This window comes from Homo sapiens, chromosome X, assembly GCF_000001405.40.
Source record: "Homo sapiens chromosome X, GRCh38.p14 Primary Assembly".
In the NCBI taxonomy this organism is placed as follows: Eukaryota; Metazoa; Chordata; class Mammalia; order Primates; family Hominidae; genus Homo; species Homo sapiens.
This window is the reverse complement of record NC_000023.11, coordinates 74,372,653-74,661,010: the sequence shown is the minus strand read 5'-3', so window position 1 is coordinate 74,661,010 and position 288,358 is coordinate 74,372,653. Positions and strand designations below refer to the sequence as shown.

At 42.2% G+C, this 288,358-nt stretch overlaps 2 protein-coding genes, 1 long non-coding RNA gene and 6 pseudogenes across 5 annotated transcripts, besides 6 other annotated features; 6 read left to right on the top strand and 3 right to left on the bottom strand.

Annotated features, from left to right (window-relative positions):
- RLIM (ring finger protein, LIM domain interacting) lies at positions 46,387-78,035 on the top strand. 2 transcript variants are annotated; one of them, NM_183353.3, is made up of 5 exons: positions 46,387-46,589; positions 48,368-48,429; positions 65,011-65,202; positions 66,622-66,705; positions 67,950-78,035. In NM_183353.3, the coding sequence occupies exons 3-5, from the start codon at positions 65,034-65,036 to the stop codon at positions 69,569-69,571; spliced, it is 1,875 nt and encodes a 624-aa protein (NP_899196.1). In that variant the 5' UTR covers positions 46,387-46,589; positions 48,368-48,429; positions 65,011-65,033; the 3' UTR covers positions 69,572-78,035. The 2 variants fall into 2 exon arrangements, with proteins under 2 accessions (NP_899196.1, NP_057204.2); NM_016120.4 differs by lacking the exon at positions 48,368-48,429.
- Positions 46,463-46,782: an enhancer, noted in NCBI's record as "active region_29767". NCBI's record gives its function as "activates an Ori minimal core promoter by ATAC-STARR-seq in GM12878 lymphoblastoid cells {active_cell/tissue: GM12878}" and the evidence as "EXISTENCE:reporter gene assay evidence [ECO:0000049][PMID:35858748]".
- On the top strand, positions 77,469-78,345 carry PABPC1P3 (poly(A) binding protein cytoplasmic 1 pseudogene 3; annotated as a pseudogene).
- Positions 92,197-93,177: an enhancer, noted in NCBI's record as "NANOG-H3K27ac hESC enhancer chrX:73787669-73788649 (GRCh37/hg19 assembly coordinates)". NCBI's record gives its function as "activates a minimal SCP1, AML or CMV promoter by ChIP-STARR-seq in naive H9 embryonic stem cells {active_cell/tissue: H9 hESC(naive)}" and the evidence as "EXISTENCE:reporter gene assay evidence [ECO:0000049][PMID:30033119]".
- SLC16A2 (solute carrier family 16 member 2) lies at positions 127,095-239,518 on the bottom strand. The gene is made up of 6 exons (NM_006517.5): positions 238,944-239,518; positions 139,877-140,021; positions 136,202-136,652; positions 135,118-135,261; positions 131,570-131,798; positions 127,095-129,678 (listed from the first exon to the last, which is right to left on the bottom strand). Exons 1-6 carry the CDS (start codon positions 239,371-239,373, stop codon positions 129,458-129,460), a joined length of 1,620 nt encoding a protein of 539 aa, NP_006508.2. The 5' UTR covers positions 239,374-239,518; the 3' UTR covers positions 127,095-129,457.
- Positions 136,240-136,740: an enhancer, noted in NCBI's record as "H3K4me1 hESC enhancer chrX:73744106-73744606 (GRCh37/hg19 assembly coordinates)". NCBI's record gives its function as "activates a minimal SCP1, AML or CMV promoter by ChIP-STARR-seq in primed H9 embryonic stem cells {active_cell/tissue: H9 hESC(primed)}" and the evidence as "EXISTENCE:reporter gene assay evidence [ECO:0000049][PMID:30033119]".
- Positions 150,241-150,290: an enhancer, noted in NCBI's record as "active region_29766". NCBI's record gives its function as "activates an Ori minimal core promoter by ATAC-STARR-seq in GM12878 lymphoblastoid cells {active_cell/tissue: GM12878}" and the evidence as "EXISTENCE:reporter gene assay evidence [ECO:0000049][PMID:35858748]".
- On the top strand, positions 186,998-188,331 carry HNRNPA1P25 (heterogeneous nuclear ribonucleoprotein A1 pseudogene 25; annotated as a pseudogene).
- LOC105373252 (uncharacterized) lies at positions 240,363-249,345 on the top strand. Of its 2 annotated transcripts, XR_938445.3 has the most exons (3): positions 240,363-240,705; positions 245,450-245,608; positions 247,622-247,736. It is a non-coding gene; the product is annotated as an uncharacterized LOC105373252 (long non-coding RNA). The 2 variants fall into 2 exon arrangements; XR_007068267.1 differs by having other exon boundaries at positions 245,450-249,345.
- Positions 248,449-249,101: an enhancer, noted in NCBI's record as "NANOG-H3K27ac hESC enhancer chrX:73631745-73632397 (GRCh37/hg19 assembly coordinates)". NCBI's record gives its function as "activates a minimal SCP1, AML or CMV promoter by ChIP-STARR-seq in primed H9 embryonic stem cells {active_cell/tissue: H9 hESC(primed)}" and the evidence as "EXISTENCE:reporter gene assay evidence [ECO:0000049][PMID:30033119]".
- On the bottom strand, positions 250,875-251,528 carry RPS7P14 (ribosomal protein S7 pseudogene 14; annotated as a pseudogene).
- On the top strand, positions 261,374-264,439 carry THAP12P1 (THAP domain containing 12 pseudogene 1; annotated as a pseudogene).
- RN7SL790P (RNA, 7SL, cytoplasmic 790, pseudogene) lies at positions 270,022-270,319 on the bottom strand (annotated as a pseudogene).
- Positions 278,520-279,020: an enhancer, noted in NCBI's record as "H3K4me1 hESC enhancer chrX:73601826-73602326 (GRCh37/hg19 assembly coordinates)". NCBI's record gives its function as "activates a minimal SCP1, AML or CMV promoter by ChIP-STARR-seq in primed H9 embryonic stem cells {active_cell/tissue: H9 hESC(primed)}" and the evidence as "EXISTENCE:reporter gene assay evidence [ECO:0000049][PMID:30033119]".
- On the top strand, positions 284,085-284,921 carry RPS6P26 (ribosomal protein S6 pseudogene 26; annotated as a pseudogene).

The following is a 288,358-nucleotide window of genomic DNA, read 5'->3' as shown; positions in this document are numbered from 1 at the left end:
CTGTTCATGTCCTTCGCCCACTTTTTGATGTGGTTGTTTGTTTTTTTCTTGTAAATTTGTTTGAGTTCATTGTAGATTCTGGATATTAGCCCTTTGTCAGATGAGTAGGTTGCGAAAATTTTCTCCCATTTTGTGGGTTGCCTGTTCACTCTGATGGTAGTTTCTTTTGCTGTGCAGAAGCTCTTTAGTTGAATTAGATCCCATTTGTCAATTTTGGCTTTTGTTGCCATTGCTTTTGGTGTTTTAGACATGAAGTCCTTGCCCATGCCTATGTCCTGAATGGTAATGCCTAGGTTTTCTTCTAGAGTTTTTATGGTTTTAGGTTACAAAATCAATGTACAAAAATCACAAGCATTCTTATACACCAATAACAGACAAACAGAGAGCCAAATCAGGAGCGAACTCCCATTCACAATTGCTTCAAAGAGAATAAAATACCTAGGAATCCACCTTACAAGGGACGTGAAGGACCTCTTCAAGGAGAACTACAAACCACTGCTCAATGAAATAAAAAGAGGATACAAACAAATGGAAGAACATTCCATGCTCATGGGTAGGAAGAATCAATATCGTGAAAATGGCCATACTGCCCAAAGTAATTTATAGATTCAATGCCACCCCCATCAAGCTACCAATGACTTTCTTCACAGAATTGGAAACAACTACTTTAAAGTTCATATGGAACCAAAAAAGAGCCCGCATCGCCAAGTGAATCCTAAGCCAAAAGAACAAAGCTGGAGGCATCACGCTACCTGACTTCAAACTATACTACAAGGCTACGGTAACCAAAACAGCATGGTACTGGTACCAAAACAGAGATATAGATCAATGGAATAGAACAGAGCCCTCAGAAATAACGCCGCATATCTACAACTATCTGATCTTTGACAAACCTGACAAAAACAAGCAATGGGGAAAAGATTCCCTATTTAATAAATGGTGCTGGGAAAACTGGCTAGCCATATGTAGAAAGCTGAAACTGGATCCCTTCCTTACACCTTATACAAAAATCAATTCAAGATGGATTAAAGACTTAAATGTTAGACCGTAAAAACAGTCTTAAATAGCTGATGCTACCCCTCCCACATCCTCCAGCAGCAGTGGCATGGTGCACAGAGTATTTCTGTATGCTGGGGAGAGGGAGAGCCAGTAATTGTGAGGCATTGAACTCAGTGCTGCCCTCTTATAGTAGAAAGGAAAACCAGACCAAACTCAGCTGATGCCAGCCTATGGAGAGAGAATTTAAACCAGCTCAGGCTATAGGGGAATTGCTGATCCTAGCAGTCAGAACTTGAGTTCCCGCAAGTATCACTATTGCAGGCGAAAGTGCTCTGGGGCTGTAAATAAACGTGAAAGGCAGTCTAGGCCACAAGGACTGCAACTTTTAGGTGAGTCCTAGTGCTGTAGTAGACCCAGAGCCAGTAGACTGGGGCTGCGGGTTGGGGGTACATGACCTACTGAGATACAAGCTGGGATTACTAAGGAAGTACTGGCATCACCCCTCCCCTAAAACCAGGCTGCACAGTTCACAGCTTGAAAAGAGACCACTTCCTTCCACTTGAAGAGAGGAGAGGAAAGAGTGTAAAGGACATTGTCTTGTTGGGAAAAAGCTGAGTGTTGGGAGGGAAACTGAGGCAGGGCTTGCCTAATGGCCTCTGGAACGTGTCTAGACTTGCTGGCTCCTTGCTTCCAGCCCTCCTAGGCTCCTATTCCCATTATTTCAAGTAGCAGAACATGTTCCTTATAAATGCTAAACATCACAGCTATAAATCATGTGCTTAATGCAACGTGCTCTTTTGACCTCCACATTCTCACCACCTGTTTCTTTGTTGGATCACCAATAAATACTGTGGGCTCCCGGAGCTTGGGGCCTTCGCAGCCTCAACAATAGCGATAGCCCTCTGATGTCCCACCTTTCTCTCTCAAACTGTCTTTTTCTCAATCCTTTGACTCCGCCGGACTTTGTCACCCTCTTTTTCTCAATCCTTTGACTCCGCCGGACTTTGTCACCACCACGACCTGGTGTTGGGTCTGATGACCCCAACATTGTCTTACATCTTGGATATCAGTTCAGCCACAGCAGGATAGGGCACCAGTCAGAAACATGAGGCCCTCTTTCCAGGACCTTGCTCTCAGATTTATAGATATACCCTTGGCCAGAAGGAAGCCCACTGCCTGGCAGCATTCATCACCTGCTAACCAAAGAGCTCTTGGGCACTAATAACCATCAGCAATACTCAGGTACTATGTTGAGGGCTTTGGCCAAGACACTGAGACTTTCTGGCTTCAGGTGAGACTCAGCACATTCCCAGCTGTGGTGGCTATGGGGCAAGGTTTCTTCTACTTAAGAAAAGCAGAATGAGAAGTAAAAGGGACTTTGTCTTGCACCTTAGGTACCAGCACAGCCACCGGGAGAAAGAGCACCAGGCGGGTTCTTAGGGTCCCCAGTTCCAGCACCTGACTCTTGGACGGCATTTTTAAATCTGCCCTGCGCCAGAGGGAAGCACACTGCCCTGGAGGTTGAGTCCCAGGCCAGGCAGCTTTCACCACAAGCTGACTAGAGAGCCTTGGGCCTTAAGGGAACATCGGTTGTAGACTGGCAGTCCTCCTCATGAGCCTATGATGGCAGAGGATATCGGATGAGACTCCTCTGCCTTTGGAAAGGGGAGAGAAGACTGGGAAAGACCCTGTCTCATAATCTAAGTGCAAGCTCAGGTACAGTTTTTAAATCTAGTCCTTGGCTCTTGGATGGCACTTCTGGACCAACCCAGAGCCTGGGAAAAATTACCATCCTGAAATAAAGGACACAACACTAGCTGGCTTTGCCACCTGCTGATTGTAGAGCCCCGGGACCTTAAACAAACATAGGAAGTAGCCAGGGAGTGGTTAAGGTGGGCCTTGGGTGAAACCCAGTGCTGTGCTGGCTTCAAGTCTGACCCAGCACAGTCATAGTGGTGGTGACCACGGGAGTGCTAGTGTCATAATACCCCTAGCTTCAGGTGGCTCAGCACACAAACAGACTCTATTTATTGGGGAGAAAGTAAAAGAAGAGAACAAGAGGGTCTGCCTGGTAATCCAGAGGATTCTTCCAGCTCTTGTTCAAGACCATCAAAGGTGGTACCTTCACGAGGCTGCAGGAACCACAGAGTTATTTGGTTTGGGGTGCCCCCTAAAGCAGATAGAGCTTAGATCACAACATCCAAGTCATTTCAAATATCTGGAAAGCCTTTCCAAGAAGGATGGGTACAAACAAACGCAGACTGTAAAAACTACAATAAATACCTAAATCTTCAATACCTGGACAGAGATGAACATCTACAAGTATTAAGACCATCAAGAAAAACATGACACAACTGAATAAACTGAGCAAGGTTCCAGTGACCAATCCTGGAGAAACATATATGACCTTTCAGACAGAATTCAAAGTAAGTAACTGTGTTGGCTGGGCGCAGTGGCTCACACCTGTAATCCCAGCACTTTGGGAGGCTGAGGTGGGCGGGTTAGCTGAGCTCAGGAGTTCACAACCAGCCTGGGCAACATGGTGAAACCCTGTCTCTACTAAAATACAAAAAAAATTAGCCGGGCATGGCAGCATGCCCCTGTAGTCCCAGCTACTCGGGAGGCTGAGGCAGGGGAATTGCTTGAACCTGGGAGGTGGAGGGTGCAGTGAGCCGAGGTTGTGCCACTGCACTCCAGCCTAGGCAACAGAGTGAGACTCCATCTCCAAAAACTAATAACTGTGTTGAGGAAACTAAAAAATGAACATAACACAGAAAAGAAATTCAGAAGTCTATTAGATAAATTTCACAAAGAGATCGAAATAACTAAAAAGAATCAAAGATAAATTCTATACTTGAAAAAGGCAATATTGGTGGGGGTAGGGTCCAAGATGGCTGATTAGAAGCAGCTGCAATCCACAACTCACAGAGAGCAATGAAAACGGCAAGTGCTGAGGTATCCAGGTTCTCACATTAGGACTGACTAGGCATTAGGCACCACCCAAGGAGATTGAGGAAAAGCCAAGTGGGGTGACAGCCCACTCAGGAGCGGCATGGAACCAAGGGAGTCCCCACCCCCAACCAAGGGAGGTGATGAGTGATTGCAAGACCCTGCCCAGGAAACCACACTTTTCCTACAGAAAATTGATCTGCAACCTGCAGATCAAGAAATCCCCTCATGGGCCCATGTCACCAGGTCTTGGGTCCAAAACACAAAGCTGTGTGGAGTGTCTGGAGAGGCCACTCGCTTGCTGGCTTGGGCACACTGGAAACCTAGGAGTTTTGCATACTGCAGCCCCAGGAATTCCAGCAAGGCAGGATATCCTATGCATTCCCCTGGGAAGGGGGCGGAATCAAGGGAGCCAAGTGGTGTCATTCTGTGGGCCCCACTCCCACAGCACCTCACAAGTTAAGACTCACTGGCTTGGAATTCCAGCTGCCCAGTGGCAGCAGGCTGGAGATGGCCTGAGATGGACTGTGTTCCCAGGAGGAGGGGCAGCCACCATATATGCTGTTGCAGTCTGCCTCTCTAGCCCTGCTGTCACTGGGGACCAGGAGGAACTCCCCACAACACAGCACAGCTGTTGTGCCTGATCGTGGCCAGTCTGCTCTTTAAGTGGGACCCCATCAGCCCTTCTCACTGGGTGGGGCCTCTCCACGGGAATTTCAGCAACTGCAGCCAAGGTTTATACAGAAGGAATTCCAATATCACCCTGGAACGGAGTCCTCAGGGGGAGGGTCAGCCACCGTCTTTGTGGTTCAGTCGACTTAGTCATTCCAGGCTGCTGGTTCTAGAGAGCCAGGCAGTCAGTGCACCACTCCTGCTCTGCCAAAGGGCAGCCAGACTGCTTCTTTAAATGGGTCCCTGATCCTATTCCTCCTGACTGGGTGAGACATCCCAACAGGGGTCTCCAGACACTTCCTATAGGAACATTCTGGCTGGTATCAGGTCGGTACCTGCCTGGGACAGAGCTCGCAGAGGAAGGAGTAGGCTGCCATCTTTGCTGTTTTGCAGCGTTTACTGGTGATACCTCCAAGTGTGAGAGGGACAGAGACAACTAGGGTCTGGAGTGGACCCCCAGCAAACCACGGCAGCCCTACAGAAGACTGGCTTGACTATTGAAACAAACAGACAAGCGGATGAAAAGAAAGCAACAACAACAACAATAACAAAAAGACCCCACAAAAACCACATTCAAAGGTCAGCAACCTCAAAGATCAAAGGTAGATAAGCCCACAAAGATGAGAAAGAATCCACACAAAAAGAACAGCATAATTTTGATACCAACACCTGGCAGAGATACGACAAAAAAAAAAAAGAAAACTTCAGGCCAATATCCCTGATGAACATTGATGCAAAAATCCCCAATAAAATACTGGCAAACTAAATCCAGCAGCACATCAAAAAACTTACCCACCATGGTCAAGTTGCCTTCATACCAGGAAGTGGTTCAACATATGCAAATCAATAAACATAATTGATTACAGAAACAGAACTAAAGACAAAAAAACACATGATTATCTCAAGAGATACAGAAAAGGCCTTTGATAAAATGTAACATCCCTTTATGTTAAAAACTCTCAATAAACTAGGTATTGAAGGAACATGCCTCAAAGTAATAAGAGCCATATATGGCAAACCCACAGCCAATATCGTACTGAATCGGGAAAAGCTGGAAGCATTCCACTTAAAAACAAGCGCAAGACAAGGATGCCCTCTTTTGCCACTCCTGTTCAACATTGAGTTGGAAGTTCTGGTCAGGGCAATCAGGCAAGAGAAAGAAATAAAGGGTATTCCAATAGTTAGAGAGGAAGTCAAATTATCTCTGTTTGCAGATGACATGATCCTATATCTAGAAAACCCTATCATCACAGCCCAAAAGCTTCTTAAGCTGATAAGCAACTTCAGCAAAGTCTCAGGATACAAAATCAATGTGCAGGCCGGGCGCAGTAGCTCATGCCTGTAATTCCAACACTTTGGGAGGCCAAAGCAGGCAGATCACCTGAGGTCAGGAGTTTGAGATCAGCCTGACCAACATGGTGAAACCTTGTCTCTACTAAAAATGCAAAAATTAGCCAGGCATGGTGGCCTGCGCCTGTAATCCCAGCTACTCAGGAGGCTCAGGCAGGAGAATTGCTTGAGCCCGGGAGGCAGAGGTTGGAGTGAGCTGAGATCACACCACTGCACTCCAGCCTGGGCGATGGAGTGAGCCTCCATCTCAAAAAAAAAAAAAAAAAAAAAAAAAAGTACAAAAATTGCTAGCATTCCTATACACCAACAACAGGCAAATAGAGAGCCAAATTATGAATGAACTCCCGTTCGCAATTGCTACAAAAGAATAAAATACCTAGGAATACAGTTAACAAGGGAAGTAAAGGACCTCTTCAAGGAGAACTACAAACCACTGCTCAGAGAAATCAGAAAGGACACAAACAAATGGAAAAAATATTCTATGCTCATGGATAGGAAAAATCAATATCATAGGCTGAGTGCAGTGGTTCATGCCTGTAATCCCAGCACTTTGGGAGGCCGAGGTGGGTGGATCACCTGAGGTCAGGAGTTCTAGATCAGCCTGGCCAACATGGTGAAACCCCATCTCTACTAAAAATAAAAAAAATTAGCCAAGCATGCTGGCAGGTGCCTGTAATCCCAGCTACTTGGGAGGCTGAGGCAGGAGAATCGCTTGAACCCAGGAGGTAGAGGTTGCAGTGAGCTGAGATTGTGTTATTGCACTCTGATCTGCACTCCAACCTGGGCAGCAAGAGTGAAACTCCATCACAAAAAAAATAAAAAAGAATCAATGTCATAAAAATGGCTATACTGCCCAGAGTAATTTGTAGATTTCAATGCTATTCCCATTAAACTACCATTGACATTCTTCACAGAACTGGAAGAAACTATTTTGAAATTCATATGGGATCAAGAAGGAACCCATATAGCCAAGACAATCCTAAGCAAAAAAACAAAGCTGGAGGCATCACGCTACCTGACTTCAAACTACACTATAAGGCCACAGCAACTAAAACAGCATGTTACTGATACAAAAACAGACACATAGACCAATGGAACAGAATAGATAACTTAGAAATAAGACCACACACCTACAACCATATGATCTTCAACAAACCTGACAAAAACAAGCAATGAGGAAAGGATTTCCTATTTAATAAATGGTGCTGGGAGAACTGGCTAGCCATGTGCAGAAAATTGAAACTGGACCCCTTCCTTACACCTTATACAAAAATTAACTCAAGATGGATTAAAGACTTAAATGTAAAACCCAAAACTATGAAATCCCTAGAAGAAAATTTATGCAATACCATTCAGGACAGAGGAATAGGCAAAGATTTCATGACAAAGACACCAAGAAGCAATCACAACAAAAGCAAAAATTGACCAGTGGGATGTAATTAAACTTAAGAACTTCTCAACTGCAAAAGAAACTATCATCAGAGTGAACAAACAACCTACAGAATGGGAGAAAACTTTTGCAATCTATCTATCTGCAAAAAGGTCTAATATCCAGAGCCTACAAGGAACTTAAATAAATTTAGAAGAAAACAAACAAACAACCCCATTAAAAAGTGGGCAAAGCGGGGGGACGGGCACGGTGACTCATGCCTGTAATCCCAGCACTTTGGGAGGCCGAGGCAGGCGGATCACCTGAGGTCAGGGGTTCAAGACCAGCCTGGCCAACATGGTGAAACCCCTCTTTACTAAAAATACAAAAAATTAGCTGGGAGTGGTGGTGGGCACCTGTAATCCCAGCTACTCAGGAGGCTGAGGCAGGAGAATTGTTTGAACCTGAGAGGTGGAGGTTGCAGTGAGCCAAGATCATGCCATTGCACTCCAGCCTGGGTGACAAAAGCAAAACTCCATCTCAAAAAAAAAAAAAAAAGTGGGCAAAGGACATGAACAGACACTTCTCAAAAGAAGACATTCATGTGGCAAACAAACATATGTAAAAAAGCTCAGCATCACTGAACATTAGAGAAATGCAAATTGAAACCACAATGAGATACCATCTCATTCCAGTCAGAATGACGATTATTAAAAAGTCAAGAAGCAACAAATGCTGGCAAAGTTGTGGAGAAAAAGGAATGCATTTACACTGTTGGTGGGAGTGTAAGTTAGTTCAACCATTGTGGAAGACAGTGTGGCAATTCCTCAGACCTGGAGGCAGAAATATAATACCATTTGACCCAGCATTCCCATTACTGGGTATGTACCCAAAGGAATGCAAATCATTATATTATAAAGATACATGCATTGTAGCACTATTCACAATAGCAAAGACACAGAACCAATCCAGTCAATGGTAGGCTGGATAAAGACAATGCAGTACATATACACAATGGAATACTATGCAGCCATAAAAAGGAATGAGATCATATCCTTTGCAGCGACATGGATGGAACTGGAAGCCATTATCCTTAGCAAACTAATGCAGGAACAGAAAACCAAACACTGCATGTTCTCATTTATAACTGGGAGCTGAATGATGAGAACACATGGGCACATGAGAGGGAACAACACACACTGGAGCCAGTCGGGGGAGGAGGGGCAGGGAGAGCATCAGGAAGAATAGCTAATGGATGCTGGACTTCATACCTGGGTTATGAGTTGATTTGTGTGCAGCAAACCACCATGGCACACATTTACCTATGTAACCAACCTGCACATCCGGCACATGTACCCCGGAGCTTAAAATAAAAGAATAAAGAAGAATAAAAAAGAAAAATGCCATTTGCATACTGAAGAATCCATAAGAGTCTCTCAACAGAAGAACTGATCAAACGGAAGAAAGAATGAGTGAACTTGAAGGCAAGCTATTTGAAAATACACATCAGAGGAGATAAAACTAAAAAAAAAAAGAAACGAAGCATGCCTACAAGATTCTGAAAATAGCCATAAAAGGGCAAATCTAAGAGTTATTGGCCTTAAAGAAAAAGTAGAGAAAGAGATACAAGTAGAAAGTTTATTCAAAGGGATAAAGCAGAAAACTTTCCAAATATAGAGAAAGATGTCAATACCCATGCACAAGAGTATTATGGAAAACGAAGCAGATTTAACCAAAAGAACATTACCTCAAGGCATTGAATAATCAAATTCCCAAAAGTCAAGGATAAAGAAAGGATCCTGAGAGTAGCAAGAGAGAAGAAACAAATAACATACAGGGAAACCAAAAAACATCTGGCAGCAGACTTTTCAGTGAGAACCTTACAGGCCAGGAGAAAGTGGCGTGACATATTTAAAGTCCTGAAGGAAAGACACTTTTACCGTAAAATCATATATCCAGTGAAAATGTCCTTCAAACATGAAGAATAAAGGTTTTCCCAGACAAGCAGAAGTTGAGGGATTTTGTCAAACCAGACCTGCCCTACAAGAAATGCTAAAGGGAGTAAATCAGAAAGAAAAAACATTAAGAAAAAATGAATAATCATCTGAAGGTAAAAAAACTCACTGGTAGTAGTAAGTACACAGAAAAACAGAGACTATTATAACATTCTAACTGCGATGTATAAATTACTCTTATCCTAAGTAAAAATAAATGAAGAACCAGTCAAAAATTATAACTACGACAACTTTTCAAGACACAGAGAGTACAATAAGATATAAATAGAAACAACAAAAAGTTAAAAAGTGGGAGGATGAAGTCAAACTGTAGAGTTTTTATTCGTTTTCTGTTTGTTTATGCAAACAGCATTAAGTTGTTATCAGCTTAAAATAATGGATTATAAGAGAATATTTGCAAGACTTATGGTAACCTCAAGCAAAATATATATAAAGGATACACAAAAAATTAAAAGCAAACAATTAAAACATACCATCAAAGAAAATCACCTTCACTAAAAGGAAAAGAGAAAGGAGAGAAAGAAGGAAGAGTAGACCATTAAACAACCAGAAAACAAATAACAAAATGGTAAGAGTAAGTCCTTAGTTATCAATAGTAACATTGAATATAAATGGACTAAACTCTCCAATCAAAATACATAGAGTGGCTGAATGGATATTTTAAAAAAATACAATCGATCTGTTGCCTATAAGAAACACACTTCACCTATAAAGGCACTCATAGATTGAAAATAAAGGGTTGGAAAAAGATATTCCATGCCAATGAAAACCAAAAAAGAGCAGGAGTCACTATGCTTATACGAGACAAAACAGATTTCAAGACAAAAGTATAAAGAGACAAAGAAGGTCACTATATAGTGGTAAAGGGGTCAATTCAGCAAGAAGATATAAGAATTATAAATATATATGCACCCAACAATGGAGTACCCAGATATATATAGGAAGTATCATTAGAGCTAAAGAGACAGATGGACTCCAATACAATAATAGCTGAAGGTTTCAGCATTCCACTTTCAGCATTGGACAGATCTGTTAGGCAGAATATCAACAAAGAATCATTGGATGTAATCTGCACTACAGACCAAATGAATCTATAGATATTTACAGAACATTTCATCCAAAAGCTGTAGAATATACATTCTTCTCAGCACATGGTTCATTCTCAAGAATAGACCATATGTTAAGTCACAAAACAAGTCTTAAAACATTTAAAAAAATTGAAATAATATCAAGCATCTTCTCTAACTACAATGGAATACAACTAGAAATTAATAACAAAAGGAATTTTGGAAACCATATAATTATATAGAAATTAAATATGCTCCTGAAAGACCAGTGGGTCAGTGAGGAAATTAAGAAGGAAATTGAAAATTTCTTGAAACAAATAATGAAACACACATATCAAAACCGATGGGATACAGCAAAAGCAGTACTAAGAGAGAAATTTATACCTAATAAGTACCTACATCAAAAAAGAGGAAAAACTTCAAATAAACAATTGAATGATGCATCTTAAAGAGCTAGAAAGGCAAGAGCAAACCAAACCTGATATTAGTAGAAGGAAAAGTAATAATAAAGATCAGAGCAGAAATAGAAGACATTGAAATGAAGAAAATAACACAAAAGATCAATGAAACAAAAAGTTGGTTTTTTTGAAAAGGTAAACTGGGTGGGGGGCGAGGAGAGGGAGAGCATCAGGACAAATAACTAATGCATGCGGGGCTTAAAACCTAGGTGATAGATTGATAGGTGCACCAAATCACCATGGCACATGTATACCTGTGTAACAAACCTGCATGTTCTGCACATGTATCTCACAACTTAAAGTAAAATATATATATACATATATATATATGAAGGCATATTATGGAGAGAAAAAAAGGTAAACTAAATTGACAAACATTTAGCCAGACTAACTACCCAAGAGAGAAGACCCAAATAAATAAAATCAGAGATGAAAAAGGAGACATGACAACTGATACTGCAGAAATTCAAAGAATCTTTGGTGGCTACTATGAGCAACTGTATGCCAATAAATTAGAAAATCTAGAAGAAATGGACAAAGCCCTAGACACATAAAGACTACCAAGATTGAACCATGAAGAAATCCAAAACCTGAAAGGACCAATAACAAATAACGAGATCAAAGCTATAATAAAGGCTGGCCCAGTGGCTCACGCCTGTAATCCCAGCACTTTGGGAGGCTGAGGTGGGCAGATCACTTGAGGTCAGGAGGTCAAGACCAGCCTGGCAAACATGGTGAAACCTCATCTCTACTAAAAATACAAAAAGTAGCTGGGCATAGTGGCGCATGCCTGTAATCTCAGCTACTAGGGAGGCTGAGGTGAGAGAATCACTTGAGCCCAGGGGGCAGAGGTTGCAGTGAGCTGAGACAACACCACTGCACTCCAGCCTGGGTGATAGAGCAAGACTCTGTCACAAAAAAATAAATAAAAAATTAAAAATAAAAATAAAATAAAATAAAGCTGGGTGCAGTGGCTCACGCCTGTAACCCCAGCACTTTGGGAGGCCGAGGCGGGTGGATCACCTGAGGTCAGGAGCTTAAGACCAGCCTGGCCAACATGGTGAAACCCCGTCTCTACTAAAAATACAAAAATTAGCTGGGCGTGGTGGTGGGCGCCTGTAATCCCAGCTACTCGGGTGACTGAGGGAGGGGAATCATTTGAATCCGGGAGGCAAAGGATGCAGTGTGCCGAGACTGTGCCATTGCACTCCAGCCTGGGCAACAGGGCAAGACTCCATCTCAAAAAAAAAAAAAAGCTGTAACAAAAACTTCCCCAGTAAAGAAAAGCCCAGGCCCCAATAGCTTTACTGATGAATTTTACCAAACATTTAAAGAACTAATGCCAGTCCTACTCAAACTATTCCAAAAAATATAAAGGGGAATACCTCCAAACTTATTCTATGAGGCCAGTATTACCCTGATACCAAAACCAAACAGACACATTTAAAATAAAAATCTATAGGCCAATACATATTCTCTGATTAATATTGATGCAAAAATCCTCAACAAAATACTAGCAGACCAAATTCAACAAAGCATTAAAAAGATCATTCATCATGATCAAGAAGGATTTATCACTGGGATGCAAGGATGCTTCAATATATACAAATCAAACACTGTGATACATCATATCAACAGAATGAAGGACAAAAACTATATGATTATTTCAATTGATGCTGAAAAACCATTTGATAGAATTCAACATCCCTTTAGAAAAAATAACCTCAAAAATCAGGGTATAGGAGGAACATGCCTCAACATAATAAAAGCCACATATGCCACATGGATAGATAGTATCATATTGAATGGGGGGAAATTGAAAGGCTTTCCTCTAAGATCTGGAACATGACAAGGATGGCCATGTTGACCACTGTTATTCAACATACTACTGGAATTCCTAGCGAGAGCAATTAGACAAGAGAAAAATTTAAAGAGCATCCAAATTGGAAAGCAAGAATTCAAAGTATCCTTGTTTGCTGATGATATGATCTTATATTTGGAAAAGCCTAAAGACTTCACCAGAACACTATTAGAACTGTTTTAAAAATTTAGTAAAGTTGCAGGACACAAAATCAACATACAAAAATCAGTAGCATTTCTATATGACAACAGCAAACAATCTGAAAAAGAAATTAAAAAAAAGTAATCCCGGACGGGCACGGTGGCTCAGGTCTGTAATGCCAGCACTTTAGGAGGCCGAGACGGGTGGATCACCTGAGGTCAGTAGTTCGAGACCAGCCTGACCAACATGGTGAAACCCCGTCTCTACTAAAAATACAAAAATTAGCCGGGCATAGTGGCACGTGCCTGTAGTCCCCGCTACTCAGAAGGCTGAGGCAGGAGAATCGCTTGAACCCGGGAGGCGGAAGTTGCAGTGAGCCGAGATCATGCCACTGCGCTCCAGCCTGGGTGACCCAGAGAGACTCCGTTTCAAAAAAAAAAAAAGTAATCCCCAGCCCAGCACAGTGGTTCAAGCCTGTAATCCCAGCACTTTGGGAGACTGAGGCGGGTGGATCACAAGGTCAGGAGATCGAGACCATCCTGGCTAACATGGTGAAACCCCGTCTCTACTAAAAATTCAAAAAATTAGCCGTACATGGTGGCAGGCGCCTGTAGTCCCAGCTACTCAGGAGGCTGAGGCAGGAGAATGGCATGAACCCGGGAGGTGGAGCTTGCAGTGAGCACAGATCATGCCACTGCACTCCAGCCTGGGTGACAGAGCAAGACTCCATCTCAAATAAAAAAAAAAGTAATCCCCTTTACAGTAGCCATACATAAAATTAAATACCTAGAAATTAACTGAAGCAAAAAAATGAAAGATCTCTATAATAAAATCTATAAAACACTCATGAAAGAAATTGACAAGGACATAAAAAATGAAAAAATATCCCATGTTCCTGGATTGGAAGAATCAATATTGCTAAAATGTTCATACTATCCAAAGCAATTTACAAATTCAATGCAATCCCTATCAAAATACCAATGACATTCTTCACAGAAATAGAGAAAACAATTCTAAAATTTATATGGGACCACAAAAGACCCTGAATAGCCAAAGCTATCCTAAGCAAAAGAACAAAACTACAGGAATCACATTACCTGATTTCAAATTATAGTTCAGAGCTATAGTCACCAAAACAACATGGGACTGGCATAAAAACAGGCACATAGACCAATGGAACAGAATAGAGAACCCAGAGACGTATCCACATACCTATAGTAAATTCATTTTTGACAAAGGTGTCAAGAACATACACTGGGGAACATACAGTCTCTTCAATAAATAGTGCTGGGAAAACTGGACATCCATGTGCAAAAGAATGAAACTAGACCACTATCTATCATCATATACAAAAATCAAATCAAAACTGATTGAGTGGTTAAATCTAAGACCTCAAACTATGAAACTACTACAAGAAAACATTGGGGAAATCTCCGGGACATTTGTCCGGGCAAAGATTTCTTGAGCAATACCCCACAAGCATAGACAACTAAAGCAAAAATGGACACATGGAATCGCATCAAGTTAAAAAGTTTCTAAACAGCAAAGGATACAATCAACAAAGGGAAGAGACAACCCACCGAAGGGGAGAAAATATTGCAGACTACCCATCTGACAACGGATTGACAACCAGAAAATATAAGGTGCTCAATCAACTCTATAGGAAAAAGTCCAATAATCTGACCAAAAAAATGGACAAAAGATTTAAATAGACATTTCTCAAAAGAAAACATACAAATGGCAAACGATCATATGAAAAGGTGTTCAACATCACTGATCATCAGAGAAATGCAAATTAAAACTACAATGAGCTATCATCTCACCTCAGTTAAAATGAATTATATCTAAAAGACAGGCAATAACAAATGCTGGCGAGGATGTGGAGAAAAGGAAAGCCTCATATAGTGTTGATGAGAATGTAAATCAACACAACCACTATGGAGAACAGTTTAGAGGTTCTTCAAAAAAACTAAAAATAGAGCTGCCATATGGTCCAGCAATCCCACTGCTGGGTGTATACCCAAAAGAAAAGAAATCAGTGTATTGAAGAGATACCTGCTCTCCTATGTTTGTTGCACATTGTTTACAATAACTAAGATTTGGAAGCAACCTAAATGTCCATCAACAGATGAGTGAATAAAGAATATGTGGTACAAGTACATATACACAATGGAGTACCATTCAGCCATAAAAAAGAATGAGACCCTGTCTTTTGCAACAACATAGGATGGAACTGGAGATCATTATGTTAAGTTAAATAAGCCAGGCACAGAAAGACAAACATTGCATGTTCTCACTTATTTGTGGGACTAAAAATCAAAACAATTTGCCTCATGGACATAAAGAGTAGAAGGCTAGTTATCAGAGTCTGGGAAGGATAGTAGGGGGCTGTGGGGGAGGAGTGGATGGTTAACAGCTACCAAAAAAAAGTTAGAAAGAATAAATAAAACCTACTATTTGATAATACAATAGGGTGACTATAGTCAATAATAACTTAATTGTACATTTTTAAATAAATTGAATTGTTTGTAACTCAAATGATAAATGCCTACAGGGATGGATATCTCATTCCCCATAATGTGCTTATTTCACATTGCATACCTGTATCAAAACATCTCATGTATCCCATAAATATATACACATACTATATACCTATAAAAAATAAAAATAAAATATAAAGACAGAGGTAAAAGTGAAGCATGGAAGAAGGAACTGATGCTTCGGACTCCATGAAGGCCCTGAGGTTAGAGACTGAATTTGTAAACACAACAACCTGCCTACTTAAGGGCTTGCTTAGCAGAGATCCACAACACAGGAGTAGGAGCAGAGAATTTAATGAGTGGATAAAATTAGGATGGGCATTTTCATAAGAGAGCTGTAACACAGGACAGAGTGCAAGAGAACTGAGTCATTCCTATCTCCATGCACCCTTGAATACCTAGAGCTATGAAGCCCTGTCCACCACAGACAAATACTGCCATAATCTGTTTGCTGATTTGCAAGGCAATCTAAACTATGTTGCATTTATTCCATTTTAAGGAGTGAATAATCTTGCCAAAATTCATACGTACTATATTTAAGCAATTCAATGATAATCTTATAAAAATAGCATAATATCATCAAGGCCTTACAAGTTTACATTCTTCTATTTTCTCAAATATAAGATGATGTATTACTAAAAAGAAAAATAAAACTAACTACAAAGCTATCAAGACGGTGTGTTACTAGCGTAAGAATAAGCATGTAGGCCAGGTGCAGTGGCTCACACCTGTAATCCCAGCATTTTGGGATGCCAAGGCAGGAGGATTACTTGAGCCCAGGAGGTCAAGACCAGCCTGGGTCTTGCAGTGGCACATGTCTGTGGTCCCAGGTACTCGGGAGGCTGCGAAGGGAGGACTGCTTATGCTGAGAGGTCAAGGCTGCAGTGAGCTGACATCGTGCCACTTTGTGACCTTGAGTTTGACAATGGTTTCTTAGACATGACACCAAAGCACAAGCAACAATGCAAAATGAATAAATTGGACTTTATCAAAATTAAAAACTTTTCTGTTTTAAAGGACATCATTAAGACAATGAAAAAAAACAACCCAGATAATGGGAGAAAATATTTGCAAATTACATATCTGATAAGGGACTATGTCCAGAATATATGAAGGACCTCTAATAACCCCACAATAAATAGGCAGGTAATCCAATTTAAAAACAGGCAAGTAATCTGAATAAATGATTCTCCAAAGAAGTATACAAATGACCAATAAGCACATGAAAGGGTGCTCAAGATCTTTAGTCACAGGGAACTGCTAATCAAAACCACAAAGAGATACTACTTCCCACCCACTAGGATTGCTATAATCAAAAAGACAAACAATAACAATTGTTATTGTTATTGTGAGGATGTGTATAAACTGGAAAACTAGAACCTTCATAAATTTCTGGTGGGAATATAAAATGATGCAGTCACTTTGAAAACAATTTGGCAGTTCCTCAAAAAGTTAAACATAGAAGTATATGAACTGGCAATTCCAGGAGAAATTAAAACATATCTCCACACAAAAATTTGTATACAACATTCATAGCAGCATTGTTCATAATAGTCAAAATAGTGAAAACAACTCAATTGTCCATCAGCTGATGAGTGGATACACAATATATTATATATCTATGCAATGGAATATTGTTCAGCCATAAAAATGAATGAAGGGCTGTTACATGCTACAATGGATGAACCTTGAACACATTGTGTTAAGTGAAAGAAGCCAGACACAAAAAAATACATATTGTAAGACTCCATTTATATTAAATGAGTAAGCAAATCCATGAAAACAGAAAGCAGATTAATGATTGCCTAGGACTGGGGAAAGAGATGGGAACAGGTAGTGATTGCTGGTCAGTATGGGGTTTCTTATTGGGGTGATGAAAGTGTTCTGGAATTAGTGGTGGTGGTTGCACATACTATGAATATAGTAAAAACCACTGAATGCTTTAAAATGGTAAATTTTATAGTATGTGGATTATATCTTAAGTTTTTAAAAACACACAATGAAATATCAATTGTGATAGGTTGAATAATTCTCCCCCTTCAAGATGTGTACATCCTAATCTCTGGAACCTGTGAATATGTTAGCTTACATTGTAAAGGGGGTTTTCCAGGTGTGATTACATTTAAGGATCTTGAGCTGGGGAGGTTATCCTGGATTTTCTGGATAGGCCCAATATATTCACCGGGGTCCGTTAAGAGGGAAGCAAGAGTACCAGAATCAAAAGGGGATGTGACAACAGAAACCATAGGTTGCAAAGATGTTATTTGAAGGTGGAGGAAGAGGCTATGCATGAACCAGGGAATGTACGTGGCTTCTACAAGATGGAATAGTCAGCAAGCAGTCTCCACTAAAGCCTTCAGAAGGAATGCAGTCCTGCCAACACCTTGATTTTAGCCCCCTAGGACTCATTATGTACTTCTTTTTAAACTTTTTTTCCATAGGTAATTGGGGTACAGGTGGTGTTTGTTTACATGAGTAAGTCCTTTAGTGGTGATTTGTGAGATTTTGGTGCACCCATCACCTGAGCAGTATGCACTGCACGCTATTTGTGGTCTTTTATCCCTTGCCCCTCTCCCACCCTTTCCCCCAAGTCCCCAAAATCCATTGTCTCATTCTTATGCCTTTGCATCCTCATAGCTTAGCTCCCATATATCAGTGAGAACATACAATATTTGGTTTTGTTTTTCTTTTTTTTTTTTTTTTTTTTTTTGAGACAGAGTCTCGCTCTGTCGCCCAGGCTGGAGTGCAGTGGCGTAATCTCAGCTCACTGCAACCTCCACCTCTCAAGTTCAAGCGATTCTCCTGCCTCAGCCTCCCTAGGAGCTGGGACTACCGGCGCGTGCCACTACACTTGGCTAATTTTTTGTATTTTTAGTAGAGATAGGGTTTCACCGTGTTAGCCAGGATGATCTCAATCTCCTGACCTCGTGAACCACCCGTCTCGGCCTCCCAAAGTGCTGGGATTACAAGCGTGAGCGACCGCACCCGGCCTGATGTTTGGTTTTCTATTCCTGAGTTATTTCACTTAGAATAATAGTCTCCAATCTCATCCACGTTGCTGTGAATGCTGCTAATTCATTCCTTTTTAAGGCTAAGTAGTATTCCATCATATATATATATATATACCACAGTTTCTTTATCCACTCGTTGATTGATGGGTATTTGGGTTGGTTCTTCGATTTTGCAATTTCAAATTGTACTACCATAAACGTGTGTGTGCAAGTATCTTTTTCGTATAATGACTTCTTTTCCTCTGGGTAGATACCCAGTAGTGGGATTGCTGGGTCAAATGGTAGTTCTACTTTTAGTTCTTTAAGGAATCTGCCCACTGTTTTCCATAGTGGCCGTACTAGTTTACATTCCCACCAGCAGTGTAGAAGTGTTCCCTGATCACCGCATCCATGCCAACATCTACTGTGTTTTTTTAATATTTTTATTATGGCCATTCTTGCAGGAGTAAGGTGGTATCACATTGTGGTTTTGATTTGCATTTCCCTGGTCATTAGTGATGTTGAGCATTTTTTCATATGTTTGTTGACCATTCATATATTTTCTTTTGAGAATTGTCTATTAATGTCCTTAGCCCACTTTTTGATGGGATTGTTTGGTTTTTTCCTTACTGATTTGTTTGAGTTTGTTGTAGATTCTGGATATTAGTCCTTTGTCAGATGTATAGATTGTGAAGATTTTCTCCCACTCTGTGGGTTTTCTGTTTACTCTGATAACTGTTCCTTTTGCCGTGGAGGATCTCTTTAGTTTAATTAATATTTGTTTTTATTGCATTTGCTTTTGGGTTCTTGGTCATGAAATCCTTGCCTGAGCCAATGTCTAGAAGGGGTTTTCCAATGTTATCTTCTAGAATGTTTATAGTTTCAGGTCTTAAGTTTAAGTCCTTAATACATCTTGAGTTGATTTTTGTCTAAGGTGAGAGACGAGGATCCAGTTTCATTCTCTACATGTGGCTGGCCAATTCTCCCAACACCATTTGTTGAAAAGGATGTCCTTTCTCCATTTGATATTTTTGTTCGCTTTGTCGAAGATCAGTTGGCTGTATTTGGGTTTATTTCTCATTTTTTTATTCTGTTCCATTGGTATATGTGCCTATTTTTATACCACTACCATGCTGTTTCAGTGACTATAGCCTTATAGTATACTTTGAAATCAGGTAGTGTGATGCCTCCAGATTTGTTCTTTTTGCTTAGTCTTGCTTTGATCGCGCAGGCTCTTTTTTCGTTCCACATGAATTTTAGAACTGTTTTTTCTAATTCTGTGAAGAATGATAGTGGTATTTAATGGGGATTGCATTGAATTTGTAGATCACTTATGGCAGTATGGTCATTTTCACAATATTGATTCTACCCATCCATGAGCATGGGGTGTGTTTCCATTTGTTTGTGTCATCTATAATTTATTTCAGCAATGTTTTATAGTTTTCCTTGTGGAGGTCATTCGCCTCCTTGGTTAGGTATATTTCTAAGAATTTTTTTTTTTTTTTTGCGGCTATTCTAAAAGGGGCTGGGTTCTTGATTTGGTTCTCTGCTTGGTTGCTGTTGGTGTATAGAAGAGCTACTGATTTGTGTACATTAGTCTTGTATCCAGAAACTTTGCTGAATTATTTTATCAGTTCCAGGAGCTTTCTGGAGGAGTCTTTAGGGTTTTCAAAGTAAACAATCATATTGTAAGCAAACAGTGACAGTTTGACTTCCTCTTTACCTATTTGGATGCCCTTTCTTTCTTTCTCTTGTCTGATTGCTCTGGCTAGGACTTCCAGTACTATGTTGAAGAGGAGTGGTGAGAGTAGGCATCCCAGTCTTGTTCCAGTTTTCAGAGGGAATGCTTTCTACTTTTCCCCATTCAGTATTATTTTGCGCCATGGGTTTGTCATAGATGGCTTTTATTACATTGAGGTATGTCCCTTGTATGCCAATTTTGCTGAGAGCTTTAATCATAAAGGATGCTGGATTTTGTCAAATGCTTTTTCTGCACCTGTTGAGATGATCGTGTGATTTTTGTTTTTAATTCTGTTTATATGGTGTATCACATTTATTGATTTGCATAGGTTGAACGATCCCTGCATAGCTGGTATGAAACCCATTTGATCATGGTGGATTATCCTTTTGATATATTGTTGGATTTGGTTAGCTAGTATTTTGTTAAGGATTTTAGCGTCTATGTTCATCAGGGATATCAGTCTGTACTTTTCTTTTTTGGCTATGTCCTTTCCTGGTTTTGGTATTAAAGTGATGCTGGCTTCGTAGAATAAATTAGCGAGGGTACCCTGTTTCTCTATCTTGTGGAATTGTGTCAAAATGATTGGTATCAATTCTTCTTTGAATGTCTCATAGAATTCTGCTGCGAATCTGTCTGGTCCTGGAATTTTATTGTTGTTGGTAATTTTTAAATTACCATTTCAATCTCACTGCTTGTTATTGGTCTGTTCAGGGTGTCTAATTCTTCCTGGTTTAAGCTAGGAGGGTTGTATTTCTTCCAGGAATTTATCCATCTCTTCTAGGTTTTCTAGTTTATGTGCATAAAGGTATTCATAGTAGCCTTGAATGATCTTTTGTGCTTCAGTGGTGTCAGTTGTAATATCTCCCATTTCATTTCTTAATGAGGTTACTTGGATTTTCTCTCTTCTTGGTTAATCTTGCTAATGGTCTATCAATTTTATTTATCTTTTCAGAGAACCAGCTTTTTGTTTCATTTATCTTCTGAATTGTTTTTTTTTTGTTTGTTTGCTTGTTTGTTTGTTTCAATTTTATTTAGTTCTACTCTGATCTTGGTTTTTCCTTTCTTCTGCTGGGCTTGGGTTTGGTTTGTTCTTGTTTCTCCAGTTCCTTGAAGTGTGAGCTTAGAATGTCAGTTTGTCCTCTTCCAGTCTTTTTGCTGTAGGCATTTAGGGCTATGAACTTTCCTCCTAGCACCACCTTAGCTGTATCCCAGAGGTTTTGATAGGTTGTGTCATAATTGTTATTCAGTTTGAATAATTTTTTAACTTCCATCTTGATTTTGTTTTTGACCCAGTGATCATTCAGGAGCAGGTTATTTAATTTTCATATATTTGCATGGTTTTGAAGGTTTTTTTTTTTTTTTTTTTTAGTGGATTTCCAGTTTTATTCCCACTGTGGTCTGAGAGAGTGCTTGATATAATTTCAATTTCCTTAAATTTATTGAGGCTCATTTTGTGGCCTATCATATGGTCTATCTTGGAGAAAGTTCCATGTGCTGTTGAATAGAATGTGTATTCCACAGTGGTTGGATGAAATGTTCTGTATATACCTGTTAAGTCCATTTGTTCCAAGGTATACTTTAAATTCATTGTTTCTTTGTTGACTTTCTCTCTTGATGACCTGTCTAGTGCTGCCAGCGGAGTATTGAAGTCCCCCACTATTATTGTGTCGCTGTCTATCTCATTTCTTGGGCCTATTAGTAATTGTTTTATAAATTTGGGAGCTTCAGTGTTAGGTGCATATATGTTCAGGATTGTGATATTTTCTTGTTTGGCAAGGCCTTTTACCATTATATAATGTCCCTCTGTCTCTTTTCACTGCTGTTGTTTTAAAGTTTGTTTTGTCTGATATTGAAATACCTACCCCTGCTCACTTTTGGTGTCCATTTGCATGAAATGCCTTTTTCCATCCCTTTACTTTAAGTTTATGTGAGTCTTTATGTGTTGGGTGAGTCTTCTGAAGGCAGAAGATAGTTGGTTGGTGAGATTTTATCCATTCTGCAGTTCTGTATCTTTTAAATGGAGTACTTAGGCTACTTACATTCAATGTTAGTATTGAGATGTGAGGTACCATTCCGTTCATCATGCTATCTGTTGCCTGTGTACCTTGGTTTTTTGGGGTTTTGTTTTTGCTTTTTAAATTGTATTTTTGTCTTATAGGTCCTGTGCGATTTATCCTTTAAAGAGGTTCTGTTTTGATGTGCTTCCAGGATTTCTTTCAAGATTTAGAGTTCCTTTTAGCAGTTCTTGTAGTGGTGGCTTGGTAGTGGCAAATTCTCTCAGCCATTGTTTGTCTGAAAAAGACTCTATGTTTCCTCCATATATGATGCTCAGTTTCACTGGATACAAAATTCTTGGCTGATAATTGTTTTGTTTGAGGAGGCTGAAGATAGGGTCCCTATTCCTTCTAGCTTGTAGGGTCTCTGCTGAGAAATCTGCTGTTAATCTGATAGGTTTTCCTTTATAGGCTACCTGGTGCTTTTGTCTCACAGCTCTTAAGATTCTGCCCTTTGTCTTGCCTTTAGATAACCTGATGACAATGTGCCTAGAGGTGTTCTTTGTGCTTCGTGTATTTGGATGTCTAGGTCTTTAGCAAGGCTAGGGAAGTTTTCCTCAATTATTCCCCCAAATATGTTTCCAAACTTTTAAATTTCTCTTCTTCCTCAGGAACACCGATTATTCTTAGGTTTGGTCGTTTAACACAATCCCAGACTTCTTGGAGGCTTTGTTCGTATTTTCTTATTCTTTTTTCTTTGTTTTTATTGGATTGGGTTAATTCAAAGACCTTGTCTTCGAGTTCTGAATTTCTTTCTTCTACTTGTTCACTTCTATTGCTGAGATTTTCCAGAGCATTTTGCATTTCTATAAGTGTGTCCAATGTTTCCTGAAGTTTTTATTGTTTTTTTTCTTTATGCTCTCTATTTCCTTGAATATTTCTCCCTTCACTTCTTGTATTGTTTTTTGGATTTCCTTGCATTGGGCTTTGCCTTTCTTTGGTGCCTCCCTGATTAGCTTAATATCTAACCTCCTGAATTCTTTTTCAGGTAAATCAGGGATTTCTTCTTGGTTTGGATCCATTGCTGGTGAGCTAGTGTGATTTTGGGGGTTTGTTAAAGAGCCTTGCCTTGTCATATTACCAGAGTTGATTTTCTGGTTCTTTCTCATTTGGGTAGGCTCTGTCAGAGGGAAGATCTGGGGCTGAAGGCTGTTGTTCAGATTCTTTTTTCCCACGGGCTGTTCCCTTGATGTAGTACTCTCCTCCTTTGCCTATGGATGTGACTTTCTGAGAGCCACGCTGTGGTGATTGTTACCTCTCTTCTGGGTCTAGCCACCCAGCAGGTCTACCAGACTCCAGGCTGGTACTGGGGGGTTGTCTGCACAGAGTCCTGTGATGGGAACTGTCTATGGGTCTCTCAGCCATGGGTACCAGCGGCTGTTCCAGTGGAGGTGGCAATGGGGTGAAATGAACTCTGTGAGGGTTCTTAGCTTTGATGGTTTAATGTTCTATTTTTGTGCTGGTTGACCTCCTGCTGGGGGGTGTCGCTTTCCAGAGAGCATCAGCTATGGCAGTATGGAGTGGAACCAGTGTTGAGTGGAGCCCTAGAACTCCCAAGAGTATATGCCCTTTGTCTTCAGCTACCAGGGTAGGTAGGGAAGGACCATCAGGTGGGTCCAGGGCTAGGCGTTTCTGAGCTCTGACTCTCCTTGGGCGTGTTTTGCTGCAGCTGCTGTTGGGGATGGGGGTGAGGTTCCCAGGTCAATGGCATTGTGTAGCTAGGAGGATTATGTGTACCTCTTCTGAGTCATACAGGTTGTCTGGGAAGTGGGGGAAAGCCAGCAGTCACAGGCCTCACCCAGCTCCCACGCAATCTGAAGGGCCTGTCTCACTCCCACCGTGCCCCCCCAACAGCACCAAGTCTGTTTCCAGGCAGTGGGCGAGCAGGGCTTAAGGACTTGCCCCAGGATACCCGCCTACCAGCTGTGAAAGAAAGAGGCTTTGGTTCTTCCCCTGCCTGTGGAGTCTGCACACGGGATTCACTCCCTCCCCCGAGTTCTGGCCAGGAGGCTTCTCGCTCAGTTCAAATTGTTGCAAATTTCAGCTGGAGACTTCCTTCTCCCTGTGGCGTTTCTCCGCGCCTCTGGCCACCCTCCTGAAGGATCCCTGTGATTCCAGGCAGGAATGGTCTGCTTGGAGACCCGCAAGCTTTCAGGGCCTTTCCCACTGCTTCCTCTACCCTCATATTTCACTTGGCTCTCTAAATTGACTCAGCTCCAGGTAAGGTCAGAAACTTCTCGCACAAACTAGACCTTCAGTTTCTCCAGTAGGGTTGTATGTTCTGGAGCAGAGGATCTCCCATTCCCATTTCTGCAGTTTGGGCACTCACAGTATTTAGGGTGTCTCCCAGGTCCTGCAGGAGCAGTCTGCTTCTTTCATAGGGTCTGTGGGTCCTCTTGGGATTCCTGGTTTGTTCTTGGAGTCATTCTAGAGCTAAAATTCACGATGCAAGCCTCCGCACACTGCTCTGTCCATCCAAGTTGGAGCTGCAATCTAGTCCTGCCTCCTGTCTGCCATGATGATCCCTGATTCTCTCATTTTGTACTTCTGATTTCCAGAAGTGTAAGATAATTTTTTTTTTTTTTTTTTTTTGAGATGGAGTCTCGCTCTGTCACCCAGGCTGGAGTGCAGTGGCGCAATCTCGGCTCACTGCAAGCTCCGCCTCCCGGGTTCACGCCATTCTCCTGCCTCAGCCTCCAGATTAGCTAGGACTACAGGCGCCCGCCACAACGCCCAGCTAATTTTTTGTATTTATTTTAGCAGAGACAGAGTCTCACCGTATTAGCCAGGATGGTCTCGATCTCCTGACCTCATGATCCGCCCGCCTCGGCCTCCCAAAGTGCTGGGATTACAGGCGTGAGCTACCGCGCCCGGCCCCGATAAATTTTTGTTTTAAGTCACTAATCCCTATACAACAATGGAAAACTAACACACCATTTAAATCCAATACATAAATAAATAGCTAAAACAAAAAATGATCATATTAAGTGCTGGTAAGGATGTGGAGCATCTAGAACTCTTACATGCTGCTAGTGGAAATGTGAACTGGTATAATCATTTTGGAAAACAGTTTGGTAGTTTCTTAGAAAGGTAAAACATATATCTACCATATGATCCAACCATTTCACTCCTAGATTTTTACCTAAGGGAACAGGAAACATATGTTTATATAAAGACATATACATAAAGATTTATAGCAGCATTATTAATAATAGCCAGAAAGTAAAAACAATCCAAATGTCTGTTAACAGATTCATGGATTAACAAAATGTGATATATGTATATAATGGAATACTACTTACGAATAAAAAGGAACAGACTATTTTTACACACTGAAACATAGATGAATCTCAAAGTAATTATGCTGAGCAAAACAAGCCAGGAAAACAGTACATAATGTTTGATTCCATTTATATAAAACTCTCAAAAATGTAAAATAATCTAAAATTTTGACAGTAGTTGCCTATGGACAGGGGATGTGGAGATGGGGGTTGGAAATTAAAGAGGGTTGTGAGGCAGGAATTAAACAACAGTATGAGGAAACTTTGGAGTGATGGATATATTCCTTATCTTGATTTAGAGATTTTATGGAAGTATACATATGTCAAAACTTTTTTTTCCAAAAAGCTCAACCTCAAGCATATGTCAAAACTTATCAAACTTTATATATATGTGTGTACATATGTATAAAATATGTATTATTTATACCCTCTCATGGGTATATAGCAGCTTAATTAATGCATATAAAATTGATTTGTACAATATGAAGAAAACAAAATTGACAAGGGATTAATAACTGGAATATACAAGAAGCTCAAACAACTCTATAGCCAAAAATAATAATAATAATACAATCTGAAATGCTCAAAAGATCTGAATAGCCATTTCTGAAAAGAAGACGTGCAAATGGCCAACAGATATATGAAAAAATGCTTAATGTCTCTAATAATCAGGGAAATATAAGTCAAAACCACAGTGAGATATCATCTCACCACAGTTAAAAATGGCTTTTATCAAAAAGACATGCGGTAGCAGATGCAGGTAAGGATGTGGAGGAAGGGAAACACTGGTACACTGTTGCTGGGAATATAAATTAGTACAGCTACTATGAAGAACAGTATGGGTGTTCCTCAAAAAAACTAAAAATAGAACTGCCATATGATCCAGCAATTCCACTACTGGGTATATATCCAAAAGAAAGGAAATCAAATATATTGAAGAGACATCTGTACTCCCCTCTTTATTGCAGCACTATTCACAAGAGCTAAAATATGGAATCAAACAAAGTGCCTATAAACAGATGAATGGATAAAGAAAATGCGGTATATGTACACAATGGAATATCGTTTAGCCATAAAAAGATGAAATCCTGTCACTTGCAGCAACATAGATGGAACTGGAAGTCATTATGTTAAGTGAAATAAGCCAAGCACAGAAAGACAAATATTGCATGCTCTTATTCATATGTGGGGGGTAAAAAAGTGGATCTCGTGAAGATAGAGAGTAGATTGGTGGTTACCAGAAGTGGTTCCAGGTTTCTGGTTAACCTGGTGGTTCCTGGTTCCTCTGGTAACCACAGAGGTGAAGAGAAGTTGATTAATGGGTACAAATATACAGTTAGATAGAAGGAATAAGATTTAGTGTTCAATAGATCAGTAGAGTGACTATAGTTTACAATAATCTATTGTACATTTCAAAATAGCTAGAAGAGAATAATTCAGATGTTTTTAACATAAAGGAAAGACAAATATTTAAGGTGATGGCTCTCCCAAGTACACTGATTTTATGTTTATAAATTATATGAATATATTAAATTATCAAGTGTACCCTGTACTATTACAATGAATAAAAAATATTTTAAAATAAAAGCTAAGTTCCTAAGAAAAAATTACATACAAACATGGACAACACATGGATTAGAAAACTAAAAGTGAAAGGTAACTGCTTTGTGCTGCTGTAACAGAATACCTAAAACTGGGTAATTTATAAAGCACAGAGAATTCTTTCTTACAGTTCTGGATGTATGAAGTCCAAGGTCAATGGGCCCCCATCTGGTGAGGGCCTTCTTGCTGCATCATCCCATGGCAGAAGGTGGAAGAGAAAGAGAGCACGCTTATGCAAGAGAGAAGAGAGAGAACAAGCAGAAGAGGAGGACAAACTTGCTTTTTTAACAAACTCACTCTTGCAATATGAGCTCACTCTCACGATAACATGAATCCATTCACAAGGATAGAGCCTTCATGTCCTAATCACTTCTAAACGGTCCCACCTACCAACACTGCTGCACTGGGAATTAAGTTTCCAACACATGAACTTTGGGGACACATTTAAACCATAACAGTAATACTATAACTTTAATAAGAGATGGAGAAAAAAAAATTTGTGAGCTGGGAGTGGAGAGTGAATTGGGGGAAGAACTTTTTAAACAAGATCGCAAAAGTGAAATTGTAAGGCAAATCTTTGATTCATTTGAATATGTTAAAATTAAGGATTTCTATTCAACAGAGAACATTACTAGGAAGATGATAAAATTGAAGAAAATGGGCACGGTGGCTCATGCCTGTAATCCCAGCACTTTGGGAGGCCGAGGCAGGCTGATCATGAGATCAGAAATTTGAGACTAGCCTGGCAAATATGGTGAAACTCCATCTCTACTAAAGATACAAAAAAAAAAAAGAAAGAAAGAAAGAAAAATTAGCCGGGTGCAGTAGCGTGTGCCTGTAATCCCAGCTACTTGGGAGGCTGAGGCAGGAGAATCATGTGAACCCAGGAGGCAGAGGTTGCAGTGAGCTGAGATTGTGCCATTGCACTCCAGCCTGGGTGACAGGGCAAAACACTGTCTCAAAAAAAAAAAAAATTGAAGAAAATATTTTCAATGTCTAAAACTGACAAAGAATTGATACCTAAAATATATAAGAACTCTGGAAAATTAACAATAGCAAAAACTCAGCAACTTCAGTAGGAAAAATGGGCAAATTATATCGATAGGCAATTTACATAAAAGCAAACACAAAAGACTGGTAAGCATATGTAGAGATGTTCAACTCATCCCTAATCACAGAAATGTAAATTTTTAAGAAACAATGAAATATAACTTTGTATCTATTAAGCTGACAAATTTTTTTTTTTATTTTTACAGAACCAAGGTCAGAAGAGATAAATTGACAAAATTTAGAAAGCAAGGGCCAAGTGCTGGTGGAGACTGGAAATATAGGAACTCTCATGCAGGTGAAAGTGTAGATTTGTACTATTATTCCAGAGAACTAACTGAAAGCAGACAGTTAAACTTGAGTCATGCCCCATGCCCCAGCAATTTTGTTCCTGAGTCGGTATCCCAGAGAAATTCTCCCATGAATTCAGGTACAGGTATGTTCACTGCAGCATGGTTTGTGGTGGTGGAAAGTTGGAGATGCTGGGAGAGTGGATGCATATTGTGGAGTACCATGCAGCAGAAGAAAGCAATGAGCTAGATTGGACATATGAACATAGCAACATGGATGAAGCTTTTAAACACAGTACTGGGGAGAAATGAGAAATACAACACGATGCCATTTACATACACTGAAAAATATGCATCCAAGATACTTAGTTTGCAAGAGTACCTAAAAATTAAAAGATATACATTAAACACATTAGAATAGCTGTATATGGAGTGAGAAAAGGAAATAGCTATTGAACATGGGGATGGAAAGGAATAACTAAACAAGGGATGGGCATAGCTCAGACCAATAATAATGCAAAAATAAAATACCAGAATATAAAATAATTCATCCAGCCAGGCGCGGTGGTTCATGCCTGTAATCCCAGCACTTCGGGAGGCTGAGGCGGGTGGATCACAAGGTCAGGAGTTCAGAACTGCTTGAACCCAGGAGGCAGAGGTTGCAGTAAGCCAAGATCGTGCCACTGCACTCCAGCCTGGGCAACAGAGTGAGTCTCCATCTCAAAAAAAAAAATTCATCCAGAAGGCAATAAAAGTAGCCAATGTATAGATTTCAAGAACTACAAAAGCCAAATGTCTAACTCTTCAAAAAGGTCATAGGATAAGGAACAAAGAGTGGCTATGTTAGTGGCTTAGCCTACAAGCTGAGCTGCTAAAGAAAATATCTAGAACTAATATCCTAGAAAGAGCTAACACTGCCGAATTTCAGAGTGAAGATTCCTTTCTTTTTCATGATTTATCTATCTTTGCCACTTCTGTGTTTAGATATAGAAACTATTTTGAATCTAGAGTCATATATTTGTGGAGCTGGGACTACAGTCCCTGCCTCTTGAGCCCATGAGTTTTGGAACTTAGATGTAAGAAAGAATTTTACACTGGGCCAAATAATTGAGGGAGTTTGCATCTCTGAAATCTTAAAAAGCAGAAAACACTGTAAGTTTTCCAGGTCAATTTAAAAGCTCTGGTCCATATGACATTTCCATGTCTCTAGCAATCCTGACCATCATTTACCTGACTTATCCCTTAAATGATCATTTTGTGTCTACTCCACTAAGTGCAATATGCAGAATGAGAAATAATATAATTCCTTTTACTTTGAAGTTTTATGTAGATCAGAAAATAAAAGTAAGGAAGTATTCTTCCTTCATGGGTAATTTATCATTTTTATTTACAAGTAAGGAACAATAATAAACATGGCAAGGTGCTTGGGTAGATGCTCAGATGCTCAGTGGTCATTTCTAGACAATCCCTTATTCAAGGATCTAGTCTCTATAGTTGGCCACACATTTTAAGATGGACTACATTTGGAAAACTCACTTATATAGTACTCAGCTTAACACTAGCAGGCACTGAAAAAGACCATCTTTCTTGATTCAAATATTCATTCATCTAACAAATGAATATATATTTAGTGCCTAATATGCCAGGGTGAGATGGAGGATAAAGTCAATAGATTAGAGGCTCTGAGTATATTCCATAAGGGCACAGTCTTCACCAATAGCATAGGAAATTCACAGGACAAGGGTATAAGTGGAGCCACCAGCTTTTGGACCAGGAAAGTTGTTTTTTAGTAACTGTATTGCTTAGAAATCCTAGAATTCTCACTTACTCTTGTGCTAGTCTGCACATTTCCTTCATAACTAGGGTAGCCCCTGCATCTCCCTAGAAAATGCAAAGTATAGGATTTTTAGCAGATAGCATTCCCAATGTAAGATCTGATGTGGTTGAGGGGCCTCAAAGTAGATTAGGGTTTTTAAGAGTTTTAATTATTTACAAACAACACTTTCTGGTTAATTTGATAAAGGAATAAATTTGAGTCACAAAAGACCTCACTAGTGCTCTATGCCATTAAATCTTTGCTGATATTGGGGATCCTGCTGCCAGGATTTTGGTGTGGAAGATTAACAGGGTTTGCTGATGAGCAAAGGGAATACTAAGCCAAGGTTTGCTGCACAGCGCTTTGGATTTTAATGGTGACATTTTATACCTCAACAGCTCAATAAATATGTAAGAAGATAGTGGCATTAGCGTGTCCCCAGATACAGCCTCCAATGGGTTAACATAATGAGGCAGTATAAATTCACAGTTGGTCAATCTGCCCAGATTTCTAAACTCCCCACTTTATTGTGTGGAAATTTCCTACAGGAGATTTCAGAATCAATAATTCTCTATCAGAGGCTTTAAGGAAGCAAAAGAAGCCTTACCCAGTTACCTGCTGTGTCTCTGAGGGGAGGCCAGAGTCATGATTAAGCCCCAACCCAACTCCTCAGCTCAGCTGCAGCTATAATTAAGGATAAGCCATAATCTGCCTTTAAAATATCTTCCACTTTTCATGCCTTCCTTTCACAACCATAACTATTTAAAAAAATCAAATCATCAAGGGCTCAAATTGAGTCTTTATCCTGTCCTCCTATTTCAGTTATCAAATGTGTAAATCTTTGAGCTCTGCTGTCTGATTCTGAAGAGCCTGTTCAAGTGCTTTTTAATAATTTAGTGATTTGAGGGATTTTAACACTCATTCTCCCTTGGGCACCTGCTGATATTCTGAAGTACAAACTTTGTACTCCAATCTCGGTTTTGATCAGAGTATAGAGTTCTGGAGTTGACAAATGAAATGTGACTAAAGACCTGCTAACCTGTCCTGCTTGCCAGACTCCCAACGGAAAAAGGTTCTTGTTACTGCAGCTGATTTGACACTGACTGTGACAAGGAGCCCAGAGTAGGCAGAGACAGCACATAGCCCAGTTGCAGTGGTATGGGACTTTTTGTTTAAACATTTTCAGTAGAGTGCCCAGACAGGCTAATTAGTAGAACCACAAAAAAGGTGGACCCAATCTCACCCAAAGGAGACAACCCAAGAAAATAATTGCTTCGGCTGAAATGGACAAACTTGATTGGTATGACCCCAAATATTTAATGATTACTCTGTACCCTTAGCCTTGGCAAGTACAGAGCACTGTTCCTTTCTCAACATATGGCAAAAGGCCCATGGCACTTTTCAAAACCCTGCCTTTCATTTTTTTTCTCATTACTGATGAGAAAGCAGTTGGTATATTTAAATATGCATGCCCACATAGGTACATAGGCTTATACGTATGCATATGCACGAATGCAGTTAGTCAACATTTATTGAATGCAGAACACTATGTGGCAGGAAGTACCAGGGGAAATTAAAAAAAAAACACCTAATCTCTGCCCACATGATAGTTATGGTCTGATGGACAATTTGTGATGCATAGGAAGATGAACAAAAATTGATTACTCTAGAGATAAAAGCCTCTCTGTCTTTTGTAACACTTTTTTTTTCTCGTGAGTACAAAAGTAATGCATGTTTCTTACAAAAACTTTGGAAAATAATCACCTGCAATGCCAGTGCCCAGAAATATATACTGTATTAACGTTTAAATATACATCCTTCAGACTTGTTTTTTCTATGTTCATAAAATGTCTTTAAAACGAAATTGGACTCATACTATTTTACAAACTGACTTTTTCATTTGACAATGTGTCATAAACATTTTCCATGTCATTAAACTTATAAAATATTTAATGATACTATAATATTTAATCATAAAATATGTGACAATTTATTAACAAATGCTCTAATACACAACAATGTGAATATACTTAATACTACCAAACTGTTCACTTAAAAATGGTTAAGGTGGTTTTTAAAATCTTTGAAAAACAGAGCTGGGCGCATTGTGGCTCATACCTGTAATCCCAGCACTTTGGGAAGCCGAGGAGGGAGGATAGCTTGAGCCTAGGAGTTCCAGATCAGCCTGAGCAACAGAGAGAGACTCTGTCTCCACAAAAAAATTAAAAAATTAGCCTGGCATGGTTGTGGGTGCCTGTTGTCCCAGCTACTTGGGAGGCTGAGGTGCGAGGATTGCTTCAGCCGGGGAGGTCGAGGCTGCAATGAGCCATGTTAGCACCACTGCACTCCAACCTGGGCAACAGAAGAAGACTCCATCTCATACACACATACACACTCACACACACACACACACACACACACACACACACAAACACGTAATTATTGAAGAATGTTAGGGTGTTGCAGCTTTTTGCTATTATAAATAGCTCCACAATGAAAACTCCTTTAGTGTTATTTTTGTGCATGTGCATATCCCTGATTCTTTCTTTAGGAAAAATTCCTAAAATTGGAACTGCTAAGCTAAAGGTATGAACAAAACTAGAAATGGCTTTTTAAATTTTTATTGACCTCTGTACAAACACAAAAAATATAAATGTTTTTATTGCTTATGATTATAAAAATAATTCATGCTTGTAATTTTTTCAGAAAATGGCAAAAAATATTTAGAAAAATGAATGTTACCTTTAACCACATGATTCAGAGATAAACACTATTAATATTTTGGTGAATATCTGTTCAGACTTTTTTCTCTTCATATGTATTATTATACATACTTAAAATAGGAGCATACTATATTTGGTAATCTATATTGTCATATTACAACATATCATAAATATCTTTCCATATCGATAAATAATCAATAAATATAGGCAGGCTTAGTCATATTTCATTTCTGTAATACATTTCACTATACAATTGTGCCATAAGTTATGTAAACAATACTGAACTTTTGAATATTTAGATTGTTTCTGGTTTTGCATTATTATTAACAACAATGTTTTGATGAGCAGTCTTATCTACACAGCTTTGTGCATTTATGTGATTATTTTTCAAGATAAGTTCCCAAACGTAGAATTCCTAAGAAAAAGGGCATACACATTTATTTTATTTTATTTGTATTGATATATAATATTTGTACATTTTGACATGCACATTTTTTTCAGGTTTGTCAAAGATCAGATGGTTGTAGATGTGTGGTGTTACTTCTGAGGTCTCTGTTCTGTTCCATTGATCTACATCTCTGTTTTGGTACCAGTACCATGCTGTTTTGGTTGCTGTAGCCTTGTAGAATAGTTTGAAGTCAGGTAGTGTGACGCCTCCAGCTTTGTTCTTTTTGCTTAGGACTGACTTGGCAATGCGGGCTCTTTTTTGGTTCCATATGAACTTTAAAGTAGTTGTTTCCAATTCTGTGAAGAAAGTCATTGGTAGCTTGATGGGGATGGCATTGGATCTATAAATTACTTTGGGTGGCATGGCCATTTTCATGATATTGATTCTTCCTATCCATGAGCATGGAATTTTCTTCCATTTGTTTGTGTCAGGAGGAGGTTTTTTTAAAAGAGACATAGTCTGGCTCTGTCACTCAGGCTGGAGTGCAGTGGCACGATCATAGCTCACTGCAGCCTTGAACTCCTGGGCTCAAGCAGTCCTCCTGCCTCAGCCTCTGAAATAGCTAAGACTACAGGCATACACCATCAAGACCAACAAAGTTGTTTAAAAAAAAATTGTAGAGACAGAGGGTCTCGCCTTTTTGCCTAGGCTGGTCTGTAACTCCCTGGTTCAAGTGATCCTCCTACCTAGGCTCCCAAAGTGCTGAAATTATAGGTATCAGCCACTGCACCCAGGACATTTTTTACATAACATGGCTTTATCCGTATGGATACTATTTTTGGACTTTTGTTGTTCAACGTTAATTAATTGCCTCAACATCACTGATTAAAAAGTAATCTATTATTCAGTTGATTTGAAATGCCATCTTTATCAGATATGTACTTGGAATATTTGTGTATGATTTGAGTTTCTATCCCCGCCCCACTATCTATTCATTCCTGTATCTAGCACTACTTCTTTGACATTCTCTTAAAATAATAATAGTATATCATGTTTGCTCCCAATTAAGTTCTTCTCTAGGCACTCAAGTTCACAGAACTAACCTTGCCTACAATGTGTAACTGCCTAGAGTGTGATTTGTTATCAAGCACTCCCACCAAAAAATGTCTTCCCTGCCAAACTGCTATGGCTCCCAGAAGGCCTCCCTTTAGGTTATACCAAAGTTCCCAAACAGGTTGCACATTCAAATTACTATTTTTTTAAATACAGATATCTTGACTCCACCCCAGACCTACTGAATCAGACTTGCTCTGGTACCAGTGATTTGGAGCTTTAGAGGTCACTGGTTTCAAGAACAAAAGGCAGCAAGTATCTCAAGCATGCAAGAGTTAAAACCCATATGTATTACCTGGAGTCTCCTCCAATCTTCTCTCCTAAACTGGAAATTGGTTTATCCAATCTGTGCTAATGAACACTTTCAACTAGGCCACTAAGGAGACTTAAACCCTAAGAGGAAAAACTACAGAACTAGCTTACTTTGGAAGGGAAGGAAGAAACATAATGTAGTAACTTCTGGACAGGAATGAGTTCCAGGCCAGGAAAGTCAATCCAAAAGAGTTTTCCTTGCTTGTTATTCAGCACGTCTTCGGTAATATTCAGATGAACATTCTGTAATTTTCCTCTGTTGCCCAGGCTGGAGTGCAATGGTGCGATCTCGGCTCACTGCAAGCTCCACCTCCTGGGTTCACACCATTCTCCTGTCTCCGCTTCCCGAGTAGCTGGGACTACAGGCGCCCACCACCATGCCCGGCTAATTTTTTGTATTTTTAGTAGAGACAGGGTTTCACCATGTTAGTCAGGATGGTCTCGATCTCCTGCCGCATGATCCATCCATCTCGGCCTCACAAAGTGCTGGGATTACAGGCGAGAGCCACTGCGCCCAGGCCAAACATTCTGTATTTTAATAATTATGTATTGATTTTTTGACTATCATCCATTTATGGCAAGTGATACTGGTTTTCCATTTGTAATAGTGATATAAAATATCACTTTAATTAATATATTTACATTTTAATAGGTAAGTCCTTTTCTAAAAATCAAGAACAAGATATAACAAAAGTCTTAAACATAGCTAAGAATAATTAAAGTTGGGTAAACACTGACAATGAGATTCCTGGGGTAGATGCTTGAAAGTCTAGTTGGGGGAGGGATGCTGAAAAGACAACCAAAATAGGTTTTGTCTATCTGACAAATTTGTTTAGGGTCAGAGCTAATATTAACTATATTGGTGTCTCTTAGGTCCCCCACCTCGTTTTGTATTGGCTTATAATGCATTTGTTCAGTGGGCAGTATGTCAAGCAGTACAATTTCAATTCCACATGAATGGAAAATGACCAATCTATCTATGCTGCTGCCTAAGTCTGATGTTCTATTTATGACTCTAGGCTTCTTGCTGAATCAAGTTCTAGACCAAAGAAAAGAGTAGGAGATTTAGTTATGTGCCTTACTATGATGATATTTTTATTACTGTGTATCTTTTTGTAGAAGATTTTAAAAAAACTGAACAGTAATCCAGGACTGTGGCATTCTGAGTCAGAGAAACTCCTCACTCTTTGCTCTTTGAAAAATAGACTGAATTCTATCTAAAAAGAAGACTTTTTAGGTGTTCAAAGTCAGGCAGATTCAAGCAATAATCCTTCCTTCAAAAGTGCAAGTGTGCCTTCCAGTATGGGAGTAACTGAGAGACCATGATGGAGAAGATAGTGCATTGAGTGAAAAGGAGCATGAAGTATTTCTTTTTCTCTGTTCAGTGATCAGACCAATGCAGGTCAGCCACTATAAATTTGAAAGGGCTATAAGGGAGATAGGCACTTAACATTTGAGAAACAAATGCATCTGTTGGCCCAGTGCTCTGTGGGGAATACAAAAGCATCTAAAGTAAAAATACTCAATTCCACTGCCTATTCTGGGTCACGTGGGTGTGTCTCTTTAATAAGCCACTTGCAGTTCTTTTTCTGTCTAAGGTGTGCTATTTTCCTGAGAGGCTGGTTTGTAGAAGTAGATAAAGTACTTAAACACATGGTCTGAACTCTAAAGTCAGACAGACTCAGTTTGAATCCCTGGGTCTTCCACTTACTAGCTGTATTACATTGCTAAAGTTACTTTAAACTTTAATTTTCCCAGCTGTAATATGGGTATAATAATACTTATGCCACAGGTTTATCGCGAGCCTTAAGTAAGATACTTAGTACAGAGGCTGACACATTTTAAATGTACAATAAATACTATTTTTATTAACTACTTATTACCATTTATGTAGGTAGTAAGGTGTATTTTTAAATAGCATATTTTATCCTTGAACTAAGAGTTGTAGAAGACTGATAGCCATTTTCTCACAGCTGGATTATCTAGAGTGCTTGAAAATATGTAGTGCAGCACTGCCAGTGCTTTCCCGAAGTCAGACACTGCATCCTTTTTCTAAATATTTCCAAGTGCTCTTGTTTTGCCAAAAAGAAAAAAGTAATGAACCTAGCCAAATAAATAGGTGACTTTGGCCGATTTCTGCCATAAGGAGAGAGAGAGGAAGAGGGGCAAGAGGTGGAAGGGAGAAAGGAAGAAGGAGAGAGAACTTATATTTGAAAAGACTATGCCAGCCGGGAGTGGTGGCTCATACCTGTAATCCCAGCACTTTGGGAGGCCAAGGCGGGAGGATCACCTGAAGTCAGGAGTTTGAGACCAGACTGGCCAACACAGTGAAACCCCATCTCTACTAAAAATAGAAAAATTAGCGGGACGTGGTGGTGGGCAAGCAAGACTCTGTCTCAAAAAAAAAAAAAAAAAAAAAAAAAAAACACCAAAGCAATCAAACAAACAAAAAACCATGCCCATTCAAGATCATTAGTATAAGGTATACAGATAGAACTTCTGAGGAAAGAAATTGCCAGCAGAGCCACTTCATCTATTAAATAATCTTTAAGAAAACATTTTTTAGATTTATGATTCATTTGAGACCTGGTTAGGAGCTAGGAGACCTGGGTTGTTACATGCAGCATGCACTTAGAGTCCAAACCTATCTCCTTTATTTACTAGTTGTGTGATCGCAGATAAATTTTGTTTTTTCCTGTTGTTTCTCACTGCTTTAGGCTTCATTTTCCTCACCTATAAAATGTTCATAACATCTTACAAGGTTTATTGGTGAGAAGTAAATGAGATAGTGTGCCTATTTCTGGCACATAGTAGGGCCATGATAAATGGTAGCTATTATTGATTTAAGTATATCCATCTTCCAAACACTTCTCTGCAGATAGCCTGCATCTGAATTTTCTGGGGAGTTTATTTAAAATGAAGATGCCTGAATTCCACCCAAAAATGTCTAAATCAGAATCCTAGAATGGGGCCTGGAATCTATATTTTAATTAAGCACCAGATGAGTTCTTGGGGGAGAGGAAGTTTTTTGGAAGCTGGCACTTTTCAGTCAAAGTGCTGAGAAGGAGAAGCTCTCTACCAAGGGACTAAGAAAGCTGGAGAATGTATTAGTATTGAATGCACTGTTCCAGAGGGCTCAGTGGAAATTGGTGAGAGGGTAAGGAACAATGTAAGTGGAGATGAAAGTGGAAGCTGACCTCTATGAAAATGGAAGTTTAGGTGGGTGTGGGACCAGATGGACTTGAGTTTTTTATGGTGACTGAGGAGAATCAAGATAAGAAGCAGGGATGGAGTCACCTTGTCTTTGGCAAAGAGAAACTTGGTGTGCAGTTGTTTGGTGTCAGAGGCAGTGCATAATCAACCTAGTCTACTGTAAACCTTTTATTCTTCACAATTTAAATAATTAAATGGCAAGGAACCTATTTATTAAAATGTATTACAAATTGGAGATAAAGTGAGTATATATTATCTAAATCCAAGCCTTTTGTCTTCTCCCTATTATACTCCTCTTAATTTGTTCTAGAAAGCTTACTTTCTAGTTGCTTTGGCATGAGTTGGAAAACTACCCTGTGCTTTCTAAACCAGTGCATCTGAAACATTTATGTTTGGATATGTAAGGCACTTGATATTGCTTCACTGGGCAAGTTACTTTTATATTCCCAGAAAGCACAGAATGTAAAGACAAGCCTTTCACTACCGCTTTAAGAGCTGGAGGAAAAAAAGACATGACAGTAAATCTGCTTCGAGTTCCCCGATACTAACATAATTAACCAGGTATGGCTACATATTTTATTTCTACTATATTTGAATATTTGCGATAACATTTCCTATTTCTAGAATATACTTTAATGGGAAATAACCTCAGTTAATTAAGTTACAGGGCATTTGTGGGAGGAATAATATGCATCATAATATACCTTTTCAAAGAGATACATTGAGCTTTAGAGAAACTAGAAGGTTTTCAACAACAATGCCAATATAAACAAGACATTGTGCTGCTAGAAACAAAGGCAACTGTAATCTTTTCTACTACCATAAAATGAATATATACGATGCTGTTTTAAGGCTTTTGGGTTCAAAATACCTTCTACAGATGTTAAGGAATAAAAGGGCTTTATTCTTAAGATTTGCATGCTATATTCTTTAAACATTGATTTATTTTTAAGATCTCTGACATTCAACAAGTACAAACCTCCTAAAGTGACTTCCTAAAGAGTGATACCTGGGCCCCTGCAATGAAAGCAACACATCAACTTTAGCTTTCACATACGTTTACAAAATGACTAGATGAAATTACATCCTACTAGGATGCCACTGTTCTCCTGGTTTGTGAGCATGTTCAGGGCAGACATCACAACTCCAGAGCCTAGCACAGAGTATTGGGACAAAATAAGTATCTATTGAATGGGTGACTTAACTGAATGAATAAATTAATAAATCACTGATTATCTTTCACTTGTCTCTTTCCATCTTGCTATTCCCCTCCTCAGGGCAAACTGAAGCAAACGCTTATAATCCATTCATATCTTGAATTTTATTGTGAACTCCTAAAGGTGCAAACTTTGGCAAAATGGAAGCACTAAGAGAAAGACATTGGTTTTCTTGTTAAATTGTTTTCCCAGTGATTCTTATTCAAAAGATTTAAAAAGCTCCCTAGCCATTAGAGGCAATACTTAAACTAAATAAATATTTTGCGGGTGTCTTTAAAAAAAGTCGAGTTGGCCGGGCGCAGTGGCTCATGCCTGTAATCCCAGAACTTTGGGAGGCCGAGGCAGGTGGATCATCTGAGGTCAGGAGTTCGAGACCAGCCTGGCCAACATGGCGAAACCCCGTCTCTACTCAAAATACAAAAATTAGCCGGGCGTGGTGGCACGCACCTGTAATGCCAGCTACTCAGGAAGCTAAAGCAGGAGAATGGCTTGAACCTGGCTTGAACCTGGAGGTTGTGGTGAGCCGAGATGGTGCCAATGCACTCCAGCCTGGGTGATAGAGCAAGACTCCATCTAAAAAAAAAAAAAAAAAAAAAAAAAAAAAGTCGAGTTTCTTAAAGAAGTATTGTAATCTTAAAACAGTGACCGTATTGACTATAAAGTAAAACAGTTTCAAACACATAGCAGCCAAGAAGATCTTTTTTTATTTTAAAAAACAATCGAATCAGATCATATGGGTTTTCTTTTAAAAACCCTTTAACAACTTCTCATTGCTCTTAGGATAAGATCCAAAATGTCTAATATGAACTACAAGCTAATTCGTTGATTAGTTGAAGAAATATTGATTGAGTGCCTTTTAGGTATTTTAGGCTGGGAAAATACTGCTGAGAGGGGGTGGGGCAAAGCCTCAGTTCTCACGGAGCTTACGCTGGCCAGAAGTGGGGGCGGGCCAGCAGAAACACTGATAGACTATAAACATATAAATACAATCAACAAACAAAATGAACAAATAACAAGACAAATTCCTTTCTGATGAGTGCTATAGAGAAAATAAAATAGAATATTTGCTAGAGAAACTAAGCTATTCTTTCAGTTCCCCAGTTTCCCTTCTCTCATCCCATGGAATTTGTACAAGTTATTCCCTCTCCCAGGGTTCATCTCTCATCTTCCTCTCATCCGGAACCATCATTCCGTCTTCAGATCTCAGCTAAAAAAATGGCAGCTTCTTCTGGTTAAATGTTCCTTTTACATACTTGCCATTGTACCCTTATGTCTCCTTTGTAATGTTCATTACATTTAAAAGTATCTTTTCAATGTCTTTCTTGCCATAGGGAAGGGTCTTCTAGTGTATGGTGTACTGATGGTGGTATGTCCCCAGCGACCAGAAGGTAGCAGATTATCAATACATTTTGTTAAAATGAACAGAAGGAAGATTGGGAAGATCTTTTCTTTTTTTCCTGTTAAGGGACACTTGACCAAGAATGGGTAAAAATCATTTGAAGGTCACACATACATAAAAAGAATATGGGGTTAGGTGCTGTGGCTCACACCTGTAATCCCAACAATTTGGGAGGTCGAGGCGGGCCGATCACCTGAGGTCAGGAATTGGAGACCAGCCTGGCCAACATGGCGAAACCCCGCATCTACTAAAAACACAAAAATTATCCAGGAGTGGTGGGTGCCTGTAATCCCAGCTACTCAGGAGGCTGAGGCAGGAGAATCGCTTGAACCTGGGAAGCACAGTTGCAGTTAGCTCAGATTGCACCATTGCACCTCAGCCTGGGCGACAGAGCGAGACTCCGTCTCAAAACAAACAAACAAACCAACCAAACAACATGGGAGGGAAATGCAATTAGGCTAAATAGAAACCAAACAAGTGTTTAGTAGTTGCTTTGGTAGGTTCTAGAGTGGCACTGAATGCTACCATGAGATAAATTGTTTTGAGAAGTACTTTCCTTGATATTGTAAGTAAAGTAGCTCCATGCTTATAAAAGAACACGAATGAATATGTGGAAAAGGAAAAGAAAGAAAGTATATTTGAAGCATGGAAAGAATAAGTGGTAAGGGAGATATGTAGTCTTCAAATTCAGGCAGATTTTTCTTTCAAAATAAAAAAGGTTCTACCCCTTTCCAATACCAAGTAATAATGCACATTGTAAAATGTTGAAGACAATACTGAAAGGGGTAAAGAACATAAAAATGGTCCCTGAGCGGTGGCTTATGCCTGTAATCCCAGCACTTTGGGAGGCCGAAGCAGGTGGATCACCTGAGGTCAGGAGTTCAAGACCAGCCTGGCCAACATGGTGAAACCCCCATCTCTACTAAAAATACAAAAATTAGTCGGGCATGGTGGCGGGCGCCTGTAATCCCAGCTACTCAGGAGGCTGAGGCATGAGAATCGCTTGAACCCGGGAGGCAGAGGTTGCAGTGAGTCGAGATCATGCCACTGCCCTCCAGCCTGGGTGACAGAGTGAGACTCCATCTCAAAAAAAAAAAAAAAAAGAACATAAAAGTGACTAAAAATGTATGCTCATCTAGGCTTTTTTCTAGGCATATTTATACATATCTTTTAAATAAAAATGGAGTCACACAAGCTGTATTGTAAATCGCTTTTTTCATTAAAAACGTAACCTGAGGCCGGACACGGTGGCTCATGCCTGGAATCCCAGCACTTTGGGAGGCAGAGGTGGGTGGATCACTCGAGGTCAAAAGCTGGAGACCAGCCAGGCCAACATGGTGAAACCTCGTCTCTACTCAAAATACAAAAATTAGCTGGGCGTGGTGGCACGAGCCTGTAGTCCCAGCTACTCAGGAGGCTGAGGCAGGAGAATCGCTTGAAACCAGGAGGTGGAGGTTGCAGTTAGCCGAGATTGTGCCACTGCACTCCAGCCTGGGTGACAGAGTGAGACTCCGTCTCAAAAAAAAAAAAAAAAAAAGTAACCTGAACGTATTTCCAGCTCTAGGTACTTATTTTTAATGCTACATGGTAGTCTATTATGTGGTTATACTATAACTAATTGTTGTTGGATGGTTATTTTTTCTGATTTGTCAATATTTCGATGTTATAAACCACACTGTAATTAGCATCTTTGCACATTCATTACATACATATTTGCAAATTTGTCCACTTCTTTCCTTAAAATAAATTTCTGTACCTGGACATGTTTGTCAAATACTATGAATATGAGTCTTTTGAAACACATTACCAAATTGCCTTAAGAAAACTGGGAGTGGTGGCTCATGCCTGTAATCCCAGCACTTTGGGAGGCTGAGGTGGGCGGATCACAAGGTCAAGAGATCGAGACCATCCTATCCAACATGGCGAAAATCCGTCTCTAATAAAACTACAAAAATTAGCTGGGTGTGGTGGCGCACGCCTGTAATCCCAGCTACTCGGGGGGCTGAGGCAGGAGAATTGCTTGCACCCAGGAGGTGGAGGTTGCGGTGAGCCGACATTGCGCCACTGCACTCCAGCCTGGTGACAGAGTGAGACTCTGTCTCAAAAAAAAAAAAAAAAAGAAAACTGATATCAATTTGTCCCACTGGCAATACAAATGTGCCCATTTCATAGGATCTTCATCAACAATTAATATTATCGATTTTTTATCCTTGACATTCTAACAGGCAAAAAAAGGAACTTTTTAAAAAATTTTTTAGTTCATAAAATTTTTCTGTTTTGTTTTTTTGAGACAGAGTTTCACTCTTGTTGCCCAGGCTGGAGTGCAATGTCGCAATCTCGGCTCACTGCAACCTCTGCCTCCCGGTTCAAGCGATTCTCCTGCCTCAGCCTCCCGAGTAGCTGGGATTATAGGTGCCCACCACCACGCCCAACTAATTTTTTTTCTGAAGTTTTAGTAGATACGGGGTTTCACCATGTTGGCCAGGCTGGTCTCAAACTCCTGACCTCAGGCAATCCACCCGCCTCAGCCTCCCAAAGTGCTGGGATTACAGGCGTGAGCCACCGAACCCAGCTATTGTTTTTTAATTATTATGGATACATAATAGTTGTACCTCATTGTTTTTATTTTTGATTAATTACTAGTGAGGCTGAATATATTTTCAAGTACAAGGTTATTTACTAACAAGAAAAAAAGAATATATTGTCATATGCTTATCAGCCACGTGTTTTATCCTTTTATGAATTATCCATTCATGTTCCTTGCACATTTTGAAATGGAGGTATTTATCTCTTTTTTTTTTTTTTTTTTTTTTGAGATGCAGTCTTGCTGTTACCCAGGCTGGAGTGCAGTGGCATGATCTCGGCTCACTCCAACCTCTGCCTCCCGGGTTCAATCAATTCCTTTTCCTCAGCCTCCCAAGTAGCTGGGACTACAGGAGTGAGTACGCCACCACGCCCAGCTAATTTTTGTATTTTTTTTAGTAGAGACGGGGTTTCACCATATTGGCCAGGCTGGTCTTGATCTCCTGACCTTGTGATCCGCCTGCCTTGGCCTCCCAAAGTGCTGGGATTACAGGTGTGAGCCCCTGCGCCCGGCCGGTATTTATCTTTTTAAAAATCAATGTTTAACAACTCTTTATAGGCTGATATTAGCCATATGTGTTTATCACATATGTAACATTTTTGCTAGTGTTTCGTCTTTTTATTAAGTAAAGATATTACCCCTTGGCTCTAATATGTCATTATGAAATGATTTTTTTCAATTTATCATTTGTCTTTTAACTTTACCAACCTTGTATTTTGACATTTAGAAGGTTTACTTTTATTTATGAAGTTGTACTTATTAGTCTTTCCCATTATGGATTTTGTGTTGTATTTCAAAAGTGCTTCTGCATCCCCAAGGCTATAGAAATATTAACCTAGGCCTGGACAGTGGCTCACGCCTGTAATCCCAACACTTTGGGAGGCCCAGGCAGGCGGATCATGAAGTCAGGAGTTGGAGACCAGGCTGCCCAACATGGTGAAACCTCATCTCTACTAAAAATACAAAAATTAGCCAGGCGTGGTGGTGCATGCCTGCAATCCCAGCTACTGGGGAGGCTGAGGTAGGAGAATCGCTTGAACCCAGGAGACGGAGGTTGCAGTGAGCTGAGATCATGCCACTGGACTCCAGCCTGGGCAACAAAGCAAGACTCCATCAAAAAAAAAAAAGAAAGAAAGAAGGAAGGAAGGAAGGAAGGAAGGAAGGAAGGAAGGAAGGAAGGAAGGAAGAAAGGACAGAAATAGTAACCTGTATTTTCTTCCACTTCTTTTATGATTTTATATTTTAGATTAAGCCACATAAGCCTCAAGAATACGTTAAGGAGTGGCTAATGTTATTGCCATAATCAGAATATCAGGCTTAATGGCAATTGCAGGCTACTGAAGAATTCCTTTTACACGTTCTAGGTAATCGTTCTAGTACATGATTATGTAAAATAAGACAAAAACCTGAGTAGAGACACAGCGCCTAAATCATGTATCCCTCTGCCAAAAATGACAATATCAATGAGTCTTCTAGGGAGTTGGGCAGGTAAGTATGAGGGATATTGTTTTAACTGCTTGGAGTGAAATACTTATATTCCAGGCTGATATAACATCCATCATGGTGAGGGGGTAATTCTCCCAAAGTATTTTGAGGGCTTACTATGTGGTCGCTGGGGACACAACAGTGAACAAAACAGAGAGGTTTACTGCTCAGAAAGGGTGAAGTAAACAAACAAATAAATAACTTACTTTCAGATTAAGTGTTTTACAAGAAAAGTAAGCAGGTAAGGAGATGGGAGAAGTCGTTATTACTTTTTTCTTTTTTTTTTTTTCCTCAGACCTTTTTCCGCCTTCAGGAAGAAGTTATTTTAGGTAGGGTGGTCAGGGAAGGCTTCTCTAGGAAGTTAATAATTGCGAGGCTTGGATGATGAAAGCAAAGATATGAAAGTAAAATATTCCAGCAAAGGTAAAGTAGTTGAAGTAGGAAGAAGTTAGCTTTGTTGGAAAAACCGTAACAAAGCCAGCATAGCTGGCATGCTATTGGAAAACAGAAAAATTGGGAAAAGGAAAAGAATCTAAAAACTTGGGTAAGGTTTTCCTTTAACTGTGACAATGGGAGTGGCATGCTGTGTGGCGAGTTCCCTCAATTCTTTCAGGCATTACTACCTAAGAAAGGCCTTCTTTAACTGCCCTTTTACAAATCCCAACGTTATCAGATTTTCCCACCCTTTTACAATCACCGCCCTTTTTCGAATACTTTAGAGTTAATGCCTCAAAGTTATCAGTCTTTTAAACATCACGAATCCGTTTGTCCCTACAAGGAACTCTTCTGTCCCCCTTCCTTGATTTTTCTCCTTGGCATTTATCACTAACATGATATGTATTTATGTTTGATTTTTTCTAAATTATTGTCCCTGGCCCCTATAAAGACTCAAGAGAACTGGGATTTTGATCTGTTTTCTTTTTTTTTTTTTTTTTTTTTTTGAGACACAGCCTTGCTCTGTCACCCAGGCTAGAGTGCAGTGGCGAGATCCCGGCTCACTGCAATCTTCGCCTCCTGGGTTCAGCTATTCTCCTGCCTCAGCCTCCCGATTAGCAGAGATTACAGGCGCCCGCCACCACGCCCGGCTAATTTTCGTATTTTTAGTAGAGACTGGGTTTCACCATGTTGGCCAGGCTGGTCTCGAACTCCTGACCTCAGGTGATCCGCCCGCTTCGGCTTCCCAAAGTGCTGGGATTACAGGCGTGAGCCACCGAACGTGGCCTGTTTTCTTTCTTAATTTTGGTCTATTTTAATTTCCTAAGCAGCTACAATGGTGCTTGACATGCAGTTGGCACTGTGTAAATACATGTTGAATAAAACGCAGGCTACTTTTTGAACTGGTCTGCACGGATTGTGTGAACTGATGTGATGTCAGGGTAGACTAATATCACATTTCTCTCTCTCTGAAAATGTCTTCAAGCAGTCAGACCGTGACGTCCTTCAGTTTTCAAAATGGGAAAGCGAAGGTTCCCACAATTCTCAGAACGCAAATTTCTCGCCACAATTCAAAATGGCGGAGGAGGGTGGGGCCTGTCACATGGTGGGCGTCATAACAGCTTTCCTTTTCCAAACCGCCGCCCGCCTTGCCGCGTCGTCTGCCGTCCCCCTCCTCCTCCCGCGGAGCCTTTTCGAGGAATCGACTGGGATTGGCTAATAGGCTGGGAGTGGGGCTGCGGTGCCGGGACGCGGCATCATCACTTCCTGTTGTGGGCAGTCGTTTCCTGTCGCTGCTTGGTAACAATGGGGAAGATAATGGCTGCCTGAGCAACGTCTCCGAGCAGGCGCTGGGCTAGAGGCGGGTCTCAACCAGCTACTCATTGGAGGCGGGCTTGAGAGCGGCGGCCAGGGAGGTGCGGAGCAGCCTCGGCGGCGGCGGCCGAACCAACCGAGTCGGATCCTGACCCTAAAACCTAGTAAGTGAAGACTTGGGAATCCTGTGAGAAATGATGTAGAGCGAGAGGAAGACAGCGGAGCCGCGGCTGCCGCGTTCTCTCAAAATGGCCCGAGTGACGCGTCGTGGCAGAGGCTCAGCGCCGCCTCCGGACCCCAGGCCCGTTGCTGCGGGGGGCTCCGTGGCGTAGTCGCCGCTGCCATTTTAGTTGAGTGGTATAGTCGACAGGCTCTTTGAAGGGGAAGGAGGTGGGTAGTACTTCCTCTCGGTGGCCGCGCGAGCTGCAGCCCAGGCCCTCCGGAGCCTTAGGAAATCGGGGGAGGCAGTTTTTGAGTTTTGGCCTCAGGCGTCAGAATCTTAGAACGTCTCAGGCTTTTTCTTCTCTGTTCTCTGGAGGCTTCCCTGACCTCCCCGCGTTTTCCATGGCGGGCTTGGGTTTGGGAAAAGGGAAGTAAAAAATCAGGCTGCCCCAAGTGAGATGCTGGCAACTCTTGGGCCTTTAGATTTCCAAAACCTCATTTTGAGCCCTTCTGCAGGGTATTACCAATTAGGCGCCCCCTGGGGCCGCGATGACATCTTCCCTGAGGATCTGAGGCAAATGTGGTTTACTCCCTTGCTCGAATAACCCTGGCATATCCTTTGCCAGGTATCACTGGAAGGATCCCCCCGCAAAAGAGAGGGAAAAGCCGTTAGGTGTTTGTTGTGTTCTCCTGGATAAGGGATGGAATTGGGCCAAATTTTCAAGTTAATTTGTGTTTAATCCACCAACAACTCAATCCCTCCCCCATTAAAAAAAAAAAAAAAAGCCTAGGGGGGTCTCTGCTTCTGCAGACGGTACCTGCCACGCATGCCATAGCTTAGTAACTAGTATTAACCGGTTGGGCTTCTGCTTCCTGAATACTCGGTCCCTTTTTCCCTTATGCTGATTAATTTCAAGATGGAGGAGACAGCCACGTTCCTTCCCTAGACAGTTTCACCATACTTATTCCACAGGTTAGTCTGGGAATCTGAGGCCTAGCAGTCTTGTTATTGAGGTCATTTTTTTTTTCATTTTGGGGCAAGAGGAAGCAGTTGTATCAGATTGTCATCTTCCATTTGCAAGACCCCACAATGATTTTTTGCCAGAAGTAAGGAGCCCGCATTTCCTGAATCAGAATTAACCGCAGTGTTTTGGACTGATTGAAAGGGGGAAGAAATAATAAACCTACTGCTACTAATCATTTCTTTCATTCTTCGTGATTATAGACAGAGTAACTACTTATCACCCCATTAAGTACATTGTATCTTCCCTGGAGGACTGGCACAATTATAACCCCTCCCCCCCCATGACTTTTCTAAACTGTAGAAATATAGCTTAGGTAGCTAGAAAGACCAATCCACTTTTTAAAACTTGATTTTAGGACACACTCCACTTACTGAAAAATGTTACAAAGATTTTTTTAGTCCATGATGTTCTGATGAATTTTAATACTTTAGTTCCTACCTTAGGCTAGTGTAATGTGCCAGATAAGTCCTTGAAAGTGACTATCAGAATCTGAAAATAATTACTGGTCTGATAAGGAAAGGCTTATTTTAAGCAAGCTTATAATAAAACGTAAATTGTCTCTCAGTCTTAGAAGACATCTTTTATCTAACTCCTGGTCCCCTCTGACCTTCTTGCTCTCCCCAAATGCCCTAATACTAATATTGAATTAGGTTGGGTTATGGTGTGTCTGTATTTTTTTTTTTAGGTTGTGTCTAATTCAAAGAAAATGTGTATCTTTTTAAAGAGGAAGAATAATGGATTCTTTTTTTTTCTAGAGCAGAGTGAAGAAAACTAAAATCCAGTTTATTGTATTTCAATACTATGTCATAACAGTCAGGTAATTTATTTTTTGTTGCGTCTCCTGATGATTTATGTGTAGAATGCATGTTTACAAATATTTATTGTTCTATTTTGCAGGCCCTGTAATTGGATGGGCTCATTGATAGATGTTAGATGGTGTTGGGTATTCTTCATGATAAGAATGGGTACTTTTCACTGGGAATTAAAAGGGTAATGTTTCTGGATACCTGGAACTCACCAGTGCTTTATCTGTGAATTTGACTCTTTAAAATAATGTCTGAAGTTTACCAATACCTGTATAGAACAACAACAACAAAAAATTTGTTGTCTTATATCATTGTTGGAATGGCATGAGTATAAGTAAAATAACATTTAAATGTTCATTGGATAACTAAATGAAATATCAGAATAGCTTACGAGAGTATAATTTTACGTTACTTTGTGTGTGGTGGTTGATTTTTTTCCTTTAAGATTCAAAAATTCATAATTGATACATGATACTTTTAATTGATATTGACTCCTTTCATTATTATTATCATCATCATTAGGGTAACCACATAATTTATTGCCTAACCAAGACACTTTTAAGAACAAAAGGAACATTAATAATTCCTGGACAGCAGGTGCAAACCTTGATTGTCCCCGACAAACTGGGATGGATACTTAGCCTAAATTCATAACCAACTTCTGCTGAAGGCCTGTGGTGCTAGGCCATGTGCTTTATATGCATTATTTTATAATTCTCACAACAGAGCCTCATGAGAATGTTAACTTTTATAGAGGAAACCAAAAACCCAAAGAGGTTAAGTATAATTTGTCCTCAGTTAAATAGCTTTAAGTGGTGGAGCCCTCATTTTATCCCAGGCCTGTCTGACGTTATACTTCTGGGTTTGATTGCTGTCTAATTAGATAGGAAATGCAATGAAAATGAAAGGTTGTAGTAAAAAGTCTGTAGGTTATGTTGCATCAGAAACTTTTGTTAATACTTAAAGGTTATCCAGCAATCCCCCCTTTTCGTCTGTTACGTTCCTGTTTCAGCTATTATGCATGTTTACACATATTTATTGTTCTATTTCACAGGCCCTGTAATTGGATGGGCTCATTGATAGATGTTAAATGGATAGCTCCTTGTATATCATTTGATAAACTTAATTTAAAATCAGAAATGATTTTAAGAAATAGCTTAATAATTAAATGATCTGGAAATACTAGGCTGGTTGGATATCTTTGAGGTTAGTGAACATGTAGTGAGCCTTAATATAGTAGTAGGTCAAATGAGGCATCTGCATTTATGGAATTATATTATATGTACATTAATTTTTCCATGGCCATGGTGGATTAGAAATAGAGCAAATCACCAGCCAGCCTCCTGTTCTCTTCATTTACCATAGAGTGGATGACAAATTAGAGAATAAAAAGTCTTCTGTCAAACCCAAACCAATGAGGGCCTAGAATTTTGTGCCACTGCCTAGAACTGGACAGGTTTTTCTTTAACACAAAGATTTCTAAAACCTATGGCCCATTGATTTCAGAAAGTATCTAGTTTACATAATAAATTGAAGTTCTGATGTCCAATATAAGAAAGTAATAACACTTCTGTATCTATTTTTCTTTCATTTTTTTTTCTCAGCCTCAAACATGAAAGTTTCCCAGATAATCCAGCAATTCATTTCTCTTTTTATCAATTGAGGTATTTTTATTTATTTATTTTTTATTTTTTTATTTTTTTGAGACGGAGTCTCACTCTGTCGCCCAGGCTGGAATGCAGTGGTGCACTCTCGGCTCACTGCAACCTCCACCTCCTGGTTTCAAGCAATTCTCTTACCTCAGCCTCCCAAGTAGCTGGGAGTACAGGCGCTCTCCACCACGCCTGGCTAATTTTTGTATTTTTAGTAAAGATGGGGTTTCACCATATTGGCCAGGCTGGTCTCGAACTCCTGACCTTGTGATCTGCCCACCTTGGCCTCCCAAAGTGCTGGGATTACAGACGTGAGCCACCGCGACTGGCCAATTGAGGTATTTTTTAAATATACCTCAATTGGGGGAATATATTTATGAACTTGTGGTTTTTCTCCTGACATATATAGTTGGTATTTTTGCTCTAGATTTTCTTATATTTTAATGTTCCAACACAAGGGTTTTTTTTTTTTGGTTTTTTTTGTTTGTTTGTTTGTTTGTTTGTTTGTTTTTTGGTTAGGAGGGCAGGACGAGTTTTGCTCTGTCGCCCAGGCTGGAGTGCGGTGGCACGATCTTGGCTCACTGCAACCTCCGCCTCCTGGGTTCAAGCGGTTCTCCTGCCTCAGCCTCCCGAGTAGCTGGGATTACAGGCACGTGCCACCACGCCTGGCTAACTTTTGTATTTTTACTAGAGATGGAGTTTCACCATGTTGGCCAAGCTGGTCTTGAACCCCTGACCTCAGGTGATCCGCCCGCCTTGGCCTCCCAAAGTACAGGGATTACAGGCCTGAGCCACCGCGCCTGGCCACCAATCCAAGAGTTTAATTTCATTAGTCACAGTAGCACCTACATATCTGTGAGACAAATAATCTGTAGGCAGAGAGCACTTGGTGCATTACATAGATTGGTGGATTTCTTGCAATAATTTTGCAACTACAGGTTGGTTTGCTTTTATAACATTTGAGAGTCTAATGGCGTTTCCATGATGATGAACATGTTACTTCCTGGGAGAAAGGAAGTATTTGTGTTTGATGTTTAAAATTTTTTTCTGGAATGACAAAAGGTCCCTTCTGATCTCCCCTTGACTATAGGAGGAAAAGTGTTAACTACAACTTTTGTTTTTTATTGACCAATGATCCCTTTAGTGCTGATTATAACTAAGGAGACCATATGAATTATCTAAACTGGGACACTTTTGAGAGTGAAAGGGAGAGCCATATTACTGATTACTTCAGTACAAGTGTAAACCCTTACTCTTCTGGACAAACCAAAGATATATTGTCACCCTCTTCATGTTATTTTTATGTAGGTATACTAGTTCAGGAAGGACAATTGTCAGCATGGTTGGTCTTAAATACAAAATTACTTCCTCAAATAACTGATTGGTATAGATAATACTTTCTTTTTTAGTTAAGTGATTTTAATTTTTTTTTTTTTTTTTTTTTTTTTTTTTTGAAACGGAGTCTCGCTCTGTCGCCCAGGCTGGAGTGCAGTGGCGCGATCTCGGCTCACTGCAAGCTCTGCCTCCCGGGTTCACGCCATTCTCCTGCTTCAGCCTCCCGAGTAGCTGGGACTACAGGCGCCCACCACTACGCCTGGCTAATTTTTTTCTATTTTTAGTAGAGACGGGGTTTCACTGTGTTAGCCAGGATGGTCTTGATCTCTTGACCTTGTGATCTGCCCGTCTCGGCCTCCCAAAGTGCTGGGATTACAGGCGTGAGCCACCGCACCCGGCTAAGTGATTTTAATTTTAAAAATTGGCTTCAATCTTTAAAAACCTGATTTTTGATGGAAAAATCTTAGGTCCTTAAAATAGTGCCTTAGTTACTGATGAACACCAACATTGTCAGTTATCAGTGATTTTTACCTTAGTAACTTAAACACATGCACTCCTTGGGTTTTTGAGTCATTTTCTTTTTGACTTCTTAGGAATAATGAGAGAAGCAAGTCAAAACGAGTTTATGGATAAGACCAAATTATAATTTAGTGGCATAGCTTGATAATAAAAGAACATAAAACGGGTAATTGAAGATTAAATTCACTGTCTAGATTAAAGTATTTGACTGAGATGAAATGTCATAATGGTTTCCTTTTTTAACTAACTTGATCCTGTAGATCAACCGCATTTGGCATGGTCTTCAGTCCTTTGATTTACTGAAGTTCTTAACACTCTTTCAGTTTTAACTGTTTTAGAGCGTTTTAGTAAAAGTTGTTTGAGCTGCAAGTCGGTGCGTACATGAGGAACATTCCTGAGTCCTTTTAGTTTTTCTCTGCTGTCCTTTTCAACTGGTAAAGATAGAAGAATGTAAGTGGAGGCTAAGCTAACTGCCATTCAGATATTTTATAATCTCTTATTGTTATGGTAGCATGAGCAGTGGGGGATACCTTGGTAGCATTTTCTGATAGGCCACTCTTGGAAATTATCAACAAATTTTTTAGTTGGTGAGAGGTATCATGCAATAAGGAAAGTCAGTGAGACATTAACCCTGCCTGTTCTTTTTTTTTTTTTTTTTTAGGAATGCTTTATATTTCTTTTCAAAAAGATAACTGCGTGAGTGGAGATAGAAGTACATTGAGTGAAATGGTAGTGAGAAAAGCAGAGCTTATAAGCTTATGTCCTAGTTATTTGTGCTGTTTCCTAAACTTAATATTTCTTAATATCGTAATGTGGTGTAGGTTATATCTTATTTACAGTTACAGATTCATAGAACTGGAAAGTACCTTGCAGATGGTTTAATCCAATACTCTAATATTGATGGAGACTTCTCTGGCACAAGAGGTTAAATGAATTGGCCAAATCCACATAACCAAGTTACAACCAAGACTGGATTTCAGTATCTCTTTTTTCCTTTCACAGAGCTGAGTTTCACCCTGCTACCCATGTGTAGAATAAAAAAAGATACCTGGTTGTTAGCAAATATTTTTCTGTTACAAATACCATAACATTTTAATTAAACATTCTATATATGAAGAATCCCCAACACTTTTGGTGCCTACATACGTAATGATATGATGGTACTTTTTGTTTTCTGGCCTTAAATTCAGCAGTTCTTTGTGATTTAACTTTTAAAAAACTGAATAAAGTATTTTTCATTTTGGTGATGGTATTTAACATTTTCTTCATTGACACAGATCACATGTCACTAGTTCTTAAAGGACTCCTTTATGAAGTTCTTTTTTGTTTTTTTTGTGTGTGTGTGTTTTTGGTGTGTGGTTTTTTGTTTGTTTGTTTTGAGACGGAGTCTCGCTCTGTCACCCAGGCTGGAGTGCAATGGCACGATCTCTGCTCACTGCAACCTCCACCTCCCAGGTTCAAGCAATTCTCCCACCTCAGCCTCCTGAGTAGCTGGGATTACAGGCACCTGCCATCATGCCTGGCAAATTTTTGTATTTTTGTAGAGACAGGGTTTCACCATGTTGGCCAGACTGCTCTTGAACTCCTGACCTCAGGTGATCCGCCCGCGTCGGCCTCCCGAAGTGTTGGGATTACAGGCATGAGCCACTGTACTCAGCCTCCTTTATGAGATTCTTGATGAAGCTCTGTTGCAAACAAAATGGATTGCCCTTCTCTTGTCAGTGTGACACATTTTTGTGTTCATACCCATAATTTTTTAAAAATTGGCATGTCCTGCTTTAGAACTTTATTATAGAATTTGGAGCTTGAATGAACACATATGCACAAGGTGAAATATTCAACATGATTTAGTAGTTAGTTGATGTTACGTTACCTTAATTCCTCCCTCCCACCCACCCCACTTTTTTTAAAAAACGAGGTAATTTCTTCCATATGACTTTTTAAATTTTGATATGGAGTCTCTGTCACCCAGACTAGACTGCTGTGACGTGATCTGAGTTCACTGCAACCTCTGCCCCCAAACTCAAGTGATCCTCCCACCTCAGCCACATCAGCTCCCAAGTAGCTAGGACCACAGATGCGCGTTACCATGCCCAGCTAAGTTTTTGTGTCTTTGGTAGAAACGGTTTCACCATGTTGCCCAGGCTGGTTTTGAACTCCCGGGCTCAAGCGATCCGCCGACCTCGACCTCCCAAAGTGCTAGGATTACAGATGTCGGCCACCACACTCGGCCAGCACCATGCCCAGCCAAGATGACTCACTTTTTAAAATTGGTTTTTACACAGGCATTTCACTTGGTGTTTCAGAATTTAGTTTTGTAAGGTCTGTTTTATTAACAGTATTTTTGGATGCCTTAAGTCTCCTTAATTGGGTACTATAATGTAGTGTGTCCATCAAATATAACATGCCTGTGTTTATACTTAGCACCAGGTCTCCTGACCTGTTAGTACTGAACAATATGTTTTAAATAACTTTTTGCCTTAACATTATAACAATTAAATTTTTTAAAAGTTTGGTGTGCATGGATTAGAAGAATTAAATGAGATACTACATTTAGCAGTAATCAGAAACAGTCATTTGCATAATTTATATTAATATATAATAATGACTAGAAGAAGTTGAGATTATTAACAATACTTTAAAATTCTCAAAGTGAATAAAATCTGTTTTAAATAAATCTCAGGGTTGGTGTTCTTGCTGGCCTTTCCTCCCCAGAATTAAACTTACTGGATACAGTCCCATTCATTGACCAGATGAGTAGCTCTTTGAAACGATTGGGCAAAATTTCTCATTTGGTTTCTTGTTTCCAGGAATGGATTTGGATATATTGGCACACAGTACTCTAAAAGAAATAAGGTTAATAAAATATGCTGTTTATCTAAGGAGCAACTGTATTTTTAAAAATTACTAAAAGTTGACTTATTTAAAAATAAGTCCATCTAGGTTTGTGCTGCTTACAAAAGGTGTTTTGTCATTTTGGAATTTTTCATACAGGGAGTGAACATGGTATAAAAAGCTCATAGATTGAATAGTTTAGTCATACCTATTGGGATTGAAGGAAGGAATGTGTTTTAAAGTATAGAGTCTTGGGATATGTTGGGAGGCAGTTGTCTTAGTGAAAAGTTGACTGGATTTGGAATGCAGAGACCTGGATTTAATTACTGGCCCTTTCCCACTTACTAGTCACATGGTTTTTGGTAAATCACTTTCTTTCTCTGTGCTTCTGTTTGTCACCTGTAGAGGTGGTGATTCCTAATTCATGGGATTATTGTGAAGATTAAATGAAATACAGGTGTAAGGGCTATGTAAATACAGGGTGATGAGTATTGCTTATAGCCAGAGAGAGACCTAAGTGACTTCAAAACAGTTATATTTCATTGTTTAAATTACTGTATGTTTCACGGGTAATCTTTTCATAGAAAAACAGCTGATGCTAATCATATGCTGAAGTCAGAATTTCTGACTTATCTGAGATAACTAAAGAAATGGATTTATGACCTTCTCTTTTACGATGATGTTGAAAGATCCCAGCGGTGTATAAGGATTCTCTTTTTCCTCTTGCTACTTAAGCTAGAAATGTACCACAATGTTACTCACTGCAAAGTAGAATCTGGAGACCTGTTTTGTTAATGTTATTCTTCACTAATATTTTCACACCCAAAATGGAGATAGAGCTGTATTTGATCATTTGGAGTATGGTTTTCTGGTATTTTTGGCATGCCTAAACTTTAAAATGTTTGTTTGCACTTAGTAAACAATAGTGGCAGATTATATCTACCTGGGGCAGAACTTGTGGTTTTTAGATTTATTCCATTTCTTTCTTTTATGCCGCTTAGATAGTGAAGGTCTGCTTAAAATAAGACCAGGCTCATTGGGTGTGTGAGAGTAAAATTAGTTTACAAGGCATTTGAGAGCATTGCCTTGATTTCCATTTTCTTTGCAAATGTAATTATGTCTAGTCCAGGGGACCTCTGCAGGTATTGTAGCCATAGCTTACTCTTTGAATTCCCTTATAAGGGAGGGAGTGCCTTGCCAGTGCTGAAATCTCTTGACCCCCAATTCCAGCCCAGGGGAAATGCTAAGTTAAGGCAGAAAGGATGGAGGCTTTGAAATAAGTGTGTTGCAGGAGTATCATGGGGAAAATATTTTCCTTGATTGTCTCTGGCATATATATGGAAGGGTAGCAGGAAAGGAGACAGCAGCATATTATTATTATTGAAGAGGTAGTGATTTGGATTTGTTCACATGTTGCTTTATGAGTGTGTCTCATTAAAATTTTGAATTAAATAAAATTTAGAATTCCCTCTTTCATGGAACGGAATCCAAGCTCATCAAGCAGGAGCTGTTTAGGATTCAAAAATCTCTGAAATCAGTGTCAGGAAAATTTTGAATGGAGGTAAAATGTTTTGTCTCTAGTTTCTATGTAGGAAATGGTAGAAATTCTAAAAGGTCAAGAATGAATCTTGAAGATTCATGAGCATAGGAAAGACTTATCTATCCCATGAGTATTGAACATTGTAGAGTATTGAACCTTATTGTTTTATTTTTGGAAAACATAAAGGGGATGCAAATAGTGGGTTTGTAGAGCATGAAAAATATATTGGGGACATTTGAAACTCTCCCTATTTGGGATTTCTCTATCTTACAAAGAAATACTTTAAAGCTGTGCTGCCCAATATGGTAGCCATTAACCACTATGTGACTGTTAGACACTTGAAATAAGACTAGTGAAACTGAAATTTTAAGTTTTTTTTTTATTTTAAGCTTAAAAAACTGAAGTAGTGTAAAATGTTTTTCCACTAAACACAACTGTATTGTTTTGCTGAACTACATTCCATTTTATCTGTCGAAAATTTAGCATCCAACTTGTGATAGGCTGTAAGTGTAAAACACACACCAGGTTTCAAAAACAGTATTTTTTAATGTAAAACATCTAAATTTTTTTTTATGTTGAAATGATTTTTTTTTTTTTTGAGACAGAGTCTACTCTGTCGCCCAGGCTGGAGTGCAGTGGCTTGATCTCAGCTTACTGCAACCTCCGCCTCCTGGGTTCAAGCAATTCTCCTGCCTCAACCTCCTGACTAGGAGTAGCTGGGACTATGGGTGCCTGCTACCACGTCCGGCTAATTTTTGTATTTTTAGTAGAGACGGGGTTTCACTATGTTGGCCAGTCTGGTCTCAGAACTCCTGACCTTGTGATCCGCCCACCTCGGCCTCCCAAAGTGCTGGGATTACAGGCATGAGCCACCGTGGTCAGTCAGCTGAAATGATTTTTTTTGATTATGTTGAGTCAATAAGATACATTACTAAGATTAATTTCACATGTTTTTACTCTTAGTGCAGCTGCTTGGCATTTTGAAAAATTACATATATGGTTCAAATTGTATCTCTTTTGGACTGTGCTGTTTCAGAGAGATTACTAAGGGAAATGAACTCAGTGTTCACATTGGATTTCTTTCAGTCATTTAAATATCCACAATGTGCAAGGCATTGTGCTAGTGGCATTTGGCAGAAGTTTTAAAGGGACTGTAATTCTGGTTTGTTCCCTAAAAGAAATCTATTTGGGAAGAGAAGACACATACACTTCAAAAATATAAAACATTATGGAAGGCAGGAAGTGCCACTCTAGTAGCATAGACAAGTGCTATATGCAGAGATGGATGGAAAAATTGCTAGCTGAGATAGTAATAGCTCCTTAGGAGGGAAGATCTCGTTGGATCTTTAAGGGTTGGTGAAATAGGGAGAAGCTAAGAGGGGACTGAGGGGAATAGCAGTACATTGTGACGGTGGTAAAGCACAAGGTATGTTGGGGGAGGGGAGTATGGGGTAGAGGTAACCTAAGTGGATTGGTGTTGCCAAGAAAATGTTGTAATTTTGTGTCACTGGAGTATGTAGCTTACTATGACCCTAAGCCCAGAATAGAAGACCAAGAGACTTCACTACCCTTAATAGCATTTTAGTCCAAATGGTCTTTTGGAATCAGTCTCTTCTGGCTCTCACCTAATAAGGAATCCTCTTTTTAATATCCAGCTTCTGCTTGATTATCTCAGGAGACAGGAAGTTTGCTTGCTTCAAGAGACTGGTAGCATCTCTATTTTTTTGACAATTTTGTTAGATTGTTTTACTAAAAGGAAGAATTATTTGCTTCTGCATGTCTTTAACTATTGACCTTAATTTAACCCTATGGTTGTGCTCTCCTTCATGTTATTCCTCTCTAAATATTTGAAGATGGTAATTGTGTCCATTTTTAGTCTTTCTCCAGGCTAACTACCTCCAGGTAATTCATCCATTTCTTTTATGATGCTCCCAGGCTTCTCACTCGTGTTTCACTTACTCTACATGTAGTCTGCTTTTGTTTTTGAGACGGGATCTCCCAGGCTGGAGTGCAGTGATGCAGTCTTGGCTCACAGCAGCCTCTGCCTCCCAGGTTCATGCCATTCTCCTGCCTCAACCTCCCGAGTAGCTGGGACTACAGGCATGCGCCACCACGCCCAGATAATTTTTTTGTATTTTTTTTAGTAGAGACGGGGTTTTGCCATGTTAGTCAGGCTAGTCTCAAACTTCTGACCTCAAATGATCCGCCCAACTCGGCATCCCAAAGTGCTGGGATTACAGGTGTGAGCCACCGTGTCCGGCCTTCTACATGTACTATGAACAGCAGGTTTCAGTGGGGCTGTTACCTGCTTTTATTTGAACACCGTGGTCTATGAAAGCAACTTGTGATTCTCGTAGGTTTCATAGCCAGGTCAAACAGGCTTTTTATTGAGCTTGTGTTAGCCAAAAACTTGAGGTATCTTTCATGTGAATTGCCAAGACAGGTTCTTCCCCGACTGTGTACTTTTACTATGGGTTATTTTAGCTTGATAGCCCTTCATAAAGTGTCCGAGGTAGGATATTTACCATTGTTTTTATTTCAGCCCATCCTAGGAATCCACTGATAATTCAGAATAATATTTATTATATACATCTTCTGTGCTAACTCACAGCTTCGAGTTGTTTATGGATTTGTTTACCATGTCTTGGGTGGATTCATCCAACTGGTTCATTTAAAAATGCTAAAGTTTACAGGGCTGTTTGCAAGTTAACATTGCTTTGTAATCTTTGAGGGTGGTGTTCAACAACTGTGAATCTGTTTAACTGTATTGTCATCAAGCTCCTTACTACTCAGAGTATGATTCTAGGTTCAGCATCAACATCACCTGGAGGCTTAATAAAAATGCAGAATCTCAGGCCCTACCCCAATCTACTGAATCAGAATCTGTATTTTAACAAGATTTCCAGATAATTCCTATTACACTGGTCTATATTTCTTCTTAATAGGAAGAAAAACCTCAGATCCTGTGCAGAAATCAAGTCAGTAAGTCAGCAGTGTTATCCTGATGTCCCTATCAAAGAGGTTCTCAACCCTGACTTTCAAAATAGAATTACCTGTGGAATTTAAAAAATATCCATGTCTGACCAACCCCAGAGAAAGCTCCCCAAGTAATTCTAATGTGCAAGCCAAGGTTTAGAACCATCCCTATGTGAAGCAAATAAGGTTAAATAAGGTTAATCTTTTTGGGGGGGGGTTTGTATTTTTTTAAGTTGACCAGCAGTGAACTCCACTTCTTGTGAACATACTGTCTTCTACATGTTTGCAGTTTATCTGATAATGTATTTGCAGAATTTTCCCCTAGATGTATTGTCACATTTTACTGCTCTGTAGTTTGTAGATCTCACTTTTTTTGAAGATTGGATCATTTAGCATCTCTCCTGTTCTCTATGACATCTCAAAAGATTGTCATTAGAAATTACGCATTCTTGGCTTTTGATTTTCTTTGAAAAGTTGTTTTTTCCACTCTTTCCAGTTAGAAGATGATTCTCATTGTTGAATAAAATAGAAACAAAATGGAAGTTGAGTGACTCTTCCGTCTTCTGTTAATATACCTGATACACCCCCCTCCATACTCAGTACAAGACCCCTTTCTTGCTTCACATTCAGTGTTTTAAATCTTTCCCATATTTTTGTAAGTTTCTGTTCCTTCTGGGCTTTTACCTCCCTGATAACTTTTTTTTTTCCTTTGAGACGGAGTTTCATTCTTGTCACCCAGGCTGGGGTGCAGTGGCACGATCTCGGCTCACTGCAACCCCCATCTCCCAGGTTCAAGTGATTCTCCTGCCTCAGCCTCCCTCCCAAGTAGCTGGGATTACACGCATGGGCCACCACGCCAAGCTCTTTTTTTTTTTTTTTTTTTTTAAGTAGAGATGGGGTTTCACCATGTTGACCAGGCTGGTCTCAAACTCCTGACCTTAGGTGATCCACCTGCCTCCGCCTCCCAGAGTGCTGGGATTACAGGTGTGAGCCACTGCACCCAGCCCCCGATACTATTGTTAAAGAGTTTGTGCCACTGCTGTAAATGTCTTTGGCATGTGAGTTTTCTCTTTTATTTGGTTCATGTCCTTCAAATGTCAGAACTTAACCAGATATCTTTGCCTTCTTTGGAAGATTTATATTTTTCAAGCCTTTTAACCCTGCAGTTGTTTTCAGAACAATTTACCTATCCTACACAAGTGAATTTTGTCTTAACTTTCATGCATTAGCGTTCAAACTACTAACCGCTTTATTAAGAACATTAGTTAAATGTTCTTAGCAAATTTGAGAAATTATGGCTGACTTTTTTTTTCCTTTGTGCTTTTCTATATTTTTAAAAATCGGCTGCCTTTACCACTTCTAATACCAAGTTGTATTACTTGAGATTCATGTGGGAAAACTTGGCTTCCTTTTCAGGGTTTTTTTTTGTTTTGTTTTGTTTTGTATTTTTTTAGTGCCTGTTTTTTGTGCGTGTTTTATTTAAGCTGGTGATTTCTAGTGTCAAAGTTTCAAGTATTATAAAGTAACCATTTGTCAGAAGTTTATGTAGTATAATCTTATTACAGTTAAGCAATCTCAGTTATGAGATTAAGAAACTCCAAAAATATTATGATCTCCCCCCCACCACCACATTTCTTGACATACTCATCTTAATTAAACAAGATAGGATAGTTCTAAAAATAATGATCTAAGGAAAACAGTGGAGATCTAGGTATGCCTCTGTCTAGACTAAAATTTATTTAGGCTTAGCAAGCAGGCAAGGTTTGACAAGACAGGCTTCTTTGTGTTTTTATATCTGGAGTAAGACTTGACTTATTTTTCTCTCTAGGATTGAATTGTGAACATTCCGGCACTTCAGGTGTTGTGTGTGGGTGTATGTGGGATTAAGTCATAGTACCAATATAGACTACCCTTTTTCCATAAATTTTTTCGTATTGTCCTAGTCTGTTCAGGCTGCTGTAATAGAATATCATAAACTGGGTGGCTTATAAACAACAAAAACATATCTTTCACAGTTCTGGAGACTAGAAAATCCAAGATCAGGGTGCCAGCAGGTTTGATATATGTTGAGGGCCCAATTCCTCATAGACAGCTGTCTTCTCACTTTAACCTCACATGGCAAAAGGACAAAGGAACTCTCTGGGGACTATTTTATAAAAGCGTTAATCTCATTCATGAGGGCCCCACCCTTATGACCAAAGGCCCTACCTCCTAATATATTCACCTTGGGATTTAGGATTTCAACATGTGAATTTGAGGGGGACAAACATTTGGTCAGTAGCACATATGTTCATGGAATTTAGTTGTGTTCGTGGGGAACATAAGGGGAATCTGGGGTTGTAAGGTAAAGAATTAGAGGATGAACATTTTTGTTTGTAGTCTCCCTGTATTTTAGATTGTTGACTACCATTGTTTTTTATTAGTGTGCAGTTCATTGATGAGTATGTGTGGAATGTCTGCCAATATTCTGGTTTCCTTAAACTCGTACAAATAGTGAATGACAAGAATTTTTGGCTAAGTTTATGTATTACCTAGAACAGGAGTTGGCATCCTTTTTCTTTAAAAGGCCAGATAGTATAATATTTTAGGCTTTGCAGATCAAAAAGCAAAATTGAGCATATTGTCACACAAAAGAGAGAAACCAAATTCTCACAGTTTTTCCTGATAAAACTCAAAATGTAATAACAATAATTGAGTACAGTGTTTCGTGAGATAGGTTTACTAATGAGAAGAATGATACTCTTTTGAGGGTAACATTTTGCTTAATTGGGATTCATAGCTAGTATTCCTTATTAGTCATTTGCAAATGTCCATTTATTGCTGACTTAAATATTTAATCTTTGAAAATATCTTTTCATACATATAGGTATTGCTATCTTAAGCAATCCACAAGTGTATGATTTTAGTGAAGCATATATAGAATTTTGTTAGATTTTTATCTTTTTTTTTTTTTTTTTGAAACAGAGTCTCACTGTGTCGCACAGGCAGGAGTGCAGTGGCGCGATCTCTGCTCACTGCAAGCTCCGCCTCCCAGGTTCATGCCATTCTCCTGCCTCAGCCTCCCGAGTAGCTGGGACTACAGGCGCCCGCCACCACACCCAGCTAATTTTTTTGTGTTTTGAGTACAGGTGGGGTTTCACTGTGTTAGCCAGGATGGTCTCTATCTCCTGACCTCGTGATCCGCCCACCTCAGCCTCCCAAAGTGCTGGGATTACAGGCGTGAGCCACCGCGCCTGGCAATTTTTTATCTTTTAATTTAATTTAATTTTTTATGAAGATGGGGTCTCACTATGTTGCCCAAGCTCGTCTTGAACTTCTGGGCTCAAGTGATCCTCCCACCTCGGCCTCCCAAAGTGCTGAGATTACAGGTGTGAGCCACCACACCCCAGCCAGATGACTTTAATATTTACCTTTTGGCATATTACCACTGCAGAGATGTCACTTCTAGTTGAGGGTTAGATGGAAGCTCCTCAGTTGCACAGTTAAATGGATTTTGAAATAAGGAAATTTATTTTGTGCTTACATTGGGGTCTGCAAAACAGTTCTGGAACTGTAGTTTGAGCTCAGAAAATGTATGTGCTACAAATTTGTGTGGGAATGGAGCTCTCATTACTTTGTCAGGACATGAAGTATATAAAACAGCTTGACATTACATGTGATACCAATGTTGTTGCTGAAATGGCTTTACCACAGTATAAGTTTCATATATAAGTATTTTTTGCTTTGTTGTTTTAGGATGGATTCATTAAGAAACATTATCAAGTCTGCAGGAAACACTAATTTTCCAAGCTATTTATTGTTTGATAATAGTAATTGAGAGCGGTTCTCACAGAAAATAAATCCATCTTTGCCTTGAGCACAACAAATCACAATAAAACTTTACCAATATTAGCCCATCAAATGTTGTGTTGTAGAGCAAGACAAAATTTCTGACAAAAATTCATGGAACTTGAGCTTAAACCAGAGTTCATAAGAGAGAAGTTTATCATTAGTGCTACTGGTTCAGTAATATGATAGATTGAAATTTTCTTCAGATCACTTGATGATGAGTAATAAAATATATAACCATAAACGTTAAATACCTTACATTTTCATAAACTTTGTAAATTTGTCCAACTAGGTCTTTTTCCATTCCATATATATTTTTACCATTCCAGTAGTAACATATCTTATTATGAGATTCTGCTTCAGGTTTTGCTGAATTAGTTTTCTCAACTTTGAAAATATTCTCACCTATGATTATTTCATGTAGACTACACATAGGGGCTACTTCTGCAGTTCAAACTCCTTGAATAATCAACACTTGGCTCTTTGAATAAACAATAACTTAAGTAGTATCAGTTACATTTGTCAACAAATCAAGAGCCAAAGAGAAAACCACTCCATCATTTACCTTATTTTTCAGTTGATTAGTGACATTGCTTTTCAATATTCCCAGCTTTTTGGACCACTATACTTACCAAAAGTCCAATATTATGTTTATTTTCTCTGGACACATTTCTTCAGCTTCTGCACTCAAACATAATTTCACTAACTCACCATCAATAAACAGCTTTCCTCGTTTAGCCAATAAATGAGCCCCTGGGAAATTTACTTTGATTGAAGCCTCATTTTTATTTTTGTGAAGAAATATTTTGTGATGAGATTTCACTTTAAATTTTCTAACTTTTTGAACTGTAGTTTTCCTGTGAATTGGGAATATTGTCACTAGTGTTTAATAGTGTCAGTATATATTGTATTTAGTATATAGTATTTTTTGCATAATCATGCATTCTTTGCCATCTAATCTGATTTTTGAAAAACCCATCCTCTGCTGCACCTTTAAGCGTGACATTCAGAGTCCACTTTTCTCTTTGTTTGAGATGATGAGTGTATACTCAGTTTTTTTTAATGTCCAGTGTGAAGGCACTTGAAATGCTGTCATTATAGCTACATCACTGCAACTTAAGAGTGCACAGAGCAGCAGTCCAAAGCAATGGGAGTGCCACATACAGTCTGTCACAACTGCTCAACTCTGCCATTATAGCACAGAAGCAGCCATAGATAACATGTAAATGAATGTGTATGGCTGCGTTCCAATAAAACTTTATGAACACTAAAATGTGAATTTCATTGCATTTTCATATGTCACAAGATAGTCTCTAAAAACCATTCTTAGGTTGCAAGGAGAATAAAAATATGCAGCACGAGGCTGGGTGCGGTGGCTCATGCCTGTAATCCCAGCACTTTGGGAGGCTGAGGAGGGCAGGTCACTTGAGCTCAGGAGGTTGAGACCAGATTGGGCCAACATGGTGAAACCCTGTCTCTACTAAAAATACAAAAATTAGCTGGGCGTGGTGGCAGGTGCCTGTCGTCCCAGCTACTTCGGGAGGCTGAGGCAGAGAATCACTTGAACCCAGGAGGTGGAGGTTGCAGTGAGCTGAGATCGCACCACTACACTCTAGCCTGGTTGAGAGAGCGAGACTCCATCTCAAAAAACAAAAAATACCACAGTATGGCTGGATTTGGCCCAAGGGCTTTAGTTCGCCAACCCTGTCTGGTTCAAGGGCTGTAGTTTGCCAACCCTTGACCTACTCTTAATATAACAGTGCTTTTCAGGAGTTTTTGTTAGGAAATTTCATTTGAGGTCTGAAAATCCATCTCTAGACCTACATTCTGGATTTTCACATAATTAAAACTTGTATAGAATACATAGTGACCTTTATTTTCAAGATTAGTCTCTTTTCTCTTTTCAGGTATTTTCCACTTGTTCATCAATATGGAAAACTCAGATTCCAATGACAAAGGAAGTGGTGATCAGTCTGCAGCACAGCGCAGAAGTCAGATGGACCGATTGGATCGAGAAGAAGCTTTCTATCAATTTGTAAATAACCTGAGTGAAGAAGATTATAGGCTTATGAGAGATAACAATTTGCTAGGCACCCCAGGTATGCTTACATATATTTAAGGATTTATAAGTGTAAGTTGCTGGTTTAAAAAAAAATGCTTGAACCTGTTTTAAAAATCCATTTCTTTAGCCCTTATGAAATATTATTTAACATAGGGGATATGGAATGACATTTATTGCTGTATTTATTACCTGATTATATTTACTGATGTTTGGAATTACACTATATCAGAGAGATTTTTAACTTATGAATTATGAATTTTTAGCGAACTGAATTGAAAAGAATGGAGCTAAATCTTTTTTTTCTTAGTTAGCTTTATCTAACTTACTAGATAAGAATCCGAGTGTGGAATAGCTAATGGGAACTTAGTTTTTAGGAAAGACTTATTCTGTTATCTCTGATTTTCTGAATATGTCCCAGTTGTAATCCTCCAGAGCTAGCCTTGGGTAACATAGCAATTAGAAGTTTGTGCTTAATTATCTTTTACCCCACTAAGTCCCATTTGATCCTAGTTAAAAGTCAGTATCTGTCTTCCTCTTCATTTCTGTTTAATTCTACTTACCTTTGAGTAATTGCTTAGATTTTAAAAGGTAAGGTTTTAGCATGACTTTTAAGAGAGGGAGTGTGTTTTTAGCCAACAATACCAGGCTTGAATCAGAATGCTTTAGGTGGAGTTCTGGCCCTGCTGTTTGGTGTGGCTCCTGGCAAGCCAGTCTGTCGCTCAGTCTGTTTCTTAATTTTAAAATGCAGATAACAATATCCTCCTCTCAAAGCTGCAATTCTTAAAAATTACTTACTTATTTATTTTTGAGACAGGGTCTCATGTTGCCCAGGCTGGACTCAAGGGATTCTTCCGCCTGAGTCTCCCAACGAGCTGGCACTACAGATGTGGTACCACTGTGCGCCCAGCTTAGAATTGCCTTTGCCTTTTTTTTTTTTTTTTTTTTTTTAAGCAGAGTCTTGCACTTTCGCCCAGGCTGGAGTGCAGTGGTGCAGTCTCTGCTCACTGCAACCTCTGCCTCCTGGGCTCAAGCGATTCTCCTGCCTCAGTCTCCTAAGCAGCTGGGATTACAGGCACCTGCCACCATGTCTGGCTAATTTTTGTATTTTTAGTAGAGATGGGGTTTCATCATGTTGGCCAGGCTGGTCTCGAACTCCTGACCTCCGGTGATCCACCCGCCTCGGCCTCCCAAAGTGCTGGGAGTACAGGCGTGAGCCAAAGTTAGATGTTATATGCAAAAGAACTTTGTAAATTGCTTTTAATATGTTTCCAAAGAAGTGAATTTTTCCCAGGACCTACCTACTCCTTGGTTTTTCTTTTTGGTTTGAAAAAGTTTTCTCTTTTAAAAATATGATTTTTTTTCTAATCATCTTGTGTCAGATTACTGTGAGTCACTGATAAAGTATTTGATTGTCATACCCCTAATGTCATCTTTGCCCTGTGGTGTTAAATTTCAGGTGAAAGTACTGAGGAAGAGTTGCTGAGACGACTACAGCAAATTAAAGAAGGCCCACCACCGCAAAACTCAGATGAAAATAGAGGTATGTTTTGGTTTTGGTGGGGAGGTGGATAGACGATGGGATGATAGGAACTTTGTAATAGTAAATGTCAGCCAAAGATTATCCAGATTTGGCACAAATTAATTTGGTGCTAAGTAACTGCTCATAAAAAGAAAACTGACATTTTCTTGATACTTAGAATGTCAGCATTTTTTTTCTACCTCACCTTTGAGATGTTTATGTTAATTGGAACACAGTGAGAAATGGCCCATTTAAATGTGATTTTGTTTGTTTGTTTGTTTTTCACCTCCATTGAAATTTATTCCTACTTAATTCCTTCTTTATAAACATGTGACTTCTTCACCAGCAAAAAGAAATGTCTAAACCCAGTGGTTCCTAATGAGATATAATTTTGCCCCATGTGGGACATTAGCAACGTCTGGAGACATTTGTGTAGAGGGCAGGAATGCTGCCAAACATCCTGACATGCCATAATGCACAACACAGCCCCCATGACACAGAATTAACTGGCTTAAAATGTCAGTAGTACCACTGTTGAGAAATCCTGCTCTAACCTCAGGTCTGGTGTTTCCCTCCCAGTGTCAAGTAGGGATTTTGATTGTGCAACCTGAGAGGCTACGATAATAATTTGGTTCTTGAACATGCCATTATATGTGCTATGCAAGGTTCAGACTACTTATTTGATCTGATCTTTAACTTCATGTCCATTGAAAACCTTGGTAACATTAAGAAATATTCAAATGCTTTTAAACCTATAAATCTTGTTTGTATTTTTCTTATGGCTACAATAAATAGTCCTGTATTTTAAAACAACCTCAAATGTTATCAAAGGCACAGTATGTAGACTAATAAAAATTTGACAGAAATGTAGCTTGAACTAAATGTGACTGTTCGTTAAACACTGTTTCCTTACCTAGTTTGATTACATTAGTATTTTGGCAGAGGACTGAAAAAACGTCTTCTGACCATCCCACAGTGGTATGCTTGGCTCTGTATATGATAAAATACTGAAAATAGACTTCCTCCAGATTCCCTTTAAAAATCAAATAATTCTCTAAATTTCTCTAGTGTAGCTTGCTCTTTTCAAATGGAATTAGAATTTTCTTACCTTATAAATTTATGCAGTATAGTTTGTAAAAATCTGTAATTATGAAATGTGTTCCGAATTTTTAAGTTATTTAATGCAGAGTTTCAGAGCACTTATATGATTGTCCTCATTTTAGTAGTTCCTTTTTCTCCCTCTCCCCCTCCTTTGTTTTGAACAGGAGGAGACTCTTCAGATGATGTGTCTAATGGTGACTCTATAATAGACTGGCTTAACTCTGTCAGACAAACTGGAAATACAACAAGAAGTGGGCAAAGAGGAAACCAATCTTGGAGAGCAGTGAGTCGGACTAATCCAAACAGTGGTGATTTCAGATTCAGTTTAGAGATAAATGTTAACCGTAATAATGGGAGCCAAAATTCAGAGAATGAAAATGAGCCATCTGCAAGACGTTCTAGTGGAGAAAATGTGGAAAACAACAGCCAAAGGCAAGTGGAAAACCCACGATCTGAATCAACATCTGCAAGGCCATCTAGATCAGAACGAAATTCAACTGAAGCGTTAACAGAGGTCCCACCTACCAGAGGTCAGAGGAGGGCAAGAAGCAGGAGCCCAGACCATCGGAGAACCAGAGCAAGAGCTGAAAGAAGTAGGTCACCTCTGCATCCAATGAGTGAAATTCCACGAAGATCTCATCATAGTATCTCATCTCAGACTTTTGAACATCCTTTGGTAAATGAGACGGAGGGAAGTTCTAGAACCCGGCACCATGTGACATTGAGGCAGCAAATATCTGGGCCTGAGTTGCTAAGTAGAGGTCTTTTTGCAGCTTCTGGAACAAGAAATGCTTCTCAAGGAGCAGGTTCTTCAGACACAGCTGCCAGTGGTGAATCTACAGGATCAGGACAGAGACCTCCAACCATAGTCCTTGATCTTCAAGTAAGAAGAGTTCGTCCTGGAGAATATCGGCAGAGAGATAGCATAGCCAGCAGAACTCGGTCTAGGTCTCAGACACCAAACAACACTGTCACCTATGAAAGTGAACGAGGAGGTTTTAGGCGTACATTTTCACGTTCTGAGCGGGCAGGTGTGAGAACCTATGTCAGTACCATCAGAATTCCCATTCGTAGAATCTTAAATACTGGTTTAAGTGAGACTACATCTGTTGCAATTCAGACCATGTTAAGGCAGATAATGACAGGTTTTGGTGAGTTAAGCTATTTTATGTACAGTGATAGCGACTCAGAGCCTACTGGCTCAGTCTCAAATCGAAATATGGAAAGGGCAGAGTCACGGAGTGGAAGAGGAGGTTCTGGTGGTGGTAGTAGTTCTGGTTCCAGTTCGAGTTCCAGTTCCAGTTCGAGTTCCAGTTCCAGTTCAAGTTCCAGTTCCAGTCCTAGTTCCAGTTCCGGTGGTGAAAGTTCAGAAACTAGCTCAGATTTATTTGAAGGCAGTAATGAAGGAAGCTCATCATCAGGCTCATCAGGTGCCAGGCGAGAGGGTCGACATAGGGCCCCAGTCACATTTGATGAAAGTGGCTCTTTGCCCTTCCTTAGCCTGGCTCAGTTTTTCCTCTTAAATGAGGATGATGATGACCAACCTAGAGGACTCACCAAAGAACAGATTGACAACTTGGCAATGAGAAGTTTTGGTGAAAATGATGCATTAAAAACCTGTAGTGTTTGCATTACAGAATATACAGAAGGCAACAAACTTCGTAAACTACCTTGTTCCCATGAGTACCATGTCCACTGCATCGATCGCTGGTTATCTGAGAATTCTACCTGTCCTATTTGTCGCAGAGCAGTCTTAGCTTCTGGTAACAGAGAAAGTGTTGTGTAATTAAGATCTGAACTCTCAGCTATGTAGCTGATATAGTGATGGGCAAACAGGAATCACTTGCTTTTATGTCCACTTTTTGAGTGGTACTTAAATGTAAAGTAACAACCTGAATTGAGTCATTGCTTTCTGAAGGAATCATTGTCCTTTCTCCAGTTTTTGTTCCAGAATAAAAGGAAATATTTTAAAAGCCACGTTATAGGACCTAAAAATCTGATTTCCGTACCAGTTAAATTGGTAGCATCACTGTTACTGATAATTTATCATATACACTTGTCAATTTTTCCTTTGTTATCTTAAAAGATCTGCCTTAGCAATGGCTCCTTTTTCATGTTGATCTTTAAATTTTCCCACACCATAAGAGAGGAGCAAAGGAAATTACCAGTTTAGACTAAGTTACAGTATGTGTTTCATAAGTGATTAAAGCTATATCATTCCCAGTTATTAGTTAACACAAATTCAGCCACATTCTGAGTATTGTTTGTTCACCTTTCAGACTTGGTGATACTGGACATGTCAGTGTAAATAACACTAAGGTTAGGATCTTCTAAGTGTATAACTGTCTCCTAAGCCCATCACTGTGGCACACTGTAGAGTGAGCTTATAGTTTAATTGAGATATTTATCTTGTGGAAATATTAAAAAGCCTATGCTTGTGTAAGTGAAAAAAAATCACATTCATTTGTTTAAAAATGTAAAGCTATTTTGTAGAGGCTCAGTACTTTTCCAATGCACTGTTGTATGAATGCATTAAAAATTGTAAAGTACCATGCTTAGAACTGAGAAAACTGCTTTTTGTGAGCCAACATAGTAACAAACACACCAAACAAAGTACAAAGCTGCTTTTGTAAGTGTGTAGATGTCAAGAGCAGAACATATCTATAATATTTAATGTGTGAACAGCTACTGTGACATGCAAAGGAAAGGACAGTGCAGAATTAAACCGTGTTGAAGACCAGTGGAAATTGTATAATTTAACTTGGATTTAGGCAGGAAGTGAAATATGGGAGGAGTAAAGAAAACTGAAGAATTTAAAGTTTTCCTGAAGACAGTAATAATGCAGACACAAACTGGTTTCATATGGTGAGAGCAGCCACAGCAGCAGCTTGACCTGGTATTCTACCTGAGTAGATGAAGCAGAAGATCAGCAAGTTTGGCAGAGTTTTGGTTTAAGAAAAACAAACCACTACTACCTAGCACAAGTTAAATTTACAAGTCTGCTCCTCAAAAATGAAAAAATGGAGGAAAGAGACTATAAAACCACTTTTAGCATATGAATTGCAGTTGGTACACATGTGTGTGTTAATAGGAAAGTCTCGAATTTGTGTTGTTTTTGAGATTTGTCATTTAAGGTACCAGTGCACACTTGATCATATTTCATTACTATCTCTAACACAGTCCTAACATCTCAAATTTAAAGACCAGTTGAAGATTAAGGGATTTTTATCCTTTGTTGAAAGTCATGTTGGGTTATTTGAAATTCAAATTTTAATTGTGCTGCCCATATATGAAAATGAGACTGCTGACTCGCTATCTATGGACATGCACTTTATGTTGGTTTCTTAGTAGTAAGAGTAACTTCATGATAACCCCAGTCTTCTTGCCTAATTTCTTTTTTGAGACTAGCTGGGGTTAGGATTAGAATGACTATGGAGCAGATATTTGTTCTTCTGGGAAAAGCTTTAACAGGCCAAAATAGGGATTGAACTTGTCCTTGGCCTTTATCAAAGCAAGCTAGCTACCCAGACGTAGTCAAATACTCTACAAAATAAACAAGTCTGCTTTAGGAATTGTCTGGGTACCTTCACTGTTACCAACTTAGCTGTAAAGATTATTTCAAAGCTCACTCTTCCATGATTTCTTCTGGCTTTCAATCCTATCTAAGTATCAAGGAAATTAACTTGTAAATATGGTAGTTGTTTACTAAGGATATGTACTGCTCTTGCAAGGAAATAATGTCCAAACAAAGCTTCACTTATTTTTTTTAATATAAGCAGATTTCACTGTTTATGGCGCTTATGTAATACATTTTATCTTTTTAAAAATTTGTCCGTGTAAAAGTCAGGATTCCTTTATATTTGTGAGCCTCCTTTTCTCCTTTCCTAAGGATGTAATCTACAGTTTTCAGATCTGCAGGGTAGTCTTGATTGGCTAAAAACAAATCAATTTTCTTCTTGGCATAAAGTGTTTCATTATTATAGGGGTGTTCATTTTAAATAGTTTAAAAACAATTGCAGCACATTCTAAGCATAAGAGAAAGTTATTGACAACAGGTACCTTCCTAATCTCCCAAGACGTACTTACTCATTTGTGAAGTATTAAAGTAAGAGGTAACTCAAGCAGAATGCTGGCTATGAATGTAGATATTGAAGCTATTCATAAACACTGGAAATAGAATTTTAAGCTTTTAGCCTTCAGTGGAATGCACATATTGGACATGTGCATGTGAACACCTTTTTCAGTAGCACTCACGGATTTCCATTCGATTGTATAGAATGAATACAAGTGTTTTAGTGGAATTTGCTACTTAATTTTTAATCTTGCGATGTCCGTGATTATTACATGCTTACTAGTGTTGTGGACATTGAAGACAAGGTCATTCGTAGGTGTCAGATTACAATGGAGAACAAAAATCGTTTTCCCCCCACCCACATCCAAACACCATTCTCGAGGGAGCATTTCTTGCAAAACACCTTACATTTCATTTTCTATCTTTGCACTTTTTCTTAAGTACAGAAAAGTTGTCTTTAAGACCTAGTTTGAACTTCATGCAGTAAGAGGAACAAGGATAAACAATGTTGGGAGTTCACATTGTTCAGAGCATAAGGAAAAGTACCAAAACCCAAATTTTCTTGAATATTTCAGATGTTTTTAAAAACTCACTTCTAGTCTGAAACATTTGAATTGTTTTAACTCTGAGCAGCTGACAAAGTTGAGGTTTTTTTGTTTTGTTTTGTTTTGTTTTGTTTTTTTGAGACAGAGTCTTACTTGGTTGCCCAGGATGAAGTGCAATGGAGCGATCTCGGCTCACTGCAACCTCTGCCTCCTGGGTTCAAGCAATTCTCCTGTCTCAGCCTCTCGAGTAGCTGGGATTACAGGCGCATGCCACCACACCTGGCTAGTTTTTATATTTTTAGTAGAGATGGGGACTTCACCGTGTTGGCCAGGCTGGTCTTGAACTCCTGACCTCAAGTGATGTGCCTGCCTCGGCCTCCGAAAATGCTGGGATTACAGGCGTGAGCCACCATGTCCAGCCAAAGTTGAGGTTTATTAGTACTATTAGAAACAAAATTGAGCAAGTTAAGTTAAAAGTTTGCTGACTTTGTATCAACACTATAGAAGATGAGCCACCTTGTTAATTTGGAATATTTGCTCTGAAAAGAACATGTTAGTTACACCTTAATGGTGTTAATGGAGGTGGGGATTGAGAAAAGTGTTCACATTAGTGTTGGAATGTAGGTAATTGTACAGTTTATAAGACCTTTAGCACCAGGAAATAAAATATGTGTGTGTACACACACAGTTTTTAAAAACGATTGGAATTCATCCAAACCTTAAGATTAGGAAACTGATTGGCTGTAAGTGTTGCCTCAAGTAATGTGTCCCCCGCCCCATAACATGTCTTTTCTGTGCCAAGTATCCTCTCCTAGTGTCAGTGTCTCAAATTATATTTATGAAGGGTTATCACATAATATGCTTTGTATTTAACTACCTGCTTCCCAGGCGTCCATGACATGAAATGGGTGAAGCATCAGCCATGACTTTCGGTCAGTTCCCAAAATACCCAAATGATAGGGAGGTAAAGATTGCAAAATTCCTCTTAAAAGGCCATTTTTACAGCTTGCTAAAATACAGTGGCACCTTATGGTTGTTAATATTTTTTCTTTTAAAGATGGAGAATGTTTTTATTCTTCCCCTTTTCTCCTTTGTTCTTTTGCGAACAAAAAAAATTATAATCTGCCTTATTTGATTTTTTTTTTAAGTTTTACCTTACAGGCTTCCCTGTCACATGTTTTACCATATTAAGTACATAGAAGCCATGTTTGCAGGGCACTTTTATTCTCCTAGTCTTATAAGACTATGCTAATTGTTACTTTCTGAAGTATTCTGTACCTTAGTATGCAAGATTGTTAAGGCACATGTTAAAGTGTCAGGTGTGTTTTTTTCCCTTTAATTCTTCAGTATGTTTATATTCAATAACAGTATTGTAATTCATTGAGTTAACTAGTAAATTGTGTGCTTTTGAAAAAACATGAAAAATGTAAATTGACAGCATACTTCATTTGGAAAAAAGTAAAAGATCCGAGGAACTAGTATGTCACTTATTTATTTTTATTTTATTTTATTTTTTACTTTTTGAGACAGGGTCTTGCTCTGTCACCCAGGCTGGAGTGCAGTGGCATGGTCACAGCTCACTGCAGCCTTGACTTCCTGGGCTCAGGTGATTCTCCCACCTCAGCCTTCCAAGTAGCTGGGACTACAGGCATGCACCACATTGCCTGGCTAATTTTTTGTGGAGATGGGGTTTCGCCATGTTGTCCAGGCTGTTCTTGAACTCCTGGGCTCAGGCAATTTGCCTGCCTCATTCTCCCAAAGTGCTGGGATTATAGGCGTGAGCCACTGCGCCCAGCCTTACTTATTTTTAAATCAGATTTTTTAATCAACTAAAACAGCTATGAGTTAAGTACCTGCCCTGCAAAAATTTTTAGAAAAAGTTTTAGGATTATGAAATTAAGAATTATTTTCCTTAACTGGAACAGTTCTAAAATTTATCTGATACTTCTCTAACAAGTGAGTGATCTCATGTAACCCCAGTTTGTATCTTAAAGGCTGCAGCATAGAATTGAGCTGTATAACAGTGTTAGAACTGTCAAGTGATAATCACAGAACAGTTTGTATCGGTTTTATAATTCTCATGTCTTGATCAGATCTGAAGGAAATAGGCATACCCTCCAACATTCTAAAAATTATTTATTTTTATTAGGATTTGTTTATTAAAGTTCCACGAGCTGCTTTATGGTCAGTTGGGCTGAGTAGTAGATATCTTAAAGACATGCAGTGAAAGTGAACCCTGTCATATCATGGTGCCTCTTTCAAGGTTCCTCTGTAAGTTCCTCATCTTGCAGAATTATTTCAATACCAAGGTATGGTTGAACCAGCTGTCCAGCCTTAACTCTATTTAGTGCCCCATTACTAATGTTCTTTTAACTGGTTTGTATGTGTTTTAACTGTCCAGTGTTTGGATTTTACCTCTTGATAGCTCCATTTGTCCCTGGTGCTGCTTTTAAGGATGTAGGGCCATGTGATCAGGTATCAAGTTGAGTAGGTACGCAGTTGGCCTGGTGATGTATCTGTGCCTGTTTTATCTTCTCCCAGGAAGAGCTGCTTTGGTATAGTTGTTTACTTGGATTCATACAAAGAACAGGGCAGCAATCTTGGAAAGCTTTCTGAAGCTTATAAGAACCTGAAGGGGTTTGGAGGGGGAACAGTAACAAAGGCTGCCTTTATGTCTTTGGTCACAAAGCACATAGATGTATGTTCTGTAAAGACTAAAGTGATTGTTATACCAGGGCTTCCTGACCTTCGGGAGAGACTCAAAAAAGCAGAGAGGAGCACAAAGTGAAGTTAATTTGGTTGGCTTGCTTTATCTGGTTTCTCATTTTCTTTCAATTTAAACCTGAACATAACACCCTTCTCCGATACCTATCCAGCAGACTCCTGGTTGGGAAGCCCTGTATTAAATTTTGAGAATGTACACAGTTTTCTTTTGTACAGTGCTTTACAACTGCTAAAAGTTAACTTGTTTAAAGCAAAACAAGACCTTGAAAGGTCAATCATATTAAAGCTGGTTTGATTATTAATAGTTATCTTTTAGGAAGAAGCTTTTTTCCCTATGTAAGATGTCATACTGCAGATTTAAAATATAGACTATCAATAAAATGCATGAAGTGATCATTTGTGCTTGATCATCTCTCCTTGGGTTTTTCTTTAAAAAGGGGAATCTGCTATAAAGGTTCTGTTGCTTCAAACCAATGTCAAATAGACTTGATTTTTAGAGTCATGGAATTACAGTGCAACCTTGATTTTTATTCCCCTCACTGCTATGAGTGTGGGCAGGTACTGGTTTATATGTTATAACTTCCGTTTTATCTGTGTTGTGTAGTTGAATGGCTTAATCGTTGAGTGGTAAAATAAAAGATTATATTCCAATACAAGAATCCTGGAAAGATTTATGTGAATGACATTTTAAGTAGGCGCATCTTTGCTGTTTCTTGTATTCTCGCCATTGCTCTGACCACTCCCTTGCTTGCCCTGTATATATACAAAAACTTGTAGGTGTGCACGTGTGCTTGTACTTCTGTCTTCCATTTCTATCTTAATCTCTTAAACATATTGCTTAAGCCACTAAGATGTCCTTGTTTCAAGTAAATCGTCACATTGTGACACCTGGTGTATTGTATTATAGTTTCATTTCCTCTGGTGCCTGCAGAGCTATCTGTCATTGGCATCATAACTCGGTTTCTCAGGATAGTTTTGATGTAGTCAGCTCTTCAACTCATGACCTTCCCAAGGTTTTAAGTTTAGTGTCATTCATGATTTTATTATTTGAAACTCAATACCACCATCAAAAAGTTAGTGCTCTAGACAATGAAGCCAAAGCACAGGCATCTTAGGTCAGTGAAAAGGATCCAGACATAAATTAGCCAGGTGTGGTGGTACACAGCTGTGGTCCCAGCTACTTGGGAGGCTGAGGTGGTAGAATCACTTGAGCCCGGGAGGTCAAGGCTGCAGTGAGCCATGATCATGCTGATGCACTCCAGCCTGGGTTACAGAGCAAAACCTTGTCTCAAAAAAACCCCCAGATACCTAGAAGAAAGGATTCGATAAATCTGGGTGGATTATAAACTGAACTCTTAATGGTCATTTTAAAAAATAAGAAAGCAAGGGTCCAGTTTCTTTGAGGTCTTTGAATTTAGACAAGATTTAACTATAAGGCCTTGCATGGATTACTAACTATAATTAAATTAGCTAAACTTTTCTGGTTGCTGTCAGGCATTGTATTAAGTATTCTATATAAATTATTTAATCATCACAGTGACTGTGAGGTGAAAGTATACCACCCATTTTATAGGTAATGCAGCTGAGATACAGATGTTTGGTAATTTGCCCAGGTCACATAGTAAGTAGCAGATTATTTGCAATCATCTTTGATGCAGTCATCTTCCTTGTGCTCTTAATCCCACTACTATATGACTTCTAATTTGTTTCTTAGTATTTATCCCAAGCCCTAGACTAGATTGCTTATGAGGTGTGATTTCTTAGGAAAAACATCAGTTTTGGCTGGTTTGCCAAGAAAAAAAAAGGCCAAATTGGTTTTTGTTTATTTTTTTGTTTGTTTGAGATGGATTCTCGCCCTGTCGCCCAGGCTGGAGTGCAATGGTGCGATCTTGGCTCACTGCAACCTCTGCCTCTGGGTTCAAACGATTCTCCTGCCTCAGCCTCCCGAGTAGCTGGGATTACAGGCGCCCGCCACCACGCCCAGCTAATTTTTCTATTTTTAGTAGAGACAGGGTTTCACCATGTTGGCCAGGCTGGTCTTGAACCCCTGATCCCATGATCTGCCCGTCTCGGCCTCCCACAGTGGTGGTATTACAGGCGTGAGCCACCACGCCCGGCCGCAAATTGTTTTTTGTTTTTTTGTTTTTTGGAGGATTAATGGTAATATACTGTAAATTCAGTAAAGCACTGGGCATTACCAGATACACCTTAGCACTATGAATAACATGAACTATCATTTTAGCAGTTTAAGTGTACCTTGTAATCAGCCCTAGGGCAAACGGTATCAAGGTGTTTTATTTCCAGAAGTCTCAAAATAGACTGGAATAAAAATTTGGTGAATTCATCAACACAGACAATGGGTCCACGTCTTGCAGCTACAGCTGCTGCAGCTACTCCTGCTGTCCGCACCGTTCCACAGTATAAATATGCTGCGGGAGTTTGCAATCCTCAGCAACATCTTAATGCACAGCCACAAGTTACAGTGCAACAGCCTGCTATTCATGTACAAGGTCAGGAACCTTTGACTGTTTCCATGTTGGCATCTGCCCCTCAAGAGCAAAAGCAAATGTTGGGTGAATGGCTGTTTCCTCTTATTCAAGCCATGCACCCTACTCTTGCCGGTAAAATCACTGGCGTGTTGTTGGAGATTGATAATTCAGAACTTCTTCATATGCTCAAGTCTCCAGAGTCACTCCATTCTAAGGTTGATGAAGCTGTAGCTGTACTACAAGCCCACCAAGCTAAAGAGACTGCCCAGAAAGCAGTTAACAGTGCCACCGGTGTTCCAACTGTTTAAAATTGATCAGGGACCACGAAAAGAAACTTGTGCTTCACCAAAGAAAAATATCTAAACATCGAAAAACTTAAATATGGAAAAAAATATCAAAATATAAAAGAAGGAAACTGAACCGTATGTACCGAGCAAATGCCAGGTCTAGCAAACATAATGCTAGTCCTAGATTAATTGATTGAAAAACAAAAAACACAAAAAAAATAGTAAAATATAGAAACAAATTAGTGTTTTATAGACCCTGGGAAAAAGAATTTTCAGCAAAGTACAAAAATATAAAACATTCCTTTCTTTAATTTTGTAATTCTTTACTGTGGAATAGCTCAAAATGTCACTTCTGTTTTAAGTAACAGAATTAATAACTGAGCAAGGAAACGTAATTTGGATTATAAAATTCTTGCTTTAATAAAAATTCCTCTTTAACAGTGAAAACAAAAACAAAAATTGGGGAATTGTTAAATGGTCATCTCAGCCCCTTATTACGTGTGCTCTTGGCCCCAATTATGACAATTTGAAATATGAAATGACTAGAAAGATTCAAATTGCAGCTTTTTAAAAACTATGCCCTGCCGGGTGCAGTGGCTCACATCTGTAATCCCATCACTTTGGGAGGCCGAGGCAGGCAGACCACGAGGTCAAGAGATCGAGACCATCCTGGCCAGCATGGTGAAACCCCGCCTCTACTAAAAATACAAAAAGTAGCTGGATGTGGTGGCATGCGCCTGTAGTCCCAGCTACTCGGGAGGCTGAAGCAGGAAAATCGCTTGAACCTGGGAGGCGGAGGTTGCAGTGAGCCGAGATAGCGCCACTGCACTCCAGCCTGGTGACAGAGTGAGACTCCGTCTCAAACAAAAAATATATATATGTGTGTATATATATATATATGTATACGTGTGTGTGTATACACGTCTGTATATATACGTGTGTGTATATGTATATATATGCCAGCCAGCTTATTGGTATGCAAGAAAATGCACTTTAAGTTGCCTTGGGCAGCCATCAGCATTCCAAGAACTTTATTGCTGAGAAGATATTTGGAACTTGTTTAAATAGCTTTTAGAAACAACTTTATGAACCACTGCGAAAAGCAACCCTGTTTGATTTGTTCACACGCGGTAGGGTATGCCTGTAATCCCAGCTACTTGGGAGGCTGAGGCAGGAGAATCGCTTGAACCCAGGAGGCGGAGGTTGCAATGAGCTGAGATCATGCCACAGCACCCCAGCCTGGGAAACAGAGCAAGACTCTGTCTCAAAAACAAAAAATAGATAAAATAGTACCAAAACCTTAAGAAATGTACATACTGTAATTATCCATCTCCATTCAAATACGTTGTAACTGCTAGATCTAGTAGGTATTTGAGGAGTAAAAGTTCATGGGTGAATAAGGGCTCATCTGAATCTCATTTGTTTCCTCAGGAGATAAATGTGTATTCTGCTCCTACTATTAATACATCCTTGGCATTCTGCTGGTCTGTGGTTTCTCTTCCCTGTGTCTTAGGTAGGGTGGGGACCTGAAGTCTAAAATATCGCTGAGTTTCTCAGTGGACAGTGTTGGTGACTGTGGTGTACCTACTTTTTAAAATTCACAATTTGTCTTCTGTATGCACCAAATGCTCTAGAATAGCACTGTCCAGTAGAAATATAATGCATCACCACATATAATGTTAAATTTTCTAGCAGCCACATTACAAAAGGTAATGTGTAAAGATACTAATTTTAATAATGTTTTCATTTAACCCAGTAAATATTTAAACATGTAATCAATATAAAAATTTTTAGTGGGATATTTACATTTTTTTCATACTGAGTTTTCAAATTCTGGTGAGTATTTTACACCTATAATACATTTCAATTTGGACAAGGCACATTCCAAATGCTTAATAACCACAAGTGGCTAGTGACTACCATATTGAACAGTGCAGCTCTAGAACAATATGGAGGAATGTGATTAGGTAGGATGCAAATGGGGTTGACTTTTAAAAGTTCGCTTATGAATGTGCATAGGCACAACTTATCTGCTCAACTACACCACGCCAGAACTAAAGCCTCATTCTTTTAATTGTGCATCAAAGCTGTCCAAGCTTACAAAACTACCACCTTTCTCCTTCCCTTAAAAAAAATTATATTTTTTTGAGACAGAGTCTCACTCTTGCCCAGGCTGGCATGCAATGGTGTGATCTTGGCTCACTGCAACCTCCACCTCCTGGATTCAAGCAATCCTCCTGCTTCAGCCTCCCTAGTAGCTGGGACTACAGGCGTGTGCCACCACACTGGGCTAATTTTTGTATTTTTAGTAGAGACAGGGTGTCACCATGTTGGCCAGGCTGGACTCGGATTCCTGACTTCACGTAATCAACCCACCTTGGCTTCCTAAAGTTCTGGGATTACAGGCGTGAGCCACTGTGCCGGGTCCCCTTTTGCGGTTAAAAGAATACACTCCCAGCCTGGCGTGGTGGATCATGCCTGTAATCCCAGTACTTTGGGAGGCCGAGGCGGGTAGATCGTCTGAGGTCAGGAGTTTGAGACCAGCCTGGCCAGCATGGTGAAAATTCGTCTCTACTAAAGATACAAAAAAAAAAAAAAAAAATTAGCCGGGTGTGGTGGCGTGCACCTGTAATCCCAACTACTCGGGAAGCTGAGGCAGGAGAATTGCTTGAACCTGGGAGGCGGAGGGTACAGCAAGCGGAGACTGCGCCACTGTCCTCAAGCCTGGGCAACAGAGTGAGACTCCATCTCAAAAAAATAAATAAATACATACATACATACACTCCATACCAAAGTTTGAAATCTATTAAGAATTAGCAAAAGCGAAAGAACTTGGCTGGCTGAGGATCCTGTGATTAGAAGTTAGGAAAGCCCACCTCAACTGCAGCGTTATATAGCAGCCGATAAATAGCAGTTATATTTATTTATTGCAGGAATGAGCACCCAAACTTTTACATAGAGCTTCTCTTAGTTCAGTTCATAATATATGTTAAAATAATACAAATAAATAACTTCCAAGCAGTTCATCTGAAATAGCTGTATTTGAATATTCCTGGCATTTGTTAGGAACAGCTAACCTGGGTTTACCATCTGTTTCCACTTTGTAGTTAAGTATTAAGTGATAGCATATGTTTAAGTGAGTTTCAAGTTAGTTTTCTGGGGTGGAAGGAGAAAAGTTGACAATATGAGAATAAAGGCTACCAGATCAGAACGAAAGCAAGTATTTTCCAACACCAAGTCTCTAATGTCATTTCTGAAAGTGTGTTTTGTTTTGTTTTGTTTGGCAACATGGAGTGAAATATTAACAGTCCTCTGAAGAAAGAGCCTTTGGAGTTGAGGTTTTGGAGAAAGCTGATTCGTTTGACTTGGTTTGTACTTTCTGTGTGAGTGTAACATAACACTTTCTGTGGCCTTTTTAAGAATCTGAAAACCAGCTGGGCATGGTGGCTCATACCTATAATCCCAGCAATTTGGGAGGTCGAAGCAGGAGGGTCACTTGAGGCCAGGAGTTTGAGACCATCCTGGACAACATAGTGAGACCCTATCTCTATGTCAAACAAACAAAATAATCTGAAAACCTACTTGGTAGTAGAGGACAGATGTTGGTTTCTAGCGTGGGTGACTCCAACCTATCTGTAGTACATGAATCCAGCTGCTAACTTGGAAGATGCCAGAGAAGCACATCACTCAGCCTTTCTTTTTTCTTTTTATTTCTTTTTTTAATAATCTTGGGTGTAACCCCATCTAGATTGAAGGCAAGAATTCAGGAAAATTCATTCATTGTTTTGCCTTGGCCCTCCCCTTTCCTGGAAGAAAGAAAATAATGGAACAGTGTCTGTTGGCACGAAGGTACAAGATTGTTCCTAAAACAAGAGACCAACTCAGCAAGCAACTAAGCCCAAATTCTGCCCAATCGCTCTGATGGAAAAGAAACCTTCCCCTAATAATGAAGCTATCTTTTTTTTGCCTTGCTGCAGTAGGCACTGAGAAGTTATCTTCTTCAGCATCTGAATTAATCCCCTTTCCCCACTTTTGGGGACCAGAAGCATCTATATATTTAAACAGGAAAATCAGTCTAATCTGCTAAATAGAAATTACATTCCAAGCTTCATTTTAGTATAAGTGCTGTTTAATAGCCCTTGTATAGACATGGGCCCTGACTGAACCCTTTCTCTGTCTTTTAAAGACAGGTCAAAACCACCTGCAGAGAAAAAAAAGCTGGAGAGGACATTTTGTTCTTTGCTTCTATCCCACCCCAAGGTGTTCCCTTCAGTATTGTTATTGGTATGTTTGATTTTGTTTTGTTTTTTTTTTTTTTTTTTTGAGAGAGTCTCACTCTGTTGCCCAGGCTGGAGTGCAGTTTTGCGATCTTGGCTCACTGCAACCTCCACCTCTTGGGTTCAAGCGATTCTCATGCCTCAGCCTCCCAAATCACTGGGATTACAGGCCCACACCACCACATCAGGGTAATTTTTGTATTTTTAGTAGAGACGGGGTTTTGTCATGTTGGCCAGGCTGGTCTCGAACTCCTGACATCAGGTGATCCACCGGCCTCAGCCTCCCAAAGTGCTGGGATTACAGGCATGAGCCACCGCACCTTGCCGGTATGTTTGATTTTGAATACCTTATAGGTTAACTGCCCAGCATATATAAACTAGACCTGGCTTAGGCCTTATTTCCTGTTCAAAAATACCAGCTTATAAACCAAAGCCTAGAAATGAGTGGGCTAGGTTCCTGACTCTGACGTCTTTGTGGATGACTCAAATATCTACCTATAAGTGTTCCAAAGAGGTACCATGAGACTCACAAGAAAGTATACTGCAATTTATACCACCCACCCTCTCCAGTCACCACCACTCTACTACACACTCTTTGCTCCCACTGAAAGGTTAACATGAACTGCCAGTGTGGCCTTGAAAGGGAGGGGGAGATAGAGAGATGGTTACAGATTGATGAGTAGGTCATATACCAAAATATGTTGAATACTTACTAGCTGCCTGGCCTTTTTACATTTGTCCTCTTAATATGTTATTCATAACAATTTGGGGGCAATTGGATATTTGCATTTTATAACAGAATCAGAGGTTAAGTGACATGCTCCGGGTCCCACTGCCAGTATTGATCATTCAAGAAAATATTTTAGCTGGGCACAGTGGCTCATGCCTGTAATGGCAACACTTTGGGGGGCGAAAGTGGGAAAATTGCTTGACGCCAGGAGTTCAAGACCATCCTATGCCACATAGTGAGAGCCTGTCTTTACAAAAAAAAATACTAGGAATCTATGTCTCAAGCACTGTTCCAAGTACAAGGGGTACTGTGGTCAACAAGACCAAGACCCCTGCCATCATGGAGGTTACATTCTTTCTTTGTTTTTGTTTGTTTGTTTGTTTGTTTGTTTTTTGAGGCGGAGTCTCGCTCTGTCGCCCAGGCTGGAGTGCAATGGCGCTATCTCGGCTCACTGCAAGCTCCGCCTCCTGGGTTCACGCCATTCTCCTGCCTCAGCCTCCCGAGTAGCTGGGACTACAGGTGCCCGCCACCACACCTGGCTAATTTTTTGTATTTTTAGTAGAGACGGGGTTTCACTGTGTTAGCCAGGATGGTCTCGATCTCCTGACCTTGTGATCTGCCCACCTGAGCCTCCCAAAGCACTGGGATTACAGGCGTGAGCCATCACGCCCGGCAGAAGGTTACGTTCTAATAGGGATAGGCAGATAATATTTTTGTAAATACAAATTCAGATACTGCTTTAATGCTGGGAAGCAAAGTAGATGGGGTGATGTGATTGTGACTGAGATGTGATAGGGTGGTTGGAGAAGACCTGAGGAGGTGATCACAAGCTGAGACCTGAATGAATAGATGGAGGCAGAACCTTCCAACTCCAGGGAATGGACTCAGCTCATTATCTGGAAGGAGGAAAAGGGGCAGTGTTGAACTGGGGAAGCAGTACAAGTTAAGGCAGGGCCAGTTCATAAGGGTTGTATAGTCCAAGGAAGGGAGATAGAATTTCATTCTGAGATGAGAAGCTGTTGGAGAGTCTTAATGGTAGGAGTGAAGTGCTCTTACTTAAATACTACTAAGTGGCAAAATCAGGGCTAGAAGACAGATCTGACTAGGGCCACTGCATGACACCACAGCAGAAGACTTTCCCATACCTATCCTTTCCTTCCCCAGGTGGAAGTGCAGGGAAGCTGAGTACCCAGTACCCTGGAGACAGCTCTGCCTTGCTGTAGGCTTTTGACTTCTCTTTCCAGGTTTCCTTCCTTTCCTAAGAAACTCAGCTTGTGAGATTCATATAAACAGTGATGTGGCTCTTTGTGTTATTTTAGTCTAATCTGGTTTGAATGACCTTTTTTAAAAAAAAAATTAAGACAGGGTCTTGCCCTTTTGCCCAGGCTGCTCTCAAACTCCTGAGCTCAAGCAATCCTTCCACCTTGGCATCCCAAAGTGCTAGGATTACAGGCGTGAGCCACCACAGCCGACCTGAATTACCTTTTTCTGCCATCGCTGAGAAAATTAGCAGCTAGGACCCAATATCACAAATGAGACAAAACAAGCTTCTCCCTGATAACTGGGCCAGCATTGTTGTTTTGTTTCGCTAATAACTGTAGGGATAAGGGTTGCCCAGATAATGAAGAAAAGGGACAGCTGAGTTCTTAATTTTTTAAAGAGCTGATTACACAGATCCTTTTCATTAGATGCCACTTGGTGATTTCTTTACTTGTTAGTGATTTTACTGATGGGTAACCTAAATTCAACAAGTAAATTTAACATATATTTTGGAACAGCTAATATGCCCAGTCACCCAATCCAGCTGCCTAGATCCAGGCACGTCTACATTATAAGTCATCCTGAGACAATTGGTGGCAGGCAAATGGGAGACTGGATTAGCTGTTTCCAGTTATTGTGGGGATATGGGGTCCCAATCTTGGTGTCCAGGTTCTTAGTTCTGGGTTTCAGACATAGGTGCACAAGTTCTGGGGCAGCTGTGGGAGCTAAAGGAAAGACAATGACTAACTACAGCATAGAAGGCCAAGCTACATGGAAATTAGCTCCTTTTCTGCTTGTTTTGATAGCATACATTGTTTCTCTATTCTAGATAATTAGGTCCATCTTACAGTCCTACTTCATCTCTCTTTCATGCCACTAATTGTTGGGGTGAATCTGATGGTGATTTCATAGCCACATTCCCTCTGGATCCCAGCAAAGTCTAAGGATTTTTAGGGCTGCAGGTGAGTGTCCATGGAGCCTGACTCATCTGCAGAGGTGTCTTCTCAGCCTAAACAATAAGTTTTGGGAAGAGGCCCTAGTTCAATCGATGTGAAAACAGCTACTGGTTTTAACCTGGCCTCTTGAGTTGCTGTGATATGGGCTTTAGTCCTATTTAGGACACTCAGGAAAGTTAACTCCTGGGGGCTTCCCTGCTCAACCCCCCTCAAACTTCCCTCTATCTTTGTTCCTTCAAACAATCTATTCACCTGGAGATCCAACTGAATTATTAGAATGTGTCTGGATAAGGACACATGGCCCCAGGAACTTGTCTAAGAGGCAGTATAAGGGTCCAAGACCTTTACAGAAATGAGCAATAATCTATTCAGCAACTGGTCCATGGAGAGTTGAAATGGGGACCTAAATTTGTAGTGAAAAAGAATAAAGGTTTAAGAGCCAGTCAGGCTTAGATTCATAGTCCTTTTACAAGCTGTATCATTTTAGATAACACACTTACCTTCTCTGAGTCTCAGTTACTCCCAGTTCTGCAAAGTGGGAGTAATGATGCCTACTTTGTTGGGATGCTTAGAGATCACATATGTAAATTTCCTAACACTTTAATGGTAGAGACATTTTATTGAACTATAATTAATAAGGTAGAAAATTAGTACTACCCAGCATGGGAGGAGGTGGTTGGGCCAACCTCCAGTGGCTGTGAGGTTGTGATTTTCAGACATTTTTCAAAGACGAGTGTATAAACTGGGGCACCAGCTTCAATAAAGATGAAAACAAGCTCTACACAGTAGCTCACACCTGTAATTCCAGTGCTTCAGAGGAGGCCAAGGAAGAAGGATCACTTGAGGCCAGGAGTTCAAGACTAGCCTGGGCAGCATAGAAAGACCTTGTCTCTACAAAAAAATAAATAGCCCGGTGTGGTTGCACATCACATGTCTGTAATCCCAGCTACCTGGGAGGCTGAGGCAGAGGATCACTTGAGCCTAGAAGTTTGAGGCTGTAGTAAACTATGATCACACCACTGTACTCCAGCCTGGGCAACAAAGCAAGACCCTATCTCTTAAAAAAAAAAAAAAAAGATGAATACATTGGCCAATGATCTTTGGATACCCAAGAAATTCTACCAGGTTTGTGTGAAGATGACAGGCAAGGAGACAGACACAGTTGCTCTAGAATAATGCTTGTCCATTATGAGACAGTACGAAGTAAACAAAAAAAGCCCATATAACAGGTCCTTGCTTTATTAGGTAGGTATACTAGGATTATACCTAATTGCCTGCGAAGCAACAAATCAGTGGCTGAACATTTGTTGCTATGGCAACCTTTTTTGCTCAACATCTAGCTGCTGTTTAGAGGCTACAACAGGAACTAGACAGGCAAATAATTAGATATATCAGGCATAAAACCAAAGAAAAAAAATATGCTGCTGAAATAAAATAATTGGCATACACACACACAAAATCTTACAAAGGTTCTTTTAAAATGTGCATGTGTCTCAACAAAGATTCAATACATGTTGAGTGACGCTAAAAAAGAAATCTTGGATACAGCTAGAAAAGCTTGAGAAGGGAAAGAAATGTGAAAAGTGTAGATTTTAGGCCCAAGGAAAACTCGTGTCAGAAACCAGGGACTCTGGCTGGGCGCGGTGGCTCACGTCTGCAATCCCAGCACTTTGGGAGGCCGAGGTGGGCAGATCACCTGAGGTTGGGAGTTCGAGACCAGCCTGACTAACATGGAGAAACCTCATCTCTACTAAAAATACAAAATTAGCTGGGCGTGGTGGTGCGTGCCTGTAATCCCAGCTACTCGGGGGGCTGAGGCAGGAGAATTGCTTGAACTCGGGAGGTGGAGGTTGCGGTGAGCCGAGATCGTGCCATTGCACTCCAGCCTGGGCAACAAGAGCAAAACTCCGTCTCAAAAAAAAAAAAAAAGAAACCAGGGACTCTCAGAATCTTACCTAGAATTTCTCCTGTAATTGGAGGTCCTCTTTGCTAGGAATGGCAGCTCCCAGGTATTCTTTATCAACCTTTTGAAAAATTTTTATTGAGGCAGTGTCTTGTGTTGCCCAGGCTGGAGTGCAATGATGAGATCATAGCTCACTGCAGCCTTGACATCCTGGGCTCAAGCAATCCTCCTGCCTCAGCCTCCCAAGTAGCTGGGACTACAGGCACACACGACCATGCCTGGCTATTTTTTATTTTTTAATTTTTAGTAGAGACAAGGGCTCACTATGTTGTCCAGGCTGGTCTCTTAACTCTTGGCCTCAAGCAATCCTCCTGCCTCAGCCTCCCAAAGTGTTGGGATTACAGGCATGAGCCATCACGCCCAGCCTCTCAACCTTTTAGACACTGTTTCTAGGAACCTTCTATTTTTAATCAGCATCTCAAGGTCTGAGTTAAACTCAGACTTTCCTTTGTTCTGAAAGGAGTGAAGCTACTCTTAGGTCAGAGATACCCTGCAAAAAAAACCACTGAGGCAATTCATCCAGAGGGAACCCCTCCTCGTATTACGTCATCCACCACACAAAGCCCTGCTAACTTTTCCTCAACATGCACAGGATGTTTCAAGATTTCAGCCATCAGAGATTATAGGTGAGAAAAAAAGCAGTATTAGACCCTTCATTCTTCTCCAACACTGTTCAACTTTCCCAACCCCATAGTATTGTTCCTTTAAGTAAAATTGTTTTTCTTTTGATTACAGAAGAAATTTCCCCATGGTTTACACCAGTGACTCATAAATCTATATCTCTAGAAGTGATCCCTCCCTGGAACTTTAGTTTTTTTCCTAGTTGTTTGTTGAATATCTCAACCAGAATATTCCAGGCACTTTAGACACATGGAATATCTTCCTTCTATCTCAATAGGTGTCACTATGTAGTGTTCAGCAGTGGACTTGAACTGCTAGGCCTAGCTAATAAGTGGGCCATTTCTCAACAGAGAAGATCATGAAATAGGCAAGAAGCTTCTATGAAATCTTGAACATAACTGAGCCAGAACTGAAGGCTTCCTGTAAAGAGTTAGGAATGGAGGCTGAGCTTGGTGTCTCACACCTGTAATCCCAATACTTTGGGAGGTCCAGGGGGGTAAATCACTTGAGGTCAGGAGTTCAAGACCAGTAGAGATGGTGAAACCCCATCTCTACTAAAAACACAAAAATTAGCCAGTGGCGGGTGCCTGTAATCCCAGCTACTCGGGAGGCTGAGGCAGAAGAATTGCTTGAACCTGGGAGGTAAGGGTTGTAGTGAGTGGAGATCGGGCCACTGCGCTCCAGCCTGGGGGACAGAGCAAGACTCCATCTCAAAAAATAAAAATAAAAAAAGTTAGGAGGGGAGGTTAGAAAATCTACCCTAGGGCCAGACGCAGTGGCTCATGCCTGTAATCCCACCACTTTGGGAGGCCGAGGCGGGAAGATCACCTGAGGTCAGGAGTTCAAGACCAGCCTGTCCAACATGGTGAAACCCCATCTCTACTAAAGATACAAAAATTAGCCGGGCATGATGGCAGGTGCCTGTAATCCCAGCTACTCGGGAGGCTGAGGCAGGAGAATCACTTGAACCTGGGAGGCAGAGGTTGCAGTGAGCCAAGATCGCACCACTGCACTCCAGCCTGGGCAACAGAACGAGACTCCGTCTGAAAACAACAACAACAACAACAAAGAAAAGAAAAGAACATCTACCCTAGGCTGGGCGTGGTGGCTCAAAACTTTGGGAGGCCGAGATGGGTGGATCACTTGAGGTCAGGAGTTTGAGACTAGCCTGGCCGACCTGGTGAAACCCCGCCTCTACTAAAAATACAAAAGTTAGCCCGGTATAGTGGTGGGTGCCTGTAGTCCCAGCTACTCGAGAGGCTGAGGCAGGAGAATCACTTGAACCTGGGAGGTGGAGGGTGCAGTGAGCCAAGATCGCACCACTGCACTCCAGTCTGGGCGACAGAGCGAGACTGTCTCAAAAAAAAAAAAAGAAAAGAAAGAAAATCTACCCTAGTAATATATATTTAAGTGTATGACTGCTAAAAAAAAATGTTGAGCTATCTAGAAGTGGAAAATCCAGTAGGAACATGGAACTCTCAAGGGAAATCTGACCAACAAGAAGAGCTAGAAGAATTTTGGTGTAAGGGAATGTGATGGAAGTGTGGGCAAGTTGATGCTGGAAAGCACATTGGTGAAAGTTGTTGAGTTTTGAGAGCTCCAAAGAAGAAGTTTAGATCTTAGGACAGTAATAAAGGTTGCAAAGTCTCAGTACTGCCCTAATAGTTGAGTAACATTGGGCCAGTCATTTGCCCTTTTGGCATCCCGGTGACCCTGTTTGTGAAATAAGGGATTTGGCCTAATTATTTTCCAGCTAATTCAATTTTTTATTTTTATTTTTTTACTTTGAAATATTTAAAAATTCTTTTTTTTTTTTTTAATTGAGATGGAGTCTCGCTCTGTCGCGCAGGCTGGAGTACAATGGCGTGATCTCGGCTCACCGCAGCCGCCACCTCCCAGGTTCAAGCCTCCCGAGTAGCTGGGATTACAGGCACACCACTACGCCCAGCTAATTTTTGTATTTTTAGTAGAGATGGGGTTTCACCATGTTGGTCAGGCTGGTCTCGAACTCCTGACCTCATGATCTGCCTGCCTTGGCCTCCCAAAGTGCTGGGATTACAGGCGTGAGCCACCACGCTGGACTGAAATAATTATAAATTCACAGGAATTTGGAGAGATAGTAGAAAGGTACTGTATGCCCTCCACCCAGTTTCCCCCAATGGCTACATCTTATGTAACTATAATACAATATCATAACCAGGAAATTGATATTGGTACAATGTGTGTGTGGTAGTTCTATGCTGTTTTATCGTGTTTAAATCCTTACAGCCACCGTAGCTATGAAGATGCAGAACTATTCCATCATCCTCAAAGATCTCCCTCACCTACCAATTTATATTCATACTCATACCTGCTTCACCCCCACCACTTCCCAACCCCTGGCAATCACAAATTCCTCCATCTCTATCATTTTGTCATTCTGAGAATGTTATATAAAAGGAATCATACACTCTGTGACTTGTTAAGACTGGCTTTTTGTCATTAGCCTAATGCCCTTGAGACCCATCCAAGTTGTTGCATGTATCAATAGTCTGTTCCTTTTTAAAGCTGAGTAGTGTTTCATTGTGTGTATGTACCACAATATTTAACCATTCACCTATTACAGGACTTTATGGTTGCTTCCAGATTTTTGATATTACAAATAATTCCATGAATAATCATGTAGAGGTTTTGTGTGGACATATGTTTTTACTCCTCAGAGATAAATGCCCAGGAGTACAGTTTTGGGTTGTGTGGTAATACATAATTACCTTTTTAAAAGCCTGTCAAACTATTTTCTACAGTGGCTGTAACATTTTACATTCCCACAGCAATGTATGAAAGAGACAATTTCTCCATGATCTCACCAGCATTTGGTATTATTTGGTAATATTTTATAACCATTATTTAGCTATTCTAATGAATGTGTAGTAACCTTCATTTGCATTTCCCTAATGCAAGTAATGTTGAACTTTTTCTTTTCTTTTTTCTTTCTTTTTTTTCTGTTCTTTTCTTTTCCTGTTCTTTTCTTTTCTTTTATTGAGACAGGGTCTCACTCTATCCATCACCCAGGCTGGAGTGCAGTGGCACGATTATGGATCACTGCAGCCTTGAGTTCCCAGGCTCAAGTGATCCTCTTGGGAGGGGGTTTCACCTTGTTGCCCAGGCTGGTCTTGAATTCCCGGGCTCAAACAATCCTCCCACCTCAGCTTCCCAAAGTGCTGGTATTACAGGTGTGAGCCACTGTGCCCAGCCTTGAACATCTTTTCATGTGATTATGTGCCATACATATATTGTCTTTAATGAAATGTCTCTTTATGTCTTTTGCCCACTTTTAAATTGGGTTATTTGAGGTTTTTCCATTTTTTTTTAATATTCTGGATATGAGTTTTTTGTTAGGTATGTGATTTGCAAATATTTTCTCCAAGTGTAGCTTGTCTTTTTATCATCTTAACAAATTGCGCCCCCTCCCCGTCCCCCTCTCCCTCTCCCTCTCCCCACGGTCTCCCTCTCTTTCCACGGTCTCCCTCTGATGCCGAGCGGAAGCTGGACTGTACTGCCGCCATCTCGGCTCACTGCAATCTCCCTGCCTGATTCTCCTGCCTCAGCCTGCCGAGTGTCTGCGATTGCAGGCGCGCGCCACCACGCCTGACTGGTTTTCGTATTTTTTTGGTGGAGATGGGGTTTTGCTGTGTTGGCAGGGCTGGTCTCCAGCTCCTAACCGCGAGTGATCCGCCAGCCTCGGCCTCCCGAGGTGCCGGGATTGCAGACGGAGTCTCGTTCACTCAGTGCTCAATGGTGCCCAGGCTGGAGTGCAGTGGCGTGATCTCGGCTCGCTACAACCTCTACCTCCCAGCCGCCTGCCTTGGCCTCCCAAAGTGCCGAGATTGCAGCCTCTGCCTGGCCGCCACCCCGTCTGGGAAGTGAGGAGCGTCTCTGCCCGGCCGCCCATCGTCTGGGAAGTGAGGAGCCCCTCTGCCTGGCTGCCCAGTCTGGAAAGTGAGGAGCGTCTCTGCCCGGCTGCCAGCCCATCTAGGAAGTGAGGAGCGCCTCTTCCCGGCCGCCATCCCATCTAGGAAGTGAGGAGCGTCTCTGCCCGGCCGCCCATCGTCTGAGATGTGGGGAGCGCCTCTGCCCCGCCGCCCCGTCTGGGATGCGAGGAGCGCCTCTGCCTGGCTGCCCCATCTGAGAAGTGAGGAGACCCTCTGCCTGGCAACCGCCCCGTCTGAGAAGTGAGGAGCCCCTCCACCCAGCAGCCGCCCCGTCTGAGAAGTGAGGAGCGTCTCCACCCGGCTGCCCTATCTGAGAAGTGAGGAGACCCTCTGCCTGGCAACCGCCCCGTCTGAGAAGTGAGGAGCCCCTCCACCCAGCAGCCGCCCCGTCTGAGAAGTGAGGAGCGTCTCCACCCGGCTGCCCTATCTGAGAAGTGAGGAGACCCTCTGCCTGGCAACCGCCCCGTCTGAGAAGTGAGGAGCCCCTCCGCCCAGCAGCCACCCCGTCTGGGAAGTGAGGATCGTCTCTGCCCGGCAGCCACCCCGTCCGGGAGGGAGGTGGGGGTCAGCCCCCGCCAGGCCAGCCGCCCCGTCCGGGAGGGAGGTGAGGGGGTCAGCCCCCCGCCCGGCCAGCCGCCCGGTCCGGGAGAGAGGTGGGGGGGTCAGCCCCCCTCCCGGCCAGCCGCCCCGTCCGGGAGGTGAGGGGCGCCTCTGCCTGGCCGCCCCTACTGGGAAGTGAGGAGCTCCTCTGCCCGGCCAGCCGCCCCGTCCGGGAGGGAGGTGGGGGGGGTCAGCCCCTCGCCCGGCCAGCCACCCCGTCCGGGAGGTGAGGGGCGCCTCTGCCCGGCCGCCACTACTGGGAAGTGAGGAGCCCCTCTGCCCGGCCACCACCCCGTCTGGGAGGTGTACCCAACAGCTCATTGAGAACGGGCCATGATGACAGTGGCAGTTTTGTGGAATAGAAAGGGGGGAAAGGTGGGGAAAAGATTGAGAAATGGGATGGTTGCCGGGTCTGTGTAGAAAGAAGTAGACATGGGAGACTTTTCATTTTGTTCTGTACTAAGAAAAATTCTTCTGCCTTGGGATCCTGTTGATCTGTGACCTTACCCCCAACCCTGTGCTCTCTGAAACATGTGCTGTGTCCACTCAGGGTTAAATGGATTAAGGGCGGTGCAAGATGTGCTTTGTTAAACAGATGCTTGAAGGCAGCACGCTCGTTAAGAGTCATCACCACTCCCTAATCTCAAGTACCCAGGGACACAAACACTGCGGAAGGCCTCAGGGTCCTCTGCCTAGGAAAACCAGAGACCTTTGTTCACTTGTTTATCTGCTGACCTTCCCTCCACTATTGTCCTATGACCCTGCCAAATCCCCCTCTGCGAGAAACACCCAAGAATGATCAATAAAAAAAATAAAAATAAAAATAAAAATAAAAAAAATAAAAAAAATAAAAAAAAAAACAAAAAAAAAAAACAAATTGCTTTGCAAAACAAAAGTTTTTACTTTTGGTGAAGTCCAGTTTATTATTTTTACTGTGAATTGTGCTTTTGGTGTCATGTCTAAGAAACTCTGCTCCAAGCTCTAGGTCCTGAAGATTTTCTCCTGTTTTCTTTTAAAAGTGTTGTAGTTTTACATTTTACATTTAAGTCTATGATCCATTTTGAATTTATTTTTGTGTCTTTTTGCCTATGGATAGCCAATTACTCCAGCACCATTTGTTGAAAAGTTTATCATTTCTCAATCAAATTGATTTTGCACATTTGTGAAACATCAGTTGGTCATAATTGTGTGCCATACTATGTCAAGCTTCTCTATTCTATTCCATTGTTCTATATATCTATTCCTCTACTAATACCACACAGTCTTAATTACTATAACAATAATAATTCTTAAAATCAGATGGAGCTGGGCACAGTGTTGAATGCCTGTGATCCCAGCTATTTGGGAGGCTGAGGCAAGAGGATCCCTTGAGCCCAGGAGTTCAAGGCCAACCTGGGCAACATGGCAAGACTTTGTCTCTAAAAAGAAAAAAAAAATCAGATGGATTGATTCCTCCCACTTTATTCTTCTGCAAAATCAATGTAACTATTCTAGTATTGTTACCTTTCCATATAAATTTTAGAATAATCTCATTTATGCTTACCAAAAAAATATAATGCTAGTATTTTGATAGCGTATGTCAGTTTTTTCCAAATTGATATCTTTGTTGAGTCTTCCAGTCTATGAACACAGAATATCTTTCCAGTTATTTATGTCTTCCTTGATTTCTTTCATCAGTATTTTGAAATTTTCAGCAGAGATCCACTGTACATTTTGTTAAGTGTGCATCTAAGTATTTCATTTTCGTTGTAGTGATTAGAAATGCTGTTGCATTTTCAACTTCAGTTTCTGCATATTCATTGATAGTTTATAGAAATATGATTGATTTTTGTATGTTGGTGTGTTGATATTGTATACTGAGGCTGAACTTATTAGTTCTGTAAGGTTTTGTTATATTTCTGGGCATTTTCTATATAGACCATCATGTCACTGCCAAATAGTTTTATTTACTCCTTTCCAATCTATATACAACTTATTTATATTCCTTGCCTTCTTGTTTTGGCTAGAACTTCCAATACTGTGTAAATAAGAGTGGTGAGAGTGGATTTGTATTTGTAGATGCTCTTTATCATGTTGAAGTAGTCCCCCTTCATTCCTAACTTGCTGCAAGTTGTTTGGTTGTTGTTTTTTTTAAATCATGAATAGGTGTTGGATTTGGTCAAATGCTTCTTCTGCACCAATTGGTAGGATCATATAATTGAAAAAAGATCATAGGATTCTTAATTTGTTGATATGGCTTATTACATTGAGTGAGCTTCAAATATTAAGCCAGCCTTGCATATTTATAATAAATTCCAATTGGTCATGGTGTGTAATTCTTTTTATACATTATTGGATTTGGTTTGCTAATATTTTCTGAAGAATTTTACATCTGTATTCATAAGGTATATTGGTCTATGGTCCTTTCTTTTTTTGTACTGTCTTTGTTTGGTTTTAGTATCAAGGTAATACTGACCTCATAAAATCAGTTGGGAAGTGATTTCCTACTTTTATGTTTTCTGGAAGGGATTATATAAAATTGCCGTTAATTCTTCTTTGAACATTTGATTAAATTTTCTGATGACTGAATGACTGGCTCCACATAGGTTTTTCTTTTGGAGAAGCTTCCTTTTCAGGGAACTTTTTAAATTTTATTTTTAACTTATGAGGGAATATATTAGATCTATGTATTTGTGGGGTACACAAGATATTTTGATACAGCCATGCAATACATAATAATCACATCATGGAAAATGGGGTATCCATGCTCTCAAGCATTTATCCTTGTGTTTCAAACAATCCAGTCATACTCTTTTAGTCCTTGTAAAATGTACAATTAAATTATTTTGACAATAGTAACCCCGTTGTGTTGTACTATCAAATACTAGGTCTTATTCATACTTTCTGGTTTTTTTTTTTTTTTGTACTCATTAAACATCCCCACTACCCTTCCCAGTCTCTGATAACCACGCTTTTACTCTCTATCTCCATGACTTCGATTGTTTTGATTTTTGGATCCCACAAATATGTTAGAACATGAGATGTTTGTCTTATGTGCCTGGCTTATTTAACTTAACATAATGATCTCCAGTTCCATCCATATTGTTGCAAATGACTAGATTTCATTGTTTTAAGGCTGAATAGTGCTCCATTCTGTATATATACCACATTTCTTTATTCATTCATGTGTTGATGGACACTTAGGTTGCTTCCAAATCTAAGCTATTGTGAACAGTACTGCAACAAATATGGGCATGTAGATATCTCTTCAATACACTGATTTCTTTTCTTTTGGGTAAATTCCCAGCAGTGGGATTGCTGGATCATACGGTAGCTCGATTTTAACGTTTTTTGAGGAACATCCAAACTGTTCTCCATAGTGATTATATTAATTTACAGTCCCACCAACAGTTTATGAGAGTTCCCTTTTCTCCACATCCTCTCTAGCATTTGTTGTTACCTGTCTTTTGGATAAAAGTCATTTTAACTGGGGTGAGATGATACCTCATTGTACCTTTGATTTGCATGTCTCTCATGATCAGTGATGTTGAGCACCTTCTCATATGCCTGTTTGCCATTGGTATGTCTTCTTTTGAGAAATGTCTATTTGAATCTATTGCCCATTTTTAATTGGATTTTAAATTAGATTTTTTTCCTATAGAGTTGTTTGAACTCTATATATTCTGCTTACTAATCCTTTGTCAGATGGGTAGTTTGCAAATATTTTCTCCCATTCTGTGGGTTGTCTCCTCACTTTGTTTGTTGTTTCCTTTGCTGTGCAGAAGCCTTTTAACTTGATTTGTCCATTTCTGCTTTGGTTGCCTGTGCTTGTGAGGTATTACTCAAGAAATTTTTGCCTAGGATAATGTCCTGGAGATTTTCCCCAATGTTTTCTTGTAGTAGTTTCATAGGTTGAGGTCTTAGACTTAAGTGTTTAATCCACTTTTATTTGATTTTTGTACATAGCGAGAGATAGGGGTCTAGTTTCATTCTTTGGCAAATGGATATTCAGTTTCCCCAGCACCTTTGATTGAAAAGATTGTCCTTTCCCTAATGTGTGTTCTTAGCACCTTTGTCAAAAATGAGTTCACTATAGATGTATGGATTTATCTCTGGGTTCTCTATTCTATTCCACTGATGTGTGTCTGTTTTTAAGCCAGTACCATGCCATTTTGGTTACTATAGCTCTATAGTATAATTCAAAGTCAGGTAATGTGATTCTTTCAGTTTTGTTCTTTTTGCTCAGAATAGCTTTGGCTATTCTGGGTCTTTTGTGGTTCCATATAAATTTTAGGATTTTTTTTCTGTTTATTGAAGAATGACATTGGTATTTTGGTAGGGATTGCATTGAATCTGTAGATTGCTTTGGGTAGTATGGACATTTTAAAAATATTGATTCTTCCAACCCATCAACATGGAATATCTTCCCATTTTCTTGTGTCTCCTTCAATTTCTTGCATAGTGTTTTATAGTTTGCATTGCAGAGATCTTTGACTTCTTTGGATAAGTTAATTCCTAGGTGTTTAATTTTATATGTGGCAATTGTCAATGGGATTACTTTTTAAATTTTCTTTTTCAGATTGTTCACTGTTGGCATACAGAAATGCTACTGATTTCTGTACGTTGATTTTGTGTCCTGCAACATTACTGAATTTATCTGTTCTAATAGTTTTCTTGTGGAGTCTTTAGATTTTTCCAAATATAAGATCATATCAGCAAACAAGGATACTTTGACTTTTCCCTTTCCAATTTGGATGCCCTTTATATCTTTCTCTTGTCTGATTGTTCTAGCTAGGACTACTAGTACTATGTTGAATACCAGTGGGCATCCTTTTCATGTTCCAGATCATAGACAAAAGGCTTTCAGTTTTTCCCAATTTGGTATGATACTAGCTGTGGGTCTGTTGTATATGGCTTTTATTATGTTTAGGTATGTTCCTTCTATCCCAAGTTTTTTTTGAGGATTTTTATTATAAAGGATGTTTAATTTTATCAAATGCTTTTTCAGCATTCATTGAAATGATCATATGATTTTTACCCTTCATTCTGTTTATATGATGTATCACATTGATTGATTTGTGTATGTTGAACCATCCTTGCATCCCTGGGATAAATCCCACTTGGTCAGGATGAATGATCTTTTTAATATATTGTTGAACTCAGTTTGCTAATATTTTGTTGAGGATTTTTACATCAATATTCATCAGAGATATTGGCCTGTAGTTTTTTGTTTTTTTTTTTTTAACATGTCTTTGTCTGGTTTGGGTATCAGGGTAATTTTGGCCTTGTAGAATGAGTTTGGAAGTATTCCCTCCTCCTCTACTTTTCAAAATAGTTTCAGTAGGATTGGTATTAGTTATTCTTTACATGTTTGGTAGAATACAACAGTGAAGCCATTGGGTTCCAGGTTTTTCTTTACTGGGGGACTTTTTATTATGGCTTTGTTCTCATTACTTGTTATTGGTCTGTTCAGGATTTGGATTTCTTTCGTTTACAATCTAGGTAGGTTGTATGTATCTAGGAATTAGTCCATCTTTTTTCTAGATTTTCCAATTTATTGTCACGTAGTTACTTGTAGTAGCCACTAGTGATCCTTTGAATTTATGTATTATCAGTTGTAATGTCTCCTTTTTCATTTCTGATTTAATGTATTGGGATTTTCTCCTTTTTCTGAATTAGTCTGGCTAAAGGTTTGTCAGTTTTGTTTAACTTTTCTGAAAATCAATTTTTTGTTTCATTGACCTTTTGTATTATTTTCATTTCAATTTTATCTATTTCTGCTCTGATCTTTATTATTTCTTTTCTTTTACTAATTTTGGCTTTGGTTTGCTCTTGCTTTTCTAATTCTTTAAAAGGCATTATTGGATTGTTTATTGGAAGTTTTTCCTCTTTTTTGATATAGGTACTTATAGCTATAGACTTCCCTCCGAGTACTGCTTTTGCTGTATCCCATAGGTTTTGGTATGTTGTGTTTCCATTATTATATGTTTCAAGAAATTTTTCAATTTCCTTCTTAACTTCTTCATTGACTCACTGTTCATTCAGGAGCATATAGTTTAATTGCCATGTATTCGTATAATTACCAAAATTCCTTTTTTTTTTTTTTTTTTTTTTTGAGATGGAGTCTTGCTCTGTCGCCCAGGCTGGAGTGCAGTGGCATGATCTCGGCTCACTGCAACCTCCGTCTCCCGAGTTCAAGCAATTCTTCTGCCTCAGCCTCGTGAGTAGCTGGGATTACAGGTGCCCACCACACACCCCGCTAATTTTTGTATTTTTAGTAGAGACGGGGTTTCACCATGTTGGCCAGGCTAGTCTCGAACTCCTGACCTTGTGATCCTCCCACCTCAGCCTCCCAAAGTGCTGGGATTACAGGCATGAGCCACTGCGCCCAGCCCCACTTTTTTTTTTTTTTTTTTAATTTCTAGTTGTATTCCATTGTGGTCAGAGAAGATGCTTAATATTATTTCAATTTTTTGAATGTTTTAAGACTTGTTTTGTGATCTAACATATGGTCTATCTTTGAGAATAATCCATGTGCTGAGGAAAAGAATGTCTATACCTCTTAGATAAAATGTTCTGTAAATATCTATTAGATCCATTTGATCTATATTGCAGATTAAGTCTGATGCTTCTTTGTTGATTTTCTGTCTGGAAAATCTGTCCAATGCTGAAAGCACAGTGTTGAAGTCAACAACTATTATTGTACTGGGGCCTATCTCTCTCCTTAGCACTAATAGTATTTGCTTTGTATGTCTGGGTGCTCCAGTGTTGGTTGCATATTATTTACAATTGTTACATCCTCTTGCTGAATTGACCCCTTTATCATTCATTATATAGTGATCTTCTTTGTCTCTTCTTATAGTTTTTTTCTTGAAATCTATTTTGTCTTATATAAGCGTAGTGACTCTTACTCTTTTTTGGTTTCCATTGGCATGGAATATCTTTTTCCACCCCTTTATTTTCAGTCTATGTGTGTCTTTTTTTTTTTTTTTTTTTTTTTTTTTTGAGACGGAGTTTTGTTCTTGTTGCCCAGGTTGGAGTGCAATGGTGCGATCTCAGTTCACCGCAACCTCTGCCTCCCAGGTTCAAGTGATTCTCCTGCCTCAGCATCCCAAGTAGCTGGGATTGCAGGCATGTGCCACCATGCCTCGCTAATTTTGTATTTTTAGTAGAGACAGGGTTTCTCCATGTTGGTCAGACTGGTCTCGAACTCCCAACCTCAGGTGATCTGCCCACCTCAGCCTCCCAAAGTGCTGGGATTACAGGCGTGAGCCACTGTGCCCAGCCCTATGTGTGTCTTTATAGGTGAAGTGTATTTCTTGTAGGCAATAGATTAATGGGTCTTCTTTTTTCATCCATTCACCTACTCTATGTATTTTGATTGGAGAGTTTAGTCTATTTATATTCAATGTTATTATTGATAAGTAAGGACTTACTCTTACCATTTTGTTATTTGTTTTCTGATTGTTTAATGGTCTTCTCTTCCTTCTTTCTCTCCTTTCTGCCTTCCTTTTACTGAAGTGATTTTCTTTGATGGTATGTTTTAATTGTTTGCTTTTTATTTTTTGTATATCCTTTGTATGTTTTTTGGTTTGAGGTCACACCTCTCCAATTCTCCAGGATTGGTGCCTGGTGCCTTATTTAGTTCATTTAGTGAGGTCATGTTTTCCTGGGTGGTGGTAATGCTAGTATATGTTCTTCAGTGTCTGGGCATTCAAAGGTTAGGTATTTATTGTAGTCTTCACTGTCTGGGCTTATTTTTTAGCTGTCCTTTTTGGGATGGCTTTTCAGATATTTGAAAGGACTTAGGTATTGTGATCTAAGCTGTATCTGCTTTAGAGGGAACCCCAAGCCTAGTAACACTGTAGTTCTTGCAGACTTGTAGAGGTACCATCTTGATGGTCTTGGACCAGATTTGTGAGAATTCTTTGGGTTACCAGGCAGATACTCTTGTTTCCTTCCCTTACTTTCTAGCAAACATAGAGTCTCTCTCTGTTATGAGCTACCTAAAGCTGGGGGTGGAGTGACACAAGCACCCATGTGGCCACCACCACTGTGACTGCACTGGGTCAGACCTGAAGCCAGCACAGCATTGAGTCTCACCCAAGGCCTGCTAAAACCACTCCCTGGCTACTGCCTATGTTTGCTCAAGTCCCTGGGGCTCTATAATCAGCAGGTGGCAAAGCTAGCCAGGCCTATGTCCTTTCCTTCAGGGTGGCAAGGTCCCCCAATCCCCGGGTGGGTCCAGAAGTGCCATCTGTGAGTGAGGGACTGGAGTCAAAAACTTTAGAAGTCTATGTGGTATTCCACTCTATTGTGCTACTCAAACCACACAACCCAGACTTTCCCACTTTTCCCTCCCCTTTCTAAAGGCAGAGGAGTCTCACACCCTAACCACTACCACCCCAGGCCATGAGGAGTACTGCCAGACTATCGCCAATGTTCCCTTAAGGCCCAAGGTCTCTTATGTCAGCTTGTCGTGAATGCTGCCTGCCCTAGTCAGTGGGCTTCTCTCTGGCCCAAGGCAGGTCCAGAAATGCCATCAAAGTCGAGTCCTGGAATCGGGGACTCCTAGGGGCCCGCTTTTTGCTCTAAGCCCCTGTGGCTGTGCTGGCATCTAAGGTACAAGACAAAGTCCCCTTTACTTTTCCATCTGCTTTTCTCAAGCAGAAGGAGTTTTTTCCCATAGCCACTACAGCTGATAATGTGCTGAGTCTCACCTGAAGCTAGCAAGTCTCAGGCTCGCCCAAGGCCCTCGATGTACCTGGCTGTCGCTGCTGGTTATTCAAGGCCCAAGGGCTCTTCAGTTAGCAGGTGATGAATGCTGGCAGGACTGGGTTCTATCCTTCAGGGCAGCAGGTTTCCTTCTGGCCCAAGGTGTGTCTATAAATGTCATTTTGGAGCTAGGTCCTGGAATGGAGGCGTCATGTCTCTGACTGGTGCCCTAACCTGCTGTTGCTGAGCTGGCATCCAAGATGCAAGATAAAGTCCTCCCCACTCTTCCCTCTCCTCTCCTCACCTCTTTTCCCTCTCCTCTCCTCAAGCAGAAGGAAGGGATCTCTTTTGGAGCTGCAGGCTGTGTAGCCTGGAGTTAGCAGAGGGGTGATGCCAGCACTCCCTTGGCTACCCCAGCTGGTGTCTCAGTATGTTGTATTTTGGAATACTCATCAACTCTGGTTAAAAGACATCTTCCAGGAACTATTTCCTCATTGCAATCAGATCCATGCATTACGGGTCAACAGCACCCAACTGGTAGAGACAGTACCAGAGGCAGCCCTTAGTCCAAGAGAACTAAGCAGCCCCTTGCATGGCCTCTGGATTGATTGCCAGTGAGGGGCTGCCAAACTGTGGGTGGTACCTGAAAGGGCTATCCCAGATGAGCCCCCAAATTTGTAACCACCTGACAGGTTCGTCTTGCCTGCTGCCCAGATAGATTAATATCAAGACAGAGGAATTACAAAAAAGAAATACTTTAAAGCATGTAGAGCCACCTAAATGGAAGACCAGAGTTTTATTACTACTCAAATCTGCCTCTCCCAAAATTTGGAGGCTAGGGTTTTTAAAAAAATAGTTTGGCAGGCAGGGGGCTAGGCAATGGGTGCTGCTGATTAGTTGGGGATGCAATTATAGGAGTGTGGAAAATGGTCCTTTGTGACTGAGTCTGCTTCTGGGTGGGGAACACAGGACCAGTTCAGTCATGAGTGAAGTCATCTGGTCATCAGAAATGCAAAAGTCTGAAAAGACATATCAAAAGGCCAATCTTAGGTTCTTCAATAGTGATGTTATTTACAGGGGTAAGCGGGGGAGTTACAAATCTTGTGACCTCTAGAACAATGGCTGGTAATCATTTAACTAAACCTACATCTTAGAATTCAGGGCTCTTTCATAATCCTAATCTTGTGGACTTTTATTAGTTTTATAAAGGTGGTTAGTTTGGCAAAGGGCTGTTATCATTTAAACTATAAACTAAATTTCTCCCAAAGTTAGCTTGGCCCACATCCAGGAATGACCAAGGAAAGTTTGGAGGTTAAAGGCAAGAGGTTAAAGGTTAGATGAGATTGCTTCCACTGTCATAATTGTCTCACTGTTATAATTTTGGCTGGGATGAAAGTCTGGGCTCTCTACATAGTCTTCTTTAACTGCCCAATGAGTTCACCTTGCCTGCTGCCTAGACAGAGCCAATTTATCAAGATAGGGACATTGCAATAGAGAAAGAGTTATTCATGCAGCACTGGCTGTGCGGGAAACCGGAGTTTTGTTATTACTCAAACCAGTCTCCCCGGGCATTTGGGGATTGGAGTTTTTAAGGATAATTTGGTGGGTAGGGGCCAGTGAGTCAGGAGTGCTGATTGGTTGGCTTGGAGATGAAACTATAGGGAATCAAAACTGTCCTCTTGCACTGGGTCAGCTCCTGGGTGGGGTCACAAGATCAGATGAACCAGTTTATTGATCTGGGTGGTGTCAGCTGATCCATCAAGTGCAAAAAAAAGATCCATCAAGTGCAAAAAAGCACTGATCTTAGATTTTACAATACTGATGTTATCCCAGGATCAATTTGAGGAGGGTCAGAATCTTGTAGCCTCCAGCTGCATGACTCCTAAACCATAATCTCTAATCTTTTGACTAATTTGTTGGTCCTACAAAGGCAGTCTAGTCCCCAGGCAAGAAGGGGGTTTGTTTTGAAAAAGGGCTGTTATCATGTTTGTTTCAAAGTATAGACTATAAACTAAGTTCCTCCCAAAGTTACTTCGGCCTACACCCAGGAATAAACAAGGACAGCTTGGCGGTTAGAAGTAAGATGGAGTTGGTTAGGTTGGATCTCTTTCACTGTCTCAGTTATAATTTTGCCATGGCAATTTCACTTCTGTAATGCTATCCTGGTGATGGAAAGGAAGGGTGGTATTGTAAGTTACAGGAAGATGAAAATGGTTATCTAAGCTTTCTACCTCACTTTTGCTAGCTGGGGTGGAAGTGGAATCACAGTTTTTTCCATGGGGTTTGGCTAGAGTAGAGCAGCTATTGTGTAAAAGTTTTCTATCTTGCTAGGCTGCCCCTTTCCTGGTTATTTGGCTAGAAAAAGCAAGATTTTATTGGGCTTTTTATGTCTGTACCCATTCACATTTCTGGGTTGCTGGCTTCTCCAGCACCACATCTGAGATGTATGAGGCAAAAAAAAAAAAAAAAGGCCAAAAAAAGCAGAGCACTTACCTCAGGTGACTCAATACTTAAGTTCTGAGGCTTTTAGCTGGTCTGCTTTTTTCTCTCCACCTTTCAGAATCATTTTAGGTTTGTTTTATATGAAATATTCAGCATTTTAAGCCGGTCTTCGTGGGATGAATAAGAAAAAATACATATAATCAGTCTTTCCAGAAGTGTAAGTCTCGATTGGACATAACTTTAAAAAAATGTTTTAAACTTCAAACAACAGAATCATTTTTTTTTCAATGTTAAAACCATTATTCTGATTAAAGAGAAGGAAGAAAGGCCCAGCACTCCACAATCTATTGTTTTCCCAGATATTCAGTGAACCTTGCAGTACCTCTGTAAATCCTCCAAAGATTCACAGAGCACAGTTTGAAAATCACTGGACCTGAAGTTCTCCACTATTTCAACTCTGACCTTCTTTGGGTCTTTGATTTCCTCCTGGTAGGACTGATAGACTTAACCAATTTAGTTAAGTTTTTCTCACTGAATTTTCTCACTGTCTTGTAGGCTGTTTCCCCAATAAGATGAAATCTTCATAGGGCCTATCCCAGTTAGATAAATACATCTATTCTTGCGTTAAGGTATTTCCCACTGGTATGTGGATTAACTGGTAGACATCAGGAAGTCCTAGCTGGCACACATTTGTCATCAAGTAGAAATGGTTGAACTACAGCAAGTCTGTAGAAAAGGTAGTGTGACCACCTGTAGAGTTATCAATCACTTTAAAAGGTGCAACCAAAGGGGTTGCAGAGTCAACAAACAGGGCAGTTCCAGAATGGGAGGCAAGGAGAAGAAAGGCAGTTCAGAAAGAGAAGACAGTGGCAGCAAGAAGGACTAAGGTGGAAGTGGCCTTGACAGAGTGCAAGGAGGGTAACAAGAGGGTACACAGAGTTCTTTTCAGTTTTGGATTTAGGGCCTGATGTAGATTTTCAAGCTTTTGAAGACACTGATTAAATTTTGAATTAGTCTCTTTCAAGGAGGTAACTAGAGACTCCATTTCTTTATTTTTTCTTTTTTTGTTTTTAAATTTTTGTGGGTACTTGGTAGGTGTATAACTTTATGGGGTACATGAGATGTTTTGATACAGGCATGCAATGTGAAATAAGAACATCACGGAGAATGGGGCATCTGTCCCCTCAAGCAATTTATCCTTTGAGTTACAAACAATCCAACTACACTCTTTATTTTAAAATGCACAATTAAGTTATTATTGACTATAGTCACCCTATTGTGCTATGAAATAGGTCTTATTCATTATTTCTAACTATTTTTTTAGAGCTTTCATAATACCAGTTGAAAAAGGCCTCCCAGGCCGGGCGCAGTGACTCACACCTGTAATCCCAGCACTTTGGGAGGCTGAGGCAGGCAGATCACCTGAGGTCAGGAGTTCGATACCAGCCTGACCAACATGGAGAAACCCCGTCTCTACTAAAAATACAAAATTACCTGGGCATGGTGGTGCATGCCTGTAATCCCAGCTACTCGGGAGGCTGAGGCAGGAGACTAGCTTGAACCTGGGAGGCAGAGGTTGCAGTGAGCCAAGATCATGCCATTGCACTCCAGCCTGGGCAACAAAAGCCAAACTCTGTAAAAAAAAAAAAAAAGAAAAAAGAAAAGAAAGGAAAGGAAGAAAGAGAAGAGAAAAGAAATAAAAGAGGCCTCCCATTGCTTTTGAAAAGTCCAGAATTCTCTCCGCTCTAATTGTGCATGTTGATAGACTAATTTAGGCATATCAAAAGTTCCCAATTGTTGCCAACAAAGCTTTGAGTCATCCTGGGTTATTTGCATCCAGGATCCTAAATATTCACAGGAGTTTTTCCCATAGTTTTAAACATATAGGCTGCTGGAGTTCCCAATGGTGGCTGGCCAGTGACCATTACTTTAGTGGGTGAACTACCTAAAGCACTCACCTAAAGAAGTCAACTTCAGAGTGTAACAATAGAGCAGGTGTTCCTGCTTAGAACATAAGAATTAAGGTCTACCTGCAAACCAGATGGATTGCCCTATTTAAAGAAAATAAAACCTCCTAGATCTCAACCTAAAAGGAGATCTTGGATCCAAGAATGCTTACCCAACTCTTTCCTACCATGCCAGAATTCAACTGGACCTTACAGCATCCTTGCTGGCACCTAGGCATTGATTGAGGCAGTAGAGGAAAAGAAATTGGGGACCACTTTGGATCCTATTCTCATCACCAGAAATGTTAACAAAATGACTATGAGATCTACAGAGGAAGAAAAAATGAGAAAACTTTTATTTTCAGAGCAACAGTCTGCAGAATGGAGAATGTAGCCTCCAGGGAAACTGTGAGTATGCATTCTACAGAAGGGAAGGAAACAGCAGCATTTAAGCCTTCCAGGACTTGTCTTACATGTATATTCATCAGGTTTGGTAATATCTATAAAATTTACAGGGAAAGTCAAGCACATGTGCAGTGAGTTAACATATGTAATATACATATTATGTTCACTTTGGGATGGGGTTTTAACATTAAAATAAGGTTGTTACAGGTAGTTAGGCATAAGCAGGGCAGGAGAGGGCTCTCCCCTCAACCCACCAGGAATGTCAGGCAACCATCAGGTGATGGCTCAGCAGTTACCACACCGCCTCTCTAAAAATGACAATTTGGCAGCCGGTGCCAGGGAGAGACAATCTCCTGAAGGTCCACAGCTGTCACACTAAAGTGTTAATTGAACACAAGTGCCAGGGAGAGGCAACTTCCCAAACAGATAAAAACACTTGAGATTGGTAATTGGCTTTCAGTAAAATCTCAGGAGTTGGGCGAGTGAGCCTGGGCATGTGCATTAAGAGACAAAATGGTGGATTCCACCAGAAAAGGGAAGAAAGCCTCAGATGGGCACGCATACAACTTCCTAAACACACTGCGCATGCTCACTTCCCAAGCATAAGGGCATTGCGCATGAGGGCAGCCCACCCTAAGGGAAGAATCATGGGAAAGGGGTACAAGACGCCGAAGGTGGGCCCGCATATAAAGTCCTAGCATCAAGGTTAAATGCTGCACTTGTCCTTCAAGTTGCTTGCTTGGGTCTCTTCCAAGTGTACTTTCTTTCTTTCCTGCTCTAAAGCTTTTTAAATAAACTTCCACTTCTGCTCTGAAACTTGCCTCAGTCTCTTTTTCTGCCTTATGCCCCTCAGTTGAATTCTTTCTTCTGAAGAGGCAAGAATTGAAGTTGCTGCAGACCTGTACAGATTTGCCACTGATAACTCAGATACCTTCTAACCCAACAAGGTGGAATTTGCCTTTTTAAGTCAACAGGTGAACTATAGGGCACAAAGACATTTTGTGCACAGTCTCTGTAAACTGGCTGGAACTGGTTTAGGGTCTTTAGCTGTTTATCAGGAATGAATTTTTGTAAGGTTAATCTATCCAGTTGGTGCCACTGGCAGGATCCTCAAGGCAGACGTGTCCCAGTTGGCTGGTGGTCAGGCAGTCCACAGGGGTCAGTTGGGCAGTGTTTTGTTAGAACATGTTCCTGCCTACTTGTAGGAAGGAAAACCTTATGGCATTTAACAAACCTTATAGTATTTAACAAACCTTATAGTAATTAACAATGTAGGAGTACATGACTAATCCCTTTTCCTTGCCATGGTGGCTTACTTTTTCTCTTTTTTAGAGACAGAGTCTTGCTCTGTCATCCAGGCTGGAGTGCTGTGGCATGATCATAGCTTACTGCAGCCTTAATCCTGGGTTCAAGCAATCCTCCTGCAACAGCCTCCTGAGTGCATGGCTAGGACTACAGGTGTGTGCCACCATGTCTGGGTAATTTTTTATTTTTGTAGAAACAGGGTCTCACTGTTTTGCCCAGGTTGGTCTTGAACTCGTGGGCTCAAGCCATCCTCCCACCTCAGCCTCCTGTGCTGTTGGGATTATAAGTGTGAGCCACCGTGGCCCGCTGTGGCCACTTAATTTTCTCTCAAATCTCTCATCTCAGCCACAGAGTCCATCTCATCTGTAAGCTGGCATTATAATGTTGATACCTTTATTTATTTTTATTTTTTTATTTTTTATGTTTTTTTGAGACAGAGTCTCGCTCTGTCGCCCAAGCTGGAGTGCAGTGGTGCCATCTCGGCTCACTGCAACCTCTGCCTCCTGGGTTCAAGCAATTCTCCTGCCTCAGTATCCCAAGTAGCTGGGATTACAGGCGCATGCCACCACAGTCAGCTAATTTTTGTATTTTTAGTAGAGACAGGGTTTCACCAGGTTGGCCAGGATGGTCTTGATCTCCTGACCTCGTGATCCGCCCGCCTCGGCCTCCCGAAGTGCTGGAATTACAGGCGTGAGCCACCGCACCCAGCATGTTGATACCTTTAACTCCTGATTTCCTCTTAGCAATTTTCCATCCTCTGACCTCCATCCTGGTCCTTGGCTGTAAAGTCCCACTGGCCCATGCTGTATTTGGAGTTGAGCCCAATCTCTCTCCCCGACTGCAAGACCCCGTTGCAGTGGTTCTTATACCTATCACGATGGTCCTGAATAAAGTCTTCCTTACCATGCTTGAATAAGTATAATTGAATACTTTTTAAAATACACACACAGAGGCCGGGTACGGCGGCTCATGCCTGTAATCCCAGCACTTTTGGAGGCCGAGGCAGGTGGATCACTTTAGGTCAGGAGTTTGAGACCAGCCTGGTCAACATGGTGAAACCCCAACTCTACTAAAAATATAAAAATGGCTGGGTGCGGCGGCTCACGCCTGTATCCCAGCACTTTGGGAGGCTGAGGTGGGCGGATCACCTGAGGTCGGGTGTTTGAGACCAGCCTGATGAATATGGAGAAACCCCAACTCTACTAAAAAAAAAAAAAAATACAAAATACAAAATTAGCTGGGCATGGTGGCACATGCCTGTAATCCCAGCTACTCGGGAGACTGAGGAAGGAGAATCACTTGAACCCGGGAGGCGGAGATTGCGGTGAACCGAGATCACGCCATTGCACTCCAGCCTGGGCAACAAGAGCAAAACTCCGTCTCTAAATAAATAAATAAATAAATTTAAAGAAATAAAAAAATTAGCTGGGCGTGGTGGCAGGCACCTGTAATCCCAGCTACTCAGGAGGCTGAGACAGGAGAACCGCTTAAACCCGGGAGGCGGAGGTTGCAGCGAGCAGAGATCACGCCATTGCACTCCAGCCTGGGCAACAGAGCGAGACTCTGTCTCAAAAACAAACAAACAAAAACAAACAAACAAAAAAAAAAACACGTGGGAGACACCCAAGGAAAAATGAGTAAAATGAGTAAAAATGAATTTGTTCAACTGAAACAAAGAAAGTGGGGTTGGGGTGGAGGGTGCGGTAATGGGGAGGTAACCAGGAAAAGGACAGTAAACAAGGGTAAGGTTTGTAATGCAGATTTAAGTTGATGTCTTCCCTATTGATAAGAATCTCTCATGATTTAGTCATCCTTCTTTTCTTGGTACTGAGGGAGAGACACCCTTGCAAATGAAGATTTTCTTTATAGATGTAAATTTCCCTTATAAAAGGGTAACTTCTACTCTGTATTCAGAGCTTCTCTTGCATCTGCAGTTTCTCAAAACAATCAGCTCAAAATAATCCTTATGCCAAAAAAGGCATACTTTTGAGTGGCATATTCTAGTCTTCTACAATCATATTTTGTGGTGGCATATTCTAGTCTTACACTGTCTTCTCAAGTGGCTGTATCATTATGCATTCCACAAGCAATGAATGAAAGTTTATGGTTTGTCATTGTTTTAGTTCAGCAGGTCTAATAAATAGCAGTTTCAACAAGTGTGCAGTGCTATCTCATTGTTCGTTTGTTTTTTTAGACCGAGTCGCACTCTTGTTTCCCAGGCTGGAGTGCAGTAGCGCGATCTCGGCTCACTGCAACCTCCACCTCCCGGGTTCAAGCGATTCTCCTGCCTCAGCCTCCCGAATAGCTGGGATTACATGCATGCGCCATCACACCCGAACAATTTTTGTATTTTTAGTAGAGACGGGGTTTCGACATGTTGGCCAGGCTGGTCTCGAACCCCTGACCTCAAGTGATCTGCCCACCTCGGCCTCCCAAAGTGTTAGGATTACAAGCGTGAGCCACTTGCGCCTGGCAGTGCTGTCTCGTTGTTGTAATTTGCAATTCGCTAATGATATGTGATATTGAGCATCTTTCTGTATGCTTATTTGCCATCTGCATACCTTATTTGGCGAGGTGTCTCTTTATATCTTACCCATTTTTAATTGGGTTGTCTTATTTTTTAGTTTTGAGAGTTCTTTGAGTATTTTGAATACAAATCCTTTCTCAGATATGTATTTTACAAATATTTTGTCCTGTCTGTGGCTTCTGTTTTCATTCTTTGAACATGGTCTATCACAGACATGTGTAACATTTTTAATGTTATAATATCCATATTATTAACTTTTGTGCGTGGATCAGCTCTTGGCATTGTATGTTAAATCTCATCACCAAACCCAAGGTCACGTAGATTTTCTTCTATGTTTTCTTCTAGAATTTTGATAGTTTTGCATTTTTAATTTGTCTACGGACTATTCTGAGTAAATTCTTGCATAAATTGTAAAATTTGTATCTATGTTCATTTCATTCCATATGGTTTCAAATGACTTGTTCCTTCAGCATTTTTGTTAAAGACCGGGATAGTGGGCTCCATTTTAGTTTGAATTTCCAAAATTACGGCACTGAATAATATGCACATTGAATTTTTTTTTTTTTTTAATTTGAGATGGAATCTCACTTTGTTGCCCAGGCTGGAGTGCAGTGGCACCATCTCGGCTCACTGCAACCTCCACCTGCTGGGTTCAAGCGATTCTCTTGCCTCAGCCTCCGGGGTAGCTGGGATTACAGGCGCGCACCACCACGGCCGGCTAATTTTGTATTTTTAGTAGAGACGGGATTGCACCATTTTGGCCAGGCTGGTCTCGAACTCCGTACCTCTGGTGATCCACCTGCCTCTGCCTCCCAAAGGGCTGGGATTACAGGCTGCACATTGAATTTAATTGATTCAGCAGGACAGCCAGGAGGGGGCGCACGGCTACCGCTACACAGTGAGCGCTGAGAATCTCGCACTGTCTCTGGTGGCCAGCAGGGGGCGCGCGAACCCGCCTTTTCTGACCCCATGAAGCGCCTTGTGTTCCGCTTATGGAGTTCAGCACCAAGCCCACTTCAAAGACAAGAGTTTCGTTTTCCTCAGCACAGACCTAAGGGGGCACCGTCTCACTTTAGGACAACTGGAGACAACGTCAATGGTGAATAAAAACCTTCCTGTTCGCAGCCGTGACTACTGAGGGGCAGTAAGTCTTCAGAGTACCCAGGAGAGGAAGGGCTTCAAGTGGAAAATTGGAAATAAAAAATCCTACTGTTTCCACCATACCTCAAGGTTCTTCTCCACAACCAAGGTGTAGTGGCCAGTAACATTATGTCCACACAGTGGCCTCTTAATACTAAAGTAACATTCAGACTCCTAGAAGAGCAATTGGTTTCACAGCTTTGGCTGATGTGGATTTGGGTCAGGCTTAGCCTCTATAACAAAGTTTGATATTGTTTCTGCTTTACTGAAATGATATTGACATGGTTGTTTTAAAAAAGTAGTTTACTTCCTAATAATTTCATACTTGTAGAAAACCTGCAATAGCAGTACAAAGTACTCTTTATCCTTTCTTTTAGATTCCCCAGTGGTTATTGCTGTATCAGATTCCCAATTTCACACAAAATACTCCAGTATATTTTACCCAAAGCAGGGACACTCTCCTAGGTAACCATCACATAATCCCCAAATCAGGAAGTACATGATTTCTACCTGACATTCCAATCTGCAGACCCATTTCACTTCACCACCTGCCTCAACTGGGAGAAAAAATGTCTTTTTCCATTCAGGTCCAGTTTTCTTTTTCTGGAACTGTTCCTGAGACTGTCCCTCAGTTTCACAACCTTGGTAGATCTAAAGAGCAGAGGTGACTCCAAACTAGATTTGCCCAGTGTTTCCTCCTGAGCAGACGCGGACCCTGCATTCCTGGCAGAAACACTCTGGCCTGATGCTATGGTCTCCTCAGTGCAGTCCACTGGGAGGAGCACAGATTCACCTGCCCACCATTGGTGAACTCAACTTGATAATGGCAAAATACTGATTCACAAACATACATCTCATTATGTCATTTTTTTTTTGATGGAGTTTCACTCTTGTTGCCCAGGCTGGAGTGCAATGGTGTGATCTTGGCTCACCGCAACCTCTGCCTCCTGGGTTCAAGTGAATCTCCTGCCTCAGCCTCCCGAGTAGCGGGGATTACAGACATGTGCCACCACACCTGGCTAATTTTTGTATTTTTAGTAGAGACGGGGTTTCTCCATGTTGGTCAGGCTGGTCTAGAACTCACGACCTCAGGTGGTCCACCTGCCTTGGCCTCCCAAAGTGCTGGAATTATAGGCATGAGCCACGGTGCCCAGCCCATGTCACTCTTCTGGTTTAACTTTGGCAATGGTTTCCCACTGGCCACAGGGCTTGAAAAATACATTCAGCTCTCCATATTAGCAGATTCCACATCCATAACCAAACAAGGATCAAAAACATAGTATTTGTGGGATGTGAAACCCACATATATGGAGGGCCAACTTTTTGTATCCACGGATTTCACAGGGCTCACTGCAGGACTTGAGTGCGTGTGGATTTTGGTATTGGTAGGAGTCCAGGAACCAATCCCCCATGGATACTGAGGGATGACTGTAGTTTCATATTACTATTATTTTGTTAAGGTTTACTACATCTATGTTTAGAAGGGATATTGTTCTGTAGTTTTCTGTCCTTGTGATGTCATCCCTTTGTTTGATATGTTTGTTTTGATCTGGGGTTGGGGTTGGATATAGTATTTAGGCTGTTTAGGATTAGAGGGTTAGGATTTAGATTTTAGGGGTTAAGGTATAAACAGGTTTGAGGTTTAGAGTTAGGGTTAGGTGTAGGGTTGAGGCTGGGGCTAGGGCTAGGGTCAGGGTTTAGGGGTTAAGGGGATAAGGCTAAAGGCCAGGTGCAGTGGCTCAGGTCTGTAATCCTGGCACTTTGGGAAGCTGAGATGGGTGGATTGCTTCAGTCCAGGAGTTCAAGACCAGCCTGGGCAACATGGCGAAACACTATCTGTACCAAAAAAAATTACTTTTAATGCAAAATCTGCAATTACTTCTGCACCGACCTAAATACAAAAAATTAGCTGGGGCCACGTGCAATGGCTCACACCTGTAATCCCAGCACTTTGGGAGACCAAGGAATTTGAGAATCTTGAGGCCAGGATTTTGAGACTAGCCTTGCCAACATGGTGAAACCCCGTGTCTACTAAAAATACAAAAATTAGCCAAGAGTGCTGGTGCACGCCTGTAACCCCAGTGACTTGGGAGGCTGAGGCATGAGAATTGCTTGAACCCAGGAGGCGAAGGTTGCAGGAGCCGAGATCGTGCCACTGCACTCCAGCCTGGGTGACAGAGTGAGACTCTGTCTCAAAATAAATAAAATAAAATAAAATAAAATAAAAATTAGCCATGCATGGTGGTGTGGACCTGTAGTCTCAGCTCCTTGGGGGGCTGAGGCAGGAGGATCACTTGAACCTGGGAGGTTGAGGCTGCAGTGAGCCAAGATCACGACACTGCACTCCAGCCTTGGTGACAAAGTGAGACCTTGTCTAAGGAGAAAAAAAAAAAAAAAGCTAGGTTTAGGGTTTTGGCTACAGCTACAGCTAGGGTTAGGATTGTTTCACTATTGCCTTCCCTTCTCTCACCGTTACCTTGTGGGTTAACTAGCATTCCCCCTAGGCTAACACCTTGCCTCTCTACTACATTTCCACCTGGTCCTATCCTTCTCTGGTCCTTCCACTCTTGTCTGGATTGTGGATCACCAAGTATTTACATGTATTTCAGAGGCTGCTCTGTGGAGCTGAAAGTCTCAGGGAGGAGAAAAGTGCACAAATTTGCACTCACCCCAGCTTACTCCTGTCATGCAGATATCTTTGCCTGTCTCCACTGTCACCTGCTCTGATAGTTGAGTCCACATCCACAGGGCCTATTTCTCCATCTGCAAGAGGAAGTGATCTCTAAGGCCTTTCTGGTGTAACCCCACCAGTGAGCTCTCCCAGGTGCACCCTCACCATTCTGCTCTCCTCCACCTACCCCCACAGTGTTGTACAGCCTCTGAGTCCCAGGACCTTGGCTGGGCAGGAAGCAGCAGGATCATGACCAGATACTGCCAGTCAAGGCCAGTCATGGCAGGTCAAATCTGGTAACAACAACAACAACAAAAAAAAGTGAAGACCCATCAAGGTCAGTCTAAGCCAGCCAAGGCCTGTCAAGACTGGTCAACGTCAGTCAAAAGTGGTCAAGACCAGTCAAAACTAGTCAAAGCTGGCCATGGCTGGTCTAATCTGGTAAAAGCCAGTCAACTCCAGTCAAGGCTAGTCATGACTAGTTAAGACCAGTTGAGGTTTGTGAAAGCTAGTCACAACTGGTTATTGTCAGTCACAGCTGGTGAAGTCTGATTATGGCTGGTCAAGGCCAGTCAAAGCTGGTCATGGCTGGTCAAGACAGGCCAAATCCAGCATGGTTGATCAAAGCCAGTCATGGCTGGCCAAGGCTGGTCATGGCTGGTCAAGATAGGCCAAAGCCAGTCACAGTTGGTCAAGGCCAGTCATAGCCAACCAAAGCTGGTCACAGGTAGCAAAGGCCAATCACAGTTGTTTAAGACCAGCCACGGCTGGTTAAAACTGGTCCAGGCCAGTCAAAGCCAGTCACAGCCAGTAAATACAGGACAAAGCTGGACACAGCTGGTCTAAGCCGATCAAAATCAGCCAATTCTGGCCAAAGCCAGTCATGACCAGTCAAAGCCAGTCACATGTGGTCAAGACCAGTCATGGCTGGTAAAAACTGGTCAATTCTAGTCAAAGCCAGTTATGGCTCATGAAGGCCAGTCACGACCAGTCAAAGCTGGTCATGGCCAGTGTAAGCCAGTCAAAATTGGTTAAGCTCTGTTATGACTGGTCACAGCTGGTCACAGCTGGTCTAAGCTGATCAAAACCAGTCAATTGTAATCAAAGCTGGTCACAGCCAGTCATGGCCAATCAAGACAAGCCATGGCTGGTTAAAAACTGTTCAGGCTGGTAAAAGCCAGTCACAGTAGTCACGACTGGCAGAGACCAGCCAAAGCTGGTCATGGCTGGTCTAAGCCAGTCAAAACTGGTTAAGGCCAGTTACAACTGGTTAAGGCTGGTCACAGCTGGTTAAAACTGGTCCAGGGCATCAAAGCCAGTCAAAGCCAGTGAAGACTGATCAAATCTAGCCACAGCTGGTCAAGACAAGCCAAAGCTAGTCATGGCTGGTCAAGGATGGTCACAGTAGGTCCAAGCCAGTTACAGCTGGTCAGGGCCAGTCAAGACCAGTTAAGGCCAGTCAGAGCTGGTCACAGTCAGTCTGCCAGTTGTGGATGATCAAGACCAGTCAAAGTCAGTCATGAATTGTCAAGATCAGTAATGGCCAGACATAGCCTGTCATGACTTATTACTGGTGGAGTTGGAGTCAGGGTTGTGATTAGAGTCTGGTTTAGGGTTTAGCATTAGGATTAGAGCTGGGGTTGGTGTTGGGGTTAGGCTTAGGGTTAAGAATAGGGTTAGGACTAGGGCTAGATCTAGGGCTAAGGTTAGGATTAGGGAGGGAAACCTTCTGTCTCATGGTATGATCTGGCATAGATTATATGGTATTAAAATAGACTGCTTCTTGGAAATGTACAAAAAAATCACCAATAAATAGTTTGATCCCAAATAAATAAAGGAAAAATGTATAAAGATAGCTTTTCTCTTTTCTTTCAGTTTGTTTTTCTACAAAATTGATGGATATATCATGGATTGCCCTAATTGTCCAAGAATATAGAGAAAATAAAAACCTAACAAACTAAACACAATGCCCATTGCATTATTTATTCATCAAACATTGATTGAATACCTGCAGTGGGTGAATTGATTTGCTGAGTGTTGGCGTTTGTATAACAGATAAAAACAAAAGGTTTTCTTTTCCTCTTATACTACACACACTAAACACATAACACTTCTGGCCACCAATTCTGAGGGTTTTCCCACATTGACAAATTTTCTGATTCTCTGCAGACACCAGCTGGATCCATTCCATCCCATCCCATCCCATCCCATCCCATTCCACATTCTGCATTCCTCATAGACCCCACAGGTTAAGGGCACAGTCTCGTAAGAATCCTCCTCTCTTCAGATGCCAATTACAAGTCCCAGGTTGTAACTTGTACTTCTGACTGACCAGCTTGAAATTGGGTTTCCTATGACCTCCGACTTGGGTTGGATAATTTGCTAGGAGAGCTCACAGAACTCACAGAAACACTTGCTTACATTTACTGGTTTATTATGTAACTAAGGATATAAAACAAGATACAGATGAATAGCCAATGAAGAAATATACAGGGTGAGGTCTGGAAGGGTCCTGAGTGTAGAGCTTCTGTCCTTGTGAATTTGTGATATGCTACCTCCTGGCATGTAGATGCCTCAAAGCTTTCTGAACTCTTCAGAAGCTTTGTGAACCTAGGAGCTTTCTGAATGCTATGGTTTAGGGACTTAAAAGCTTCATCACATAGGCATGAAGTTTTCTGAATGCCAACCTAGAAAGCTTTCCAAACACCATAGTTTAGGGACTTATATGGAAGCTTCATCACATAGGCATGATCTATTATTACCTCAGTTTCCAGCCCCTCTCTCCTTCCCAAAGGATAGGAAATAGAGCTGAAAGTTCCAAGCTTTTTATCACAGCTTGGTCTTTCTGGTGACCAGTCCCCATGCAGGAGCCCACCAAAAGTTGCCTCATCAAAACAAAAGACATTCTTATTACTCAGAAAATTCCAAGAATTAGGAGCTCTGTGTCAGAAGCCAGGGTCAAAAAACACATTTTTTTTTTTTTTTGAGATGGAGTCTCGCTCTGCCACCAGGCTGGAGTGCAGTGGCGCAATCCTGGCTCACTGCAACCTCTGCCTCCCGGGTTCAAGCGATTCTCCTGCCTCAGCCTCCTGAATAGCTGGGACTACAGGCACACACCACCACGCCCAGCTAGTTTTTGTATTTTTAGTAGAGACGGGGTTTCACCATGTTGGCCAGGATGGTCTCGATCTCTTGACCTCGTGATCTGCCTGCCTTGGTCTCCCAAAGAGCTGGGATTATAGGCGTGAGCCACTGCACCTGGCCACAAAATGTTCTTTGTTCCTAACACTCCTATTGCTCAGGGAATTAGAAGAATTTTAGGAGCTCTGTGCCAGCAACTGGGACAGGAGACAAAACATATATTCCTTATTATATCATCATATCACGAAGATATAAGGGTATATATCACCAAAAAGAAAGGTAGAAAATTATGAACCTGAAATTACTAATAATTGGTTAAAGGGGACAAAGGAGATAGTGTAGGAAGAAGCTGGTTCACAAAAACCCAATGTACAAGTTAATTATACATAAATTTAGTATGTATTTGTGTTAGTGTGTATATGCATAGAAGAAGAGATGTATTAAAGGATTGTCACTTTATTTCTGTCACTATATTGCTGCCATAACATATAACCATAAATGTAGCATCTTAAAACTCATTATCTCACAGTTTTCATGGTCAGAAGTCCAGGAATATCATGGCTTAACTGGGTTCTCTGCTCAGGGTCTCACAAAGATGAGATCAAAATGTAGTCTGGGATGCAATTCCTTTCTGCAGGCTCTGGGGAAGAATCTGCTTCCAAGCTCCCTCAGGTTGTTGGCAGAATTTAATTTCTTGGCCAGGTGCGGTGGCTCACGCCTGTAATCCCAGCACTTTGGGAGGCCGAGGCAGTCGGATCACCTGAGGTGGGGAGTTCGAGACCAGCCTAACCAACATGGAGAGACCAGCCTAACCAACATGGAGAAACCCCATCTCTACTAAAAATACAAAATTAGCCAGGCATGGTGGTGCATGCCTGTAATCCCAGCTATTCGGGAGGCTGAGGCAGAAGAATCACTTGAACCCGGGAGGCAGAGGTTGCGGTGAGCCGAGATCACGCCATCGCACTCCAGCCTGGGCAACAAGAGTGAAACTCCGTCTCAAAAAAAAAAAAAAAAAAGAATTTAATTTCTTGTTGTTGTAGGACTGAGGTTTCCATTTCTCACCAGCTGTCAGCTAGGGCATTTCTCCTAAGAACTTCAGACTGCATGTATTTCTTTTCACATGGCACCCACATCTTCAAACCAGCAATGACATGTCAAGTCCTCACACTTCAAATCTTGCTTTTTTTCCTTTAGCGATGAGGGTCTCGGTATATTGCCCAGGCTGGTCTCCTGGGCTCAAGTGATGCTCCTGCCTCGGCCTCCCAAAGTGCTGAGATTACTAGGCCTGAGCCACCACACTCACCCTAAATCTGAGTTTCTTTTCTGTTCCTATTCTCTGCTTTTAAGTGCTCATGTGATCACATCAGGTCCACATTTATAATCCAGAATAATTGTCTGTCTTAAGATCAACTGGTTAGTAACTTTAATCACATCTGCATAGTCCTTTTTGCCATGTAATGGAACATATTCATGGGAGTAACCCCAGCGAGTGAAGATCATGGGGGCCAAAATTCTTCCTACCATAGTCAGCAGAAAATTAATTGCAGTCACCTCAAGGTAAAAAAATTTCAAATGTTCTCTATTTTTATCCACATACATTCCTAAGTTGTTTGAATTTTAGAAATGATTTACATGCACTAATTATAATCAGGAAAATAGCTATTTATTCTATAGGGAAATAAAGCTCACTGGCATAACAGCCCTGGCTCTTCATTATTGATTAGTGTTGGTGGTGGGAGGGGAAGTTCTGCAGCCCCCCAGTGCCTTCACATCTAGAGGATATATTATCCTATCCTGTCACTTTTTTGCTTAAGACTATCCAACTGCTCCCCTTGCTTTCACAATCTGGGAACGATAAGATCCATTTTTGGGAACTGAATCCTAGGTGGGGATCTGTGTGTCACTCCATGCCAGTTGCCCAAGACGGTATGCTGAGCCTTTGCAGCAGGTTGCAGGACTTGAATTTTTCAAGCCGCTTCCAGGAGAAGATCGCTTCCAGTAGAGTCCTTTGGATACAAGCAGCCCCAGAAAAGCTCTGATTTTCCACAGTCATTTGGGAGACAGCAGGAGGACTAGCTCCCAGGTATCATGTGCCAGGTTAACAGGCTAGTAAACTTCATCTCTTGGCCACTCTCAGACCCAACTAGAGGAAGAGAAGAGCAAACCCACCAGTCTGCTGGCCTTTTCTGGGCTAAGGGTTACTGTTTCTGGGAATCCAGTCTTCTAGGTCAAAATGATTCCTGCTTTCCTTATAAGAGATCAGCACAAATCAGGTTTGTGAGGGATGAAATGAGTCCTTTATGTCCTTTTCAATGACTGGTAAGGTGACTGACTTGAATATTCTCTGTGAAGGAAGTGGTGAGTCTGTGTGCTATCAGGAGCTTCCTAGGGTTGATAGAGTAGATGGTCCCTTCAAGTTCAGAATGTGCATGGATGAGCAGAGCAGCCTGGGCTATGCCTGGCCAAAGCTGAGCAGAGGTCCCACAGAGCAGAGGCCTCTGTTTGGGGGCAGGAAGGGTCTGTTTGGGGCAGACTTAGCAGAGATACTATGAATGTTCCTAATATGGGAGCAACCTACTATGGGTGTTTTCTTAGGTGCAGGGTAGAATATAACTTCATATAAGGAAGATGAAAAAAAAATATGTTTCTATGTGTCTATACTTACACATCTAAATATCTATCTCTGAAGGGAGCATGGGCTGGAGTGTTCATGGCAGTCACCTCTTGCAGGGGTATGAATGGTCAGGAGAGTATGAGGGAAATACTCCTGATTTTTACCATCTGAAATTTTTAACAAGCGCTTGTATTATGGGAGAGAGTGACCATGACATTAATATCAAGGCCTAGCAGCCTGTCCCTCAGTTTTGTCTCTTCCCTGGTCTGTGGCCATGACCAAAGGCTTAGCAGTCTCCCAGTCTGTGGCAGTCCTCTCAGTCCTAGGCTCAGCAGCTTCCGTTGTTCTAAACATACAGTTTGCTCCATCCTATGGGAAACAGAAAAGGGCCTGAGGGGGTCATGAGGCTCTTTTCCACCTGACATTGAGCCTTAGCTGGATTCCACAGGTGTTTAGGGCCACTGGGCATTTGAGTTTACCTAGCAGTCTTCTCCAAAATCCCTGGCTTTTTTTCCTCATATAATCTGGGAATTATGAGAAATGAGTGTGATACAGCCAAGAAGGGAAAAAGTATTTAATACCGTGATTGTGAAATATGAGACCTGAGGTGAATGGGAATGTCAGTAGAACAGAGCATATGAAATTGAGGCTCTTGGTGGAAATGAGGAGGTTGCAATTGAGTGTATGTTTCCTAGAACCTCAGTCCCTCCCTCTCCACACTTTCCAGCTGCTAAAACACTGAGTATATTCCTTCTCTGTTCTTAAATTAACCCCATGGTTATAGTAGTCTCTTTCTTAGATCATTTTACATTCATTCCAGCCTTGTCAAGACAATGATCCAGACATAAGTACAGTTCTATTGCACAAATGATGCAGATTCATATGGAAAATTAGATTCACATCTCCTTCCACCCCCACATCCATAGTCCCTGCTCATTTCTGTATTAAACCACTCTAGTCAGAGCAACCCACTATGTAAATTCATTTTGCATTCAACTCAGCACCGCCCAGAAAGCTAATCAGAAGGAAAAAGTACAGCCCTAGGGCATAGGATCACAGAATAAGAGAAACAAGTATGTTCTTAAGCTCTTCCACCCACAACCTGTATACTGCCAGATCAGCCAGGCCACACCCACCCAGTCTCAAGCACACATCCTTCTTTAAAGGTGCAATAAAATATGTCGAGCCAAAATAACCAATTATTTAAGCATTTACTTCCAATATATAAAAAAGGAAACTGCAGAGCTGTTGATCAGCTAGGCACAGATGGCTTTATTCCCCTTAAAGTTTCTCTGTTTTACCACTGCCCCTGTCTCAAAATTTGAAGTTTTCGAGAGGGCTATATCCCAAAGAAAAGGGTGAGCTGGGCCCTAGGGAGTCTTGGGTGTGCTCCCAGCTTTAGCAAGAAGGAGAGGTAGGTTGACAGTGAGGCTGAGGATAATGCTCTCACCTCAAGTGCATGGTGAAATGTCAGTAAGCTCTGGAACAGTGGTCACTCAAGACACACAAGGATGAAACATGGGTAAAGGCTCACCTAACAGAACTCCCTGAAATGGTAAATTCTCCATGGAGCTCGCTACACCAACCAAGAGCTTAGGGTGATTAGGTGAGATTGCTTCATCCCACAAACAACAGAACATAAACTCCTTCTATTGATCCTTCATTGGGAGTGTCTAGGAAATTAGACTTACTACATGGGAAGCAGCAATGATATCACCAAGGTCATGTAGGTCATGTTTCCAGGAAAATGTAAAGAGAAGGTAGTTCCAGAAAGGAATCCCTGGCAACCACCAGTTGAGCTTCTTACTATGCAGGTTATAGAGTAGTGAGCAGACCAGGCTTTTCTTTTTTCTTTTTCTTTTTTGGGATGGAGTCTTGCTTTGTTGCCCAGGCTGGAGTGCAGTGGCGCAATCTTGGCTCACCTCCTGGGTTCAAGCGATTCTTCTGCCTTAGCCTAGTGAGTAGCTGGGATTACAGGAACAAGCCATCATGCCCGGCTAATTTGTGTATTTTTAGTAGAGACAGGGTTTCACCATGTTGGCCAGACTGGTCTCGAACTCCTGACATCAATTGATCTGCCTGCCTTGGCCTCCCAAAGTGCTGGGATTACAGGCATGAGCCACCACGCCCAGCCAAGGCTTTTCTATAATGTGCCTTTGCCACCCTTAGACTGCATAAAGGACCTTGATCAAAAGTTGATGCATTGCTGGTTTGTGGTCATGCCTGTGTTCCTGTTTCTCTGACCTCATCTCCATCTTTCTTTCTCTGGCTTTTCTTTTTGCTGGGCCTCCCAGCTTTGTCTGGAAGTTTCAGACTCAACATCATGTTTCCATTTGCTGAACAGAATAGGAACAACAACAAAACCCCAAAGTAAAGCAATGATATTGGGAATTCTTCCAATTCATTGTATCGGTGTAAAGCCTATATTGTTTTTCAAACATTTAGCAGCCTCTGATGGTTTGTAGAAGAAAATATATAAGAAACAAACATATTATAAGGATATTAACCAAAAACTGTGAAGAAATCAGTTGGATAGAAAAAGGTAAATAAGGTATGTTGGTTTGAAGCTCCTGTGCTTTGTCAACATATTAAAAGTGTTTCTGGATTTCATCGGTTACAACTATTTACTGAACTACCGAAAGGAACTAGCTTTGCATGGAACTTGACTTTCCCTGAAACAGCTCCTCCTGTTTTCTAGGCCCAGCCATTTGTGGATGACAGGTGAGTCTTCATCTTGGAGGGACCAGGCTTGGATGCTTGAAGCTATTCAGCCTGAAGGAAAGGCTTAGGCTAGAACTTATTGGGATCTGGAGAGTTAGAGACTACCAAAAATGTGGTACTGAGGGGTAGGGGCTGCTAGAAAACACCAAACTCCCCTGTGGATATGAGGAGTCTCTCAACTGGGATCAGGCAAGTTGAGGTGGAGGGTAAAGGCCACAGTTGGGAGGCACATACAGAACAAGTCCACCTCACTGAGGTGTGTGGGCAGGGGTTTATTTATTTATTTATTTTTTGAGATGGAGTTTCGCTCTTGTTGCCCAGGCTAGAGTGCAATGGTGTGATCTCGGCTCACCACAACCTCCACCTCCCAGGTTCAAGCGATTCTCCTGCCTCAGCTTCCTGAGTAGCTTGAATTACAGGCATGTGCCACCACGCCCGGCTAATTTATTTTTTGTATTTTTAGTAGAGATGGGGTTTCTCCTTGTTGGTCAGGCTGGTCTCGAACTCTCGACCTCAGGTGATCTGCCTGCCTCGGCCTCCCAAAGTGCTGGGATTTCAGGCGTGAGCCACCACGCCCAGCTGTGGGCAGGGGTTTAGACATGTTCTTCCCTTTTCTTTTCCCAGGAGCTCCCAGCTCCTAGCTTGGGAGCTCCTTTACCCTTTTGCATAATATTTGCTGCTCTTTGCCATTTCCTCTCTGTAGCCTGATGCAGGGCTGGAAGTCTGGAAGAGAGGAAGCCCTGGACTAGCTGTGTTGACCTCTTAGACATGCAAATCCTTTCTCACGAAAGCAGAGCCTCCCATGAGCTGCTCCTCACCCTCCCGTCCCCAAATAACCAGCCCAAAGAATTCTTCCTTTTGTGGCCTGTGGGCATCAAGCAAAGCCCTGGAAATTAGCCCTCAGTGATGATAATTTTATTGAATCATGAGAGAAGGACTGAGGGAGTGGAGCACACGCAAGCTTATTTTGGAGTTTTTCCTCCATGTTAAGGGGGAGAGGAACCTAGAAGACAATGACCCATACTCCCAGAGAAAGGCAGACTTTCTCTTCCACATGCCCTCCTTGGGGAAGTCCAGGGGGTGCACAAGGACTGTGGCTCGGCTTCTGCTGCCCTCCATGCCTCCATCTTGGGGCTGTAGTGCCACTCCCAAATAGTGCCTTCATTGGGGGATAGAGTGGACAAGGGAGGAGCAGGTGCTGACTCCAGGAGCAGCAAGCAGGCTTTCTGAAGTCAGGGAAAATGAGAGATTTGCTCACTTCCCTACTTTCTGTGAAGTGGGGTGGAAAGGGCCTTGCAGAAGCGTTCAAAACCCACATTCAGTTCCCCCCGGTCCTCAATTCCCCCAACTATAACCCGGCTTAAGAGCAGTTGCCTCCCACGGTTGGGGGGAGGGCCAATTGTGATGAGGGATATAGGAGCAACTGTGAACTGTAATTCGTCCACGCACAGGTGTTTGGAGATTTCTCAAGGCTTTGTTTTGTTTTGTTTTGTTTTGTTTTTTGCGGGGTCGAGGGGTGGTCTATGTCCAGATATGCTGCGGGGAAGGATGAAAGGAGTGTGGGAGGAGGTGGCAAATGCGGCAGGGAGCTGGAAGACCCCAGACTGACAGGAGGAAACTCTGCCTTTGCAAGGCCTTAAGGCAGAAGGATCTGCGAGGCTGCCCGCCTCCCAGGAGACTCCACCTTAAGGGACGGAGGGTGTATGTGAAAGTTGGGGGGAGAAGTGAAGGTAGTTGTCCTCTCCTTCACCCCCCACTAGGCAAGCGCAGAAGGAAGCAGGTCGGTGGAGACTAGGGTAGAGGAGTGTAGGAGAGGAGCAAACTGAGGAGGGCGGCTCTTCGAGTCAATCTGGTCCTTCTCACCACTCTTGAGGCTCCGTCCAGGCTTGGAGGAGGGTTCTCAAGCCTAGGAAATCCCGCGTGCTCCCCTGTGTGATCGGGAACTGTGAGATGGGGGAGTAGGCCTGAGCTGGGAGCTCCCACCAGCATGGTTGATTCCCCGGAGTTCTGAAAGAGTTTTTATGGAGACTGGGGGAAGGGGCGCTTGAAGGGTGGGCCAAGTCTTTGGCAGAAAGCAGCCCCACTGGGCTGACCCACTGTGTGGAGGAGGAGGCCCCGTAGGGCCCTCCCGGGTTGGAGGTTGCAGAGGAGGGCGGAGGAGGATTGCTGCCCCGGGCGGGAGCGCTTCCTGGCGGCCGAACCCGCCCTCAGTCTCCGCATCCTGGCGGGCCTCGAGTCTGGGCTCCTGTAGGTCTTTCGCTAGCAGCCGCCTGATCCCGCTCTTGGGACGCTAGGGACGAGGCCGGTCGGGAGAGAATAGGGGGCCGCCGATTGTAAAAGATCCTCGACAGGCCCAGCCCGGATCACCTCGAGGGCTCCGGACCGAGCGCTGGGGGTGGGGCGCCGTCGCCGCTACGGCCCCTGGTGTCGGTGGAGCGAGCAGGGAGGTAGAGGGCGGGGGATCGAGGAGGAGCTGAGCTCGGACACGCAGCAGCTGCTGTCTATCCGTCTGGCTTGCTGGCAGTTGGCAGGGCCCGAGGCTAGGTCTTCCCGCCCCCTTTCCCTAGGCGGGAAGGGCGGTTGTCATGGGTGGGCGGATTCCCGTCTGAATAGCAGGGGAAGATGCATTTCCGTGGCGCGGCTCCCGGGTTATTACCCCTCCCAAATGGGGAAATGGATGGAGACCCGCGGCGGGGGAGGAGCCAACCCCACTCTCCGCGTCCCCGCCCAAGGTGGCCGGAGGCCAGCGGCAGGACCAGGAGCGACCGCCAGGGCCAAATCCACCCCCAGGCAGTCCCAGAGTGTGGAGTGGGCATGGGGACCTGGCGGGAAATAGTGTCGATTAGCACCCCCAGGCCCGGATGCCAGGGCCCAGTCGTGGCGAGGTCAGTGAAGGGTGGGTGTGTGGTGGGAAAGGAGAGTAGAAGTGCAACCTTCTTTTCCCCTCCCCTGGCATTCCAGTGTATTAACATTTGGCAGGTGGGCTCGGCGCGGTCTCTGCGGTGACGAGAGTTGGGGAAAGATGCTCCCAAGTGTAGTCCCCGGTCTCCGCGGGGGGGCCACAGGCTCTGGCAGGAGTGAGGGAACGAGGAGGCCCACGACAGGTGCTGTCTGTCCGCTGCTCTGACAGGCCCGGGCGGGAATGCGGCCCGGCCCAGTACTGCTCTCCCCACCCACTCAGCTGGACGCGGACTCTGACACTTGTTAGTGTGAGCAATCGACTAATTTTATCCGGCTGGGGCTCAGCAGGAAACCAATGCCGAGGCGCGGGTAGTTCTTCCGGGCGACTCTCGCCCCCGGGAGGATAGTCGTGGGGAGAGGAAGAGGGGTTGGGGGTGGGATTCCTGCCGCCTCCATTTCACTGGGGGCGTGGTGGCTCCTGATCTGCCTCAGAGAGGACCGAATTTTGGCGCTAAGGTCGGTACTCTCTGGGTACTGGCGCCCAGAGAAGAAAAGGGTATCTTGGAAGTTAGGTAGTACAAACTCTTTGTGTTCTTCTGGTTTTTTTCTACTTATGTTCCTTTCATTCCTGAAGTTCCCGGATTCTAGCAGAGTGTCTGACACGCAGCAGGTCTCTAGAAAAGACTGCTTAAATGACTTGAAAACCAGGCATAGAACTTTGCGCTTGGTGACCGCTAGAGAGAGCTGAAAGGCAGGAATCAAAGGGGCTTTGAAGCATAGCCTCCTGAACCCCTGCAGGATTTGGGTATCTAATCCCTTTCCTTGTGCCTCTGCAGTCTCTGCTGCATTTCAGCTTATTAGAATTTCTGAACTTGCTTCAAGGGCTCTTATTCTACCCGTCACCCACACTATCTAGGCGCCAGCTATGAGACACTAGGGATTTGTAATCCTTGTCAGCTGGCCTGCACTGCTACTGTGGAGAAGTGGCAGGGAGCTGCTGGCCGCCTTTTCAGACGTGAAAAGACCCTAGAGGAGAGCATATGCTCGTAAAAATTATGGGATTCCACAGCTTTGAAATCTAATAATCCTGGGTGATCAAACACAGACTGGACCCTTGGGGCTGCTGGGGAAGGGGCTAGGGGAGCGGGGCAGACCTTAGGTGGGAGAGCCTGGGGCCCTGCAATGGGACAGAGTAATTAGCCTCAGTGGGAGGAGATGAGGAAGCCAGCCTGAGGGTGTCTACACTGAGTCTGAGGAGAAACAATAGCCAAGAGCTGGGTGGTAAACCACCTTCTTCCAACCGGAAACCAGTCACTTCTCTTTGCCCCTGCCCTGCCCAGTATGTGGCCATTTGGAGATGGATTTTTTTTGTACCTCTTGAGTTGCTGGGGGTGGAGGGACAGTAGGTGAAACCAGGTCTCCAAGCCAAGATTGCATGGTCTGGAGTGACTGGGAGACAGAATACCAAAAGTATGTGTCAGTTGCGGGTGAGAGTAATCATGAAGACATGGGGTATGCTAAAAGTTAAACTTTGCTAAACTTTCATTTTTGCTCAGAGCTGGTCCTGCTGACACACTTATGGAAATGGGTTTGGTACACAGTTGTTGAATGAAGTGGGCAAGTCATTTATCCCTCCTAGGGCCAGTTTCTTCATCTGTAAAACCAGGGGTGTAAACTGTACTGGAAGTCAATGACATGAGTTCAAGTCTCATCTTGCTCTGTCACTGATGAACTGTGTGAACCTACTGCAGTCTCTTCCTACCTCTAGGCCTCAGTCTCTCCACTTAAATTCAATGCACAGGATGGACAAGGGAGACTCTAAGGTTACTCTCAGCTTTGTCATTCTTATAGGTCTGTCTCCTGCATCATCCTTAATTCCAGGCTCTGTCACTGCCAGGCTGTGTCAGCCAGCCATATAAGTCCCTTTAGGTTCCCCATCAATAACATAAGGGAGAGGGAAGGAGAGCTGAATTGGATTATTATTAATGCCAGTTTTCAATATGGCACATTTGTAGCAAGGCTGTGGCCTTGGTGGGGCCTCCATTCCAACTCAGCAAGTAACCACATTCTCATTTTGTGAAGTAACCACTTTTCCACTTCAGAGCTTGTTTAAAAATCCAATCTCAAATAGTCAACCAACTCCAAACCCCTATATAGCTCTTTTTCTAATGTCTGCTCTCACAGAGAGCATAGAACCTGGCAGAAATTTGATTTGAAAGGAGACTTCAGCTCTGAAGTCAAACTTTCTGCTATTAATCAGGTTAAGACTATTTCTTCCTTGTAGGCAACATACATACCCAAACCAAATTTTTAGATCTGTTTATTTTGTTCCAAACTCCTTGAGGATTTAAATGTCCCATGTCTTGAGCTCTGAAATTTTGTTCGTTCTAGATTTAACTGTGGTGCATAAGAGGCTGCATCCTACTCTAAATATTAATACTGTGCTGCTTTTGCCAATCAACATTCTCTCCAAAAGCACACAAGCTCACATGTGCACAACCACATGTGTGGAAGAAGTAAATTGATATCCCACCATATTATGTGACATCTGAATGGGCAGATTTGGGACCTATGAATGTCTTCCCTTCATCTGGAGAGAAGTGGGCGACTGCCTGATTCTTAAGAGCCATCTGCATCTTAAGCAACAAAAGAGGTCCTACAGAACCACCCTCTGGTGACTTGGTGAGAGTGAGGTGGGGAGAAATGGAAGCAGGGGCATTGTTGCTCCAGTATTTTCAGTGGTCTCTCCTGGGAGTTACAGGGCTCCTAGGGCCCAGATTCTCCTGTTCCACTACTGTTAGAACTGACAGGATAGTAACTAGGCCCTTTCTAGGGCCCCTTCCTACCCACAGAGCTAAGAACCAGTGGGTTTTCCTTTGGGGAGTTGATAAGAGCTGGACTGGGACCAGCGGAGGGGGCTCAGGACTTTGGCCTTGAATGAAATCATTGGAGGCCAACCATGCCCCAGCTGCCTGTTTGTAACGGAAAATCATGAGTGGGAACTATTGTCTTCTTTGGAGCCCCTCAGGACAACCTCATCCTCCTGGCCCGGGGATGACCCTGCCTTAAGGTGGCAAGTTACTGTTGGCTCCAAGTGACAGCCAGGAATGCCTGGCAAAAAGATGATGAAAGGGTGGGTGACAGGAACACAATAGACAAAGGCTCAGAGAGGAGAAAAAGAGACACAAAGAGGCAGAGTGAGGAGAGAGGCTGAGCTCCTAATGAGGTGAGCTGTGCTAACTGAACACAGCCTGGCAGTGCCCTCTGCCCCTAGCCAGGGGCACTGGGAATGTTCTTCAGTAAGACTGTTGCCAGAGCCTGGGCATAAGGAGGCATCAGTCACCTACTTCAGAGGGATCAAAGTGGTTCAGAGTCTACCTTTCATGGCACCTTTAATGCCCTCTAAGCAAAGTGGCCTAGGATGCCCAGCATGGGAGACACATTGGGTGGTAAAGGCTGGGATGGCTTCCCCTTCCCAAAAGAAATTTTCCAACCCTATGTGCAACTGCTGCCTGTACCTTTTTGGGATCCAGGCTAGGAATTGATTTTTTTTTTCTTAAATAGTCTCTTTCCTGGCCTGGCCCAGGTAGAAATATAGACCTGTCATGAAAACTGAGAGATGGGGCTCACCATATCAATAACTACTGCCCCTCCTCCCGCCATGGCAGCTCGTGTCATCAGTCCTCCTCTACCTGCTGAGATGAAAGGAGTTTCTTCACATTTTGCCATGTGTATACAAGAATGGGGTGCTGGGAGGGCCTTGAGGTTAATGCCTTGGACTGTAAGATTTGTAAAAATCAGTGACTGGAACATGGAACACTGTGGTGTTTAAGGTTTCTTCCCTATATGATATTCTACTCTTCCAGTCTAGGATTATATAGCTTGAGCGAAAAAGTGAGATGTGGCTCAGCCTGAGATGAGTGGGACTGATGCTAGTGTTAGGAGTGGACTGGGACAAGGTGAGGCTGATTGGCCCAAGTTCCGGGTCCCTCCTTTCTTCAAGCACCCATGTGTCTATGACAGTCATACAAAGAAATAGAGGGGAAAGAGTATGGAGAGAAGTCAGTAGAGGAAAAAAAGAAGGAAGGGAAGAGGGGAGCAGACTGTTAACCAACCATACAATAAGGGCACTGCTTGTACCCAGTTCTTGGGAAGCCACAGTCATCAGCAACTCTAAGACTAACCAAGGCTACTTGTCTCATTTTGCCTCCCTGCCCCTCCACCCAGTGGCTCCCAAATATGGATGGCAATGACCTCCTCAGCAAACAGAGATTTGGGCCTACCCTATTAGGCTCCTGGGGACACAGTAGCACCTTTGGCAGTTGATTATAGTGGGTGACTAACAAGCTGGGTCCAGGAGGTCCCATCCTCCTCCTCCCCCAGAGCTTAGAAAGTATATGGAGAGGTTCCAAAGGCCAGGGGTGGTTCCCAAGCTTTCCCAGATCCTGGGAGGAGAAAGGCCCTGGAAAATTTAAAAGCATTCTGGGGAGAATTTAGTTAATGAGTTTGGAACACCTGGAGCTTTGACTCCAAGGAGATTGTCAGGTGGCTGAAATGCTGTGTGCGCAGGTCTGGGAACAAGTGTGCTGGTGGCAAAAATGTAAATGCTGAGCAGGGTGGGATGAAGGGGAAGAGCTGGGAAAGGGCACACAATGGCAAGAAAGGCATTAGATTGGTTCCTCAGGGTTGGGGGAGCCCGGCAGTAGCTCCCCATTGGGGTCTGGGTCAGGGGCCAACATCTTATCCTTGCTGGAATCTCTCTGCTCTTTCTTGAACATCCTTTGATGCATCAGAGGGACGAAGAAGAGGATTACAGCCCCGATGATGGGGGGCACACCGGCAAAGTAGAAGGCCACATGGTAGTCCCCAAAACAGTTGCGGAGTAGGCCTGAAACAGTCAAGAGAGACAAGTCAAGCTCAGCTTTGCCCTACTGTCCAAAGGTACTCTCAGCCCGTTCTAGGGGCCATCACAGTGCCTATCCAGATAATCTTGGCGTGTATTGCCTTAACTCAGGAGCTCCCTCAACTTCAAGGCATTGGGGCTGCAGGCCCTTGAGCGAATGCTCATTATGAAAGAAGCTAATGAAGCTTCTCTTAAAGTTTCTCCATTTATGACTTTCATCAATCTAAGATCTAGTCACACCTAGTTACGGAGTTAGGAGGAAACCTAGTTTAAAAGAAATCCACAGAAGATGGCCAAGTGTTGTCTTGGTCCACAGTGATATTTCCCAGCCTCCTACCCCCGCCCCCTGCCCCCACAAATGGTTCCTGTGGTACATTTCAGATGAGTTTTTATTTTCCTTTTCTCTGAAGTGACCCTTCTCTGAAGTTCCATTTGTCCTAGCAAGAGGCTATACGTGTTCCTTTCAGTTACATATATGGTTGTCCCCTCTGGGTTTCTCCAAGCTGCCAAACCAAGGATATGTTTGACATGGGATGCAAGGCCTTCCCTACTCACTTCCAGAAGCTAATATGTGGTACCTCGTAGTACCTCAGAGCCCAGAAACAGTATTCAGAAAAGGCAAAAAGGCCCTTGGCCTTTTGCTTACTCAGGAGTTAAGCAAATTGGAAAGAAATGTGGATTCTGGGGCACTGTTTGGATCAGGGGGTGAGTAGAGGCCCCCTTCCCCCAATGGGTAGTGTGGCTGTTGCCCAGAAGCCTGAGTGAAAGCTTTTGCCACTGTCACACAGTGCCCTCATATCACCTTGCACATAATTTGTGTTCGAAGAATATTTGTTGAATTAACTCATTTGACCAGCCTAGGAGAAGCTAATGCGTGAATCAATGTTTACAATAAATCCTACAGAAAAGAAATGGAGTTGCCGGGTGTGGTGGCTCACGCCTGTAATCCCAGCACTTTGGGAGGCTGAGGCAGGTGGATCACGAAGTCAGGAGATCGAGACCATCCTGACTAACACAGTGAAACCCCGTCTCTACTAAAAATACAAAAAATTAGCTGGGTGTGGTGGCACGCACCTGTACTCCCAGCTACTCGGGAGACTGAGGCAGGAGAATCGTTTGAACCCAGCAGGCAGAGGTTGCAATGAGCTGAGATAGCCAAGATTGCACCACTGCACTCCAGCCTGGTGACAGAGCAAGACTCTGTCTCAAAAAAAAAAAAAAAAAAAAGAGAAAAGAAAAGAAATTGGAGTTCTCTTGTCATTGGTTTTCTGTTCCTCGTTCCCTGGGATACCAACAGTGCCCTTCTGGGAAAATGGAGGGAGAAAACCAGGAGTGCTGAAAGATGGCAAGTCAACACTTTTCCTGCTGAAGGTGAGCCTCACTGGCTTAATTCTGGGGTATTACTTTAATCAAATATCTTCTACAGGCTCAGTTCAGAAGCCAGCAGAGGAGGAGGAGGATGTCCCTAGGTTTTAATAAAACCAGAGCCTGCTTTCTCTTCTCTTCCTACCCAACTACCTTGCAAATAATCACTTGCCTGTGGAGAGAGTGAGAGGATACTAGATCAGTGGAACTGTCAGAAAGCCAAACTCATTTTTCTCTCCACCCCGCTGGAAGGATCCCTGCTGTCTGAAATAAAATCCTATTGAAACAGATATACCACCATGGAAAATCCATCCCGCAGAATGGATCCATGCGTGTGTACTGTGTTTAATCTCTTCCACCAGTAGTGATAAGGGGTTTCACGCACTCTGACAAAGCTGCTTAAATAGACGATAAGAGGAAAAGGGGCCTCAAGGAGAGATGCTCAGGAGTGCCAGTACCCAGGGAAAAAAGGACTCCCTGATTCATGCCCTCCCTGGAATATCAGCCTCACCTGCAATGGGGGGCCCAGCAATCATTGGCAGGGCCATCATGCCCAGGAGGTAGCCAATGGCCTGTGAGGCCTGCATTGGGCCCACCAGCTCAAATGCAATGGGGGCCATGATGGTGATGAAGAAGCCATCGCAAAGGCCCAGGAAAAGACAGACGACGATAAGGCCCCCGAAGTCCCGGCACAGGGGAATCATCATGGACATCAGGCCCAGGAGCAGGAAGGAAAGGACCTGGAGAAACAAGGGCCTGAGGTCAGGTTGTGCTGGCCAGCCAAGACCACATAGCATCACATCTCCTTTCTCAAGTCTTCATTTCTACCATCTATAAAATGGGGTGGTGGGAGGGGGAAGGTGTCAACAGAGAGAGCAGTTGGGCTGAATGGTTAGGCCCTTTCAAAGTCTTGCACTGAGGGATTCAAAGTCCAAGAAAGCCCCTACTTAACTGTGATTCTGTTGGGATTAAAAAAAGAAAGTTGGGGGATACTTGGCCCCTGGCCTCAAGAAGTTTGTCTTGCACTAGACCCTAAGATAAAAGGAATTGTTGTTTCTGCTTTCTGAGCCTGTATTTGGCTTCCCCAGGGATCAGGGTCTGGGATCAGGCCATACCGGTGTTCTCAGATCCAAGTAAAATATGGAAAGAGGGAAGGGAGGACATGAGGATGGCTTGCATGATGATCAGATGGGGTTGTAAGTGGAAGGCACAGCTTCTTGAAATGGGGAAGGAGCCAGAGCCCATTTTTGTGGGGGCTGATTTTATAAAATACCTTGGCATAAAGGAAACCATTGGGACATTCACCCAGGTTCCTATGCTTTAGGACATGGACTGCACTGCCTATCTCAGACATCTCAGACACATGGCTCTGGGGGCCTCTGGGCTTGGCTGGACACCCTGAGAAGGCAACAGAGGAGCCTTCCAGGGGAACCAAGCCACTGGGAAGGTGTATGTCTAGGGAGAATGAAGCCAACCCAGGAACACTGACTAGCCACTGGGCTTTCTCTGGGCTAAGCAAAATGACTCCAAAATGAAGAAACTGCCTTTCCAGAGGTTGTTTTTTTTTTCCTTCTCCACAGAGAAAAGGGCTGCTGCAAACACAGCTGGTCTTCATTTGCAACCTGTGTTGGCCAGCTAGACTGAAGACCTGGGCTTCAGGCAGAGAAAGGAACCCTGCCCCCATCCCGCTGCTGCCAACCCCCTGCAGCCAGTAGAGCCAGGTCAGAGCCAGGTCATCCCAGGGTCAGGGCTAAGATCTGATCTCTCTATCAAGGCCTTAATAGGCCCAAGGATTTTCCAGTAGTTCACACAAGCAAGCCAACTTAGCCAAGAACACATGGAAGGAGTGGGGGTCAAGGTTATTTGGTGCCCTAAAGATTTTCTATGTTGTTGCTGGCAGTGAGTTTTTTAGGTTGATCAGTTGATTTTTGGAGAGGATAATGCCATCTGAGGACATCTTTTTGTTGGGAGACTTTGAACTTTGCCCAGGCAGTTTTGAGGTAGCTAGGCAGAAGCTAGGAATAAGAACCCCGGTACCTGAGCTTCTCCTCTAAGAGATTCACACACAACTATGGGATAAAACCAGACACACCTATCAACAAAGCCCATTATGGAAATTAAAAGTTAATACCATTATATAACACAAAGGACCCTATTAACTGATTTTAATCAGGTCTAAGTATTACCTATTGTATCTAGCTGTCTGTTAAACATCCTCCATGAGGCTTTGCCAAGGTTCAGAAATTTAAAATCTCTCTTGGACGTGAGAAACAGGCCTCAAGATTCAGAAATTTAAAATCCCTCTTGGACGTGAGAAACAGGCCTCAAGAATTGGCACAAAGTGAGGCTGTCCTGCAGCCTGTCGCTATTTCCTTTCCAGCAGACTGTCCAGGGGCTTGAAGCCAGAGATATGTGCTTGTCTTTACCAACATTAAGAGCCACAGAGTCTAGTGGATAGCTCTTCAGAACCTGAAGGTGTGTACACTCGTTTCCTCCCCTAGGCCTGTACTCCTGCATTACATGCAGGGAGAAAGGGGGGCAAATTCCTGTGATGGAGTATCTTAACAAACTCAAGAGAAAGAAGTTCATCCATTGTCTTGTGCTCTTGGCCCAAGACACTCAATTTGTAAAATGAGGAAGTTCAACTACTAGTTGATGAAGATATGTTTCAGCTATAATGTTCTAAGATTATTTTATATTATTCTAAGTAAAACTCGGTGAAGTAAGAGTAAGGAAAAGGGGCAGGAGCAGTGGGTGGGTGGTCAGCAGAGGCACTGGGTCCTAAGCCTATCTTGGCCTCTAACTGGCTAATGCCTCCCTGTCCCTTGGACTCCCACTGTATAACAGAAAGCAAAAGCTGCTCAGACTCTACCTTTCTCCTAGGGACTGTAGTAAGAATCACATGAGTTATACGACTAGGCAGGGGCTGCTGCCTCTTCTCAAGATAAAGCCCTGGCCCAATGCCAGATTACCCTGATTTCCAGAACTCTTTGGCATCTTGGAGCTGCTAATACTGGCAGGGAAGACTCACAGGGGTGTCATGTGGGTGAGGCTGGGAAAGCCACACATATTCCTATGCAAATAGCCACCCAGATAAAGCACTTGCTGATATTTGCACAGGAATTCAAAATCTCAATTGGTTTATCTCAATCACAAGATTATCTCTTGGTTTGACCTTGGTCAAGTCACTTATCATCTCTGAGACTTGGCTCTGCCATCACTTAGGGCAAGGTAGAATATGAGAAGTGTGTTGCATAGGAGTTCAGCTCTGCTACTACTGTCTGTGTGAGCCTTTCCCTCTGTTTCTCCACCACTGTAATGAGGTTGGATTGGATGGACCTTAAAAGCAACCCTGCCTCTGACAAAGCAGATTTACCAACTCTTGTAATCTAACACCAAAAAAGTTAAGGAAAAGTTAATCATATTTCCATCCAAGATATTTGAGGGTACTTAGGAGGGCACTTGGGGCTATCAGAGACAGAGAAATCACCACTGTAAGTGTAGCTAGGGCCCCTTGCATGTGCTTTTAGGGCTTTCCCAGGAGATAAATGAGTCAGAACTCAATCACCTTCCTGATGGATTACTTGTGACTACTTGATTTTGGGGGCTATCTTTGCCCCTTCACAGGGCTCTGCACTTGGGTACCACTTCATAAACCCACCTGCAGGATCATAAGTCAGGTAAGAAAGGCAATACTGCTGCCAGGTAGATAAAGACTGACAGCCTGAACAGTGGCCTGTATTCAGACCAGACCAGAGCCTAGTTCACACAGAAAATAGTCTTGGAGCATGGAGAGCCATTATTAATAAAATCTTCCTTTACACGTGTTCTAATAGGTTCCATATACACTGCTCTCACAGAATCCTCACTCAATCTTGGTAAAAGAGGCAGAACAAGGATGATTTTCTTTGTTTAAAAGCAGGTGAAATGGAGGCTCAGAGAATTTGATTGACTTTCCCATGCGACACAACAAGCTACCATTCTATCCCAAAGGCTGTGGATAACCTTGCATTTGTGGCAGGCTGTTTCTCCCCACAGTGGACAAGTGGTCACACTCACCTGCAAGTAGATCTTCTTAAGTCCAGGGATGGAGTCACTGATGTGGCCTGACACAAGACGCCCAAGGCCTGAGGTAGCCCCAATACACACCAAGAGCACCCAGGTCTCCTTGATTTCTGAGAACTCCTCCTCCACATACTTCATCTGAAAAGCATAGCACAAGGATCCCCAGAAACAGGAGGAGAAAGAGGAGCTGACTGGTTAACTGTAGGCATATCCAGAATCCCCTACTGCTTACTTTCCTGGAGCAGGACAGAAACCCCCTCTCCTGTAGCCCTACCTCCATGACAAGCTCTCTGGCTGCTTATCCCTTGGCTGTCTGGATTCTGGACTTCTGAGCAACAGCTAAGGAGGGTGGGTACCTCCACGCCCCTTCTAAGCCCCAGCAAGACAGAAAATAGCCTAAATGATTGAGAAAATCCAAGGGTTTCTCTACAATCTCCCCATTCCCTTACCCCAAACTGACAGCCTAGGGCAACATCAAATCACCAGGGGAGAAGAATCCAGCAACTTCCAGGCAACTCTTCCAAAGTGTGTTTTAGGAAACATGAAGCCTGTGGAGGATAACAGCTGGACTACAACCAACAGTTCTGTAGTTGCATAAGTTTGGTGGATGGTGAGTTAAACAAAGCTGAATGGGTTTCTTTCCTACAATTTTTTTTAGTCCCTTTAAGAGATTACTACACATTATAAAGCTAGAGAGATCCAGTATATGTTACTTCCTAAACAAAATCATTTGACCACAAAGACCAGCATTCCACAGAATCCTGTCTTGGGTCACCCGGGCCAGTCTCCTGCATCCTGGCAATGCGTATCTCTTCAAAATCTATCTAAATTTTTACTGTGGGAGAAGCCATGGTCCATGGGCTTCCCCCTGTGGAATTGCCCCCATTTTCCACTAAGGTCTTCCCTCAACCTCTCTCTTTTTCCCTCTCTGGATCTCTCCAACCAATATTTTGTTTCTTTTCCCAAAGGTCCCAGCTCTGCCCTTTCAATGTCTCCCACCCCCACCCTCTGGAATCTAGGCAGGTTGAGGGTAGCTTCTTGGGGCCAGGTGGGGTGGGCCCACTCTGGTATTCCTCACCAGGTGTACATAGGGAACAAAGTAGCCAAGGGCAGCAGCAGCAATTCCGAAGGCCCAGATGCGGTAAGTGCGTTGGCGGAACACTCGCATGTTGAAGTACTTCCTGAGCTGAGCCAGAAAGCGCTGGTGCAGGGTGCGGACACCTCTCTTGCTTGGGGTGTCCTGGGAGCTGGGCAGGAGGGGCCGGTAGGTGAGTGAAAGCAGCATAAGAACAAACATGAAGGTACTCAGCACCTGGAAGGTTTGGGCCAGCTTGATCTTATCCCCCAGCATTCTGATGAGGAAGGGGAAGGACATGGAGAAAATGCTACTCCCAGCAGACACCACACCATTGGCCAGACCCAGGCGGCGTTGAAAGTAGTGGCCCAGGATGACGAGGGATGGCTGAAAGGCGAAGGAACAGCCACAACCAAAGAGAATCCCGTAGGTGAAGTAGCGCAGGCTTAGGGAGCTGTGGGAGAAATACCAAGAGCTGTCCTCAGCAGCCTGACCAGCAATCTACCTGCCCTCCCCTGTCAGCTTCCTGAGACTTCCATTCCTCCGCCCTTAACCCACAGCCCCACTTGCCACTGACCCTCAGAACAGACAAAGAAGAGGGCCTTCTGATCCCTGTGTTGCAGATGGGGAAGCAGAGGCTCAGCGAGGTAAAATAATTAGCCCAAGGTAACATAACTGGGAATCAGCAAAACTTGGACTTGAATCCAGGTCTGTGTGACTCTAGCATGACTCATAGCACCCCATCAAAGAGGACTGTTCAAAGGAAAGCCAGAACTAGCCCATGTAAAAGCTGGATGAGGGGCTACAGGGAGTCATTGTCTTAGAGAGACTAGCCTCACCTTACTATTGGTGGTGGCAAAGCTTTTATCCCAGGTAGCAACAAAGGTCTGCAAGAAGTCAAAATCCTGGAAGATTGAAACCTTCCATGGGACTCTTCAGTGTCTTTCTCCATGCTAAGGCCATTAATATTTCAGAGAATGGCTGATGTTCTTCTGAGACATACGCCCTCCCAAACCCTGCCCAAGGTCCACATATCCCAAGTCCCTTTACACTAGGCCCTGGACGATCTCAGCGGGAATCATTAGGTAAGGAGTCTCTTTAACTTTTAGAGTCCTGCCTTTGTTTCTGGATATGGTATAGATTTGTTCCCTAGAGTAGCCTGGCTCCTTGACAGGAAGTGGAGCCTCAAAGAATTTGTGGGCCTGGCCAAGTAAGACAGGTCCTGGCTTAAAACTCATAGGCCCTGCTGTGGACATAAGCCTCTGTAACATAAAGGGTCAGAAGGGGAAAGGCAATAGGAAGGTCAGCTTGGCCAGCCATATGCCCCCAGATAATATTGGCACAACCTAGTAAAGAATTTTGTTTTCTTTTTGATGCCTCAATATATTTTGCAATAGTTCTTATCTGGCCACTAAATTACCTAATACTCTTCTTGGTCAGGCAGTTCTTCTCTGGAGATAGACCCAGTCCTCATACTAAAGAACTGGGCCTAAGCTGCAGAGAAGATATGGTGCATGATTCTAAGATAGCTGTCATCACTATTGCTTTCCATCTGCTGGTATTCACTGGACGTGAGCAAGGATTTGGTTTTGAAAGGGTTGTCTCTGCTTGGAACACATAGCTAAGCCAACGGTTCCTCTTCTGTCAGGTTCCTTTGGGCCTGTGCCCATTAGATTCTAGGTACCCTATGGGATCGGCCTGGCTTGGGGGCCTTATCCAAGGGGCCTTGTGTTAGACCTTCAGGGAAGGGGCCAGTGGGGGAAAAACATAGGATTTGGTTTAGATCCATGTGGTGGATCTACTTCTAGCTGGGCCCCAGGGATGGATGCCCATTGTTTGGGTTTTCCAAAGCCCCACCAGCCCTGCCTGCATCCTGCCCCATTCCATGTCATTCGGAGGAACTCAGGGCCCTGATTGAGACAACAGGAAGGATGATTTGGAGCTCTAGCCATGAGAAGAACCATTTTTCCACTGGATGTGAAGCCATCCAGAAAGTTTCTTGGCTCTGAAGATCCTCTTACAGAAAGAACAAAGCGGGTAGAGAAGAAGGTTAGGGGCTAGAGAACAGAACGCCTACTCCAATGTGCCTACAGTAGCGTGCCAGAAGAAAACACCACATCTGAGCTCCTTCCCCTCCTGTAATTGAGCCCATGTGGATTGGAAGGGAAATGGAATCCATATGTTGCTAATCCGTTTACACTTTGCTCTGCTCGGTCTTAAAAAACAGACCTTTGCTGTATAGTGCTGAGACTGGAGCTGCTTTTGAAGCCTAGCTCCTCCCCACAAGGAGCCAGGCACCAGCTTGCTGGGGGTGAATGAGGCTGACCACCAGAGGGGTTCTGAAAAGGTTTGGAGCTGCTGCCCTGGGAGTGCTGAGTAGTTTCCAGGCAGGACACGGTTTTTCCCTTCTCTGTCCCAGTTGGACAGGACGAAGCCAAGAAATGACTGCAGGCCAAATCCAAGCTCTGCTGTAGGGTAGGCTGGGCAGCTGGAAATGCTCAAGTCATAAAGAAAGCTGGCTTACCTCACAGGGCCCAGTTAAGGCAAAACACAATTATCATTCTCTACTGTGAGTGGAACCTTAGGCCTAGAGAGCCATGACGCTTTTCTGGGTAACTAAGCTCAGAAAGCAAGTCTCTGACAAATTAGCTCTGACCTCATCCCAGACATGTCACCACGGCCATTTCTCATTTCTGTGTTTCCAGGCTGGCATTCCCCTACATCGGCCCAAGCAGATTGGAAGTAGGAGGTACCATAACTTCCAAAGTGTCTTTGGCAGAAAGTCAACAGAGTTCTTTAGGAATTCCATATTCCTCAGGCTGTGGTTAGGGTATTTATTCTCCCTTACCCTACACACATTCTTCTGCAGGGCTGGCAGAAAAGAAAGCAGAAAATGAACCTAGAGCCTGCTTCTCACCTGATACTGCCAAGTTCTGCCAGTGGAACCAGTGGGACTAGGGTTTCAGTTTAGCCCAGGCCTAGCTGGGTAGCTGGGTTCTGGGTTTGTATCTCAGTAAGGGATATTGCTAATCATCCTTCTGATGCCCATGATGTAAATCATTATCTGTCCCAAATCATCCATATGTCAGCAGCCTGAGCTATCTGGAAAAGAGTCAGAAATGCTAAACATCCTTGGGCTCAGTTGACCTCTTTTTTCAGCATAAGATTCCTTTGGGAATCCTGTGCTAGGTGTTCACATGGGCTCACTCGAGAAGCTCAATCTTGGGATGGAAAGTGAGGTTGTGAGATGTGTGGCACACTGAAGGGGAATCAAATAGCAGAGTTGAAAGAGATGTAAAAAGACCATATGGTCAAATCCCCTCATGTTACAGATATAGAAATTGAGGCACAGAGAGAACAATGGTACTCATCAATTGTTCCATTGCCATTCAGTGGCCAAAACCGGACTTGGGCCCAGCTCTACGAACTACCAGGCTTAGAGTACTCCTACCACTTTGGAACTCTTAGGTCCTCTCTGGGGATATTCCCTACCAATGTGTCCTGGGGACCCTACCCAGATGAATTCACTGGATTCTGAATCCAGGGTGCAGGATCTTTGAGGGCCCTACAGGGCCATGGCCACAGGGGATTCTGCAGTGAGAAAAGTAACCCTAGCTAAAGCCCAGAAAAAAACCAACCCTCAGCCTTGGGGAAATAACCACCAACTCTTAGCCTTACCTGGTGAAGGAGCTGGTATGGAGGCCAATGAAAGCAACGGCAGCCCCCGCGGTTGCTGTGATTCGGCAGCCCAAACGGTCAGTGAATATACTCACAATGGGAGAACAGAAGAAGATCATACCCATCGCGAGGGCTCCGACCCATGCTGCAGAGAAAACAAGTGCAAAGACACTTTAGCTTAGTGTAGTGCCTGGTGGTACTGCTGGTATCTCAGCTCTTCTTCTCTGGCCTTTCACAGGGGGCATTGCATTGGTCTGCATTGCCAGCTTGCTAGTCCCTGATGTTCAGAGAGTTTTGCAAGAAGAGACTAGATATAAAACAGGGGATTCTATCACTGCGGTAAGATTTGGACTAGTCAATATTTCAGGCCTTTCCAGGGATGCTAAGCCAGATCTATAGCCTTAGGTTCTAAGCCACTGGCTTCAGGGGCAAAAAACATTGGGGTTAAGCTTTCAGGAGCTAAGGTCAGGCTTGTCTCCAGCATTAGAAGAACCCTGTGAAGACGATAAGACTAAGGAGTAGAGAAGGCCACAGACAAAAGCCCCCTGGAATTGTACTAGGATACAAGGCAAGTTCATAGGCCACCTAAAGATTTCTAAGGACACTGTGCAAGAGTCATGTAACCCTCATGCTGAAATCCGTCATCAGAGCCCATGTTTGGCAAATTCCTGACTTCAAACTCAAGCAGATATTATCCTGTTTCTAAAGGCTCTTAAGTGTCTATAACAATCCTCACTAAGGAGGAAGGAACTTGCCCTTTTATTTAGATTCTTCCAGACTGTTTCCCTTTGCTCAGCCCTCAGAAGGAAAGTTCAAGCTTTTTTTTTTATTTCGTCTGAAGGCTGTTATCAAGTTTCATCTTGAGCCTCTCTTTTCTCCGCCAAATAATCTTCGTTTCCTTAACTTTTCCTCTTAGCTTTAATTTCTAACTCTGAAATTAATTTCAGAACTCTCCTTTGAACACTTCCAGCTCTTCATCATCATCATCAAAGAGTGACACATGAGCTAGGCACTGGGCCAACTTCTGGCTCTCTCCAATTGTGGAGCCCCAATGGGCCAAAGGAGCTCAGTCTGGGGCTAGTCAACTGGCTGTGTCTCTTACCTCAGTGCCAAATAGGTTGCTCAGCTCCCCATTGGGAATCTTTACTTTGTTGGAGCCTTACCCTGAGCCCTCTCTGCCTGGCTTCAAAAGTACTAGCCTGGGACAGCAGGAGACCTTAACTTTTTATCACAATTTCACCTCTTACCTTGCCATTTCATCTCCTATCAGCTGTGAGATCTTGAGAAGTCACACAGCATTTCTCTAATCCTCAGTTTTCTCATCTGTGAAATGGAGATTAAAATTTCTGCTTGTGCCTGCCTCAAACATTTCTTTTTCTTTTTCTTTCTTTCGTTTTTTTTTTGTTTTTTTTTTTTTTTGAGACACAGTCTTGCTTTGTCACCCAGGCTGGAATGCAATGGCCCGATCTTGCCTCACTGCAAGCTCCGCCTCCTGGGTTCACACCATTCTCCTGCCTCAGCCTCCTGAGTAGCTGGGACTACAGGTGCCTGCCACCACGCCCGGCTAATTTTTTTGTGTGTTTTTAGTAGAGACGGGGTTTCACTGTGTTAGCCAGGATGGTCTCGATCTCCTGACCTTGTGATCCGCTGATGATCAGGGCCAGGCGTGGTGGCTCACGCCTGTAATCCCAGCACTTTGGGAGGCCAGGGCAGGCAGATCACGAGGTCAGGAGATAGAGACCATCCTGGCTAACACAGTGAAACCCCGTCTCTACTCAAAATACAAAAAATTAGCTGGGTGTGGGGGCGGGCGCCTGTAGTTCCAGCTACTAGCGAGGCTGAGGCAGGAGAATCGCTTGAACCCAAGAGGCGGAGCTTGCAGTGAGCCGAGATCTCACCACTGCGCTCCAGGCTGGGTGACAGAGTGAGACTCCATCTAAAGAAAAAAAAAAAATCAGATAAAATTATATGTATAAGAAGAGAACTTTGTAAATATCAATAATCACATCATGTTTAAAAATCAATGCAAAATGGATCATAGACTTAATGTAAAACTTAAAACTATAAAACTTCTAGAAGAACATATAGGAGACAAATCTTCCTGGCCTTTGGTTAGGCAAAGATTTTGCAGATATTCACAAATCGTATGATCCATAAAAGAAAAGATTTGATATATTAGACTTGATCAAACTTGAAAACTTCTGCTTTTCAAAAATAGTTATGAAAATGAAAAGGCAAGCCATAGACAGAAAAATTTTGCAGCACACAAAATCTGACAATAGACCGGTATCCACCATACAAGAGTGAGTTGACTCTCATAACTCAATAATAAAGCAAACAATCTAACTTAAAATATGGGCAAAAGAATTGAACAGAGATTACACAATTACACATGTGCACATACATTTATGATATGAATAGTAATTAAGCATATAAAAAGATGCTCAACATCACTAATAAGTTGAGAAACGCATATTAAAACCACAATGAGATAGCCCTTACCAAGAAAGCCTTTTTTCTTTTCTTTTTCTTTTTTTTTTTTCTTGAGACAGAGTTTCATTCTGTCTCCAGGCTGAAGTGCAGAGGCGCAATCTTGGTTCACTGCCACCTCTGCCTCCCGGGTTCAAGCAACTCTTGTGCCTCAGCCTCCCGGGTAGCTGGGATTACAGGCGCACGCCACCATGCCTAATTTTTTGTATTTCTAGTAGAGATGGGGTTTCACCACGATGGCCAGGCTGGTCTCAAACTCCCGGCCTCAAATGATCCACCTGCCTCAGTCTCCCAAAGTGCTGGGATTATAGGCGTGAGCAATGGTGCCCAGCAAAGAAAGGTTTTTACAAAATGATAATACCTAATACTGGGAGGATATGGAGGAACTGGAAATGTAATACGCTGCTGGTGGCAATGCAAAACAGTACTCACTTTGGAAAACAGTTTGGCAGCCTCCTGTGAAGTTAGTCATACATTTACCATGATCCCGAAAACCCACTGCTAGATATTAACTCAAGATGAATGAAAACTTATGTTCACACAAAAACCTGAACCTAGATGATTACACTAGCTTTTTTTTTCATAATTGTGCAAATCTGGAAACAACCCAAATGTACTTCAACTGGTGAATGGATAAACAAATGAATACACATTAATACAATGGAATACAACACAGCAATAGACAGGAATGAACTACTGAAACTTGAACAATCTCAAAGGCGTTATGCTAAGTAAACGAAGCCAGACTCAAATTATTCCTTCCACTTACAGGAAATTCGAGAAAAGACAAAACTATGGGGACAGGAAAACAAATCAGTAGGTGGCAGGAGGAGGGATGAGGGAGACAATTGACTACAGAGGGACATGAAGAAACTTTTTGGGGGTAATGAAAATGTTATCAAGTTTCATCTTGAGTCTCTCTTTTCTAAGCTTTATATGTTACATATCTTGATGATGGTGGTATTCTTTTGTCAAAATTCATAGAACTGAGCATGTAAAAAAGGGTGAATATTACCATATGTAATTATATCTCAATAAATCTGATGTTATTTTTAAAGGTGGGGAGAAGGCGGGAAAGCAGAAAGTGCCAGTTCAAGATCTCATTTATGATATATGTATCTTTATTCTGGCCAGAGTAAAAAAGTAGCTCAGTTGTATTGTCAAAGAGAAAAAAAATAATTAAATTTAGCAAATCATCTTACTGACATTTTATAACTAGAACTGACCATTATTTGACCCTTCTGAATGTCTATGATATAATGAAAACTGATGATTATTCTTATAAGGAATTTTTTGTACAGTCAAAGAAACTTTAAATTATGTTTGATATAGCTTTTAAAAATTAATCTATTTCATTTAAAAAAAAATTTTTAATTGTGAAATAACTATAGATTCACAGGAAATAGCCAAGATAGTCCAGAGAGGTCCCATGAACTCTTCACCAAGTTTCCCCTTATGTAACTATAACATGATATCAAAACCAGAAAATTAGGAGTGGCACAATATGTGCATATAGTTCTGTATCATTTTATCATGGGTAGATTCCTGAAACCACCATTGTGATCAAGATACAGAACTATTCCATCACCACAAAGATCTCCTTTGTGTTACAGTCACACTCAGCCCACTCCCCCACGACCCATAACTCCTAGCAATCACAAATTTGAAGAAAGTTATATAAATGGAGTCATACAGTATGTGGCCTTTTGAAATTGACTTTTTTTTACCCAGCATAATTCCCTGGAAATACATATTTGAAGTGAGTTTCTTATAGACAGCATATAGCTGGGTCATGATTTTTTTTTCTATCCACTCTGCCAATCTCTGTCTTTGAACTGATATATTTAGATCGTTTACATTTGATGTAATCATTGATACATTAGGGCAATTTTATTTTTGTTTCCTGTTTGTTTTCTGTTTTTAGTTTCTCTGTATTCTTTTATCCTGCCTGCCTATGGGTTACTTTAAAAGTTTTTAGAATTCCACTTTATTTATTGTGCTTTAAAGTGTGTTCCTTTGTATACCTTTTTTAGTGGCCACTGAAAAATGTACTCAAAGAAATCACATTATATATATATAATGGTATCACATCATATGTATACAACATCATTGGTGTCGACATGTTACTAGTTGGAGAGGAGTGTAGAAACCTAACCTCCCTTATATCTCCTCACCCTCCCTCATTTATAATAAAATTATCTTAAATATTTCCTCTACATCTATTAATAACCACATTAGGCATTATTATAATTTTTCTTCAACTGTTAAACCTAATTTACAAAACACAAAAGGGACCAGGCACTATGGCTCATGCCTGTAATCTCAGCACTTTGGGAGGCCAACGTGGGCAGATCACTTGAGTCTAGGAGTTTGAGACCAGCATGTGTAATGTGGCAAAACTCCATCTCTACAAAAAATCAGCTGGGCATGGTGGTGCACACCCATAGTCCCAGCTACTCAGGAGGCTGAGGTGGGAGGATCACCTGAGCCCAGGAGGTTGAGGCTGCTGCAGTGAGCCATGATTGTGCCACTGCACTCCAGCCTGGGTGACACAGTGAGAGCCTCTCTCCAAAAAAAAGAAAGAAAAAAAAACACAAAAGGAGAAGAAATCTAAATCAATTATATTATAATATCTGTCACATTTATGTATAATTTTACTTTTTCCACTGTTCTTTCTTTCTGATGTTCCAAGATTCCTTCTTCTATTGTTTCTTTTCTGGTTAAATAATTTCCTTTAGCTATTCTTTTAGGGTAGGTCTGTTGGGGACAAATTCTCTTAGTTTTCCTTCGTTTGAGAATGTATTGATTTCCTCATTCATTCCTGAAGGATATTTTCACTGGATATACAATTCTGAGCTAAGAGAGCTTTTATTTCAGCACTTTGCCCTCCATGGTTTCTGATGAGAAATCTTCTGTCATTTTAATTGTTTTTCCCCTAGAGTTAACGTGTCATTTCTCTCTTACTGTTTTCAAGATGTGTGTGTGTGTGTGTGTGTGCATGCACGTGCATGTCTGTGTGTTTAGCTTTTGAAAGTTTGACTATGATGTGTCTTGGCATAGAGTTCTTTGAGTTTATTCTCTTTGGGATTTGCTCAGTTTCTTAAATCTACAGACTTATGTTTTTACCAGAGTTGGGAAGTTTTCAGCAATTATTGCTTCAAGTATCTCTTCAGCCCTGCCTTTTTCCTCTTCTGGGACTCCTCTGATGACAGAAATGTTAAATATTTTGTTATAACCTCACAGGCATCTGAGGCTCTTTCCATTTTTTTCAATCTATTTTCTCTCTGTGGTCCAGATTGGATAATTATTATTGTTCTGCCTTCAAGTTCACTGATTCCTTCTTCTGTCTTCTCTCATCTGCTGTGGGGCCCATCCAGTGGGCTTATTTTATTTTGGTTATATATTTTTCAGCTCCAAAATTTTCCATTTATTTCATCTTTATATCTTCTAATTATCTACTGAGACTTAGTATTTTTTTCATTTGTTCCAAGTGTGATTGCAATGATTTGTTAAAGCATTTTTTGTTGGCTGCTTTAAAATCCTTGCCAAATAATTCAATTTCTGTGTTATCTTCATGTTAGTGTCAGTTGATAGTCTTTTCTTGTTGAAGTCAAGATTTCCCTGGTCCTTGGTGTGATTCGTGATTTTCTATGGTATTCTGGAAATTTTAGATATGAGACTCTGGATCTTATTTAAATCTTGTGTTTTAGAAGGCCTCTTCTGATACTGTGCCATTGAGGGACAACTTCATTACTACCAAATGGGGGTGGAAATCCAGGTTCCCTGCTTAGCTTCTATTGACACTCTAAGAAGGAAGGGTACCTTGTTATTGCTGAGCAGGGGTGGGTATTCAAGATCCCTACTAGGCTTCTTTTTATATCTTCCTGGTTGGGAGGAGTAGGGGTTCCTTGTTACTGTTTCCCATGTGGTCTTACCTCAGTAAGTGATGGTGAAAGTCCCAGTTTCCTACTTGGCTTTCACTGACACCACCTTGGCACCTTGCCAGGAGTAGGAGAGGTGGTTGGAGGTTATACCCGGGCAAGAGTGAAAGTCCAGGCTCCCTATGTGGTCTCTACTGACACCATGGGGGAGGGGTAGGCCTTGTTACTGCTGAGAGGGGAAGAAATTCCTGGCTTCCTACTGTTTTCTCTGACACCACCTCAGCATGGGAGGCGGGGAGGTTGGAGCACCTTGTTACAGCTGGGTGAGTGTAGAAGTCTTGGCTCCCCAGTAGGCCTTTGTTGGCAAAGGTCAAGTGGGGTGCATTTTTTCCCATGGTGTTAGGCTGGAGTAGAGGGATTATTGTTTAAAGCTTTTTTGTTTTGCTAGGCTGCCCCTTTTCCCGTCTTTTGGCTAGACAAATCAAGCTTTTTTTTTTTTTTGGTCTGCTTCCATTGGCATTTCTTGGTTGCTGGCTTCTTCAGCTCCAGGTCTAAGATATGTGAAGCAAAAAGAAAACTCAGGTTTTCTGTTACGTTTTTTCTTAGATCCCAACTTTCCTAGCCCATGTGCCTTCTTCTCTCCACTTTTCAATCTTGCTACATTTGTTTTAGATATAATGTCCAGCATTTTTAGCTGTACTGCATTGGAAGTATAGAGAAAAGTGCCTTAATATAGTTTTTAATACTAAATGTATATTTTTAAAAATGAAGTAATTCACATGTTATATTAATTTATTCAACAATTATTTAACATTCTCTCTGGCCCAGACACATGTCTATCCCATAGGCATTCAAGATGTTAAATGAGTGACATATGGTATTTGACTTCAAGGATCTCACAGTGGAGTAGGGAACACATTGTTTTTTTAAGTAGGGCAATAAAATTTATGAACCTCATGGTTCAAGGCCAGAATAAAATTTTCTATTTAAAGATTTTCAGAGAAGTCAGAAACTCCAAGTGAGAGAAAATTTTCTATAAAGGGAGAGAAAGGTAATCTAATAGCTAGATTGTGACTGAAGAAGAATAGCGTTATATAAGAGAAGTGACTTAAGGGACTGTTAGTGGGATAGGTTATCAAAAAATTTTAGTAAGAGAAAAATAATCAAGCAATGACTGTATTAAAAAAGAAGAAATAATAGTCATGATAACAATTATGGTGACAATTATAACCTTATTGATAATAGATAGGTGTTATTGGGTGTTACTGGTTATCCTTTACCTTTCTTATATTCAGTTTCCCATTTTGGAAAATGCAAAGAGTAGGTAGAGGTTTTCTAGAATTCTAACAATTCTTGGACTCAAAGCTAGGAGTTTCTTTCATTCCCCATAATTACCCCTGCTCTTATATGGGGAAGACAAAGAAAGAGATTTCAGTGAAGCAGCTGAGATTCGTGGGAGAGTTGGGTGGATTTTAACAGGCAATGTACAGACCTATCTTTCTAAACAGACTTGGAAAAATCAGAGGTGGAACCTTGTAACATTCCATCAGGGAGAAAGCATTATTTTCAATCCACAGTGCATAAGTGCTGAGCAAGTATCTGATTCCTGACTAATAAATTTTGTGTTCAACAGATCCTTGGATTTTGAGGATGAACTATTATAATTCATATAATTCAATGGTATAATTATTATACCATTCACACTTTTCCTCAGTGGTTCCCAGAGTTATTTTCAACCTTAACCTTCCCCTCTCAGCGGTAACAAGGCCTACCCCTCTCCTATGGTATCATGGAGTGAGACTTGGCCCCAAAAGGCCTGTACCTAAGTGAACATATGTCTGTATTCAGCAGGCACCCCTACTTTCCTCCTCAAAGCACCCATATCTAACTAGATTTCTGTTGGACCTGGGCAGCACAACACCAGAACTCTGGCTTTTCCAGCACCATCCTGGATCTGTTGGCCCTCAAGCTTCCTCATCCTCAAAGTCTTTTTACTCAAATACTCAATTAGTGCCTTGGCTCCTTACCCAGGCACTCAGGCTAATGTCTTTGAAGTACAGGAGACTGCTCAGAAAATAATTCAAGTGTGAGACCAGATTCCTCACTCCTTGGCTGCTGAAAGCCAACCTCTCTGAGTTGAAAGAGAGAGAGGGGGTACTCCAAGAGCCAAACTCTCCAAATACATCACAAGCTTTCATAAATTCCTTTTATTGTGGGGAACTAACAAAAGCTCAAATGAGGGAATGACGGTGCAAAGTCAAATAAAGGTCAAAGATAGGTCAAGGGTAGATAGGAAGAGAGATAAGGTGGCTGACACAGGGGCAGAGATGGCTCTATTCAAGAGCCCCTACTTCCTGACAAGATGCACAGTACAGTGAGAGAATAGCAAATAGGATTAAGAGGACAGGTTCTAAGGCTAAGCTATCCAACTGCTATACCCAGTGCTAAGTGGAGAGAATGGCACCATGAATTGGATTCTGTGTTGCCGGAAATATTCACTTGCTTCTGCCCCATCACCACACCTCTTCAGAGTTCCCAGAACATGGTGATGTGTCTACATCTAGTTTGAATAAATGGGATAGTTGGAATGGTATTGGTTTGGCATGGGGACAGTGTGTGGTAGGTAGCAGGCAGCTTAGGACTGTGATGACTTATGCCGGCACATCCAGCCAGGTGGTGGGCACGCATTAGTGAGATGACTGAAAGAATTGGTGAAACATATTTAAAAGGAGGATGTAGGTGAAGGCACTTCAGGGGTCAGCTGGGGAGCTCCAGAGGGAAGAAATGCAAGACTCTGTTCTTCTTTGGGGACTGAGATAACAGGAGCCCTTATCTCTGCGGCTCACCAGAAGAGTGACCTCCAGCTGAGCGTCATTTATTAATTATTTCCCTGGCCTTGTGCAGGGCCCAGAGTTAAGTGCTACATAACTGTCTGTCCAGTGAATAGATGAAACACTCTTGCTCAGAGAAGCTTCTTTCAAACCTTTTTCCATTTTCTGACAAACACTGTGTTGAAAAGCTCTTTCTTCCAGCACTCAGACACTCTAAGCCCATTTACTTTGGTAGCTACTCACCATCCATCCATTGTGTCTAGAATTCTACTTCATATTTCTAGCAAATCTTTATTTTAAAAGTCCAAAAGTACTTTCATATTTGTCCTGGCATTGGGTCCTCTCAGTATCTTACTTTTTTCTTCATTATAATGTGATGGTGTTTTTCTGGGGGTGGCACAGCAATACTAGGAAACATTACTTTCCAAGCATTCCATATCTAAACAAATCGCGGCCGGGTGCGGTGGCTCACGCCTGTAATCCCAGCACTTTGGGAGGCCGAGGCGTGAGGATCACGAAGTCAGGAGATAGAGACCATCATAGCTAACACGGTGAAATCCCGTCTCTTCTAAAAATACAAAAAATTAGCCGGGCACGGTGGCGGGTGCCTATAGTCCCAGCTACTCAGGAGGCTGAGGCAGGAGAATGGCGCGAACCTGGGAGGCGGAGCTTTCAGTGAGCCGAGATCGGGCCACTGCACTCCAGCCTGGGCGACAGAGCGAGACTCCGTCTCAAAAAAAAATAAAATAAATAAAATAAAAAAAACCACGAATCTCATTTTTATCTCTCCACATTTTGTCTCAAGACATGCCAATTTTCGTGGGCTACCTAATTTGAATTTCAAAACTTTGTTTTCTTTTTAGAGACAGGGTCTTGCTCTGTCACCCAGGCTGGAGTGCAGTGGCACAATCATGGCTCACTGCAGCCTCAAGCTCCCATGCTTAAGCTATCATCCCACCTCAGTCTCCTGAGGGTAGCTAGTACTACAGGCACGCACCAATGCACCACCACACCCGGCTATTTTTTTTTTTTTTTTAAGTTTTTGAAGCGATGGGATCTTGCTATGTTGCCTAGGCTGGTCTCAAACTCCTGGTGTCAAGCCGTCCTCCCTCCTTAGCCTCCCAAAGCTCTGAGATTACAGGTATGAGCCACTATGCCCAGCCCAAGTTTCAAAGGTTTTAAAGTCAAATATTCACTGAAAATATAAGTTGTCTTATTACCTCCATATTAGGTTATTTGGCCTGCTTCCCTCTGCAGCTATTGTTTATTTACTTTCAGTTTTGGAGTTAGAAGATTTAGGGGTTCAGTTACTAATTTTACAGAGAGTCAAACTGAGACAGAGTCAAACAGAGAGACCTACACTTAAGAGTGCCCATGCCAAGTCTGAAAATGAGACATTTTAACTCTTGTCCCAGTCCTTCAAGGGTAACTGGGCTCTACTTAATGGCCTATGGCCACTGATTTGAACCCACTGGTTTTGGACAATGGTCAGTTATCTACTTTAGTAGCTAAGGCAGATTACAGGTGTTTTGTTTTGTTTTTTTTTTTTACTAAAACACACCAGTGTTGGGAGAAACTATGACTTGAAACAGTTTCCTCATCTTTCTCTGAGAAGGCTGGCCCAGCACCTACAGACTCAGATTGTCAGACATTCACCTAATGGAAAGTATGGGAAACAGGCCAAAGGCAAAGACAGACAAGAAATAAGGAGACAGAGAAGAGACACACATATCTAACATAAAAAGATTGATGACAGGGTCTTATTAGAACTGCAAGATGTTAAAAATGAAAGGGCCCATATGAATCATAGAGGGGCTGACCAAGTTGGCTTCAATTGTGAATTCCAAACATTTAAGGAAGAGATAATACCAGTTCTACACAAACTCTTCCAAAAAATTGGAGGAAACACTTCTCAGCTCATTCTATAAGGCCAGTATTACCCTGACACCAAAACCAGATAAAAAACATCACAAGAAAAGAAAATGACAGATGAAGATCCATCCTGAACACAGTTTCAAACTCTTAACATTTTAGCAAATTGAATCCCACAATATCTAAAAAGGATAGGCTGGGAGCGGTGGCCCACGCCTGTAATCCCAGCACTTTGGGTGGTCGAGGTGGGTGGATCACTTGAGGTCAGGAGTTCAAGCCAGCGTGGCCAACATGGTGAAATTCTGTCTCTACTAAAAAAATACAAAAAAATTAGCCGGGCGTGGTGGCACGTGCCTGTAGTCCCAGCTACTCGGGAGGCTGAGGAAGGAGAATCGCTTGAACCCAGGAGGTGGAGGTTGCAGTGAGCCGAGATTGCGCCGCTGCACTCCAGCCTGGGCAACAGAGTGAGACTCCATCTCAAAAAAAAGGGGAAAAAACATCATGATCAAGTGTGATTTATCCTGGAAATGCAAGGTTAGTTCAACATTCAAAAATCGATCAATGCAATATGCAGTTATACCAGACTTAAAATTAAAAATGTATATATAATCATCTCAACCAATGCAGAAAAAGCATTTGACAAAATCCAGTATCCATTCAAAATTTTAAAAAAACTCTTAGCAAACCAGAAATACAAGGGAACTTTCACAACCTGATAGAGGGCAACCATGAAAAGCCTATAGCTAACATCATCTTGTGAAAGACTGAATGGTTCCACACTACGGTTAGGAATAGGGTGCCAGGTGCAGTGGGTCACACCTCTAATCCCAGCAATTTGGGAGGCCGAGGCGGGTGGACCACTTGAGTCCAGGAGTTCAAGACCAGCCTGGGCAACATAGTGAGACCCCACTCTCTACAAAAAATACAAAAATTAGCTAGGCCTGGTGGCACGCACCTGGAGTTCCAGCTACTCAAGAGGCTGAGTCAGTAGGATCACCTGAGCCTGGGGAGGTGGAGGCTACAGTGAGTGTGATCGCACCACTGCACTCCAGCCTGGGCAACAGAGTGAGACCCTGTCTCAAACAAACAAACAAACAAACAAAAAGGATACAAAAAGGATGTCTGCTCTCACTAATTCTATTTAACATTCCATTGGAGGTTCTAGCTAATGCAATAAGACAGTAAGAAGACGTGGGAGGGTGGGAAGAGGGAGAGTAGCAGAAAAGATATTTACTGGGTACTGGGCTTAATACCTGGGTGATAAAATAATATGTACAACAAACCCCCGTGACACATGTTTACCTATGTAACATATCTTCACATGTACCCCCAAACCTAAAATAAAAGTTAAAAACGAACAAACAAGACAGCAAAAAGAAATAGAAGACACACAGGTAGGAAATGAAGAAGTAAAACCGTCTTTATTTACAGACAACATTATAATTTACCTAGAAAAATCAAAGGACTCTACAAAAAAAGCTACTAGAACTAACAAATAAGCTAAGCAAGATCTCAGAATATACAAAGTCAATATACAAAAACAAATTGTATTTATATATACTAGCAATGGATAATTAAACATCGAATAAAAATACCATTTGCAATGTCATCAAAAATTTGTAATACTTATGGATAAATTTGATTTAAAACATGTCAGACCTCTATATTGAAAATTACAAAAAGTTGCTAAGAGAAATTAAAGAAGACAAATAAATGGAGGGATATATATTGTTCATGGGTCAGATGTCAATTCTCTCCAATTGTTCTGTAGATACAATGCAACCCTAATTAACATCCCAGCGAGGTTTTTTTGATAGAATTTTGCAAGTTGATTCTCAAATTTAAGTGTAAAGGAAAAGAACATAGAATTGAGAAAATAATTTTGACAAGGAATAAAGTTAGAATACTTATATTATCTCGTTTCAAGACTTACTATAAAATTACACTGTTGGTAGGAATGTAAATTAGTACAGCCATTATGGAAAACAGTGTGGTGATTTCTCAAAAAACTAAAAATAGAACTACTATATGACCCAGCAATCCCACTGCTAGATATTTATCCAAAGGAAAGAAAATCAGTATGTCAAAGAATTAAGTGTACTGCCATGTTTATTGCAGTACTATTCACAACGGCCAAGATATTGAATCAACCTAAGTGTTCATCAACAGATAAATGGATAAAGAAAATGTAGTATATATACACAAGGGAATACCATTTGGCCATCAAAAAGAATGAAATCCTGTCATTTGGTATTTGACTTTCTGTGCTAACTTATTTCACTGAAGATAATGGCCTCCAGTTCTATCCATGTTGCTGCAAAAGACATGATTTCATTCTTTTTTATGCTTGAGTAGTATTCTGTGGTATAAATATGCCACATTTCCTTTATCCAATCATCTACTGATGGACACCTAGGTTGATTCCATGACTTTGCTATTGTGAATATTGTAAACTTTGCTATTGTGAATATTGCTGTAATAAACATATGAGTGCAGGTATCATTTTTGTATAATGATTTATTTTCCTTTGAGTAGATACTCAGTAGCAGGGTTGCTGGATTGAATGGTAGTTCTGTCTTACATTCTTTGAGAAATCTGCAAACTGCTTTCCACAGTGACTGAACTAATTTACATTTCCACCAACAGTGTATAAGTGTTCCCTTTTCTCCACATTCTTGGTTTCCTGCATATCTACATATGTAAAAATGCGTCAAATTATACACTTGAAATATATGCGGTTTACTATTTGTAAATTATTCCTCAATAAAGCTTTGAAAAAACAAAAATAAAAAAAATCACAGATGAGGCTGGGCGCGGTTGCTCATGCCTGTAATCCTAACACTTTTGGAGGCTGAGACAGGCAGATGGCTTGAGCTCAGGAGTTCAAGACCAGCCTGGGCAACATGGCAAAACCCCGTCTCTACAAAAAAATAAAATAAAATAAAAATTAGCCAGGTGTGGTGGCACGGGCCTGTAGTCCCAGTTACTTGTGGTTGGGGGGGGAGCGGGTGTTGAGGTAGGAGGATCGCTTGAGCAGGAGATCGAGGCTGCAGTGAGCTGAGATTGCACCACTGCACTCCAGCCTGGGTGACAAAGCGAGACCCTGCCTCAAAAAAAAAAAAATAAATAAATAAATAAATAAATAAATAAATAATAAATATCACAGATGAGAACACTGAAGCTCAGAGAGGACATAAACTACTCAAGGACATACAGCAAGTCAATTGCTAACTAAGCCAGGATAAAAACCCCGATCTTTGGAGTCCTAATCCTGTGCTCCTTCTACTGCACTGTGATACCTGATAAGCCTCTGATAAGACTGTTCTGTCATATCTTCCCTTCTATTGCCCTCATCTTTCTGAGTCTCTCCCCTGGGGCTCCATGGGAAAGTCCCTGAGATCTCCCTTCTGCCCTAGACCTGCTTTTCTCTCTCTGCCCACTGAACCATTTACTTTGACCTCTCTCTCTCTTTAGACATTAAGTAAATCCCAACTTACCTCTCAGCCAAACTCACCTGCCTCCAGGGGTGCTTTTCTAGTATTCAATTAGGCAATGACATTATGGACTTGGCCTTCCTGAACTCTAGGGCAGTGCCTCCCAGCCTAGATTTACCTCGAGGTTTTTACAGTCCCCTTCCCAGGCTCCCTGCCCCATATCACTAGGCATGGAGAGGTATTAAGCAAAGACCGATCAATGATCTTTCTGTTGTTTACAGATGAAGACATGAGGCCTACAGACTTGGTTTATAGCAGGGTAGGGACAAGGTCTCAGGTCTCCTCCATCACCATGCCGTATCTACTTCCCTGTCTGGCTCTCTGTCATTTTAGCATCTCGGCCTTGCAACCTTTAAATGGTGGGTTGGAGGCCTTATGGTTACCAGAACCCTGTGAGGTTAGGAAAAGGAACCCTGAGCCCATGGGTCAGAAGGAGTGAGTGTGAAATTAGAACTGGGCAATGATGTCTAGAGCTCACCAGCTGCTTCTTATTAGGTTAGCAAATCTCTATACCCTCCTTGGAAACATGGCTGCTCCATTGATCTGTCCCACCACCAGAGAAGAAGCAGCAGGAGTCAGACGAACAATTTTCTAAGCTCAGCTTTCAGGAAGCATCAGTGCCTTTGTAAAGCCAAAACAAGAAACAAGTACCAAAATGATGAGCCTCTTCCTACCCTTGAGACTGAATAGGGCCCTGCTTATAGCTTTAAGGCCACTTTTGAGCTAAAGAGGCAGCCAGTTTGGGCAGCTGCTTCCAGCAGGCACCCCAATGGGACAGGTTATCACTCTGTTACCAGAAGCAACTCTCCCTACACTGTAGTTTAACATTAGGAAGGAAACCTGGGATGGTTGGTCTGGGGCAGATGACAAGGTAATCAATCCAGGGAAGGCTGGCTGCCAGGATTAATATGGCTTTGATCCTCAGAGCTGAGCCAAGCACTAATGTTGGCTCCACCGTCAGGGGGCCTGCTGCTACGACTTCATGAAGCATGAAAGCCTGCAGGAAATCTCAAGAGACCACTTAGGCCATGTTCCTGCCTCTGAGCAGGAATAGGCTGACAATCCCTAGCACCCTTGAATTACTTGTCTGAAGGAAGGGAGGTAGGGGAAAAGAAGGCAGAGGAACTGCAAAAGTATGGACAGAGCTCATTTTTCAATCTAAAATGCCTTTTCCAGGATACTGCCCCTTTTTGTTAAGTGTTTTCTGAGAGAGATGGGGAAAATGAGGAAACAGCAGAGGAAGGAAATCAAAAGCCCCTTCAGGACAGAGGATATTACATCGGTTGGCTAGTTAACAACCTGCTTCCCAGCTGGGAAATTTCCTTAAGCCTCACCTTAGCCTCTCTGAAATAAGGCTGGGACCTCTGTCACTACAGGAAGGTTCTAGGATAGATGAATTTTCCTCCTTTAGAATTTTTTTTTCCTAGCCACTAAACTATCAGGGATGGGCTGAATTAATCTTTCTATAATGTTTGTATAATGCTAAATGTGCAGGCTCTGAGTCAGACAGACATGGATTTAAGAACAAGGTGTATGTACCTGCTATTTGTGTTTTTTGTGTGTTTGTTTGTTTGTTTGAGACAGGATCTTGCTCTGTCACCCGGGTTGGAGTGCAGTGGCATGATTACAGTTCACTGCAGCCTCAACCTCCAAAGCTCAAGTGATCTTCTCACCTCAGCCTCCCGTGTGGCTGGGTCTACAGATGCGCCATTACACTCCGCTAATTTTTGTATTTTTTGTAGAGTTGGGGTTTCTGCCATTTTGCCCAGGCTGGTCTCGAACTCCTGAGCTCAAGTCATCTGCCCACCTTGGCCTCCCAAAATGCTGGGACTGCAGGCGTGAGCCATTGCTCTACATCCTCACTTTCTATTTGACCTTGAGCAACTTATTTCACATCTCTAAGCCTCAGTTTTCTCATCCGGAAAATGGATCTTATAAAAGTACCAACTAAATGATTGTTCTGTGAGGATTAGGTGAGCTAATGTAAGAGACCTGGCTTGTATGACTTAAATATAGTCCTGGGGAAGGCAGATGTGGACAGACACTTCTCCAGGCTGCTAATGAAGAGAGCACATGTCCCAGGCCCTCAGTAGGGCAAATGCAAAGTGAACTCTGGGTCTGGGTTGGGTACTGGCTACTTATGTGACAGGTGCCTCTGTAGTAGGGGTGGGAGTGGTAGAGTAGCAGAAGGTTGGAGGTCAAAGTTTCTAACCCCTTCCTCTAATTCAATATGCCAGGAGGCAAGATGGGTGGGTGGGAAGGGAAGGCAATAGCCACTCATGCCAGCACTGATCAAGCCAGAGTCGATGGACTCAAGAGCGACCTGGCAGTAAGGGGGAAGGTCCCAACACCTTTGTAATTTAATGTCAATCTCACCTCACCTCTGTAGAGTTCTTTTATCTCCCAAAACCCTTTTTCAGCACTTATCTCATTAGATCTTCACAGCAACTGTGTAAGATAAATAGGGCAGCAAATGTCCTTCCTCACATATTTCTTTTCTTCATAGTAGAAGTAGAAGTAGTAGTACTACTAGTAGTAACAATAGTTAACACTTACTTAGCACTTACTATGTGACAGACACCGTGTCAAATTCTTTACATATATTAGCTATGCTATTTCATTTAATTTTCACACCAACTGCATAAAGTAAATAATATTAGTGTTCCATTTACTTGCCCTCAAGTAAATAAACATACCAAGAAAGACTTGGTAAGTAGACTAGGTCACACAGCTAGTAAGTGGTAGAGTTGGCATCCAATCCAGGTCTGTCTGACAATAAGGTCTTTGCTCTTAGCTATTATGCTATATGTACCCTATTTTGCAAAGAAAGAAATTGAGGCTGAAGAGTTTGAATGTCTTCTCCAAGGATACGAAGCAAGTTAGTACCAGAAGACCAGAAGTAGGCCTAACTTTGGGTCTTCTGACCCTCCATCTAACGTTATTTCCCTTATTCCCAGCTGCATTATCTATGGCATGCCCTCACACACTTGGTACTATGCTCCAGGCTCCTGTGGTCACTATGAGATTGGAACATCAGGGATCAGGTAAACATGCCATCTTCCAGCAAGGTCAAGGGTTAATCTTCATTCCTTGATGCCTGATCTGTAACGAAGGTGCAAAGAAGGCAAACAGCTTGCTCCAGACTCCCCACTGTACCAAGAGTGGAGAAATTCCACTCCTGAAGTTCTTAACTTTGAAGTCTGGGCTTGTTTCACTTGAATACCTATGTATGTGCCCACAAGACAGCAAAGAAAGCAGTATGGGTCAAAAGAAAATCAGAAAAAAGAAACCTAGTCTACTCCCCATCTCCTTTTAATTGGGTCTGTGTGAGGTGGCTGAAGAGAAGGTCAGGGTCCTTTAGAACAAGAGGGATTTGAAAAAATCATATAATTTGGGTAGAGGTAGAAGGAAGGTAATGTCAGGGTCTTAAAGGCTTGGAGTGTCTTCTTGTAGAGGCTCTGTGATGGTCCTGAAGAGGGTGGGGAGAGAACAGGAGTACAGGAAAGGTTGCAAACACATTTCCACCCTGGTCCTCAGCTCTGAAATCAACACTAAGAACCTGCCAGGATTTTGGCCTAGTGCTAGGGGTTGTAGTAGCTATGGAGTAATGCAATCCAAAGATCTGGCCAGTCCAAGCAGAAGGCTAACACACATGTAAAGGGAGCTTGTTTGGTGATCCCAAATGCCAGCCCGTGGACCATGCTTGACTAGCTGCATCTGCACCATGTGGGTAATATGAGGGCACTGCCAGGTTTGAGAGGCAATGGATTGGATCAACTACTATTGTCAATTGTCAGGGTCCGTTGTGGGGAACAGGAAGAGCAGGAGAAGGAGGTTAGAGGGACCATCTGGCTGGAGTTCTCATTCACAAAAGATCTCTAGTGTACACTTTATCTATCCTGTAATTATCTTGTGAATGCCATCTATTTCATTATATTTGCTTGATATGTGTTACAATGTTTAGCTGTTAAAAGTAAGTATTTCAAAAGTACCACAATTTTTGAGACTGTATTTTGGCATTTCTTCATTTACAAATATCCAGAGAGCCTCACAAAATAAATGTGTTGTAAGCCTTCCACCAACTCCTGAGTGTAGAGATCTTTGAATGACAGGGTCAAGAAATGCACTTGAACCTTTAGGAACTGGAGAGCCCACACAAGTCCTAGTGGAATGTTAAAAACTATGACTGTGGTTATTATATCCGCAAGGGTATGGAGGCAGGACTGAAGCTGCCACTGATGAGGCTGGTATCTGAATTTTTTAGGGAGGGTAGGAAGGAGCCTGGTCTGGGGACCTACTGAATGGTAGCAGAGATAAGACTGAATCACATACGCAAGAGTTTGGAATAACAACACAGTGATCATCTAGACTAACCTCCTCATTTTACATGTGGAGAAACTGAGGCCCAGGAAGATTAAATGATATCACCCAAAGTCACAAATCTGTTAGTACCAGAGCCTAAAGTAACACACTGTATTTTTCTACTACACAAAGATTTAAGATATCAAAAGAGACAAGAGTCTGTCTGCAGAGGGGAGAGGAGATAGCTGAGAAGGACTACAAGGTTTTTTTTATGTTCAAATTAATATATTCTTTTTTATTATTATTATACTTTAAGTACTAGGGTACATGTGCACAATGTGCAGGTTTGTTAATATGTATACATGTGCCATGTTGGTGTGCTGCACCCATTAATTCATCATTTACATTAGGTATATCTCCTAATGCTTAAGCCTATACCTATATCCCAGATAGTGCTTGAACACAGGACTCCAAAAATGTTTTCTGTACCCTCCCGTCCCTGTGGAGGGTAGACAGGATTTTGGGGAACACTTTGAAGAGAGTCGCTGAGGCCATACCCTTAGGCCTGAGGCATGGAATACCCCAGACGCACTTTCCATGCGGTGGGCCAGCAGCTGGTCTGGGCTTTGGCTAATGGTGTCCATGTGGTAACTTTTGCTGGAGCAGAGGGGGGGCCCACCAGAGACAGCAGTAGCAGCACTGGGTCCTTGTTCCATGCTCTACCTGCTCCAGGGTTATAGTTGCACCTTCTACAACCTCCCCATGAAACTGGCTAGTGCTTTTGTCATCAGCTGCCTCTGAAAAGTCTTTTCATCAACAGGCCTGAGGATTGTAAGCCCTCTGCCCTCCTCCTACCCTAGGCTCTTTGTTCTCTGTACTGTCTGCCAATCCCAGGTAAATAGCATGTCCATTGGGGCACAAGTAGAGGCCAAACTGTTCTGGGCATACTACAGGTCTCTCTGGGGAGAGTTTGGTCGACACTAAAGAATAATATGGCAATTGACTGCCCAGTTCTAGCACCACAAAACCTGAATCAGAAGCCTGGCTTCACCATTTACCATTTATATTACCATTTATATTTCTTCAGGCAGGTAACTAAAACCTTTCAAACTTAATCTCCTACTCTGTAAAATGAGAGAAATTGTCACATTGTAGGGTTATTGTAAAGACTATATGAAACAATATAGGTTGGTGCAAAAGTAATTGCAGTTTTGCCATTACTCTCAATGGCGAAAACTGCAATTACTTTTGCACCAGCCTAATATATGAAGAAAAATTAATGGCACATAAATGGGGGGAAACATATTTTATTATATGTACCATGCTAATTTTGAGAAGGACTTTTAATTTTAATAATTAGAATGGGACAATATTTATAAACTGGAACATCCGGTCATTCTATTTATAAAGGATACCTATTATTAAAAGAACCTTACTTTGAGTTCTGCAATCGATTGCTGTAGAATTTTGTGCAAATGACCTTTGTTCTCTAGAACTCATTTTGTCCAATTGTGAAACAAAGTAAACAGGGTGCAAGGGGGAAGCTCAGAATTACATTGAGGTTGATAATTGCCTCTGAGAGATTCATCAAAAATTGTACATCTGGAAAACTAAATGTTGTATGTTCTCACTGATATGTGGGAGCTAAGCGATAAGGATACAAAGGCATGAGAATGATACAATGGACTTCGGGGACTTCCAGAGAAGAGTGTGGCGGGGCGAGGAATAAAAGACTATAAATATGGTGCAGTGTATACTGCTTGGGTGATGGGTGCACCAAAATCTCACAAATCACCACTAAAGAACTTAGGTAACCAAATACCACCTGTACCCCAATAACATATGGAAAATTTTTTTAAAATATACATTCTATTCCAGAATATAGCTCTGCAATAAGCACTGTTTTAAATTACTAGCAACTGAGTAATACAGGAGTTTCCAGCTTTCTGGTTCCTGGAAGAGGGTCAAATGCCCTGTGTTCCCTGGACCTCAATTACCAGCTCTGAGAAATAAGGGACAGGATGTCACCATACCCGTGTTTCCTCCTTCATCCAAAGTCTGATGGGGGTGGGGCAGACCTTACGCCAGTTTTAGCCAGTTTATAGAGAATGTGCACAAACTGTCTTGTGTCCCAAGACAGTTTTGACATAAAAAGCCAAATTATACCTCATTTTAATGCCAAAACCTCACCCCAAAGTGAACTTGGGATGTATGTTACAACATGTTTAGCCAATGTGCATGCACTTGGCTCTTCTCATAAATATGTATAGCTTTCCCCTCAAACCTACTGAATATGTAAGATACCAGTCCTGTGAGGCATAAGACCCAATCTGTCCTTCCCTTCTTTGAAGAGAGTACCTTTGGTCACTCTCTTTGCTGGAGACTTTCTCTTCCCAGCTTGCAGACCAATATTGCTAATAAAGTTCTCCTTTCTACTATTTAGCCATCCTAGTGGTTTTTTGGATAATACCAGTAAAAAAAATATTTTATTCAGAAACTATTACAAGAGATGATGGGGCGTGGTGGCTCACACCTGTAATCCCAGCACTTTGGGAGGCCAAGGTGGGCAGATCACTTGAGGCCCAGAGGTTGAGACTAGCCCGGCCAACATGGCAAAACCCCATCTCTACTAAAAGTACAAAAATGAGCCAGATGTGGTGGCGCATGCTTGCAATCCCAGCTACTTGGGTGGCTGAGGCACAATAATTGCTTTAACCTGGGAGGTGGAGGTTGCAGTGAGCTGAGACTGGGCCACTGAACTCCAGCCTGGGTGACAGAGTGAAACTCTATCTGGAAAAAAAAAAAAAAAGAAAGAAAGAAAGAAAAGAAAAAAGAAATTATTGCAAGAGAGGAAAACCTCAGTATGGAACTGGTCCCAATTCTGAATATTGAGGAGGAGATGAATACTGAATTCTGTGGGGCTGGGAATGCTTAGTCAAGGAGAAGAGTAGTGGTGGGTGCAGCCAGGGGGTGCAACTGATAAGAGACATCAAGGATAGAGAGGATTCTTGTTAGATTGACCAAACAGGATTCTTTCTGAGAGCAGACTAATCAGATATTAAGAATGAGGGGATTCTCTTTAAACTGACTTTGCCAGATTACTGCAAATTGGGGCTATGCAGGTGTAGCAATGATGAGGGCAAGGTCCAGATACAGCCAAGAAGAGGACTTAGAAGAGCCTGACTAAAATTTGATTCCAAAGAGATTCATTGCCAATGCCACCATGCCTGTGCCTTCTCCTTCATCCAAAGTCTGACTGGGGTCTGGCCTAGGAGAGAGAAGGGAGGTGGAACCCTGAGCCCCAAAGGACTGGAGACCCACTGTATTCCATAGGCACAGGCCCCTTACCTGGGCCAGTAGCCAAAAGCAAAAACCCCCAGGTGGATGAAGAGTCAGTGGAGGAGGGGGTCATGTCGGGGATCAGAGGGCCCATCTGCTCTTTTGAGAAAACAGACAGCTCCTCAATAGCTCAGGATTTACAAACCAGCCTTGAGAAGAGGAAGACCCAGAAACCCGAACAATGGGACTGACCAGGCAGCTAAAATAAAGCATTTCCTTAGTATTTCCTTGAAAGTGTACTCAACCAATGGGTTCTTCCTGCCCATTGCACAGACAAAACCAATTCACTGAGACCATGCTATTGCAGTAGAGAAATAAGCTTTATTAACACAAGGTCAGCCATGCAGAAGACAGAGTTATTACTCAAATCAGTCTCCCCAAAGGCTCAGAGGTTAGAGTTTTTCAAGGATAGTTTGGTGGACAGGGGACTAGAGAATGCATGCTGCTGACTGATTTGGGATCCAATCATAGAGGTGTGGAAAACTATGGTCATGTGCTGAGACTGCCTCTGGGTTGAGGGGGGTTAACAGGATCAGTTGGGTCATGAGTCTTGAGTCCACTTCTGGGTGGGGTCAGTTGATTGTCAGAATGTAAAAGTCTGAAAAATATCTCAGAAGACCAATCTTAGGTTCTATAATAGTGATGTTATCCACAGGAGTAATTGAAGAAGTTACAAATCTTGTGACCTCCAGAACAATGGCTGGTTATTGTCTAACTATACCCTACATCTTAGCAGAATTCAGGCTCCTCATAATCCTAATCTTGTGGCCTTTCATTAGTTTTACAAAGGCTGCTTAGTTTTGGGAAAGACTATTATCATCCTTCCTTTAAGGTTAAACCATAAACTAAATTCCTCCCAAAGTTAGCTTGGCCTATACCCAGGAGTGACCAAGGACTGCTTGGAGGTTAGAAGCAAGATGGACTCAACTATGTCAGATTTCCCTTACTGTCATCATTTTGCAAAGGTGGTTACAAAAATCCCACTTAAACGTCTCTGCATGTCACTGAACACATTAAATATAGAATCCACAGGACATTTTCTCATTCGTTCCCCCTTCCTTCCAGTGTCATCCCCCCCACCCCCATACATAGGAGAAGAGCAGCAAGGATGTACAAAAGGGGCAGCCTTGCTCAGGGACCTTTATGTTCATTATCAATGTCAATGAAAGCTAAATCACGGGCACTGGTTTGAAGAAGGAAACATTTTGGCCCTCTGCATCAGCAGGGAAGAGAAGAAAAGATTTTACAGAACAATTGATAGAAATTGTGCTATTATCTGAGGCCCTACAGCCCACACTTCACATCCCCACAGCCAGCAAAAGAAAGGGCACCCAGTTTCAATATGCAATTTCTGCTTGGAAAAACCACTGAAGCTTTAACCATGAGCTTTGGGGTACCGACCCCAAAACTTTGAGAACCAAAAACAAAAAACTTTGAGAACCTCTAGTATAAAGAAGGGTAGCCTCAGCTCTCCTCCAAGCCCCAGAAGCTGCCCAATTCTCGCTGAGATGACAAAAAGTGCTGGAAGGTCATGCACATCCTCAAACTTCTTTGTCTGTCCTGAAGAGGGGAGACCAATTGCTCCCTAAGGCTACCATCTCCAAGCAACCAGAACTGACTCCCCCAGAAATGGGCACAGCCAGTGATATGGAAGTGCTAGGAAGGAAAGAGCATGGTCCCTTTAAATGATACAAGGGGTTAAGGTCCTGGCCCCTGGCTGGGGCTTCACCCCGGACCTGTGCCTATGGACCTAAGTGAGGACAGGCATTTTTGTTTATCTGCCCAAATGTTGCATTTCCCAAGACCTCCCCTGGCCTGCCACACCCCCATCCTGTGCCTATAAGAACCCCTAGACCCTAGCAGGCACACACACAAGCTGCTGGACGTCCAGAGGAGCAGATCAGCAGAAAAAGACACAGGCAGCTAAACACAGAGAGGAGCGCATCAGTGGAGGAACACAGGGGCAGCTGGACGTCCAGAAGAATGCACCAACAGGCACTAGCACACCTGCAGGCCTCGAACAGCCCCGACCAGCAGAACAACGTGGAGTTTGACTGGGACACTCGGAGGAGAGCCCAGGCCACTGAGCGACCCGACTCCAGGGGAAAACCCTCCCATTCTAGCTCCTTCTGGCTTCCCCCAACTGCTGAGAGCCACCTCCACTCAATAAAACCTTGCACTCATTCTCCAAGCCCAGATGTGATCTGATTCTTCTGGTACACCAAGGCAAGAACCCAGGATACAGATAATCCTCTGTCCTTGTGACAAGGTAGAGGGTCTAATTGATCTTCACCAGGACACAGCCTGCAGCACAGGATGGTTCTTGAGCACCTGAGATGGGTTGTTCTGGGTTCCCACAGTTCCCTGGCTTACTTCAGCCTGGGGTAGCTCCCTGGATCAGAATCCTCTCTTGAGCATCTGCCCCTGCTGAGCTAGGCTGCAAGTTCCTGAGAGAGAGGGCTGAGGCCATGTCCCCCTTGTTTACTGTTTGATGCCCAGTAACTCAGTCACTATTTGTTGAATACATGAAGCTGCTGGGAGACTCGTGGCCCCTGGGTGGGATGGTCAAGTTAGAGTCCCATCTCAGTTACCTGATAGTCAGATATGCTTGTAATCTCTTCTCCTGTGGGGTGTGTGTGTGTGTGTGTGCGTGTGTGTGTGTGTGTGTGTGTGTTTTCTGTCTTCCCCAAGGAGGACCCAGGAGCTCCCTGAGGATTTGTTTCATAAACTGCTTTTAGTTAATGCCCTAACTCTGCTCCTTAGGCTCTCCTCTTCACCATCCCCACCCCTGACCAGGAAAGATCCCTTCTGAGGGGTCCCCAGCTGTTCCCTTCTCCAGCTCTGTGTTTCCTGGGGAAAGTTCCTGCTTCCTTATCTGGAAGACCGGGCAGTTGGGCTCCTTGAAGAGCAAGGAGCCAGTTGGTTCCATGATCTCTCATCTGCCTGTGGCCTGAACACTGCCCCCTCCTGAACACCTTGGGGATCGGGAGCAGGGACTTGGCTGGGTCTAGACCCCACTCTCCCACCATGGTGGCTTGAGTTGTGGTGATGAAAATGCCTGTTGCCTGCCCAGGCACTTCTGGGACAATAAACATGCTTATCTAGACAAGGGCCTCGGCCAGAGGAAACAAGGCTCAGAGACAGAAGCAAAAAGGCAGGAAGACCTTCCTGACAGTAAAGGTAATTAAGACCAGAAACCATTTACCAAGGAATGTATGGGTCTCCTTTTCCTGGAGATTATAGAAACCTGGAAGCTAATGGGCCCCCAGAGAGCAGCTGGTCCAGCCCCTTCATTGTATAGATAAGAAAACTGAGTCCCACAAAAGAAGGTCCCTGCCCAGGGTCACAGAGCTGCATAATGTAAGAGCAGAGACCAAGACCTGATGCTGGGACTCTCTGGCCAGATCAGTTTCCATTACTCCAAGCTGAGAGGCCTCCTTCAACCACAGGACAGCCTGGCTGATTTTCTCGAGTATCTTTGCTGTACAGATGAGAACTTCTTGTCCCCAGAGGGTAAAAGGCCTGTGGGAGGGAGAGGTGAGGCCAAAGCCCCTGTCCTCAGGATGCTCAGGCCCAGGATGTTGCCTGGACACTCCCTTTCCCCTGCTGAGGACAAGAGGGACACTGTCACTCTGGCATTGCTGATGGCTGGCTCCCTGGCTGGTATCTGTGATCTCTCCCCGGAGACTTCCCTGTACTTGCAGTGCACCCTCCCCTGCCACACACACACACACAGAAAGCCCCTCACTCGGGCAGTCAGCACTCCTTTGGGGAGCTGCTTCCAAAAGGCTCACCTGGGGTGTGGGGCACAGATATTTAGGAATCAAGGTTTCTTCTGGGTGAGGGGGAGACTGAGGCACATGCACCCAAGGGCAGTCACCTGGGAGGAGAGAAATGGGCCAGGGAGATCACAGAAGGTGGGCTTGCACTGGTTTTGACAGATCCTGGGTAGGACCTGGACTAGTATGAGGGTGGGGGCAGGAGTGGTGGAGGCCTTTACTGCCCCCTTCCTAAAGGCTTCCCTCACCTTTCTGGAGGTAGAGCAGGTAGGGGTGTCAGAGTGTGGTCATTATAGCACATACAGGAGTTTGGACTCCTGATATGAGTTAACAACCTGACCCAGTCCCTCAGTAGCTGGGTGACACTGAGCTCTTCATTCTTGAATCTCAGTCTCATCTCAAAATTTGGGAACTAACAATACCTTCTGTAAATCAAAGTGGAGCTCACAGGGGTCTCAGGAAGAGCCTGCAGGTCCATGGTTTCCAGGACAATCCTAGTTCCTTGTAATTTCAGGATATTCATAAGGAGGAACTCATAGATTAATTTATTTACATCCTGACTACAAAAAGTGGAAAAAACACCATAACATGAACCCTCCATAACATTGATGAGACATGAGACATTTAAAGTTTGGACATTCCCTGGGTATTTGACGATATTATGGAATGATTACTAATTACTTTAGGTGTTATAACGACACTGTAGTTATGCTGAAAGGGGTTCTTGTCTTTCAGAGCTCCATATTGAAATACTTACGGATCCAATGACGTGTGACTGGCCAGGCGCTGATAATTGTTGAAGCTGGATGCTGTGTACAGGAGGGGTCACTACGCCCTTCCACTTGTGTATAGGCTTGAAATTTTCCATAACGACATGCTTTAAATATGAAATAGAGAAGCGTGGAGCAGTTTACCCAATTGTGGCATATCTGTCCTTTGGAAGACTTTTCAAATACACATAACACTGGCAAATGTAAGAAAAGCCTTGTATCCAAAGTGTGAGCACCAGCAGTATTGCCGATGGGTGCTTGTGACTGGAGACAGCAACTGCACCCCCTCATTTCAGCCCCTCATTGAGAAGCATCTGTGTTGCTCCTCTCAGCCTGTGGCAGCTGGTTTGGTTGCCAGGCAATGGAAGGCAGAGACCAGAAGCTCTTTTCTTGGGAGGAAGAAAGGGGAGAGGGAGGGGAGAAGCAAGAAAGAAGCTCACAGCTGGAAGGCTTGTTCCCGCCTGAGAGTCTGGCCCAGGGCTGGGGGGATGGGAATGGGGGTAAGGTCCTCACAACCCCCACTTTCCGTGGTTTACTCCTGGTGGACAGCCCTACTTTCAGAGCTTGAAGCCCCAGAGAGACAGAGAGGGAATGCACGCACCTGCACCTCCTGTGAAGGTCAGAGAAATCTGTGACTAAGGAAGATGCCAATTAGCACCAGTCCACAGAGTTAGAGCTCTGGACAGACCTCTCCTGGGTACTTCTAAACTCTTGTTATTTCAACAATTCTAGGAAAGCAGCTCGTCAAATGAAAAAATCTGCATTGGCGATCACCCTGAGCTCGGGCCATCCCAGAAGGCAAGAGGGCAGGGTTCTTCTTAGGTGGTGGAGAAGTGTGTTCTTGCTGTCCTTCGGGGACGGGAAGCAGAAGCCTCTGGCACTGCACAGTGGCCTGGCAGTCTCATGGGTGCTGACTGTGTTGGGGAGCCCCACGTTCTGGCATTCCTTCAGACCTGGCTGTCACCAAAGGGCTGTGTGGGCCCAAGCCTGTCCTGACTGTCAGTTTCCTGATCTCTAGGAGGGAATTATCTTATATGGTCTCTTGCCTCTCTTCACGCTCAAATGGACTGGATTACAACACGCTCCCCAACCTCCACCCCGAGCAGGAATTGCTCTCACCCAGGGTTATAGGAGCCTGTGTGGCACACCCTACTCCCACCCACCAGGCTAGACTGAAGTAACCAACACAGCTGGTTACTTACCTCTGTCCCTCTTCAGTGAGGGCACTTCCCAGAGCCACACTATTGTGAACATGACTGCCTCCTGGTGGCCTGGGAGGTGGGATTCAGAGGGGCTCCAGGCAGGCAGGTTGGGGGTTGAGGTCAGAAGCTGCCCCAGAGATCAGCTTTTCAAGAACAGACATCTGAGACAGAGTGTCTGTGCTGGATGAGAAAAACATCGGGGAGGCCAGCTGTCTATAGCTGAGCAAGAGCAGGGCCCAGACAGCCCCCTCTTTCTGCAGCATCTTTGTGGCTCCTGGTTGCTAGGAGCAGGTGCTTCTGTTACTAAGCAACAGGAGCTTGGTGGATTAAAACCAATTTCCTGAGCTCTCTAAAAGGGGGAGGGAAAGAAGGTGGAATGCAGATGGTCTAGGGAATCTCGTGTTTGCCCCCAGGCTTAGCTGGACGTTGGGGGTGGAGAGTGAACATGCACCAGGTACTCAGTATAAAGACTGAGAGTAAGACTGGCAATTAAGATGCTGATTAGAGCAGTAATGAATGAGTAATGAATGCTAATTCTGCTCCTTTGCAAAACCCCAGGAAAGGCCCGTGGTCCCTGGGGTGTTTCTGAACTCTTATTATGTCAAAAATCCTAGGAATCACCTGACTTGGCTAGACAAAACTGGGCAGAGTTCCTTCTCCAAACACAGAGGATCAATGAATTTTAGGGTCAATGGTCTCCCAAGGGTCCTGGGATTCTAACTCTAAATGAATGATAGAGGGTCCTGGACATGTGGCCCTCTACCTTTTACTTAGATAACCTCGGTGATGACAGGGAGCTCACTTCTTCCTGAAGCAGCTCTTTATGTACTTTACCCTTAGAATGTACTTTTTCTTGTGAAACCCAAGTCAGCCTCCCTGAGGCTCCTTCCCTAGGGGGCCAATGGAGCTACTCTAATCTGCTTTGCTATAGAGAGCTATAGCCTCTCTCTTCTATGAGTCCCCCTCCCACCACCAATATTCAACTCTTAGGGGCAAGACTCAGGGTAGGGAGTATGGGGGAGTGGCCTCACTTGCTCCCTTCTGATCCCCTATGTCCCACCTTGTGTTTAGCCTTTTTAAATGGCAAGTCGCTAGGATAGGCACATTTATCAAGAATGTCTAGACCCAATTTGGGCCTTAAATTCCAGGCTTCTCCCACTGTCCTGCTTACATAGGGACATCCTGTCCCAGGGCAGTGTTTTTGGGTTAGACAGATTGAAGAAATCTGTGTTGGGGGAAAGGAAGTGTTTACAGACTTAACAGAGAGGCTTCCAGTTCCAGAATGGGAGTATGAGGAGCCCTGTGGACCCAAAAGGAAAAACTGCAACTGGCGAAATTCATTTAAATATCAATTATTCAAAGTCTCTGGAAATTGTCCTAATTTTCTACAGCAAATGAAGGAACATTTATTCAAGAAACTCTAATACATCTTGGTAAGAATAGCAAGAGTCTCTGGTATTTAAGCCATAACCTGCTCCCATCTGTAAACCAAAAATAAAATTCTAAGGCTCGCCAACCATCTGAATGGACTTCCTCCTCAGCCAGGGCTCTTTTAGAACTTAATCTGAGAGACTGTTTCAGGCCATGATGGGAAGTGGGAGTCGAACATGCCTCATTATACCTCTCTGGTATTAACATCAACACAGACTTTAAGTCTGATAAGAAACATTTACAATGTATTCTCTCTGAAGCCTGCTAGCTAAAAGCTTCCTCTGCACAATTAAACTTTGGTCTCCACAATCCTTTATCTTAGCCCAAACATTTCCTTTCTATTGATCACAAGTCCTTAAGCAAACTCAACCAATTGCCAACCAGGAAATTTAAAAATTTACCTATGGCCTGGAAGCCCCAGCTTCAAGTTGTTTCACCTTTCTGAACCAAACCAATGTATATCTTAAATGTATTTGATTGATGTTTCATGCCCCTCTAAAATGTACAAAACCAAACTGCACCCAGACCATCTTGGACAAATGTTCTCAAGACCTTCTGAGGGCTGTGTCACGGGCCCTGGTCACTTATATTTGGTTCAGAATAAGTCTCTTCAAATATTTTACAGAGTTTGACTCTTTTCATTGACAATAATTTTGCACCCAACGTGGGACCTCAGAGAAGACTCAGGACCATGAAGGAAGTTGCCCAAACTCAGAGCTAAGGAGCAGAGGCCCATTGAAGCCTTCCTGACTTCGAGCTTCTCCTCTGGTGGAACTGGTAAGTCCTCCCGAGCCTTGGCCCTCCCGTTGGTTAATGGTCCTTGATTTATTCTGAGCTATTTTATTTTTCTCCTAGGAAGTTGTTTAAAGATCCTACTTCTAGTTCAGACGTGCATTTTAAAGAATCCTCTCCATTGCATTTTCTCCCAAAATTAATCTCAGTTTGGCTTGTCTGTGTGCATTTGCATGATAAATTATACTGTTGTTTTTATAGGTAAATGAGAAACTGTGTTTCCTTAGCTCTGAAGAGAAAACACATTTGCTTCTCCCAGGCAAAACGTGCCCCTGCGTGACCAAGGGCCTCATGGGAGTGTCTGGTGGAGGTTAACCCCCCATGATGTGCAGTGGCCCTACAGGGAACCCCCAAAAAAATTAGTTTTAAAAAAGGCTTATTCAGGAAACACATATAGGAGCTGGTCACTCCACGATTTGAGCCCTCCTGGAGGGGCTTAGACCTCCAGAGAGGAAAACTGAGATAAGTAAGAGGGCACAATGACTCAGTGGTGACACACTGTGAAGTCCTGCCTGCAAGCAACCCACTTCAACCCACTCCACAAAAGCCCCAGGCCACAGCTCAGTTCCTCCTTTTTTTTTTTTTTAAGTGTGGGAAACAAATAATCTAAGAATGAGGAGAAAACAAGGAGAATTACCCCCTTTGGGGCACTCCATTGGTTTTATGGCACCTCTACTTGCTAAAGTTTATGTAAAATGAAAATAGTATGGTCATTTTTCACATTTACGTTAAGGAAAAAGAACCCCAAGGTCAACCTGCAAACTCTAAAGTTCCTAAGTTCTCTTTTTCTCTATTTTCTTTTCTGCCTGCTTTAAATCTGCTGTTACCTTTCTACTGAGATAACAACCACTACTTGGATCTAACTATTTTTTTTTTTGCAAGCCAGTGAATTTGTATTTATCTCATGGCTAAAGTTCTGAAGTAAAAGCCATAGGATCTTTGCGTGTGTGTGTGTGTGTGTGTGTGTGTGTGTGTGTGTGTATGTGTGTGACCTTTATAATAGACTTCTATAATTTCATGTTTAATTGGCAAATTAAATCTGTTTTAATTTCCCTCTAGCACACCAGACTTTCTCTCTTGGTACCTTGAGATGTAAATTTTGCTGATTTTTCACCTAAGAGTTGTTTCCTTTAATAGGCAAATGTAGGGCTATTTAGCTGACAACTGTCTAGGTTGATGAAACAGGTTATCAAGAATTTAAAAGTCTAAGTTAGGAAACAATGAGGTCTTATGAATCTATAAGATGTACTTCTATCGGCATGCCTAATACATCTATGTATTTATGTGTTGTGTACACAATGTTTCACTACTAAAAATATATAAAAGAGCTCTAATTAATTGGCTTAAAGAAAAACAAGTGCTTAAATAAAATATTTTATCAAAAAAAGACTAGTCAAATGCTTTTTGAAGTTCACATCACTTGAGTAAAATCTTTAATAAATAAGCTGGCTTTAAAATTATTGGTAAAATAATATTAGAAATGTTTTAAGAATTATTAGCATTTTTGTTTGTGTTTATTGATCAAGTGCTTTCATGCTTATTCCTCCAGAATACAAGATTAGTCATAAGGGTTATAAAACTATAAAACCCAGCCAAAGGCAGAATGATCTTTGCTTGTATAATTTTTGATAAGTAAGATGGAATATTGCTGGTTTAATGAAAACAGCTAAATCCTGAGTTCTTGGTAAAAAATACCCTTATATTTAACCCTAAGTTTGTTACTTAAGGAAACACCTGAAATTCAAAGCCATCAAAATGGTTAACAGGGAAGTAACTTAAAGAATGACTAACACCTGAAATTCACGGCTATCAAAATGGTTAACCGGGAAGTAACTTAAGGAATGACTATCACAGTTTTTGTATATAATCTAGGTAAACAATTAAATCAATCAATCAGGTAAATATAATGAAAGAAATGCTTGTAAACAAACTTGTCATATAATTTAGGATCTAAGGTTATTAATAAATATTAAGTATCTGGGTAATTTCCAATTTTAAAACTATAGTAAAACTTTTTTTAAAGTGTTCTTATTAAAAGGTAAATATCTTCATCTAATTCTAAGTTTATTTAAGGGTTATGTATAAAACAAGGTAAAAGGAACCAGAAAATAACAGATGGAAAGAAAGTTAATGATATAAAGAGGTATTTTTCAGTAAAGAAGGTAAAAATGAAAGTAATTTTATATAAGAAAGAATCTTGTGTGGTGAATTTTTGTCCTAAAATAAAATGACTGGGTTGTTCAAGAAAGAGAGATATTTAGGACAAAACAGAAAATCCAAACATGTTGTGAATAGTCTATGCAAGTCGTAATAATGTTAGTAAAAAGGAATTTTGTTTAAAAAAAAGGGTTGTATAATTTAGTTGACTATGATTAAGAAAAAATTATAATAGTCTTTCTAGAGATGAGTCTTTGTTATTAAAAATATATACACTAATACAAAACTAAATAATTGGTTAAAACAAGATTTTGTTTAAAATATTGACTTATTCTTAATGCAATAAATTTTTATATAATCTGTCTGTTAAAAATTCTTCAGATAAACATCTCAAAGGTTCAATTCTTTCTCTTTTAAAAAGGCCTTGGATAATAGCTCTCTCCTTCACCTTTTCTTGACTCCTATAACTTTTATTAATTACCTAAAGTAAGGGAGATAATTTTTTAAAAAACAGGTAAAAATATATTTTGGACCTGCTTTTTTATTCTGCATGCCTGTTATATCTCTATCTTTATATGTGTCATATGGAAGTGACATTTCACTACCAAACTACATGGAGGAGCTCTAATCAAGTAATTTTTTTGAAAGTACATATTTATTAGACTGGTAGAGGCTAGCTCAGATACCTTTTAATTCACATGACTTTGGTAATCTTTGGTAAAATTAATTTGGTAAATTTAATCTCAACTCTCTCCAGTAATTTAAAATCTTAAAGTAATGTTATGTTAAAACATAACTGAGAATTTTTACTGGGAATTTTGGTTACTACAAGCTAAAATAGTAAATGCATAAAATATGTTTTTGGTGAAGTTTATAAAACACAAGGATGTTGATTTTTCTTAAAAAATTGTGTTTATTTCTAAACTATTTAAGAGTTGCTTTAAAATGAAGGAAAAAGTATACAGATAAAACTAAATGGAAAAAAAAACCAACAATTATGCCAGGGCAACAAAAGTTAACTCTGAGACCTGTGGCTACCAACAAGTTGATGTGGAGGAAGGGCAAAACCAAGTAACTTTTAAAACCGGAGAGTATAATGTAAAGGGATTGTTCCATTTTGTAAATTGGTATCATCCACTTCTTTAAAAAAATCTTTAGTGGATTGTAAAAATAAACACTTTAAGGACAAAATCCTTAATTTTAAATGCTGCAGAAATTAAGAGCTTGTTTGGGTTAATGCAGGACCCACAACTCACTATTAAACAATCACTGATAAGTATATGTGATCCAAATGCACAGGGGGTTATTTCTGAGAGAATGATCAGCGTAGTGGGCCAGATAAATGCCACTGTAAGTCTGTTTGCCCTGTAAAGGGGACTACCCAGCTCTCCCTATAAAACACCAAGTAGAGCACCCCAGATGAAGCAGTTAATATGTTTCATATGGGAGCCATGTGGAACTAGCTTTATAATGACTGGGATATCCCCCAACGAATAGGCCTATTACCCAGGTCATGTTAAATTTGAGGGTTAAGGGACCCCTTTTTACATGGGTGCCCCTCCCACAGAATCATAGAACTGTTTGAGAAGCCTTATAGAATTTGTTGTCCCTCAATGGGTCTCACGAATGCAACTCTCTGCTGGGAACCCAAATCCTTTTTCACCAAAAAAGGTAAAATGATCTAAGGGTAAAAAATAAATAAATAAATAAAGTTCCTGCGACCAGAACATAAAAACCTACAGGTTAATAGAATTATAAAATTTAAGATGTTTAAACAAGCTTTATGTAACGTAGTAGCATGATTTATAATCCTTTCGATAGTTTGCTCAGAATGATGGTTTCCAGCTTCATCCATGTCCCTACAAAGGACATGAACTCATCCTTTTTTACGGCTGCGTAGTATTCCATGGTGTATATGTGCCACGTTTTCTTAATCCAGTCTATCATTAATGGACATTTGGGTTGGTTCCAAGTCTTTGCTATTGTGAATAGTGCTGCAATAAACATACATGTGCATGTGTCTTTATAGCAGCATGATTTGTAATCTTTTGGGTATATACCCAGTAATGGGGTGGCTGGGTCAAATGGTATTTCTAGTTCTAGATCCTTGAGGAATCGCCACACTGTCTTCCACAATGGTTGAACTAGTTTACAGTCCCACCAACAGTGTAAAAGTGTTCCTATTTCTCCACATCCTCTCCAAAGTCACCTGTTGTTTCCTGACATTTTAATGATCGCCATTCTAACTGGTGTGAGATGGTATCTCATTGTGGCTTTGATTTGCATTTCTCTGATGGCCAGTGATGATGAGCACATGAAATTTTAAGGGCCAGTTTTGAGGGACAAAATTAGGTCAAGGTCAGATTGTCCAAATCAAGAGGATACAAGGATGCCTAAACAGCTGATAAAACAAGTCTTCTAAACTATTATGTGTCACTTTTGCATCCATCCCAACCATAAATAATTTTCTGCTTCCTATAGAATTAAAGAAAAATATTTACTGACAGTGAGAGACAGGACTAGCTGGATTTCCTAGGCTCACTAAGAATTCCTAAGCCTAGCTGGGGAAGGTGACCGCACCCACCTTTAAACAAGGGGCTTGGAACGCAGTTCACACCTGACCAATCAGGTAGTAAAGAGGGCTCACTAAAATACCAATTAGGCTAAAAGCAGGAGGTAAAGAAATAGTCAAATAATCTATCATCTGAGAGCACAGGGGGAGGGACAATGATTGGGATATAAACCCCAGGCATTCGAGCTGGGAGTGGGCAACCCCCTTTGGGTCCCCTCCCATTGCATGGGAGCTCTGTTTTCACTCTATTAAATCTTGCAACTGCACACGCTTCTGGTCCGTGTTTGTTACGGCTCGAGCTGAGCTTTCACTCGCTGTCCACCACTGCTGTTTGCCACCATCCCAGACCCACTTCTGACTTCCACCCCTCCGGATCCGGCAGGGTGTCCACTGTGCTCCTGATCCAGCCAGGCACCCATTGCTGCTCCCGATCAGGCTAGAGGCTCGCCATTGTTCCTGCATGGCTAAGTGCTCGGGTTCATCCTAATCAAGCTGAACACTAGTCGCTGGGTTCCACGGTTCTCTTCTGTGACCCATGGCTTCTAATAGAGCTATAACACTCACCGCATGGCCCAAGGTTCCATTCCTTGGAATCCATGAGGCCAAGAACCCCAGGTCAGAGAACAAAAGGCTTGCTGCCATCTTGGGAGTGGCCGCGCCATTTGGGAGTGGCCGCCCCATCTTGGGAGCAGCCTTCCACCATCTTGGGAGCTCTAAGAGCAAAGATCCCCTGGTAACATTAGAATAAAGATACCTTGTGACAAGGCCTTCTGAGTATAATACTCCCAGTTATAAGTTGCAAAGATATATATATATATAAAGATATCTATATATATTTAAGTTTTTCTAGAAAAATGCTTATGTTTTCTTTAGCGAATGGCTAAAAGTCTGTAACTAAAACCAAGCTTACTGTAGCTCAACACATAGAAGTTAAAAATAAGTCAGTTTTGTAACTTTGCCTTTTTTTGTTTGTTGGCTTTTTCCTTAATTTTTTTTTTTTTTTTTTGAGATGGCATTTTGCTCTTGTTGCTCAGGCTGGAGTGCAATGGTGCGATCTCAACTCACTGCAACCTCCGCCTCCCAGGTTCAAGTGATTCTCCTGCCTAAGCCCCCCGAGTAGCTGGGATTACAGGCATGAGCCCCCACGCCCGGATAGTTTTGTATTTTTAGTAGAGACGAGGTTTCTCCATGTTGGTCAGGCTGGTCTCGAACTCCCGACCTCAGGTGATCTGCTCTCCTCGGCCTCCCAAAGTGCTGGGATTATAGGCGTGAGCCACTGCACCCGGCCAAAATAAGAATTTTAAGAGGTAATAAATGCCTGTCCACATCCATTCCTATCTGGCCTAGAGCAATTAATCAGCTGTTAAGTCTTTTGACTCTTAAGGCCCTGGGCCATAAAGAGCCCCACCAAGGGACAGAATGGACCTGGTGCAGGCAGCCTTGCCACCCTGACAACGCTATGGGACAAAATAAAGATTTGCTGGCTTTTAATGTTTCCTGTGCCAAATCTTGGCCAAAAAGGGGAAAATGTAAACCAAAAGTAAAATTATAAGGCTCCCCAACCATCTGAATGGACTTCCTCCTCAGCCAGGACTCTTAAAATTTAACCTGAGAGACTGTTTCAGGCCATGATGGGAAATGGGAGTTGAATATGCCTCATTATACCTCTCTGTTATTAACATCAACACAGACTTCAAGTCCGATAAGAAACATTTTACAACCTATTCTCTCTGAAGCCTGCTAGCTAAAAGCTTCCTCCGCACAATAAAACTTTGGTCTCCACAATCCTTTATCTTAACCCAAACATTTCCTTTCTATTGATCCCAGGTTCTTAAACAAACTCAACCAATTGTCAACCAGGAAATTAAAAAATTTACCTATAGCCTGGAAGCCCCAACTTCAAGTTGTTTTGCCTTTCTGAACCAAACCAATGTATATCCTAAATGTATTTGATTGATAGCTCATGCCCCTCTAAAATGAATGAAACTAAACTGCACTTTCACCATCTTGGGCACATGTTCTCAAGACCTTCTGAGGGCTGTGTCATGGGCCGTGGTCACTCATATTTGGCTCAGAATAAATATCTTCAAATATTTTACAGAGTTTGACTCTTTTCATCAACACATCCCTACCTCCCAGTTTAGTATGATGGAAATTCTATTCTAGTTGGGTGTAGTCAATAACATGGAGCTCTCTCTTCCTCCAGCTCCTAGTACAGGGCAACAGTTTGACTCTAGGAGGGTAGTCTACTGGAATCTCTCATCCTCTAATCCCAAGCTCCATGTTGCAGAAGTTTTATTCCACTTAAGTGAGGCCAAGAGGACTGGGAAGCCCTTCCCCTAGTCAGCTCCCATTGGTAAAATGGAATCTCTACCTCAAGCATGGTGGGCCAATAATACTGTATCTCTGATCACTCTGCCCCAGCTCACTCATAGGGTGCATGTTCAATGCTAGAAAAAAACAAGTTGAGAAAATCCATAGCTACCATTCCTGCCCAGCACCCTGCTCATAGAGCAGGGGTGTCATTCTGGAAGAAAGAAGCTTCTCTCCCTACCTCTAATGTCTAGTGTAGTAGAGCAGAGATTCTGTCCATGAGGTGAGATGAGTTTTAAGAATGGAGAGCTCCTTGGCTCTCCCCAAGGAGTCTATCTTTATTTGGAAAAGAGAGTGAAGAAGTTTTTGTCTATAGTATTGTCAGGAACAACGACAATCTTGGTGGTAAGCAATCAAGAGGGCACCAGAAGCACTATGATTCTAGTAGCAGCTGCAGAATGGTTCACCAGCTAGAAGTTTAACAGAGAGAACCAGAGAAAAAGCTAAGAAGAACCCTTTTAGGGTCTGGGCAAGCCTTGAAGACTTGAGAAGACCCAATTTTAATGTGGAAAAATTTATTTCCCAGGGCATTGTTTAAAAACACTAATGGAATTAAGAAGTGGAGGCTAATAGCTGGTAGTGATATTATTAGAGATAGATCATCCAGAAGCTCAAAGAGGATCTTAGGTAAGGAGACAGACAGCCCAGTTAAAATCACAGTATCACTGGTGGTAGATACTGTGTACATGCCCAAGACTGTGACCTCTGAGGAGTGACACAGAGGCTGTATGCTGCAGGGAAATAGGCTTCATTGAACTAGGCCAGATGTTGAACTTAGAGGACAAAGCAGCTACTATAAATATGTTCAAAGACCTAAAGGAAGCTATGCTTAAAGAACTAAAAGAGTCAGTCAGGGTGGCTCATGTCTGTAATCCCAGCACTTTTCAGAGGCCAAAGCAAGAGGATCACTTGAGTCCAGGAGTTTAAGACCAGCCTGGGCAACACAGTGCCCATCTCTACAAAAAATAAACAAAATTAGCTGAAAATAGCTGTTTGTGGTGGCAGATGGCTGTGGTCCCAGCTACTTGGGAGGCTGAGATGGGAGAATCAGTTGAGCCCAGGAAGTCAAGGCTGCAGCAAGCCAAGACTGTACAACTGCACTCCACCCTGGGTGACCTAGAGAGACCCTGTCTAAGAAAAAAAAAACAACTAAAAGAATTTGTGAGAAATTCTTTCCATCAAATAGAAAATCAATAAAGAGATCTAAACTAAGAATGTCTAGTGTTGAAAAATACAATAACTGGAACAAAAAAATTCATAGAAGAGATCAACAGTAGACTTCAGGTGGCAGGAAATAAAGTTAGCAAACTTGAAGATAGATCAATACATATTGTGCAAATTGAAGAAGATTGAGGACACAGAATGATGAATAATGAACAGAGACTCAGAGAAATGTGGGGCATTATTAAGCACACCAATATACATGCAATGGGATTCCCAAAGAGAAGAGAGCGAGAAATAAACAGAAGAAAATATTCAAAAATAAGAAAAACTTTCAAAATTTGAAGAAAGATATATTAATCTACACCTCTAAGAAGCTCTACAAATAACAAATAGGATAAACACAAGGAGAGACACTTCAGACACACCACATCAAAATGTCAGAAGCCAAAAACCAAGGGAAACTTTAAAAGTAGCAAGAGAAAATTAGTTATCACATATAAGAGGAATTCCAATAAGATTTATGGCTGACTTCTACCAGAAAGAATAGAAGCTAAAAGACATAGAGGAATGACATATTCAAAATGATGAAAGGAAAAAACTGTCAACCAAAAATCTTGTATATGAAATATCCAGAATAGGAAAATTCAGAGATACAGAGAGTAGATTATTGGTCATTAGGAGCTAGGGCCTAGGGCACTAAGGGAGAAACTGCTATTGGTTACAGGGTTTATTTTGGTGGTTTTGAAATGTTGTGGAATTAGATCATGGTAATGGTTGCAAGACATTGAAAATACATTTAAAACACTGAATTGTACACTTTTAAAGGGTGAATTTTATGGTCTATGAATTTTATCTCAATAAAAAAATTTAAAAACATCTCAAATCAATAACCTAATATTCCAACTAAAGAAACTAGAAAAAGAATAGCAGACTAAACCCAAAGCAAGCAGAAGGAAGGCAATAATAAAAACTTAACAGGAACAAATAAAATAGAGTAAAAAACAAAGGAGAAAATCACATGAAATCATAAGTTGGTTTTGTGAAAAGATCCACAGAACTGGCAAACGTTTAATTAGACTTCATGAGAAAAATAAAGAGAAGATGCAAATCAGTAAAATTAAGAATAAAGAGGAGACATCAGTATTAATCTTACAGAAATACAAGGAACATAAAGAAATACTATGAACAGTTGTATGCTATTAAATTAAATTACTTAAATGAAAGGGAAAAATTTCTATAAAGACAGAAACGACCAAAATCTATGCAAGAAACAGAAAATCTGAATTTAACTGTAACAAGTAAAAAGATAGAATTAGTAATTAAAATGCTCTGCTCCCCCTAAATATACCCCCAACTCAAATGTCTTCACTGGTGAATTTTACCGAATATTTAGAAAATAATTAATACCAATCCTTCACAAAATCTTCTAGAACAGGAGGAAATATTTCCCAACTCATTCTGTGAAGTCAGCCAAAGATATCACAAGAAAAGAATACTACAGACCAATATCTTTTAAGAGAATTGATGCAAAAATAAAATCATTGACAAAATCTAGCAAATTAACTCCAGTTACATATAGAAAAAATTATAAATCATGACCAAATGGGGTTTATCCCAGGAATGTAAAATTGAGTTAACATTTGATAATCAACCAATGTAATACGCTATCTCAATAGAATAAAAGACAAAGAAGATCACATGATTATTTCGAGAGATGCAGAGAAAGCATTTGATAAAATATAACATTCTTTCACAATAAAAACATTCAACAAACTAGGAATAAAAGGGAATTTTTTCAACATGATAATGGTCATCTATGAAAATCCCAAGGCTAATATACTTATTGCTGAAAGACTGCTTCCCCTGTAAGATAAACAACAAGACAAGAATGTTTGCTGTCATATCTATTATTCAGCATTGTACTTGAGGTTTCAGCCAGGACATTTAGACAAGAAAAGGAAATAAAAGGCATCCAGATTGGAAAAGGAAAAAATAAAACTACCTCTATTTGTAGATGACATGATCTTTTATATAGAAAATACTGACTTTTTCTTGAGGGTGGAGCCAAGATGGATGAATAGGAACAACTCCAGTCTACAGCTCCCAGTGTGAGTGATGTAGAAGATTAATGATTTCTGCATTTCCAACTGAGGTACTGGGTGCATCTCACTGGGGATTGTCAGACAGTGGGTGCAGGACAGTGGGTGCAGTGCACTGAGCCTGAGCCAAAGCCGGGCGAGGCTTTGCCTCATGCAAGAAGTGCAAGGGGTCAGGGAATTTCCTTTCCCAGCCAAGGAAAGGGGTAACGGATGGCACCTGGAAAATCGGGTCACTAACACCCTAATACTGCACTTTTCCAATGGCCTTAGCAAACAGCACACCAGGAGATTATATCCCGTGCATGGCTGGGAGGGTCCTAGGCCCATGGAGCCTCATTCATTGCTAGCACAGCAGTCTGAGATTGAACTGCAAGGCAGCAGTGAGGCTGTGGGAGGGACGCCCAACATTGCTGAGGCTTGAGTAGGTAAACAAAGCGGCCAGGAAGCTCAAACTGGGTGGAGCCCACTGCAGCTCAAGGAGGCCTGCCTGCCTCTGTAGACTCCACCTCTGGGGGCAGGGCATAGCCAAACAAAAGGCAGCAGAAATCCTGCAGACTTAAATGTCCCTATCTGACAGCTTTGAAGAGAGTAGTGGTTCTCCCAGCATGCAGCTTGAGATCTGAGAATGGACAGACTGCATCCTCAGGGGGGTCCCTGATGCCCAAGTAGCCTAACTAGGAGGCAACCCCCAGTAGGGGTAGACTGACAACTCACACGGCTGGGTACTCTTCTGAGACAAAACTTCCAGAGGAACGATCAGGCAGCAACATTTGCTGTTCACCAATATCCATTGTTCTGCAGCCTCTGCTGCTGATACCCAGGCAAACAGGGTCTGGAGTGGACCTCCGGCAAACTCCAACCCACCTGCAGCTGAGGGTCCTGACTGTTAGAAGGAAAACTAACAAACAGAAAGGACATCCACACCAAAACCCCATCTGTACATCACCATCATCAAAGACCAAAGGTAGATAAAACCACAAACATGGGGAAAAAACAGAGCAGAAAAACTGAAAATTCTAAAAATCAGAGCGCCTCTCTTCCTCCGAAGGAATGCACCTCCTCACCAGCAATGGAACAAAGCTGGAGGGAGAATGACTTTGACGAGTTGAGAGAAGAAGCCTTCAGAAGATCAAACTACTCCGAGCTAAAGGAGGAAGTTCAAACCCATGGCAAAGAAGTTAAAAACCTTGAAAAAAGATTAGATGAAAGGCTAACTAGAATAACCAATGCTGAGAAGTCCTTAAAGGACCTGATGGAGCTGAAAACCATGGCATGAGAACTACATGATGAATGCACAAGCCTCAGTAGCCAATTCGATCAACTGGAAGAAAGGGTATCAGTGATGGAAGATCAAATGAATGAAATGAAGCGAGAAGAAAAGTTTAGAGAAAAAAGAATAAAAAGAAATGAACAAAGCCTCCAAGAAATATGGGACTATGTGAAAAGACCAAATCTACATCTGATTGGTGTACCTGAAAGTGACGGGGAGAATGGAACCAAGTTGGAAAACACTCTGCCGGATATTATCCAGGAGAACTTCCTGAATCTAGCAAGGCAGGCCAACATTCACATTCAGGAAATACAGAGAACGCCACAAAGATACTCCTCGAGAAGAGCAACTCCAAGACACATAATTGTCAGATTCACCAAAGTTGAAATGAAGGAAAAAATGTTAAGGGCAGCCAGAGAGAAAGGTCGGGTTACCCACAAAGAGAAGCCCATCAGACTAACAGCAGATCTATCGGCAGAAACTCTACAAGCCAGAGGAGAGTTGGGGACCAATATTCAACATTCTTAAAGAAAAGAATTTTCAACCCAGAATTTCATATCCAGCCAAACTAAGCTTCATAAGTGAAGGAGAAATAAAATCCTTTACAGACAAGCAAATGCTGAGAGATTTTGTCACCACCAGGCCTGCCCTAAAAGAGCTCCTGAAGGAAGCACTCAACATGGAAAGGAACGACCGGTACCAGCCACTGCAAAAACATGCCAAATTGTAAAGACCATCGAGGCTAGGAAGAAACTGCATCAACTAACAAGCAAAATAACCAGCTAACATCATAATGACAGGATCAGATTTACACATAACAATATTAACTTTAAATGCAAATGGGCTAAATGCTCCCAATTAAAAGGCATAGACTGGCAAATTGGATAAAGAGTCATCAGTGTGCTGTATTCAGGAAACCCATCTCATGTGCAGAGACACACATAGACTCAAAATAAAGGGATGGAGGAAGATCTACCAAGCAAATGGAAAACAAAAAAAAGGCAGGGGTTGCAATCCTGGTCTCTGATAAAACAGACTTTAAACCAACAAAGATCAAAAGAGACAAAGAAGGCCATTACATAATGGTAAAGGCATCAATTCAACAAGAAGAGCTAACTATCCTAAATATATATGCACCCAATACAGGAGCACCCAGATTCATAAAGCAAGTCCTTAGAGACCTACAAAGAGACTTAGACTCCCACACAATAACAAGGGGAGACTTTAACACCCCACTGTCAACCTTAGATAGATCAATGAGACAGAAAGTTAATGAGGATATCCAGGAACTGATCTCAGCTCTGCACCAAGCAGACCTAATAGACATCTACAGAACTCTCCAACCCAAATCAACAGAATATGCGTTCTTTTCAGCACCACACCACACCTATTCCAAAATTGACCACATACTTTGAAGTAAAGCACTCCTCAGCAAATGTAAAAGAACAGAAATTGTAACTATAACAAACTGCCTCTCAGACCACAGTGCAATCAAACTAGAACTCAGGACTGAGAAACTCACTCAAAACCACTCAACTACATGGAAACTGAACAACCTGCTCCTGAATGACTACTGGGTACATAACGAAATGAAGGCAGAAATAAAGATGTTCTTGGAAACCAATGAGAACAAAGATACAACATACCAGAATCTCTGGGAAACATTTAAAGCAGTGTGTAGAGGGAAATTTATAGCACTAACTGCCCACAAGAGAAAGCAGGAAAGATCTCAAATTGACACCCTAAAATCACAATTAAAAGAACTAGAGAAGCAAGAGCAAACACATTCAAAAGCTAGCAGAAGGCAAGATATAACTAAGATCAGAGCAGAACTGAAGGAGATAGAGACACAAAAACCCCTTAAAAAAATCAATGAATCCAGGAGCTGGTTTTTTGAAAAGATCAACAAAATGGATAGACCGCTAGCTAGACTAATAAAGAAGAAAAGAGAGAAGAATCAAATAGATGCAATAAAAAAATGATAAAGGGGATATCACCACCGATCCCACAGAAATACAAACTACCATCAGAGAATACTATAAACACCTCTACACAGATAAACTAGAAAATCTAGAAGAAATGGGTAAATTCTTTGACACATACACCCTCCCAAGACTAAACCAGGAAGAACTGGAATATCTGAATAGACCAATAACAGGCTCTGAAAATGAGGCAATAATTAATAGCTTACCAACCAAAAAAAAGTCCAAGACCAGATGGATTCACAGCCGAATTCTACCAGAGGTACAAGGAGGAGCTGGTACCATTCCTTCTGAAACTATTCCAATCAATAGAAAAAGAGGGAATCCTCCCGAACTCATTTTATGAGGCCAGCATCATTCTGATACCAAAGCCTGGCAGAGACACAACAAAAAAAGAGAATTTTAGACCAATATCCTTGATGAACATCGATGCAAAAATCCTCAATAAAATACTGGCAAACCAAATCCAGCAGCACATCAAAAAGCTTATCCATCATGATCAAGTGGGCTTCATCCCTGGGATGCAAGGCTGGTTCAACATACAAAAATCAATAAACGTAATCCAGCATATAAACAGAACCAATGACAAAAACCACATGATTATCTCATTAGATGCAGAAAAGGCCTTTGACAAAATTCAACAGCCCTTCATGCTAAAAACTCTCAAGAAATTAGGTATTGATGGGATGTATCTCAAAATAATAAGAGCTATTTATGACAAACCCACAGCCAATATCATACTGAATGGACAAAAACTGGAAGCATTCCCTTTGAAAACTGGCACAAGACAGGGATGCCCTCTCTCACCACTGCTATTCAACATAGTGTTGGAAGTTCTGGCCAGGGCTATCAGGCAGGAGAAAAAAATAAAGGGTATTCAGTTAGGAAAAGAGGAAGTCAAACTGTCCCTGTTTGCAGATGACATGATTGTGTATCTAGAAAATCCCATTGTCTCAGACCAAAATCTCCTTAAGCTCATAAGCAACTTCAGCAAAGTCTCAGGATACAAAATCAATGTACAAAAATCACAAGCATTCTTATACACCAATAACAGACAGAAAGCCAAATCAGGAGTGAACTCCCATTCACAATTGCTTCAAAGAGAATAAAATACCTAGGAATCCAACTTACAAGGGATGTGAAGGACCTCTTCAAGGAGAACTACAAACCACTGCTTGATGAAATGAAAGAGGATACAAACAAATGGAAGAACATTCCATGCTCATGGGTAGGAAGAATCAATATTGTGAAAATGGCCATACTGCCCAAGGTAATTTATAGATTCAATGCCATCCCCATCAAGCTACCAATGACTTTCTTCACAGAATTGGAAAAAACTACTTTAAAGTTCATATGGAACCAAAAAAGAGCCCACATTGCCAAGTCAATCCTAAGCCAAAAGAGCAAAGCTGGAGGCATCACGCTACCTGACTTCAAACTATACTACAGGGCTACAGTAACCAAAACAGCATGGTACTGGTACCAAAACAGAGATATAGACCAATGGTACAGAGCAGAGGCCTCAGAAATAATGCCACATATCTACAACTACCTGATCTTTGACAAACCTGAGAAAAACAAGCAATGGGGAAAGGATTCCCTATTTAATAAATGGTGCTGGGAAAACTGCCTAGCCATATGTGGAAAGCTGAAACTGGATCCCTTCCTTACACCTTATACTAAAATTAATTCAAGATGGATTAAAGATTTAAATGTTAGACCTAAAACCATAAAAATCCTAGAAGAAAACCTAGGCAATACCATTCAGGACACAGGCATGGGCAAGGACTTCATGTCTAAAACACCAAAAGCAATGGCAACAAAAGCCAAAATTGACAAATGGGATCTAATTAAACTAAAGAGCTTCTGCACAGCAAAAGAAACTACCATCAGAGTGAACAGGCAACCTACAAAATGGGAGAAAATTTTTGCAACCTACTCATCTGACAAAGGGCTAATATCCAGAATCTACAATGAACTCAAACAAATTTACAAGAAAAAAACAAACAACTCCATCAACAAGCGGGCGAAGGATATGAACAGACACTTCTCAAAAGAAGACATTTATGCAGCCAAAAGACACATGAAAAAATGCTCATCATCACTGGCCATCAGAGAAATGCAAATCAAAACCACAATGAGATACCATCTCACACCAGTTAGAATGGCGATCATTAAAAAGTCAGGAAACAACAGGTGCTGGAGAGGATGTGGAGAAATAGGAACACTTTTACACTGTTGGTGGGACTGTAAACTAGTTCAACTATTGTGGAAGTCAGTGTGGCGATTCCTCAGGGATCTAGAACCAGAAATACCATTTGACCCAGCCATCCCATTACTGGGTATATACCCAAAGGATTATAAATCATGCTGCTATAAAGACACATGCACACGTATGGTTATTGCGGCACTATTCACAATAGCAAAGACTTGGAACCAACCCAAATGTCCAACAATGATAGACTGGATTAAGAAAATGTGGCACATATACACCATGGAATACTATGCAGCCATAAAAAATGATGAGTTCATGTCCTTTGTAGGGACATGGATGAAGCTGAAAACCATCATTCTCAGCAAACTATCGCAAGGACAAAAAACCAAACACGGCATGTTCTCACTCGTAGGTGGGAATTGAACAATGAGAACACATGGACACAGGAAGGGGAACATCACACACCAGGGCCTGTTGTGGGGTGGGAGGAGGGGGGAAGGATAGCATTAGGAGATATACCTAATGTTAAATGACGAGTTAATGGGTGCAGCACACCAACATGGCACACATATATATATGTAACAAACCTGCACGTTGTGCACATGTACCCTAAAACTTAAAGTATAATAAAAAAAAAAAAACACTAAGGAATCTGCAAAAAAACCTGCTAGAACTAATAACTTAGTTTAGCAATGTTACAAGATAGAAAATCAATATACAAAGATGAATTACATTTCTATATACTAGCAATAAACAATCTTCAAATAAAATTAAAACAATTCCATTTACAAAAGCATCAAAAAGTATATACTACTTAGGAATAAATTTAACAAAAGGAGTATAAAACTTATACTCTGAAAGCTACAAAATATTGTCGGAGGAAATTAAAAATATCTAAATAATTGGAAACATTCCATTTTCATGGATCAGAACACTTAATATTATTAAGATGGCAATCTCTGTAAATTTACCTACAGATTCAACAATATCCCTATAAAAACCCTGGCTGCATTTTCTTTGCAGAAATTGACAAACTGATCCTAAGATGTGTATGAAAATGCAAGAGAACTAGAATAGCAAAAAGAATCTTGAAAAATGAACAACAGCTTTCTGCCCATGGACACTGCTGAGGAAGCGTCATTAAAGTCTGTCTTCACTCTGCCATCGTGTCTAAGTCAGCATCTCCTAAAGGGCCCGAACAGCTGAGGAAGCTCTTCATTGAAGGGTTGAGCTTTGAAACAACCTGAAAATGGCTCAAAATGGTTGAGTCATTTTAAACAATGGGGAATGCTCACAGACTGTGTGGTAATGAGTGATCCAAACACCAAGCCCTCCAGGGGCTTTGGATTTGTCACATATGACACCGTGGGGGAGATGGATGCAGCCATGAATGCAAGGCCACACAAGGTGGATGGAAGAGTTGTGGAACCAAAGAGAGCTGTCTCAAGAGAAGATTCTCAAAGACCAGGTGCCCACTTAACTTTGAAAAAGATATTTGTTGGTGGCATTAAAGAAGACACTGAAGAACATCAACTAAGAGATTATTTTGAATAGTATGGAAAAATTGAAGTAATTGAAATCATGACCGACTGAGGCAGTGGTAAGAAAAGGGATTTTGCCTTTGTAACCTTTGACAACCATGACTCCATGGATAAGACTGTCATTCAGAAATACCATAGTGTGAATGACCACAACTGTGAAGTTAGGAAAGCCCTGTCAAAGCAAGAGTTGGCCATTGCCTCATCCAGCCAGAGGTGGAAGTGGTTCTGGAAACTTTGATCATGGTCATGGAGGTGGTGGTCGTGGAGGAAGCTTCAGTTGTCATGGTGGCTTTGGTGGCAGTCATGGTGGTGGTGGTTATGGTGGCGGTGGGGATGGCTATAATGGATTTGGTAATGATGGAAGCAATTTTGGAGGTGGTGGAAGCTACAATGATTTTGGCAGTTACAACAATCAGTCTTCAAATTATGGACCCATGAAACTTTGGAGTCAGAAGCTCTGGCCCCTATGGTGGTGGAGGCCAATTCTTTGCCAAACCACAAAACCAAGGTGGCTATGATGGTTCCAGTAGTAGCAGTAGCTGTGGCAGTGGCAGAAGATTTTAATTAGGAAACAAACCTTAGCAGGAGCGGAGAGCCAGAGAAGTGGCAGGGAAGCTACAGGTTACAACAGATTTGTGAATTTAGCAAAGCACAGTGGTGGCAGGGCCTAGCTGCTACAAAGCAGACATGTTTTAGACAAATACTCATATGTATGGGAAAAAAACTCGAGGACTGTATTTGTGACTAATTGTATAACGGATTATTTTAGCTTCTGTTCTGTGGAAAGTGTAAAGCATTCCAACGAAGGGTTTTAATGTAGGTTGTTTTTTTTTTTTGCACCCATGCTGTTGATTGCTAAATGTAATAGTCTGATTATGATGCTGAATAAATGTCTTTTTAAAAAAAAAGAAGAAAGAAGAAAAATGAACAACAAAGTTGGGAGATTCACACTTCCTAATTTCACATCTACTACAAAGGTACAGTAATAAAAACCGTGTGGTACTTGCATAAGAATGAACGTACAGATTAATGAAACAAAATTGAGAGTCCATTTAAAAACCCCTTTATATTTCCTGTGAATTGATTAATAGCAAGGTTGCCAAGATAATTCAATATAGATAAAATAGTCTTTTCAGCAAATGGTGATGAGTCAACTAGATATTCACATACAAAAGAATGAAGCTGAATTCCTACATGACACCATATATAGAAATTAGCTCAAAATGAAGTACATACCTACATATAAGAATTAAAAATATAGAAGTCTTAGAAGAAAGCATAGAAGTAAATAGAATAGGCAATAGTTTTTAGAAATAATTTTAAAAGCACAAGCAACAAAAAAACACTAGATAAATTGGAGTTCATAAAAATTAAAAACATATTTCTGGGTATATACCCAAAATAATTGAAATCAGGGACTCAAACAGATATTTGTCCCCTAAAGTTCAGAGAAGCATCATTCACAATAGCCAAAAGGTGGGAACAACCCAAATGTCCATTGATGGATGATTGGATAAACAAAATGTATATGTATATGCATGTATGTATGTATGTGTGTATATACAATGAAATATTATTCACCCTTAAAAAGGAAGGAAATTCTGACACATGCTACAACATAGGTGAACCTGGAAGACATTATGCTAAGTGAAATAAGCCAGTTACAAAAAGACAAGTAAATACTGTGTGATTCCATTTACTTGATGTACCTAGAGTCATCAAATCCTTAGGGACAGAAAGTAGAATGGTGGTTGCCAAGGACTGAGAAGAAGAGAAAATGTTTAATAGACACAGAGTTTCAGTTTGGGAAGATGAAAAAGTACTGGAGATGGATGGTGGTGATAGTTGCACAAGAACATAAATGTACTTAGTGCCACTGAAATGTACACTTAAAATGGTTAAAATTATAAATTTTATGTTCTGTATATTTCACCACAATAAAACAATGAAAAACTTGTGCTTCAAGGGGCACCAGTAAGATAGTGAAAAGATAACACACAGAATGAGAGAAAATATTTTCAAATCATTTATCTGATAAGGGTTGAGTATCCAGAATATATATTTAAAACTTTAATAATTCAACAATAAAAAGACAAATAACATTGACAAATGGGCAAAGGTTTTCCAGTCTGGCATGTAAAGAGCTTGGAAGTTATCACTCTGTCCTAACAACAAATAAAAAGCTAAACAAACTGAAAAATAAACCACTGTTCTTAGAGCCATCAGAGAAATGAGGTCCCAGGATTATAATAACTGTCTTTCATTCCTAATCCTAAAATAACAGTAACAACACAGAGCTTACACCCTTCACAAAAATTCACACAAAACTAATCATAGACCTAAATGTAAAATGCAAAACTCTAAAATTCCTAGAAGATAATATAAAAGCAAATTTCAATGACCTTGGGTGGTAATTGTTTATGTATAACAACAAAGGCACAATCCATAAAAGATATAATTTGTAAACTGGACTTAATTAAAATTAAGAATCTCTGCTCTGTGAAAGACACTATCAAGTGAATGAGAAGATTGGGAGAAAATACTTGCAAATGACATATCTGATAAAGAATTGTTAATAATATATACAAAGAACTCTTAAAATTCAACAAAAAGAAAATAAATAACTTGATTTTTTTTTTTTGAGACGGAGTCTCGCTCTGTAGCCCAGGCTGGAGTGCAGTGGCGCCATCTTGGCTCACTGCAAGCTCCGCCTCCTGGGTTCACGCCATTCTCCTACCTCAGCCTCCCTAGTAGCTGGGACTACAGGTAGCCGCCACCACACCCGGCTAATTTTTTGTATTTTTAGTAGAGACGGGGTTTCACTGTGTTAGCCAGGATGATCTCGATCTCCTGATCTGCCCGCCTCGGCCTCCCAAAGTGCTGGGATTACAGGTGTTAGCCACCGCGCCTGGCATAACTTGATATTTTTAAAGGCAAATCTAAATGAACACCTCACCAGAAAATATATATGTATGGTGAATGTGCATATGAAAAGATGCTCAATATCATATGTCATGAGGGAATTGCAGATGGAAACAATGAGATACCACTACACACCTATTAGAATAACCAAAATCCAAAACACTGACAACACCAAATGCTGGTGATGATGTGAAGCAACAGGAACTCTCATTTAGTGCTGGTGGGAATGCAAAATGGTACACCCACTTTGGAGGACAGTCTGGCAGTTTCTTATAAAACTAAACATGCTCTTATGGTACAATCCAGCAATTGTGCTCCTTGGTATTTACCCAAGTGGGTCAAAAACCTATGTCCACACACAAAAAAACCCTGCACATTATTGTTTATAGCAGTTTTATTCATAATTGCCAAAACTTGGAAGCAACCAAGATTTCCTTCGGTAGGTGAATGGATAAGCTCTGGTACATCTGGACAGTGGAGTATTGTTCAGCACTCAAAAGAAATTGGCTATCAGGCCATGAAAACACATGGAGGAATCTTAAGTGCATATTATTAAGTGAAAGACACCAATCTGAAAAGGCTCCATACTGTGTGATTCCAATCAGATGATATTCTGGAAAAAGCAAAACTATGGAGACAGTAAAAGGATCAGTGGTTGCCAGGGGGATGGTGAGATGAATAGGTAAAGCACAGGGAATTTTTAGAGCAGTGGAACTATTCTGTATGATACTATAATGGTAGACACATGTTATTATGTATTTGACAAAACTTATAGAATGTACACCAAGAGTGAACCTAATGTAAATTATGAACTTTGGGTAATAATGATGTGTCAATGTAGGTTCATCAATTATAATAAAAGTACTATTCTGGTGAAGGAGTTAATAGTGGAGGTGCTGTGCATGCTGGGGGGTAGGGGGTATATGGGAAATGTCTGCACTTTCTGCTCAACTTTGCTACAAATCTAAAACTGCCCTAAAATCGTCTTTAAAAACAAAAAGCAGGCCAAGAGTTTCAATAGACATTTCTTTAAAGAAGATATACAAATGGCCAATGAACACATGAAAAGATACCTAATATCTTTAGTCGTCAAGGAACTGCAAATAAAAACCAAAAGGAGATACCACTTCACAACCACTAGAATAGCTATAAAAAAAATACAAAAAATAAGTGTTGGTGAGGATGTACAGAAATTGAAATCTTCATGTGTTGTTTGTAGGAATGTAAAATGGGTTAGCTGTTTTGGAAAACATTTTGGCAGTTCCTTAAAATATTAAACATCAAGTTACCACCATATGATCCAGCATTCCCACTGCTGGGTATATATCCAAAAGAAGAAAACTCAGTATATCCAAGAGATATCTGCACTCCCATGTTTGTTGCAGCACTATATGCAATAGCTAAGACATGGAATCAACCTAAGTACCCATCAACAGGTGAATGGATAAAGGAAATGTGATAACATATACTCAATGGAATATTATTCAGGCATAAAAAAGAATGAAATCCTGTCACTTGCAACAACGTGAGTAGAACTGAAAGTCATTATATTAAGTGTAATAAGCCAAGCACAGAAATGTTGCATGTTCTTATTCATATATAGGAGCTAAAAAGGTTGATTGGTCTCATGAAGGTAAAGGGTAGAATGATGGTTACCAGAGGCTGGGAAGGGTAATGGGGAGTGGGGGATAAAGAAGGGTTGGCTAATGGTTACAAAAATATAGTTAGATAGAAGGAATAAGATCTAGTTTTTGGTAGCACAATAGGGTGCCTATAGTTACAAAAAATTGTGTATTTCCAAATAACTAGAAGAATGGAAATAGAATGTTCTTAACATAAAGAAATGATAAATGTTTAAGGTGATGGATATCCCAGTTACCTTGATTTGATCATTATAAGATTGTATGCTTATGTCAAAATATCACATGTACCCCATAAATAGTGCAACTATTATGTACACATAAAAATTAAATTAAATATTTTTTTAAAATTGTACCATATCATCCAACAATTCTGCTGTTAGGTATATAACCAAGACAAATAAAAATGTACATCTAATTTAAAAACTTGTACTGGACTTCTCATAGCAGCATTACTCATAATAGCCAAAAAGTAGAAACAACTGAAATGTCCATGAATTTGTAAGTGCATAAACAAAATGTGGTACAGTTTATCCATACAATGGCTATTATTCAGCCATAAAAAGAAATTTGTTGCTAATACATGCTATGATATAGAAGAACCTTGAAAACATTATGCTAAGTGAAGAAAAGCCAGTCAAAAGACCATATATTATATAATTCCACTAATATGAAATGTCTAGAGCATACACATTTATAGAAACAGAAAGTGGATTAGTATTTGCCAAGGTCTGCGAGGGGGTGATGGGGAGATTTTGGTGGTAGGGATGCCTAAAGCGTACATGTTTCTTTCCAGGTGATGACAATGTTCTAAAATTGATCGTGGTAATGGTTACACAATTCTGTGAATTTACTAAAAACCATTGAATTGTGTACTTTAGTTGGGTTAATTGTGTGGCAAATAAATTTTGTCTCAATAAAGCTATTTTTTTAAAAGTTTAACAGAATAGAGGGTGATCTTTGAGTTGAGCCCTGAAGGATAATCTAATAATCAAAAAGTAGAGAAAGGTATCTCAAGCTGATGGAACAGCATGAACAGTGGTTTGGAGGCTTGAAATGTGAATGATATGGTGTGAATGAAGAAGGTATGTGTGGGTGGTTTAGGTAAGAGTTGGGTGGGAAAAGATGATCCTGGGAAAGTTGCCCAGGAACTTGAATGGCATGGCCAGGAGTTTGGATCTAATCTCACCAGGACTATGTGATTCATGAGTGGTTTCTGGGAGGGGGACTGACAAAGTCAGATTTCTATGTCATGGAGCATGCCTGACAACAATCAGTCTGTGGAATATATGGAAGGAGGCAAGAATATCTTTTTTAAACTGGTAGAATTTTTTGTACTATGTAGTTACAAAGGCTCTCTGGGGTTTTCTTAATTGTCTTTTCTGAGCTGCCTCCCTCAGGGCTTTGTTCCTACAAGGCTTTGCCTATACTAGGATTTTATTTTTGGAAAATTAAATGTGCACAGCCTTCAAGCTCCAAAAGAATTACCCAGAGGTGCCATTTCTGTTTCTGAGACATACTTTGGGCGGGAGTGCTAGGGGCCTACAAGGTAACCTTCAAACCAATCCTAGATGTGGCCACAAAGTCTAGGTTATTGGTCTTGACCGGCTTTTCACATGTTCCCACATCCACCCCAATGCACATACTAACCTGGGATATTCTCTTTGTTTTAGAAGCCCCCCCTTAGCCTTAGACCCCAACTCCAAACCCTACTGCTAATCTGCTGTGTAGCCTAGGTCAAGTTTCTTACTCTTCTGGGTCTTGCTTTCTCTGTCTATATCATGAGGGGTTCTGAAAAGATTATATCTAAGGCCCCTTACCACTTTCCAGCTTAGCTTTCTCTAGATGGAGCTGAGCCTGTATGGGCAGAAGAAGTGCAGCAAGGTAGAAAAAGGCAGGAAGATGGAGGGGAGGGGCGGGCCCTTAAAGGGCTTTATACCTCTCTCTCTGGCAGAGAGCTATCTGGGCATATGGTGACATGGTGCTCAAGAAAGGTTTGTTGAATTGAACAAAACTCACCAATTGTGCCAGGAAAGCATCTAGCTCCATTTGGTTCTGTGGCCATAAAATGATCTGGGTTGGCAGAATCAGACCAAAAATATCAGAACCTTGACTGAAAGTCTAAAACCTCTCTAGGGCCACATCACTAAATATTGAGTATTGTGACAAAGACATGGGCTTCTAGACCAAGGTTGGTAAATTAATTCAGGGAAGGACAACGTTGTTTTTACCATACACAAAAGGGCAACTTTTTGGTGAGGAAAGTAACAGAGACTGAGAGCCCTGGAAGAAGCATGGGTTTGCAGCAGACCCTACACAGAATCTTTTGCCTCCTTATCAGTGGGTTCTGCATCAGTGGGTTCAACCAACAGCAGATCGAAAATGTTTGAAAAAAAATGGATGACTGTGTCTGTGCTAAACATGTACAGACTTTTTTTGTCATTACTCCTTAAACAATATAGTATAACAACTATTTGCATAGCATTTACATTGTATTAGGTATCATAAGTAATCTAGAGTGACCTAAAGTTTATGAGAGGATGTATATAGGTTATATGCAAATACTACACTAATTTTTGTAAAGGACATGAGACATGAGCATCTGTGGATTTTGGTGTCTGCAAGGGGTCCTGGAACTAATCTCCCACATATACTGAGGGATGGCTGTTCTCCCACAGTAAAGTAGGTGCTCAAGAAAGGTCAGAGGAATGGTAAGTAGGGAGTCAGGAAAGGGGGTGGAGAATGCTGTAGCCTGAAAAGCTGTTTGGCTTTCATAGCTTTTTAGAAGCCAGGTTTAGAAAAAGCTCATAAAGACAATAAAAGTAAAAAATTAACACCAGCCACAAGCACCAGGGCTTTGAAGCACTGGTGGGAGAGTATGGAGTCTGAATCCACCGCCCATCCGGACTCCTGAAACCCTGTGGGCCTGGGATGGAGCCTGCCTGCTTCTTTCTAGGCTTTCCCCAAGAATGATGCTTCCTGCTGGGCTTGCAGTTCTCTTGGGTCCTTTCTCTTCTCTCCTTGGAGGTGGTATTGACCAGCCCTCTCCCACCAGATAAGGACATCTTGTTCTTTCTGATCTAGGAGAGCAAAACAGTTCTCATTCCCTGGGGGCTGGGAGGGTCACGGAGGGGAAGTTCTGATGTTTGTAAGCAGATCAGTCAGCCCCAGGGGCTTCTGGTCCCCATATCCTCCACCACCTCCCCCTTCTGTCCCCTCCCTCACAGGGCCAATTTACTACTTTGTTCATGGCCCAGAGGCTAGCAGCAAGTAGAGAACAATGCATCCCATTTCCCTGGAATTGTCACCCCAATATGGGGGTTGGTTGTGAAAGAAAATTGCAGCATGCTTCTTACTGGGAATCTCTCCAACCCTCTCCAGCTCTTTCCTGCCTTCTAGTGGGGACTGCCCTGGTGCACAAACAGTCTCCAACCCCCACAAAATGGGCTGAGCACCACTCCCAACTCCCCAGGCAGCCTAGAAGAGTGAAATATTGTTCAAGCTGGCTTTGAGGCTCAGGGAAAGAGTCTGAAGGGTGGGCAAGAGCAGCAAGAACCTGATCGGCTCATCAGGTTGTAGCAGCTGATGAGTCAATGCTCTCTGAAGGGTTCTGCCCCTGCCTTTCTCTGCCATAGTTCATTCTCAAGGACACCTGCAGGAACTCCCAGGACAAAGTTTTTGTGCTTGGTTCCCCATTCCAGGCTTCTCCTTTCCATACTGCGGCAAAATCTCATGCCACACTCTCCTCATGGCCTGAAGAGTCATCCTTCGTTTCCATATAGCCTCATGAAACCTTTTAAAATTTTATTAAGGAAATGTAAAATAAAATAAGAGTGAAATACAAGTATGGCCATTTCCTTGGGGAGTACTGGAAGGAAGACATGAGATGGATCTCATATCCTGTTTCATTAACAGTTTTTCACACCATGCAATTTCTCTCTGAACCCCTTTCCTGAAACAACAGCTGTTTGCTGGCCATAGGCTGGCCTAGTACTGGAGATGGGAGTCCTCTGTGTTGCCATGTTCCCTGGCTCCATGGAGGAGCAATAGGTCTGTTTGTTGTTGTTGTTGTTGTTGTTGCTGTTATTGAGATGGGATCTTGCTATGTTGCCCAGGCTGGTCTCAAACTCCTGGCCTCAAGTTTTTTGTTGTTGTTGTTTTGTAGAGATGAGATCTTGCTATGTTGCCCACACTGGTCTCAAATTCCTGGCCTCAAGTGATCCTCCCCGCTCAGCCTCCTCCCAAAGTGCTGGGATTACAGGCATGAGCCACTGCACCTAGCCTAGGTCTGAAACTGAATATTTTAGGGTTGTGTCTCTTGCCCACTTATGGACTTCCAGTCTCCCCTAGCTGGGTGAAGACTCTAGCCTTTGTCTAGGCCAGTGGGTTTAAAAGGAAATTAATACCATCTTTATTTGGTATTATATTTAGTGGTTTGTTTTAGTAAATATAAAATATTTACAAGGGCTTTTGCCTCTCAGTCCCCCTCAAGAAAACTCCTTATACAAGTCTTAAATTATTCAACTGAAATTCTTCCTACAAAGGCTTTCAGAAACCTATTCACAATGCTTGGGGAGGTGCAACTGTAGGATCAACAATGTGTAATAACATCAAAGGATATAAAATATCAACAACAACAAAAACTGCCAAAAAATAGCTTGAGTACAAAGAGACACACAAATGCAACATTTCCCAAGTCAGTTTCTGCTGGAAACATTTTGAAAATGGAAGTCATTAGTTAAATTTTAAAAGTACTTGTAAACAACTTGTACATAAATGTTCAGAACAGCTTTATTTGACAGCCCCAAACTGTAAACAACCCAACTGCCCATCAACAGGTAATTAGATATGACAAACTGTGTTATCAACACAATGTAATACTATTTAGCAATACAAAGGAATAAAATATTGATACACACCTTATTCTGAATCTCAAAATAATTATGCTAAGTGAAAAATCTCTAGACAAAAAGAGTAAATACTGTATAATTCCACATATAAATAATTCTAAAAATGCCAATTAATCTATAGTTACAGAAAGCAGAGCAGTAGTTGCCAGACGATGGTGGTGGAGGGAGGGATGAACTAAAACAGGGCATGAAGAAACTTTTGAGGATGATGTACATGCTCATTATCTAGATTACTGCAATGATTTCATGAATGTACACATTTGTCAAAATTGACCAAATAGGCCGGGCACGGTGGCTCACGCCTGTAATCCCAGCACTCTGGGACACAGAGGCGGGTGGATCACGAGGTCAGGAGATCAACACCATCCTGGCTAATACGGTGAAACCCTGTCTCTACTAAAAATACAAAAAAATTAGCCGGGTATGGTGGCAGGCGCCTGTAGTCCCAGCTACTCGGGAGGCTGAGGCAGGAGAATGGCATGAACCCGGGAGGAGGAGTTTGCAGTGAGCCGAGATCGTGCCACTGCACTCCAGCCTGGGTGACAAAGTGAGACTCCATCTCAAAAAAAAAAAATTGACCAAATAATGTACTTTAAATATGTGCAGTTTATTGTACATCAGTTATGCATTAATAAGCTCTAAAAAGTAATCAAATTTAGAGCAAAAAATATTAATCATAGTGGATGCTGTTGAACTAACTCAATATTCTTATTTTCAACCCTCTTCTCTGTTTCTACCATCATTACAAAAGCTATAAAAACTACATTCTTACTTTTTCAGACTCACTTGCAGCTAGAAGTTAGAAAGTTAAAACCTTCCTAAATCCATGGAACCCCCTTTCCTTTCCAATTGCAATTTTACACTGAAGTACATTGCATAAATAATATAAAAGCAGGAATGCTCTGATGTGATGGAGGCACTTGTCAGCCTACTGGAAACTCCACCGATTTTTTTTTTCTCATTTCTTTTGTCCCCATCCATCCTCTCCCTCTGCAGTAGTCCCTGGAAAAATCTGAAGAATCTCTAGAGTTGTGTATATCTCTTCTTTCCCAGGCTAGCTACTTTTTCACTATCCTAAAAGATAGAGTCCAGGTCCCTCATTTTATAAGTGGGTAAATTGAGCCACAAAGAGATGAAGAGACCTGCATGTGGTCTCACAAGAAAGAAGCAGAAGTTGGTGGCCCAAGTGTTTTGGGCTTCTCAGGCCAGATCCCTTTGTTGAGTCTGTGGGCAGTGTTTCTGAAGGCCTTCTATTTTTATGGGATTTTGCTTCAGTTTTTTCACAGATGTCTTGAGCCCCCTAATGAATTTCTGCTAAACTAGTCCTAAGCACAATTACTCCTCTGTCCCATTCAGTCATGTTTCCCTTTGGTCATGGTCTCCCAGGGCTGTGAAAGTTCCCCCTACCTTCTGGAGAAGCCCATTTTTCAAAGATCCATAGAAGGCTCAGTACAGAAGTTGTGAGATGCTGGGTTAAGAACACCAAACCTGCCGGGTGCAGTGGCTCACGCCTGTAATCCCAGCACTTTGGGAGGCTGAGATGGGCGGATCACGAGGTCAGGAGTTTAAGACCAGCCCGGCCAACATGTTGAAACCCCGTCTCTACTGAAAATACAAAAATTAGCTGGGCATGGTGGCAGGTGCCTGTAATCCCAGCTACTCGGGAGGCTGAGGCAGGAGAATCATTTGAATCCAGGAGGTGGAGGTTGCAGTGAGACATGATCATGCCATTGCACTCCAGCCTGGGTGACAGGGCGAGACTCCATCTCAAAAACAAACAAACAAACACCAAACTATAACCAAAAACTCTGGGTGAAACACTAGCAGTCAGGCTACTCGAGAAACAAACACTTCAGATCCACCACTAATGAAGAGAACCTCAAGCCCCAAAGGCGCTTGGGAACCAGAAAGCACAAAGGGCCTTGATTCCAGTTGTTCTCTGGATGCCTGCAAGGGCTCTACCCAAACTCCGAGGGGCATCTCAGGACTCTCTTCAAAGACACTGGGCCAACAGAGGTGGGGTTTCTGCCACTGGAGGGAAGAGGAGGCAGGAAGAGGGAGTTCACGGGAAGGGGCAGCTATTAAGGAGCTGGCCTGGACTGGGCTGAAAGGCTCAGGAGGAGACACTCCAATGAAATAGGAGAGAGTGGTGGCCACAGCAGGGGACAGGGTCAGATTTGAGGGATTCAGGGGCTTGGGACAAAGCATCCTGGCCTCTCTAGATGGGGATGGAGATGGGATTAAGCCTGAATTCCTCCTAGGAGGAGTTGTAAGTGATTCAGTTTCAAATCTCTGGAGTGGTTTCTGGTAACACAAAGCTAAGAGCTGGAATGCCTTTCATCCTTACAATTTTTAAAATTTGGTAATGATACCAGAGCCACCAATCCTCTGTTCCTTACATCTGTATCTGCTGTTTAGTGGCAGAGCCATCCCAGGCAAAGGAGGAAGGTAAAGAAGACTGTAACTCCAAAATAGAGCCTTCTTGCAAAAGTAGGTCACCATGTGTGTTGCCTAGCACTGCGTGTGAGGGAACCGCCAAGCAGAGCTGGAAATAAGCTGCACAGAGATGTCTTTCTTTCACCCTCTCTCTCCCTCTGCTTCTCTCCTTCTCTCCAATTCTTCCTCTCCCTCTCCCTCTTTCCCTCTTTTTCACAGACAGACACACATGCACGCGTGCACACACACACACACACACACACTCTCTCTCTCTCCCTTTCTCTCCTTTTCTAACACACCAATATCTTTTAGGAGAACTTGAACACTGGTTCTGAGGAATGGAACTGAGGAAACAGAAAAAGTGGTAGTCACAAAAAATAAGAGCTGAGGTTCAGAAAGAGAAGGTTACAGAGAGTACAAGGACTTGTCCAATATGACACTGTTTGTCACTGGCAAACCTGGAGCTAGATTTCTCTGACTCTCAGTCCAAAATGGAGGACAGGAGAAAATGAGAGCTTCCTGGGAAATACTATAGTTAGATTAAAGAAACATCTTCCATAAGAAGGCATATAAGACACTGAGTTGGAACATTAAATAAAAGAAACTTATTTGTCTGAGATATTCATTCAGAGTAAAGCAGGGCAATAAATTTATATCACTCCCGAAGTCTTTTCAAACTTTAGGGATACTTCTCCAATGTTTAGAAACCTGCTGAATGTTGGCCGGGCACAGTGGCTCACACCTGTAATCCTAGCACTTTGGGAGGCCGAGGCAGGTGGATCACGAGGTCAGGAGATCAAGACCATCCTGGCTAACACGGTGAAACCCCATTTCTACTAAAAATACAAAAGAACTAGCTGGGCTTGGTGGTGGGCGCCTGTAGTCCCAGCTACTCAGGAGGCTGAGGCAGGAGAATGGCATGAACCTGGGAGGTGGAGCTTGCAGTGAGCCGAGATCGCACCACTGCACTCCAGCCTGGGCGACAGAGCAAGACTCCGTCTCAAAAAACAAACAAAAAACCTGCTGAATGTTTTCTAAAAGTGGCCCAAGGCTAGACCCTGGGTACAGGCCAGGCTCTAGGCCAATACATTTGATTTCATGTTGGTCAGAATTTGTGTTAGTCTGGGACCTCAGAGAAGTAGGCAATAAAATGGGATTGCATATGCAGGGATTTATTAAGAGAAATGACAGCAGATAGGGAGGAAGTCTGAGAAAGCTAGGGAAGACGTGAGACTGCAATGTAAGTCTGACCCTGAGTGAAAGAGAGGATGAGGGAAGGTTGGGTGGAAGCTTCCTAGTCTGCCCTGCACTCTAAGGAAGGTTTGGCAACACCATCATGGATTCATGAAACCAAGGTCAGTTGGTGGTCAGTTGGCAATCAGAGGATTTCTGTGTCTCCCAAGAACAGGCCCACCTTAGTATCTTGGCCATGTAGCAGGTGTGACCTCAGCACAAATGCTGGGACGATTTCAGAGTGCAGCAGCCAAGACCCTTGGTCAATTATGCTCCCCGTAGTTGGAAGTCTTCCAGGAACATTCTCATGGGTGCCACAGAACTCCATCTTTAGCTTCTACTGTATTACTTATTTTCTCAGATGCAGCTGCTTTCTCCATACCCACAGGGACCTTTAGTCTTTAAAAAGCAGAACAGAAGAGGACAGGGACCAGCAAGCCTCTGCTTGATGCATTGAAGTCAGACCACCTTGAGTCTTGGCTCTTTCCTTCCACGGCCCTGACATCCCAGTACTTGTTCTGTTATGGGCTAACATGCTCATGCCACCCATGCTAGTTGTTGACCAAAGTCATTATACTCCAGAAGCCCTTGCAGTTACCCTGAATGTATGGACCCTTATGTGCTCCAGACATTCCTTATCTTTTCTATCTTCTTAATCACCCGAGTCTGGAGAATGGCCAAGGAGGTGAGGTAGGAGTTGGAGAGAGTGTCAGATGCAATTGTTTTCTTCCAACAGTGGGTGTGACTATTGGGACTAGGATAGGAGAGGGAAAGGTTGGGAAACTAACATTTCTTGAGCACCTCCCCTTTATATACTTAACCTGCATTACTACACACAACTGCACTGATAGGTATTAAGTATACCTGCTTGATGACTGAGAAAACAGAATGTATCTAAGCCACTTGCCCACAGTCACACAGTTCTAAGTGGCAGAGCCCCAGTGGGGAGGGGGAACTCAAACTCTGTCCTTCAGTGAGTGTTTTGTCTTCCAAAACTCCAGGGACTGGCTGGGGTACAGTCTCTCCCTGCAAGATGTTTCCACTGGAGGCCACCACTAGTTGACATTTCTATCTGCTGACAGCCATGACTTCAACTCAACTCCAGCCCCTGGGGGGGCACTGGCCTCAGCCTCTTCTTCCCAGGATACCGCTCACCTTCTAGCCTTGATAGGAGGCAGTGAACACTTGTGAGATATATATATATATATGCTGAGGACCACCACACCCTGCTAAATAACATGGTTGATCAAGATCGGAGTCATGGCTCAGTTACAGGTAAACGCCAGAGCAGAGGTCTATAACTGGCTTAAGGGGATCCAGCTGGGCTTTCTGGGCACTCTAGTCCATCCACCACCCACTGCACTGAATAGAATAAGTTATTCTTTCACAACACTGGCCCAAAGGGATTTCTTTATTGCTCTAACTTTGATTTTACATTTTAAAGCCCACACAACACCAATCCAGGAGATTTAACAAGCAAATTCCTGAACACTGAGTCATAGATGGAAAGAGGTAGAGGGAAGATTAAAAATCTTACCAAGGGAGGGCATCAAACGACCACAAATACTGTATGATCTCACTTATGTGTAAAATCTAACAAAGTTGAACTCATAGAAGCAGAGTTTAGAATGGTGGTTACTGAAGGCTGGTGGTTGTGGGGAATGGGGAAATATTGGATAAAGGGTACAAAATTTCAGTTATGAAACAAGTTCTGGAGATCTAATGTACAGCATGGTGACTGTAGTTAATAGCAGTATATTATGTACTTGAAATTTGTTAAGTGTAAATCTTGCCAGGCACGGTGGCTCATGCCTGTAATCCCAGCACTTTGGGAGGCAGAGGCGGGTGGATCACCTGAGGTCGGGAGTTCAAGACCAGCCTGACCAACATGGAGAAACCCCGTCTCTACTAAAAATACAAAATTAGCCAGGTGTGGTGGTGCATGCCTGTAATCCCAGGTACTCGGGAGGCTGAGGCAGGAGAATCGCTTGAACCAAGGAGGTGGAGGTTGCAGTGAACTGAGATCACGCCATTGCACTCCAGCCTGGGCAACAAGAGCGAAACTCTGACTCAAAAAGAAAAAGTAAATCTTAAGTGTTTACGCCACACCAAAACAATACTAACTATTTGAGGTGATGGATGTGTTAATTAACTTGGTTGTGGTAAATTTCAGACTGTATATGTATATAAAATCATCACATTGTATAACTTAAATATATACAATTTTAATTGTCAATTATGCTCCAATAAAGCTAGGATGAGGGGGAGGCCACTTAAAAAAGCAAAGTGACTATATATTGCCAAACATTATTGATAATCCCTTCTAGCCTGATTATTTGAGGGCAGGTTTATGTAATGTGTTGAAGAGGATGTTTTGTTTCTTTAGTATCACTAATGTTTAGTTTTGTGGAATATTTCAGTGAATCCTATTTTCTGAAAAAAGAAAGACCACTGGTGGTGTGGAAAAAGATACACATCTGTACTTACTTATCCCTGGGCAAGTCAAGTTTATAAATTAACTATGGGCCCATAGCCAGCAAGACAAGAGGCAAAATGCTGAACAGCATTAGGGGTCCCGGTGCCCAGTGCCTCCCTTCTCTCTGCTTTGTGCTGGCTGTCCCTCAAAGTCTGGTTCTTGGGAAGCAAGCTCTATGTGTGGGAATGGCAAGTAGATGGAATGGAGGCTGGCGGGTGGTTCTAGATACTCAGTACAAGCCCCTCGGAAGGAGCCAAAGAAGAGACATTCCTTGTGTGTGTGTGTCTCCCCAAAAAGTCAGAAGCTGGGACAAATTGTTTGTGCCTACTGGAGGCAGGCAGTCTCCTCAGAGGCCTTCGTGATGGGTAAAGAAAAAGTAAAAAGTCTGGAAATAAAATACTTCTGATCTAGCATGAGGGGAAAGGCAATGACAAGAGGGTCAATGGAGCTCAAGGACAGCATTGGTGACCCTGAAATTCATACTTTCAGAATCCTACGTCCTCCACATACCAGGGTTTGGGGACCTACTGAGGTGCAGAGTGGCCCAAAGTCAATGGAGGCTGGGAAGTCTGCTTCACTGGGAGTCTGTCCTTTAGGTCTCCTCATAGACATGAGGCTAATTTTCTCCTGAGCAGTGATCCTTGATCTTGACTGTACATTAGAATCACCTAGAGAGCTTTTAAAAATATCACTCCATCATTGATGGACATGTATACATATGTAACAAACCTGCACATTGTGCACATGTACCCTAGAACTTAAAGTATAATAAAAAAAATCACTCCATTCCTCAGAGACAACGATTCGGTTGGTCTGGGGTGGGGCCAGGACATCAGTATTTTTTTAAGCTCCCCAGAGGATTTTGATGGGCTACTGGGGCTGAGAAATACCAGTAACAACTCAAGTGACTGAAATTGGTGGAGATAGAAGGATAGGAAGTAGAGAGAGATGGATACTATGGAAAGTGCACACTGGCCTATCAGCTGGGAGGGCCAGCTGGATTAGGGCCATTTCTGCCACTGCATTACTGTGTGACCCTAGTCACGTCCCTGTTTCTCTCTGAACCCTCATGTCTCTATCAGTATAACAAAGGAGTCAGACTTGATGGCCTGTAAGGGTCCTTCCAAGTACTTTAACATTCTAGAAATTTACCGGACAGAAGGGACCCGGTGGCTTTGCACAGACAAGGCTTGGCTAGCAGGGGAGTGCAAAGAGCATTTCTAACCCAGCTCACTAGCAAGGGCTGGTCCTAAGGAATTGTCTATGCAGATCCAAGATTGAAAGGCATGCAAACAGTCTTCAGTTTCTCCTCAATTTTGAGCCCATGAAGCAGGGGCAGTACCCAAAGGTAGGCTCTTTAGAATGCTGGCAGCATCACATGAGTTTATTATTATTCTTAGTAGTAGTAGTAGTGGTTGTTGTTGTTGTTGTTGTCGTTGCACAGGTGATAATAATCTTAATTTACATCCAGTTTTCCCATCCCATAATAATGACAGCTCAAGTGTGTCTGTAGCAGCATCCCATGGAGTTGAAATCACCTCAACTGCTCTCTTATTCATTCTTTTTATCTCCCCTGGGCAGATGAAGACCCAGGGAACTAAGGTAGAAAGGTACATGGAAACTCATATTTCAATTCACCATTTTCCAAGCTCGGGCCTGGCCAAGAATCTTGGCCCACACACTGGACTTTAAGAATGGCTAGCTGCCCAATCGCAAGGAAGCAAAATGTCTTCTCCCACCTTCAATCCAACTCTTAGCCTCCCTTCTCTGCACTTTCTTTTCCCCAGCCAGTGCCCTCCTGCCACCTGGCAGTTTCTTTATCTACTTCTTGTCTCTCCCTGATAGCCCTACTTATGAATTAGAACACAATCCATGAAATAATAATTTATTCGTGCAACAACCATAACTCACACATAATCAACTATAGTCAATTACCTAGACTGGGACTTCCTTGGGAAAGAGACCTTGCTTCTTCCTTCTCTTCAGTTCCCCACAGCCTAACACAACTGAGTGAACAGTGGGTGCCATTCAAAGAGGTCAGCTGGTTAATCTGATAAAGTTGCCTGAGCTAATCAATCAAGGATTCTAAGGGCCCAGAGCAGTAGCCAAATATTCATGGACTTTGTGAATAGGTATTTTGGAACACAGGTCCAAAGCCTTGTCTTGCCACTGCAGGCTCTCCTCTCTCTCCCACACACTATACTCCTGCACATACCACAGAACTACTACTGACTGCTCCCCACATGGCTGCCATGCCCAGATGTCTCCTCTTCAGATTTTTTTCTCCTCTGGCCTCTGACCATGCCCTCTATACCGGAAGCAAAATGTAGGAGGAGCCACACCCTACCTCCTCCACTACCCCTTACTCCACTTGAGCCCTCTCTGCCTAAAATGGCTGGATGGACACTTACCAAGGCTGACCCTATCCTGCACATTCTTCATTGCTTCTTCATGGACATCAGCAAGCCTTTCCTACCCACCCCAGCCAGAAGAGCTTCTAAATTCCTAAGGGTCTTTTGCTTCCCTCTCTTATGGCCTTTAGTATTTTCTACTTTATAGTTAATCCCCTAATGACCCTGAGACAGCTCACTTATATAATCTTACACTGTCACTTAACCTTTCAAACTTTAGTTACTCATCCATAAAACAGGGATGACAATCCCTGCTCTAACTTTCCCCGAGATAAAATATATGAAAGCGTATAGTATTTAATCATAATTATAGTTAATATTTATTGAGTGTTTATATGTGTCAGGGACTGTTTCAAGTACTTCAGATATATCAATTCATTTAAACACTAAGCAAACCTATGCAACACATACTATGTTATCCTGATTTTGAAGAAACTGAGACATACAGAGATTAAGTAATTTGCACAAGTACATGCAACTACTAAATTATAGAATTGTACATCTGAATTTGAACCCAGGCATTCTGGCTTTAGAGTGCCCACTTGTGTGAGTCAGCCATGCACCAACAATGCAGATAATAAGACATTTATATGTATTTTTTATAAGAATACATACACTTATACAAAACTAAATGTGAAGCAATACACAAGAAATACAGTTGAAATTTACAAATTCAGAGGATAGATCAATATGATCTAGAGCTACTGAATAAAGAATCATGGAGGATATAATGACTTAAGTTGGGCCATGAAAGACATTATGGCAAAGAGGGTATCATAAGTGAAGGCTTAGTGTAGTCAAAAGCCCAGCGGTAGAATTTTTTTTTTTATTTTAAGTTTTAGGGTACATGTGCACAACGTGCAGGTTTGTCATATATGTATACATGTGCCATGTTGGTGTGCTGCACCCATTAACTCGTCATTTAACATTAGGTATATCTCCTAATGCTATCCCTCCCCCCTCCCCGCACCCCACAACAGGCCCTGGTGTGTGATGTTCCCCTTCCTGTGTCCATGTGTTCTCATTGTTCAATTCCCACCTATGAGTGAGAACATGCCATGTTTGGTTTTTTGTCCTTGCGATAGTTTGCTGAGAATGATGATTTCCAGCTTCATCCATGTCCCTACAAAGGACATGAACTCATCATTTTTTATGGCTGCATAGTATTCCATGGTGTATATGTGCCACATTTTCTTAATCCAGTCTATCATTGTTGGACATTTGGGTTGGTTCCAAGTCTTTGCTATTGTGAATAGTGCCACAATAAACATACGTGTGCATGTGTCTTTATAGCAGCATGTTTTATAATCCTTTGGGTATATACCCAGTAATGGGATGGTGGGGTCAAATGGTATTTCTAGTTCTCGATCCCTGAGGAATTGCCACACTGACTTCCACAATGGTTGAACTAGTTTACAGTCTGCCCAGTGGTAGAATTATGTCTCGAGTACAGGAAAGAAAACAGTGAGGACACTGGCTTGGCTAGAATAGGGGCATCATGGTAGTCAGAAAAATAATAGATGAGCAATGAAAGGAATGGTCTGTCCCCAACAGGAAGAAATGATAAATGTTTGAGGTGATGGATACCTAATTACCCTGATTTGATCATTACACATTGTATGCATATATCAAAATATCACAAGTACCCCATAAGTATGTACAATTATTATGTATCAATAAAAAAATAGTTAAAAGCCAGGCACAGTGGCACACGCGTGTGGTCCCAGTTACTTGGGAAGCACGAGAAGATCACCTCGTGCCGACTGGGTGTCTGCACTAAGTTTGGAATCATTATGGTGACCTCCCAGGAGTGGGGAACCACTGGGTTGTCTAAGGTGGGGTGAACATGCCCAGGTCAGAAATGGAGCAGGTCAAAACTCCCATGCTAATCAATAATGGGATTGTGCCTATGAATAGCCACTGCACTCCAAGATGGGAAACATAGTGAGACCCTATTTCTAAATAAATAAATAAATAAAAAATAACAGTTTTTTTAAAGGAACAGTCTGAAAAAAAATAAATATGACCTTCTGAGAGAGAGCTACGTGGGGTTTAAATGCAGCTCCCTCTGAGCCAATGAAACCAGATTTAAATATGCATAGAGATGGTCATGGATGGGATGTGTAAATGCATTTTAAAAAGGTGAGTCAAGGTGAAAGGTAAACTCTAACAAAGATAAATGACAGTTTCTGTACTAGGATTAAAAAGCAACCTGCTGCCAGGCATGTTGGCTCACGCCCGTAATCTCAGCACTTTGGGAGGCTGAGGTGGGTGGATCACTTGAGGTCAGGAATTCGAGACCAGCCTGGTCAACATAGCGACACCCCGTCTCTACCAAAAATTTAAAAATTAGCCAGGCGTGGCACCTGTAATCCCAGCTACTCGGGAGGCTGAGGCGGGAGAATAGCTTGAACCCAGGAGGCGGAAGTGAGCCAAGATCGTACCACTGCACTCCAGCCTGGGTGGCAGAGCGAGACCCTGTCTAAAAAAAAAAAAAAGCAACCTGCACAGCAGTAGGATAAGGGAGTAAGGGAGCTAGGGCTTAGCAGTGACATGTGTGAGAGATACCTAGGAGTTTTAGGCAACTGTAAGTTCAATGAGTACCAAGTTGTGAGATTCTACCTTATTGGAAATCTTGAACTGAATTGTTCAAAATGTACTTGGTCAGAACAAATGAGGAGATAGTCATGTTTTCCTCTGCTCTGAGTAGGCTATACCTTGAAGGGCTGCTGAGGTTCTGGGGCTCCATACTTTAGAACCAACTTGACTGTGTCCAGAGGAGAGTGAACTGTAGGCTGAGGACAATTGAAACTATGTCAGTGACCGTCAGTGAAGGACGACCTGTGTATATTTATATATCTGTGTATAGCTATATATGCAATAATGTATATGTATACATCACATATGTGTCGTGATGTAAAATGTACACATATATAACTGATATATATTTAAAACTATATATATAATCTTTATATATACCTCAAGCAAATTTCACAAAACTAATTATCCCTACTCTGCGTGACAAACTCTGAAATTTTCTAGTGCATATTATTTTTAAAATGCTTATTGTGACCTTCTAAATTAATTTCATGGGTTATAATGGACATTTTGGAAAACATTTTACTAGATAACCTTTGAGGTCCCCACATGCTCTAGGCCTTCACCCTTCTGTGTTGCTCACTGCTCACTCTCTGATTCAACAGGTACCTGAGCCTTTGGCATCTCTCTGCTTCTCTTTCCTAGAACGGGAACGGACAAGACTATTCCCAGCAGGATGAGAGGGAAGGCCTGCCATATTCCAGGCCACTTCCCAAATCCACCCTGCTGAGAGTGTGGTGGTAATGCTCCAAGGAAGAGAGTACACTGGCAATTGGAAGTGTGGTGGAAACTGGCTGACCCAGCCTCCATGCATGTCCAGTCTGGAGGGCGCCTTGGGGGCTTGCCAACTCTATTATCATCATTTCCCTATGATCCAAAGGGGTCAAGGACCAACCTACTGCTAGTAATTTAGCTCGTATTGTGCTCTGATAGCGGACAGTCATTGAACTTTTCCCTTCTCGAAATAGAGGGCTTCTTTGGCTCTTAACTATAGGATCCTCTAAGCCCCTTATTAATGGTAGCACATCCCTTCTGTTTCTGACAGCATGACATATTTAAGTCCAGGCTCATTCCCTCCTATTTATAACACCAGGAAGGTTCAAGTATGCCAAAAGCATCTGATCAGTGTGGCACATTTGCTGTCACATTCTTCTATAAGACATTTGTCCCATGACAGGTGGGGGGACCCCCCAAGGGATGACATTTCAATGCAAATAGGCACATCACTATAAGCAATTTTCCCTCATGTACACACTTCCTTCTTGATCTATTTTTGAGCTATTGGGTCCTGAGGATCCAAAGGGTTCACCCTACTTCATAGTTCATGGCCCATCACTAACTATCAATTTTCCGTGTCACTTTATGGCCAAGCCTACTGAGGTTTAGCCACTTTACAGTCATTTGTTCCTTGCCTGGAATAAAACATTGAAAGTAACCACAGGGGATTCATTGGAAAAGTGCACTTGCAAGTCTGAATAATCTCACACAGTCAGAGAAAAAACATCAGAACTGGAACAAACCTCAAAGATTGTCTAGCCTAAATCTGATGTTTGATCATGGAGCCTAACTGTATGTGTCAAGGAGGAGGGAGGTATGAGTAACCAGCTTCTCAAAGTATTAAACACATGCTTTAGGCTTCATACATTCTTTGTCTGATAAATATGCTTTGCCTTTCCTCAAACAGCACTTCCCCTCTGAAATTCACCACATACTCACATAGTCATTGCCCAATCCCAGCTTCAGCCTGACTCATCACACTAAAAGAACACATACGAAACAAACCACCTTTCTACTGGTTACATATTTTGAATCAGAGAATAAAAGATTTCCAATATTGGAGGTCTCTTAAATGTCATTTTAAGTTTTTTTAAAAAGTGTTTAAAGTTCATGTGTTTTACCCACAGATCCCCATGGAAACCCAATTCAGAGAGACAAAAAGGGAAAGGCCCACTAAGAGAGACTCTACCTTTTCTGGTTTTCTGCCTAGTTCCCTTTAATCCCAGGCAGGTTGGTCTGTGTATATTTTTATGGCTGCATAAGACTTTTAAAATCAAGACCTATGTGCTTATAACAGTGGACAAGAATTTTGTTCTGCAATGACCAGGACTCCCAGATCTCCAACAGCTTACTGACTCCAACCACTACCAGAGCCAAGGGGATATTGTCTGGTCAACATACTTCTCATGGGACATCAAAGACAAGGCAGAGGAGGCAAGGAGCGGAGGACCTTGAATGTTGTGCCTTTGTGTCATAGGAGTGAGACCTAATCAGCAATCCCCATTGGCATAATGGGAAGCAGTGGCTTCTCTGATATTGGCTTGGTCCAAAACCCCAAGTTATATTCTTTTCCCTATCAGCATGATCCCAATACTATCTGATGACTAGATGGAAGTTTCTTTTACTTCTTTGGGTGGGGCGGGGCAGAGCAGGGGTGGTGGCGGCAAGTGGTATTTGGTACAAGAGTACGGATCACAGAATTATGAACTCCCAGAAATGGAAGACCCCTAAAAGATCACTGAGTTCAGTGCAAAATTCTACAGAGGAAGAGACTTAGACCCAAAGAGAGGAACATGCTCAAGGTCACAAGATGGATTAGTGGCTGATCCAGGTCTCCTGACTCAGCTAGCATTATTTCCTTTAGCTTTTAGGTATGTTTAGTCTTCATCTGTTCGGCCATTATTCATTCAACAAATATTTATTGAGCATCTATTATGTGCCAGCCAGCCCTTGTGCTAGGCCCTGGGGCATATAATGGGGGTGGAGGGTCCATAATTTCTCAATAGAAAGGGCTTAGGGAAAGCAATTTGGTTGGAAGGAGGTGACTAAAGGACTTGCCTTGATGCTTGCTAGCATAGCAAGTGCATGAGTTTTGCTTAAATTATCTATTTATTAGTCATGGCTTTGAGCGATGCTAAAATTCCCCAAGCTAGCCTTGTTGCTGTCACTAGTGGTGGAGGAAGGATGGACCATCCTGGTCGTCTATAGTGCCCTGTTGCAAGACAAAGATCATCCCATTATCCATAGGGGATTTTGAGGGAGGTGGGAGGGAAGAAGTGAAGGAAGCTTGTTGATGGGAGAAGGGTTAGGCAGAGGAGAAATTCCCAGAGTAAAACAGCTGCCAAACTTAAAAGAGTTCCTCACAACCAGGATGAATCAAGGCCTTTACAGTTAGAGAAACCACAGCCTGTTGGCACTGAGCCAGTGCCAGCAGGTAACCTACTTAGAGGGGTGTGTGGCTAAAGGAGTCAATGCACTGAGAAGTCGCACAGATGCTGCAGAGCTGAACAAGAGAGGACCAGGGAGGAGACCCTGAAAAACAGAGTTAGTTACATTGTCAGGCACCCACATCCAGTGGGAAAAGCAGTCTTCAATTGCATCTGACTGCCTTTGAGAAGTTGACATAACCAGAGTACAGTGGATCCAGGCTGTGTTGAGATGTTATCAGCACAAAGCCAACACAGCAGGGTGCAAATATATTATGCAAGTTACTTTGGAGGTTATATCTTGAGCCTTTGGGGCTAACAACATATGTTTTCCAAGAGTGGACTCAAGATATGCGATGAATGAAGGCAGGGAATGAGCATCACTCATTAGATACCCACCCCTGACCCTCCAGCTTGGCTCTTAAATTAGCATCACTCAATTAGAACAGAAAGGTTGTGAGTCCAAGCTACTCATTGCACAGGTGCAGAAATGGAGGCTTAGAGGAGTAAGGGCCTAGTCCACAGTCACACAGCAAATGAACATGACAGTGGTAAGGTTAGAACCCAGGTCTAATGACAGTCTGTGCTTCATTCATACTTCCCTCCCCAGTTTGGCACGAGCTCATCTTAACGCACAAAAATGCAAACTACTGAATGGTTAGTCCTGCCTTGCCTTCCACAGCCATCTTTTTATTCTACTTCCTATCCTGGCTCCAAGAACAGAAGACCAAGGCCCCAGACAGCCCTGCACAATTGGGCAGGGTGAAACACAGTGCTATGAGAGTGATAAGCACAGCTAAAGATGCGGGCATGAAGGAACAACTCTCAGGGGCTGTCTCAATGCTGGGTAACTGACATTTGAGGCATTTTTCAAAGCATGTCATTATCGCTGCACGTAAGGCTGCTGTCAGTGATAGTAATGGGAATGACGCCCAAATTCCCCTGAGATCAACACTCAGCCCCAGCCCAAGCTTCAGGTAACCTGGTGCCACTGGACATTCCAGCTCCCTCGGCACAAGAACTGGCCTCCATATTTCACATACTTCAAACTTTGCAGCCTGCCTTGCTTTTTGAAGGAAGGGGGACACCAACTCCTGCCCCAACCCATGGTCCCTGGAAACAGAGGCATAGGGTCTAAGAATGTATACCTGCCTAGTAAGTTGGGAGCCTAGCTTTAAGGATCAAGCTCAAGGACTTGGAGACCTCAGAGATGGATCTGACATGGTCCTACCATCAAAGTACTCACAGTTCTAGAGACATGGAAGGACAAGTAATTGATCAGAAAGGGTGAGAGAACATAATATTAGGTGTTCTATGCAAAGAGGAGATGATGAGAAGCAAGGCAGACATGCTCTGCCCTTACTTTCCCATCTGGCCACTTTGCTGTAGGCTCCTGCCCCTCTGAGCCTGGTTTCCTCATCCAAAAAAAAAAAAAAAAAAAAAAAAATCCAAAGGATTCAACCAGACAAATAGTTCCCAAACCTGTCCTATTATGAGAATCACCTGATAAGATTGTTTAAAATACAGACTTTGGGGCCTTACCTCAGAAATTCTGATTCAGTAGGTTTCATGAGCCCCAGGGAAGGTATATGTTCAACATACTCCTTACATGATTTTGATAGTCAGCTAGGGTTGGGAACCGTTGGGATGGATGACTGCTGAGAACTTTCTAGCCCTGTATGGCAGGTTTGGACCAAGTACTTTATCATAACAATGTCACTGTCACTGTCCAAAAGGTTTTTTTGTGTTTTTGTTTGCTTGTTTGAGACAGAGTCTCACTCTGTCGCCCAGGCTGGAGTGCAGTGGAGGGATCTCAGCTCACTGCAACCTCCGCCTCCCAGGTTCAAGTGATTCTCCCACCTCAGCCTTCTAAGTAGCTGGAATTACAGGCATGCACCATCATGTCTGGCTAATTTTTGCATTTTTAGTAGAGACGGGGTTTTGTCATGTTGACTGTTGACTAGGGTGTTCTTGAACTTCTGGCCTCAAGAAATCCACCCGCCTCAGCTTTCCAGAGTGCTGGGATTGCAGGCATGAGCCACTGTGCTCGGCCTTTTTTTTTTTTTAAATACATAGAAACAGGTTCTCACTCTGTTGCCCAGGCTGGAGTGCAGTGGTGAGTTCATAGCTCACTACAACCTTGAATTCCTGGGCTCAAGTGATCCTCTCACCCCAGCCTCCTGAGTAGCTAGGACTACAGTGTGCGAGCCACCATGCCTGGCTACTTTTTAAATTTTTTTGTAGAGACAGGGTCTCGCTATATTGTCCAGGCTGGTCTTGAACTCCTGGCCTCAAGTGATCCTCCCACCTCAGCCTCCCAAAGTGTTGGGATTACGGGTATGAACCACTACACCAGGCCCCCAGAAAGCTTTTTATCATGCAACTCCCTTCATATGACTTACGTCTGGGTACTTTTTTCACACAGGGAGTTAGTGGGCCTCTGTGAAAACTCACAAAGATTGAAATTGACCATGTGTTCAGACCCAAAGAACATACTTAATGTCTCTTGAATATTGGACAAACTTTTATTTGAATAAGTCAATAACTTAATAACCTTATTTAGGAAGAGAAGGGCAAAAGCCTATTGAGGGGTGGCAAAAGGAAAGATATTCAATTACATGTTGGGGCAGGACAGGGTGGGGAGGAATGCATTCTCTGTTGCAAACAAGTAACTCCGTCATTCTGTCATCCTCACCTTCACCCAGGCCTTAGGCCAAAATCTGAACTTCCCACAGTAAGAAAATAGAGACCTTCATCTGTCTGGCATGGCTGGAGGCAGGAGGTTGAACCTAAAGGCTTAGGGAGAACTGTATCTGTCACAGTGCTTTAGAATCCTAAGTTGAGAAGTTCTTTCTTTTGGCTTAATTTTCTTCTGCTGCAAGTTTACCTCATCAGTACTCTGGTCTTTGCATAAGAGGTAGGTAAGCTTAAATTATTGAACCCTGGATAATTATGTGGCAGAATCTACTGGAACTCAGGATTCTATCTGCCTGACCTATCCAAAGATGGCAGTGGGCTAGCAAGAGAGGAGTCTGTTCACCTTGCCAGCTTTTCTCATGAAGGGGAATAAAGCAGAGAATTTTGGTTTGTTTGTTTGGTTGTTTTGTTTGTTTGTTTGTTTGTTTGTTTTGAAACAGGGTCTTACTCTGTCACCCAGGCTAGAGTGCAGTGGTATGATCATGGCTCACTGCAGCCTCAATCTCCCAGCTCAAGAGATCTTTCCACCTCAGCCTCCTAAGTAGGTGGAACTACAGGCGTGTGCCACCACACCTGGCTAATTTTTGTATTTTTTTGCAGAGATGGGGTTTCGCCATGTTGCCCAGGCTGGTCTCAAACTACTGGGCTCAACCCTCAGCTTCCCAAAGTCCTAGGATTACACATGTGAGCAACCGCGCCCAGCCTTAAAGCAGAGAATTGACTTAGGTAAGTGGGAGTGGGAAAGCCAGGCTTCCCAGGGAAGGACAGGACCAATGTGTGAGAAATTTATCCTGCCCAGTTGCACCTGGAGCACAGATGAGGCAGACCATGCTTTGGGAATTCTAGACTTGGACAGAGGATCAGTGAGAGTGTGGCTCTACCCTGGAGCTCAGAAATCTGATTGGTCCCAGGGGAAGAGGAGGGGGCAAAAAAATCTTGGCACCCGCAACTAGCATCAGAGTCTGTGGACAGGGCAAGGAAGTGGGAGAGTCATTTGCCAGGTGTCTAGAGGCAAAGTGAAGCTTGGAGGCTTCCTGTGGGATTTCTTAGGCAGAGGGGCATGGTTAGCAGTCAAAGGAAAAGCTAAAAATCTGACCTTGGTTGCTAAGAACAATGATGTCAGAAAACAAACCCAAACACAAAGCACCTTTAAAGCAGCCTTGCAAATAAGGCCTGAGAAGTCAGCAGTGGATCCTGGCTTTGCCCAGCATGCCTGGAGTGAGAGGCATGAACCACTTGGCCCCTCTTGCCCACAATGCCTTCCCCAAAACAAGCTCATGTTCTCCCACTCCTGGCCCTCATTTCATTTCAATACAAAGTTATCAAGCACTGACTATGTATAGTGCATTGTGTTAGGTGCTAGAATCACTATGTCTCTCCTTATGAAGCATTATACTCAATTGTTAGCTCTAACAGTAAGAGCTAACAATTGAGTATAATGCTTCATAAGGAGAGATATAGTGGTTTATAATCAAGGTAGATCTGTCATGGTCTACCTTGATTCAAGTATGGCATGAGTGTATGTATGTCTGCTCATACAGACATAAGACATACAGACATGAGACATCGTTCTCTATCTCCCCTTGACCCTCTCCTATCATAGCATCTAGCAAAATGTGCTATATATAGTGAAATGAAATAAGTCTTCTTGCAGGAACACAAGCCGAATAGAGAAGGAGGCAGAAAGGTAGTGCACAGTCAGTATCTTTTTGATCCATTGCTTAATTTTTATTAGGCTTGCTGCCTGGTTTTATTTGATTCGTGGAGACTGATGGTTATCTTAATAGCGAATCCAGATCCCTTGCCTCTCATATGCTTCCAGAAAAACTTCCTACCCACCTCAATGCATGCACACATGTGCAAGCACACACACACACACGCAACTTAGAACTTGCCACTTATTATTTATGTGCCCTTTACTTCACTTCTCTGCGTCTCAATTTCCTTATCTGCAATAATGGGCTAATAATAATATCCAGAGACAAGCTGCAACTTCCCAAATAGATCTCTCTTATGGTTTGCATTGATTTGAGGTTGTCACCGCTCCTGTGGGTGTGATGACAAGGTCTTTCTGTGCAGAAAAGCCCAGCTACATTTGTCCATGGAAGAGGAAAGAGGACCCTGTGAGAATCCTGTGTGATTCCCTGTCATGGACATAGACATTACAGAAGCAGATGATCACCTCGTCTTTACAGCAAACAGTGGAGGTGGACAGGATATAAGCTAGGCTGGGCAAATTTGCATTATTGTGTATATGGAAGGGCAGTCAGGCAGCAGGGAATATTAACAATAACAACTCCTCCTTTTTGAACAGTACTTTAGGGCTCGCCAAGTATTTCCAGGTCATTCTCTCATTTGATCTTCAAAACAAGCAACAGAAATCTCCTAGATGTTTTTTCCATATATTTTTCCCATTTAACCCTGTGTCAAACTTTAAAAAACAGGCTGGTCTTTACAAATGAGGGAACTGAGGTTCAGGGCAGTAAAGCACCTTTCCCAAAGTCAGGGAGGGAGGGAGATAGTGGTAAAATTTGCAGATAGTGGTAGAACCCAAGCTTTCGGATTCCTTGTGGCATGCTGCTTCCCCTGTAACAAATAACAAGGGTAAATGAGTCAGGGGCAGAATATGGTGCCAGGACAGCCAGGATTGAAGAGGGAGGGAGATATTGGTAAAATTTGCAGATAGTGGTAGAACCCAAGCTTTCGGATTCCTTGTGGCATGCTCCTTCCCCTGTAACAAATAACAAGGGTAGAGGAGTCAGGGGCAGGATATGGTGCCAGGACAGCCAGGATTGAAGAGGGAGGCAGTATGGAGAGGGAATACAGAGAGCATGAGGATAAGAGAAGATGAAGAATGAGTGGTTTTTGTATCTGAACCACAGCCCCTTCCCCATATTAATTTTCTAAGTGCTACTCAGGGGTCTCCCAGGGAAACTCCTTTCCCTCAGATGTTGCCTCCACAAGCAACTTAGCTTATTCCAGACCCTGAGCAGTGCTCTGCTGGAGCCAGCCTAATACCACCACCTCCTCCTGCCCCTGCCCCCAGACACACATGCACACACATACACACCTGGTACCAGACTGTGGATAATATTACTCTGTGAGCCAAACTGCCTTCCTCTTCTGCTCAAGATGCAGAAGGGGATAGAAAATCCATCAGCAGCTTCCAAGAGGAAAAGGTATGATGGGGCGGGCAGGGAAGGAAATATTCATCTCAGCCCACCCAGGAAGGCTGTGGACAATGCAGAATCAAGGTTAGCCTCTGTCTGCAACTCCTCCTAGCTGTATCATGCACTCAGAGAAGGACGCACACAAACACAGGCACAATCACACAAGGAATGGAGTGGCTTCCCTGAGCCCATTTTGCAGGAATTTCTTATTTGCCAATTTAAAGAGATATTTCCTGTTTTTCTCAGGAGGCGGAGAGTTACAGGGCCCAGGCCTAGAACCCAGAGCACCTTCTGGATACTGTTACAGAAAGTACCTCACCTGAGACCTGGAGCCAGGAGTGAGGCAGCTGAGTCAGAGCCCCGGGCCAACTCAGCCCGAGCTGACTGGGGGTCACTCACCCACTCTTTTTCTGCACCACACATGGAGAGAGCCTAGTGGGGAGGAGAGAATGGCAGATTACAGCCAAGGGACCCGAGGCTGCTCGAGTTCATGGGGAAGGATTACCATAGAGTTGCTGACCTCTGGAATGTCAAAGCTGGAAGGGGCCTTAGGAATCATCTAGATATGGAATCAGATATCCACAGAGGAGCAGGGAAGAGATGACCCTCGGCTTGAGAGTCACAGGTCTGTAGTTGAATCCTGGATCTACTGTGAATACTAGCACTTGACCTTGGATGAGTCACTTAACATTTCTGTTCCTCAATACTCTAATGTGTGAAAAAAAAGGGAGGAATATCCCCTCATAAAGCTATTTTGAGGCCTAAGTGAGATAACCCATGGAAACATTTTAGCATAATGTCTAGCATGCAGTAGGTTCTCAATAATTTCTTTTTGTCAAGCAGAGTTAAGACTGAATTCTCACTTCCCCACTCCTAGCTGTTTTACTTTGAGCAAGCCACTTCACCTCTTGGAGTGTCATTTTTTTTGGACGAAGTCTCCCTCTATTGCCCAGGATGGAGTGCAGTGGCACAATCTCGGCTCACTGCAACCTCCGCCTCCTGGGTTCAAGTGATTCTCCTGCCTCAGCCTCCCGAATAGCTGGGACTACATGCGTGTGCCACCAGGCCTGGCTAATTTTTTTGTATTTTTAGTAGAGATGGGCTTTCACCATATTGGCCAGGCTGGTCTTAAATTCCCGACCTCATGATCCACCCGCCTTGGCCTCCCAAAGTGCTGGGATTACAGGCGTGAGCCACTGCGCCTGGACCTCTTGGAGGGTCTTAATGGGACTAATCCTACTTCACAGGGCTATTGTAAGGATTCAATGAAATAATTAATACTTGTAAAAGTCTAACATCATGTTAGGTACATAGTAAATGCTCAATAAATATTGGCTGAACCTGAACTGGTTTATCACTAGGACATGAGACCTGGACTGTTTTCTCAGAGCTATGCTGCAGCATCCCACACTCTTTTGTCTCATCTTTTGTGTGACTGGTCAGACAAATGGGTACAGCCCAAACAGAGGTTCAAGCAAGATGAATTTGTTCAGATGAGAAAAGAACAGTGGTTTTGGATTTTAGCTTCATTAGCAATGGGCTACCCTAACTTGCATGACCAATTCCTCGGCCAACGCTAATGAGACTAATGGCTGACACCCACCCTTCTCCTGGGGGCACAAATTCCCATTTCTTTTTTTTTTTTTTTTTTTTTGAGACGGAGTTTCAGTCTTGTTGCTCAGGCTGGAGTGCAATGGCGTGATCTCGGCTCACGGCAACCTCTGCCTCCTGGGTTCAAGCGATTCTCCTGCCTCAGCCTCCCGAGTAGCTGGGATTACAGGAATGCGCCACCACGTCTGGCTAATTTTGTGTTTCTAGTAGAGACGGGGTTCCTCCATGTTGGTCAGGCTGGTCTTCAACTCCCAACCTCAGGTGATCCACCCGCCTCGGCCTCCCAAAGTGCTGAGATTACAGGCATAAGCCATGGCACCCGGCTGCAAATTCCCATTTCAACAGCCAGTCCTGACACTCCTGGGGCATCTCTAGCCATTTCCCCTGCCCCAGAACCTGAAGTGATAAGGGCAGGTACAGGAAGGTCAGAGACTGGGGGTGAGGGGGAGGCTTTCCTGTCTCTTATTGCCCAGTCTGGGGACACTTTCAGCTTATGTCTGGCCTACATCCTGTGAAGGCCTCTAGTGGATCTCTAATAGAGATCAAGGTTTGTCTCCAAGGCAAACCACATCTCTAGGTGGTGGGGTTGGAGAGGTGGGAAGTTGAACATATTCAAAGCCCTGGAAAGTTTCCACTGTTGGACATGGTCCTTCAGGGAGACAGGTCTGGTGGATCAGCCATTTGTCAAATCTCCTTCTGCTCAAGTCTAGGCCTACAGACACCTCAAGCTTACTCTTAGGCAGCTCCCTCAACCCACCTTGACAAGCACCCATTGTTTGCAGAAACCTTAAATAAATACTGGGCTTTTATTCCAATGCATGGATTAGCAGCTGGTTCCCAATCAGGATTATTGTGACTGCTGCTAGTATACTCTCAATCACTGCCAAGCAAATTGTAAAAGTGTGTAGGTCTCTGCCTGGTGCGGTGGCTCATGCCTGTATTCCCAGCACTTTGGGAGGCCAAGGCAGGTGGATTACCTTGAGGTCAGGAGTTCGAGACCAGCCTGGCCAACATGGTGAAACCCCGTCTCTACTAAAAATACAAAAATTAGCTGGGCATGGTGGTGGACGCCTGTAATCCCAGCTATTCGGGAGGCTGAGGCAGGAGAATGGCGTGAACCGGGGAGGCGGAGCTTGCCGTGAGCCGAGATCGTGTCACTGCACTCTAGCCTGGGCGACAGAGACAGACTCCGTCTAAAAAAAAAAAAATCCAGGAGGCGGAGCTTGCAGTGAGCCGAGATGGCGCCACTGCACTCCAGCCTGGGCGACAGAGACAGACTCCCTCTCACAAAAAACAAAGTGTGTAGGTCTCGTTACACATGCCTTTTTCCTCACGTGTAAAATAAAGTGGTCGTCTATGTGATTGCTCCTTGAAAGTTAAGGAGTTCACAACTCAGTGAACCAGAGGTCAGACCTGACTCTACCCTATCCATGCTCATGCATGCGCGTGCACACACACACACACACACACCCTCATTTATTCTTACCACATCCGTGTTCACGTCCACACACATCCACACCTACATGCATGCCCATAGTTACACACAGTTGGATATACTTAAAATTCCACTCACACACATACATACTTTCCACAGCTTTGACACAAACACATACACACAATACACAAAACCACACACCACAATTGACTCTCTCTCTCTTCTCTTCTGAAGTTGACCAGGAAATAAACACGCTTGGCTAAGAGCTCCATTACATATTTATGTACAGCAGCAAAAAAAAAAAAAAAAAAAAAGGAATTTATATTCAGAGTAAACAATCTCCAGTCCCAAGGCTGAAAAGGCTGAATAATCTCCCTGCCCTACTCTCTACTGCCCAAACCAACACACACACACATACACACACACAAACAAAACAGAACACATACACACCTTTTTTAAAGACATCTTGTGAGGAGCCCTTATAGTTTGCCCTTTCCCGGCAAGCTGGAGCGATTTGTTCTAAACTTACAATGAACACACATCTTGGTTTTCCTGGGACAATTCTAGTTTATGCCTGTGGTTCCAACAAAAATGTTAATAGAGTTCTCTTTCACCCTCAAAAGTGTCCCAATTTGGACAATAAATGATATGATAACCCTACTCCCTCTCTAAAACCCTCCTCACCCTGGTCATGGCTGGGCCACCTAAGATGAGCCCATTACATAAAGCCCAGGCCTCTCTCTTCCTGAGAAACCATCTTGCTCTCCTCTAACCATGCTTAACTCTTCAACTCTATCACTAGGAATTCTTTTTTGTTCCAACCTTGCAAATAAGCAAAACAATTTTCTAGCCTACATTCTAGTGATTGAGGGGAGGCTGAAGGACTCTGCCATTTGATTTGAGAAGTTATCCAGCCACCAAAATTCTAGTTGGCCTCAAAGTGGGCGTAACTTTTCTCCTTTTTGTCTCACCTCATTTAATTCCCCAACTATGTTCCTCTTGCTTATAAACCTCAATACCCTCACTTTTCCCTCTTCTTTCCCTCTTCCTCCTCCCTGTCTCTCCAAAACCTTAGGCTCTAATGACCCCAGGACCTCTTTGAAGCAAATATACTTCATGGTACCACCCCCCACTCCCCCACCACACATACCCTAGGCTTAGAGATCCTTAGAATAAAAAGCAGTGGCAAAGAGAGGGCAGGAAGGGAAAAGAGAGAGAGAGAAAGCGCAAGAGTGAGGCTGGGTGTGGTGGGTGACACCTGTAATCCCAACACTTTGGGAGGTTGAGGCAGGAGGATCACTTGAGCCTAAGAGTTTGAGACCAGTGAGACCTCATCTCTACAAAAAAAAAAAAAAAAAATTAGCCGGGCCTGGTGGTGCATGTCTGTAGTCCCAGCTACACAAGGAGGCTGAGGTGGAAGAATCACCTGAGCCCAGGTGATCAAGGCTGCAGTGAACCATGATCACACCTCTGCACTCCAGCCTGGGCAACAGAGTGAGGCCCTGTCTCAAAAAAAAAAGAAAGAAAGGAAGAAAGGAAGGAAGGAAGGAAGGGAGGGAGGAAGGAAGGGAGAGAGAAAGAGAGAAGAAAGAAAGAAAGAAAGAGAGAGAGAGAGAAAGGAAGGAAGGAAGAAAGAAAGAAAGAAAGAAAAAGAAAGAAAGAAAGAAAGAAAGAAAGAGTTGAGCAAGCCAGAGAGAGAGAGAGAATGAGAGGGAGAGAGAGAGTTTGATTCAACTTCAACTTCATTTAGGCTCTGTGACTAATTTTCATTAGGCACGCTGCCCAATTTCTTTTAGCTTTGGGGCATATGGGCCAGTGACTATTTTTGTGGCTGGATTAACTACGTTTTGAAAAAAGTCTGAAAATGCTGTCAGCTCTTTGCAAACATGGCTATAAATATGCTGTGCAGGCTAGAGTCGTAGTGCTATTCAAAGAGCAACTGGACAAGGATCCATGTTCTCCAGACATGTGTATGTCACATACTGCAGCTTGAATTTTTGCAGCAGCTGTGCTACTCTGCAAACAAGGTGGAGACAGAGAAGAAGCCTCAGCAAGGGCAAAAGGGACATTATCAGTATCAAGTGGAGGAATTTACAAACAGGGCCTTTGTCAGACCCCCGGAAAACTGGATTATCTAGGCAGAAACTGAAGGGTATGGTATGCTCACCTGTACAGCTATGAGGCTATAGATGTACACACATATGCATGCACACACTTACAGAGATACATATACATTTGCTTGTGTGGGTGTACGTGTGTGAGAGAAGGAGAAAGTATATCCATGTGGATAAATGTGTATGTGTATGCACTTTTAATTGTCTGTGTCATGAGTTCAGGCTTAAGATCAGATGTATGTGTAGTTTTGTACATATAAGTGGTTGCTTATACACGTGTGCATCATGGGTGGTATATCAATCTGGCTATACGTGCATAAGCACATGTGCAAGTCTATAGATAAACTTATGTATGTGGTAATCATGATGATAATGCAAAGCTGTTTTCAAAGGGCTTTCACATCCATCTTTTCATTTGAACCTTATCGTAAGACTGTGAGGTAGGGATTATGATGCTCCCACTGCCCCTTTTTTACAGATAGGGAGTGAAGCTCAGACTTGGTCAAGATTGCAGATCAGGTAAATGGCAAATCCAGGACTCTAACACTGGTCTGTCTGTTATAAGATCCTGTGCCTTACCCTATACTACAAAGCATGTGGAAAAGTGAGGCAAAGGAGAGTTGAACTTTGGGGTCTTCTTTGTGACTTCCCACTCCAAGGCTATCTTTTCCTTTAGTGCTAAAAACAGATTCCATTTTTAAAAAGAGAGCCTCAAGGCAAATGTTAGTCTCTGTTGAGCTATGGCCTGGAAAGTAGCCTTTAGGTTGGGTGGTCTTACGTGGAGATAATAAGCAGATCCACTCATGGGACACAGATGAGCCATTGCCTTCTTGAGCAAGTGATATGCTGGAGCCCATAGGTGTGTGATGAGGGTGGGGGTCCTGTGATTAGGAGCTGGAACAATAGGTTTTTTACCTCCCTATTCTCTCTTCTTGCTGCCTGTGGATCTATCTGTCTTCTCTTCCTAAAAGCTGCAGTTTCTCAACATCTGGTCTGACCGGTTTCACCTGAGCTTTCCATGTTTGAGATATTCTGTGAGGAAGGCAGCAAATAAACCTGTCTGGAGTCCTGCTGACCTCCGTTATCCAGGCCACCAGGTCCCTGCAGCTGTTTGGCCAGATCTAAGGAAACCTTGCTTTTGGCTAGTTTTTCCATAGGCAAAATATCTAGGGTAAGGCAAAAAACACTGGCTCTTGGAACATAAAACTGTGCTGTTCACCATTTGGATGGTTAGAACCTGGCCAAGATGTGTAGGGTAATGAAGATACTGATAGTGACTCCAAGTTTTCCGGGAACACTGAACTGAAGTCCTTGAACAAGTTAGGGTTCAGGGAAGGAGCTTGATCTCCTCGTCATGTGGAGGCAAAAGAGCCTCACACATTCCTCTTCCGTATCATGACCATGCTCAGTCATCTGAACTTGTCACTAGAACTTTAACTTGCTAATGTTTAGAGCTTCCTGCAGGGGGCCTTATTTGGACTTCCAGGCATTTGTCCTTCTCTTCCCCTGGCCCCAGAAGATAAACCATCCTTCCAAGTAACAGGATGGGAGGTCCCAACCGGCAAGGAGGTCACGAGGCTTGGCAGGTTAAGCTCTCAGAAGCTGGGACACGGGGCACCCCGCTGTGGATGGAGCAGCTTGGGTTCAAAACTGTTCTTTGTGAATGTGTAGACCCCTCTTAGTCATTGGTTCCCTCCAGAGCATAGGGAGGAGCATACAGGCTGGCGTGGCCAGTACAGGATTATCCAATAGATGGATGAGCATGAGCTTAGGGCACCAGTGAAGCAGGACCACCATCAAATGAGAAAAACATAGATTTAATTATTTCAGAATTTGGCCATCAGTAAACCAGTATTTAGAACCTCTAAAGGTCTTAATCTGGTCCTAGGTGTGGCCAACATCAGAACAGCCTAGAAGGTACCTTGATAAGAAACCCCTAACTCCCTAAATTTCTGACTGGGTAATACTGAGCTCCTTTGGGCTCACTTGGGGGTCATATTTGCTCTCTGAAACCCAGCTGTATAGATGCATGAGCTGTAGTCTACTCAGTAGATAATAAGAATAGGAAACATTTACATAGTACTTTGCATATGCCAGGCACTGTTCTAAGCTAGCTAGCTAGAGATACATATATAGACATAGATATCAACTCATTTAACAACCCTACGTGGTAAGTACTCTTGCTATCTTCCTGTTACAAATGAGGAAATAGAGGCACAGAGAGTTTAAGTGCCTTACCACAATAAACAGCTAGTGAATGGTGGAGCCAGGATTAATCCAGACAGTGTGGCTCACTCAAGTGGGCTCCATGAAAGGGGGACTTTCAATAGTATCTTACCCATAAGACACAAACCCCTTTTTAAAAGTAAAACCAACGTCTTAGAAAAGTGATCTTAAAGTGGAGATTATTAAAGAGATTTCCAGAGATATTGACTCAGCATATTACAATCTGTCCCACCAAACATTAGCTTCGCATTGAAATTCTTGCTCACTTGCACGCATGCGCACACACACACACACACACGTACACACTCTTCCTTTTTCCCCTCTCTTGGATAGAATTCTCCAAGGATATAGGATAGAGACTATGAGGTAGATACCCTTTCCAAAACTCACCTTTGCTCAAATTTGAGAGGATCTGTTTTCCATTTTCATCAGAGAAGTTCTCTTCCACTCACAACCTCACCACTCTCCATCACCCTCAGCCCCTTGTCAGGAAGTTCCCAAAGCCTCCTTGGTTTACAGATACCATTGGTTCTAAGTGTCACTAAGTCTCTGGGAAGTTCAACTTTCTCAATGCATAAGTGGAGAAATTTGAAGTTGAGAAAGGGGAAGGGACTTGGCAGGGTCAGAAAGACAGCCAGTAACAGAGCCAGAACCAGAACCCAGGTCTCCTGACTCTTAGTCCAGTGCTCTTTCTTGATCCCAGCCAGCAGGCATTATTTATGTCCAGATCCTTCCTTTCATGAGCCCCTGAACTTTTAGACTCTCAGTTCTTTGTTTCATCATACTATACTGCTTCTTACCCATACACTTAAACTTTAAGCTGCTACTAAGTTTAGGAAAATTTTTATTCCACCTTTCAGGTAGCTTCTACATTTCTTCCCCCATAGAACATGGAATTGGGAGGCCTCAGTTGTAGTCCCAGATCCACTAAAAAAAAAAAAAATATATATATATATATACATATATATATGCATATATATATATGCATATACATATATATAAGAGATGGGATCTTGCTCTTTTGTCCAGGCTAGGTTGCAGTGGCATCATTAAAACTCACTGCAGCCTCAAACTCCTGGGCTTAATCTGCTAAATATTAAATGTATTACCTCAGGGCACTCACTTGCCCTCAATGAAAATGCTGTCCATTTTCTGCAACTGTAAAGTGGGAATATGAATCTCTATACAGTCCTTCACTGCAGTGACCTTTTCCCTAAGTAACACAAACCACGTTGACTTTTCATTTTCCAGAAACTCCCAACATAGCACTTGATGTGACCAAAAATATTGGCACATGATGAAATTCAATTGGGTATTTTATTTCATAACTGCCTCTGTTGCAAGTGTCAATGTAAACTAAGATGTAGGGCTGGGCGCAGTGGCTCACACCTGTAATTCCAGTACTTTGGGAGGCCGAGGCAGGCGGATCACAAGGTCAGGAGTTCAAGACCAGCCTGACCAACATGGTGAAACCCCGTCTCTACTAAAAAAAAAAAAATACAAAAATTAGCTGGGCATGGTGGCATGTGCCTGTAATCCCAGCTACTTGGGAGGCTGGGGCAGGAGAATCGCTTGAACCTGGGAGGCGGAGGTTGCAGTGAGCCGAGAAGCCGAGATCGCGCCACTGCACTCCAGCCTGGGCGACAGAGCAAGACTCCATCTCAAAAAAAAAAAAAAAAACAAACTAAGATGTAAACTACAATGCCCACACACACAGGGAATTTTTATCATTCAATATTCTTCCCTCTCCTAGGGCTTATGGGATCTGAGGACCTGTTTGGGACACAGAGTGAGGGGTTGAGAGCTGCTGCTACTTATGCTCTTCTTTTCCTTGGACCTCTTAGAAATGCACTTGGGTGGCTGACATGGAAGAGCAGGTGGTGGGGGCTGAGTAGGCTGTGCCACAAACCATCTGTAGGCACCTCATTCTGTGGCCCAGTGCCCAAACATTCCCCCTCCCCGTGTCCTTTTCCCCAAATGTCCTCAGTATTTTCCTCTCCTCCTGCCCCTCCACCCCACCTGCTGGGTAAGGCCTAATGGGGAACAGTGACTCACTAGGCTGCCAGAGGGCAAAGACCCAGAATCCAAGCAACAGCCCAACTGTCCATTTCTCTGCCCCCACTCTGCCACTGCCCAATTCTCCACTTAGCTAAACCCTATTTCAAATTCCAATTCTATCAGGGCCTTGATTCCTCCTGCCCTCACAATCATTTCTCTTTTTCTACATCACCACATGAAAATTGCATTCAATGTAATATACACACTTTTTTTTTAACTACTTAGCACAACTGTAGTTGTTTGGTGTGTTATGTCTTCTCAAGGGAATCATACACTTCTTGAGGGACCCTTTTCCTTCTCTGGTGCATCCAAGGTCCAGTCTAACATAGGTCAAAGACCTATTGACTTGAATTCAACCAATATTAATTGAATTGGAGGTGGAAGGTATAGGGAGGGCTGGTGAGCAGGGAGAGCACAAACACTTAGTGAACACTTAGTACGTGCCAGGCTGTATGCTAGATGTTTTACATGCCTCATCTCATTTAATCTCCACACCAGCAATAACAGATGGTATTATTATACTTATTTTATGTATGAGAAAACTCAGACTCCAAGAAGTTTTAAAACTTTGTCAAGGCAAGTCATGTGGAAAGTAATCTGAATCTAGCACTGTTTGACACTAAAGCCCCATAGTCAAAGGTTAGTAGCAGTATGAATGTAAGGTGTTGATTAAATAGATTGTGATATGGCCATAAAATGGAATATGGTGCAATCATTTAAAAAAAATGAAGACTTTATGAACTTAATGTACCAAGATATAGTTCGAAGTATGAAAAGCAAAGTGGAGGATAAGGTGGATGGTAGCCTACAATTTGTACTTTACAAGTAGGGCATACCACATGTTCCTATAAGTGGGAGCTAAACATTGAATACACATGATCATAAAGATGGGAACAATCGACATTGGGGATCACTAGACAGGGGAGGGAGGGGTGCATGGGCTGAAGGACCACTTGTTGGGTACTATGCTTATGGCTTGGGTGATAGGATCATTAAGACCCCAAGCCTCAGCGCCACATAATTTACCCACGTAAGAAATCTGCACGGGTACTTTTTTTTTTTTTTTTGAGACAGAGTCTCACTGTGTTGCCAAGGCTGGAGTGCAGTGGCACAATCTTGGCTCACTGCAGCCTCTGCTTCCTGGGTTCAAGCAATTCTCCTGCCTCAGCCTCCCAAGTAGCTAGGATTACAGGTGCACACCACTGCGCCCAGCTAATTTTTATATTTTTGGTAGAGACGGGATTTCACCATTTTGGCCAGGCTGGTCTTGAACTCCTGACCTCAAGTGATCCACCCACTTCGGCCTCTCAAAGTGCTGGGATTACAGGTGTGAGCCACCATGCCTGGCCTGTGTGCTCTTTAATCTACAGTAAAAGTTGAAAGTGTTAAGGGTAGGGTATACACACACACATGTGCACACACACAATTGCTTGTACATATACAGAGTATCTCTGAAGGGACACACCAGATAACACTGGTGGCCTTTAGGGAGGGAAACAGGGTGGCTGGGAGATAGGAGTGGGAAAGAGACTTTTCACCATCATACCTTTTGAATTTTGTCTCCATCTCTTTTCACAAAGTAGGGCCTGGGGATTGACTTTGAAAAGTTCAGGGAGAGAGAAAGGGGAGAAGAATGCCAGTGATTGAGCTGGGGAACACCTAATGCGACAGCAGCCTACCGCTTATTCCCCAGTCCTCTGACAAACCAAGCTCTACTATAAGCATCTACTCACAATGCTGATTAAAGTCACATCTTTCCAGGTCTCAGTTTTTCACCTTAAGATGGGAACCAGAGGGAGTAAGACTGTGTGATTTCCAAAATGCCTTCCAGATCAGAAGGCATTTAAATTACTGAAAATCAATATGGTGAGCCCTAGTATATTTGAAATCTTAGTCTTAAAGAAGGGTTTAGGAATTTTGTTTTGTTGTTTGCAACAAAAAAGCAAAACATTTTTGTTCTGATTTGCCTACTAGCTTGTCTTAATGAAAACTCCCTTAGTGGCCATTGAAATGCTTAATCAAAACCGCTTTGGCAATCCTTCTTTGTGAAGGCCACAATCCTGTGGCCTCTGTTTTCTGGAGCTATCCTGTTCAGAACACAAGGAAACTGGCCCACTCCAAAGCTGAATACAAAGGAGCAAAGCTCCTTCTATGCTTGATGTCCCCTAGCCCAGACCTTCTGACCCTAAATATCCCTTTCCTTATTCTTCGTTACCTGCAGGAGAACAGAGGCTCTGTGAGAGACCCTCGGGAGGAAGTGACACCCTAACTCCACCCCACCATCTGCCCCCAACCCGTAGCAACTCCTACTAAAAAAACTCAGTCCTTGACTTGTAGGGAGGTTTGTGAGCTCCTGCCAAGTGCTGTAAATATTTCAACATGCCTTGCTTCCTTGAATGTATATGACCTAGGATCTGGCCCCTCCTCTCCCTGGGCTCTCAGAGAACTGAGGAACAAAGAAAACACAGCTAGTATTTAGCTACAGGACACAGGGGTCAAATTGCAGAAGAACACAGTGGGGAGATGGAAAAGATGGAGTGGGAAGGTGGGAGATGGGGAGGAAATACTTAGAGCAACATTTAGAGAAATGGATAGGGACTCTGTTTTTAGAGGCTGGAAAAGGATAATAATAATAACAACCACTTCATAATTTACAAAGATCTTTCACATACTCACACTTTGATTTGACCCTTCATTTTCTTATTAAAGTAGATACTGTATGTCTTATTTTGTAGATAAGAATACTGAAGCCCAGAAAGTTATGTGACTTATTCAGGGCTAAACAACTAAGAAGAGACAGTTTCTTTTTCAACTTTTATTTTAGGTTCCGGTGTACATGTACAGGTTTGTTACATGGGTAAATTTCATGTTGCTGAGGTTTGGTGTACGATGATCCTGTCACCCAGCTAGTGAGTATGGTACCTGATGGGTAGTTTGTAAACTGTCATCCCCTTCCCACCCTTCCCCATCTGGTAGTCTCCAGTGTCTATTTTTCCCATCTTTATGTCCATGTATGTCAATGTTTAGCTCTCACTTGAAAGTGAGAACATGTGGTATTTGGTTTTCTGTTTGTTAATTCGCTTAGGATAATGGTCTCTGGCTGCATCCATGTTGTATCCACGTTGCTGTAAAGGACATAATTTCATTCTTTTTATGACTGCATAATATTTCATGGTGTATATCTACCACATTTGGTTTATCTGATCCACCATCAATGAGCACCTAGGTTGATTCCATGTCTTTGCTACTATAAATAGTGCTGCAATGAACATATACAAGCATGTGTCATTTTTGGTAGAATGATTTGTTTTCCTTTGGCTATGTACCCAGTAATGGGATTGATTGCTGGGTCAAACGGTAGTTCTGTTTTAAATTCTTTGAGAAATCTCCAAACTGAGACTGGGTGCAGTGGCACACGCCTGTAATCCCAGCACTTTGGGAGGCCAAGGAGGGCCAATGGCTTGAGTCCAAGAGTTCGAGATCAGCCTGGGCAACATGAAGAAACCCCATCTCTACAAAAAATACAAAAATTAGCTGGGTGTGGTCATGTGCACCTGTAGTCCCAGCAACTTGGGAGACCGAGGTGGGAAGATCCCTTGAGTCTGGGAGGTCAAGGCTGCAATGAGCGAAGATCGTGCCACTGCACTCCAGCCTGGGTGACAGTGAGATGCTGTCTCAAAACAACAACAACAACAAACTCCAAACTGTTTCCAGCTGAACTAATTCACATTTCCACCAACAGTGTATAAGTGTTCCTTTTTCTATACAGCCTTACCAGTACCTGTTATTTTTTGATTTTTTAATAATAGCCATTCTGACTGGTGTGAGATGGTATCTCATTGCGGTTTTGATTTGCATTTTGAAGAGAAAGTTTCTATGGACCTTTTGGACTCAAGAATTATGACGCTTTGCATATAGATCTGGGTAGAGTAAAATGGGTAGTTAGAAGAGTATGCCATGTATCATGAGACTATCAATCTTTTGATTTATTAACCACTTCTTGGTCATCTCTTTTTATCCTTGAGTCATAAGGATGCCGGAAGGTACAGGAATGAAAAACTGCAACTCCCTTGGTAGTTGCCCCCTACACCTTCACTATGTCTTAGGTGAGGTCTAAAAGCAGGAGTTCTAAACTCAGACTGTCTGGGTCCAAATCCTGGCTCAGCCATTATCTGCTATGAGTTTGAGCAAGTTACTTAATTTGTGTGCTTCTCTTTATCTGTGAAATAGAGGAAATAATGGTACCTACCTCATACGGTTGTTGAGAATTAAAATAAGTTGGTACATGTAAAGTGCTTAGTATAGTGCCTCGCACAGACTTAATTGCTAAATGTAAAATAAATGTTGGCAATTATTATTACTATTACTACCACCACTATTATTATACTTATTAGGGTGCATATTAGGCAGATGTAAGGAGGTAAATGTCAACGAAACTCCACCGTGGAATGCAGCAGAGCAGCCATCATTAGGCTGTGTGCTTCACATTTTTTTCCCAGTAGCAGGGAAGGCTTATAAGAAGTCATCTCTATTCTTCTACCTGGTCTCCCCTAGCATTAGTGACACCTCCACACAAGGGACATGGGCCATGAACAAAGGAAGAGCTCTTTTCTTTGTGAGAAGCCCAGTGACCTGAACAAGTGACTGAACCTGTGACCTCAGTCTCATAGGCACCATGTTCTAAGTAACTGTGCTAACCGGCTTGGACAGACATCACACACCCTGCTGTACACACATACACATAGGTCTGGACACATGAGTGCATGCATATATCCTTCCAGTCTGGATAAGCGGGTAGGTGAGGAGATCCATGGGTTAAGTTGAGGAAAAAGATGGTATGGGCATTGCTTGTTTGGCAACATTTCCCTTTCTTTTCCCCTTCAGCCATGTAAAAGCAGAAGAGCAACTAAACTGGGAGCTTCACTCCCCCACCTCCACCCTCCCTGAAGGCACTTTTTTTTTTTTTTTGAGACAGGGTCTCACTTGTCACCCAGGCTGGAGTGCAGTGGTGTGATCATGGCTCATTGCAACGTCAACCGCCTTGGCTCAAGAGATCCTAGTATCTCAGCCTTCCAAGTACCTGTGACCACAGGCATGTGCCACTATGCCAGCCTAGTTTTTAAAAATTTTTTTTGTAGAGACGGGGTATCCCTATGTTGCCCAGGCTGGCCTCAAACTCCTGTGCTCAAGTGATCCTCCTGCCTCAGCCTCCCAAAATGCTGGGATTACAGGCTTGAGCCACTGGGCCTGGCCTATTTTTTTCTTTTTCTTTCTTTTTGTTTTTGAGACAGGTGCAGTGGTGATCATGGCTCACTGTAGCCTCAACCTCCTGGGCTGGAGCAATCTTCCTGTAAAGGCACTTTTGACTCTCGTTAGGACTTGAGTGTCTGTCTTCTCCCTTCTCTGACCCCTCTACAACCAATTGTGCAGCAGTTTTGGCAAGAAAATAGATGTCAGGGGCTCAAAATAGAATGAACCAGAAACACGGAAGCTACCAAAAACCAGTATGAAATCTCTGGAAGTTCAGCTGGCCCAGGAGATGGGGGACAATGATAGTCAGGATTTGAAAAGAAAGGAATACAAGTAATGACGACATTTGTTGAATATTATTGAGTAAGACTTTCTACAATACTACCTTCTGAGCTGGGTTACTAGGGCTGTGGAAAGAGGTGTAGAAGTGACAAAAAGGGTGTCATAGCAGCTATCTTTATGCGAAAATCCAGAGGTGATGGCTTCCACACTCTTGAGTGCTCCATCGAAAGTCACCCTTCACCCAGAAAGTGGAAAGTAAGAGAGGAAAGGAAGGGGAAAGGGGGAAGGGAGGCCTCTGTAGGATGTGTAGGAGTGGGCCTGTGACTCTGGCAGGAGTTGGGCCTATACAACATCCCAAACCCCAATTGTTCCTCTAACTGAGCAGTAGGAAGAAAAAGAAAAGAGGGAACAATACTGGGAAAAAAGGGTATGGCACATATAGCAAACGTGATAAAAAATGCACTGTGAAAGTAGGAGAAGCTGAGAAAATATGTGATTGGGACAGCCAATTTCATCCCTTCTCCCACCAATGCTGGAAACTGGAGCGAAGTTGAGGATAAAAGAGGGTGAGACTCCTAGGGTGAAGAGGCTGCACTTCCTCAAGCCACCCAAACAGGCCACATTCCCCATCCACAAGGAGGTGTCAAGCGATTTCACATTATCTACCATAGCACCCAGCTTCAGGCAGGTGATGAAATCTCTCTAGGTTTAGTCTTCTGTCACCCCTAAAGCCAGAGAGAGCTGGGGTTGCCTAAACCCGCTTCCCAGTAATATTTGAATACTGGGAGAGATACAGGAGGATGAAGGGAGAAAGAGACTTGCAATAAAGTTTCCCAGCCCCACTGCTGGGGAGTTGCAAATGGGTCCAGTTCAAGAGGTACAATCCAGGCTGGCCATACTCTTTTCATCACTCTCGCCTAGCAAGCTTCTTAGTCTGGTTCCTTTGCACTAGTACAGCATAATCTTTACAGAAGCCTCTGGTACACCTAATTCCATGAACAGATGGGAAATGACTTATTTCAGATGGAATATTCATAATCTATGGCTTAGGGTGTAGGGTATGGGTGTGTGTGTGTGTGTGTGTGTGTGTGTGTGCGCGCGCGTGCACGCGTGCGCATGCGCTTGCGCACATGTGTATATGTGTAGAACAAAGCCTTTTCTCTAGGGTTCATTCATTCAATCTCAAGTGAGACAACACCTTTCAAGACAGGAAATCCCACTCCGTCATTCACACAATCTGAAAAGAGTAGTTTTCATCTTTTCAAAATGCAACAAAACCATAAAATGAGGCTGGTGGGAAAAGCAGTGCATCTTCCTGGGAAACTGGTCTGCTCAAAAGGTTGATATGGCATCCTTTATATACTTCTACAAATGTTGACAGTCCAGCTGCTTGTTTACTCTTCATGGGCTGGAGGCAATACGGCCAATGACTTCCAAGGAAAAGGAAAGAGAGCTCTGTGCCTGCTACTTCCGTAGGCACACTCTCAGCTAAGCCCTGACGCTGCAGTTGACCAGGGATTGTGGGCATCTAATGGGCCTTCTCCAGGATCACAGTAGCAACCCTCCCCAACCCCACCACAGCAGGATCCAGGCAGTGGCCCTGAGCCAGCTATCAAAACGCCCTGTTTGAAGACCTCTGAAGGGAACCTCATTTAGGAATCCGTTTCCTCTGCTAGCTGGAAGTAACAGCAAACCAAGGTCACACTGACTATGCATTTCTGAGAAATAAGACTGTGCTGTGGGAAATTCAGTTTCAGAAGAGGGGTCCAAACTGAGGCTTGAGGAAATGTTTATAATTTAATACTTTTGAGGAACAGGTTCAAACGCTGGAAAACAGCAGCATACAGACCCACCCTGCTTGCCTGCCAAATCCAGGGAGTTCTCTTGGAGACCCAGCTCTATACCAATCAGGACACTCTGGAAGAAGCAGCTCCACATGCAGGGTTGCCCTTACATACTAGGTAAAAAGGATTGGGTAATTTTTAAACACATCTATACCCATGGGCAGCCCCATAGTCTTTAAATACAAATGACGTGGGGAAATGATGTATATAGGGCTTTTCCTTGCTTTCCCAATCTTCTCCCAATCCATCCTCACTGTCATTCAGGCAGCTTAACGAACTTTTATTTACTTAAATGAGTCAAAATGTATGACATATGAATAGTAAAGAATAAGATATCACATAATTTTAGAAGGATAGAATGGTAGGGCTAGAAAGTTTATTTAGTCAAACCCTCTCATTTTATAGATAGATAAACTGACATACAGAGAGGTGAAGTGCCTGTCCAAAGTCACAGAATAAGTTAGGGGCACAAGTTGTCTAAGTCACAGTTACTGCCTAGCTGGTATCACTGAGACTGCCAGCTTTGGGGAGTCCAGATTTGGCCCTGGGTCTTGCTTTTTTAGACTTAGAATGAGCATTTGAGGCCACTGTACAGTGATCCAGGCATCCAGCCTCAACCAGCTACCCCAACTCAAACAAGCATCCTCCTGGTTGGCCTCCAAATGACCCAATCTCTTATTCTCATCCCTTTCAGTATCAGTCATGGTCATAGTTCAAGATCCCATTTGGTTGGAAAGGGGGCAGGGGAATGACGTGAGAGATGCCTGGCCAAGGGCTGTGTGGCTTGAAGCACCACAGCAGGCGCTAAGCCAACCTGATCTAGCTCTGCTGGACAGTAGTCAAGAGCCTTCAGCTGAAGTCAAGAGATTGGCAGATTTGCTCAAAATACACTTTGCTCCCAAAGTCAGCAATTTAGTGTTACAGTCCAGTGAGACACTGAACCAAGCAATGAAAACCCCTAAGGTGAGAAGGAGAAAGACAGCCTACTCTACCTGGCCCCACCCAACCTTGGGACTCTTGGTTCACCCAAAGGCAGAGTGTATCATTCTTCCCCATGCCTAGAAAATTCTGTTTCCATCAGAGTGGACCATCAGCCTGAACTATCTTGTGCCTAGTAGTGAACCTTCCTGACCATTGTCCCTTTCTCTGGTGATGAGAGCCTCAGCCTTGACCCCCCTTGGGAGCTTACAAGGACCATGCTTATAAACTGCCCAGTAAAACAAAAATGCCTTCCATATTTTTTGGCTCAATGGTGGACCGGCAGTCAAGTTTTACTCTGGAGTACTTTTAAAAAGACTTAAGCATAGAGCCAATGTTAGCAACTCTGGCTTGTTCTGCCTTGTCCTCTGAACTCCCAACCCTAACCCTATTGCAGGTCCAACTCACTTAGGGTCCCAATATTGAGCTGGGGCCTACAATCAATGGCGTCTTGCTTCTCTTTCCCCTCTTTCCTCCAAAAGGCTTCCCTACCACCCCAAGAAGCTATGCTTGGGCCTTTACTTTCCACAGAATTGCCTGGTTGCCTCCTGTCCTGTCTGCTGTTTGGTCTGGGTTGGGGAACTCACAAATTTCCCATGATCTTGGCAAGAAATACAGGCTCATTTCCCTCCTGATCTTTTTCCTTTTTTCACTAAACCAGAGTTTGATCACTTGCCTCCCTCTCAGGGACCTTTTGCCTGCCAATCCACCCAAGCCTAGGACCCAGGGAAAGTTGGCTTTCCTCCAAAACTGGTGAAGAGAGGGGATAAGATATACAGCTGGTGACACCACAAAACTGTATACATCAAAGGGTCCACAAAAACTGCACATTGCATGCTCTAGTAAGGCCTGAATCCCATATCCCTTCTAACTTCTGTGGCTTTTTCCCATGCCCAGAGGCACTCTGATGTGGAGCTGTTCCTCAAACATCAAAACTACCTTTCTTCCCAGCTACTTGGGAGGCTGAGGCAGTAGGACTGCTGGAGGCCAGGAGTTTGAGACCAGCCTGGGCAACATAGCAAGAGTCTGTTTTTAAATAAATAAATAAATAAATAAAAATTAGCCAGGTGTGGTGGCGCATGCCTGTAGTTCTAGCTACTTGAGAAGCTGAGGTGGGACGATTGCTTGTGCCCAGGAGTTTGAAGGTGTCGTGAAATATGACTGCGCCACTGCACTCCAACCTGGTCAACAGAGCAAGATCCCATCTCTAAAAATAAAGTATAAGAAACTACCTTTCTGTGGGGCTTCCTCACAACAATCCCAATCATCTGCAGGACCTTCCACCCATTAAGCCACTCAACACAGCTTTAGGTCTGTGAAGATATTAGGCCTAGTCAAAGAGAAATTGGGTTACGAGGTGCCTCCAAACACCAAATTCATAGACTCTTAGAGATGGAAGTCATGTCAGATATTAATAAAAATGGACGATGCACCAAATTCCTTGAGCGTGGGGGTGTACATTCTGTTTCTCCCAGAATGGCTATTGGACAAATACTGGCTGATAAAAATGACACAAACTTCTATTAGCTTCTTCTATCCCTTTGAGACACCAGTGCTGTGGCACAGACGGCTGGGAAATTTTGAGTAAACAGCAGAAAGTGTCTGCAGGCAAAGACATTCAGAATCTCAGGATCTGAATGGTTGCTTGGGAAAGTTGAAGAGCTCAGCAAAGGTAGTACTGAGGATGAGATTTTCTAGGAGCTCCATGTGATAGGGTGTTCCTGACTTTTCCAAAATAAAAACTGTGGTGTCCCTAAGAACCTCTAGTATAAAAAATAATGTCAGTGAGTTCAAGATACACCACAGCAAGGACCCAAGCCAAAGTATTCTGAGACCCTAGGGACATACCAAATTCCTTTCTGTTTCTTCCTGACCTATACTCACTATAATTTAAACCAGTGACCTCAGCCCCTCAGTGAACCTGGTCTGTGTCAGAGTATGCACTAGCCACACCTCTGCATAGCCAACTGCACCCCCACCACCACCCCCACCCTCTAGCTGCACTGTGAGGTCTTGACCGGAAAGTCCCAGCCAGCCCTCCCCCTGAGTCCCCTATGATCACCTACTTTGAAGTCTGTTCCCCAGCAGTGAGCCTCTTCCTGGTAAAATAGTGGTTTTTCCAAGTTTTATTATACACTCCTAAGATCACAGCTCTAGGCCTCCTCACACCATATAAATGCCAGGGCCTAGCTTCAGCCTAGCCTCTACTGCTTCTCATCAAGTTTCACTCAGACTTTGCCACTCACTGATCCTGAAGGCCAACAGCCTGCCTTCAACCACAGGGCAATGCTCAGCAGGTGCCCTTGGAGGTAACCTAGGCAACAGCATGAGTCCCTACACTGCCTGCTTTCCCAGGAGCCCCTGAACTGCATCAAAGCAGGGAAAAAGGTGGTCCCAGGGGTGACTGTGGCAGCCATCTTCCCCGCAGAAGTTGCTCTACACTGTCCCAGGACCCCTCCATTCCAGCATCACAGTGGGCCTGGGTAGTCAAGAGACTTCCTTTGACAACCACTGACGCACTATCTTCATCGGGGCCTGCACACCGCTGCTGTGCCAATGGATCACAAGGTCTGAGGCACCAAGATCCCCAAAGCCCCTTCTGCCAGGGAAGTCCAGCAAAGCTGCAAACTAAAACCACAAGTCCTGGAGAGGGCCCAGGGAATCCACAGGTGGACACTCCAGAATTCAAGGTTTCTATGTTCACTTAATAATTCCCAGGTCCCCTCAAATGGCAGTAGAAATATGTGGGGGTTGGAGGTTGGCGAGAGGATGGAACTCCTCAGTCCGAGGGCAACACTGCGAAAAGCCACATATTCTGAGTTGTGAACTTGGGGCTGGTGGCAAGAGTCGAGCTGTCCTGAGGAGCCACGAGAGGGAGCAAGCCTTGCCAGAGAGGGCATCCCAATCCCCCGTCTTCGTCTGAATCCCTCACCAGAACTGCTGAGGGATTTCGCCAGCGGCTTTGCTGGGAAAGCGAGATGGTTCCTCTGACTTCTCCCAGCTCACAGGCGGCCTCAATGAGAAGAGCGCACACGCCTGGGGTCTTGCGTCCACTGGCCTGGAAAGCGAGGGCTATGCCCCCCAACTCTGTCTGAGATCAAGTCAGCTCCAGGGGAAAGCTGGAATGGCGGGTCTGGCACTCAGGCTGTAGGCCGAACGAGGCACCCCACCGGTAGCAGAGAGGCGCGGGTTGCCGGGGAAGGCAGGGCTGAAGTTGGGGGCGGTGCGGAGTGAGCAGCAGGGCCCAGCCTGCCTGCGGCCTCACGCCTCTCTGGCAGGAGACTGCGGAGACCGCCTCCCCGCCCGCTCTGGGGCTCGGCTCATAGGGCACGGAGATCCATTCACTCCCGCGGGGCGGCAGAGGACTGCCGGGCCCAGCTGGGCCGTAACGGCGGCGGCCAGAGACGCACTCACACCCCGACTCGAACTCCCTCCCTCCCTTTCTCTCTTGCAGACACGCACGCCTGCCATGTGTTTGACTCTTCGCTCATAGTCATCAGGATTCCTAAAGTGTTTTTAACAGAAAACACCTCCGTTTCCCCAAAGGAACCGGGGGGCTGCTGCGGAGATCAGCGGTACAGTGCTTCTCTCAGAGCCCGCCCCGCCTCTCAATTCTCTCCTCTCCTCATGACTTCTCCCCACCTCCAAAAAAAAAAAAAGTCCTGCAAATATTTTCCCCCAGCACACAGGGGCAAAGGTACCTTAAACCTGAAAGGTGCATTTAGATTTGTCCCAGGGCAAAAAAAAGTCCATTGCTTGCCAAGGATCAATGAATGTCCCAGTTCGTACCCCCGGGACGCCTTGCACCTAGTCTCCCCAGTCCAAGCTGCCCAAAGCCCCGCAACCCGCACCCTAGGAGAGCCATGGAAAGGGGCAAGGGGCAAGGGGTAAGGGGTAAGGGGAGGAGTCGGAGAGGCGCGTTGGAGGGGCGCCTCGGACCGGGAGGTATGGGGTCGGTGGCAGCGGGAGCGGCCAACCTTGCCCAAAATGCCAAGTGGGGCGTGCGGGGCCACTCACCTGCTTGGAACTCCACTTGGCGATTTTTTTCCTTTTCCTCCTCTAGCAGCATGGAGTAGAGGATCCCGACAGAGTTATGGATGCCGAAGATGGAGCCGTTGCACCAGGTGGCAGCGAACACCACCACCCAGCCGAAGCCACCTTCGGGAGGCTGGAAGCCGCGCGCGGTGCCGCGGGTCTCTACCGTAGGCGTGGGCTCGGGTTCGTGCACCCGCTCGGACTCGAACTCCAGCTCCGGCAGGGGTGCGGGGTCCGGTAGGGGCTGGGGCTCCGGCTGGGGCTCGGGCGGGGGCACTGGCACGGGCTCGGGCTCGGGCTCAGGCTCCGGCTCAGACTCCGGCTCTGGGCTACCCACCGGCTCCTGCTGTTCCTGGTCTGCCTCCTGCCAGGGCCCCTTTGCTTCCTCGCTCGCCTGGCTTTGCAGCGCCATCGCGGCGGGGGGACTGTGGCTGCTTGGGCCAGAGGAGCCGCTTTGTGGCTGGTACTTGTTTCTGCTGCTGCAGCTGCTGCTGCTCGGAGGGCTGCTGCTGCCGCTGCCGCTGCCTCCTCCTCCAGGCTCCGCGCCCCAGCTGGCCAGCCCGTCCCGCGACAGACGGTCCCTCGAGCCCTCTCCTCCTCCTCCCACGTCCAACCCCCCTCCTCCTCTCCCCATGTCATCTCTCTCTCCTCCCCCTCCTCCACACCCCCCACCTCTTCCTCCCTCAACAGGCAGCCGCTACAGCCTCGCTCTTCTCCCCAGCCCTTCCTCCTCCTTTTACTCGCCTACCTACTCCAGCCGCCACTGCCTCCCCCAGCTCCCTTCCCAAACTACTGAACCCTGTTCTTGCCCGGATGCCCGTTAGAGGAAAAGTTAAAATGGAAAAAAGGAAGCACAAACTATCCTGTTCTCCTGCCCTCTTTTCCCCGCAGGCTCTAGAACCGACACTGATCAACCCCGAGCCTCGGGAAGACCCCTCCTATTTTTTGCTCCCATACCCTCCTTCCTCACAAGCAGCCCGCAACTGAGGTGGCACCGGGGACCCTAGGACGACAGCTGGCCCGCGAGGAACCCCACCCTGCCCTCAGGAGCTCCCATGTCCCTCCTTGGACTTGAGGAGGACGACCTGAGGGGACAGCCTGGGCCTCGGACAGCGGGTGGACACAATCTTCTCGAGCCCGAGGACTCGGCCCCCCGCGGTCCTGCGCACCCCCGGGAGTCTCCCCCTGCCCCCGCTCTTCCCGGCAAATCCCTGGCGGCCTGGGAGGGGAGGAGGCGGCCATGCAGCGAGGCCCGCCCCTCCGGGCAGTCAATCAGGGCTTTGTTTGCGCCAACCTGGAGCCCGGAGGAGCCTCAGAGGGCCGGGTCTGGGCCGGGCCAGGGCCGGGCCGGGTCTGGGCCGGGCCAGGGCCGGGCCAGGGCCGAGTGTGGGCCAGGAGCCGGGCCAGGAAGGGAGGGAGGTGGCACCAGTGGGGGCCGGGCCCAGGCCCAGTCGGGAGCCGAAGCTCAGTTCAAGCTCCTCCCGACAATCTGTCCCGGACTTAGGAGGAACGAGTTGGAGTCGGGTCCAGCCGCCAGTTTGGGATTGGGCTGCCCCGCCCCCGATATCTCGGCTGGGCTGGTCCCTCAGGCCTCGGCCGCGGCTTTTCAGGTGCTGGAGACTCAGCGGAGCTGCAAGCGGACGGATGTCTTCCCAGCACCCACCGCCCCCTTCCGCCCACCTCAGGCATGCAGACATGGGAGTCCCACTGTATGTCGCAGACTGAGGCCCCAGCCCCACTGAGGGTAAGGGAGAGTTTGTTCCCCAGGAAGCGCGCCGGGTCAGGGAGAAGGAAAGGTGGGGGATCTGTCTTTCTGGTGGCCGGGCACTCAGCAGGGGTGCGCAGGGGTGCCCAGCCTCAGCCCTCAGGGCCCGCTCGGCGATACCGGGAAGCTCTGCCTCCCCTAAGGGTCTACGCGTCTAATGCACTAAACGTGAAGTCGTGGTGTCGTTACCAAGCTACTCGGCTTCCACGAGCGGGCGGGCGAGTGGCAAGACCTTTCTACCCTGCATCTCATTAACCCTCCTGATAAGTGAAAGACTGCATAGCCAGAGGTGATGCAGCTCCGGGGCTGCGTGGCTGCGCTAGATGCCTGTAAATACAGTCATTAAGCACCTGAGGGCTGGCGGAGCTGGGTGGAAGGATATAGACGTCCTGAGGGGCTTGCGCTGCCATATGAGAGGAATCAGCCAAATTCAAAAATCACAGGGCCACGCCACTCAGCAGGGAAGGCATTGCCCGAACAGAGCACGTCCCTTATTGCCCTAAGGTTTATTATTACCTGCTTTTTTGCACGAAAACTGAGGCTCAACGAGGTCAAGGCATTTATTAGCCTAAGATCATGGGCCAAGTCAAGGACAAGCTAGAATTCAAGGCAGGTCTCCATATAACGAGAAGCTTCATGCTCCCTGTGTTTCACCAAAAGAGTCTAGGATTTGAGGCTCCCTGGGAGGAGACAGAGGAGGGAAGGCAGGATCTGACTGCACTATCACAGTGGGCTTCTGGAAGAGGTGGTGTTCAAGATGGGCCTGGAATTTTTTTTTTCTTTTTGAGACAGTCTCGCTCTGTAGCCCAGGCTGGAGTACAGTGGCGCCATCTCGGCTCACTGCAACCTCCGATCCCTGGTTCAAGCGATTCTTCTGCCTCAGCCTCCCGAGTAGCTGGGATTACAGTCGTGCGCCACCACACCCGCTAAGTTTTGTATTTTTAGTAGAGATGGGGTTTCACCATGTTGGCCAGGCTGGTTTCAAACTCCTGACCTCAAATGATCCACCCGCCTCGGCCTCCCAAAGTGTTGGGATTACAGGCATGAGCCACCGTTCCTGCAAGGCCTGGAATGTTGAGTAGGATTTTAAAAGGCCAAGGGTAGGGGAAGGTGGTCCCCTACATCAGAGCATGCTTTGAGCTCAAAGCACAGAGCTATAGAGTCTACTCACAGAAAGAGGGAAGTGAAGGCTAATCAGGCCAGAAAGTTAATATGTATGCCGTCTGCCTCTCCTAGGAAACGTTTACATTTTAATAAAAATTCATAATGCTTCAGCTACGAGGAGTGACAAGTCATGGACACTATGGGCACCGGGGCTTAAGGTCTGCTTTTTAGTCAGGGGTCTCCCCATACATATGACCACCTGTTGCCCCAGGAGAACACTAGTTTGGTTTCCACTTGCAGGGAACCTGATTGAAGAAGACCCTAAAAATAGTTATTTCCTACCCCGGAACTAGGAATAGACCCTGGAATCTTGCATCCATCTAGATTCTTACTATCTTGAATTCTACTTCCCTCATTGTTTAAACTGGTTTTTAGATCACTGGAATGGGAGTATGGGTGGGTGATGACCCTCACTGAGAATCTCCTGTGAATCTAGCACTGTGCTAGGCCCTTTATATATGAGATCTTATATAATCTTCATAACATTACTATAAGATTGGGATGATTTGTTCCCATTTTGTAAATGAGGAAATGGAGGCTCCAAGAGGCTAAGTTACTTGTTTTAAGTCTACAAAGCTAGTAAGAGGTAGAACAGGGATCTTTGCTCATTTGTGTGGGTTTCAAAGTATGTGCCCCACCCAGAAGACAGAATTATGTAACTGCCATTTCACCATTCTAGTAACATATGCAGTACTACCATTTCTCCCCTCTTTAGAAGATACTTTATAACGGCTAAATCACTGGCATCAGGAGACCAGGGTTTTAACCTTGGTTCTACCGCTGCATGCCTGTATGATCCTAAGCAATTTCTTTTCCCTTTCTGAGCCTCAGTTTATCTGCAAACTACTTTGCAGAGTTACTAAATGCCATGCTAAGAGGTAAACGCTTTATTTTTGATATATAATACAAGATCACCACTGTTTTGAGTAGGAGAGTAACATCAGAACTGCATCTTAGAAAGAATATTGTGGTGACAGTTTAGATCAGGGGTCCCCAAACCGCTGGCCACAGACTGATACCAAGACCATGGCCTGTGAGGAACCAGGTCACACAGCAGGAGGTGAGCGGCAGGTGAGTGAGCATTACCACCTGAGCTCTGCCTCCTGTCAGATCTGCCGCAGCATTAGATTCTCATAGGAGTGCGAACCCTATTGTGAATTGCGCATGCAAGGGATCTAGGTTGCGCATTCCTTATGAGAATCTAACTGCTTGATGATCTGAGGTGGAACGGTTTCATCCTGAAACCATCCCCCTCAACCCCTGTCCCGTGGAAAAATTGTCTCCCACAAAACCAGTCCCTGATGCCAAAAAGTTGGCGACTGCCGGTTTAGATGATGGCATGGAAAGATAAGATGTAAGGAAACGAACCAATAGACTAAGTCAAAAAAAAATGTTGATGATCTGGAACGGGCACAGTGGCTCATGCCTGTAATCCCAGCACTTTGGGAGACTGAGGCGGGCAGATCACTTGAGGTCAGGAGTTCGAGACCAGCCTGGCCAACATGGTGAAACCCCATCTCTACCAAAATTACAAAAATTAGCTGGGCATGGTGGAGGCTGAGGCAGGAGAATGGCTTAAACCCAGGCGAGAGAGGTTGCAGTGAGCCGAGATCGAACCACTGCACTCCAGCCTGAATGACAGAGTGAGACTCTGTCTTAAAAAAAGAAGAAAAAAAGGTGATCATCTGAAATAGGGCACTGACTATGGAAATGGAGACAAAGGGATATCTCTGTCAATCATTGTTATGGTAGAGTTGATAGAACAGATTTGTGTAATGAGAGAAAGGGAAGAAACTGACATTTCTTGCTTGAGTAAAGGAAAGGATGGTATAGTGTTAATGGAGATTGGGAATTAGGAGCTGAATCAGGTTTGAAGTGCCTGTGGCTTCCTGTCTCTTTTCCCCTGGCCCCCAAACAATCCTGTCAATTATAGCTCTAAAGTACGATTTTATTCATGACACTCCTCTACTTTACAAATCTTCAATGATTGTCCATTTGACTTTCAAGTTTAAATTCCTCAGCCAGGCATGAAAGGTCCTCTGTGGTTTGGGACCAGCCTCATTTGTTCATTCATTCATTCATTCATCATTTACTGAGAACCTCTATGTGTCAGGCTCTGTACTGTATACCAAACGCAAACATAAAAGACCTGGTGCCTGTTTCTGAGGGGCTCATATTCAACCACTCTAGCATTACTCCCTGTCATTTTCTTCCCACCCTTTTCTCCCTTTCATACCATGCTGCAAACACACTGGTTAGCCACCATTCCATGACTTATGAGCGTCTGCTGGTCTCTCGGCCTTCACCAACCATTCTCTTAACTATCTTCCAGTTGAGATCCCATACCGTTCTTGACTCTCCAGAGTAGGTTAAACAAAACAGATAGCAAAGTTAGTCTTGAACTGAGGAAGCATGTCACTTGCCTTTCTCATACCACTCAGCCATTCATTTCCCAAATAGTTATCAAGCAACTATGTGTACCATTCACTATATTAGGCACTGGGGACATACAATGGTTCTTGTCCTCATGGAGCTTACATTGTAGTAGAAACTGTTAATAATTATAACTACCATTTATTGAATGTAACTCTACTAAATTGGGTGAAGACATTTTGAGATAGAAGTATATAAAAGATGAGACAAGGTTGAGAGTAAAGTTGTAGAAATAGGGCTAGTGTCCTAAGATGCATGAAGTTTCCTCTATAAATCTCTAAATCATGCTTGATCAATAAACATCATCAGCAACAACAGATCTTTAGAGAATACTACTACCATGTGTAGATTAATCAGCTTGGGTTATGCTCACAACAAGTAAGTAAGGTGTGGCTCCTGTAGCCCTTTACATTATTTTACTTGTCTGACTGTGGACCTTGGAAAAACCCTAGCAGATGTCTCTCATTCATATTGCAGGTTACAGAATGTGCTTTTCTTCTGTCTCTAACAGAAATGAGCCCACAATGGAATCATTCCAATTACTTATGCCCTTGATTATTCACTTTAGGGGGTGAAGCAGAGCAGTGGTTCCCTAACCTGGTTGCACACAAAAATCCCCTAGAGACTTTTCTAAAAGCACCAACTCCAAGGTCCCGCTCTACCCTTGCTGAATTGGAATATCTTGGGGTGAGACCCAGGAATACATAGATTGGACAAGGCCCCTAGTAATATTAATGCACTGCCAGGTTTGGAAACCAGAAAACCAAAACAATGCTTCCCCAAAATTTCAATCTGAAAGACCAGTAAAATTTCTCTAAAGTTTCTCCAGAAACTTTGGGGATCAACGTAATGCCAACTTTTTGTCATGTAAGGACATGTTTCTTCACTGTCATGTTATTATTGAAATGATATTTTAACATCAAAATCTAGAAAGTGTGGAAAGAACAGTCTTTTACTCAGAAAAGGCTTTCTTAAGATATGTCAGTTGATAACAATTTTTCTCATGTGTGTCAGCACACTGATGAAAATGCCATAGACTGTCATGGGTATGCAGCTTAGTGCTTGGGATTCCATGGACCAGATGACCTCTGAAAGTCCTTTCTACCCCTGAAATTGTCTATTTTAGGCAAAAGGCACATCTTTGCTTTGGGCCTCTCCTATTCTCCAATAGGATTTTCCAGCTGGAATGGAATTCACTAGGTCATTCACATCATCTCCCTGCCCTGTGCCTAAATCATTCTAACTACTTGAGAATGGATGATATATTGAGGGCATTCTCAAGAAGGTGAGTACATAATCTTTCTATCCTTTACTCCTTTTCTTTATTCATCTTTATAAGGGTAACTTCAGAGCTCTGATGACACAGCATCACCTTGGATTCAAGAGCCAACTGGGATGGATTGTGAGAAGGAGCCAGGGTGCTCTGATAGTGGAAAAGAAGTCCAAAGACAGAGAAGGCTTTGGTTTTGTTACCTGTAATCAGGAAGAGTCCTGATAGGAACCCACATTACTGGGAAATGGATTTGAATGTCAACACCTTTAGATGGCGAAAGTGGAAGCATGGAGGGTAAAGGATATTGGACATAGCCTGATTTCAGCTTGAGCCAGAAGGCTATTCATAATAATAGGTGCATTAAAAACAAATCAATTGGCTATGTGCATGGAGCCTGCTTCCTGAATGCCAAGGAAGCAGTCTGCTTAATAGTTTGTCTATTATTAGAGCAGGCATAGAGGGGGAAAGATGACGGAAGCAGCAGAAGCATTATGGAAAAGAAAGAGATAGAAAATACTTAACCCTCTGAGGGTAGTATAGAAGAGCAAAGCTTGAACTGAAAGTATGTAATGTATTGGTTTCTTGACCCTATCCAAGGGAGAAATTTAATGAGTTTTATTTTAGCCTTTTATTAATTCATTTAAAAAACTCATTTAAGAGATATTTATTGAAAGCCAATTATGTGCTAAATATTGTGCTAAGAATTTCCCCATTCTGAAAAGTGGAACCCTTGCAGGACTGGAACAGAGGTGTCTTGGGTACATGGTTACGATGCAGTATAAAGATGGGCTTTGCCCTTATTACATCTCATTCTCTTCTGATAGACTGACCTTGGGCATAGAATCAGCATTATTTGTTTTCGTATCCTTAGCATTTAACACGATGCCTTACACAAAGAAGGTGCTCAGTACGTAGATAAATAAATAGATGTCGCTACTTGATGTAATAAAGCCCTGGTTTCTTCATTCAGAAACAATAGAGATGAGGCCTATCTTTTAGGTTTGTTGTGAGGATTAGAAGTAAAGTATGGAAAGCACCTAGTACAGCACCCATCATGTGCTCAATAAATGTTAGCAATAAGATAGTTTGAAGATTGCTTTTATTGAAAAGAGAAAAGAAAACCTGATATGTTCTTTGGCATTAGTCCAATTCCAAAATCTAAAATAGCGCATCAGAGCTGGAAGGGACCTTCTACAAAGTCCAAACTCCTCATTTTACAGATGGGAAAACTGAAGCCTAAAGAGGGAAAAGGATTTACTTAATGTTACATCTAAATTATCTACACTTTTCCTTGTAATTACCTCAAATCATTGTGGAAGGTGATATAACATATAAACATACATATGAGCTAGGGACGTCATTTAATAAATGAGGAAATTGACATGGAAAAAAGTTAAATAATTTGCCCAAGGACCTATGATTCACACTATAGCAGTCTGGCTTCAGAGTCTGTGATTTTAACCGTTATACGTCTCTATTACAGCACTTATAAAATTATATTAAAATGACCCATTTGACATGTCTCCTCACTAGAACTTAAGCTCCTTGAGGGCAGGAAGTGTGTGATTTCCACTGTGGATAGTTATTTATTTATTTAACAAATATGTATTGGGCAACTATTATACACCAGGACTTGCTAGCCCCAGAGAGCAGGCCTTATCTTTGAAGCCAGATTATCTAGCTCTGTAATGCTATTGGTGTTCATTTTCCTTCTGTTATCGCCTTCTCTTTACTAATGTCTTATTGAGCGTTTCAGCTTAGTCTTGTCTGTTCTAAGGAGCACGAGGTTCTGTGCCCATGCCTGGACCAGGCTGTTAAAGGAGAATAGCCAGTGAGAAACTTCATGGGGAAAGTGAAGTGCCAGAGATATGATAAAATCTGGAGTTCCTCACCATTTGGAGAGGTTTCTTTTAGCAAAAGTTTTGGGGTATTGCATTTGGCAGGATTTTTTTTTAATTCAATTTAGAAAATGTCCTGGCCTTACAGTACCCTTTTGCCTATCTCCCACTCATTTGGCCTTCTAAGAAGTCACAGTCCTACCTCTACCTCTACCTCTACCTCTACCCTCTTTCCACGGTCTCCCTCTGATGCCGAGCCGAAGCTGGACTGTACTGCTGCCATCTCGGCTTACTGCAACCTCCCTGCCTGATTCTCCTAACTCAGCCTGCCGAGTGTCTGCGATTGCAGGCGCGCGCCGCCACGCCTGACTGGTTTTCATATTTTTTTGGTGGAGACGGGGTTTCGCTGTGTTGGCCGGGCTGGTCTCCAGCTCCTAACCGCAAGTGATCTGCCAGCCTCGGCCTCCCAAGGTGCCGGGATTGCAGACGGAGTCTCGTTCACTCAGTGCTCAATGTTGCCCAGGCTGGAGTGCAGTGGCGTGATCTCGGCTAGCTACAACCTCCACCTCCCAGCCGCCTGCCTTGGCCCCCCAAAGTGCCGAGATTGCAGCCTCTGCCCGGCCGCCACCCCGTCTGGGAAGTGAGGAGCGTCTCTGCCTGGCCGCCCATCGTCTGGGATGTGAGGAGCCCCTCTGCCCGGCCGCCCAGTCTGGGAAGTGAGGAGCCCCTCCGCCCGGCAGCCGCCCCGTCTGAGAAGTGAGGAGCCCCTCCACCCGGCAGCCGCCCCGTCTGAGAAGTGAGGAGCCCCTCCACCCGGCAGCCGCCCCATCTGGGAAGTGAGGAGCGTCTCCGCCCGGCAGCCGCCCCGTCCGGGAGGGAGGTGGGGGGTCAGCCCCCGCCCGGCCAGCTGCCCCGTCCGGGAGGGAGGTGGGGGGTCAGCCCCTGCCCGGCCAGCCGCCCTGTCCGGGAGGGAGGTAGGGGGTCAGCACCCGCCCGGCCAGCCGCCCCGTCTGGGAGGTGGGGGGCGCCTCTGCCCGGCCGCCCCTTCTGGGAAGTGAGGAGCCCCTCTGCCCGGCCACCACCCCGTCTGGGAGGTGTACCCAACAGCTCATTGAGAACGGGCCATGATGACGATGGCGGTTTTGTGGAATAGAAAAGGGTGAAAGGTGGGGAAAAGATTGAGAAATCAGATTGTTGCTGTGTCTGTGTAGAAGGAGGTAGACATGGGAGACTTCATTTTGTTCTGTACTAAGAAAAATTCTTCTGCCTTGGGATGCTGTTGAACTATGACCTTACCCCCAACCCTGTGCTCTCTGAAACATGTGCTGTGTCCACTCAGGGTTAAATGGATTAAGGGCAGTGCAAGATGTGCTTTGTTAAACAGATGCTTGAAGGCAGCATGCTTGTTAAGAATCATCACCACTCCCTAATCTCAAGTACCCAGGGACACAAACACTGCGGAAGGCCGCAGGGTCCTCTGCCTAGGAAAACCAGAGACCTTTGTTCACTTGTTTATCTGCTGACCTTCCCTCCACTATTGTCCTATGACCCTGCCAAATCCCCCTCTCCAAGAAACACCCAAGAATTATCAAAAAAAAAAAAAAAAGAACAGAAAGAAAACCTCTGTGCTTTGGGCTTTACCACTTATTGGGTTTGTGGCTTTTTGCAAGTTATATAACATGTCTGTGGTGCAATTATCTCATATGTAATCATAATTGTACTTCACACAATTGTCATAGAGATTTTCTGAGATAAATGATAATAATAATTGCTAACACTTCCTGGGCACTTACTATGTATCTGCTGTGTTCTAACCCATCAGGTGAGGCACTGTTTTCATTTCATATAAAGGGATTAACATTGAAAAAAAAAAAAAAGAAGTCACAGTCTAAATAAAAAGATCAGTCATTATATACATCCAGAAAGATAACTCCCCTGGTACCAGGTCATCAGTAGACACTAACTGCTAAAGAGGCCATAGGAGGGAAAGATGAGGGGAGACCTAGGGGTGGGGCACGGTGGGGCTCAGGATAGCTGAGGAAAGGCTAGTAGTGTATGTACTTTGTGTACCTGCATTCTCAGACCCTGGCCCCCCTCTTTAAGAGCGACTTCTCTGGCTCTAAGACAGCCACAGACCTAGGGCCTGAGGAACCCGAAGACCCTTGCACAGTAAGTTTCTAGACAGCAAGAGCTCGAAGAATGAAACATTGCTGGGCCTTAAATCTAGAATCAGGTATCAGTAGCTGAGCTGGAGTAGAGTAACTAGTATGCTCTGTCCCAAGGGCCATGTTTCAAGTCCAACTTGCTGATCTTGCAGATGAGGAAAGCCAGTTAAAGGGCAAGAAAAAATCATTCAAATGGATCGGGGCAAGGGGGCAAGGGGCAGGGGCAAGAGAGTTGGGTGGAGTGGAAGGACAAGGAGGAGGCAGTTTATTTTTCTCCTTCAGTATATATTTACAAAGTTCCTTCTGTGCTACAAAGTTCCTTCTGTGCCTAATTAAACTGAGTTTTTCCAGGGCCTCTTTTTGGATGCAGGAGGGGACAAAGGAAGAAGAGTGCATTTTGTTGAAACCTAGAGATATTAATTGACTCACCCAAGGACATACTGTGAATGGGACCAGAACCTTTGTCTCCTTACCTCCTAACTGCCTACATTTCTCCATGCCATACTACCTCCTATTATGTCATACACAGCTTAAAAATCTAAGATGATTCTTCACTGTTGAAAGGGTAAAGTCCAAACTCTTGTGCCACCTTGGGCCCCTAATTATCCTGACACTGTTAAACTCTCCAATTGGTTCCTAGACTACCTCCTACAATGAGATTTAAGCCCAAGTCTCACAGAGTTCTCTCCCACGTCACTGTCCCCAAGTGCTCTTGGTCTTCTTTTTCTTAACTGCTCCCTCTGCCCCTGCAACAAATTAAAAGAATTTTACAGTGATCACTCATATACTCACCACTGGATTCTACCATTAACAATTTCCTGGCTGGGCGCGGTGGCTCACGCCTGTAATCCCAGCACTGTGGGAGGCCGAGGTCAGCAGATCACCTGAGGTCAGGCGTTCGAGACCAGCCTGGCCAAGATGGTGAATCCCCTCCTCTACTAAAAAATACAAAAAGTAGCAGGGCATGGTGGCACATGCCTGTAATCCCAGCTACTTGGGAGGCTGAGGCAGGAGAATCACTTGAACCCGGGAGGCGGAGGTTGCAGTGAGCCAAGATCATGTCATTGCACTCCAGCCTGGGTGACAGAACAAGACTCCTTCTCAATTAAAAACAAAGAAACAAACAAACAAAAAAACTATTTCCAATATTTGCTTTATCACATATCTGTCCATCTATCCACCTTTCCATTGATCGAGCCACTTATTTTTATACATTTCAAAGTAAGTTGAAGATATCAGCACACATCCCTCCCCCAATACTTATGTATTTTTTTTTACTGTGAATATATATTTTATTTAGTCATTTTTTGTTTACAATTGAAACTCTGGGAATTCAAAATTAACATCCTTGCCCATGAGCTTCTTATAGACACCAGAAAAGGGTTCAACCTTGTGTTCCACATTGTTCTGCTGTGCTTCGTCCAAATGAATCTTTATGAGGTGGCTGCCATCCAGTTTCACGTGGATTCTCTTGCCCACAATTTCGCTTGGGAAGACCAAGTCCTCAAGGATGGCATCATGCACAGCTGTGAGAGTACAGCTCCTGGGAAGCTTTTGCTTATTGTTTGTACAGCTTTTTTGAGTTGGCTTAGGCAGAATTCTCCTCTGAGCGATAAAGAAAATATGCTTCACTGAACTTTTTCTTCAATTCGCGTACTAGCTGGACTTGGGTTTTCTGGAAAGATTTCAGTTGAGGAACGGGAACAAAGATTATGATAGCTTTCCGACCACCACCAACTTCAATTTCCTTGGCTGCCGTAATATTCAGCTCCCAGAGCTGAGCCTTGAGGTCCAAGTTCATCTCCAGCTCCAGAAGAGCCTGGGAGATTCCGGATTCAAACTCATCCGGCTTCTCGCCATTGGGCTTCACGATCTTGGCCCTTGAACTGAACATGGTCTTCTCCTTGCTGAGCGCTGGCGTAGGAAGAGTGCATGTATATTATTAACTAGAGTTCCATTTTTTGTAATTGTTTTCTTTTGAGCTAAAATTTACATACAATGAAATACAAAATCTTTTTTTTTTTTTTTTTTTTTTTTTTGAGACAGAGTTTTGCTCTGCTGCCCAGGCTGGAGTGCAGTGGCACTATCTCTGCTCACTGCAACCTCCGCCTCCTGGGTTCAAGCAATTCTCCTGCCTCAGCTTCCTGAGTAGCTGGGATTACAGGCGCACGCTGCCACGCCTGGCTAATGTTTGTATTTTCAGTAGAGATGGGGTTTTGCCATGTTGGCCAGGCTGGTCTCAAACTGCAGATCTCAGGTGATCTGCCCACCTTGGCCTCCCAAAGTGCTGGGATTACAGGCATAAGCCACCGCGCCTGGCCTGAAATACACAGTCTTAAGGGAATATTTGCTGAATTTTGACAAAGGCATACACCTGTATAACCCAAACCCCTGTCAAGATATTAAACACTACCATCATTCTCAGAAACTTCTCTCATGCCCCTTCTCAGTCAAATTCACCCTCACCTCATCCTACAAAGAGAACCACTACGGATTAGTTGTGTATGTTCCATATAAATGGAATCATACAGTAGGTAGGTAGCATTTTGAGTCTGGGATCCTTCACAGCATAATGTTTTTGAGATTCATCCATGTTGTGCTGAATACAATTCCATTGTATTTGTTTATCCATTCACCAGCTGATGGACGTTTGGGTTGTTTCTAGTTTGGGCCTATTAAAAATAAAGCTGCTAAGAACATTTATGTGCAAGTCTTTTAATGGACATATTTTCATTTCTTTTGGGTAAATACCCAAAACTGGAACTGTCAGGTCATAGGTTAAGGTGTATGTTTAACTACATAAGAAACTGCCAGAAATGATTCAAAAGATGTTCCACTTCACACTCCCACCAGCAATACATAAGCGTTCTAGTTACTCCACATCCTCACTAATGCATAGTATTTTCATTTTTAAAACTAAATTTAGTCATTCTAGTGGGGTGTAGTGATTCTAACTTGCAGTTCCCTGATGACTAATAATGTTAAGTACTTTTTTTCATATCCTTATTGGCCATTCATACATCTCTGTTCAAATACTTTGTGCATTTTTAAATTGGGTTGTTTGTTTTATATTATTCAGTTGTACATATCCTTGATACCATTCCTTTGTCAGATATGTTTTACAAAAATTTTCTCCCAGTCTATTGTTTGTCTATTTTAGAAGAAATATATTTAATATTAAAATACAAGGGCCAGGTGCGGTGGCTCACACTTGTAATCCCAGCACTTTGGGAGGCTGAGGAAGGCAGATCACCTGAGGTCAGGAGTTAGAGACCAGCCTGACCAACATGGGGAAACCCTGTCTCTACTGAAAATACAAAAATTATCTGGGCATGATGGCGGGCGCCTGTAATCCCAGCTACTCGGGAGTCTGAGGCAGGAGAATTGCTTGAACCTGGGAGGCAGAGGTTGCGGTGAGCAGAGATTGCACCATTACACTCCAGCCTGGGCAACAGAGCGAGACTCCGTCTCAAAAAAAAAAAAATTAAAATACAGGATAGAAAGTGACATAGACCACACAAATACATGGGTAAAATTATGTGAGGAGACAATACAGTATTTACAAACCATATATCAGGCAAATAATTTGTATATAAAGAACTCTCAAACTCAATAGTAATTTTCTTGACAATGTCTTTTGATGAGCAGACATTTTAAATTTCAAAGAAGTCTAATTTAGTCTTTTAATTTTTCTTGTTTGGGTGTGACTTGTTTAAGAAATCTTTGGCCAGGTGTAGTGGTTCACACCTATAATCTCAGAACTTTGGGAGGCCAAGGAGGGAGGATCACCTGAGCCCAGGAGTTTGAGACCAGCCTGGGCAACATAGCAAGACTGTCTCTACTAAACATAAAATAAATAAAATAAAATAAAATAAAATAAAAATAAATAAATAATCTGCCTATTCCCAAGTCATATGCTCCTATGTTTTCCTCTCAAAGCTTTATGACTTCAGATTTTATGTCTGGGCTTTTATGTTTGGGCTTATGATCCATCTCAAATTAATTTTCCTATATGGTTTAAGGTAATAGTTGAGGTTCATTTTGTTCATATGGATAGCCTGTTATTCTTGTACCATTTGCTGAAAAGACTTACATTTCCCCATTTGATTGTTTTGGCTTCTTGCCTTTTTATTGTTAGCTCTTTTATTTAGAAAAGTGGATATGTAAGCTCACTCAATTTTCACAAATGGAACACTCCCATTTAATCAATCCCTATATCCCAGCAAACATATCAAGAAATGTAGCATTACGAACATCCTAGAAGCTGCCTTCCTGCCTACTTACAGTTACAACCTCTTCTGTTACAACAGTAACCACCCTCCCTGTACTAATAGCATAGATTTGTTGTATCAATTTTTATGCTTTATATAAATGGAATCATACATTGTGTAATCTTTTGTGTTTGGCTTCTTTCTCTCAATATTAAGTTTATGAGAGTCATCCATGTTGTGTCTAGCAATAGTTCATACATTTTGATTGCTGCATATTTTTCACTGGAGGAATATACTACATGGACGTGGACATTTGTGTTGTTTCCAGTGTTTGACTATAATGAATGGTGCAGCTATTAACACGTCTTTTGTTGAAATGTGAGAAGGACATGACAATTTGGAGGGGCCAGGGGCAGAATGACATGGTTTGGATCTGTGTTCCCGGCCAAATCTCATGTTGAAATGTAATCCCCAATGTTGGAGGTGAGGCCTGGTGGTAGGTGACTGGAACATTGGGGTGGTTTCTAATGGTGTAGCACCATCCCCCCTAGTGCCATTCTTGTGATAGAGTTCTCATGAGATCTGGTTGTTTAAAAGTGTGTAGCACCTCTCCCCTCCCCTCTTCCTCCTGCTTTTGCCATGTGAGAAGTGCTGGCTCCCCCTTTGCCTTCTGCCATGTTTTTAAGTTTCCTGAGGCCTCCCCAGAAGCCGAGCAGATAGCCAGCATCATGCTTCCTGTACAGCCTGCAGAACCATGAGCCAATTAATTAAACCTCTCTTCTTTATAAACTACCCAGACTCAGTTATTTATAGCAATGTGGGAATGGACTAATACACTCCCTATAACCACCACAGCCTGGAATGTGCTGGGTTATGCCTGAAGCCAGCATATTTCCGAGTCTCACCCAAAGTCCATGGCATGTATTACCTGGATATCACTACTGATTATTCAGAGCCCAAGGGCTCTTCAGTTAGCAGGTGATTAATCTTGCCAGGACTGGGTCCTTCCCTTCAAGGCAGCAGTTCCCTTCTGGCCCAGGGTGTGTCTAGAAATGTCATCTGGTAGCCAGGGCCTGGAATGGAGGCCTCAGGACTCTGCCCAGTGCCCTTTACTACTGTGGCTGAGCTCGTATCTAAGTTGTAAAACAAAGCCCTCTTTACTCTTTCCTCTCCTCTCTTTAAGCTGAGGGAGGGAGTCTCTCCTGGAGCTGCAAGCTGCACTGCCTGGTGTTGTGGCCTAGACTGTCATTCAAGTTTATTTAGGACGCTAGAGCAGTTTATCCCATCATGGTGGGGCTTGCCAGAATTCTGGTTCCAACCACTGGGATGGGTGATTCCCTTCTGGCTAGGGCTGGTCTAAATGCTCCCTCCATGGGTGCCAGCTGAGTTGTGCCCACTGTTGCTTTCCACTGTGACAGGACAGCACTGAGTTCTAATGTAAGTCCCACAATCACTGCACTCTCCCTTTCCCAAGTGCACAGATTCTCTCTCCACACCATACTGTCACTGCCAGGGGATGGGAGAGACATAGTGTCTACAATTGATGACTGCCTTTCTTACCCTCTTCTGGGCCTCTTTCAGTGATATGAAGTTAAAACCAGGTACTGTGATCACTCACCTGATGATTGATTCTTATGTAGGGGCTTTTATTTTGTGGATAGTTGTTCAATTTGGTGTTTCTGTGGGGAGGACAATCAATGGAGGCTTCTATTTAACCATCTTGCTCCTCCTCCTCCTCCTCCTTCTTTTTTGAGATGGAGTTTCACTCTTGTTGCCAGACTGGAGTGCAGTGGCATGATCTCGGCTCACTGCAACCTCTGACTCCCAGGTTCAAGTGATTCTCCTGCCTCAGACTGCCGAGTAGCTGGGATTACAGGTGCACATGACCACATCCAGCAAATTTTTGTATTTTTAGTAGAGATGGGGTTTCACCATGTTGGCCAGGCTGGTCTTGAACTCCTGACCTCAAGTGATCCACTCTCCTCAGCCTCCCAAAGTGTTGGGATTACAGGCATGAGCCACTGTGCCCAGCCGCTCTGCCTCCTTCTTACTGGGCGTGTGTTTGTTGGGAGGTTTTTGATTTCTGATTCAATCTTCTTACTAGTTATCGATATGTTAATATTTTCTATTCATGATTCAATCTTGGTAGGTTGTGTGTTTCTATGAATTTATCTATTTCTAGTTTGTTCAATTTGTCAGCATACAACTGCTCATAGTATTTTTTTCTAACTGTCATTTAAATTTCTTTGGCATCAGTTGTAATGTTCCATTTTTTCATTTCTGATTTTAGTTATTTGAATCTTCTCTTTTTTTCTTAGTTAATATAGCTAAAAGTTTTTTCTTTCTTTCTTTCTTTTTTTATTGGTACAGACAGAGTCTTGCTATGTTGTCCAGGCTAGTCTCAAACTCCTGGCCTCAAGCAATCCTCCCACCTCGGCCTCCCAAAGTCCTGGGATTACAGGTGTGTGCCACCATGACTGGCCTAAGGATTTGTCAATTTTGTTGCTCTTGTTAAAACATCTCTTAGTTTCATTGATGCATTCTATTATCTATTCCCTTCATCTCTGATTAATCTTTATTATTCCCTTCCTTCTGCTAGCTTTGTATTTAGTTTGTTATTGTTTTTCTGGTTCCCTGAAGTATAAAGTAAGGTTGTTGATTTGAGATGTTTCTTTTTATAATGTATGTGTTTACACATATAAACTTCACACTTAGTTTTTACTGCATCCTATAAGTTTTGATGTGTAATAGTCTCATGTTCGTTTGTCTCAAGGTATTTTCTAATTTCCCTCATGACATCCTCTCTGGCCCATTGACTGTATACAAATATGTTATTATTTATTAAAATATATTTTAAGCCTTTTTAAAAGGAATGTGTTATTTAAATTCCACATATTTGTGGATCTTCCAGTTTTCATTCTGCTATTCATTTCTAGTTTTATTTCATTGTGACTGGAAGAGATATTTTGTATAATTTCAATATTTTTGAATTTGTTAAGATTTGTTTTGTGGTCTAACATGTGGTCTTTCCTAGAGAATATTCCATGTTCATATTCTGTTCTTTTTGGGTGGACTGTTCTATATGTCTGTTAGGTCCAATAGGTCTACAGTTTTGTTCAGGTCCTTTATTTTCTTATTGACTTTCTGTCTAGTTGTTCTATCCGTTCATTATTAAAAATAGGGTATTAAAGTCTCCTATTACTATTACTATTTTGCTGTCTATTTTTCATATTTTTTGCTGTCTCTTTTCTCACTTAATTCTGTCAAAGTTTATATATTTAGGAGCTCTGATGTTTGTTGCATGAATATTTATAATATTTTTTGGTGAATTGTCTCTTTTATTGTTATATAATGTCCTTATTTGTCTCTTATAACAGTTTTTGACTTAAAGCTTATTTTGTCTGATATTAGTACAGTCATCCTGCTCTGTTTGGTTACCATTTTTATGTAGTATCTTTTTCCATCCTTTCACTTTAAGTCTATGCATGTCCTTAGATCTAAGGTGAGTCTCTTATAGATAGCAAGCAGGTGGATCCTGATTTTTTATCCATTCAGCCAACCTATGTATTTTGGGGAGTTTAATCCACTTACATTTAAAGTGATTACTGATAGTGAAGTACTTCTTACTGCCATTTTGTTGTTTTCTGTATGTTTTGTCCCTTTTCCCTCCTTTCTTTTCTTACTGCTTTCCTTCATTTTCATTGTTTTTTTCTTATAGTGACATGCTTTGATTTCCTTCTCATTTCCTTTTGTGTATATTCTATTGGTATTTTCTTTTTGTGATTACCATTGCAACTACATAAAATGTTTTAAAGTTATAACATTCTATTTCAAGCTGACAACAACTTAAGTTTAACAACAAAAACTTTACTCCTTTACAGCATCACTCCCCCACTTTATATTATTGATGTCACAAATAACATTTTTTAAAGATATGGGCTCTCCCTCTGTCACCCTGGCTGGGAGTACAGGTGTGCATCACCATGCTTAGCTAATGCTTTTTAACTGAATTTGCTTCATAGAGATGGGGTCTCACTATGTTGCCCAGGCTGGTCTCAAGCTTCTGGCCTCAAGCAGTTCTCCAGCCTTGGCTTCCTAAAGTGCTGAAATTACATGCGTGAGCCACCATGCCTGGCCATGTTTACTGTATGTCTTATTATGGGCTGAATTGTGTTTCCTCAACATTTATATGTTGAAAGGCTAACCCCCAGTACCTCAGATGATGACTGTATTTGCAATAGGGCCTTTGAGGTAAATAAGTAAAAATGAGGCTATTATGGTGGGCTCTAATCGAATCTGACTGATGTCCATATTAGACTAAGACACACTGAGAGACACCAGGATGTGCATGCATAGAGAAAAGACCATGTGAGGATGCAATGGGAAGGAAGCCATCTGCAAGACAAGAAGAGAGGACTTAGGAGAAACTAAACCTGCTAACACCTTGATATTGAACTTCTAGTCTCCATAAGTGTGAGGAAACACAATTCTGTTGTTTAAACCACCCTTTATGTTATATTTTGTTATGGCAGCCCTAGTATACTAATATGTGTCTTTTATATATATAGTATTTTATATATACATATATATTTATATGCCCTAGCATACTAATATATTATCTTTTTTGTTTCTCACTTCCTCCATTAGTGCTTCCTTTTGTGATTAATTGATTTTTTTTGTTAGTGTACCATTTGAATCCCTCTTTGTTTCTTTTTCTGTATATTTTCAGTTTTTCCCTTAGTGATTACCCTGGGGATTACAATTACTATCTTATCTTTGTAACACTCAACTTTAAATTAATACTTAGTTTCAATAGTACTAGACAACTCTGGCCCCTTACAGCTCTGTCCCTCTTTTATGTTGTTATTGTCACAAATTACACCTTTATACATTGTGTACCCATTAGCATAACTTTAAAATTATTATTTTATATCTTTGTCCTTTAAATTCTACGGAATAAAATGGTTACAAACCAAATATGCAATACTACTGGCTTTTTATACTTATTATATTAGGTAGCTAGGGCTGTCATAACAAAGTATCACGGACTGAGTGGCTTAAACAATAAAAATTTGTTTTCCAGTAGTTATAGAGAATAGAAGTCCTGGATTTAGGTGTCGACTGGGTTAGTTTCTTCAGCAGCCTCTCTCCTTGGCTTGTAGATGGCCATCTTCTCCCTGTGTCTTTGCATAGTTTTTCTTCTGTGTGTATCTGTATTCTAATCTCCTCTTCCTATAAGGATACTAGTCATGTGGGATTAGGTCTCACTAACTTAATTACTTCTTAAATACCCTTCCTCCAAATATAGTCACACCCTGAAGTACTGGAAGCTAGGACTTTAATGCATAAATTTTGGTGGACACAATTCAGCCAATAACACTTGTGTATCTACCTTTACCATTGTTCTTTATTTCTTTGGCTATCCTTGAATTACTTTCTGTTTTCCTTTTATTTCAGTCTGGAAGACTCCCTTTAGCATTTATTTTTTAAAAATAAATCTTATTGTGTATTCAGGTTTACAACATGTTATGGAATACATGTAGATAGTAAAATAATTACTGTGTTGAAGCAAATTAACATATCTATCATCTCACATAGTTACTTTTTTGTGACAAGAACAGCTAAACTCTACTTAGTTGACAAGAATCTTTAATACAATTTTATTAACTACAGTCCTAATGTGGTATGTTGAAACTCTAGACTTGTTCATCCTACATATCTGCTACTTTGTATCCTTTGACCTACATTTTCCTGTTTCTTCCCTATCCCCACCCATGGTAACTACTGTTTCATTCTGTCTGTACTACATATTTGACTTTTAAAAAATAGAGTGCACAATATAAGTAAGATTATGCTATATTTTTCTTTCTGTGTCTGGCTTATTTTACTTAGCATAATGTCCTCCAGGTCCATCCATTTTGTGGCAAATGGCAGTATCTCCTTTTTAAAGGCTAAATAATATTTCATTATATATGTGGGTGTGTATAAATAAATAAATACACACACATATCTATATACGTAAAAAACACATTTTCTTTATCCACTTGTCCATTGATGGACACTTATGTTGTATCCATATTGTGGCTATTGTGAATAATGTTTCAACAACACGAGAGTGCAGATATCTTTACAAGATGGTGATTTCATCTCCTTTCAGTATATACCCAGAAGAAGGATTGGCTCTAGCATTTGTCGTAGGGCATGTCTGCTAGTGATGAATATCATCAGTTTTTCTTTATCTAGAAATGTCTTAACTTTTCCTTCATTTTTCTTCCTGAAATGTACCCTTTATTAGAAATATATTATTATCATTTCTACAAAAAAATTAGGTTCCTTGCTTTTCTAAATGGTGAGTCAAGTCCATTTTCCATCTAGTCAATTGTGTTCAGCAAAGAAATATTAAACAAGGTGAAATTCAAAGTAGATCTTGTGGCACAGTGGATAAGGACAAGACAGTTGTGCTCAAATAAATCTGGAGTTGAGTTCCAGGTCTACCAGTTATTTAGGGTGTGACCCAGAATGGCTTCTCCATTTTTCTAAAAAATAGACTTTACTTTTTAGAGCAGTTTTAGGTTCCCAGCAAAACTGAATGAAAAGTACAGGGAGATCCCATATACTCCTTCTCACACACATGCATAGCCTCCCTCACCACCAACATTCCACAACAGAAGTGGTACATGTATTTCAAATTGATGAACCAACCTTTACACACCATTATCACTCAAAGTCCACAGTTTAAATTTTCATTCTTGATTTTGTACATTCTATGGGCTTTGACAAATGTATACACTACTATAGCATCACTCAGAATGAGTGTTGAATTTTCTCAAATGCTTTTTCTACATCTATGGATATGATCATATAATTCTTCCTTTTTAGCCTGTAGATGTGATGGATTACATCAATTGATTTCCAAATGTTGAACTAGCCTTGCATACATGGAATAAATCACACATGGTCATGGTGTATAATTTTGTATGCATTATGGATATTTGCTAATATTTTGATGGGGATTTTTGCATCTACATTCATGAAATGTTGGCCTGTAGTTTTCTTTTCTTTTCTTTTCTTTTTTTGAGAGGAAGTCTGGCTCTTGTCCCCAAGGCTGGAGTGCAATGGCACGATCTCGGCTCACTGCAACCTCTGCCTCCCGGGTTCAAGCTATTCTGCTGCCTCAGCCTCCCGACTAGCGGGGATTACAAGCGCCTGCCACCACGCCTGGCGAATTCTTGTATTTTTAATAGAGACGGGGTTTCGCCATGTTGGCCAGGCTGGTCTCGAACTCCTGACCTCGTGATTCTCCCACCTCGACCTCCCAAAGTGCTGGAATTATGGCTTGAGCCACCGCACCCGGCCAGTTTTCTTTTCTTGTAGTATCTTTATATGATTTTGGTACTAGGGTAATGGTGGCCTCATAGAATAAATTAGGAAGTGTTCCCTCTGCTTCTACCTCCTGGAAGAGACTGTAGAGAGTTTATATAAATTCTTCCTTAAATGTTTGGTATAATTCACCAGTGAACCCTAGTGCCATCTGTTTGGGAAGGTTATTAATTATTGATTCAGTCCCCTCCCCAGCCCCGACGGGCGGGCGGACTGCCCTGAAGAGGCGGGGAGGGGGTGCTGGGCCGGCCGGCTGGCGGGCGGGCGACGATGACGAACTTCTGCGCTGCCCCCAAGTGCACGTGGAAGAGCACGCAGTCCGACCTGGCCTTTTCAGGTTCCCGCGGAACCCGGCCAGATGCCAGAAGTGGGTGGAGAATTGTAGGAGAGCAGACTTAGAAGATAAAACACCTGATCAGCTAAATAAACATTATCGATTATGTGCCAAAGATTTGGAGACCTCCATGATCTGTAGAACTAGTCCTTATAGATAATGTAATACCAACAATATTTGATCTTACCAGTCATTTGAACAACCCACATAGTAGACACAGAAAACGAATAAAAGAACTGAGTGCAGACAAAATCAGGACACTGAAACAGAAAAAATTCGATGAAACTTCTGAGCAGGAACCAAAACATAAAGAAACCAACAATAGCAATTCTCAGAACCCCAGTGAAGAAGAGAGTGAAGGGCAAGATGAAGACATTTTACCTCTAACCCTTGAAGAAAAGGAAAACAAAGAATACCTAAAATCTCTATTTGAAATCTTGATCCTGATGGGAAAGCAAAACATACCTCTGGATGGACATGAGGCTGATGAAATCCCAGAAGGTCTCTTTACTCCAGATAACTTTCAGGCACTGCTGGAGTGCCGAATAAATTCTGGTGAAGAAGTTCTGAGAAAGCAGTTTGACACAACGGCAGTTAACACGTTGTTTTGTTAAAAAACACAGCAGAGGCAGATGCTAGAGATCTGTGAGAGCTGTATTTGAGAAGAAACTCACAGGGAAATGAGAGACTCACACTTCTTTTCCATTATCACTGACTATGTAAGTGGACATAGCAGGGGAAGAGCACCTACCTGTGTTGGTGAGGTTTGTTGATGAGTCCCATAACCTAAGAGAGGAATTTATGGGCTTCCTGCCTTATGGGCTTCCTGCCTTATGATGTTCATACAGAAATTTTGGCTGTGAAATTTCACACTATGATAACTGAGAAGTGGGGATTCAATAATGGAGTATTGTGGCCAGGCTTACATTGTGTCTAGTTGATCTTCTTCCTCTTCTCCTTCTTCTTCTTCTCCTTCTTCTTCTTCTTCTTCTTCTTCTTCTTCTTCTTCTTCTTCTTCTTCTTCTTCTTCTTCTTCTTCTTCTTCTTCTTCCTCCTCCTCCTCCTCCTCCTCCTCCTCCTCCTCCTCCTCTTCTTCTTCTTCTTCTTCTTCTTCTTCTTTTTTTTTTTTTTTTTGAGACAGAGTCTCGCTCTGTCGCCCAGGCTGGAGTGCAGTGGCGCCATCTGGGCTCACTGCAAGCTCTGCCTCCCAGGTTCGCGCCATTCTCCTGCCTCAGCCTCCCCAGTAGCTGAGACTACAGGCCCCCGCCACCGCGCCCGGCTAAGTTTTTTGTATTTTTAGTAGAGACGGGGTTTTGCCGTGTTAGCCAGGATGGTCTTGATCTCCTGACCTTGTGATCCACCCGCCTCGGCCTCCCAAAGTGCTGGGATTAGAGGCGTGAGCCACCGTGTCTGGCGGATTTTCTTCCAAAATGAAAGTTGTTGCTTCTAGACCTTTAGAGAAATATCCCCAAGCTGTCTACACACTCTGCTCTTCCTGTGCCTTAAATATGTGGTTGGCAAAATCAGTATCTGTTATGGGAGTATCCGTTGCATTAAGAACAATTGAGGAAGTTTGTTCTTTTTTCCATCGATCACCACAACTGCTTTTAGAACTTCACAATGTAATTTCTGTTCTTTTTCAGAACAGTAAAGAAAGGGGTAAAGAACTGAAGGAGATCTGCCATTCTCAGTGAGAAATATTAGATGGAATAACTGTATAGCTGGCCGAGTATTTGTACGCTGCAGTACAGTAACAGATTTTGATTTCATTGTTACTACTGTTGTTCTTAAAAAATGTCCTATCTTTTGAAAGAGCCTTTGGGAAAAATCTCCAGGGGCAAACCTCTGATGTCTTCTTTGCAGCCAGTAGCTTGACTGCAGTACTGCATTCACTCAACGAAGTGATGGAAAATATTGAAATTTATAATGAATTTTGGTTTGAGGAAGCCACAAATTTGGCAACCAAACTTGATATTCAAATGAAACTCCCTGGGAAATTCCGCAGAGCTCACCAGGGTAACCTGGAATCTTAGCTAACCTCTGAGAGTTACTATAAAGAAACCCTAAGTGTCCCAACAGTGGAGCACATTATTCAGGAACTTAAAGATATATTCTCAGAACAGCACCTCAGAGCTCTTAAATGCTTATCTCTGGTACCCTCAGTCATGGGACAACTCAAATTCAATACATCAGAGGAACACTATGCTGACACGTATAGAAGTGACTTACCCAATTCTGACATGCTCTCAGCCAAGCTTCATTGTTGGAGAATCAAATGGAAACACAGGGGGAAAGATATAGAGCTTCCATCCACCATCTATGAAGCCCTCCACCTGCCTGACATCAAGTTTTTTCCTAATGTGTATGCATTGCTGAAGGTCCTGTGTATTCTTCCTGTGATGAAGGTTGAGAATGAGCAGTATGAAAATGGACGAAAGCGCCTTAAAGCATATTTGAGGATCATTTTGACAGACCAAAGGTCGAGTATCTTGGCTTTGCTTAACATAAATTTTGATATAAAACACCACCTGGATTTAGTGGTGGACACATATATTAAACTCTATACAAGTAAGTCAGAGCTTCCCACAGATAATTCCGAAACCGTGGAAAATACCTAAAAGACTCTTAAAAATAGGCTATCTTATATTTGATATTTGGAAGAAAAGCCGTACGATGTATGTAGGCCACTTAATCACTAAATATCTTTGCCTACAGAACTCCATTGAATACCTTAGCCATTGATAATCTACCTGTTTAAATGGCCCCTGTTTGAACTCTCATGCTTTGAAGACCTACCTGTTTTTCCAGAAGAGAACATTGAAAATGCCATGTTTCCTTCTGCGTGATCTCTGCATGGCACTCTGGAATTGTTTTAGTTAAGTCATTTTAGACATAGCATTTATTATCACTATGGATCTCTACTTGTTGGGTGTTATGAATTCTTTGAAGAAATATATTTTGAAGAGGTGTGAGAGGAAGGACTACATTTTATAAAACGTTATAGTGGAGCCCACAATTGACCTTTGTCTAATAGGAGTTTTAAGTATGTTAAAAATCTATATTGGACAGTTACAAGAAATTACTGGAGAAAAGCTTGTGAGCTCGCCAAACAAGGATTTCAGTGTAGATTTTGTCTTTCTTGAACTTAAAGGAACAAATGACAAAGTTTGAATGGAAGAGCCTGCCATTGTTCCACATCTCGTTATTGCTGTTTACATTCCTTTGTGGAGCCTACATCTTCATAAGCTTTTTAGCAGGTATATGTTGAACACTTCTGTTTCATGGTTAAGACAGAATCAGAGGCCATGGATACTGACAACTGATTTGTCTGTTTTTTTTTCTGTCTTTTCCCGTGACTCTTATCTACTGCCTCATCTTGATTTATAAACAAAACCTGGAAAACCTACAAAACTAAGTGTTGTGGTTTATCTAGAAAAATATGGAAATATTGCTTTTTTTGGTGAAGAAAATCAATTTTGTATAGTTTATTTCAATCTAAATAAAATGTGAATTTTGTTAAAAAATTATTGATTCAATTTCTTTAATAGAGATAGGTCTATTCAGATAGTTTATTTCTTCTGTCTGAGTTTTTGCAGATTGTGTTGTACAAGGAATTAGTTCATTTCATCTAGGTTATCAAATTTGTGGGCATAAGTTGCTCATAATATTCCTTTTTTTTTTACTCTCTCCAGGCCTTTACAAAAATTACTTACATGAGATAATACTACTACTAACTATAGTAGTATCTAATTTTACTAGGACACAAAAAATCACAAATTCAACTTTTTCTTTCTTTTTTTTAACTTTTAAGTTCAGGGGTATATGTGCAGGTTTGTTATATAGGTAAACTTTAATCATGGGGGTTTGTTGTACAGATTATTTCATCACCCAGGTATTAAGCCTAGTGCCGATTAGTTATTTTTACTGATCTTCTCCCTCCTCCCACCCTCCACCATCTGATAGGCCCCAGTGTCTATTGTTCCCCTTTGTGTCCATGTGTTCTCATCATTAAGCTCTCATTTATAAGTGAGAACATGTGGTATTTGGTTTTTTGTTCCTGCATTAATTTGCTAAGGATAATGGCCTCCAGCTCCATCCATGTTTTTGCAAAGGACATGATCTCATTCTTTTTTTTGGCTGCATGGTATCCCATGGTGTATATGTACCACATTTTCTTAATCCAGTCTGCCATTGATAGGCATTTAGGTTGATTCTATGTCTTTGGTCTTGTGAATGGTGCTGCAATGTACATACACATGCATGTGTCTTTATGATAGAATGATTTAAATCCTTTTGAGTATATACCCAGTGATGGGATTGTTAGGTCAAATGGTAGTTCTGTCTTTAGGTCTTTGAGGAAAAACCACACTGTTTTCCACAATGGTTGAACTAATTTACACTCCCACCAATGGTGTATAAGCATTCCTTTATTTCTGCAACCTCACCAGAATCTGTTATTATTATTTTTTGACTTTGTAATAATAGCCATGGGCTGGGCATGGTGGCTCATGCCTGTAATCCTAGCACTTTGGGAGCTTGAGGCAGGCAGATCACTTGAGATCAGGAGGTCAAGACCAGCCTGGTCAACAAGGTGAAACCCTGTCTCTACTAAAAATATAAAAATTGGCCAGGCGTGGTGGCTCACGCCTGTAATCTCGGCACTTTGGGAGGCCAAGGCGGGTGGATCACCTGAGGTCAGGAGTTCGAGACCAGCCTGACCAACATGGAAAAACCCCATCTCTACTAAAAATACAAAAAAAATTAGCTGGGCGTGGTGCCACATGCCTGTAATCCCACCTACTTGGGAGGCTGAGAAGGGAGAATCTCTTGAACCTGGGAGGCAGAGGTTGTGGTGAGCCGAGATCATGCCATTGCACTCCAGCCTGGGCAACAAGAGAGAAACTCCGTCTCAAAAAAATAAAAATAAAAATTAGCCTGGCGTGGCAGGCACCTGTAATCCCAGCTACTCAGGAGGCTGAGGCAGGAGCATCACTGGAACCTGGGAAGCAGAGGTTGCAGTGAGCTGAAGTCATGCCACGGCACTCCAGCCTGGGTGACAGAGTGAGACTCCATCTCAAAATAATAACAATAATAATGGCCGGTCGTGGTGGCTCACACCTGTAATCCCAGCACTTTGGGAGGCCGAGGCAGGCGGATTACCAGGTCAGGAGATTGAGACCATCCTGGCTAACACAGTGAAACCCCGTCTGTACTAAAAATACAAAAAATTAGCCAGGTGTGGTGGCGGGAGCCTGTATTCCCAGCTACTCAGGAAGCTAAGCCAGGAGAATGGCATGAATCCAGGAGGAGGAGCTTGCAGTGAGCCGAGATCACACCACTGCACTCTAGCGTGGGTGAGAGAGCGAGACTCCGTCTCAAAAACAACAAAAATAATAATAATAATAATAATAATAATAATAATAGTAGCCATTCTCACTGGTGTAAGGTGGTATCTCAATCTCATTGTGGTTTTGATTTGCATTTCTCTAATGATCAGTGATGTTGAGCTTTTTTCCACATGCTTGTAGGTCATATGAATGTCTTCTTTCCAAAAGTGTCTCTTCATGTCCTTTGCCCACTTTTTAATGGGGTTATTTTTTCCTTGTAAATTTGTTTAAGTTCCTTATAGATGCTGGATATTAGATCTTTGTCAGATGCATAGTTTGCAAAAATTTTCTCCCATTCTGAAGGTTTTCTATTTACTCTGTCGATAGTTTCCTTGGCTGTGCAGAAATTCTTTAGTTTAATTAGACCCCATTTGTCAATTTTTCCTTTTGTTGCAGTTGCTTTTGGCATCTTCATCATGAAATCTTTGCCTGTTCCTATGTCCAGAATGGTATTGCCTATGTTGTCGTCTAGGGTTTTTATAGTTTTGGCTTTTAAGTCTTTAATCCCTCGAGTTAATTTTTGTATATGGTGTAAGGAAGTGGTCCAGTTTCAATCTTCTAAATATTGCTAGCCAGTTATCTCAGCACCATTTATTGACTAGGGAATCCTTTCCCCATTGCTGGTTTTTTAAATTTTAATTTTAATTTATTATTATTTTTTTCTGAGGCAGGGTTTCATTTTGTTGCCCAGGCTGGAGTGCAGTGCTGCAATCATGGCTCACTGCCGCCTTAACCTCCCAGGCACAAGCAATGCTCCTGCCTCAGCCTCTTGAGTAGCTGTGTGCCACCATGCCCGACTAAGTTTTGAATTTTTGTAGAGATGGGGTATTGTCATGTTGCTCAGGCTGGCCCATTGCTTGTTTTTGTCAGCTTTGTCAAAGATCAGATAGTTGCAGCTATGTGGCCTCATTTCTGGGTTCTCTATTCTGTCCCACTAGTCTATGTGTCTGTTTTTGTACCAGTACCATGCTATTTTGCTTACCATAGCCCTGTATTATAGCTTAAAATTGGGTAGCATGATGCCTCCAGCTTTGTTCTTTTTGCTTAGGATTACCTTGGCTATTTGGTCTCTTTTTTGGTTCCATATGAATGTTTTGTTGTTGTTGTTGTTTTGAGATGGAGTTTCACTCTTGTCACCCAGGCTGTAGTGCAACGGTGCGATCTCAGCTCACTGCAACCTTCACCTCCTGGGTTCAAGCGATTCTCCTGCCTCAGCCTCCCGAGTAGCTGGGATTACAGGCACCTGCCACCACGCCCAGGTAATTTTTGTATTTTTAGTAGAGATGGGGTTTCACTATGTTGGCCAGGCTGGTCTCAAACTCCCGACCTCAGGTGATCTGCCCACCTCAGACTCCCAAAATGCTGGGATTACAGGCATGAGCCACCGTGCCCAACACATATGAATTTTAAAATAATTTTTCTAGTACTGTGATGAATGTCATTGGTAGTTTAATAGGAATAGCATTGAATCTATAAATTGCTCTGGGCAGTATAGCCATTTTAGCGATATTGATACTTCCTATCCATGAGCATGGAATGTTTTTCCATTTGTTTGTGTCATCTCTGATTTCTTTGAGCAGTGTTTTATCGTTCTCCTCGTAGAGATTTTTCACCTCCCTGCTTAGCTGTATTCCTAGATATTTTATTCTTTTTGTGGCAATTGTGAATGGGAATGCATTCCTGACTTGGCTCTTGGCTTGACTGTTGTTGGTGTATAGGAGTGTTAGTGATTTTTGTACATTAACTTTGTATCCTAAGAGTTTGCTGAAGTTGTTAGTCAATGTAAGGAGCTTTTGGGCCAAGACTATGGGGTTTTTTTCTAGATACAGAATCATGTTATCTACAAACAGGGATAGTGTGACTTCATCTCTTCCTATTTGGGTGCTCTTTATTTCTTTCTTTTGCCTGATTGCCCTAGCCAGGACTTCCAACACTATGTTGAATAGGAGTGGTGAGAGAGAGCATCCTTGTCTTGTGCCAGTTTTCAAGGGGAATGCTTCCAGCTTTTGCCCTTTTGATGTGATTTTGGCTGTTGGTCTGTCATAGATGACTCTTATTTTGAGGTATATTACTTCAATACCTAATTTGTTCAGAGTTTTTAACATGAAAGGGTGTTGAATTTTATCAAAAGCCTTTTCTGCTCTGTATCTATTGAATCTATTGAAATAATCATGTGGTTTTTGTCTTTAGTTCTATTTATGTGATGAATCACATTTATTTATTTTATTTATTTATTTATCTATTTATTTTTTGAGACGGAGTCTCACTTTGTCACCCAGGCTGGAGTGCAATGGTGTGATCTTGGCTCACTACAACCTCCGCCTCCCAGGTTAAAGCAATTCTCATGCCTCAGCCTCCTGAGTAGCTGGGATTACAGGTGCCCACCATCACGCCTGGTTGATTTTTTGTATTTTCAGTAGAGACGGGGTTTCACCATGTTGGCCAGGCTGGTCTCGAACTCCTGACTTCAGGTGATCTGCCCACCGTAGCCTCCCAAAGAATGTTGTCTGCCTCAATGAATGTTCCATGTGAGCTTGAGAAGAATGTGTATCCTGCTGTTGTTGGATGAAGTAGTCTGTAGATGTCAATTAGACCTATTTGATGGTGCTCTTGGTTCAACTATGTCCTTATTGATTTTTGTCCTGCTGGATCAGTCTATTACTGATCAAGGGATGTTAAAGTCTGTAACTATAATAGTAGATAATCTATTTCACCTTGCGGTTCCATCAATTTTTGCCTCACATATTTTGGTGCTCTGCTGTTAGGCATATACACATCAAGGACTATTATTTCTTCTTGGAGAATTGACCCCTTTATCACCCTTTATCATTCTGTAATGCCTCTCATTATTCCTGATAATGTCCTTTGTCCCTTGCTTTGAAGTCAGCTGTGTCTGAAATTAATGTAGATATTCCAGATTTCTTTTTATTAATTTTAGCATGATATATCTTTCTCTATTCCTTTATTTTTAATTTGTCTGTCTTTATGTTTGAGGTGGATTTCTTGTAGACAACATATAGTTGGGTCTTGTTTTTCTTTGTGCACTCTAAGTCTCATTGTTGTGATGATATTTGTTTGTTCATTTGTTTGTTTATTTATTTATTTATTTAAGAGCTGGGGTCTTGTTATGTTGCCCAGGCTGGAGTGCATTTGCTGTTCACAGGTGCAATCCCAGTACTGATCGGTACAGTAGTTTTGACCCCCTCCATTTCCAGCCTGGGTCATTTCATCCGTCCTTAGGCAATCTGGTGGCCCCCTACTCCTGGGAGGTCACCATATTGATAGCAAACTTAGTTCAGACATTCAATCACTGAGCACACTATAGCTCAGAACTCCTGGGCTCAAGGGATCCTCCTGCCTCAGCCTCCCAAGTAGCTGGGACTACAGGCACATGTTACTGCACCTGGCTGTTGTGATGATTAAAGTGATTATTGCTATATAGCTGGATTAATATTTATGATATTTGTTACTATTTTTAGTTTGTTCCCCTCGTTCTTTGTTTCTATTTTTGTCTTCCAGTATTTTTCTGCCTTTGATAGTTTTAACTGAGCATTTTATACTATTCAATTTTTGCTCCTTTCTTAGTATATCAATTATATTTCTTTTTAAAAAATTTTTAATGGTTACCCTACAGTTTACAATATACATTTACAACTAATCAAAGTCCTCATTCAAATAATACTATACCACTTCATGGGTAGTGTAAATACCTTATAAAAAGGATTCCTAATTCTTTCCCCAATCCCTTGTATCATTGTTGTCATTCGTTTCACTTACGCATAAAGAATAAATATTGTGAACATTTTTGCTATTATTGTGAACAAAGTTTTTGTTAGATCAATTAAGAATAAGAAAAAGAAAAGTTTTTATTTTAATATCACTTATTCCCTCTCTAATGTTCTTCCTTTGTTTATGTAGATCCAAATTTATAACCTATATAATTTTTGTTCTTCTGAATTTCTTTTCTTCCAAGGAAGGTTTATCAGCAACAAATTCCCTCAATTTTTGTTTTTCTGAGAAAGTCTTTATTTCTCTTTCAGTTATGAAGAATAATTTTATTGGATACAGAATTTGAGGTTGATTTTTTTTTCTCAGCACTTTAAATATTTTATCCCACTCTGTTCTTGCATGGTTTCTGAAGAAAAGTCTAAGGTAATTCTTATCCTTATTCTCCTGTGGGTAAAGATTCTTTTAAAAACATTTTTCAGTGGTTGATTTTCTGCGGTTTGAATGTTATATGCCTACATGTAGATTTTTGGGCATTTATCTGGCTTGGTATTCTCTGAGCTTCCTAGGGTGGAGTTTGGTATCTTACACTAATTTGGGGGAATGTTTAGTCACTATTGCTTCAGATATTTCTCCTGTTTCTTTCTCTCTTTCTCTTCATTTTTGTATCCTCATTATGCATATGTACACCCTTTATAGTTGTCCCACAGTCCTTAGGTATTCTGTTCTGTGTTGTTTTTCATTATTTTTTTCTCTTTGTTTTTTAGTTTGGAAAATTTCTATTACCATATCCTCAAGCTCACTGATTCCTCAGTCATGTCCAGTCTACTACTGACCCATCAAATGCATTATTCACTTCTATTACAGTATTTTTTGTTTCTAGCATTCCTTTTTTATTCATTCCTAGATTTTAATCTTTGGTTACATTACTCATCTGTTTTTGCATGTTTACTTTGTCCATTAGAGCCCTTAGCATGTTAATTACAGTTATTTAAAATTTTCATATCTGAGTCTGGTTCTGATGCTTGCACTGTATCTTTAAACTGCAGGGATTTTTGCCTTTTAGTATGACATAATTTTTTACTGAAAGCTGGAGATGATGTACTCTGTAAAAAACTTGTGTGTAAATAGCCCTTGAGTGATTTGGTGGTAAGATGTGAGGGGAGGTGAATCATTCTATAGACCTATGATTAGATCTCAGTCTTTTAGTGAAATTCTTCCCATGGACTGTGACCTTTCCAAGTGCCTCTCAGGTTTTTCCTTACCTCTGCAGGTCAGAAAGGCCGAAGGGTTATGGTGTTGGGTATTTCTCTCTCCCCAGGCCAGTCAGGCTCTTATAAAATTTTCGTAGGTTATATTCCAGTGAAATATTTTCTCTTGAAGGCAGGACTTGTTATGAAGAACAGAATACTCTGGGCATATTTCAAAATGACTATTTTCATCCTTCCCTTATAGAAATCAGACAGGGATTTTTCTTCAATTTTAACTGTGAGACTCTGGTAAGGCTCCTTGAGGTAAGACTAGTGAAAGTGTAGGGTCCCCCTAAACTGAGGTTTCAATGTGGACAAGTTTGAGAATTAAAAATTCTCGTTGAATTTTCTCATTGAAACTCCAGCAATTCACCAATTAAAGTTTAACTTTTCCTACCCATGGTTGCTGGTTCACATGAAGGTTTCAGTGTGAGGGTTTCTGCTCCAGAAAACCATAATCTATATCTGCCAGTCTTTCCAATTTGGGGGCAGCATTTTGCCCCATGACCTCAATTCTCTGAGGAACCTAAGAATTGTTGGTTTTTAGTATGTTCTATTTTTTAATTTTTTTTTTTTGAGAAGCCTTGCTTTTGTCCCCCAGGCTTGAGTGCAATGGCCCGATCTTGGCTCACTGCAACCTCCACCACCTGGGTTCAAATGATTCTCCTGCCTCTGCCTCCCAAGTAGCTGGAATTAATGCACCTGCCACCATGCTCGGCTAATTTTTGTATTTTTTAGTAGAGATGGGGTTTCACCATGTTGGCCAGGCTGGTCTCGAATTCCTGACCTCAGGTGATCCTCCCGCCTCGGCCTCCCAAAGTGCTGGGATTACAGGCTTGAGCCACAGTGCCCAGCCTACTTTTTAATTGTTATTAAGACAAAGTGACAACTTCTAAGCTCCTCACAGACTGGACTGGAAACTGAAGTCATTTTTTTCTTTTTTCTTTTTTTTTTTTTTTTTCTTGAGACGGAGTCTCACTCTGTGGCCTAGACTGAAGGGCAGTGGCATAATCTCAGCTCACTGCAACCTCCACCTCCCAGGATCAAACGATTCTCATGCCTCGGCTCCTGAGTAGCTGGGATTACAGGTGTGTGCCACCATGCCTGGCTAATTTTTTTGTACTTTTAGTAGAGATGGGGTTTCTCTATGTTGGCCGAGCTGCTCTCAAACTCCTGGCCTCAAGTGATCTGCCTGCCTTTGCCTCCCAAAGTGCTGGGATTACAGGTGTGGGCCACCGCACCCAGCCTCTTCTTCATTTTTAAAGTATAGTTTTGCTGGATATAGAATTCTTGTTTGATTTTTTTTCTTTCAGCACTTTAAATATGTTATCTAATTGCCTTCTGACTCTGTGATCTCTGATGAAAAATTGGCTGTCAATATTATGGAAAATCCCTTTTATGTTTTGACTCACTTTGTTTTGTTTGTGTGTTTTCAAGATTGTCTCTTTGCCTTTGGCTTTTGGCAGTTTTATTAAAATGTGTGTCTCTGTGGATTTTTTTGAGTTTATCCTTCTTGAACTTCTTGAGCTTCTTGGATGTGTAGACTCATGTCTTTCCTCAAATTTTGGAAGTTCATGGTCATTATTTCTTCAGATATTTTCTCTACCCCTTTCTTGCTCTCTTCTTTTCCTGGGGCCCTCTTCTTGGGCTATATATATTAGTAACCTTAATGGTATCTGACATGTCCCTTAGGCTCTGTTTATCTTTCTTCATTCTTTTTTTCCTACTCTCCAGACTAGATAATCTCAATTGACCTAACAAGTTAATTGATTTTTCTGCCTGTTGAAATCTGATGTTGAACATCTCCAGTGAATTTTTCATTACAGTTATTGTATTTTTTTTTTTTTTGAGACAGAGTCTTGCTCTGTCGCCCAGGCTAGAGTGCAGTGGTACAATCACAGCTCACTGCAACCTCCGCCTCCCAAGTTCAAGTGATTTTCGTGTCTCCGCCTCCCAAGTAGCTGGGATCACAGGCGTGTGACACCACACCCAGCTAATTTTTGTATTTTTAGTAGAGATGGGGTTTTGCCATGTTGGCCAGGCTGGTCTCGAACTCTTGGCCTCAAGCAATCCACCTGCCTCGGCCTCCCAAAGTGCTGGAATTACAGGCATGAGGCACCTTGCTCAGCCTGTATTTTTTTTTTTTTTTGAGACAGGGTCTCACCTTATTACCCAGGCTGGAGTGCAGTGACATGATCATGGCTCACTGCAGCCTCGACCTACCAGGTTCAGGTGATTTTCCCACCTCAGCCTCTTGGGCAACTGGGACTACAAGTGTGTACCACCATGCCTGGCTAATTTTTTTGTAATTTTTATAGAGACAGGATTTTGCCATGTTGCCCAGGCTGGTCTCAAACTCCTGGGCTCAAGCAATCTGTCTGCCTCAGCCTACCAAAGTGCTGGAATTACAGGCATGAGCCACCATGCCTGGCCAATTTGTATTTTTTAGATTCACAATTTCTATTTGGTTTCTTTTTATAATTTCTCTCTCTCTTTATCAACGGTCTCTATCTGTTGAGAAATCATTCTCCTGATTTATTTCAGTTCTTTGTCTGTGGTTTCCTTGATCTCTTTGAGCATATTAAGAATGTGGGTCTAAAATCTTTGTCTATTTAAAAATAAAAAACCATAAAATCATATGGCTATAGTCATTCCCACACTTATATTTCAAACATAGTACGGCCACTTACATGTAAAATAATATATTATAATCAAATTGCATCAGTCACATACATGTATATCCCATAAACGTCAGCTACACTAGGGCACAAGCTGATGACTAAAGAAAGAAAATATCATTACAAAGTGGCATTTGCTTAGGGAGACTGAGGCCATAAAATTGGGAGTGTGCTAGAGTTTCTACCATGACATTATGCATGACCAAGAGGAAAAGCTACCTTGCATTTTGTGAGGCATTGGTGAGGCTCTCTGTCTTCAAGGTCCAGTGGAACATACCAGTTTCAGCATTGGGTGTGTAGATTTCCAGCACTATTAGTATTATAGAAGTTGAACTGTGTAATAGGTTGGATTTAGGTAAATTTTCTATTTTATTTGTTTTATAAGCTTAAAATATGTCAAAGTTTACACAGTCCTATAAAATTTTGTATATACATCCAACAGAAGGAAGAAATGTTACTCTTTTAGATTTTACCTTCAGGGTTTTTAAAAATGTAAATGAAATTATTATGGTTAAAGTGCAAAAAAAATAAAGTCTTTGTCTAGGAAGTCCAATGTGTATGCTTCTTCATGGATATTTTCTATTAATTTCTCTTTTGTTTCTTTGCATGCTTCATCATTTTTTTTTTTTGAAAACAGGACATTTTGGGTATTATAAAATGACAACTCTGGAAACCAGATTCTTATCCCTCCCCAAGGTTTGTCTCTGTTGGCTATTGTGGGCTGTCATTGTATGCTTCTTTAGTGACTTTCCCCAACTACTTTAGTATTTTTTGTTGTATGTGACCACTGAGTTCTTTGTTCTATTAGCCTACTGTTTGGTTGGTGTTTTCAGAGTTCCCTTAAATGACTAGAGCTAAGAAATGAAAAAAAAAGAAAAAAAGAAAAACAATCCTATTCAACACATGGTTCTGGGATAATTGGCAAGCCACATGTAGAAGAATGAAACTGGATCCTCATCTCTCACCTTATACAAAAATCAACTCAAGGTGGATCGAAGACTTAAATCTAAGACCTAAAACCATAAAAATTCTAGAAGATAACATCGGAAAAACTCTTCTAGACATCGGCTTAGGCAAAGAATTCATGACCAAGAACCCAATAGCAAATGCAACAAAAACAAAGTTTAAATAAATGGGATCTAATTAAACTAAAAAGCTTCTGCACAGCAAAAGAAATTATCAGTAGAGTAAACAGACAACCCATAGGGTAGGAGAAAATATTCACAAACTATGTATCTGATGAAAGATTAACATCCAGAATCTACAAGGAACTCAAACAAATCAGCAAGAAAAAAACAAATAACCCCATCAAAAAGTGGGCAAAGGGCATGAATAGACAATTCTCAACAGAAGATATGCAAATGGCCAACAAACATATGAAAAATGCTCAACATCACTATCAGAGAAATGCAAATTATAACCACAATGTGATATCACCTTACTCCTGCAAGAATGGTCATAATTTAAAAATAAAATAAATAGATGTTGGTGTGGATGTAGTGAAAAGGGAACACTTTTGCAATGCTGGTGGGAATGTAAACTAGTACAACCACTATGAAAAACAGTGCAGAGATTCCTTAAAGAGCTAAAAGCAGAACTACCATTTGATCCATCAATCCCATTGCTGGGTATCTATCCAGAGGAAAAGAAGTCATTATATGGAAAAGACACTTGCACACATATCTTTATAGCAGCACAATCTGCAGTTGCAAAAATATGGAACCAACCTAAACGCCCATCAACTAACGAGTTGATAAAGAAAATGTTGTATATATACACCATAGAATACTACTCAGCTATAAAAAGAAATGAAATAATGGCATTTGCAGCAACGTGGATGGAGTTGCAGACCATTATTTTAAGTGAAGTAACTCAGGAATGGAAAACCAAATGTTGTATGTTCTCACTAAACTATGAGGATGCAAAGGCATAAGAATGCTATAACGGACTTTGGGGACTAGGGGAATGGTGGAAGTGGGGTGAGGGATAAAAGACTACACACATTGTACACAGTGTATACTGCTTGTGTGATGGGTGCACAAAAATCTCAGAAATCACCACTAAAGAACTTCTGCATGTAACCAAAAACTACCCATTGCCCCAAAACTATTGAAATAAAAATTTTAAAAAATAAAAACAAGAAAGGAAAGAGTACTATCCCAGTCTCCACATATTGGCCCTAACTCTGCCTCAGCTTTCCCTTCCTGCATATGTGGAGCCTGAAGGCCTGCCTGAGGTGAAAGCTTAGGTTCTTCTCCAGTCTTTTCAAGCATGTGTCCTCCCCTGGGAATGATTGTGGCTTTATTGATTCCCTGGTGTACATAGGAGCTTTTAAAAATTCTTTTTCCCATACACATCTTCAGTCCCAATCTCTTCTTTCCCAGGCTTCTAGGTGTGTCTATCATTTGTCTCAAGTGTTATCCCTAACCCCAGGCTGCTGCAGCCAATACCTGTGCCTTTAAATACTTTCAGTAACAGCCTCCTTGGAAGCCACTGGAGCCCTGCAAACACTCTGAGTCAGGTGAAACATAGGAAAACCTTCCTGCCAGTTTTTGAGGGAGCCTCCAGGCTGGTGGAGGCCCATACCACAATTCTTTGAGAGTAAGGTTCATATTGCTCCCTCTGGAACTAGCAACTTGCACCAAGAGTGCCATCTACTGTCCTCACAGCCACTGCTGATCTAGGGCATGGGGGATGATAAGTGGGTGATTTAAAATGCCACAACAGTCTCTTACCACAAAGCAACATCTTTCTTCACCAAGTATTCCCCTTGTTGTAAGTTTTTGACTAGATTCCAGCGTCCTTCAAAAGCTGATTCTGACAGTTTTTCTAGCGCATTAGTTTCTTTTTAGGAGGAATGTAGATCTGGAGTTTCCTACTTTATTATTTTTGGTGCCTGATATACCTTAATCTTGAAAACACCTTGCTAGCCAAAGCAAAGAGTTATGAGTGCTACATGAAGCCTGAAATGGCTTCGGAATTTCCAAATAGACAGTTTTTAAGGGTGGCAGGGGGTACTGGTTGGAAGAAGGGACTAGGGAACGGTTTTTCAAGATGTGTTTGCAAAAGCATATTACCTAAATTTGAGAAAACACCAACTGTCAATATCATGGATATGTGAGTACTAATGTAAATTATGAGAGGAGGTGTTAAAACCTTCCCAGGCTCCCTTGGTGCTGTTGAACTAGCAAGTGGTTATTTGTTTGGAAAGCTGCTTCTGAGACTACAGGTCAGGATGGGAAAATGAACCTGATGAGCCACCAATAGCCCCTTCTTGAGAGGACTTGGGAGTTAAGCAAACTGATCTGAATTTGGGGTTATGCTCAGGATTTACTGAGCCTTTTTCTATCATTCTGCTTTTGGGTTGAAGAAGGAATACAGCCTGGTCAGGTATAATGGCCAGAACTATAAAGGGTTTTTAGGTTCATCCTCCTTTCCCCCGACCCACAAACTCACAGTCTCTGAGGATGGTTGAGAAAAACCATGCTCTGGAACTGGTTGCCCTAAATGGATACCAATCTAGACCCAAAGGAACACTCTATCCACAGCCCTTTATGCCTTTGGCCACTAGGGGGCACCTGGACTCTGGAGACTATTACCCCTACCCACACCCTTAAGACTAACTTTGAATGGCAGCTTCCTAATTTCTCCCCATAACTTTGCCTGGAGCCTGTAGTGGACTGCAGTAAAGTGGGCAGCTTTCCAAATCACTTGACTTAGAGTCATCAAGTTACCCCTCAGGCCAGAAGAACACCCAAGACGTGCTGTGGTGATTTAGAGTCTTAGAATGTCAGCACTGGAGGGACCTTCAGGATTTCCTGGGCCAAAGTTTTGGGATTTCTTTTGTTTCAGGGGATGTGTGTGTGTGTGTGTGTGTGTGTGTGTGTGTGTGTGTGTGTGTGAGAGAGAGAGAGAGAGAGAGAGAGAGAGAGACAGGGTCTCGCTGTGTCACCCAGGCTGGAGTGCAGTGGCACGATCTCGGCTCACTGCAGCCTTGACCTCCTGGGCTCATGCGATCCTCCCGTCTTGGCATCCCACAGTGCTGGGATTATAGGCATGAGCCACCATGCCTGCTGCAAATATTTTTTTAGCCACAAATTTCTTTCTTCAAATTAAAAGTGTGTGGTGGCCCTGCGCTTATAATCCTAGCTATTTGCTAGGCTGAGGCAGGAGGATCGCTTGAACCTGGGAAGCAGAGTTTGCAGTGAGCCGAGATCGCACCACTGCACTCCAGCTTGGGTGACAAAGTGAGACTCCGTCTCAAAAAAAGAAAAAAAAAAGTGCAACTCATGGCATTGGGAGGCCCTGGGCTCAACCCTGCTCTGAAGGGATGTTTCAGAATTCTAGAGCAGTGTTGCCTAACTTTCAGTTCTGCCCAGAGCTCCCATATGATTTTTATATCTGTATCTACCAGCCAGCTTGTTGTAGGGGCCAAGGGAAAACTTCCCCTTTGCCCTCTGAAGGCTCGCAGAAAAATCAACTCAAAAAAGGTAGGTAATAGGAGGAAAGACATATGATTTACTAGCGTGTACACAGGGAGCATCACAGAGTGATTGCCCAACTCCCCCACTGGGGTGCAGAAGCTTATATACCATCTTGAGGTTACAGAAAGAATGGGGCCCAGAGAATGGCCAAAAGAGGTAATGGTGGTAAATCAGTTTATAATGCCAAGACAGGTTATCGGAGGGAGAGAAGAGGAGGCCTGTCTAGCAAAAGTGTCTCATTGTGTAGATGAAACCTCACAGGTAGCAACCTTCAGAGAGAACAGATGGTAAATGTTTCTTTCGGTTCTTTAAGGTGTCAGACTCTCAGTCTTTCCTAGATTTGGACAAGGGAAGGCCTGGCTGCATCAATGCAGATTCTCTACAAGTGCAAATCTCCCCCACAAAGGACAGCTTTGCGGGGCTACTTCTGTTTGCTGGCCCCCTGACAGCCATCTCAAAATGTGTCAAAGAAATATGTTTTGGGGTAAAATATTTTTAGTTCCTTCAGTGTTCATATTTAATATGTTTCTTTAAATTGACTCACTTTTTTCTTAAATAAATTCAGCCTCATCCTATGTAACATCACAGACTTAATGTTTTAGGTATATTTTTTTCTAATTCATATTAAAAATATATCCACAGCTATTGTAATTTAAAATTTGCTTCTGGCAACACCTAACGTTGTCTCATGTCCTTGTGTCACACTTTGAGAAATGATACTCTATGGTACCAAAGAGCACAGTTGGAAAAGTACTCAACAGAGTTCACTTTATTTTGAGGTGAAGACACCAAGAGACCCACAAAGAGTGAGGGACTCACTCAAGGTCACTCAGTCAATCACAGTGGCAGTGCTGGGACTTAAATCCAAGTATACTGACTCCTAGCTCTTTAATCCTTTCACTGTATTAAATTCTAAGGGCCTTAGGAAGCTCCTTCACCACCCAGACTACAAGTGGAAGGAAGGAAAGAAGAAAGGAAGGGAGGGGAGGGAGAAAAGAACTATTTGCTTAGTGAATTGGAGCTGGTACAGAAGCTGTAGCTTAGGAGGGCCAAGGTAAGATGTGGGGTAGAATGATTTCCCATGTCTCTTTGGGCCGAAGTACTTATAAGGCCCCATCTTACAAAGCCTGGGCTCATTTGCATGAATTTATTAGAGCACCCATCATGTGCCTGGGCACACAGAAAGGAGCTCACAAGCCAGTGGGTAAAACAGCTCAGCAAATAGCTGATTAGTTTGTAGTGGAGGAGGGAAGGACAGTAGGCATAAGCCCTGCCCTACACAAGTTCAGCAGCCCTAGTCCAAAGGCTCGATTTTCTCTTCTCTCAAGTATGGGGACTGATAGGTGTTAAATACCCTTCAGAGTCTGGGGTTGGCAACCCACTGCCAGCCAGAGGTCGTGGCCATGAAGTCCTTTGCTTTATTTTTTTTACCACTGACAATTGTCACCAATGCCCCCATCCTGGTCCATTATCTCATATGCAAACTCAGAACCCACCCTCCAAAGGGGAATGGACAAATTGAATATGGCCAGAAACTTAACCCCAACAGTACTGAGCTTTGGACTGTAGTTCCTCCCGACTTCCTCTTCTTCCCAGACTTGTTTATGAAGCACTTCAAATAGAAAGTGTTGGAAATAGGTCTGTAACCACTTAGTGTTGTCTGATTCTTTTTTTTTTTTTTTTTTTGATATAGGATCTCGCTCTGTTGCCCAAGCTGGAGTGCAGTGGTGCGATCTCAGCTCATTGCAACCTCCGCCTCCTGGGTTCAAGCGATTCTCTTGCCTCTGCCTCCCGAATAGCTGGGATTACAGGTGCACCCCACCAGGCCCAGCTAATTTTTGTGTTTTTAGTAGAGACGGGGTTTCACCATGTTGGCCAGGCAGGTCTCAAACTCCTGACCCCAAGTGATCTGCCCGCCTCGGCTTCCCAAAGTGCTGGGATTACGGGTGTGAGCCACCATGCCCGGACAGTGTTGTCTGATTGTGGTAGCTCTATTTGACTTCCCCTAGTTGGGTGAGAAACAGGAGACCCATTCCCACCCCCTTCACACATGTGGTGCTTCCCCAGATATCCGGACACATGAATTTTGTTGCTGGTTGGTTGCTTCTAATAGGGCCCTGAGGGCTATTTTTACCACCACCTCTGCCCCACACCCACGAAACAAAAACCCAGCAACCCCCAAAGTTAAATCTTCTAATGCAAAGAGGGCTGGAAATATTGTTTCTTTCCCAAGTACCCGCTAAATTTGACCCCTCCCAGCCTGGGAAGTGTTCTCCCAGAGGGAGTTTTACTGATTGAGATAACAGGTTTGTTTTTGCCTCCATGACAAAACAGGTACTCATGAGGCATTGAGCAGGGGAAGAGGCAGACAAGCCACATCCAGCACAAGATTAATCTTCAACTGTCTCTACCTCTCCCTTTAACATCCTTCTACCGGTTTGTAGTTTTCTCCCTCGTTCCTTCCCACTCTGTCCCCATCCACAGAGCCCTCCAGTACCCCCTACCCTAAATGATCTGAAAAATTCATTTGTGGTAGAAAAAGTTCAGGATGGAGATAAGAAAACCTGGGTTCAAGTATTAGCTTTTCCACCTACTAGTCAAGTAATGTGGAACAAAATAATCTCAACTCTCTGAGCCTCAATTTCCCCTCTGCAAATAGGCATGGTGATCCCTGACCTGCTCACCTCGGAAAATTGCTATACAGATCAAAAGGATACTGGATATGAAGTTGTTTTGTGAAGAACCAATCAGAATGCACATGTGAAAGATTGAGTGAGTCACCCATATTGGAAGAGTGGTATTTTGAAAGAGAATAACTTAAGGAAGAAGCCATTAATGCAGCATTTTAAACACAGGGTAAGAATGAGATAGATGGCAGAGGCTTGGGCCACTTTGTCAACTTTCTTATTCACTTGATAAACCAATTATTAAACATCTACTATGTGTTAGGCACTCTTATAGATACTGGGGATAAAAATCCCTGCCCTCATGGAGCTGACATTCTAAGAGCATGGCAAGGGCCTAAGAAAAACAGTCCCTGTCCCTCCAGCCTAGGAAACAATCTAATGTCCAGTTCAGAGCCTCAGGGCTATAGAAGAGCTTTCAGTGATTTGATTTATTCCTTTCTGCACAAAATCTGTTTTAGCATTAATTTGACAATATGTACCATTTGCTGAGGCCTTTTGCAAATCCAAAATAATGTATGGCATGTATTCAACAACAAGCATTTCATTCAACAATTTTTTTTTTTTTTTGAGACGGAGTTTTGCTCTTGTTGCCCAGGCTGGAGTGCAATGGTGCAATCTTGGCTCACTGCAACCTCCGCCTCCCAGGTTCAAGCGATTCTCCTGCCTCAGCCTCCCTAGTAGCTAGGGATTACAGGCATGTGCCACCACACCCAGCTAATTTTGTATTTTTAGTAGAGACGGGGTTTCTCCATGTTGGTCAGGCTGGTCTCAAACTCCTGACCTCAGGGGATCCACCCGCCTCAGCCTCCCGAAGTGCTGGGATTACAGGCATGAGCCACCACACCCGGCCTTCATTCAACAAATGTTTATTGAGTACCTACTATGTGCTTATCACTCTGTAATTGTGGGGATAATGAATGGAAAAGGTATACAGAATTAAACAAGTTCGAGTTTCAGCCCTTAAAGAGCTCCTGTACTAGAAAGAAATAATTACAAAGAGATTGGCCCCATGACACAAAGCGGGGGTTGCTCTAACAAATATTTTAACCCAGTAATGGGTGAAAACAGATGCCTAGTAAGTGAAATAGTATAATTAGTGAAAAGTGCTTATGTGACCTCTGAGGAGACACTTTTTTTTTTTTTTTTTTTGAGACGGAGTCTTGCTCTGTCGCCCAGGCTGGAGTGCAGTGGCGCAATCTCGGCTCACTGCAAGCTCCGCCTCCCAGGTTCAAGCCATTCTCCTGCCTCAGCCTCCCCAGTAGCTGGGACTACATGCGCCTGCCACCACGCCTGGCTAATTTTTTGTATTTTTAGTAGAGACGGGGTTTCACCATGTTAGCCAGGATGGTCTCGATCCCCTGACCTCATGATCTGCCTGCCTTGGCCTCCCAAAGTGCTAGGATTAAAGGCATGAGCCATCGCGCCCGGGGAGGTCAAATTATTCTTGTTCACACTATGCAATTAGTGTTATGTTGTCATCAGTTTAAAATAATGGGTTACAAGGTATTATTGGCAAGCTTCATGGTAACCTCAAATCAAAAAACATACTACAGATACATTAAAAATAAAAAGCAAAAAATTAAATCAGACCACCTGAGAAAATCACCTTCACTAAAAGGAATACAGGAAGGAAGTAAAGAAGGAAGAGAAGACTGCAAAACCACCAGAAAACAAATAGCAAAAGTCCTTATTTATCAATAATAACATCAAATGTAAATGAACTAAAATCTCCAATCAAAACACATAGAGTGGCTGAATGGATGAAAAAATAAGACCTAATGATCTGTTGCCTACAACAAACATACTTCACCTATAAAGACACACATAGTCTGAAAATGAAGGGATAGAAAAAGATATACCATAGTTCACATTAAAATGTAAACCAAAAAAGAGCAGGAGTAGCTATATTTATATCAGACACAATAGATTTCAAGACAAAAACTTTATGAAGAGACAAACAACGTCACTATAAGTGGTCAACTCAGCAAGAGAATATAACAATTTTAAATATATATACACCTATGCACCCAATACTGCAGCACCCAGATATATAAAGCAGATATTATTAGAGCTAAAGAGAGAGATAAGTCCCAATACAATAATAGTTGGAGACTTCAGCACCCCCCTTTCAGCATTGGACAGATCTCCCAGACAGAAAATCAACAAGGAAATATTGGATTTAATCTGTACTATAGACCAAAGGGACCTAATAGATATTTACAGGACATTCCATCCAATGGCTGCAGAATACACATTCTTCTCCTCACCACATGGATCATTCTCAAGGATAGACTGTATGTTAGGCCATGAAACAGTCTTAAAATATTTTTAAAAAATTGAAATTATAGCTATTTTCTGTGGTGCCTCAGAGGTGTTCAGCTGCTTCAAGATGAAGCTGAACATCTCCTTCCCAGCCACTTGCTGCCAGAAACTCATTGAAGTGGATGATGAACGTAAACTTCATACTTTTTATGAGAAGTGTATGGCTACAGAAGTTGCTGCTTATGCTCTGGGTGAAGAATGAAAGGGTTATGTGGTCCAAATCAGTGGTGGAAACGACTAACAAGGTTCCCCCATGAAGCAGGGTGTCTTTACCCGTGGTCGTGTCCACCTGCTACTGAGTGAGGGGCATTCCTGTTACAGACCAAGGATAACTGGAGAGAGAAAGAGAAAATCATTTCATGGATGCCAGTCTGAGCGTTCTCATCTTGGTTATTGTAAAAAAAAAAAAAAAAAAAAAAAAGGAGAGAAGGATATTGGATATTCCTGGACTGACTGATACTATGGTGCCTCGTCGCCTGGGGCCCAAAAGAGCTAGCAGAATCCACAAATTTCTCAATCTCTCTAAAGATGATGTTTGCCAAGTATGTTGTAAGAAAGCCCTTAAACAAAGAATGTAAGAAACCTAGGACCAAAGCACCCAAGATTCAGCATCTTGTTAATCCATGTGTCCTGCAACACAAACAGTGGCGTATTGCTCTGAAGAAGCAGGGTACTAAGAAAAATAAGGAAGAGACTGCAGAATATGCTAAACTTTTGGCCAAGAGAATGAAGGAGGCTAAAGAGAAGCGCCAAGAACAAATTGCAAAGAGACACAGACTTTCTTCTCTGCGACCTTCTACTTCTAAGCCTGAATCCAGTCAGAAATAAAATTTTTTGAGTAACAAGTAAATAAGATCAGACTCAAAAAAATGAAATTATATCAAATATCTTCTCTGACCACAATGAAATAAAAATCAATAGCAAGAGGAATTTTGAAAACTATGCAAACACATGGAAATTAAACTATATTCTCCTAAATGACCAGTGGATCAATGAAGAAATTAAGAAAGAAATTGAAAAAAAATTCTTGAAATAAACCATAATGGAAACACGACATACCAAAACATATGGGACACGACAAAAACAGTACTAAGAGGGAAGTTTATAGCTATAAGTGCCTACACCAAAAAAAGAAAATTTCAAACAAAAATTTAATGGTACGTTTTAAAGAACTAGAAAAGCAAGAGCAAACCAAACCCACAGTTAGTAGAAGAAAAGAAATAATAAACATCAGAGCAGAAATAAATGAAACCAAATCAAAAAAATACAAAAGATCAACAAAACAAAAAGTTGGTTTTTTGAAAAGATAAATAAAATTGACAAACCTTTAGCCAGACTAAGAAAAAAAGAGAGAGAAGACCAAAATAAATAAAATCATGGATGAAGAAGAAGACATTATAATCAATAGTGCAGAAATTAAAAGGGTCATTATGGGCTACTATGAGCAACTATATGCCAACAAATTTGAGAACCTAGAAGAAATGGATAAATTCCTAGACACATACAACCTACCAATACTGAATCAGAAAGAATTCCAAAACCTGAACAGATCAATAGCAAGGAACAAAATCAAAACCATAATAAAAAGTCTCCCAGCAAAGCAAACCCTGGAACCCAATGGTTTCACGGCTGAATTTTACCATTTAAAGAAGAACTAAACCAACCATACTCAAACTATTCTGAAAAACAGAGGAGGAGGGAATACTCCCAAACCCATTCTATGAGGTCAGTATTACCCTGATATCAAAATCAGGCACCAAAACACACCACAAAAACAAAAACAAAAACAAAAACAAAACAAAACAAAAAAACCCACAAAACCTATAGGCCAATATCTCTGATGAGCATTGATGCAAAAATCATCAACAAAATACTAGGAAACCAAATTCAACAACACATTGAACAGATAGTTCATCACGACCAAGTGGGATTTATCCCAGGGATGCAAGGGTGGTTCAATGTACACAAATCAATCTATGTGATACATCATATCAACAGAATGAAGGACAAAAATCATATGATCATTTCAATTAATACTGAAAGAGCATTTGGTATAATTCAGCATCCCTTCATTAGTACAAACCTTCAAAAAATTGGGTATAGAAGAAACATACCTCAACACAATAAAAGCCATGTATAGCAGAACCACAGGTAGTATACTGAATGGAGAAAATTGAAAGTCTTTCCTCTAAGATCTGTAAAATGACAAGGATGCCCCCTTTCAGCACTGTTATTCAACATCGTACTGTAAGTCCTATCTAGGGCAATCAGAGAAGACAAAGAAATAAAGGCATCCAAGTTGGAAAGGAAGAGGTCAAATTATCCTTGTTTAGATATTATCTTATATTTGGAACAACCTAAATATGCCAGCAAAAAACCATTAGAACTGATAAACCAATTCAGTAAAGTTGCAGGATACAAAGTCAACATACAAAAGTCAGTAGCATTTCTATATGCCAATGGCTAAGAATCTGAAAAAGAAATCAAGAAATAATCTCATTTACAATAGCTACAAATAAAATTAAGTACCTCGGAATTAACCAAAGAAGTGAAAGATCTCTAAAATGAAAACTATGAAACTTTGATGCAAGAAATTGAAGAGGACACAAAGAAATGGAAAGATATTCCATGTTCATGTATTGAAAGAATCATTATTGTTAAAATGTCCATACTACCCCAAAGCAATCTACAGTTTTAATGCAATCCCTATCAAAATGCCAATGACATTCTCCAACAGAAACAGAAAAAAAATCCTAAAATTTATATGGAATAAAAGTAGAATAGAGTTTATGCTCCCTAGGCTTATGTATTTTCTCTGTCAATTATTTGTTCGTTAGTTTAGATGGTTCGCTGTTATTCTTCCAGTTTCAGTTTCTTCATTTGTACAATTTGGTTAAAAATAATTACTCTTTAAGGATGATGTGAGACCAGATAAATGCGTGAGTAAATGTAAAGTGTCTGGCCCAAAGTAGATGTACAATAAGTATCCCTGTAAGGGAGCCCCAGCCTTTCTACTGTATAGATCTGAGGCCCTTTCTCAGGCTTAGATTAACTCCCAGTGTTCCTTTGCTGTGGGCACCAGTGCCTCAGCCCCTTTCTTTGTATCTCATGTTAGATACCACCGTTTTAGGCTCTTGTGGACCTCTGTAATTTTCTTTCATGGACATATTAGTTAAAGTACAAGTTTTACCCACACTCTATTCTAAGTAAAATGTCCTTGCCCAAAGCTGATGTCACCTACATAGCCACATTTTCTACCATATGATTCTGCCTGTCCCTCTTCCCCCTACCACAGCCAAATTTTTGTGGTAAGGCAGGAAGAAAGACCTGTTCTAAGGGTGTAAGCTGGCCTGTATGGGCTGGCTTAACAAATTAGCTGGGCCAATCAGATTCTCTCTTTCTTAAATGTAAAATATGAAACAGAAAATGACAACAACAACAAAAACAAATAGTGAATTATTACAGCTAAAAGGTCATGAGGTATAGTTGAGGCTGAAGAAGTCATGATAGGCCATGAACAGGGAGATTTATTAGTAATGATGAGTAATTAGAGGCAGTCAAGTGATAGTGGAATGGAAAGAAGCATGCATTAAAAACCTAGCCAAGTCACTATAATGAAGACCTTAAACTCCTGTTATAAGTCTCTAGGGCCACCTTGAAGCCCAAAATATCCCTTACTCCAATCTTGGTGTGGTCTATTCCTGTTATTTTTTAATGAATGAATGAATGAATTATTCCAGCCAGGGTCTCGCTCTGTGGCCCAGGCTGGAGTGCAGTGGCACAGTCATAACGTACTGCAGCCTGGAAATTCTGGGCTCAAGTGATCCTCTGGCCTCAGCCTCCCAAGTAGCTGGAACTACAGGTGTGCAACACCACACCTGGCTTCTGTTATAGCTTTTATTCTTAGATTTCTGCACCATTCCTTCCATCCTATTAGTCCACTCATAGTCTTAGAATAAACTTCACTTTATTTTAGTTAGCTTAAATGGGTTTCTTGCAAACAATTTAGCCTGAATAGACCCTCTGCTCTTTCTTGTATTTCTCATGGAATATATAGAACATTTTGCCCTGGATAAAATGACCAAATTAAATATGGATTTCAATTACATGAAAACTTGCATCAAGTAATAATGGATATTAGTTGCAAGAACAATTAAGATGTTTCTCTCAATATTCTGCCTGGAAACAGGGATGAAGGGAAGTGGAGACCTCTGATAGAATGCAGGATCATTTGATGTAGGTTGAAGGGGCTACAGTGGCAATGAGAAATGAGCTCATCCAAATAATGTTGATAAGGGTG

What these genes read in the sequence shown, in the direction of transcription:
- SLC16A2 (NM_006517.5), bottom strand. Translation starts at nt 239,373, where the DNA reads ATGGCGCTGCAAAGCCAGGCGAGCGAGGAAGCAAAGGGGCCCTGGCAG. An exon ending in CATACCAGCTCCTTCACCAG is followed by an intron (nt 136,653 to 139,876) that starts GTAAGGCTAAGA and finishes TTTCTCCCACAG; the next exon opens with CTCCCTAAGCCTGCGCTACT. An exon ending in TGCTGGGCCCCCCATTGCAG is followed by an intron (nt 129,679 to 131,569) that starts GTGAGGCTGATA and finishes TGACTGTTTCAG; the next exon opens with GCCTACTCCGCAACTGTTTT.
- RLIM (NM_016120.4), top strand. Translation starts at nt 65,034, where the DNA reads ATGGAAAACTCAGATTCCAATGACAAAGGAAGTGGTGATCAGTCTGCA. An exon ending in CAATTTGCTAGGCACCCCAG is followed by an intron (nt 65,203 to 66,621) that starts GTATGCTTACAT and finishes GTTAAATTTCAG; the next exon opens with GTGAAAGTACTGAGGAAGAG. An exon ending in AAACTCAGATGAAAATAGAG is followed by an intron (nt 66,706 to 67,949) that starts GTATGTTTTGGT and finishes TGTTTTGAACAG; the next exon opens with GAGGAGACTCTTCAGATGAT.